This window comes from Pelophylax lessonae (genome assembly GCF_965119305.1).
Source record: "Pelophylax lessonae genome assembly, chromosome: 7".
In the NCBI taxonomy this organism is placed as follows: Eukaryota; Metazoa; Chordata; class Amphibia; order Anura; family Ranidae; genus Pelophylax; species Pelophylax lessonae.
In genome coordinates, this window is record NC_138774.1 from 123137011 (window position 1) to 123425368 (window position 288358).

General features: G+C 44.7%; 2 protein-coding genes across 3 annotated transcripts in view; one reads left to right on the forward strand and one right to left on the reverse strand.

Moving 5' to 3' along the window:
• The first annotated feature begins 44547 nt into the window (after nucleotides 1-44547).
• Nucleotides 44548-205309, forward strand: FHL1 (four and a half LIM domains 1). Of its 2 annotated transcripts, none has more exons than XM_082264546.1 (6): nucleotides 44548-44655; nucleotides 175347-175528; nucleotides 184360-184534; nucleotides 185490-185659; nucleotides 187389-187575; nucleotides 205083-205309. In XM_082264546.1, the coding sequence occupies exons 2-6, from the start codon at nucleotides 175373-175375 to the stop codon at nucleotides 205235-205237; spliced, it is 843 nt and encodes a 280-aa protein (XP_082120672.1). In that variant the 5' UTR covers nucleotides 44548-44655; nucleotides 175347-175372; the 3' UTR covers nucleotides 205238-205309. The 2 variants fall into 2 exon arrangements, with proteins under 2 accessions (XP_082120672.1, XP_082120671.1); XM_082264545.1 differs by lacking the exon at nucleotides 44548-44655 and adding an exon at nucleotides 152380-152529.
• A 6682-nt stretch (nucleotides 205310-211991) lies between these two features.
• Nucleotides 211992-288358, reverse strand: part of MAP7D3 (MAP7 domain containing 3) — a gene marked incomplete at both ends in the record, with an annotated part of 267062 nt that continues 190695 nt past the window's right edge. The window contains 9 exon segments of the mRNA XM_082264163.1: nucleotides 211992-212104; nucleotides 220075-220358; nucleotides 237988-238189; nucleotides 238272-238329; nucleotides 238798-238851; nucleotides 246178-246282; nucleotides 253396-253576; nucleotides 269492-269627; nucleotides 276733-276992. Of these exon segments, the coding sequence (XP_082120289.1) occupies nucleotides 211992-212104; nucleotides 220075-220358; nucleotides 237988-238189; nucleotides 238272-238329; nucleotides 238798-238851; nucleotides 246178-246282; nucleotides 253396-253576; nucleotides 269492-269627; nucleotides 276733-276992 (1393 nt within the window).

The following is a 288358-nucleotide window of genomic DNA, read 5'->3' on the forward strand; positions in this document are numbered from 1 at the left end:
ACGCTTAGGGGGATCTACCACTCCCGGTGCTAACCTATCTTTCAACACAGGTGCTCGCCTGTATATGAAACCAGGTTTCTCCGGAAGGTGGGGTCCTAAAACTTTATCTTGTTTGAGGACACTCCAGTGTTTTTTAATGATGCGTTCAACTTGCTTGTTTTGAGCATTATAATCAAGCACAAGCTTAAAATTATTGTTCACCTCCCTTGGTGGTGTCCTCTTGTTTTCCAAAAGTTCAGTTCTATTTAATAATGCTACTTGTAAATCAGAATTCACTTTCTCCATGTTGTATCCCTTTGCCTGAAATCGTTCCACTAGTACTTTGGACTGTGTAATAAAGTCATTGTCATTTGAGCAATTTCTTTTAATCCTGATAAGTTGTCCCCTCGGAATGTTAAATAGCCAATTTTTATGGTGACAACTATCCATAGGTAAATAGGAGTTGCGGTCGGTGGGTTTAAAAAAATTTTTTGTATGTAAACGACCATCTTTTATAAAAATCTCCAAATCTAGGAAATTCAATTTCTCCTTGCTCTCAGTCCATGTAAGTGCGATATTCTTGTTATTAAAATTCATTCTGGTTTTAAAAAAATTAAAAGATAAAATGTCTCCTTCCCAGATAATAATCAAATCATCAATGAATCTTTTATAGAAGATTAATTCTGGGGGTCTGTTCACTAAAATCTCCTCCTCCTCCCATTGGGCCATAAATAAATTAGCTACGCTGGGGGCAAATCTTGCCCCCATAGCTACGCCTTTGGTTTGTAAAAAATATTCTCCCGCATACCAAAAATAATTGTGATTGAGGCAAAATTCCAAACTTTCTAAAAGAAATTCTACATGTTCCCCATCTAAATCTGATTCATCTAAGGCCCATGCCGCTGCCTCCATTGCAGCCTCATGGCCGATGATAGTGTAAAGAGAACCTACATCCGCCGTAGCAAGGATGCAGTTCTCTGATATGGGTAAATCCTGTAGCAATTGTATCACATTTTTGGTATCTTTGATATATGCTTGTGTTCGGGTAACCAATGGTTGTAAATAAAAATCGATATATTGGCCCAATCTTGAACTGAGGGAGTCAATGCCATTTATAATGGGCCTCCCCGGAGGTTTCTCTACACATTTGTGAACTTTAGGGAGGAAATAAATAATAGGGGTTCTACAGGCAATGGGATTCAAATAAAGTGCTTCTTTCTTATTTAAAATAGCATTAGTCAATCCATTTTTGATAAGTTTCTCCAATTCTTTCTTGTAATCATTCACCGGATTGTGTCGTAATCGGGAATATGTGTTCTGATCTGAGAGTTGTCTCCTCATCTCATTATCATAGTATTCTGTGCTCATGACAACGATACCCCCGCCTTTGTCAGCTGGTCGTATCACCACTTTTTTGTTTTTCTCTAGGCTGGCTATGCCGTTTTGGATCCACTGTGGATCTTGCATTTTTCTGACTTTCAAGTGTTCAACATCATGAGCTACCAGATTTTTGAACACTTCCATATATTTGTTATCTTTGTTTGGCGGGTTAAACACCGATTTATTTTTCAAAGTGGAGTGATGTGTTCTCTCACTCACATTGGGTCGGTTGTCCGGTTTGGCCAGAAAATACTTTTTTTGAGTTAGCGTTCTCATATATTTCTGTAGATTCACATAGGTGTCGAATTTGCTTAGGTTCTTCACCGGGGCAAATTTCAACCCTTTATCCAAGACTTTCATCTCTTCTTTACTAAGGGGTATTCCACTGATGTTAAATACACCCGCACCTATTGGCTCTTGCTTTTTTTGGAAGCGTCGGCCTGCTCTTCGTCCTCTTTTTCTTTTCTTTTTCCCCCAGATGGTTTTCCAGTTGGTCCCTTGTACCCCCACAGGGCACTGGGTTTCCCTAAAAAAACATCTGGGGGATTGGTTGCCGCTGGCTGATACAATGGAGAGAATCTATTGGTGGTGGGGATATCATATGAGGTGGAGGGACGAGGGGACTCATAAAACGATGAATCCTTTCTTTCTCTCCACTGATTTTGGGTACCCCTTGGTTCTTGGTGGTACCAGTTCCCCTGTACTGGTTGATAAGATTGGTTCCCCTGTACTGGTTGGTAGGATCCACCATTATTCTTCCATTGTCCTCTACCCCTTCCTCTAGGGCCACCTCTTCCTGCTCTTCTCCCTCTTCCATTCCCTCTCTGAGGGGGGTGGTAGGGGGGTGCAGGGGTTATATTTGGTTCATTCCTTATTGGGGCCGGTGGTGGTCTACTCCACACCGGGGGTGTCATATTGACTCTTTCAGGTGTACTATCTCTAGATGGTGCAGCAGAGTTGGTCTGCAAATCTTTTTGCCATTTAAAAACCTCGTTACTCCTATAGTCGTTCATATCGCGGATGAACTTTCTCCTCTTTTTTTCTTGAGTCTCTTTATCAGTTTTTTCTAATTTTTTCTTGAGCTCACTCGCTAATTGGTTGAACTCTGGAGACTCCTTTAGGGGTTCTAGTTTCTTTTTAAGCTCAGCTATATTGAGTTCTGTTGTTGCCAATTTTTGCCGTTTCCGTTTAAGCAAAAGGTTCATCAACTCCTGACCTTTAGCATTGAAAAAGATAAACCATTCATTGAGTGCATCCTCATCATCCAGTCCGTCATTAGGGGGAACATCCCACCTAAGGCGTCTGGGGGTGAGTTGGTGGGCTATATATTGTTCAAAAGATACAATATCCCACCAGGCTCTGGTTTTTTTTTTCCATAAGGAAACCTAGCTTTCTAAAGCTCTGTGACAGATCCTCATATTTACCTCTATTTTTGTCCCCTGAGAATATGTCATCAATTTTTATCTCTCTGTTTTCAAAATAATCGAATATCTCCATAGCTGCTGCTGATAGGTAGGTGAAAGGCTAAATGAATATAGTGAAAAAACTATCAGCGCAAGACTAAGTGAAATTCAAATGTGTATAAATGTGCTAGAATAAATCAATATATAAATCCGGCTGCATACACAAATTGTGTCCACACCTCACAACAAAAACATAAAAATCAAAAAACGTGCTGCGCCAGAAGTGCACAAAAATAATAAGTGATTAATGAATCAACAAGTGTTATCAACAAAATATAGTGTCCATCATATGTGCTCTGATGAAACATAAATGTTCATATAAAGTGCTCCAAAGTAATGATTAGTATATCCAGGTGATGACAGGACAGCCTCAATCCCTTGTGAATCAAGCAGGAACCACCAGTGTGTGAACTCCCTCCACCAGTAAGATTGGCCTCTCACCTTGATACCAGACCCAAACGGGCCAGCATGAGCATATCAGGGGATAAACAGACTATCACAGGTAACCTCTCCAGCCTTCACCTCCGGGGGTCGCCAGGACATAAAATAAATATAAAGCAAAGATCTAGTGCTCTCTGAATGTAAATAATGAGCTTTTATTGAGCATAAAGGGGTAACTCACATTTGTTGGGCACTCAGCCGTGCCTGCTGTTATGGCATTCAGTGTTAGAGAGTAGCACCCGAGCGATCGGTGTCAGGCACGCAGGCTCCGCCTCCCTATACGCGTTACGCCTGGAGCGTGGGCTCCGTTTGGCTTCTTCGGTAGGGGTGAAGTTTGCGTGTCCAGCCTCGCCTATTTACCAATGCTGCTAACGGTGGATTGGCCAGCGGTCACATGTCCTCCTCACTCTGAGCTATGCACAGGACACCGGAACCAAAAGATACACTTCCTGTGATCTTCGGTGTCACTAGCTATTATATCGAGGGGGCAATTTGAAACATATATAGATCTACTAAATCACTACCAGAGACCGCGTGACTGCGCCGCCATGTGGGTCGCACATCACGACCCCTGAACGTAAGAATAGGAGAACACATCAAAAATATAAAAAAGGGTGAGGTGTCACACAGCGTCTCCAAGCACTTTAGAGAAGTCCATGATAGAAACCCTCATTCTCTAAAGTTTTGGGGAATTGAACATGTCCAGCCACATTGGAGGGGGGGAAACTACATTCGACAATTAAGCAGAAGAGAGTCCTTCTGGGTGTATGAGACGAAAGTATTGGCACCCAGGGGGTTAAATAAGGATTTTGACCTCAACTGCTTCATTAGTGATAGATAGCCCCCCCTCCCTGAAATATCTGTAGATTCACTCAATATTCATCATTTAATATATAGACATTTGTCATAGTTTTTATACAGATTTTTAATTTTTATATATTTTTATATACATAAAATATTTTTTTTTTTTTTGTGTCATTTTATAGAATTAGCAATATATTAGAGGTATTCCACTTTTACCAATAATATATTTTGTGAGTTTTTAACATTATGGCAATAATTTGATTTAATGCGATTTTATGATGCGATTTTATGTAATAAAGATGTTTTTATGCGATGATTTTAGGAGAAACACCCGGGGGATGGCGGCGCAGTCACGCGGTCTCTGGTAGTGATTTAGTAGATCTATATATGTTTCAAATTGCCCCCTCGATATAATAGCTAGTGACACCGAAGATCACAGGAAGTGTATCTTTTGGTTCCGGTGTCCTGTGCATAGCTCAGAGTGAGGAGGACATGTGACCGCTGGCCAATCCACCGTTAGCAGCATTGGTAAATAGGCGAGGCTGGACACGCAAACTTCACCCCTACCGAAGAAGCCAAACGGAGCCCACGCTCCAGGCGTAACGCGTATAGGGAGGCGGAGCCTGCGTGCCTGACGCCGATCGCTCGGGTGCTACTCTCTAACACTGAATGCCATAACAGCAGGCACGGCTGAGTGCCCAACAAATGTGAGTTACCCCTTTATGCTCAATAAAAGCTCATTATTTACATTCAGAGAGCACTAGATCTTTGCTTTATCTTTATTTTATGTCCTGGCGACCCCCGGAGGTGAAGGCTGGAGAGGTTACCTGTGATAGTCTGTTTATCCCCTGATATGCTCATGCTGGCCCGTTTGGGTCTGGTATCAAGGTGAGAGGCCAATCTTACTGGTGGAGGGAGTTCACACACTGGTGGTTCCTGCTTGATTCACAAGGGATTGAGGCTGTCCTGTCATCACCTGGATATACTAATCATTACTTTGGAGCACTTTATATGAACATTTATGTTTCATCAGAGCACATATGATGGACACTATATTTTGTTGATAACACTTGTTGATTCATTAATCACTTATTATTTTTGTGCACTTCTGGCGCAGCACGTTTTTTGATTTTTAGTGTGTCTACAGCTGCTTTCTGTTGCAGCAGACACTGTTTTCCATTCCATTATACTGAGCTGCTGGAGTCCAAGTTTGGACTGATTTGTCTCTTCTGGCAAGCTAACGGATACATTTTTGGCCAGAGCCGACTGAAAAATATTTTATCCATTTTTACTCAAATGAAGTAACCAGAGACCAGTGGGAATGCAAACAAAAATGATCAGCTTGGTGTGGTGGGTTTAAATATGTATGCTTTGCATTTGGAACCTCACCATTCATGATAACTTGAACGTTAGAAGTTTTACTTAATAAAATGCTCAGATTTCTTTCTTGCCTGTGGGCAATAAACCGATATGAACGTGCCCACATATATGTGAGTTAGAGGTTGGAAAATGGACAGTTAGAATGACTGGAACTTAAATATGCATGCAAAAATTGTATCAAGTGATTGTGTTTACAGTTGTGCTCATAAGTTTACATACCCTGGCAGAATTTGATTTCTTGGCCATTTTTCAGAGAATATGAATGATAACACAAAAACTTTTCTTTTACTCATGTTAGTGTTTGGCTGAAGCCATTTACTATCAACCAACTGTGTTTACTCTTTTTAAATCATAATGACAACAGAAACTACCCAAATGACCCTGATCAAAAGTTTACATACCCCAGTTCTTAATACCGTGTATTACCACCTTTGACATCAATGACAGCTTGAAGGCTTTTCTGATATTTGTGGATGAGGCTCTTTATCTTCTCAGATGGATTCTTCCTGGCAAAAAGCCTCCAGTTCCTGTAAATTCTTGGGCTGTCTTTCATGAACTGCACATTTGAGATCTCCCCAGAGGCTCAATGATATTGAGGTCAGGAGACTGAGATGGCCACTCCAGAACCTTCACTTTATTCTGCTATAGCCAATGACAGGTTGACTTGGCCTTGTGTTTAGGATCATTGTCCTGTTGGAATGTCTAAGTATGTCCTATGCGCAGCTTCCGGGCTGATGAATGCAAATATAACTCCAGTGTTTTTTGATAACATACTGCATTCATCTTGCCATCAATTCTGACCAAAGTTCATGTGCCTTTGTAGCTCACACATCCCCAAAACATCAGCGATCCACCTCCGGTGTACCTTTCATCATAGGCCTTGTTGACTCCTCTCCAAATGTAGCGTTTATGGTTGTGGCCAAAAAGCTCAATTTTGGTCTCATCACTCCAAATGACTTTGTGCCAGAAGGTTTGAGGCTTGGCTCTGTGCTGTTTGACATATTGTAAGCGGGACAATTTGTGGCATTTGTGTAGTAATGGCTTTTTTCTGGCGACACGACAATGCAGCCCATCTTTTAAGTGCCTCCTTATTGTGCACCTTGAAACAGCCACACCACATGTTTTCAGAGAGTCCTGTATTTCACCTGAAGTTATTTGTGGGTTTTTCTTTGCATCCCAAACCATTTTCCTAGCAGTTGTGGCTGAAATTTTAGTTGGTCTACCTGACCGTGGTTTGGTTTCAACAGAACCCCTTGTAATGGTATCGTGCGTTGGCACCCTATTTTGTCAGGCCGCCATCTCGTTCAAACGCTGTCGCAAGCATCCATCTTGTATGTCGAGCTTAGTTGACAGTGTTACAAACCAAATGGGTCATTCTTGCCAGCCTCATCCCCCCAGCCTTTTGGCAGTGTTAATGACCCCCTGGGTCACTGAATGCCAGGTTCCTGCACAGCTGACACTTTTCACACCTTTAATATACACAAGCAGACTGACCGCCCAGCCATTCCGGCTCCTCGTCCTTAGAGTTAATTGGTAATCTGAACACCGCATATGGCTCCTAGGTCTAGGACACAGCTAACCCCTAACTTCATAATTTCATACACAAGCAAGATATGTCTCTAGAAAGTAGATATTTGAATGCCAGATAAAATGCCGATCAAATTAAGATCAAACATGAACACCTTCATGCCTAGCTAGCGATCAGATGCTTTACAGGTCAGAGGTTATTCCAAAATAACCCGTGTTTAGTGTCTGTTGAAAATAGATTAAATATCGTACAATCCAATATCAGTTTCAGGCATGTAACCGTTACATATTTCCAGATATGAGTCATTTTAATAATCTGTCTAAACGGGATGTGTCTTAGCATGTGTGAGCCTCCAGGGAAACCGCCCATAGACTCAGAGCCTATTGGCCAAGTAATTCTGGTGACACCCCCTGGGGGGTCAGAGAAAGAGGACAGGAACGGATAGAGAGGTCAGTTCTCATCCTACCATCCCATCCATAACATCGCTCAAGGGGAACTAATCATACCTGTTCAGCTTCTGAAACTAAGGTAATACCAGGACCGTTTTAATGCAAGTATTTTCATTCTTTATTCTCATATTTCTAAATTGCTGTATTGTGTCTCTATTTCTTTGTAACCCATTTTTCTGTAAATATTTTTATCTGCACCAATCTTAACCTTTCTTATAATTAAACCTTATTTTCAAAAGTGTTAATTTTGTCTCTAAGCTCTTAAACGCAAACTGACCCAAAAGAACCTGTCTCCTGAAAGACCGCTACTGTCTCTAGGATAAATCGTCTGAACATTCTTGTCTGAGGTGACAGTGTGTGTTATAGATGGTTATTCTAAAGTCATAATTGGTATTTTTAAAATTACGAGCGTCCTCTGGGCTCATTATAAACGTAGAGGTGGTGGCAGAGAAAGGGTTAATTGTTTAATTAGCCCGGTGACAATCGCTCTGTCTGCTGGCATCTAGATTGTGGTCCCGCAAGCTGGACAATCTGTGTGCTGGGTGCAGCTGAGTGGCATTGTTACGCAAGTGACGGCAGGGTGTGGGATTGCTTGGTCCTTGGTCACGAGGTGGATGAGAAGGCCAGGGATCTGATACCCACCACCGTCACACCCCTCATTTTCCACTTCTTGATTAGAATTTGAACACTGCTGACTGGCATTCTCAATCTCTTGGATATCTTTTTATAGCCCTTTCCTGTTTTATACAGTTTAAATAGCTTTTCCCGCAGATCCTTTGACAATTCTTATGCTTTCCCCATGACTCCGAATCCAGAAATGTCACTGCAGCACTGGATGAAAGATGCATGTCTGTCAGGAGTCCAGAAACTCATTGACCTTTTATACACACACACTAATTACAAGCAAACAGATGACAGGTGAGGATGGTTACCTTTTAATAGCCATTCAAACCTCTTTGTGTCAACTTGTGAGCATTTTATCAGGCCAAAATCACCAGGGTATATAAACTTTTTGATCAGGGTCATTTGGGTAGTTTCTGTTGTCATTGTGATTTAAAAAGAGTAAACACAGTTGATTGATAATAAATGGCTTCAGCCAAACACGAACTATCATTTATATTCTCGTCCATTTTCAAACCTCTAACCCACATATGTGGGCATTTTCATATCGGTTTATTGCCCACAGGCAAGAAATCTGAGCATTTTAAGTAGAACTTATAATGTTCAGGTTATCGTGAACGATGAGGTTCCAAATGCAAAGCACACGTATTTAAACCCACCGCACCAAGCTGATCGTTTTTGTTTGCATTTCCACTGGTCTCTGTTCTTCAGGCATCCCTGGCACTAGCCTATTATCTGGCCAGTTAGTTTCACTCTTCAAATTGGTAAGCCAGGGCTTGTCTGTAGAATTTGAAGAGTGTTTATACAATGTTATACAATAATGTTAAAAGCATAAATAGACAGCGCTAACAGGTGACAAAATGTAAATGAATTATAAATATATATAAATGTGCTACAATAATTAATTGGTGCCCTAAAACATTGATGCTCTAAAAAATTGGTACAACCAAAAAGTGTATATATAAACAATACATATATAATAAATACTAAAGTGCTAAGATTAAGTGTCCATAATATAACCATTAAAGTGCAAAGTGATTTGTTAAGGTGCAGTCCAAAAAAAAAAAAAAATGCTTCTTCAACACAAAACTAAAGTGCCAAACAGGTGCTCGAATCCATAAAAGTGCCCAAGTGCTCTTCAGGAAAAAGGCCCCCAATGGGGATGCACTCACCAGATTTTGGGTAAAAATGAGCCTTGAACATGTATAATGTTCCTTGATCGGATCACAGGATCAATGCAGCTACCCTAGCATATGAGATATCCCTCAAACGGATGGATGGATGACAAGCACCTCATAGACTGGCTCCTTAATAATTCGTCTCCTCTCTCTCTCCCATGTGTGTTTCAAATATAAAGAGAGAAGCCGTACATAGTGAAGCCCGTAATATTTATTTAAAACAGAATGGTAAGAATAGTACTCACAATGTATCTTTAAAAAATCGGCAATGAACAGCATTAAACAGCCTAGCACAGTCAATCCTCCAATTTCCGTGTCGCTGCCGGCGTGCGTTCCACGGTGGTTAACAGGAAATGACGCTGCAAAAGCTCCGCTGCCCGGAAGTGCGTCGACGCGTTTCGCCCGCCTTAATGGGCGTTATCAAAGACATCACTTCCGGTAAGGCGGCTTGTGTTTTTATACTTAATTGACTCTACTCGCAGCCAATCGAAGGAGAAAAGGGGGGTGGCATATACTCTATCTATCAACTATCGGCAACAGGAAATGAGGTGGTGATTTTAATATTCGATAGATTTGCATATATTCATCAATTTATTTTATTCACCCAAACAAATATTGCGGATCGAGTTGCTATTTGCACCGTGGGGACACGCTTAATAGTAGACTGTCAACAGGAAGTTGATAGATAGAGTATATGCCACCCCCCTTTTCTCCTTCGATTGGCTGCGAGTAGAGTCAATTAAGTATAAAAACACAAGCCGCCTTACCGGAAGTGATGTCTTTGATAACGCCCATTAAGGCGGGCGAAACGCGTCGACGCACTTCCGGGCAGCGGAGCTTTTGCAGCGTCATTTCCTGTTAACCACCGTGGAACGCACGCCGGCAGCGACACGGAAATTGGAGGATTGACTGTGCTAGGCTGTTTAATGCTGTTCATTGCCGATTTTTTAAAGATACATTGTGAGTACTATTCTTACCATTCTGTTTTAAATAAATATTACGGGCTTCACTATGTACGGCTTCTCTCTTTATATTTGAAACACACATGGGAGAGAGAGAGGAGACGAATTATTAAGGAGCCAGTCTATGAGGTGCTTGTCATCCATCCATCCGTTTGAGGGATATCTCATATGCTAGGGTAGCTGCATTGATCCTGTGATCCGATCAAGGAACATTATACATGTTCAAGGCTCATTTTTACCCAAAATCTGGTGAGTGCATCCCCATTGGGGGCCTTTTTCCTGAAGAGCACTTGGGCACTTTTATGGATTCGAGCACCTGTTTGGCACTTTAGTTTTGTGTTGAAGAAGCATTTTTTTTTTTTTTTTTTTTTTTTTTTTTTTTTTTTGGACTGCACCTTAACAAATCACTTTGCACTTTAATGGTTATATTATGGACACTTAATCTTAGCACTTTAGTATTTATTATATATGTATTGTTTATATATACACTTTTTGGTTGTACCAATTTTTTAGAGCATCAATGTTTTAGGGCACCAATTAATTATTGTAGCACATTTATATATATTTATAATTCATTTACATTTTGTCACCTGTTAGCGCTGTCTATTTATGCTTTTAGTTTTTTCTGGTATTTCACCTAGTGAGCAGCAGCTTCAGGTTTTATACATTGTTTATATTTTATTTTTTCACCAAAATATACATCACAGCGCGGAAAATAAGTTATTGTTTTACACATATACAATAATGTTAACTAAAGAGTTTGCCTGACGTGCAGATAGCTTCTAGGGCAGTGTTTCTCAACCTTTTCAACCTCACATCAGAGTCCTCCGCCCCCCCTCCCTTTCATATCAAAGTCATCAGTGCCCCCCTCTTTTCACATCAGAGATCCCCTCCTTTTCATAAGAATCTCCTGCACCCCTCTTAACATCAAGGTACTCCAGTCCCCCTTTTTACATCAGACACCTGATTTCCCCATTTCCCCCTTCCACATTAGATTTCAGCCCCTACCCCATATTAGAGTACTCAGTTCCCCATTTCACATCGGAGACCCTATTTTCCCCCTTTCACATCAGATTCCTCAATACATCAATCTTTTAGCCCTATCCCTTTTATATCAAAGCTCTTAATCCTCCCCTCCCCACCTCCCTTACATTAGAGTCCTCAGTCCTTTTCTTCTACATCTGAGTCCACTCACCCTCCTCCTTACAAATCAAAATCTGTGCCCCCCCCCCCCTTTACATCAGAATAAATTCCCTCATAAGTCTTCAGCCCCCTTCCCATCAGATCCCTCAATTCCCCCCATCAGAGTGCCTCTCTTTCTCCTCAAATTTCTTACTGCCACCTTTCACATCAGAGTCTGCAGTCCCCCACCTTTCGTATCAGTGTCCTCAGACCCCCCCCCCCCCCCTACTGAACGGCTCGTAGTCTGGCGAAAACAGTGTGCTTCCCATGGTGACTGGGGGTTCAGTGTATTTTTATGTTTAAATAGTCTGTAAATATACCTTGCTGTGGAATGTGGGCTCACAGGAGGCCCTGTCACTATGTTCTGAATGGGCAGGTGGCATTATCTCTTTAAAGCTGAATTCTAGGCAGACAATGAACGAGATGAATGTAAGGAAATACACAAGCATCTTGCAATTGTAGAAACGCTATATTAAGGAGTGGTATAAGGCTTTAACATCAGAGACTGGTGGACAGTTATGCAAAACACCTGTCAGAACCCAGACTTGAACCTGGGACCCCCTACTGTGTCTGGCATTTACTTTGCTTGCTGAGCCACGTGGAATGCTGCTTGCTAAGCCACGTGGAATGCTGGACAGTTCCCTGGACAAATCTTTGAATGATCCTGCCTTGAATCTTAGTTGCCTTGAACCTTGAACCCTGAACCAAGTGCTCCTCCCATGAACTTCCCACTTTAAGCCATGTCTCTGCACTTCCTGATTGCCAGAATATTGTGCCTTCTGCAGCCAATATCTCGCTTGTCTCTCCTGCTGCCATCCATATCTTTGCTACTATTCGTTACCGACCTTTGGCTTGTTCCTGGACTACGCTTCGCTGAATCTAAACCTGCAACTATTCCTTACCAACCTTTGGCTTGTTCCTCGACTATGCTTCTACTTGATCCCTACCTGCTATATCTGCTACAGGACCCCGGCTTCCTCACCTCCTGGTGGGGCAATCCTGAGAACCGCGACCTGGTACTAACTGTGACGGTGGCGGGTATCAGACCCCTGGCCTTCTCATCCACCTCGTGACCAAAGACCAGGTAATCCCATAAGCCCCGTACACACGCACCGATTGTTGGCCGAGCGATCGGCCGTCTTTTGTCCGGTGCTGTCCTGTCGGTTGAAAGTGCTAAAGACTGCACACGAATTTTGTCGGCCAGCAACAGCCGACTGCAGAAGTGATATCATGTGATGGTTAACTTTCCGTGTGTTTTTTTTCTTCTCTGAGCATGCCCAGTCTTGCTCATCTGCTGTTTGTCGGCCGAATTCTGTACTGACTGAGGAACAATCAGCCGTTCTGGTGTTGGCCAGCAAAAATTTTAAAGCCTGCACACCAGATTCTGTTCGGCCGAAAAGTCGCAGTCGGTTGTCGGAAGCATCATACTAACAAGCCGACAATCGGCCGATCGGTCGGTGGCCGAATATTTACGACCAACAATCGCTACGTGTGTACGGGCCTATACCCTGCCGTCACTTGCGTAACAATGCCACTCTCAGCTGCACCCAGCACACAGATTGTCCAACTTGCGGGACCACAATCTGAATGCCAGCAGATTGAGAGCGATTTGTCACCGGGTTAATTAAACGATTAACCATTTCTCTGCCACCACCTCTACGTTTATAATGAGCCCAGAGGACGCTTGTAATTTTAGAAATATCAATTATGACCTTAGAATAATCATCCGTAACACGCCCTGTCACATGCAGACAGGAATGTCCGAAGGATTTATCCTAACAGTAGCGCTCTTTCAGGAGACAGGTTCTTTTGGGTCAGTTTGCGTTTAAGAGCTTAGAAACAAAGTTAACAGTTTTCAAAATAAGGTTTAGTTATAAGAAAGGTTAAAATTGGTGCAAATAAAAATATTTACAGAAAAATGGGTTACAAAGAAATAGAGACCCAATACAGCAATTTAGAAATACGTATGAAGGTAAAGAGTGAATATACTTGCATTTGAAAATGTCCTGGTATTATCTTAGTTTCAGAAGCTGAACATTCGATCGGCCTTCTCTTAAAGCGATGTTATTGCTTGGATGGTAGAATGAAGACTGAGCTCTATCAGTTCCTGTCCTTTTCTCTGACTGAAAAAGGGGCAGTGACGGACACCCCTGACCAATTACAACAGAATGGCAACAGGGCAGTCCAGTGGTTTATGACTATTCCAAATGCACTTTTGTGGACAGAGTCATACCACTCCTAATATCTTGAAATATGTAACGGTTACATGCTTGAAACTGATATTTTATTGTCCAGCCGTGAATGTACTATCTCCAGACACTAAACATGGGTTATCTCGGAAAAACCTCTGACCTGTAAGGCATCTGATCGCTAGCTTGTCTTTCCTAGGCATGAAGGTGTTTGAGTTTGATCTTAATTCGATCGGTATTTTATGTGGCAATCCAAATATCTACTTTTTGTCAATGTGTTATGTTCGGCTAAAAAGGTATGACTAGAGCATGGATTGTGAGATGTAAATTGACAATTTGGCTTGGGGAATTTACAAGGCAGCTTCACTGAACATCTGCTCAGACCCCATGCTGTTCTCGGAGACCCAACTCCTGCTAGAAGGGCAGATAAGACTTTACAACCTGCCAGCCAGCATGTGTTTTGAGATAAGGCACTCTTTTGAGGCCTTGCATACTAATGCCAAAGGGAAGGTGGGGGCTACTTTGAATGAGAGAGAGGGGGAAAGGAAATATCTCTGCTGAGTACACATCTGCTGCTACAGCTTAAACTGGAATGCTGCCGGTGTCACTGAACAAGATGGCTGCCCGTGGGGACAAGATGGTTGCTCGCGACAGCTTTTAGGGTACTCCGGGCATGACATCATTACACTAACCTGCAGCAAAGCCCATCTCCACCTTCAGGGAGGTCTGGTGAATACCGGTTAGTACTTAGACTCCGCACCTCAGATGAACCCGTGTCATCAGTCAGGGTGACTTGCGTTAATATCTTTCTCGCTTGTCAGTGGGTGCTGCTCTGCTACTATAACTACTGGCCCCTGAGCCTGACTCCAGACAACACCTACAAGAATTCCTTCCTGATGAGAGCAAACCCAGCTTCTGAGGCCAAGGGTGTACTTACTTTTTCCACAGTACCCCATTACATATATATTTATATATTGAATAGCCATTTAGAAAAAAAAAAAAAAAGTAAACACTGCAATATTTTATTTTGCAATTTAACCTCCTTAGCGGTATTCCCGAGTGTTAACTTTCAGTACAAAAAGCGGTAACCCCGAGCCACACTCGGGATTAGCCTGCAATGTTGCTCACCTTCCCTGCGCCCCCTCCCCCGCCGTCCTCCCCGGCATCCTCAGTCTTTCCATCAGGTCATCAGGTACGGAAAGTGACGACAGCCACAATTCTGATGTCTCTTTCTGGCATATACCTTGTGGAATTTGGGAAGTATTTCAAATGATTCTTCAGAATTTCCAACGGAGCTATGTGCCAGAAAGAGACATCAGAATCGTCGCTGTCGTCACTTTTCCGTACATGATGACGAATTTTCGCACGAATCGCTATAGCTCAGTTCTTCAAGTAACTCAGTTTCGCTGTTGGTGTTTTCCAGTTCGTCTAAAAGTGCTTTTGCGCAAAAAATGCTTTTTGGACGCCATGGTCGTTTTCAATTTTCCAGGCACAAAGAACTGGAAAAGCACAGGCAGGGCACTGGAAAAGTCACCAGGTGCAATCCTGTGGTGAAATGGCATGATACAGTGTAATCCGTTAGGATCACAACTTTGTATCATGTCATTTAGTGTATTTACAATTTTTAAATTGCTGCTGGTTCCACCCCCCCTGCGTCGCAACACTCGCAGGGAAGCTAACCTGAAGACGGGTTCTGGCATCGGCCGAGCACACAGCGGGAGGACGACGGGGGATCGCAGGGAAAGGCGAGTTTTAAGATGTAAATCAACAGATTTCAATGCAAAAGAATGTACCCCTTTTAGCACAGAAATCCTGACATAATCAGATCGCCAGGTAGGTTAAAGTGCAGTGCAACATAGGTTTTTAAATGTTTCCATTGGCAGTGGCTCACACTGTAATATTTTATTTTGCAATTGAAAGTGCACTGCAACATAGGTTTTTAAATGTTTCCATTGACAGTGGCTAAGTGGTTAGCACTTCCTCTTAGCAGCACTAGGGTCGCTGGTTTGAATCCCAAGCACGATTCTACCTGCCTGGAGTTTGCAGGTTCTCATTGTGCCTGTGTGGGTTTCCTCCTACATTCCGAAGTTTGGTAGGTTAATTGGCTCCTGTCTAAATTGGCCTTATGTGTATTGTATGAATGTGACTTCGGAACCTTAGATTGTAAGCTCCTTGAAGGCAGGGACTGATGTGAATGTACTATATACTATATATTTGTAAAGTGCTGCATAAATTGATGGCGCTATATAAGTACCTGTAATAAATACATTTCAGTGATAACGCCTGGAATTTGGGTAGGGCTTAGCCATTAGGTCAGCAAAAGTCAGGCCTTAATCACACACTGAACTGACAATACACTATACGAAAATTTTTCTGGAGGGCTAAAGATACTACCATCATGTAGTGACTACATTTCAAAAGATAAACCTTCAGTTGTCACAATTTAACCAGTTTCTTGCTCGATTTGGTCACATTAGAAGGAAAACGGCAAAATAAAATTTACCTCTTGACGTCCCTTCTGTGTATGCCTGCTTGGTGTATCCTGCGGAGTCTTTGGAGCATGTTTTCCCACCTGATCTGCTCTCTGAGGCTGCAGGGCCCTCCAGGTCCCAACCATCCATCCATGCACTGACGGCGGCCCTGGAGTCCCTTGTGTCCTGGGTAGAGGCGGCTTGTGGGCGACGGGCTAGCAAACCCCCCCCCCCCCCCGCCTTCCTCTGCCTCATCTGTCTCATCAGATCCTGAATCTTATTTGGCTGCTGTGAACAGGGGTCACCCTGCTAGGTCTGCGACCATGCGCCTGGAATCCTCTGTTGTTTGGGATGATTCCTCCACATCTGCGACCACGCACGAAAAGGCATGGTGGGATGCAGTGATTGTATCTGTGCGTAAGACCCTGAAAATGGAGGATGCAGCTGAAGCTGCGACGGAGGCACAGGTACCCATTGGCCATCCAGAGCGGCAAAGGTATTTCCTTTCCCCGCCTATTTTGACAGAATTGTCGCTAAAGAATGCGGACGACCAAAGCATCTCCGTGGGGTTTCTAAGCGCTTTACTAGGCGTTACCCCTATGAGGAGTCCCTCCCTAAATAGTGGACTGTGCCACTGGTGGTGGACCCTCCGGTTTCCAGATTAAACCAGGCAACCATGATTCTGGTTGCAGAGTCCCCGACCTTCAAGGATCCGGCTGACCGGAAGGCGGGGGTGTATACCTTAGCTGGTTCGGCAATAAGGCCAGTATTTACCATTGCCCTCGTGTCGCAAACTCTGACTGAGTGGGCTAAGCTCCTACACCGTTACCTAGAGGGAGAACCGCTCCCTCCTGCCTTTACTGAGCTGGCAGACCAGGGGGTCCAGGGGCTGCAGTTTATCTGTGATGCCTCTTTGGACGCGGCTCCCCTGATGACTCTCCATTGTTTTGGCGGTGGTCCTTTGGCGTGTCTTTAGGCTCAAATGCTGTTCTGCGGACCAGACTTCTAAAAAAAGCCTTGACTGATCTTCCCTTTCAAGGAGATTATCTGTTTGGAGCCACCCTGGATGACATCATAAAAGGTCTCATGGGGGGAAGAGTACCTTTTTTCCGTAGGCTAAGGGCAAGAAACCTCGTCATAGACATGGACCTTCTTTCTCAGGTCACAAGTTTTTTTTTTTTCGTCCCTCAGGGTCGACCAACAAGGGCTCGAAGCCTTTCAGGGCCGCCTCCTGGCAGATCCAAATGAACCTGGTCTGGCAAGTCAAGAGCAGTCTTCTCCTGACCCACAGACAAGGCTCCTTCTGCATGAAGGTGCACCCTCACACGTATCGGGGGTGGGGGGATGTCTTAGCTGGTTTCCAGACCCATGGACTTCCCTGGTGTAAGACAAGTGGGTCCACAAAGCCATTTGGTACAGCTACAAGATCTAGTTTCACTCTAGTCCCCCGGCAAGGTTTTTTCCTTCCAATCTGTGCCTGTTCCCAGGCCGGTTACAGGGTGTGTATAGGGTGGTACAAGATCTGTTCATTCAAAGGGTAATTGTACTGGAATGCTTTCAGGGTTTTTACTCAAACGCTAATTTTGCTTTGTACAGGTACAGAAGTTCAGAATGGAGTCCATTCGAACGGTGGTGGCATCTCTGCATCAGGGGGATTTCCTCCCCTCCTAAAGATATCAAAGATGCCTATCTTCCCATTCCAATATGTGCCTGTAACGGATCAACTGGCACCCTGACTGGGTACCTCCATTGATGGATGCTCCTAGTGCTTCCCGAGGGGTCCAAGCACTCCACCAGTCACCATAACCACCGCAGACCCCATAAACCGCCGCAGTTTGGTTGGGGTCTCACTGTCTCCTACCCACCCTGGACCTACGACAAGGATCCAGGTTCCAGTGGGTGATACTCTCTTTCCCCAGAGAGTGAAGCAGGAACCGAAACAAGCTCTTACAAGAGCTTAGTGATTATCCAAGGGAGTATGAAGAACATAGCAATCTCTTGTAGCAAATTCCCTGAATAAGAGACAGGACTCTAGATTTAATGGTACAGCTGCTCTTTTATACAGTTTTCCCCCACAAGGTTACTGCCCAGGTGGACCTTGTGGGGAACCGGACATAAAATTCACAATCCTTTAAAAACAGTTTTACACTTAGTCACTCCCATAATGTGTACACAATCCCTCCCCTCTGCCTGACTGCATTATCATATGCAGGTGAAATTGTATACAGAAACAGAATATCCCTAAACGAATTATCTAGCTGTCTGGACAGAATACACATCCCACCTCATTACACAAACAATAGGGAAAGCCTGTCTGACATTGAAGTAAAATACACATTAGCTTAAGTGTAAATACAGACCCCATTTGAAGAAGTCCAAACCATTACGTATCTGTTTTTCACTCCCAGTGACGGTGAGTACCGTCGCATATCTTCCCCCCCAAAGGTAGACTAACCAGGTACCAGACCTCCAATCGGTCAGGTAACCAGTCCAAAAGAGTCAATCCATCATGGCAACTTCCTTGACAAAGTTTGTCCCGGCAGGGCGCATGGAGCTGTTAGGGATACAAGTGGTAGCCTGATGGCAGAGGAAGGCCCCACGTGTGCCGGAGGGTGGAGCTTAGACGGGAACCCCCAAGGTAAGTGACACAGGCTAACCTGAGGTGCGGAATCTAAGTATCCATTGGTTTTCACCAGAGCCTCTAGTGGTGAGGATGGACTTTGCTGCGTGTGGATACCAGGTCGCAGTCCCCAGGGTCGCCCCACCAAGGGAGAAACCGGTCAAGATCCGAAGGCAGATAAGCAGACAAGGGAGATCCGAGAGAATGGTCAAACAAGCCGGGGGTCAGGACGGATAGCAGGTCAACAAGGTCAGGAACAAGCCAAAGGTCAAAATGGGTATCAAACAGGTAACAGGAAGCAGGCTTCAAGAACACAGGAGGAGCTGCAGACAAGACAGCAAAGACACAGTGCTGCTGAGCTGTTTAAATAAGGCAGCCTGTTTGCCAATTACTGCAATTAGTCTGCTCTAGGTTAACCTTTTAGATTGCAGGCTCATGACAGCACATCAGTGTGCTCAGGAAGCATTCCTAACAGGAGCTCTCGTAGCCGATCAGTCTTTGGAAGTCTGGTTTAGGCAGGCCAGATTGGGCTACTTGGTCACCCTGTGTCCCTAATAGTCACAGGGTGACTTGGACATAAAAGGAGCCTAGGGGGCTATGAGAGCGATTTTCCAACCTCTAGGTTGTGTTCCACGGGCCCTCCCAATGTCTGCACCCACCCAGTACCGCAAGCAAATTGTCTGGAAAACAGCATTACTCACCCAGCCAACCTCTGCCTCTCTCGTAGTACATACCCGCCGCTGGGGATAAGCATGGACTGGCCCTTCTCCCGGGAGCCGCTGGAGAGAAGATCGGGTGGTGGGGCTCACTTCGTCAGGCTGTTGGCGATCGGGCCGACTTTCCAGCATCCCTGGGGTAGACAAGTGAAGACTGTAGTCCCATCCACTACCACTGGAACTCCATCTTTTGTATGTTGAGGACAGAGGCCAGCCGCACTCTGCTCTGTTGCCAGCTCTTCTTCTGGGTTGGGGTCGGCGAATACTACCCCCAAGACCTGGTTGGGGGTCTGCTGTAGAGAGGAGGGATTGCCTACCTCCTGGTATTCCTGCGGCGTAGGTTGGGGATCTGGTCCTGCTGTCCAGCATCCCTGGGGTATACAAGTGAAGACTGTAGTCCCATCCACTACCACAGGTACTCCATCTTTTGTATGTTTAGGGCAGAGGCCAGTGCGCTCTGCTCTGTTGCCAGCTCTTCTACTGGGTTGGGGTCGGCGAATACTACCCCCAGGACCTGGTTGGGGGTCTGCTGTAGAGAGGACTACAGCCTACCTCACCCTCCTGGTATTCCTGTGGGGTAGGTTGGGGATCTGGACCGGCCGTCCAGCATCTCTGTGGGTCTGGTGCAGAGATCGCGTCCCATTGGACCATTGGTCAGGGCTGTTGTCTCCCTGTGGTTGGGGAGAAGGATTAGTTGTCTCCTCTCCCTGGAAGGTACACTGCCACTGGGGAGGAAGGATGACATCCTCAGCTCCCTGTGACACATACTGCCGCTGGGGAAGAAGGACGACACCTTCGACTCCCTGTGACTCTGTCTGCCACTGGGGAGTAGAACTGACTGTCTCTATTCCCAGTAACTCCTGCTGTAGCTGGGGATCTGGGCTAGCTGCCCAGCCTCCCTGTAGGGCCGGCCATTGGTGGGTCTTCCCAGTACCAGTCTATAATGTCTCTCCAACTGAAGGGTTGTAGGCCTGGATCTGCCACCCAGCACTCCGCTCTGCTTGCAGGGTAGATTGGGGCGGAATGGAGCAGAGCAGGCGTTGGTAGTTCTGCTCCAGTTCCCACTCCATTCTCACCAGATGAATCAGGTCTCACCCCAGGTTGTCCGCTCTGGGGAGATCCAGTAGGGTTTCCCTGGTGTTGTGGATGTCCCAGAGCCGACACTCTGCTGGCGATCCAAAATCATTGCCCACATCAAAGGCCTCCCACAGTAAGCCCGGGCCATTATAGTCCTCACCTTCCAGCATATTGTCGTCAGCCATCCAATGATTGCACCGGGTGGCGTACCACTTTATTGCCCGGTAAGCTTCGTCCAGGCACAACCCCTTCCCAATCAGGTCCCACAGCTCCGTCACCCACTCATCCAGGGGTTGCTCTCCTAGGAAAGGTAACCGCAAGGCAACGTATACCTGGAACCGCTGTTCTTCACTGGGCTGTCTCTCAGCCACCGCTGCACATCCTCTAAGGCCTCATACCACAGCTCTTTTGAGTGGCATTTCTCTAGTCCAGTATGCCTTCCTCTGATACAGGCCCATCCTGTTGGGCCAAGTGTTGCTGCAATCTCCAGAGAAACTCCTCCTCATATGGGGACGCTGCACGGGTGTTAGCTCACACCATAACGTTACCGGCGTCTCAGAGAGCTGCTTCTTTTCACACTAGGATGCCACCCCTCCGCTTGCCACCAATGTAATGGATCAACTGGCACCTCGACTGGGTACCTCTGTTGACGGATGCTCCTAATGCTTCCCGAGGGCTCCAAACACTCCACCAGACACCATAACCACCACAGACCCCACAAACTGCCGCAGCTTGGTTGGGATCTCGCTGTCTCCTACCCACCCTGGACCTACGACAAGGCTCCAGGTTCCAGTGGGTGAACCTTTCTTTCCCTAGAGAGTGAAGCAGGAACAGGAACAAACTTTTACAAGAGCTTAGTGATTATTCAAGGGGGTATGAAGAGCATAGCAACCCCTTGTAGCAGATTCCCCCAATAAGAGACAGGACCATTGCCTTCCCTGTGTCCCAGGCCTAAACATCCAAATGAAATTGCCTTGTATGCTTTGGACCTGGTCTGGGCAATTAGGGTGTACCTGGCAGCTACGGAGTCTTTCAGGAAGTCAGACTCTCTATTTGTGCTCATGGATGGACCTCGCAAAGGGTTGTCCGCTTCCTCTGTGACCATTTCCAGATTGATCAGGCAGACGGTAGTTCAGGCCTATATGATCAAGGGTCAGGTTCCTCCTTTCCCTGTCAAGACGCACTTTACCAGGGCGCTTAGTGCCTCCTGGGCCTTTCATCAAGTGTTAGTGACGCAGGTTTGCAAGGCGACCTGGTCGTCGGTGCATATTTATACAAAGTTTTATTAAGTTGATGTGTTGGCATCTGCGGATGCTTCCTCTGGCCGCAAAGGTTTTGCAGGCTGCTATTAAGAGGACCTGATCCTCTTTGAGGATGTATTGTTTTTTCCAGGTGGGCTCCAGTTGTTTGGTTGAGCCCCTGTTGCCTGGTTGGCTGTTAACCTTGGGAATGTTTTGCGGTTTCCCACCCCTCATGTTTTACACTGCTTTGGGACGTCCCAATGGTCAAGAATGACAGCTGTGTCCATCAATGAATGAAAGATAAAATGGGATTTTTCACTTACTGTAAAATCCATTTCTCTGTGGAGTCATGATTCTCCTGACACTGCTTGTAACAAAACTGAGTGACTATAGCAGGAAGAGGGAGTTTAGCCCCTGGGACTGCCCATGGTTGTAGCCAGAAGTTTTTTCTGCCTAGTGTCCTACTCCTTTAGAGGGCTGTATAACCCAATGGTCATGAATGCCAGGAGCTGTGTCTGTCCATGAACATCAGAGAAATGGATTTTATGGTAAGTCAAAAATTCAATTTTCCTGTTTGTTATTGGAGACTAAACAGCATAGAGAAAGCCCATTTCCTTGCAAACAGGAGATACCAGAGGAGTGAAAAATAAGATGGGTGAAAGATAAGTTAAAAAAAATATATGCCCTCTATTCACTTTGCCAAGCATGTGTATGCTGCCCAGGAGTGCTTTGGGGTTTTTAGAAATGTAAAAAAACAGTCTGGAGTGGGAAGTCTCTATACAAGATCAAAAATATTTTTCCACTTCTACAAAAGCCCTCATTAAGAATTCCTCAGCCAGAATGCTATATTTACAGAAGAAGGCTGGGAACTTTTGGCCTAGGAACAAAAAAAAACAAGTGGCCCCTATCACAGTAAAGACCTTTTTCTGTGGGTAAGAAAACATAAACCATGTGAAGTGTGCTATGATAAAAGGTAGGTGTTCTGAAGGACATAGCTAAATGTAACACACATTTAACATCTTCCAGCATTGACTTCCTTTGCGGGCCCCAGCATTCAGTCATATGACATCACATAGCCTTAAAGAGGAAGTAAACCCTCCTCTGTAACTTGTACCTATAGGTAAGCCTATGATAAGGTGTAAATATCTCCTAAACCTGTACCGTTTAGGAGATATTTACCTTACATGCAGCCAGTGACGTCACTGGCGCATGCGCTCTGAAGGAATGGCCGCTCGTGCCCTTCCTTCAGAGCTCCGTGACCGTCAGCTCCCGCGCGGGAGTGATGTCATCGTGGCTCCGGTCAATCAGATGGCCGGATGCCGCGATCCCGGAAGACGGGCGACTGGACATGTCGCCTGTCATACAGGTAAGTGGACGGCACGGCGGGGGCTCGTTCTAAGGTAAATATTTCATAATGAGCTAGTATGCGATGCATAGTAGCTCATTATGTTTTTCTCTTGCAGGTTGCAAAAAGAAAAAAAAAATTTTGGGGGGGGGTTTACAACCTCTTTAAGGAAAGATGGTGCTGGAAGATTTCCTGCTCAGAAATGTGAGGTGCAGGTCTGAATGGAGAACGAATAGCTACTGTATATAATGACCATCATATGTCACTAATGGTGGGTGCTACTTTGATCAATGTCTGAATACTGAAGTATCTCCACTTGGTTCAAACAATGCAACATATCTTATAAATACAATGTCCCTCTATCCCCTTACATTAGGTTTTAGAAGAGTATCATGATAAAATTACACATTGTGGTTATTCTGAGTCACAAATTGTCACTTGCCTTAAATTATAACTGAAGGCAAAACTTTTTTTTAAGTTTTGGATAGAGTGGAGATAAATTAGAACCCTTGTCAGTTTTTATTGAGGTCTGTGCCCCCCTTTAGGAGATTTACCCTCTCTATTTGTCCTGGCTTCCTTTATCATTAAAAGTGAAAGTAAAGAAAATCCCAAATTTTGGGTTGTCCACAGAAAAGTAAAAAAGCAATAGAGGGGAAATTTTCCAGTGGGGACACTAGTTCTGGTGACCTGGGGTTCCCAAAGGATTCCCATAATTTGCAGGGATTTCCCCTTATTTCCTGCTTGGCCATGGGACAGGAAGGAGGATCTCAGAAATGGGACACAGGTGGCAAAAAAAAAATCTGACATTGTTTACAACCCTCCCTTGCTCTATCCAAAATGTAAAAAAAAATTGCTTTGCCTATAGTTTTTCTTTTAAAATGGAAGTTACATATTATGTTAAAGTATAACTAAAGGCAATTTTTTTTAGTTTTGGATAGAGTAGAGAGGGACTGAAACAGTCGGTGTCCCTGTTTGCTGTCGGTGTCCCTATTAGGGAGATTCACCCTCTCTATTTGTCTTGTTTACCATCATCACCAAGAATAAAAGTAAAAATCCCAAATTTTGAGCTGACAGAACATGAGTAGAGGGGAAATCTAAGGATTTTCCTTTCACTTCCTGTTTTAGCTATGGAACAGGAAGTGATGGGAAAATTTCCAAATAGGAGACAAATGTCAAAAACTTACTCTCTAAAAAAATTTTCAAAAGTTTTGAATTCAGTTCTACTTTAAATATCTTCTCTATGCAGGAAAAAATAAGCACTAGCACATATATACTTGCAACTGTTTTTTAAAAAAATCTTTTACATTTAAAGTAAAGCTTGCTGGTCTTTTCAATGATCACAGTGACAATTTATGTGTTTCTAATCAAAATTTAGCCACAAGTTACGTTTTTTTTTTTTTTTTTTGGCTGCACTGTATTTCTACCTTAAAGTGGAACTCCACCCAAAAGGGGAAGTTCCATTTTAAGGACTCGTCCCCGGTCCTCTTGCACAATTAGCTCTCGGCAATGGAAGTTCTCCTCCCTCCTTCCCCCCTGCAGGCTTCTGGGACACTGGCAGGTCCCAGAAGACTGCCTCCACCTGTCAGAATGCGCAGTGGGCACCAATGTGAAGCCGCAGGCTGGCACGGGTGCCCATAGTGAAGAGGGAGGACAGAGGAGGAAGATGGCTGGGGTGAGCTCACCGCTGGCCCGGTGATGAGCTGTTTTTTAAAAGTCAGCAGCTACACTTTTGTAGCTGATGACTTTTTTTTTTTTTGATGGGTGCCTAGAGCTCCTCTTTAAGTTTACTGGCCTTGGATTCTGCCATATATAGAGAAGTTTTATTATCTGGATCTGTTTGCAGACCTCACATCAAAGCATACACTGCTGCATAGCAACAATATATACTGATTTAAGGGAACACTATATTGTATTATTTTTTTCACACTTTATTTGGAACAACAGCTACATTTATCACGTGTTTTATCACCTCCCTTGCCCTGTCTGTTGCTAGCACTGCTAGTCTGTTTTTATGCGCAGGCCAAGTGTTTAAATTCAAGCTGTTTATGAGCACCAGAATAACACAAAGCAAGTTCTGAGGAAATCCTGGGAGAGAATAGGAAAGAGACATGTTCTTATTTGGGAGAAATATGTAACCAATGCTTTTAGGCTGATGTAATGGGAGAACACAGGATGCTCCTGGCAGAATTTAGTATACATGAGGGTGATGTAAACACATCTGTAGAGAGGCAGGTGAATAAAGGCAAACAATGAAAACTGTAAACCATGATATCACTGTTGGTGTCTAGGTAGCCTTTCTCAACTAGGGTCCCCCCAGAAGTTGCTAGGGATTGCTTGAGCGGGGGTGTATTCCCTTCTGATGCGTGCATAGTTTTTTGGCCAATATCACTAGTTAAACCAATGGAACGTCTCCTTTTGTCTCGCCAATAAGTAAACACTGGCCTCAATTATCTTTTTAGCTGTCTGTAAGGGTGGCCTCAGTGTATGGGGCATTATTCCCAGTGGTCACTAATGTATGGGGTATTTCTCCCACTGACCAACAATGTAACAGGGCATTCTTTCTAGTGACCACCAATGTGTAAGGGCATTTTTCCAACTGATCATCAATGTAACGGTAGTGCAAAGAGAATTAGTGCTGCGCTAAGGTGTTGACTAAATTGTGACCAAAAGTGCTGCTGTGCATAAATCAAAGTGATTTAGTGAATGATAGTACAAATGAAAAACAGCGCAAAAATGGTGTAACCACCCTCGTGGGATGGTCAATGTGTCAAATAATTAAGTAATGAATCAAAAATTATATGAATTAAACATAAGTACTCTAAAATATCCTCTGGTGATGTGATAAAAATCCCAATAAGTGAACAATCAATTCCAATATGTAAATAAATAAATAAACCAATAGTCCAGAATATTGATAAAAATGGTGCAGCAAGTAGCCAGTGAAAGTTCAATGAAGAAACAGCCAAATAAAGTGCTCAAGTGCTGGAAAACAAACACATGCCACAGTGGTGCGATGCTATAGTGGATGATTCCTCTCCCCAAAAGTGATTCCACTTACCGGACAGCGTGGACCCCCAGACCTTATGGTGTAAGGGTCTCACAGGCAGGGTCCGGTATGTAATCCGGGCAAAGATCCTTTAAACCGGGATGGTAGCCAGTGTGGATCCCCTAAGCTCTCTCAGCGGGTATTAAGCCATATATAAGGGAAGAAAGGAATTTCAATAGCGTGATACTGCTATAACAAGTTTATTGGTAGAATAAAAAAGAATAAAACTCACATTCCATATAACAAACCAGGCGATACAGGGTAATGGTTGGTAGATCCTATTAGGATGACGGTGCGCAGCGGGGCTTGGCTCCGGCGTGCGTTCCACCGCTACCGGAAGTGACGTTGCAAAGAGCGTGCAGCCGGAAATTGCGTCGACTCGTTTCGCCAACCAATAGGCGTTCTCACAGACGTATTTCCGGCTATCAGAAGAGCGGTCTCTTTATACCGCTCCGTATAGGTCATGATTACGCATTTCCTTATCCTGTTGGGTGTACCTGGCCTCATGTACACCCACCAGGAAGTCAGCTCCGGTATATTTCCTTAACAAGCTGGTATGCATAACAATAATATATAACAATGTTTGAACGAAAAACCGCTTATGCCCCTTGGGTATTTCGGACATACCCCACCAGAATGTGCTTGCATTCAACTTTTTTAAAGGTATTGCACTGATGCCCTTAAGGTGCACATCGGGGTATGTTGTAATAATGTTGGGTTGAATTTTTTAAAAAAATTTAAAATTCTAAAAACATTAATTAAATATATGCCAGGATTGAGGATGGGGATACTCCAATCTTCCACATAATGAGTTATTCTGGTGGGGATATTCATTTCCATCGTTACCAGTACCCAATGTGTGGGATACCCAAATTCACATTCTTAAAGGGATATTGCTTCATATTAATCTTTACATGATTTTCACCATTTGTAAAGATTAATAACTCATTATGTGGAAGATTGGAGTATCCCCATCCTCAATCCTGGCATATATTTAATTAATGTTTTTAGAATTTTAAAATTTTTTAAAAAATTCAACCCAACATTATTACAACATACCCCGATGTGCACCTTAAGGGCATCAGTGCAATACCTTTAAAAAAGTTGAATGCAAGCACATTCTGGTGGGGTATGTCCGAAATACCCAAGGGGCATAAGCGGTTTTTCGTTCAAACATTGTTATATATTATTGTTATGCATACCAGCTTGTTAAGGAAATATACCGGAGCTGACTTCCTGGTGGGTGTACATGAGGCCAGGTATTGTACGGTATTTTTAGTTTTTTTGAACACCAAAGTAAGGGGTATTCTTTCCCCCACCGATCACCAATATAATAGAGGGCCTTCTTCAACATAAATGTAAAGGGGACACTTCTTTAATTGACCACTAGTCTGAAGGACATGCACACAGACAATGAGTGTCTTCACCACTGACCAACCATATAAGACCACCTATGTCAAAGGACAGAGTATTTGGCGTGGGGCATACATGTGTGTGTCAGAGAATATGCAAGGAAAAATATCAGTTGGAGTTAGGGGCTCTCGAAGACTTCAGAGTGCCAGAGAGCATGAGTGATGAGTGAGCTCTTGGAGAAGCAGCAGAGTGGGGCATTCAGCTTGGTCTTCCTAGGATGCAACTATTGCATGTACCTGCAGCCTATGACAGTGAAGGAGGCAAGACATGGATGGCGATTGTATTTGGGGCTGAAAAAAGAGGTCAGAGTGCAGATTTATGTTGGTGGTAGAAGGCATGGCAGGGGGGGAGACTAAAATATTCCAGTTTTGGAAAGTTGAGTTTGAGAAGGTGGTGTGACACCTTGACATGGAGACACACAATGCACACAGAGACAGAAGGAGTGAGCTGAGTAGAAAGATTAATTTGGGTATCCTTGGTAGAGAGATAGTATTAGAAGTTGTGGTAGGCAATTACCTTACCCAGGGTGGAGGAATAGATAGAACATAGAAGGGTTCCAAGCCTGTTGGCTTAAAAAGTTTTTAAGGATCTCAGCTCAGGGAGTTTTCCCAGTCTTTCTAAATGTGATCACTCATCTTCATGTTTGTTAAAGTGCAAAAAGTTTTTTCTTCCAGTGTTTCATTTGTATACATTTTTTTTTGGGGGGAAGCCATTTTTGCTTATTACATGTGCAGGCTTTGTTTTCTTCTTAGTAGTGCTGCACAGTGATGGCGCTTTAGGGTGGATATACACAGGCTAATCTTTGTGGTGATGCACCTCATTTTCACATTTCTAGTCAGGCGGCGATAAGACTCTGTAGGTACCCTGCCATAAGCTGGCGTGCCCCTAGTCTAAATTTAGTGTTTACAGCTAGGTTATAGCTAGACTGAGCTTTGTTTGTTTTCTGGGTATGTTGGCTATCTCTTAAAGGGATTGTAAAGTCTTTTTTTTTTTATTATACCAATCATGGTATACTAACCTCCTCTGTGCGGTTGGTCTTGCACAGAGCAGCCTGTGCACAGAACTTTCTCGGGTTCCTCTTTGGCTCTTCTGGCCCCTCCCTCCTGTTGAGAGCCCCCACAACAAGCAGCTCGCTATGGGGGGCACCTGAGCCGTGCTGCAAATCCCTGTGTCCATTCAGACAGGGAGCTACCGTACATGGCCCTCCCCTCTCTCTCCTGATTGGCTAACTGACTTTGATAGCCACGGGAGCCAATGGCACTGCAGCTGTGTCTCAGGCAATCAGGAGGGAGAGTCCCGGAGGGACTCATGGACATCGCTGGACGGAGGTGGGGCTCAGGTAAGCATTAGGAGGGTGATGGGGAGGCTGCTACACCCAGAAGGTTTTTTATCTTAATGTATAGAATGCATTACCTTCTGACTTTACATCTCCTTTAAGCTCAGTAACATTGTTTGCTTTTGCCTACTTCCAGGGGGTGTTCTCCAGTAAATACAGCGAGAAAATAAAATGTATGGCTTTACAAATATTTATTCTGCCTTATTACTAAGGGGTTTAATGCCAATGATGTGGACTGGGGGGGGGGGGGGGATACATTTTTTAGATCTTCTAGAAAGGTCCTTTCCTCCCAGGCTTTGCCTGCAGAGGGTGTGTTTGTGTGAAGGGTCCAGTCCTAGGCTCCATGCATGCTAGACGCTCTAAAAACACTGATGATGACACAAGGGGGCGGGGTTGTTTGGTAACATCACTGAGTTGCCCCACCCCTTAATTTAATTAGCGGTGGAAGGTGGCTGGGCTGTTGAATGTCGGTAGGTATTTTGGGTTAGTGGTCATCGTTCATCGTGATTGACGATGGATTTAGACAGGGGGGCATTGTTTTTGTTTTTTTAATAAAGGACATGTCAAAAACTGTGTTTTCATTTACTTTTTTGTACTCAAAACTTATTCACATTGGGGGGGGCGGGATCTGGGGATCTTTGTTAAATTTGTGGGGTGGATGCCCTTGTCCTCATCAACATGGGGACAAGGTGCTTGCCCCAAAGCACCCCCTGTGTTGAGGCCATGTGGCCTGGTATGGTTCAGGAGGGGGGTGCTTGCTTGCCCCCCCCCCCCCCCCCGTTTCTGGCCTGGCAGGTTGCATGCTCAGATAAGGGTCTTGTATGGATTTTTTTTGCCAGCAATTGTGTTTTACATTACACTGTCAGCGGGGTGCCTCGCTGAAAGCTGATAAATCATCCATTGTTAAGAATGCGGTGGCCAGCTTCCCGGCCCGTTTCTTAACAACCAGCTATTCACTGGTTGTTAAGGATGTCAGCAGACTGCTGGCTAGAAAAAAAACTTTGCATTTAACAGCATTTAGGAGCTATAGGCTTTTTTTTTTTAGCTGGAAAATCACAAATCCCAAAAAACGCAAAAAAAAAAAAAATTAATTTTATGTTGCTAGAAGCTGAAGCAGGAAATATGCTTTCAGCATACAATAGTGTGCATGGGCACATAGAATAACACTATTTGATTCTAGCGGCAGAAGTAAAGCGCTCAAACTAGCTGCTAGGAGCCGATGGCAGCTTTAAAAAAAAGCTAGTGTGCATGGAGCCTTTCCTGGAAAAGATGTGCTCTGGGAAAGGTGCGAGTCCACAGGTTTTTGCCTATAACCTATGGTAGGGTATAGTTATAAAAAAAAGGTATAGTTTATACTTCCCAGGACTGCTGCCTGGGACAGAAAGCTGAAACTGAAGATTAGTCCAAAAGAGTCCTGCTTGGTCAGTTACTAGTCCCCGCTTAAAGAGCCACAACAAAATGTACATCTGGGCTTAAAGGTCTACAACTGGCCTGTGAGAGGGACCAAAGGTGCTAAAGCTGTGCATATGGCCTATTTAATCTGCATTACCTTCATAAGTGTTCAGGCACCCCGGGGAGGCATGTTCCCCCCCAATTTTTAGTGAGTGCCCTGGGTGCCAATGATGCGACTGCCTGCATTTTTTTTCCTATAGTTGTGTGCTTTTACAGCTGATGGCTTTTTTCCCTGCCTGTTGGCCTGCCTGCTGCCAGTCAGACCTGTAGCACAGAGCCAAAAGCCACAGACAGTGGGTGGGCTGCTTTCCTAATGGGAGAAAAAAAAAGTACTCCTGCCGTTACATGAAACCCATTATTTGCGGACTGCAGGATGCTTCATGCTGCACAGTTTGGCCTCTTCATAGGACTACTATAAAGATTTATAAATAAAGGAATGTAGTAACCGCGCTAATGGGAAAATGATAAGTAGCAGCAACTTAGAGTGTGACCACACCCAAAACAGAATAAATATATAAAAGTCGTGCTGAAAGTTCAATAATAGAACAAATGAGTGTCCATGTATAAGTTCAAAAAATTATAAACGGAGATGTGTGGAAACAAAAGGTGATCACTCCAGACTCCCAATGGTTGTGTGCTTACCAGAAAAATAAATAAATATAGCAAGGAATCCAAACCGGAATCTTGACACCTTGGCCGGAAAGACCACTAGTTGAACTCCCAAGGATAAGATGTGTGGTATTCATGAAATAAAAAAGGAGAAGGCCATAGCGTAAAACCACACAACACAATGAAATAAATATAGATAGTGTGTTGCACTCACAAAATGAATTGAATTCACCAGTGAAAAACACCACATGTGAACCAAGCTCGTGCAAAAATACTCCATACAAACATAGAAAAAATGTGCTCATCAAAATTAGAAGTGACTGACAGGCAAAACAATATGTGAGATCCTCCACCATCAATATTAGCGCTTCTTCCCAGATCACCAATCTAATAAGCATAGATATTCTGATATAAGGTGTGTAACCAAGTAGATGGACACCGATAGGGAGATCAGGCACATAAAGGTACTCCTTACCAGAAGGTGATTATGGTGCTCATAAAATCGACAGTAATGACAGACAAGTGTATTATCCACCACCGATCATAACGCCTCTTACCCGACTTCCAAAAAGATTGAGCTTATATAGGTCCTGGTGTTAAGGAGATAAATCGCTGGCTCCACAAATTTTGCTCAGGGAATCAATCCCAATGGATATCACCACCATAAAACAAAAGGGAGCGCCATAGTGTAAAATCCAAGAGACTTTTATTACATAAAAAAAAAAAAATTCACTCACATGCAGGAATCACTATCACATATAATGTAAGCCGCTGGCCGGACGGCTGCGCTCATCCGCACTTCCTAGACGCACAAGGGGATGACGTCAGCGTGCCGTGATCTTACGCGTTTCATCACAGATGACGTTCTCAAAGGTACACTTGACTGTCATTACTGTGGATTTTATGAGCACCTTAATCACCTTCTGGTAAGGAGTACGTTTATGTGCCTGATCTCCTTATCGGTGTCCATCTACTTGGTTACACACCTTATAACAGAATATCTATGCTTATTAGATTGGTGATCTGGTAAGAAGCGCTAATATTGGTAGAGGATCTCACATATTGTTTTGCCTACAAGGTGGGGGTGTAGGGAGTACCGCTGCTGCAGAAGAGGTGCGAGGGCCACAAGAAATAGCCTGGTGGGCTGGTTTGGGCCAGTGGGTCTTGTGTTTGACACATGTGAACCACAGGCCTTCCAAAAGCTTAATTTTTACATTTTGCACGTAAAAGGTTTTTATTACATGACAAAAATAGCAGGGGTCATCTGGAGTTACACTCTCAGAATGAGGTTCTGACTCTGTGTTTGTAATGATAGTCTAGGGCTGCTGTTTCAGATTAACATACTTAAAACTAGAAATCACATTTCTTTCCTGTACTTGTTTATACAAAAAGGAAGCAAGCAACATAATGAACTGAACAATATTGAATAAATGGTCCTGCCAGGAAAACAAAAAACCTTCCTGGGGTTCGGACAAGTTAATATGTACAAAGTGGAGTCACTGGTCTATTAGCTCAATATAAAAGATACATTCCTGTCTGAGCTCAAGATTGCTGCATCACCTTTGGGGATCAGTAGGAAATGCTCAAATATTGAGTTAGATATATACTGTATTTTAGAAGATCCACTTCTTTAAAAGGCTCGAGTGGCTGAGTTGAGTAATCATATTCTTTTTTTAAAGTTACAATTTTTTTGTACTTTTTCAATTAAACTTTATCACACAGAACCCCTTTCTTGGATTGTGAGCAATTTCTAACCTTCAGGTAAATACCCACTGACACCAATAGTTTTCTTAGCTATCGGTGTGGGGGGGAGGGGTGTGGGCATTGTTCCAAATAGCTACTAGTGTTTTCAGAGCCTTTCACTGACTCCCAGGGATCAGCATTCTAATGTCTGGTACACACTTCGAGTCTTTTAGTGGGCTGAAGGAAAAAACCTGTGGAGGTCAGGAGGAGGTTGCTGTACTAATAATGCAATTTTAGTACAGCAATAGTACAGATTGCTGTACTAATGATGTGTCGTCCCCCCCCCCCCCCCCCACCAGAACTGCAAGTGCTGATCAGATGGTGATCGGCTAATGTTTTTCTGGCATGCCCTTTCTACAGAAGCCGGACAGGCCACTTAAAAATGGGCCAGTCAGCCAGTTTCCTTTTGAGCTAGCCAATATTGGCTGATATTCGGCCCATGTGTACCAGGCATAACAGAGCGCTTCTCCACTGACCACGTAAGGGAGCATTTCACTGTCTATCAATATAGGGGGGCACTTTTCTATTACCTAGCATGGTAAACGGACATGTACAATTTTCAGTGTCTGGATTTCTTTTCTGGCCATGAGTATTATTTGTGTCATTTTATTATTAGTAAAAAATATATTTTCTTTAAAGCTAGATCCACACTGACACTTTTTTTCATTCAACCAGTAGGTGAAACAAAAAACCTAACCGATCATCATACCAACACAAGCGATGTTGCTGTGGCGATCGCTCCTGCTGTTCTATTGAATTCTGACAGCGGGGATGCTCGACCGCCCTGCTCCCCCCTTTCCTCTGCAGGAAATCACAATGGCTGCAAGCACTGGTCAGATGCTGGTTTTCCAGCATGTACCTTTGACAAAAGCTGGTTGTTAGACCGGCTTCTGTCAGACAGACATCTGTACACACTGACTGAAAGTTGGGCGGTTCAATCTGACTGGGTTGATTTTCGGCCAGTGTGTTTCCAGCTGCGAGATATGCTAAGTACACCACATTCCTTATTCTTTTATTGCAACATACTGTTCATGCAAATGTACCATGAGCTACATAAATAGTAATTATTAGTAGGTGTTCTGTGAGAGCTCAAAATTATTTCAAGGGTTCTTCTGAGTTTAACAGGTTAAAAAAGGCTGTTACAGAGCATGAGAAAGAAATGTCTAAAGACGGGTGTGCTCTGGGGTGTTCTACACAGCTCTCTGAAATACAGCTGCATGCACTGAGCTAGCAATAGTCCAGAGGCCAAGTAAGGAAGTGTTAAGAGGGGGGCGATATGCGAGACTTGACTGGCAGAAGATAAAGAGTCCACCAAGTCCAAGATGGCAACGTTCTCCACCATACAGCAACCTGCCTGGACACAGACTCTGAAACAACAGAGGAAATAAAGTCTTATTGGTGTCCAAAAACACCCATGTACAGCAGCAGTTCTAGATAAACAATCACAGTACACTTTATTAGGTACACCTTGCTAGTACCTGGTTGGACCCACTTTTGCCTTCAGAACTACCTTAATTATTAATGCCATAGATTTACTAAGGTGTTGAAAACATTCCTGAGATATTTTTGTCCATGTTGACATGATAGCATCACACAGTTGCTGCAGATTTGTTGGCTGCACATCCATGATGCGAAGCTCCCGTTTCACCACATCCCAAAGGTGCTCTATTGGAATGAGATCTGGTGATTGTGGAGGCCATTGGAGTACAATGAACTCATTGTCATGTTCAAGAGACCAGCTTGAGATGATTTGAGCTTTGTGACATGGTGCATTACCCTGCTGGATGTAGCCATCAGAAGATGGGTACACTGTAGTCATAAAGGGATGGACATGGTCAGCAATAATACTCAGGTAGGCCATGGCATTTAAACGATGCTCAATTGGTACTACAGGGCCCAAAGTACGCCAAGAAAATATCCTCACCACCAACTTGGAACTATTGATACAAGGCAAGATGGAACTATACTTTACTTTCATGTAGTTCATGCCAAATTCTGATCCTACCATCTAAATGTCACAGCTGAAATCGAGACTCATCAGACCTGGCAATGTTTTTCCTATCTTCTATTGTCCAATTTTGGTGAACCTGTTCTTAGCTGACAGAAGTGGCCAGGCTGCTGATAGAAATTGTACAGACTACCTGATAGGCACCCCCCCCCCCAAGAAAATATTAAAGCTATATTTCAATAACAATATAATAAAATCATTATTAGCAGACACAAATACAACATAACTCACAGAATTCCTGCTAAATCTCAAAGATGAAACAGAGTTGATAAATAAATCTCTGTGTGTGAATGAGGTCTTGGGGCTAATGCACATGGGTGCTGTGGTCTGTACAGGGGATGCAGGTGTACAGCCCAAACACAGGCAGTGTGCTTTTAGGGACCACTCCCCTGCACACCTGTCAAATTAGGGCCTGCGGCTGTGTTCATACAGGTGCTGCACCCCCTCCTTCACACAGCCAGAGTACCTGTGGAATGAGCTCTTAATTATATTCTAAACTAAAAAACAGATCTCTCCAGTGGCGTGCTGTCATTACTAAGAGGGATTCCATCTTTGTCTGGTCTTCTATCTGGGTTCTTGGGCTCCAGTCATTTAGCCAAACTGCAATGATCTTGGGCCGAGGCTCATGTCCCGGCGATCTTGGCAGTTCACATTCCGGGTGTGCAGAATTGGCAGGCCGATTATCTGAGCCACCAGACCCTGGACCAGGGGGAATGGTCCCTACACCCGGAGGTCTTTCACATGCTGTGTGCGAGGTGGGGATCCCCGGACGTGGATCTGTTCGCATCCAGGCTGAATCAAAAGGTGGACAGGTTCGTGGCAAAAACGCGCGATCCGTTGGCGGACGCCTCGGATGCGTTGGTAGCCCCTTGGCATCAGTGTCGTCTGATGTATGCCTTTCCTCCGATTCAGTTGTAATCCCGGTTCCTCCGCAGATTGGTCTCGGAACCGCACCTGGTGATTCTGGTGGCACCGGACTGGCCACGCCGGTCCTGGTACGCCAACGTTGTTCACCTGGCAGTGGCGACTCCGTGGCGGCTGCCAATTCGGGAAGATCTCCTGTCTCAGGGTCAGATCTTCCATCCTGCTTTACAGTCGCTGGCTTTAACGGCCTGGCTGTTGAGACCCAGGTCCTGAAGGACAGGGGTCTCTCTTCTGAGGTCATCCCTACCCTTGTCAAGGCTAGGAAAGACCTCCTCCGGTAAGATCTATTACCGTACCTGGAAGGCTTTTTTCGCCTGGTGTGAGTCCAGGGGGTTCTCCCCTCGCTCATACTCGGTGTCAAGAGTGTTGGCCTTCCTCCAGTCTGGAGTGGACCAGCGCCTTGCGCTGGCCACAATCAAAGGCCAGGTGTCCGCACTGGCTATTCTTTTTCAACACCCTGTGGCGTCTCACTCTCTGGTTCGCACCTTCATTCAAGGTGTTCGACATTTGGTTCCTCCCAGGAAGGAACCTTTACCTGGGACTTGAACTTGGTTCTGTCCGTCTTACAACGTGCTCCCTTTGAAAATTCGGGAAATATCGTTGCCTCTGCTGTCTAAGAAGGTTGCCTTTTTTGGTGGCGATCACTTCGGCTCGCAGGGTGTCTGAACTGGCAGCGTTATCTTGGCGTTCTCCGTACTTGGTGATTCACCGGGATAAGGTGGTTTTGCGTCCGCATCCCTCCTTTCTTCCTAAGGTGGTCTCTGAGTTCCACATTAATGAGGACATTGACCTGCCTTCGCTTTGTACGAAGCCTAAGCATCCTAAGGAGGTTGCTCTGCATTCCTTGGATGTTGTCCGGGCGATCAGGGTTACCTATCGTCTACGGAATCCTTTCGGAAGACGGATTCCCTCTTTGTCCTTCCTGAGGGACCTCGGAAGGGCATGGCTGCATCTGCAGCCACTATTGCCAAATGGATCAGACGGTCCATTGAACAGCCTTACGCCTTGAAGGAACGGGTTCCGCCGTTCCCTGTTAAGGCGCACTCCTCCAGATCTGTGAGTGCGTCCTGGGCCTGTTGGCATCGGGCCTCGGTGGCCCAGGTGTGCAAGGCTGCGACTTGGTCGTCGGTGCACACTTTTTCAAAGTTCTACAATGTAGACGTTATGGCATCAGCTGATGCTTCCTTCGTCCGCAGGTTTCTCAGTGCGGCAGTGCCATGATGGACCCTTGTGTTTTTTTCTGGGTCCCTGGCTGTTGGCATTTGCTTTCCTGGGCTGTTGCTCCTGTTGAGCATTGTTTTTTTCTGTTGCCCAGTTGGTTCTCTTACAGTGCGTGTAAGATTCCTTTCTCTGATGTGGGTACTGCGTTGCCTTTTCTACGGTTGCTTCTCCCACCCCTCATGTTTATACTGCTTTGGGACATCCCAACAGTGATGATTTAGAGGAGGCAGCGACTGTCGGAGGACGTAAGAGAAAACGTAATTTTTGTAAAATCTTACCTGTAAAATTCCTTTCTCTGAGTCCTCCGACAGTCGCCGCCCCGCCCCTCTTTTGGGGTTCTTATTACCTACTGCTATGCTACCAAACTGAGTTAGGAGTGGTGATGCAGGGGGGGTATTGACCAGATGGGACAGCCCCCATGGGTGTGTATATGCTAATGCCTTTTGTCTTTGGACTAAGTCTATATGCCTAGCTATTCCTGCGGATGGGAAGTCAATACCCAATAGTGATGACTTAGAGGAGGCGGCGACTGTCGGAGGACTCAGAGAAAGGAATTTTACAGGTAAGATTTTACAAAAATTACGTTTTTTTTTTCATTTCGGATAGAACAAGGGAGGGTTATAACCCCTGTCAGATTTTTTTCCATAATCTGTGTCACATTGCGGAAAAGCCAAACAGGAAGGGAGGGGAAATCCCTGCAAATTAAGGGGATTCCTTGGGACCCCTAAGTCATCAAAACTAGTGCCCCCACTGGAAAATGTCCCCTTTTTACTTTTCTCGGGACAACCCAAAATTTTCAATTTAATTTCCACAAGTTTTTTTATTGGTGAATTTCAGGTAGTGCATATCAGGCAAATACAAATATCAAACGAGAGAGAATGAATGTCCATCAAGATCAACCAATAATAACATTCAAAACAGGAAGAAGCCTGACAGTAGGCCTTTATGCCTAGCACCTCCCCCCCCCCCCCTTAAGTAGAAGAATTCCCATGATCCAGGTAACCAGCCTAGGGGTGTAGTTAAGGAAGAAGAAAAAAGAAAGGCAAATTAAAGGGTAAATACAGTGTATGGCGTGATGATAATACTCAGTTTGCACCCCAGGTGCGCTTTCAGGTATCAGGTAGTTAGACCAAGGCTTCCAAATCTTTTCGAACTGTGGAATTTTATCATTGAGTTCTCGTTGATCATTATCCAGGATAGCATTGGCCTTAATCAGGTCAAACTGTATCACGGTGGATTTCCACGACTAAAGGCCCGTACACACGTACCGATCGTCGGCATACAAACGTCGGCGGACGAAAGATCTGCCGATTGTACGCGTGTTAGTATGGTGCCTCCGACAGCTGTCTGCGCACAATCCGCGGACAAAAGTCTTTCTTGCAAACATGAAAATTTTTGTCTGCGGACACCAGAACGGACGATTGTTCGCCTGTCAGTACAGAATTCGGCCGACAGACCGCAGATTTGCAAGACTGGGCATGCTCAGAAAATAAAAAACACAGGGAAAGTTAACCATTACATGACATCACTTCTGCAGTCAGCTGAAGTCTGCAGACAAAATTCTTGTGCTGTCCTTGTGCTGTCTTTGCACTTTTCAACAGACACCGACATCCCGGGGAGAAAAGACGAACATTTGTATGACGACGATCTGCGTGTGTGTACGGGGCTTTAGTTGTCACGATGCGGGCTGCTAAAAAGACAAAAGAGGTCAGTTTCCGCATGCATCGTGTAGCTTTTAAAATTTGGTGGCCCAGTAGGGCCTCTTGTGGTGTCCCTTTTAAGCTTTGTGCCAGTTAATGAGTAGAGAAAATTGTATACCCTAATCCAGAATCTACAAACTTTTGAGCACTACCACCAAATATGGAGAAACGAGCCATCTTGGGAGCACCCTCTAAAGCTGTGTGGAGAGGCTCCTGGGATGTAGGAGGCCAGTTTCGTTGGGACCATATACCTTTGAAGTAACACCTTGTAATTTTATGCCCCATACACACGTGCAGATTATCTGCAGACTTTTGTCTGCAGACTTACCAAAACCATATAATATGAGGTCAAACCTAAACACTTTCAATTTGTATGCAATCCGGCAGGCCCTTGCACTACATAGAAAAGGTAAGTCTGCAGACAAAAGTCTGCAGATAATCTGCACGTGTGTACGGGGCATTACTCTAAAAGTGAGGTATTATTATACACACACCGGCCACTTTATTAGGTACATAGTTACAGTAGGTTGAAAAAAAGACAAGTCCATCTAGCTCAGGCAATAAAAACAAAAAAGGTAACACCGTGCTAGTACCGGGTTGAACCCCCTTTTGCCTTCAGAACTGCCTTAATTGTTTGTGGCATAGATTCAACAAGACATTGGAAACATCCCTCAGAGATTTTGGTCCATATTGACACAGTTGCTGCAGATTTGTCAGGTGGACATCCATAATGCAAATCTCCTGTTCAGTGGAGGCCATTGGAGTACAGTGAACTCATTGTCATGTTCAAGAAACTAGTTTTGAGATGATTTGAGCTTTGTGATATGGTACATTATGCTGCTAGAAGGGGCCATCAGAAGATGGATATACTGTAGTCATAAGGGATGGACATGGTCAGCAATAATACTCAGGTGGGCCGTGGCGTTTAAACCATACTCAATTGGTACTAAAGGGCCCAAAGTGTGCCAAGAAAATATCCCCCACACCATTACACCATCACCACCAGCCTGAACCATTAGTACATGGCAAGATGGATCCATGCTTTCATGTTGTTTACTCCAAATTCTGACCCTACCATCTGAATTTCACAGCTGAAATTGAGATTCCTCAGACCAAGCAACATTTTTCCAATCTTCTATTTTTGTGAGCCTGTGCAAACTGTAGCCTCCGTTTTCTGTTTTTAGCTGACAGGAGTGGCACTCAGTGTGGTCTTCTGCTGCTGTAGCCCATCTGCTTCAAGGTTTGAAATGTTGTGTATTCAGAGATGGTATTCTCTATACCTTGGTTGTAACGAGTCTTTATTTGAGTTACTGTTGCCTTTTCATCATCTCGAACCAGTCTGCCCATTCTCCTCTGACCTCAACAAGGCATTTTCATCCACACAACTGCCGCTCACTAGATATTTTCTATTTTTCAGACCATTCTCTGTTAACCATAAAGATGGTTTTGTGTGAAAATCCCAGTAGATCAGCAGTTTTTGAAATACTCAGATCGGCCCGTCTGGCAAACAAGCCACGTTCAAAGTCACTTTCTTCCCCATTCTGATGCTCAGTTTTAACTTCAGCAAGTTGTCTTCACCACGTCTAGATGCCTGAATGCATTGAGTTGCTGCCATGCGATTGGCTGATTGGCAATTTGTGTTACCAAGCAATTCCACAGGTGTACCTAAAAAAAGTGCCCAGTGAGTGTTCTGGATGCTTTACCTTCAATTTCAATGATTATGGTAAACAGGACAAATAGAGAGAGAGAACAGGGACAAACACAGCAATAAAAACTGACAGGGGTTCTAATCCCTCTCTACTCTATCCAAGCTTAAAAAAAAACGTTTTGCCTTTATTTATATTTTAAAGTATATACAAACATAAACAGTCACTTCCAGCACTAAGAGGTCATTCGTATTAGTGCCGGTTCACACTGATGCGGCTGCGGCGATCGCATGTAATGTCGGAGCGCACTGCTCCTTCATTACATGCGATCGGCTGTGCGGTGCGAGTTTAGCCATACACTTTGTATGGCTAAATTTGCACCGCACCCGCAGCAAAGACGCACAGGACCCTTTTTTGCAGCCGCATCAGGATCGGATCGCACAGCGGTTCACACTTGTGCGATCCGATCCTGTGCGAACTGCAAGATCGCACTGCGATATGCGATCAAACTGAGGGTGTAGTTAAGATTACATTGACACCCCCAGCGTATCGCATATGGCAGTGTGAACTGCCAGGGGTGCGTTTGCGATGCGGGAACAGGCTGCGAAATCGCAGCCTTCCCGCATCGCATAAGTGTGAACCGGGGCTTAAAGGACAGCAAGGACAACGGTAACTTGAACCACCTAAGCAGATACTGCCCTCCTCAAAAGGGGTGGTCCGATTGGTACTAAAAAATAAAAATGGAAGGCGCTCCCACCTAGAGCATTACCATAAAACTATTTATTCAGTAGTGTAAATAATAAAAAATGGGTACTGCCAAAAAAAAAGCACAAAAGCCATAAAACTATACAGAACGCTGGACAGTGGGACACGCGTGTCGCATTCACTTCTTTTTTATTGTTCATACTTTAAAGTATAACTAAAGGCAAAACTTGTATTTTAGTTTTGGATAGCATGGAGAGGGATTAGAACCCCTGTCAGTTATTGCTGTCTGTGCCCCTGTTAGGGAGAGTTACCCTCTCTATTTGTCCTGTTTACCATGATCATTGAAAGTAAAAGAAAATCCCAAATTTGTCCCCAGAAGAATAATAGAGGGGAAATCTTCCAATGGGGACACTAGTTCTGGTGACCTGGAGGGCCCCAAAGAATTCCCTTAGTTTGCAGGGATTTCCTCACCTCCTTTTTAGCTTTGGGACAGGAAGTGAAGGTACAGTGCCTTGCGAAAGTATTCGGCCCCATTGAACTTTGCAACATTTTGCCACATTTCAGGCTTCAGCTTCAAACATAAAGATATAAAACTGTAATTTTTTGTGAAGAATCAACAAGTGGGACACAAACATGAAGTTGAACGAAATTTATTGGAGATTTCAAACTTTTTTAACAAATAAAAAACTGAAAAATTGGGCGTGAAAAATTATTCAGCCCCCTTAAGTTAATACTTTGTAGCGCCACCTTTTGCTGCGATTACAGTTGTAAGTCGCTTGGGGTATGTCTCTATCAGTTTTGCACATCGAGAGACTGAAATTTTTGCCCATTCCTCCTTGCAAAACAGCTCCAGCTCAGTGAGGTTGGATGGAGAGCATTTGTGAACAGCAGTTTTCTGTCCTTTTCACAGATTCTCGATTGGATTTAGGTCTGGACTTTGACTTGGCCATTCTAACACCTGGATATGTTTATTTGTGAACCATTCCATTGTAGATTTCGCTTCATGTTTTGGATCATTGTCTTGTTGGAAGACAAATCTCCGTCCCATTCTCAGGTCTTTTGCAGACTCCATCAGGTTTTCTTCCAGAATGGTCCTGTATTTGGCTCCATGCATCTTCCCATCAATTTTAACCATCTTCCCTGTCCCTGCTGAAGAAAAGCATCCCCAAACCATGATGCTGCCACCACCATGTTTGACAGTGGGGATGGTGTGTTCAGGGTGATGAGCTGTGTTGATTTTACACCAAACATAACGTTTTGCATTGTTGCCAAAAAGTTGGATTTTGGTTTCATCTGACCAGAGCACCTTCTTCCACATGTTTAGTGTGTCTCCCAGGTGGCTTGTGGCAAACTTTAAATGACACTTTTTATGGATATCTTTAAGAAATGGCTTTCTTCTTGCAACTCTTCCATAAAGGCCAGATTTGTGCAGTATACGACTGATTGTTGTCCTATGGACAGAGTCTCCCACCTCAGCTGTAGATCTCTGCAGTTCATCCAGAGTGATCATGGGCCTCTTGGCTGCATCTCTGATCAGTCTTCTCCTTGTATGAGCTGAAAGTTTAGAGGGGCGGCCAGGTCTTCGTAGATTTGCAGTGGTCTGATATTCCTTCCATTTCTATATTATCGCTTGCACAGTGCTCCTTGGGATGTTTAAAGCTTGGGAAATCTTTTTGTATCCAAATCCGGCTTTAAACTTCTCCACAACCTGCCGTGTGTGTTCCTTGTTCTTCATGATGCTCTCTGCACTTTAAACGGACCTCTGAGACTATAACAGTGCAGGTGCATACAGGGCCGCTGATAGGGGGGGGGGGGGAACCACCAGCCCTCTTGTAGGGGGCCCGAGCACACAGGGAGGCCCACACAGAGAGGGGGATTAGTGATGGACAACAAATACAGAAATCTTCCTCCAGCACCTGAATCTGATCTGTACCTCTCTCTGCTATCAGCTTTTATCTGTTGAGAAAGAGACAGTTGTCCCTCACTAATCCCCCACCCTGTGTGGGCCCCCCTCCCAGCACTTATCTCTGCTCAGGAGTTTATTTGTAAATTGTAACTTTTGTTTCTCTCTCTCTGTCTCTCTGATCACTGAGCTCCAACTGCCCCCAGCCTGTATATTTTTCTCATCTCATCTTTTTTATTTAACATAGTTTTTTTTTAGATTTAGCCGGAATTATGCGAGTTATGTTATATTTGTGTCTGCTAATAGTGATTTTGTTGTAATTTTAGCTAAATATATCGTTAATATTTTCTTGGGGGGGCCCTGCCAGGTAGTCTGTACGGGACCCCGCGATTTCTAACAGCAGCCCTGGGTGCATATATATACGGAGACTTAATTACACACAGGTGGATTCTATTTATCATCATTAGTCACTTAGGTCAACATTGGATCATTCAGAGATCCTCACAGAACTTCTGGAAAGAGTTTGCTGCACTGAAAGTAAAGGGGCTGAATAATTTTGCACGCCCAATTTTTCAGTTTTTTATTTGTTAACAAAGTTTGAAATATCCAATAAATTTCGTTCCACTTCAGGATTGTGTCCCACTTGTTGATTCTTCACAAAAAATTACAGTTTTATAAGTCATAGTTCCTACTGTAATGCTGGCCATACACTAGCCGAAAAATCTGTTTAGTTTTTCGTACAGTTAATGGGCACAAATAGAAAATCAGTTTTAACTTTTCAGAGCTGAAAAATCGAAGGAACAGTTTGGAAAATTCTGCTGAACGAACGATAAATTGAAAGGTTAATGTGTTTCTCGCCCAAACGGTTTGCACTAGGCATATGTGACAAAATGAACAAAAAACTGACTCCTTTATATCCATTGAACGATTTTATCGTTTCGAAATTCGGTCATTACATTATGGTACGATCGTCTGCACTCCGATTTTCCCCTTTTTCGAAAATGAGTTTGAACGATTTTTCGGCTAGTGTATGGCCAGCTTAAGGGTCATCTATAGGAAGAAGTATAAGGCCCCTTTCACACGGGCGTTCCATATGTCCGTATATCACCCCATCCGTTTGCGGGTGATATACGAACATAATGCATGTCAATGGGATTGCGGATGTCAGCGGATGATCATCCGCTGACATCCGATTTGCGTCCTTTCAGTTCTGTTCCATTTTTTGGAAGGGAACAGAACCCTATTTTTTCTTCCGTTTTTTAAAAAGCAGGAAAGGACGCAAAATCGGATGTCAGCGGTGTCATCCGCTGACATCCCCAATCACATAGACATGCATTATGTCCGTATATCATCCGCAAACGGATGGGGTGATATACGGACCGGATGACACAAATGTCGTCCGTGAAAAAAAAAAAAAAGTGCTGGAGCGGATCGCAATACGGTCTGCTCCGTGTGAAAGGGGCCTAACTGTCTCTTTGTGAAAATACCAATTTTCTGGCATTCATATTTATCCAATGACTTCAGTATTGTCTATTCTGCTTTTCATGCATTCATGTGTGTATAAAAGCAGTGAAGTCAGAGAAACTCAGACATCTAACATTTTTGTACTGAGGTCAGCAATGGCAAGCCTCTGTGTTTCTATCCACACAAGATTCCTGTAAATAAGCTGACAAATGAATGTTTACAAGTAAAACTAAACCTCTTGAGATAAATTTCCCATTTCCCATTCCAACAGGAATTCCCATTTTGGTATCTATATACAGGATGCTCACAAACAAACCAAGCTGGATCACAGGGAAAAAAATGCAGCCCCAGACGTGCAGTTCGCAGGCTGTCCAGCAGGAGGCCCAGAGAAGGTAAATGTCAGTGGACAGCTGTGCACTCACTTCATCCATCTGTGCGGAGCGGACGGGACTGCATACAGTAAGTTGTCTCCTCACACATTACACCCGGTTATCTCTCCTCTACCTCCATGTCTGTGATTACAGTCACTCACTCCAACTCTTCTCTAGCCTCCTAATTGTATGTTAACTTCTCTGTGCATAAGCTGCTGCAATGAATATCCTATTATTTCCTCAGAAATGTGCAGTTTGCTGGAGTTCTAATGTGTTTTGTGGGATTTATTAATTAGGAAAATATGGATTTCAGGCTGAAGCCAGCTACATTCACATTGTTACTGTTCTATTCCTCCAATGCATGCCAGGTTTTCCTGAGCTCCTGCACAATTCCTTGGCTTTGCTCAGGTGTGACTGACTGACTGGCCGGCTGGGTGTACTGCACTTTGTAATCAGCAATCAGCTTGGAGTTAAAGCAATATTAACCACTTTACCCCCCTTCATGACTGGCCATTTTTTGCGACTTGACATTGCGTTACTTTAACTAATTGCTCAGTCCTGCAACGCTGTTCATAAATTAAATTTGTTTTTTTTTTACCCCACAAATAGAGCTTAATTTTGGTGGTATTTTCTCACCACTGGGTTTTACATTTTTTTTGTGCTATAAATAAAATACTGACAAAAAAAAAATGTTTTACTTTCTGCTATAAAACCTATCCCATAAAAAATTAAATTTCTTCATAAATTTAGGCCAGTATGTATTCTGCTACATATTTTTGGTTAAAAAAAATCCCAATAAGCGTATATTGATTGGTTTGTGCAAAAGTTATGGCATCTATAAACTATGGTGTGTGTGTATGTATGTATGTATGTATGTATATATATATATATAATATAGCGCTGATCACTGCACTAGTGTCACTGGTTCTCAAAAAGTGTCAGATTGTTGGCCTTAATATTGCAGTCCCACTATAAGCTGCTAATTGCCAACATTACACACATATATATTAGTGATGGTGGCAATTAGTGGCTTATAGTGGGACTGCAATATAAGGCCCCTTTCACACAGGCCGTTCAGATCCGCCTGTCCGTTTTTTTGGCGGATCTGAACGGTCCCCCCATGCATCTCTATGGGGCATCGGATTTCAGCGGAGACATGTCCGCTGACATCCGATCCGTCAAATCTGGATGGATGGAAACCCTATTTTCCATCCGTCCAGCGGATCGGATGAGAACGGACCGACGGTCTGTTCCCATCCGATTTCCCCCATAGAGATGCATGGGGAACTGAAAGCTGTGTCTCCGCACACAGCACGGAGACACAGCTGTCATCCTTCTGCTCAGCGGGGGATCAGCGGATCCAGGGCCGGACTGACCATAGGGCAGACCGGGCATATGCCCGGTGGGCCGAGGCCTCCGTTCTCAGTCAGTCAGACAGTGTCACTGTCTGTGTCCCGATGCCGGCGCTTGCCGGCCGCTGCTGGCCTCTCCGCGGCTGATTCTGCAGAGACTGAGGGCCGCCCGCCGCTGTCCCCGACTCCCCGCCAGTGGCCGCCACTCACTCCGAGTACTACACTGCCTGAGCTCAGCTGGCAGCCGGCTGATGCTGAGCTGAGCCCAGCGCCGCTCACTGCGGCCGCCGGCCGGTGTCATGTCAGATTGCAGCTGCATCCAGCGTAGGCACTCAGGAGGGGTGGACCGGTGACTGAAGGCGAAGGGGTGGAGCTAGAGGCCGGGGACCGTCACCCCCTGCTTGATTCAGGAAGAAGCGGCGGGAATGAAGTCGCCGGCGCCGCACCGCACCGCAGACAGCTGAGCCAGAGTGAGAGACAGAGAACAGAAGTTGGAACACCAGGACGACGAGCCAAGGCCTGGCTGCTGCAACAAGGTAAGGAAAGGGCAGCCGCAGGCTGCAGGCAGCACAAAAACAGACACAACAGCTGGGATTTGTGCTTCTGGGCTGGCCTCCACTGGCAGAGCAGTGTTCTGGTCAGACTGGTCTGGAGCTGTCACTGCTAGAAAACATGTGATGTGACAGCCAGGTGCACATTTTCAACATGAAAATGTGCACCTGGCTGTCACATCACATGTAACAAGCAAACTGGCATGATGGCACATGTTTTCTAGCAGTGACAGTGTGTAGTGTAGCTGACTGTTATCTGTTTTTTACGCCTGCGGCCTGTCTGCTGCTAAGCCAGAAGTGAACAATGCTCTGCCGGAGGCCAGAACCACAAATCCCAGCAGTGTTGTGTTTGTTTTTGTGCCCTTTCCTTACATGGCACATGTTCTAGCAGTTGAAAACAGCTACACACACACTGTCACTGCTGCTAGAAAACATGTGCCATGTAAGGAAAGGGCACAAAAACAAACACAACACTGCTGGGATTTGTTCACTTCTGGCTTAGCAGCAGGCAGGCAGCAGGCGTAAAAAACAGAAAACCGCTACACACTGTCCCTGCTAGAAAACATGTGCCATGTGCCATGTGCCATGCCAGTTTGCTTGATACATGTGATGTGACAGCCAGGTGCACATTTCCAACTTGAAAATGTGCACCTGGCTGTCACATCACATGTAACAAGCAAACTGGCATGCCGCATGGCACATGTTTTCTAGCAGCAGTGACAGTGTGTGTGTAGCTGTTTTCAAAACAGCTACACACTCACTGCTAGAACATGTGTCATGTAAGGAAAGGGCACAAAAACAAACACAACACTGCTGGGATTTGTGGTTCTGGCCTCCGGCAGAGCATTGTTCACTTTTGGCTTAGCAGCAGGCAGGCGTTGAAAATGTGCATCTGGCTGTCACATCACATGTAACAAGCAAACTGGCATGGCACATGTTTTCTAGCAGTGACAGAGTGTAGCTGTTTTCTGTTTTTTACGCCTGCGGCCTGCCTGCCTGCTGCTAAGCCAGAAGTGAACAATGCTCTGCCGGAGGCCAGAACCACAAATCCCAGCAGTGTTGTTTGTTTTTGTGCCCTTTCCTTACATGGCACATGTTTGCTGGCAGTGACAGCGTGTAGCTGTTTTGAAAACAGCTACACACACACTGTCACTGCTAGAAAACATGTGCCATGCGGCATGCCAGTTTGTTTGTTACATGTGATGTGACAGCCAGGTGCACATTTTCAACTTGAAAATCTGCACCTGGCTGGCACATCACATGTAACAAGCAAACTGTCATGGCACATGTTTTCTAGCAGTGACTGATCGGAGGTGTGACAGTGCAGGAATTGGGGTGATCTGAGGTGTGATAGTGCAGGAATTGGGGTGATCTGAGGTGTGATAGTGCAGGAATTGGGGTGATCTGAGGTGTGATAGTGCAGGAATTGGGGTGATCTGAGGTGTGATAGTGCAGGAATTGGGGTGATCTGAGGTGTGATAGTGCAGGAATTGGGGTGATCTGAGGTGGGAAGGTGCAGGAATTGGGGTGATCTGAGGTGTGATAGTGCAGGAATTGGGGTGATCTGAGGTGGGAAGGTGCAGGAATTGGGGTGATCTGAGGTGGGAAGGTGCAGGAATTGGGGTGGTCTGAGGAGTGAAGGTGCAGGAATTGGGGTGATCTGAGGTGTGATAGTGCAGGAATTGGGGTGGTCTGAGGAGTGAAGGTGCAGGAATTGGGGTGGTCTGAGGAGTGAAGGTGCAGGAATTGGGGTGATCTGAGGTGTGATAGTGCAGGAATTGGGGCTGATCTGATTTGTGTAGGTGCAAAGCTCACTTGATTTCTTACTATTATTCAAGTGGTTTACAGCAGTTACTTTATATGAAGTTGACAGTTGTTTATGTATCTCGCACTCCCAATTTCTTTGAAAACATTTTTCGGCACACTGTGCCCAAAAAGGTGGTCTACCCCTTGATTAGAGTAACCCTCATCTTCTGCTGCTTCATAATATTTTTAGGACTCAGCCATCAAAACAGGATTTAAAGTAAGACAAAAAAAACAGCATCATATGGCAGCTCTGATCTAAATTGGACCCAGTCTGTCAGATTAAACTAAAAAAACGTACCGTAATCGAATCCAAACATCCTGGAACATTAAATCCCGTCATCAACCATCCCGACGAACGTCACGCCCCCCCCCCCCCTCCTGGGCTGCTCAGTCCAAAATGCCCGGGCCTATTTTTTGTCCCAGTCCGGGCCTGGGCGGATCGATCCCCCGCTGATAAAAGCGGAGTCCGTTTGACGGACAGTGTGTGAAAGAGCCCTTAAGGCCAACAATCCTACACTTTTTGGGAACCAGTGACACTAGTGCATTGATCAGTGCTAAAAAATATGCACTGTCACTGTACTAATGACACTGGCTGGAAGGGGTTAACATCTAGGGTGATCCTCGCTGACCGGATGAAGCTCTGCATTGTTTACATATGCAAAGCTCCGTCTAGTGCACAGGTGGCAAACACAAGGCCCGCAGGTCGAAACCGGCCCACCAAGCCTTGTCATGTGGCCCGCGCGGCGGCCACTGGCCGCCACCTCCTGTTCTCACCAGCTGCTATAAGCTGTCATGGAACAGGTCTCCTTTTAATCAGGAGTAAACACGCTCTCCTCCTCAGTCTCCCCAGTGGCACCAGTGTAACGTTAGAAAATCATACCTCGTTAGAATTCCATACCCACGTCACTTCCTGTCAGAAACAGCTGAGCAGCGTAGCAGTGCGCATGCTTAGAGCCCAAGATACGTCATTGAACAGCTGAGAAGCTGACAAGTGCGCATGCTCCGAGGGTATGGAATTATCACGGTAGTGTGTGTAACGTTACACTTGCGGCGGTTACATTAAAACAGCTCGGCTGCAACATGGGTCATCTCCGCTCCTATCGCTGTCACTTCTCTGATGTAGGCTATTAAATGTAAAAGCGGCGGCGGATGTATGAAATGTAAATAACGGAGATCTCGGCTCCGTGATTTCGATTTCATACACCCGCCGCCGCTTTTACATTTAGTTGCCGACATCAGGGAAGTGACAGGGGTAGGAGCGAAGATGACCCATGTTGCAGCCGAGCTGTTTGAATGTAACCGCCGCAAGTGTAACGTTACACACATTACCGTGAAAAATCCATACCCTCCGAGCATGCGCACTAGTAAGCTCCTCAGCTGTTCGATGACGTAGGTGCACCGGAAGTGACGAGGGTATGGTTTTTTTACGGGTATGATTTTTTCACGGAACACCGGCTGTGTGTGTAGCTGAGCGTCTTCACTGTCAGTCTCGCATAGCCTGTTAGTGGCGAAGATACCTGGCGGCTGTGTGTTCTAATCTACGTCTAGCGGCTGCATCTTGGGGGTGGGCTTTTGAGGACTTGTAGCAGTAGTGACCATGAAAAGCATTCTTGTAAATTCCATCTTCATAGGAGGTTTGAGGAGGAGGTAGGAGAGTGTACAGATATAAGGTTTGCTTTGGAAGGTGAAAGGGGGAAGGAGGGCTGTGGAGGTGTGTAGGAAGATGTGTTTAGAGGTGAGGGAAGGGTGCTGGGTGCAGAGGTCAGAACCCAGGAAAAGGAGGGATGGAAACGAGAAGTTGCACATTGGGCACAGCACACCCTTGAATCCCTGCACTCTGTACATAGCGCACCCTTGAATCCCTGCACTCTGTACATAGCGCACCCTTGAATCCCTGCACTCTGTACATAGCGCACCCTTGAATCCCTGCACTCTGTACATAGCGCACCCTTGAATCCCTGCACTCTGTATGCAGCGCACCCCTGAATCTCTGCGCTCTGTACGTAGCACATTCCTGAACCACTGCACTCTGTATGTACCGCACCCCTGAATCCCTGCACTCTGTACGTAGCGCACCCCTAAATCCCTGCACTCTGTGCGTAGCACATCCCTGCTCTCTGTACGTAGCCCGTGCCTGAATCCTGCACTCCATACGTAGTGCATTCCTGAACCCTGCACCTAGCGCACCCCTGATTCCCTGCACTCCGTACGTAGCGCACCCCTGATTCCCTGCACTCCGTACGTAGCGCACCCCTGATTCCCTGCACTCCGTACGTAGCGCACCCCTTATTCCCTGCACTCCCTACGTAGCGCACCCCTTATTCCCTGCACTCCCTACGTAGCGCACCCCTTATTCCCTGCACTCCCTACGTAGCGCACCCCTTATTCCCTGCACTCCCTATGTAGCGCACCCCTTATTCCCTGCACTCCGTACGTAGAGCACCCCTTATTCCCTGCACTCCGCACGTAACGCACCCCTTATTCCCTGCACTCCGTACGTAGCGCACCCCTGATTCCCTGCACTCCGTGTGTATGTAGGGCACCCCTGATTTCCTGCACTCCGTACGTACTTAGCGCACCCCTGATTCCCTGCACTCTGTACATAGTGTGACCTAGCTACAACTGACCATTTGAGGGCAACCGCACTGCTGATGTGGCCCACGATGACATTAAGTTTGACACCCATGACCTAGTGTGTCTCCTCACTTATTAGCAGCTGCCGGCTGTCATCCACTGGCTGGCACCCGCTGAGCAGGTTCTGCTGTGATTAATCACAGCAGAAGTGGCGGGGATGTGCGCTCCCTACCCAGGAGTGCCCAATCGCATATACATATACATACACATGATTCTGCACAGAGCGGCTGCCCTGTACTCTTAAAGCTGCTATAAAGCAGTCAGCAAGTGGCTAGTAATGGTGGTGATCAGCGACTTATAATGGGACTGTGATAGTGTGGCATAAAAACTGATGCTGGGGGGAACTGACTAACTGCCACTGACATCACCAGTGACCCTAATACAGTTATCAGTGATAATACTGTCTCAGTAGTAATGACACTGGCTGGGAAGGGGTTAACATCTAGGGTGATCAAGGGGTTTAATGTGTGCCTAACTGTGTAATGTGTGCTGCTTTTTCCAACCAATCTCTTTGCTTCTTAGCCCTGCTTTGCAGAGATCAGAAACAGAGAGATTGCTCCCTCTATACAGAGCCCTGTGTTTGTCAACGCAGGGTTCTGGGCTGTGATTGCCCACAGCTGATCATTGGCTGGGACTTGTTGACTGGCTCCTGCTGTGTACAATCACAGCGGGGGCGGGAAGGGTGGTGCTGTGTGTACATGTTGCCAAAACACGGAAGCAGTCAGCGACAGGTGGGCGGTCTGCAAGTGGTTAAGCCCAAAAGCAAGCCTTGATTATAGCTGACCACTTCTTAGATGGGATGGCTGTATTTGTTTTCTTTTTTAGGCTTTCTTTCCTTTATTTTTACCTGGTGATGTGGCCAGTAAGTTTGTTGTTTTTCAACACAAATTGTTTTGCAGCTAAAGCGGTTACAGAGATGAGAGAAACCATTTCACACTGACAGGGCTGCTTACAATGATCAGCTTTTATGTATGTCAAACCTTTATCCCAAATGGGAAAACTGTTGCTGTAACTGCTTATGAAGTGTTAGCTAGAGTTTGGCTTCAATTTGTTTGTGTATCTAAATCTGCTAATCCATCTAGCAATCCTATCCCCTGACAATGCTGCTGTCTAAAGGGGTCTCTGTTGCTCCTTCATCCAGATTGGGGGCAATCTAAGGCCCATTTCACACGAAGGGTCAGATCAGGTCCACTTGTCAGTTTTTCAGGCTGACCTGATCAGAACCTCCATTCACCCCATGGACCGGCGGTGTTTACACCCACCAACCTCCAATCAAATAAAGAAAAAAAAGAGGGGATCCATCCTCCTCCATCTAAGCAGATTGGATCGGGGGCAGTCATGTGTAAACGGGCAGCAGAGTCTGTTTACACCTGCCGGTCCATAGAGCAGAGTGGGTTCAGTCTGTGTCCACTCTGCATAAACTCTGAGTAAACACGTACCTGTCATCCACCCTGCTCTGCTCTGATCAGCGGGCAGATCCCCTGCTGATCTAGGAAGAGTCCACCCTGTGTGAGAGGGGCCAAATACTGACCAGATCACCAGGTGAAAACGGGAAGAAAGCCTTAAAGCCTAAGGCTCCTTTCACACACTCCGTCCGTTGGACGGAGTCCATTTTTCTCAGCGGGGGATCGAGCCGCCGATCCCCCGATGAGCAGCAGGAGGACAGCTGTGTCTCCGCGCTGTGTGCGCAGACACAGCTGTCAGTTCCCCATGCATCTCTATGGGGGAAATCGGATGGGAACGGACCGTCGGTCCGTTCTCATCCGATGCCATCCGATCCGCTGGACGGATGGAATATAGGGTTTCCATCTGTCCAGATTTGACGGATCGGATCGGTTCGGATGTCAGCGGACATGTCTCCGCTGACATCCGATGCCCCATAGGAATGCATGGGGGGACCGTTCAGATCCGCCAAAAAAACGGACAGGCGGATCTGAACGGTCCGCCTGTGTGAAAGGGGCCTAAAATAAAAAAGAATTAGAAAACTAATGCAGCCACCACATCCAATGATTGGTAAGCTGCAATATATAAACATTTTGGTTGTGGGCATAGGACTGCTTTAAAACAACACTAACAAATATTCTTTAAAAATAAGCCATACACATTCACTACCTAATGATCCTGTAATCTATTTTTCATTGTTTCTTACTCTGTTTTTTATGCCTCCTTGTAAAGTTCTCTATGAGCTCCTGGAACTCTCCCTTTCCCCTCACTTCTGTGTGTTTGGAATGAGCAGTGCACTGCGCTATGCATGACACTTCTCATCACATAGTCTATAGTTTATCTCAGGAGTGAGCAAGAGAGGGTGGCTACATTCCTACATACATTGGGACCTTTAAGAACGAACATGGTCACCCTTAAACAGAAAGGCAGATCATAGCAGCAAATGGGGGAAAAAATTAATTTCTCTAGCGCTCATTGACAGACGTAGTCCTCGGTGATACACCACCTTCGGGTTATGTTGCCTCCACAGGAGCAGGACTAGACAGGAAATTAAAAAGCTCTGGCCACACCCTAGGGGCAGTCCCAGAGGGTATATCCTCTCTCTCTCTGCCTCAGCAAATCAGTTATTTTCTGTCTAGTTAGGAGTAAGGACCTAGATACCTTGCTGGGATCTTAGGTCCTGGCAAGAATTTTTTCTTAAAGAATTTTTTAGACAGCTTTTTTTCTCCAGTGTTCCTGTGAGATCTTCAAGCAAGAAAGCTGAACTGGGCGACGGGCTGGATGTTGAGATCCGGTGGTCACCCCAGTTCAGCCTACGAGCGCGTGCAGGCCATAGCTCCGCGCTGGGTCGGCCGCGACAAAGTCCCATTAAAGGACTGACCCCGCGAGTTAAACGTCTCGCTGAAACGCCAAAGACCATGAGTCACGGCGTCCATATCGGTCGACAGCCCTCCCGCCTCGGTGGAGAGGGATACTGTCAGGAGTTGGTGCCCGCCTGGTTCCGGTATGGTGAGTAGTATGTTCCCCCTTTTCCCCTGACGGGTCTTGTGGTGAACGCGGGCCCCTCTCTGTATGGTAAGATAGAGTCCCTCTCTATCCTATAAATGACACAGATCCTCCTACTTTGAGTGTGATTTTATGTGCAAAAAGCCAGGAGGCTTGGTTTGGGAGCTAACAATCTAATTGTATACATGTTAAAAAGATGTAATCTGTGGCATTCTGGGAATCTTACGGTGATAAGAATAAGCTACCTACCAGTCAGAAGCCACGGACATGTAGACTGCCTTCCTAATCAGATCTCCAGCTATTAGCAGGCCTCCCGAATGGCCATGCGGTCCGCCAGGGCCGGTACCGCCAACCACGCCAAATCCCCATGCAGAGAGAGTGTTGTGTGCCCTGCAGCACACCGCTATTCAGTACAGGCCGCCGCCATTTTTTTTGCTGGATCGCACGAGCCGCCATTTTGGCGTAGCCTCGTGTCTCCAGCATGGGGGCGGCCATGTTTGAGGTGATCCAAACACCTCGTGGAGCTTGGGGAGGCGCCGGAAGGCGTGCAGAGGGGCGGAGCCGCCTCCTTTCTTCCTGGGCAGCCAGCCAAAAGACTTCCTGTTTGTCAAGACAGCGCTGTAACCTGTTGCAGTTAAACTCTGAGCATCAAGTGGTGAGCCTGGGGGTCTATCTCTCTCTCTCTCTCTCGATCGATAGGGATCCCTAGCAGGTAACACTAAGGGGCTTTTTGTGGCGCTGGGGGTCTGGAAAAAAAAAAAGTTTTTTTTTTCTTTTTGAATTATATTATCCAGGAAGTGACTGGAATTATCATGGACCCTGCCACACATATTCCCCCACCTGTTTCCCTCGAGGGGGCCACGGGACCCGCCGGTGCACAGAGTATAGAGTCATTTACAGCTATTTTGGAGTCTATGGTGGCTCGGGTGGAGGCGGCCTGTCAGGGACGGGGGTCAAGGAAGCGACCCCCGCCTACCCCTATACTATCTGACACCTCTGACTCAGATTCAGAGATGGTCACTGCAGTTGCAGGTTCCTCTGCAAGGGCTGTTATCCCAGGTAAAGCCCCCTCAGACAGTGAGGAGGACGCTTCTTCTCCTGCTATAATTCAGGAAGAAGCATTGGTGGACGCACTAGTTGTGGCAGTGCAGGAAACCTTAAAACTTGAGGCTTTACCGGCAGAGGCAACTGAAACAGAGATTCCTTTTGGTACTAATAAACCCATCAAAACGGTGAAGGTTTTTCCTGTACCCAAATGTTTCGGTAATCAGATTAAAGGAGAATGGGAGCATTCTAAACGTACCTTTACTATTTCCAAGCGTATTGCTAGACGATATCCGTTTGAGGAATCCATCATTAAGAAATGGACGGTACCACCAGTGGTGGATCCACCTATTTCCAGGCTGAATAAAGCCACGGTTATCCCAGTGGAGGACACTTCGTCCTTTAAGGATCCGGTGGATCGAAAGATGGAAGCAGAGTCCCGCACCATCTTCTCTCTGATAGGGTCAGCATTTAGACCAGTAATTGTTATTGGTCTAGTTTCCCAGACACTTACGGAATGGGCGAAAATGGTACGCCAAGACCTTAGGGGAAAAGATATTCCCCAGGAGACATCTGATTTGATGGAACAGATTATACAAGGGCTACAGTTTATCTGTGACGCAGCCTTGGACACTACTCCCTTATTAGGGCATGCATCTATGTCAGCGGTGATCCTCAGACGTGTGCTGTGGTTAAAATGCTGGTCAGCTGAACTAGGTTCCAAGAAGACCTTGACAAATCTCCCTTTTCAGGGGAATCGTCTATTTGGGGCCAACCTAGATGAAATCATTAAGGATGCCACTGGGGGCAAGAGCACTTTTTTGCCACAGGCTGCTAAAGCTAAGGGACCTCGCAACAAGCGAGGACCTTTCTTTACCGCCCATAAAGGGCGCCCGGCTGGTACTAGCGGGAAAGGCAAGACTCCTCCAGGAGGGTTCAAGAAGGGCTGGTCGGACAAGCAGAGGACCAACCCAGCCAAACCCGAAGCAAAGGAGTACACAGCCTGAAGGTGCGCCCCCACCCGGTTTCAGGGTGGGGGGACGTTTTCACCGGTATTCAGGACATTAGATCGAGCATCAACCACTACTACCGGTGCGATTCTTCCCTTCCAACATTTAAGTACTACAGGAAGCGGTAGTTACCGTTCCCTGAATAGATCTTTTCCTTTACCTTTTCCTAAGATTAGTCCCTATACCTCACAGGTATCGGATCTGGTTGACCAGATAGGCCAAGTAGCCTCTAGTCGGGTGACTTCGGTCCCTGAGGTTCAACCAGAAAAGATCACCCTTCCTGATAACAATCAGGTATCTGATAAATGTGTGGGAACAGAAAACGACCAGACTTTCTCGGATGGTCGGGGCCAGATACCTCTAGGGACGCCTGGTTCAGATTCTATCAGCGCCAGTGGTCCTAGAAATTCTAGGCTGGCCTCCTCAAGCCGGCCTGGCCGACTTGAACATGCTAGTCGCAGACGTTCCGTGGGAACTTCGTCTCAGGGAGTGTCTGTGGTCTCAAGGACCAATTTACCATCATGCTTTACAGTCGCTGGGTTTAATGGCCTGGCCATTGAGACCCAAGTACTGAAGGACAGAGGTTTGTCAGCTTCAGTCATTCCTACCCTTATTAAAGCAAGGAAAGCGACTTCCAGCAAGGTCTATTATCACACATGGAAGACTTATATTGCGTGGTGCGAAACTTTAGGATTTCCTCCACGTACCTATTCGGTGACTCGAATATTGGCCTTTTTGCAACAAGGGGTTGAGCAGAAGCTAGCCTTGAGCACCATTAAGGGTCAAGTTTCAGCATTAGCAATCTTCTTTCAGAAACCTTTAGCTACCAAGTCCTTGGTGCGGAATTTCATCCAGGGGGTGCGGCACCTGGCTCCTCCAGTCCGCGCGCCCTTACCGCCCTGGGATCTTAATTTGGTTTTGTCAGTTCTACAGAAACCTCCCTTTGAAAACATCAGGGAAATTCCCTTGCTTACTTTATCCCAGAAGGTGGCCTTCCTGGTGGCTATTACTTCTGCTCGCAGGGTGTCAGAACTGGCTGCATTATCATGCCAGTCCCCATACCTAGTGATTCATAGGGATAAGGTAGTACTTCATCCTAAGCCATCCTTTCTTCCTAAGGTGGTTTCAGATTTTCATCTGAATGAAGATATTGTACTACCTTCCTTGTGTCCTCAGCCCAAGCATCATCGGGAACATGCGTTGCATTCCTTAGATGTGGTTCGGGCAATCAGGGTATACCTGAAAGCTACGGAACCATTCCGTAAGACGGATTCACTTTTTGTGATCACGGATGGCCCCAGAAAGGGTTTGCCTGCATCTGCCGCGACCATTGCCAAATGGATCAGACAAACGGTGGTACAGGCTTATTCTATTAAGGGTCAGAGTCCTCCGTTCCCTGTTAGGGCGCACTCCACTCGAGCGCTCAGTACTTCCTGGGCCTTTCGCCATCAGGCGTCAGTGGTCCAGGTATGTAAGGCGGCCACCTGGTCGTCGGTACATACCTTTACAAAATTCTATAAAATTGATGTGACGGCATCGGCGGATGCCTCATTTGGCCGCAAGGTTTTGCAGGCCGCAATTTGAGGAGACCGGTGGTCTACCTCGAGGGTTTTTTTCTGTTTGAAAAAAAAAAAAAAAAAAAAATTTTCTCTTTTTTGTTGAGTCTCATCATTAAGGATGAGCATTGTAAACTTCTAGTTGGCACCGGTTGGGCCTTCTAGATTGGGATTTGATTTCATTTTCCCACCCCTCAGTTGTGATACTGCTCTGGGACGTCCCGAAGGTGGTGTATCACCGAGGACTACGTCTGTCAATGAGCGCTAGAGAAAAATGGATTTTTGTAAGATCTTACCGTAAAATCCTTTTCTCTTAGCTCATTGACAGACGTAGTCCCCGCCCCTCTGTTTTTTTGAGTTGGGTTGGGTTAAATTTCTAAAGACTGCTTTTTCACATAACTGATTTGCTGAGGCAGAGAGAGAGAGGATATACCCTCTGGGACTGCCCCTAGGGTGTGGCCAGAGCTTTTTAATTTCCTGTCTAGTCCTGCTCCTGTGGAGGCAACATAACCCGAAGGTGGTGTATCACCGAGGACTACGTCTGTCAATGAGCTAAGAGAAAAGGATTTTACGGTAAGATCTTACAAAAATCCATTTTTTTGAGGCGGCTATGAGAAATAGAAGGTACTTTTCTGAGTTAAAGCGGGGTTCCGGCCTCAAACAACTTTGCACCATCCGCTTTCCTTTTTTTTCCTGAAAAAGAATTGGATAGTTTACATTTTTTTTTTTTTTTTTTTTTAAATTTACTTACCTTGTTTTTAAAGAAAAAATACTTACTAAAATACTTACCTTCCTTTCTCTTCCTCCCTCTGTGACCGCGGCCCGCGCCATCTCTTCCTGCTTGCATTGACTCCTGGGAGATGAGCGTCATCGCTCCCAGGAGTCAATGCGCCTGCACCGTCCCTGCTCGTCACTTCCGGGGCAGGCGCGTCATTCCCTGCTAAACAGCTTCGGGGCATGCCCAGAAGCTGTGCAGGGATGATGCACCTGCCCTGGAAGTGACGAGTAGGGCCGGTGCAGGGCAATCTGGGACTCCGACGTCACTGAAGAGGATGCTCCGGCTTCAGCTGCCCACACCTGAGATGGCAGCGCTGGACAAGACATTTTCAAGGTAAGTATATCTTTGAAAATGTAAGTGAAACAGGGGACAGTTCAGAGGCTATCGTTGCTGATATGCACAACCCTGACTGTCCCGGGGGTATTTTTAGCTAGAAAATGTTTTTCAGGGTGGAACTCCACTTTAAGGTACATTCTTGAAGAGTCACTTTGAAGTGGTTGTAAACACTTACATATATACCTAGTGAAGTGACTGGCCTCAGGTGATATACAGATGAAACAAATCCTCCTACATAAGTTTTACCTGTTTATCTGCCGCCATTTCCTCTGTAGTTTGTTCTAAAAATACAAATCAAAGGATTTTTTTCTCAGCTCTAGGAGCAGGGGGAGGGGAATCTGACATCGCACGCCCTGAAGAGCTTAGAGCACAGAGTCCCCTGAAATCTAACAGCTGATTGGAGGAACGGGACACACCCCATCTACACAGACTTGCAGGCTCATAACCATTTTTAGTTGACAGTGCATAATCTTCACAAAATTTCTCGTCCAATTTTTTATTAATTTATTTTTTGGGGACGTTTATTCCTAGACTTCCGGGTCATCAGCAACTTCAGATCATGTGCGGTCTTTCGTATCTGATTTTTCACGGACGTACTGCATACACATTAAACGAAAATTGGTCGTGCTGGGGACGGACGATAAAAATTTTGGTGTTTTTTTTTAGTTGAAAATGTCAGCATCGGCTGCTGAAAGTTGTGTACACACTAGCTGAAAATCGTATGATTTTACCTCGGATGGGAATTTTCGCAGATTTTCTACCAGTGTGTACCCCACTTTAGGCTTTGAGTCACCTGCTGAGTGTTAGACAGTGGGGCTGGTCGTCTCCCTTTAGGCTGCTGACAAAAGTGAATCATGCAGATGACAGAGGGATCAGAGAGGATCCCACTCTCAGTGCTTTGGATTCAGGCTAGTACACACTATAGAAGGATGTGCTTTGTTAAATTTTCATATCTGAGGTTTATAATAGGGATCGATCGATTATCGGCAAAGCCGAGTTATTGAGGGCGGATATGCACTTTTCCCCGATATATCGGAATCGGCCCTGGAGGTTACCGATATTGCCGATTTTTCGGAAAATTCCTGTACCGGACTGATGCCTGCAGCTAGAGGCATCACCCAGGTACCGGCGTCCATAGCCGACGGTCGGTTGTCTTGTAATGACAACAGATGCGGCTGAAAAGCCGCTCGGCTGTTATTACAATAAGCGGGAAGGGACGTTCCCCCCCCCCCCCGTCGCCTTCCGCGGCTTGGGATGGGAGAACCGGGCAACCAGCCTGCACGGCCGCCAAAGTCCCGATCAAAGTTGCATTTGGCTCTGATCGGGTCTCCATGCAAAAACCCAGAAGTGATGTCATGAGTGAGCCAGTAAGTTGAATGCCCAAGTATCTTATAGCGGAAGCAGTCCACGCGAAGGGGAAAGACTCCTTCAGCGCGGATGCCATAAGGTGGGGCACAGTAATAGGGAAGATTTCCAATTTGGAATAGTTAATCTTAAAATTTGAAACTCTACCATATGCCGAGAGTTCCACCATCAGGTTAGGCAACAAAACGACCTGGTGCATCACATGGAACAGGATGTCATCCGCGTACTCGGAGAGCTTGTGCTCCTTGGAGCCCACTCGGACCACCTTGATGTCCGCATACGCCCTAACCTTCCTGAGCAGAGGTTCCAGGACCAGTGCAAATAAGAGGGGCAAAAGGGGACAGCCCTGTCGTGTACCATTCCAGATGGGGAACGTCTCGGAGAGGCAGCCATTAAGCCTGACCTGAGCCAGTGGGGACGTGTAGAGCGCAGAGATCCAACTCAACATATGGGGGCCCAGTCCCAGCTTCCACAGAACAGCCATGAGAATGTTCCGAAAACTTTCTCAGAGTCCGTCGAAAGCAGCAGATACGGGGGCTGGGGATCACGGATGCAAGCCCAATGAATAAGGTGCAGAGCACAGAACGAATTATCCCTGGCCTCCCGACCCTTGACAAAACCTGTCTGGTCAGGGTGCACAACGCCAGGAATCAAGCCGTTGAGCCGATTCGCCAAAATCTTAGCAAACCGCTTGAGGTCAGTGTTCAAGAACGAGATCGGATGGTAATTTTGCGGCAGGGTATGATCTTTTCCCTCCTTCAGGAGGATGGTAATATGGGCAGGGACATGTCTCTGGGGAGGTGACTCCCCGAGGCGAGAGCGTTGAAAAGAGTACACATAGGGGTCTGGAGATGCGGGATGAATTTCAGATAATGCGCCTTAGTGAGACCATCAGGGCCAGGAGATTTCCCGTCTGGGAGAGACTTCACTGTGGTTAACAGTTTCTCCGTCGTGATGTTCATCTCTAATTCTGCACGTCTGTCGGAGGGTATGCTAGAAAGGCCAGAGGAAGAGAGATAGTCATCAATCTCCTTACGTTTCCGCGTCCGCTTCCAGATCCAGACTGTACAGTGCCGCATAGCAGTCGTGAAACATCGACGCAAGTTTGAAATTATGGTATACTTGGTCACCCGTTGGGGAATGGAGCTTAGTGATGTGTACTGACATCCCGTTTTTCCGGAGGGCCCTGGCCAGCATCCGGCCACATTTATTACCGAATTTGTATTACCTATGACCCATATATCGAAAGCCTGCGGGTGATCTTACGGTCTAGGAGTTTAGCAAAAAGCATACGCAACTCAGTCAGCCGGGCTAGCGCAGCTGGGTCAGAGTTAAGTTTATGCGCCACTTCGGCACGTTGCAAAGCAGTAAGAACACGCTGAAAGTCCGCCTGTGTCTCCTTTATTTTAGACCCCCCCCCAAGCGATAAAGGAGCCCCTAACTACCGCTTTATGGCCCTCCCACACCAAACCATCATCCACTTCCGCTGTAGCATTTTCAGTGAAATAATGGGCCAAGGTCTCCTCCACCCCAGAAAACACCTGAGGGTCATCCAGGAGGTTCTCGTTGAGCCTCCACGACCAGGGTTTGGTAGTCACCGACGGCAACGCGATACGCAAAGTAATGGGTGCGTGGTCGGAGATGGTAATCTGTTCGATGGGTTGAGTCCGTCAGCAAGTAAAGGGTGCCCTGGTCAACGTACAATAAGTCAATCCTTGTGTGCACGTCGTGGTCACTGGAGTAGTAACTATAATCCCAGGCAGTAGCAGATAGTGCCCGCCAACTGTCAACTAAGGCGTGGCTCTGGAGGGATTTGTGAAAGTGTCGCAGGAAGGCATAAGAATGGGTCGAGCGGCCCGCTGACATACCAAAGACGGGTCAGGGCATACATTAAAGTCCCCTCCCAGTATCAAACGGCCCTCACGGAAACCTGCTAGTAGCTCCAGTACCTTGTCAAGAAAGGTTATCTGTTGAGAGTTGGGGGCATACAGTGTGGCGAACGTGTATGCCTGACCCAATATAGCGCCCTTGAGAAACACAAATTGGCCTGGGGGTCAGATTGATGCGCTGGAAAGGGCAGCTCTTGTGTATCGCAATGGCAGTCCCCCGAGACTTAGACGATGGGGAGTTGCTCAGGTACCACTGGGGGTACAGGTATACCGGCAGCCTAGGGGAAGAGGCAACTGTAAAAGGAGTCTCCTGCAGGAAGACCACCTGCGCCCTAAGACGCTTCAACTCGAGCCATAATCTACTTCATTTATTGGGAGAACAGAGGCCCTGGACACTGTATGACACTACCTTAACTTCAACTATGAAATGGGAAAGACAACTGCCAGAAGGATAGCCACTGAAGCAAGGAACCAGGCGTGGACACTCCCAATCCTAAATAAAAAAAAAATGTCAGAAAAGACAAGAGAAACATTAAAATACATAACCAAGAAGCATGAAAAACATGAAACACAACAGCCTGGAGACCGGGGGGGGGGGGCAGGAGGCCCCCCCCCCTGCGCCCACACAAATCAACATGTCTGACCCCGGTGGCCCCCCAGCAAGTGAGGAGCCGTCCAGGCCAGACACGATGCCCATATGAGGGCTAGTACCCATAGGTGATAAAAAAAAGGGTTAGGCCTATATGCGAAATGTGATCGGACACGAAGAGCAGAATCCAGCACAGTCCCCACATGCCAGGTCACCAGGTAACACACTTTGGGGTCCATGAGGAGAAGAAAAAGGAGGACCGCTTACACAGTCATTTAGGCAGCAGGCCGCCAGTGCAGGGGCAGCACCGTAAGGAGGCAGCCTCCGCTGGGAGTACAGGGCAAAAGAAAAGTCAAACAGCAGCTGAAATAGAAAAAAAAAGTAAGGAAGCAGTTCCAGGTGGCTCAGCGTCCTCAGGCAGGACTGGTGCGAGAGTCAGTGGGCGCCGCCCCAGAGGGGTGCTTGCGGCCCCGTTTAGCCCGGGAAGGGAGCCATGGGCCCGCAGCCGGCGGGAGCGCAATATTGGTGTCCTGGCGCCAGTCCACAAAGTCCACAGGGTCAAGATCCAGGTGTGACAGGAACTTAGGAAGGTCATTCTTAGTGCGGAGTACCGCAAACTTGCTATCTCTTTTGGGCTGAAGGGGAAACCCCAGCGATAAGTAGCTCCTGCAGCTCTTAGGGACTCCAGAAGGGGCTGGAGTGCCCGGCGCTGCATCAGTGTGCGTCTTGACAAGTCCTGGTAAAAGAACAGGTGGGCGCCATCAAAATCAAAGAAAGGACCTTTGCGCATACGTTGCATAATCTGTTCCTTAAGTTTGTATCGGTGCAATTTGCAGATAAAGTCCCTGGGATTGTTCACATCTTGCGAAGGCTGCCTAAGTGCCCTGTGAACTCGGTCAATCTCCACAGGTTCAGTAGCTGTCAGATCCAGGATCTCCCTAAAGATATTTTGCAGGGTTGGAATGATGTCTTTGGCAGTTGTAGCTGGAACCTTATTCTGATGTTGGAACGCCTACTTTTTCATAATCATCTAGCTGACAAATGAGGACCTCAATACGCTGATCCTGGGCCCTAAATTTATCCCAGACGTGTCCATTGCAGGGAGAGAGTCCTCAACTTTCTGCTCCAGAGACTGCAGCCTGGTGTCAGCTTGTAGCTGTTTAATGTCCTGTTTAAAGGCTTTCTCCACTCTACATATAAAGCGCTCCAAATCATCCCTGGTGGGGAGGGCCCAGATATGCTGTTTCAAGTCCAGGTCCCCATAAGGTCTGAAATATCAGAGCCCCGGTTCTGAGGGGCTGTGGACCCCGGGGAGGCTGGAGGAGCAGTTTCACTCACCAACCTAGGTGATGGGATCGGGGAAGCGCCGCACTGGGAGGATCTGCCAGCTGCGGGTGCAGCGTCTCTGCCTCTGTCCTGACCGGGCGCCATCTTGGAGGCCTCGCCATGCAGCCTCCGGCCTTCCGCGAAGAAAGAGCTGATGGGGGCTCCGGATGACTTGGCGGGGCCCTGGGATTGCGACTGGGCTCTCATGCACTGCGACATGAGGTCGGGAAGCAAGTTGGGAGGCTGTGGGAACCGATGTGAGGCTAAAGGAGCGGTGTGATGTGGGGAGCTGAAGAGCAGTGCGTCCTCACTCGGTCATGTCCAAGCCACGCCCCCAGCACATCCTTTTGGATTGTCATTTGCACTTTACACTTATTCATTGTTGAACTGATTTTATGCTCTATTCTCCACTTTCATTATTTATATCTGTATTTGGATTGCCATTTGCATTTTATATCTCTTCATTATTGGATTGATCACATATATATTCTATTTATGTTCACCTATTGTGATTATTTATTGCATGTGAGAACTTTTATAGTTAGATTAACACAGTGACAATATATTTAAATTTGTGGAATTTGCGCTGCATTATGCGATTTAAATTTACATGGTCTATTACCCTTAGGGTCTTGAAGCAGCAGCAGTTCCCTCTCTTGTTGTTTTTTTGGTCTCTATACAATTTGTGTTTGGGGCAAGTGTTTTTTTCACTTCAGGGACTGAAATGCACCAGAAAGCTCTTTTCATGGTGAGCTAATCAAAATGACCAGAGCTGATCACGGTTGAAAGTCCCCACTGACAGCTGAAATGTAAACAAAAGAATACCAGCAATGAAAAATTCAGAAAAAAAAAAAAACAGCTTGCCCCCCCCCCCCCCCCCCCGGCCTGAAACATGCCAGGCCACATGCCCTCAACATAATGGGGGGCCTTGTGCCCATGTTGATTTTTATTTTAGGTAAACCTTCCCCCTTTAAAATGGCACTTACAAACAATGCATAAAGTATGAGTTTTCCATTAATCAACTTACCAGTCAGGTTTCCACCATAAGCTTAACATTGACTCAAACATAAGTTCCGGTCGCTGTATGGTCCCGCCTGGTGTGTTTCGTTATGACTTCATCCGAGGGTGTCACCTTGGTGAGACGCCATCGCAAGCTTATGGTAGAAATCTGACTGTTAATGGAAAACTCTTAGTTTATGCATTTTTTGTAAGTGTGAGTTTAAAAGGAGGAAGGTTTACCTAAAATAAAAACCTGGACGGGATTACACTATGTGGTAGTGTTTTTTTTTGTTTCCTGCTCAAGTTACTGTGTTTCATGTATATTCTGCTGCAGATTACTTGCCTCTGGATGAAATCCTGTCTCCATCTTGCAGCTCAGCAAAGCCTGTCTTGGGGATTTGACAAGGTTTACTTGGGTGAGAGTGTAGATGAAATTGTACACCCTAATCCAGTAACTCCTTATTTTAGGGCACTGCCATCATATGTGGTGCATCGTCCCTTGTCCACAGCCACGGAAACACGAGGGAGACGCTCCCGTTATATAGGTTGCCAGCCTAGCTTGTACCATGTACCATCTCAGAAGCACTTTATAGTTTGCTTTGATAATTGCAGTATTAATGAGGGACCTTGAAGCTCCTGGGCTATGGAATGCCATTCATCCAGCTCAATTGTTTCCTGGATATCTACCTCCCATTTTTACATGTAGCCCTGTTCAACAGGGGAAATTGTCAAAATAGTATAAATTTCAGAAATATGTCCTCGAATCTTATCAAACTTCTGACACAAATATTCCATGGGGGACATGGTTACTATATCAGAATTCTGTAAGGTATTTAAGAAATGTGTTATTGGAGTATAATGAAAGAATTCTGAAGTTGGCGTTTGATGTTTCTCTATCAAAAAAGTCTTGACAATATTCCCCTTATGATCAAATAAATCTGCTATGTGCAGAAAACCTTTATTGGTCTGCTCATCCATGTCTTTATGGGCCTTGCTTTGTGCACTGGTGCGCAGTCATGTTACACAGGAAGGTGCCATCCCCAAACTGTTCTCACAAAGTTGAGAGCATGGGATTGTCCAACATGTCTTGGTATGCTGACGCCTTAAGAATTCCCTTCACACTTACTAAGGAGCCAAGCCCAACCCCTGAAAAACACACCAAAAATCCCTCCTCCATCAAATGATTTGGACCAGTGCACAAAGCAAGGTTCATAAAAACCTTTTTTTCTAAAATTTCAATAGGGCATTATGAACCAAACTTTGTTCTGCACTGTGTTTAGTATATGAAGGTTGCCATCTTGGTAGAGGCAGAGCTTTGCTTCCTCATTTCAGAGCATACAGCAAGGAGAACAGTGAGCAACAATGAAGTGATTTCACAAAATCTTACTTCAAATCTTCTGAGACAAGCAGAGGCAGCAGTTCCCTAAATATCGCACTACCCAGGCACTCTCATATATCGGGAAGAGCACTGCTGTTTATCAGGAGGCATTCCAGGCATGTTTTTTAAGGTCCTATGTTGATAAAGGTAATATGTCTAGAAAATTTTCAGGTCCACTTTTAAGTTAATTTCCTTCACATTTATATCTTCATCTATTGTGCAACTCTAGTATGTAGCAAGAGGCAAGTCAATTGTCACAGATCTTAACAATGGATATCTGTGGATAATGTGACTCAAAATAACTTGTGTAGCCTAGCTTAGCTTAAGGCCTCATTCACACGGGAACTAAGTCCCTTACAGTGTGAATGAGGCATTTGTTTATGCGCCTGGTTCTGCGTGCAGGCAGCCAATACAAGGGAATGCAAATGCAGTAGCTGTGTGGACACAGCCACGTGTCCTAATTTGTCGGGGGTGAGTGCGGGCCCCAAAATGCACACTGCCTGCATTCAAGGCCATGCAAGTGCCCCTGTACGCCTGCCAAATTAAGATGTGTGGCTGTGTCTGTACAGCTGCTGTGTCTGCTGCATTCACTTGCCTAGCTGTCTGCACACAGCTCCTTGCAAAAGTGGACCACTTTAGTTCTCTGTGGAGAAAAGAAGAGTAATCAGTGATCTTCTCTACAGATATTTCTTATAATCAAATCTCTCTACTTCAGTTTAACAGGCCACATATATTGTATGATTCTTTTTTAGTGAACAGTGGCAGGTTCAGAACACGAAGTGTAGACGCTATTTCCTGTTGTAGAAAACTTGGCCAAATAGACGTACGGTAGGAGGAAAGGTGCTTACTGAGGGAAAAAATTGGGAAGATTTATGGGTATAATGTTGTTTTGAAAGCCTTACAGTTATCTGCAGACTATAGCCCTAATTCATCAATCTACAATGGCATATCAAGCGCTTAAGCCATGCTAAAATGACATACTATTTTAATGACTATGGTCACTTTGGCACACCCTGAAATTGTTGTACACCTCAGACATAAAATATGAACAAAAATATGAACAAAGCATATCCCTCTATAGTGTGCACTTATCTCAATTAGGAGCATTAATTGCCATTTCTGTCTGCTTCTTTGTTTCTTTGCTATCAACCTGAGTCACTTCTGACAAATTTTTCTAGCCCTAAGAGAAAAAAAGGTGACAGGGGAGGGACCTCCAGCATATTGACAGCCTGCGCTGTTTGGGGGGAAATGTGTCACTTCCCTCCAATCAGCTCTCAGACTACTCCTCATTGTGCTCTGCAGTGTGTAGTTTCAGCTCTCTGTACCCTTTTTTCTGAACTCTCAGGTAAGCTTCATAAATTCTGGACTTTGAACAGATGTAGAGCAGAGAAGACAGCAGACACACAGGTACAACTATGAAGGAGGATTTGTTTTCATCTTTGTGTATCACCTGAAGCTAGTCACTTCACTGGCTATATGTGAGGGTTTACAACCACTTTAAGTGCACTTTAGGATGCCGTAGGTGTTATTGAAACTTGGTCAGTCAGGGTCTATGTCTCTCGTTCTGCCGCATTACAACCATCGACCGCTCTTCAGTCCCTAACTAAACAGTCTCTGATTCTCCTCTTCCATGGCAAGACCATTTTTTTTCATAGAGATGCTTTATTATTGGCGACACTTGTAGTATTTTGCTCATTCATGTAATGTAATTTATGACCAGAGTATCTAGGATTAGAGTGAGTAATGTTTTGTGGATACAACTTATCTTTCTGAGTAAAAGTATATATCATAACCATAGTCACCAGTCTGTTTCCACCACAGGCCCTTATCTTTTTCTAAAAGTAAACCTTGTTCAGAAATCAGATATACTGGGATTCTGTCAAGTTGTGTTTGGCAAGTAGATGTTCAGCTGTATTTATCTCTTAGGAGTTCTTTAAATGGGAGTGGAAGAATCAATAGAACCTGCAAACAGAAAAGAGAACAAAAAACATTCACTGGTTTTATCAGATAGGAACTAACCGAAAACTGTTTAGCCATTGCTGTTGCTAGGTTTGAGGTTGAAGTTCACCTACTTATATTTGCATCTTCAGTATAGCATAAGAAATGCTCTCAATTTCCATCCAGTATAAAAGAAAACCGTATCTTATCTAAAAATTGAAAGACAATTGTATATTTATATGCCTTATGCAAATTAGGTTTAATTTGCATACACCTGTTATGTGGTGATTGTCACCATTAGCACAGTGCTCATATTATCCTAGTTGAAGTTCTATCTTTTACTAGGAACCTGAAGAAAAAACAAACCTAATAAAATGTTAATGTAGAACATTGAAAAGGCATCCTCTTCTAGTGAAAGTTAAATAATTTGGTGTGCAAATACGTGACAAAAGCAGTCAACACTAGGCCATACAGCTAATTAAAAACCCCCTGCTCTGGGCTTACCTGATATTTTTGAATTGTCTAATTTTGAGACTGCAGTTATATTCAGTGATTCCTAACTCTGCCCATTAGTCCTACTTTAAAGCGGTGCTCCAGTCCCCATAGTCAGTTATTTTTTTTTTTTTTTTAAAGAGTCCCCCCGTGATTGTTAGCACTAGTACATTTAATATTTTGACACTGTCCTAACTGTCTTCATGCTTGTGTGTGTTTAATTTTGTGCCACACAGTGTCGCTCTCACCCCAGCTAGGTGTTGTAGTTCTGGCAGCAGGTTGTCTCTCTCTCTGTGCCCGCTCACTCTTCCCGTCTGTCGCAAATTTAACGTGTCACCGGAGGCAGGGTGTCAGCATGGTGCACTTTCCAAAATCCGCCAGCAGGGGGAGGCAGAGCACCTTCCGACAAGCTGGAGGCCTCACACTCCATTAATTACTACTATTAATAATGTTTTTTTATAGATATCATTTTTACACCTGTTAATTGATACATGTATATAGTTTTCTAGCTCTAGATAAATGTGTGTACATATCCGTGTATGTGTATGTGTGTGCATATATATATATATTGCTCAAAAAAATGAAAACAGACCTCAATCCTCAACGGGAAAAATCTCATGCTGGATATCTATACTGGTATGGACTGGGAAATGTGTTAGGATCTATACTGGTGTGAACTGGGTAATGTGTTAGGATCTATACTGGTGAGATCTGGGTAATGTGTTAGGATCTATACTGGTATGGACTCTGTAATGTGTTAGGATCTATACTGGTATGGACTCTGTAATGTGTTAGGATCTATACTGGTGTGGACTGTGTAATGTGTTAGGATCTATACTGGTGTGGACTCTGTAATGTGTTAGGATGATATGGACTCTGTAATGTGTTAGGATCTATACTGGTATGGACTCTGTAATGTGTTAGGATGGTATGGACTGGGTAATGTGTTAGGAAGGAAAGGATGCCACATTGTTTTATGTAAATGAAAATTATCACCCTACAGAGGGCTGAATTCAAAGACAGGTGAATAAAGTGTGAAATGTGCTCAGGTGTGACAATACAAAAAATGTAATATGGAAATATAAATAAAGTGCAAGGTGTAAATAAGTACAATAAAACCTAATTATACCAGATGGTATAATCATACTTATTTACACCTTGCACTTTATTTATATTTCCATATTACATTTTTTGTATTGTCACACCTGAGCACATTTCACACTTTAGAATTGCAGGGAATTGTGATGAGAATTTTAAACTTTAGGCAGAAGAAGTGCAGCTGAATGGGAGAATTATTCCAACTCTGCTACTTTGGCCTCAAGTTTTCAATTCCCTTTTCAATTTCCTGTAATTCTCTCTTTATGAAGTAGACCCTATAATCTGATAAGTAGACGGAGATTAATTATGTGGAGTGGGCGGAGCTTCAGGGAAGTGGGTGTGGCAAGTAATTGATAGCTTCGCTGCAAAGTGTCCCTGGAAATGTTTTTCAAATGTTGGCAACTATGTATTTCCTCCCTCTTATTTGTACATGGCTAAAGCAGTTACTGGCTTTGTACTTGCTTGGGTTCAAAGTAGATCAGTTACAGCCAATCGATTCAGTCCACATGGTACTGATGGGGCTGTCTCAAACCACAGAGATTTTGTATAGGAGGGGCAAGGGTAAATCCAACATCTCTGCCTCCTCCCCGTGTAATGAATGGGTCTGCTGGGTTAAACTGCCAAAAACTTCCAGGAACCAGAGCTATTCTGTGTCACTTTAGTGTGGGGCTGGCACCTGATCAGATCTTTAATAGAATTCCTGAAAGCTTCTGGTAAAGCTCAGCACATAAGATTTAACTGTAACCAAATAAGGATTTTAAGATATTCTGCTAATTCTACCCCAAATTCTCTTTGGGTCTTGAAAACAGTTGTGCTCTGTAAACTCTGCTGCATTCCAGAGTGACATCATCTTCTGATCTGTGTATTTAGTCTTCTAATCAGACAGACTGCATAGCAGAATATTTTATCTGCCACTAGAACTGCTTTAACAGTTTCATAGCCAGTCATAAATGTTGTACTTAGTAAAATAATGAAGTAGGCAGTTTATTTTAGTATTTAAGTCTGTAATATGTAGAACAGCTGTGATTGTTGCTGAACCACCAGAAGAAATAAGTATAGTTTTAGCCAGCAAAAAGCATTGATGAATTGGGGATATGCACTTAGCGGCCTTAACATTATGACCACTCACCGTATCCTGTTGAGGCATGGCCTCCACTAGACCTCTGAAGGCATGCTGGGGTATCTGGCAACAGTCCATCAGTAGCAGATTCTTTAAGTCCTTTAGATTGTGAGGTGGGGCCTCCATATCTCAAACTTGTTTTGAGATCCTGAGAATTGGAAGGCAAAGTCAATACCTCAAACCAGTCTTGAATTCATCAGACCAGGCCAGCTTCTTTCGTTGCACTGTTATCTAGTTCTGATGCTCATGTTACCATTGTAGGTGCTTTGGCTGTGGATTTGGGTCAGCATTGGCACCCTGACCAGTCTGAGGCTTCACTGCCCCATACACAACAAATTGCGATGGACTGTGTGTTCTGACACATTTTTCTATCAAGACCAGCCAGAACTTTTTCATCTTGCACTAAAGTAGCTCTTCTGTTGGATCAGACTACAGGGCCCAGCCTTTACTCCATTTTAGGTTTTCCTTCTTTGGACCACTTTTGGTAGGTCCTGACCACGGCAGACCAGGAACTTCCCACAAGAGCTGCAGCTGATGTTTTCCACTACAGTGGCTTGCAATACCTTGTCCTGAACAGTTTTGACGTAGAGGCAGCAATCTTGATAGACAGTGGCATCGCTATGGTGGTGCAGACCATACCTGGTTGACACCCACCAGGGTGACACCATAAGTAGGAAGTGATATCTGACCACAATGGTTTCCGCTCCATCTGTGGCACTGCATGGATCGGTGCTTAAATTACAGGGGCTGATTTGGGATGTACACTGTGACCGTGCGCTGCCGGCCCGCAGCTAGCCTGCCCAGCATCCTGCAAGGCATTGTGGTAGGCTAGACAGGAGAGAGCCTGCTCAGTGTCTACTATTTCCCTTCTGTTCACATTTTGCTAGTAGCTTAATAGTAGTAATGACATTACTATTTCCATTATATGCAGTGTTTTATGGGGACAAAAATATTTGGGGGGGGGGGGGTAGACACCATGTTTTAATGCACCAGGTGACACCAACCCTAGTGATGCCACTGTTGGTAGAAGCAGGGTTTTGTTTCCTCATGTCAGAGCCTTCAAAGGTCTGGAATGCAAGTATTCTGTACAAATTCCGTTACTGGAAACATTTCAAGTATTTGGGCGGCAATTCTTTAAGTTGTGCATCTATATTTAAAAGCCTGAATTGTACAACCTTCAAGTGATGATAGTAAGCAATCAGGTTTAAAAAAAGATAAATGTATATAGAGATATATGTGTGTGTGTGTGTGTGTGTGTGTGTGTGTGTATATATATATATATATATATATATGTGTATGTATGTGTGTGTGTGTGTATACTTATCTGCTCTGTGCAATGTTTTTTCACAGCGCAGCTCCAATCCTCCTCTTCTCACATTCCCGCCTTCGCTCCTGGCTCCCCCCCCCTCCTCTTTCTCGTCCAGTGCCCACATAGCAAGCCACTTTCTGTGGGGGCATTCATGTGTGCTAGCTCCCAGTTCGGCTCTGTGTTTGAGCCAATGAGGAGGAGAGCTGAGCGAGCCTTTGCTCTTGTGCACAGCGCTGGATCAAGATCATGCTCGGGTAAAAAAAAAAGAGGGGGGAGCTGAATACTGAACATAAGCTTTAGCCTTTGAATTAATTTCAGTTACATTCCTCATGAGTTTTATAAACATTTGATGTGAATAATATAGTACATATTTCATGGGCAGGAGGGATACAAATACCTTCAGGCATGACGCATCAGTTAATGGTTCATTGAAATACAGAAACATTCCTTGTAAGCAGAGCAGGAAAAAGCCTCTTGTTTCTTTTTTCGATTTTGACCAAATTAGGTCTTTTATGTTTGTTTGGAGTAATGTTTAGTCAAGGTTAACCAATTGTAAAATATTCTGACTTGGTAAAACAGACACAGGAGAGAAAAAAAACTGCTGAAAGTCGACAATTTTTTGGCAGCGAGTTTTGTGGCAGGAAAAAGGCACCTCATGTTCCATTTAGATTACGCTGGCTTGGGAAGGAATTTTAACCAGATGGCTGCACAGGCCCAGCAGTCCTTCTGTGTTCTCTGCTGTTTAGACAAAATGCATGTTTTCATTTCCTCACGCCCATTCCACAAGATCTGTGTGATATCGGGAGCTGGAGCCTAGCCATTGATGTGATGTAATGTACTGCTAATGGCGATTTAACAATTTGGAATTAAACGAGAAATGAATGTCCCGTTTTTTTTATGGTTCAGGTTCAAACATAGCTTATTGTAACCAGTGGCATCTCTGGTTATCAAAATCCAAGTGACCTTTTAAGCAGTTAATCTTTAAAAGAAAAGAGTAATGTTAAGCAGACATAATGGCTTTTGTTTCCTGCAATGTTTTCCTAGCTCAGCCAAGTCAGCTTTTGGTTCTGACAATAATGCCCCACCCTTGGCATATCTTTGCTTTCCTCTGAAGCGTAGGACTACATGCTCAGAGCCTGCAACATTTTTATTGGCCTCCTGAAATCTGAACTGGTTTTGCATAGTTATATAGGTTGAAAATAGACATCTGACAATTGCATTCCTTATTGTATTAGTATGGTTTATTATCTTTAATTTTATAAATGAACACGTAATTTAGGGTGTTTTCATGATAAAGTTTAGCAGAGCATGCTGGTCTTTCGAATTCGAAAGGGGACATGCACGCCACATCCTAGGAGACCTAGTCATTCATTCATAAAACAAGAAGGGGACATGCCTAGCGGGAGGCCCTCTGGGATCCCGGAAGAAAGAGCAGCCTCCCAATGACATCACAGAAGAACATGGGCAATTTAGGACCCAAGTGGTGGCAGCAGAGAAGAGAATCTCAGCAGGAAAACACTGAATTTGCTGGCTGGGTGAGTATATGAATTGTGCATAACCCACATTCCCATAAGCAGGGGTTACAAAAGGGGTAAAGTGAAGTCTCTCTTTAAGCTGTGGGTATATACTGAAAAGCTGATCACATTACAGTCTTTTGTGACCACAGGAATCTGTGGTCACAAATGTTTTCAGGACATTTTTGTAGTGGATGCGAGACACTAGGGTCAAAATGTGTACAAACCACTCCTTTTCACTGCTGTTTTATGTATTTATTGGTTTGACCCTGTAGTACACACAAGCCTTACGATAGATTTACATACAGCCATCATCTGTTTCATGGTGTTATTAAACACCATTTAAAGTTGTAAACTTCTACCATTTTTTTCTAAAATGAACATTTACACCAAAATGTTTATTTTGATTGCTTCTCACAATTTATCAAAGTGTGTACAAAAATAAATTAAACAATTGATAATGCATTATGACATCTTTGATTCCAGATGTTTGCTTACTTTGATGAACTTAAAAATAAACTTTATCAACAAGAGAAGTGTATTTTTGGCTCGTGGAAAACTAAACATTTTCCAAATGTAACCACTCTGGAGCAGCAAACAGCTTTTATCATATAAATGCCCCATTTTTTTTAAATTTAACTTTTGGTAAATTTTTCAGATTGTTTGTTCTGCTTTCAACTGGACCTTTTAATCTTGCCCTTGAATATGAGCCCCCTTCAGTAGTGGCAGGTCATCGTTAATGAGCTGCTGGCAATAAAAAATGACAACTATAACATGCAAAAAAAAAAAAAAAAAAAATGAAATCTGATCTTTTCAAAGGGAACTAATTGGTGTTTTGGACCTCTAATTTGATTCATCACACGTCAGTATTTTTAGTGTTTTTACCTAAAATGGGAGTGCACCCTGGGATTCTTCATTTGGGATTCTTCATTTCCTAATCTCACCAGTACGCAATGTGTATTAGAAATGTACAGAACAAAAAAAAAGTATTATTCATTTTTGAATTTGAACAAATTCAGAAAATTCAAATCAATATTCCAAGTTGAATTTATTCTATTTGAATTTTGGAAAAGGGTTATATTCTTTCTATTCTATTGTTGTGTTCTTTTTTTTCTATTCTATTAAAATGTATTTTATTTTTAATTCAAAGTTATATTCTATTCTTTCCTATTCTGTTGTTTTTTCTATTCTAATTTATTCTTTTCTATGATATTCTATTCCTTTATTTTCTATGATTTTCTGTTTTACTCTTCTTTTTTATTCTGTTTGTATTCTGTTTTATTCTACTCTATTATTTTCTATTTTATTTTTTATTCTGTTCTGGTTTATTCTATTCTATTCTTGTTTTTTGGGGGTATCGATTTTAGTTTTTGATTTTGTTTTTGAATTTGGATTCGATTATAGTTTTTGATTTTGTTTTTGAGTTTCGGAATAATCTTCATTTTGTTATTTCTAATGCGTTTAAATTTGTTACTATTGTATTTGGATACACCTGAATCTCCAAATAACAAAAAATTTGTCCGAATTTCGATTTGGAACTAAATTAACCGCACATGTCTAATGTGTATAGTTGATTGGAACCTGGCTCCAGATTCTCTTTTCTGATCTTGTTATCACTTGAAGAAATTGTAAAGGCAGAAGGTTTTCATAGAATGCAGAGGTTAAAAAAAAAAGCCTGTGTGCAGTAGCCCCCTTAATACTTACCTGAGCCCATCTTTATCCAGCAATGTTGCAAGAATGTCTAAGCTGCCTGGAACTCCCCTCCTCATTGGCTGAGACTGCAGCGCAATTGGCTCCCGTTGCTGTCAATCAAAATCATTCAGCCAATCAGGAAAAAGAGGGTGCGGGGCTGGGTCACAGCTCTGTGTCTGAATGGACACAGGGAGCTCTGACTTGGCTCGGGTGTTCCCATAGCAAGCTGCTTCCTGTGGGGGCACTCAACAGGAGGGAGGGGTCAGGAGAGCCGAGAGGGACCTGAGAAGAGGAGGATCTGGGCTGCTCTGTGCAAAACCAACTGCATAGAGCAGGTAAGTATAAGGCCGCTTACACACGATACTCCTGTTTGAGCATCTCCTTTTTCAGCCGTAATTTTCAGGTGCATTTGTCTTATTGAAAAGTGTGCATTTTCGTGCATATGCGTCTTTTCACGCAAATATGCGTCTTTTCGCACAAATGTATTTTCGCGTTTTTGTAAAATATGCAAATTAGATTTTTTTTATATCAACAGTATGTTCTTGTGCGTTCATTTGTTCGCAATTGCGTGTATTTGCATGTATTATGTGTAAATTACTGTCCAAAAATGCAGATTTTTCTATTTTGTTCTTACTGAAGAAAGCACGGCACTAATTTATGCGCCTGTGTGCATAGGCACATTACAATGAATGAGCTGTATTTTAGCTCAGAAAAAAAAAAAAAAAAGCTGTGCTGAGCTTTTTTAAGCTGCAGTGTGCAAGAGGCCTAACATGCTTGTTGTTTTTTTTTTTCTTTTAATTTACCATTTGCCAACTGCCCTGCGGCAGGCTGGCTAGGCTACTCGAACCTCCGTACCTGTACGGCGGGTCTCGGGAGCGCTCCTAGGGGCTACTGTGCGGCGTGCGCCCGCCCCCACTAAACAGCTGGGATGCCGACCACGGGGCCGGCGGGCACTGCGATTGCTCCCCACTGAGAAAGAACGGCAGTCTGCTGTTGTAAGCACAGCAGACCGTTCTCTCTGAAATGAACAGAGCGCCTGTGATCCTCCTAGTTAGGATCACAGATCTGGGTTAACCCCTTCCCAGCCAGTGTCATTATTAAAATAACAGTGCATATTTTTAGCAAAGTATAAAGTCCCCCCAAAAGTGTAAAAAATTTCAGTTAGGGGTCCGAGTCGCAGTCCTGCTAAAAACGGCAGATCTCTGCCATTACTAGTAAAAAAAAAAAAAAAAATTACATAAATCTTTCCCCTAGTTTGTAGACAGGTGACCAAATACCCTCAAAAGAAAGCTCTACTTGTGGGGAAAAAAAGGACATCAATTTTATTTAGGTACAGCGTCGCATGCACGACCATGCAATTGTCTGTTAAAATAATGCAGAATCGCAGAAAATTGCCTCGTCATTAGGGGGCAAATCCTTCCAGTCCAGAAGTGGTTAAAAAAACGAGACTTTACAATCCCTTTAGGAACTTTCTAGCTGATGAATTTAAAAACCATAGTTATGCAGGGGCTAAAAATTTTTAAAAAAGCATCTCCCGCTACAATAATTGTACAATACAATAATAGTGTCTTCTAGTGAGATTTCAGCTGCTTTGTATTCCCCAGGATCTTATTCTAGCCGAAAGGAATTTGACATCATCCTCTCCTAGGTGCCACAGAAGATTAATATAGGGTAGGCATAAACGTAAAGTGGAACTAAACTGTATCTTAGCACTACAAACTGAAAACATTACTTCATTATTTTTTATATTCAAAGCAAACTCACCCATCCAATCCTTTCTCCATGCTTTATTTAGTTGAGAAATTACTTTGAGAAACCCCTCCTAGAAGTTTTAGACGTGGAGATCTTCTGTAAGGGCAGATGATTCATGTTTCACCCTAGAATCCATTTGTTTTAAAACATGTAAATCTAATATACCTTCCTATCTATTTAAAATAGGTAATGTTGATTGAGTTCAAATCTGCTTTCATTTCTTATGGTACATTTTGGAACTACTAACAAACACTAGGTCATTCTTAATGGGGAGGGGGCCCTGGCCATTTAAGCATACCTTGCATTTTACTACAAGGTTTGCTTAAAGTAAAAATGACAGGAGCAGGGAGTTTCATGCTTTCTTCAAATATCCTTATTTGCTAGACTCCACTGGGATCCTTATTTTAACTTATTTGCTAGACTCCACTGAGAACCACCTCAAAGATATATATTTTTCATTGCTTTCTAATTTACCTCAAAAACCATGATCAAAATTAAATGCCATTTCCACTAAACCAAGCACAGTGAAAATGAAAATAAAAATTCCCTTTTTAGATGTGATAAACCTATCCCCTCCCCATCCTTTGTGTTATCAGTTTTATCATCCCTTTCATTTTTTTCACAGAAACCTTGCCCTTGTATTCATGTTTCTCTTTATGTCCAGCAGAGGGTGATGGTGAACCATTAAACTACAATGAAACTGCTCACACTGTTTCTGACTCACATGGAATATGACGGTTGCTTATAAACAAATTCCTCTTCTATTAAAAAATAAACACTTGCAATATACAATAAGAAGGAAGATGTAAAGAAAATAATTTGGGTGTGATATATTTGTGTCATATTGATACCTCTATATGCTATTTAACCACTTAAGCCCCGGAAGATTTTACCCCCTTCCTGACCAGGGGGTATTTTGCGGTTCGGCACTGCGTGACTTTAACGGACAATTGCGCGGTCGCGCGACGCTGTACCTAAACGAATTTGACGGCTTTTTTTTCCCCACAAACAGAGCTTTCTTTTGGTGGTATTTGATCACCTGTGCGATTTTTTGATCACGCGCTATAAACAAAAAAAGAGCGTCAATTTTGCAAAAATAACAATATTTTTCACATTTTTTTTATATGAAATTCACAAAAAAAAAAGTAAAAATCCAAATTTTTTAACATTTTCGGCCAATTTGTTTTATGCTACATATGTTTGGTAAAAAAAATCGCAAAAAGCGTATTTTGATTGGTTTTCACAAAAGTTATCGCGTTTACTAACAAAGGGAAAGATTTTTGTCATTTTTGTTGTTTTTTTTTTTAATACGTAATGGCGGCGATCTGCGATTTTTTTTTTTTTTTTTTTTTTTGCGGTACTGCAACATTGCGGCGGACAGATCGGATCCTTGACTGATATTTTTGACACTTTTGGGGTTACCAGTGACATTTCTACAGTAATCAGTGCTATATATATGCACTGTTACTGTAAAAATACACTGGCAGTGAAGGGGTTAACTTTATTTGAGAGGGAGGGGCTGTGTGTGTCCCTAGGGGCGTGATTCTAACTGTGATTGGCTGTGGCTTGAGGTGTAGTTACACTGATCAACGGTTCTACATAGTAGAACCGTATGATCAGTGTCTCTACACAGGGAGAATTGACAGGCAGCTTGTTTACACAAGCTGCCTGCCTTTCTCCCTCTCCCCCGACGATCGCAGAGTGACCGGCGGACATCGGGTCCGCTGGTCACACGCGCGGGGGGGTGCGTGACCGCGCTGCCGCGCCGCGCGCTCGCTCCCCAGACCCTCCCAGGCTAGTGACGTACCGATACGTCACTCTGCCTGTGAGGGGCTGACCGCCGCAGTATATAGTCGTGCGGCGGTCGGCAAGTGGTTAAGAAACCATTGTAGCATTTTTACACCAACAAGTTTTAGATTTATTTCCTAAAATAATGTGATTGTGTTTCAAGTCCATTGCAGTTTGTAAACCTAAATTATATCATGTTTACAACTTGTTCCTTTTGAATGGAATCCAATGCTCCCTCTGTTATTAATCTGCTTCCTTCCTGGATGGAATTATTCACAATAGTATTTTCTTTAGTTCCTACAATGATTATATGTTGTATGTCTACGAAGGAAAGGGGAACAAATAATTATATCAGCTAGAAGTCAGGGAATTTTTACTTTTTAAAGTGGAACTTCACACTCAATCAACATTGACTATTTTAAATCCTAATGCTGCTATCTTTTGTAAATAGATAGGAAAACATTTTATATGCTGGAGGGTGCTTTCCAATTGATTTCTCAGCAATATAAAGCATGAAGACATGCTAGTGTAGCAATTCCGTTCCTTGCCATTTTACAGATGGACACAAAGATCCGACTAGTCTGAGGGTTTTTGCTATGGAAACTATTATGGGTGACTTTGATGGTGGCAGGAAACCTAAAAAGTCCTGTAGGAGAGAAACGTACTAGATCTAGAGCCTGGAGAATTTGGTTCCCATGGGGTTAAATGAAGACCTAGAAGCTCATGCAGTAATGTGAGCCTCAGCCATTCTCTAATATTCCTTTGGACTATAGGCAGGGTAGTTTTTCTGGATAGGTGGTATAAACACATACATACAGTACATATACACATTTATAGAATGATGGTGGGTCCTGTGGATATGGGCCAGCTGGCCCTATACTATCTTGGGTTTAACACGTGCCCCCAGTTATCTTGGCATCCACAGTGGTTGTGGTATGAGATATGGGACTCATAATAGAGGGCGTTTATGGTATATGGAACACAGCACCTACCACAGAGGATTTGTCACCTAATCATAGGTGTGTGCAGCCTATTGCATTAGGGTGTGCACCCCAAAGTTTAAATACACATGCATATGTGTGCCTATATGTATATGGGCCTGGTTCAGTACGCTCCCTGCTGGCATAGTGAAATAGAAGTGCGTGGCACTTCTCTTATGGCAGAGCAAGTGAGAGGGAGATCTTTCCCATCTCCTCACTGGCAAACAGAGCGATAATGTTAATGTGGAGTTGTGTTACCATTGTAGTCTGTACTCCAGCATTAAGAAATGTGTAACTGTGTATTTTGAAATAATAGATGTAATATTTTTTCCTTGCTTTGGTGCACTTTGTTGTTTTAACCTTTTTTATTGGATATTTGTAATAGACTGTATTTTTTTTTTTTTTATGCTTTAACTGGTGTTTTGACCGCCATAAGATTTCAGTACGATTATGTGGTGCTACATTGATACAGCTTTGATGAGGTTTGTGTATATTCTATGGGGCCAAAATTGCACTGGAATCGCACCAAAGTAGTACATAAACCTTTGCCAAATTCTTTCCATGTTGAGTCGCATTGATGTGAACAGACACCATTGAAAAGAATGTGATTTCTTTGTCATGCAATTCTGTGTGAACCAGGCATTAGAAGTAGACTGAAAGGTCGTCTTCATATTTCCATCGAAGAGGTCTATGCTTCTTATAGGTTAGATTTTAGGTTTTTACAATTATATAGGCACACATTTCATGTGTGTTTTTATAAGCACGTTAATGGATTTATAGGAACTTTTTAATGTGTATGTGATTATATGTATACTCCATATTTAGAGAGAGCGAGCTCTGAAATGCATCTGATTTTTAATAAGCTAGTGCTAATTTTATATGTATTTTTTTTATACAATTTTATGTATTTATGTATTTCCGTACACTCACTTGCCATTTTATTAGGTACACCTGTTCAATTGGTAAAGCCCCTTTCACACTTGTGCGACTTGTCCTGCGACTTGGGACTGCAAAGTCGCATGACAAGTCGTACTCCATGATTTCCAGTGAGTACCGTTCAAATCTGTGCAACTTCCAAGTAGTCCCTGCACTACTTTTGGGCCAATTTTAATGCATTTTGAGGTCCATAGACATAGGCATTGCTTCAAGTCCAGTCAAAATCGCACGACTTTTAGGTCACATACATGTTAAAGCGGCCTTACACAAATTGATAATGAGCTAATCACTTGGCAGCAACTCAATGCATTTAGACATCTAGATGTAGTAAAGATGACTTGCTAAAGTTTAAACTGAGCCTCAGAATGGGGAAGAAATGGGATTTAAATGGCTTTAAATGTGGCATGGTTTTTGGTGCCAGAGAGGCTGGTCGGAGTATTTCAAAAACTGCTGTTCCACTGGGATTTTCACACACAACCATCTCTAGGGTTTACACAGAATGGTCCGAAAAGAGAATATATCCAGTGAGCGGCAGTTGTGTGGACAAAAATGCCTTGTTGATGTTTGAGGTCAGAGGAAAATTTGCAGACTGGTTTTTGATGATAGAAAGGCAACAGTAACTCAAAACAACCACTCGTTACAACCAAGGTATGCAGAATATCATCTCTGAATGCACAACACATCCAACCTTGAAGCAGATGGGCTACAGCAACAGAAGACCAAATCGGGTGCCACTCCTGTCGGCTAAGAACAGAAAACGGAGGTTACAATTCGCACAGGCTCACCAAAATTGGACAATAGAAGAATGGAAAAACATTGCCTGGTCTGTTGAGTCTCCATTTTCAGCAGCGACATTCAGATGGTAGGGTCAGAATTTGGCGTCAACATGAAAGCGTGGATCCATCCTGTCTTGTATCAATGGTTTCGTCTGGTGGTGATGGTGTAATGGTGTGGGGGATATTTTCTTGGCACACTTTGGGCCCCTTAGTACCAATTGAGCATGGTTTAAATGCCACAGCGTATTGAGTATTGTTGCGGACCATGTCCATCCCTTTATGACTACAGTGTACCCATCTTCTAATTGGTACTTCCTGCAGGATAATGCACCATGCCACAAAGCTCAAATCATTTCAAACTGGTTTCTTGAACATGTCAATGAGGTCACTGTACTTCAATGGCCTTCACTGTCACCAGATCTCAATCCAATAGAGCACCATTGGGATGTGGTGGATGTGGTGGAACGGGAGATTCGCATCATGGATGTGCAACTGACAAGTCCGCTGCAACTGCATGATGCTATCCTATCATTATGGACCAACATCTCTGAGGGATATTTCCAACAACCTAATAAAGTGGCCGGTGAGTGTGTATAGATTTATGTATTTCTGGAGCAAATTAATCACCTTCTTTTTTTAACAATGCATTTTTTATCATCAATAATATTACTACTAATTGATTTTTTTATTTTTATTTTTTACACTTAATTCATAATAATTTGTATTCTATGATTGACTTTTAATTGTTGTGAATGTAGCATCAGAGGAAATCTGACTATATGCATTCCATAGCCTCCGTGGCGGCACTGGGGACACACAGTTGTTACTAGAAATGCAGATTGTGCAGTGATGGGGAGCTGTAAGATTTATATAGGTACGAGTCACAACACTTTTTGGGGCAGTATTGTCTTTAACACAGATTAGTCTGTAATGCCCCTCTGTGCGAATTGATCTTCGCTCCAGGACAGGAAACCAGATGTGTCAGCTGAAGCATACAGCTAAGTGGCACTTGTTGGGTCCTGTGTGCGTTCCAGTGCAGTGGAGGTAATTATTTTTATTTTTTTTCCAATTTTTATTTAAGGTGTGTTTTTTTTTGTTTTTTTTTTTTGTTTTATAGACCCACCAGAGGCATACATAGGGTCTCCAGCGCCTTTGGCGAGGAGCTGAATTGGCTGATGTTCCTATACAAGTTCTCCACCATGTAAAGGGAAAATAAAGAATCCTATGTAGCATTATATTTTGTTTCCTAATCCTCCCTGTTCCATAATGGCCCTGCCTGAGTATAGTGGGGACTGCACGTGATGTACTGGGGTGTCGAGGTGTAATGGGGACTGCATATTGGGCTGTCTCAGTGTAATGGCTACAGTTTTTTTTTGGGATATATTTGGCTGCATGTGATGTATTATACTGTCTGTGAGTGATAATGTGATGTTTTTGAGCTTTGTACATATGGTGGAAACTGTGTGTTGGCATTGGGCTGGCTGTGTGTGATAAGAATGTGTGTGATTATTTTGTGCTGTTTATGTGTGATGGGGACTGCTTGTGTTTGCGATGGTTTTGGGCTGTCTGTGTATGGTGGGACTAACTGTGTTCGTCTTTGAATGACCGTAATAACCACTGATGAGTAGATACCATCATGTAACTGGTCATCTGTGACCTGTATAAAAGTTAGTAATCCTAGAGCAACACAAACTAAAATTATGTGTTTCATTCTCACACAATATGTAATCCACGGTACATATAGATCATCTACACAAAAGCTTTACTTTGTTACTTACGGTCTTAGTATTGCCACTGTCTAGAATGTCCACTTCACATGCTCCCTCAGTGCCTATGCCAACTACAGTCTCAGCCAGGTAGGTAAGGTGTCAAACTTTAAGTGTAGGCGTATTATCCACTCTGCTCGGTCCCTCCCTAGTCCCTCTGCAATCTCCAGGCAAGGTAAGATGTAACTGCACTCTCTGCTCACTTCTACCCCCCTCCCATCCATGTCTCTTCTACCCCCCATCCGTTCTCTGTTCCTCTTCCATATCCCCCCGCCCTTCCATCCATCCATCCATGTATCTCATTTTCTATCCATACCCCTCTGGTTGTAAAACATGGTGGAGGCAGCATCATGTTGTGGGGATGCTTTTCTTCAGCAGGGACTGGGAAGCTGGTCAGAGTTGATCAGAAGTTGGATAGAGCCAAATACAGGGCAATCTTAGAAGAAAACCTGTTAGAGTCTGCAAAAGACTTAAGACTGGTGCATAGGTTCACCTTCCAGCAGGACAATGACCCTAATCATACAGCTAGAGCTACAATGAAATCGTTTAGTTAGATCAACGCATGTTTATGTGTTAGACTGGCCCAGTCAAAGTCCAGACCTAAATCTAATTTAAAATCTGTGGCAAGACTTGTTCACAGACACTCTCCATCCAATCTGACAGGGCTTGAGCTATTTTGCAAAGAAGAATGGGCAAAAATGTCACTCTATGTGCAAAGCTGGTAAAGATATACCCAAAAAGACTTGCACCTGTAATTTCAGTGAAAGGTGGTTCTAAAAAGTATTGACTCAGGGAGGCCGAATACAAATACCATACTTTTCAGATATTGATTTGTAAAAAATTTTTAAACCATTAATCATTTTCCTTGTACTTCACAATTACAGTATATACTCGAGTAGAAGCCGACCCGAGTATAAGCCGAGGCCCCTACTTTTTACCACAAACAGATGGTAAAAAATGATTGACTCGAGTATAAGCCTAGGGTGAGAATGCAGGGCGGCGGGCATGGTACAGGAGAATGCAGGGTGACTGGCATGGTACAGGAGAATGCAGGGTGACTGGCATGGTACAGGAGAATGCAGGGTGACTGGCATGGTACAGGAGAATGCAGGGTGGCTGGCATGGTACAGGAGAATGCAGGGTACTGGCATGGTACAGGAGAAGGCAGGGTGACTGGCATGGTGCAGGAGAAGGCAGGGTGGCTGGCATGGTGCAGGAGAATGCAGGGTGGCTGGCATGGTGCAGGAGAATGCAGGGTGACTGGCATGGTACAGGAGAATGCAGGGTGGCTGGCATGGTACAGGAGAATGCAGGGTGACTGGCATGGTACAGGAGAATGCAGGGTGACTGGCATGGTACAGGAGAATGCAGGGTGGCTGGCATGGTACAGGAGAATGCAGGGTACTGGCATGGTACAGGAGAATGCAGGGTGACTGGCATGGTACAGGAGAATGCAGGGTGACTGGCATGGTACAGGAGAATGCAGGGTGGCTGGCATGGTACAGGAGAATGCAGGGTACTGGCATGGTACAGGAGAATGCAGGGTACTGGCATGGTACAGGAGAATGCAGGGTGACTGGCATGATACAAGAGGATCCGGGGTTGTGGGCATACTACAGGAGATGCAGTGCTGTGGGCATGGTGCAGGTGGACCATGCCCGCAGCACTTCATCCCTTGTAGTATGCCTGCAGCCCTGTATAATGGCAGGTAGTGCAGCTGTTTCACTTACCTGTTCCAGAGGCGCCTTCATTTTAAAAATGGCGCCACCCGGCGCCGACACGTCATTGCGCACGCGCCGCCGCTCGTATACTTTCGGCTATTCCCGGCCTCTCCCAAGCGGCGGCGGTGCGTGCGCAATGACATGTATGCCCCGGGCGGCGCCATTTTTAAAGCTTAAGCACGTCGGAGCGGCCAGGGACTTTTTTTTTTTTTTCTTGACTCGAGTATAAGCCGAGGGGGACGTTTTCAGCACATAAAATGTGCTGAAAAACTCTGCTTGTACTCGAGTATATACGGTATGTGCCACTTTGTGTTGGTCTATCACATAATATCCCAATAAAATACATTTACGTTTTTGCTTGTAACATGACAAAATGTGGAAAATTTCAGTTTTGAATGCTTTTTAAAGGCACTGTATGTGTGCTAGATGTAGATAGGTTTGTTGTTAGTGTAGGTAAAAATTAGTTTTAGCTCAGGGATAATCCTGAGCTAGAATCTGGGTCAGGGTTCAGTGACTCAGGGCTGGATGACTCCACCTAGCAGCCTCTTTGGTGCCTCCCCTGTTTTCTGGGACATTGAAGAATGTTCTAGACACCGTGGTTTGGGGCTAGGAGGAGCTGCTTGGCATATTTATGAGGTACTAAGCCAATCCCCAGTGAAAAGCAGGCCACCTTAAAAATAGGCATGAGTCATGCCAGCAGGGGGAGTTGGGTGGAGTATGGAGTGCTGAGGAGGCTGTTGGTGGCCTTTGAGGGTGCCCCCTGGTCTTGGGGGAGGGGGGGGGGCTACCTCGGGCCTGGGCTCAGGTGCTGGAAGGATCCTGCCAAAAACACAAGGCGGAAGCCCTTCCCGGAGGCACGGGAGCAAGGAGTGCGGACAGCAGGAGCCACACTATTGGGAGATCTCCTCAGAGTCAGCTGGGTGGGCGGATGAGAGTCAGTCTGGACTGTGCTGGGGAAGTTAGCCTGGGGGGCTAGGAACTGGGCAGCTGCAGCCAGGTGGGTTGGCAGTGCTTAAGGAGGTGGTGCTAGAATCAGTAGCCACAGAAGTAATGCAGGCTGGACACTGAAATTCTGCTACACAACCAAAGGGCCCCGGATTCCTGCCTGTAATGTAATGTAACTCAGATCTTCAGTGTTCCAGCTGGTTTCTGCAAACAAGTGCTGGATGAAGAAGTGGATTTATACATAGACTGTGTATAGGAAGAGTTGTCCCTAAAGTTTGTTGTTGTTGAAGTCAAGTGGGCATCCCATAAACTCCCATCTCTATCCAAGTTGTTATCCCTCAATAAATAACAAAAGCAAAGTCACAGACTGTTCTCTGACTCTGGAGTGCCTGTGAAAATTCGGTGTGCCTGGCCGTGCAGGGTGGGGGATCCCAGTTACTTATGGCTCCTTAGGGGCTATGCTACATATGTATACTTTAACTGCTTGCCGACCAGCTGCTGTAGTTTTACTGCGGCAGGTCGGCTCTGTCCCACGAAACGTTGCACATGCCGACTGCCTATAGGGGAAGCCAATCAGCAGGTCCGGCAGCCGCGATGTCCGACGGGCACCTGCGATCGCTCCCCGTTGAGACAGAACGGCGATCTGTAAACATGGCAGACCGCTGTTCTTCTGTCAGTAATTAACACAGGGTTCCTGTGTTCCTTCTATTTAGGAACACAGGTCTTGTTTATACATGTGTTAATTCAGCAAGCCCATCCCCCACGCAGTTAGAAAGCACCCCCTAGGAACACATTTAACCCTCTGCTCGCCCCTGGTTTTAACCCCTTGCTTGCCAGTGTCATTAGTACAGTAACAGTGCATATTTTTTAGCACTGATTACTGTAGTAATGTCACTGGTCCCCCCAAAAGTGTCAGTGTCAGGTGTCTGATCTGTCCACCGCAATGTCGCAGTCCTGCTAAAAATGGCTGATTGCCGCCATTACTAGTAAAAAAAATAAAAATAAAAATGATATAAATATTTCCCCTAGTTTGAAGACGCAATAACGTTTGCGCAGACCAATCAATATACCCTTTTGGGATTTTTTTTTTTTTTTTACAAAAATATGTAGCAGAATACATATTGGCCTAAAATGATAAAAAAATTAGATTTTTCCTTTTTTCTATCGGGAATGTTTAGTGTTTTTTTTTTTTTTTTTTCAGATTTGTCGCTCCTGTTTATAGCACAAAAAATAAAAATTTGCAGAAGTGATCAAATACCACCAAAATAAAGGCTCCATTTGTGGGGAAAAAAGTACATCAATTTTATTTGGTTACAGCATCGCACGACTGCGCAATTTTCAGTTAAATTAACGCGGTGCCGTATCGCAAAAAATGGCCTGGTCATTAAGGGGTTAAAACCTTCCGATACAGAAGTGGTTAAAGAACATTAGACTAACATAATATTGGCTAGCCCTATCCGCTCTGAGTAGATAAATAGGAAATGCTCAACAGAAGTGACAGATGGAGCTCAGGAGGATAAGAGGTTTTAGGGTACTGTAGCTTTGACATATGTGAAATATAGAAGCTCAGATGTTAAATTTGGACAGTGAACCGAGATATATCATGTTTCCAATGATCAGGCCATTTTTTGCGATTCAACACTGTGTTACTTTAACTGACAAGTGGTCGTGCGACGCTGTACCCAAATAAAATTGATGTCCTTCCCCCCCCCCCCCCCCCCCCCCCACAAATAGAGCTTTCTTTTGGTGGTATGTGATGACCTCTGTGGGGGATTCTTTTTCTTTTTTTTCTGCTATAAACAAAAAAGAGAGACAATTCTGAAAAAAAACAACTATTTTTCACTTTCTGCTATATAACATTCCCAATAAATAAATTCAATAAAAAAAGATTTTTTTTTCATCGTTTTAGGCCAATCTGTATTCTGCTACATATTTTTGGTAAAAAAAATCCCAATAAGAGTATATTGGAGCATATTGTTTGGTTTGCGCAAAGGTTAACACGTCTACAAACTAGGGGAAAGATATTTATGTCATTTTTATTTTTATTTATTTATTTTTTACTAGTAAGGGCAGAGATCACTGATTTTTAGTAGGACTGTGACATTGCGGCGGACAGATCGGACAACTAACTGACATTTTTGACACTTTTGGGAGGACCAGTGACATTACTACAGTAATCAGTGCTTAAAATATGCACTGGCAGGGAATGGGGTTAACACCAGGGGTGATCAAAGAGTCAAATGTGGCCCTAGGGGGTGCTTTCTAACTGTGTGGGGGATGGACTTATGGAATGAACTCAGGGACCTGTGCTCCTAAATAGGAGGAACACGGGAGCCCTGTGTTCATTGCTGACAGAATAGCGGTCTGCCGTGTTTACAACAGCAGACCACCGTTCTGTCTCCACAGGGAGCGATCGTAGGTGCAGATCCGCTTCCCCTCTGGTGAATGGGCGGCATGCACCCCCACGAGCGCTCCCGCGAAGCAACAGACGGGTACGTCATTTTGTGGGAACCTGCCGCAGTATATTACGGCGGCTGGTTCGCAAGTGGTTAACCTGCACACCATAAAGTTGAAGAATTTGGGTTGTGATGATGAACAAGTGGAGAATTCCTTGGCCTGAAAAGGGAAAATAACTAGGACTGTCATGAAATCTAAATATCAAATATTTGGCTACGTAGTGTGAAGGCAAGACGCATCTGATGAGGATACTGATGCTGGAAAAGTTCAAAGGCAAGAAGGGAACAGCAAAGGCAGAGATGGATAAACTGCATGGCCAAAGCAATGAATATGAGCCAACAAGAACTCCTATAATCAGCTGCTGACAGACCGACCCATGTAAAACTGCAGGTCATGAAGAGTTGAAGAAACAGATTGCTCTAGTGTCAAGTTCCATTATTATTATTATTATTATTATTATTATTAATAATAATAATAAATATTATTATTAATATTAACAATAATCATTATTTTTATTTTATTTTTTATTTTTTTTGAGGGTGGGGAGTGCTTTAGTCCTGCAATTTCTGTTTGCTTTTATGTTTCTTAGGTTTGTACTCCACCTAGGTTACTATCCTATCGATTATATTTATTTGTGTATTAACACATTCACAGTTCAGATATTGCATGACTGGGCTGGGACTAGAAAAGTGACTTAATTAGTACTGTCACTTTCTCTTTGAGATGGAGACTGCTCTCTTCTAGTCTTTGGTGGATTGCATAGCATCTAAACATTAGATTGTTAGTTATTTATGCAGCTGCCGAGTCAGATTTGTCTCCTGCAAAAGCAATTATTTTCCCATATTCTAATCTACATATAAGGCGCTATTGCTTACTCTTGGTGAATATATGTTTCTTTATTTCCCAAACTACAGTCCAAAGAGATTTATTGGTGGCCCAAAAGCTTGGTTTGAGTTATTTTCCCAGTTTAGGTTTGGGCACAACAGCACCAACCTTTCGGAGTGCCAGGATGCTAGAGATGTAAAATATATGCTTAGATGGATATATATGTATATATCTTTCTGTATTATATGTAACTTTTATTTTTCTTTTCTTCTGTGATAGTTAACCAAGGATTATCAAACGGTCTTTGAAAAAGCGCCATTCATGCGAAACGCGTTAGCCCTATCCTTTTTTGGTTATTAACAGTGTTATTTGTACTGCTTAAATGCAAAATATTAATCTCAATTTATGGAGTTGGCTCCATTTTTATCTTTCTGTATGTTTGTAAATTACTTTAACCACTTAAGCCCCGGAAGATTTTACCCCCATTCCGACCAGGGGGTATTTTGCGATTCGGCACTGCGTGACTTTAACGGACAATTGCGCGGTCGTACGACGCTGTACCTAAACGAATTTGGCGTCCTTTTTTTTCCCACAAACAGAGCTTTCTTTTGGTGGTATTTGATCACCTGTGCGATTTTTTGATCACGCGCTATAAACAAAAAAAGGGCGTCAATTTTGCAAAAATAGCAATATTTTTCAAATTTTTTTATATGAAATTCCCCAAAAAAAAAATTTAAAAATCAAAATTTTTTTACTTTTTCGGCCAATTTGTTTTATGCTACCTATGTTTGGTAAAAAAAATTGCAAAAAGCGTATTTTGATTGGTTTGCGCAAAAGTTATCGCGTTTACTAACAAAGGGAAAGATTTCTGTCATTTTTGTTGTTTTTTTTTTTAACGTGTAATGGCGGCGATCTGCGATTTTTTTTTTTTGCGGTACTGCGACATTGGGGCGGACAGATCGGACCCTTGACTGACATTTTTGACACTTTTGGGGTTACCAGTGACATTTCTACAGTAATCAGTGCTATATATATGCACTGTTACTGTAAAAATACACTGGTAGTGAAGGGGTTAACTTTATTTGGGAGGGAGGGGCTGTGTGTATCCCTAGGGGCGTGCTTTCTACTGTGATTGGCTGGGGCTTGAGCTGTATGGACACTGATCAACGGATCTACATACTAGATCCGAGTGATCAGTATCCTAACAGCAAGGAGAATGACAGGTGGCTTGTTTACACAAGCTGCCTGACATTCTCCCTCTCCCCCGCCGATCGCCGAGTGGCCGGCGGACATCGGGTCCGCCGGTCACACGTGCGGGGGGGTCCGTGACCACGCGGGAGCGGGAGCGCGCCTCCGGGGGCGCGCGCTCGCTCCCTAGACCCTCACAAGCTAGTGACGTAGCCCTACGTCACTTTGCCTGTGAGGGGCTGACTGCCGACGTAGATCGGCGTTAGGCAGTCGGCAAGTGGTTAATAAAGTCCATATTTTTATATTACCATGTCTGTTAATTTGCTGTAATACAGCGGTTTTGGTGCTCTAAACTAGCTGGTTGTGACAGCCTCCTTACCATCCCTTCCTCCTTCAGAGGTACAGTGGGGGCCCTGCCCCTAGGGGTAGCGTCCCACTGTCCCTGTCGTATATATTTTTGATGCTAGAGATGTGTCTACAAATATCATTTTCTCTACTTTTGTAAATGTAATTTTTGCTGTAGCATATCCTACAGCAAGAATGAAAAAATAATTGCATGGAGCACCCCCTTCCCCCCCCAAATCCATAACAGACTCCTTGAGTCTGATATGGAGTTTCAGGGGGAAACTGCATGCACAAAAATATGCATGTAATGCCCTACAAAATCCATACCAGTCCCTGAATTTTAGCATTCAACCTGGCTGGCCAGGAAAAAGGGGGTGGGAAGCATGTGCCACCCCACAAAGCATGTTGATGAGAAGGGCCTCATCATCACAACCCTGGCTGGTGGTTGTGGGGGAGCTTTTTGGAATATAGAGGGCTCCCACATGCCACCCCTTCTGTGAATGAGTGCAGGATACATAGTACCCCTAGATATTCACAAAAAAATGCTGTAATCGAAGTTCTTTGTTTAACAAGAAAAAAAAGTCCCTGGTAAATTTGTCAGCAATCATGATGCCCACCACCTGTGGTTGACTGGCCTAAAAAAAACAACCCCCCCCCCCCCAAAAAAAAACAAAACGACCCAGCACATTTGACCGATCCTGAGGATACGCTTAGCCGAATGATCACTTCTGTCATCAGCTATATTCAGGAAGGGCCTGGGAGAAGATGTACTTTACAGAACATAGCTTGAAAGGGAGGTTATTTAGAATTTCAGTTCAGTTGATAAAATATTGACTGAACTTCTGACGAGATAAAGGGACATTTTCTGTACTTGCTGAAAATGTTCAGAGCCCAGCTTCAAAGAGCACATCAACCTCCAGGCCATGCCCTCAAATTGTTGTGGCATTCAGCTCGCTTTACGTGGCAAATTTTTTCTGACAGTTTCCCCTAAATTTTTATGGAATAATGAACCCTTTTTAGATAATGTAGCATACGTGGTCGTGGCTGTCCAAACTGAACTGTCTTATGAGCCCTTGTATAGAAACCTTGAATGTCTTGTGTCATGAAATTCAATTTAAATGTTCTGCAGTTATGGGGTTGAGAAAATCTAAATCCATAGCACTGGTCATTACTTATTTAAAGACCTGTTGCCTGTGTGTTCATTTAGTTTATGATTCAGGGGTAGGTTTGTACAGAGGAAAGTCACTGACTGGCATTAATGCAGTAGCAGAAATAAGTCATGATCTCACTCTGCCAACAATGCAGAGTTCTTTGCTTAATCCTACCAGATAATGAGAAGGTCAGTGCGATAACTACAACCCTTGTAATATGCAGGCTGAGAAGGTATACAGTATCTCACAAAAGTGAGTACACCCCTCACATTTTTGTAAATTATTTATTTTATCTTTGCATGTGACAACACCTAAGAAATGACACTTTGCTACAATGTATATTATAACAGGGTAAATTTGCTGTCCCCTCAAAATAACTCCACACACAGCCATTAATGTCTAAACCGCTGGCAACAAAAGTGAGTACACCCCTAAGTGAAAATGTCCAAATTGGGCCCAATTAGCCATTTTTCCTCCCCGATTTTCATGTGACTCTTTAGTGTTACAAGGTCTCAGGTGTGAATGCAGAGCAGGTGTGTTATCGCTCTCACTCATACTGGTCACTGGAAGTTCAACATGGCACCTCATTGCAAAGAACTCTCTGAGAATATGAAGACAATAATTATTGTTGATCTACACAAAGATGGCCTAGGCTATAAGATGATTGCCAAGACCCTGAAACAGAGCTGCAGCATGGTGACCAAGCCCATACAGCGGTTTAACAGGACTGGTTCTACCCAGAACTGGCCTCGACATGGTCGACCAAAGAAGTTGAGTCCATGTGCCAGAGGTTGTCTTTGGGAAATAGACATATGAGTGCTGCCAGCATTGCTGCAGAGGTTGAAGGGGTGGGGGTCAGCCTGTCAGTGCTCAGACCATATGCCGCACGCTGGAGATATGCTTGGCCAGTCCATCACCTTTACCCTTCTTTGGCAAGGCAGTGGTCGGGGTCGTTATCATGTTTGAATACTGCCCTGCAGCCAAGTCTCCGAAGGGAGGGGATCATGCTCTGCTTCATTATGTTAGTACATGTTAGCATTCATGGTTCCCTCAATGAACTGTAGCTCCCCAGTGCTGGCATCACTCATGCAGCCCCAGACCATGACACTCCCACCATGCTTGACTGTAGGCAAGACACACGTGTCTTTGTACTCCTCACCTGGTGGCCGCCAAACACGCTTGGCACCATCTGAAAAAAATAGTGTATCTTGGTCTCCTCAGACCACAGGACATGGTTCCAGTAATCCATGTCCTTAGTCTGCTTGTCTTCAGCAAACTGTTTGCAGGCTTTCTTGTGCATAATATTTAGAAGAGGCTTTCTTCTGGGATGACAGCCATGCATTCCAATTTAATGCAGTGTGCGGTGTATGATCTGAGCACTGACAGACTGACCCCCCCCCACTCCTTCAACCTCTACAGCAATGCTGGCAGCACTCCTACATCTATTTCCCAAAGACAACCTCTGGATATGACGCTGAGCACATGCACTCGACTCCTTTGGTTGACCATGGCGAGGCCTGTTCTGAGTGGAACCTGTCCAGTTAAAGCGCCGTGTGGTCTTGGCCACCGTGCTGCAGCTCAGTTTCAGGGTCTTGGCAATCTTCTTATAGCCTAGGCCATCTTTATGTAGAGCAACAATTCTTTTTTCATATCCTCAGAGAGCTCTTTGCCATGAGGTGCCATATTGAACTTCCAGTGACCAGTATGAGCCGGTGAGAGCGATAACGCCAAATTTAACACACCTGCTCCCCATTCACACCTGAGACCTTGTAACACGGATGAGTCACATGACACACTGTGGAGGAAAAATGGCTAATTGTGTGCCCAAGTTGGACATTTTCACTTAGGGGTGTACTGATATTTGTTACCAGCGGTTTAGACATTAATGGCTGTGTGTTGTTATTTTGAGGGTACAGCAAATTTATACTGTTATACAAGCTATACACTCACTACTTTACATTGTAGCAAAGTATCATTTCTTCAGTGTTGTCACATGAAAAAAAATAATAAAATATTCACAAAACTGTGAGTGGTGTACTCCCTTTTGTGAGATACTGTAGTATGGATTATGAATAATTTATAAGGTTTAGGAAGCAACACGCTATTGCCAATGACAACTTGCTGTACCTGATATGTGTTTGTAAATCAAAGGAAGATTTTAGTTTCATTTTTTTTTTTTGGAAATATTTCAGCTTTTTTTTTTTTTTCCTAGGCTATACTAAGGTTTTTCCAACTTGTAACCTTTTATCAGCTCTTTGGGGTTTATTTTAAAAAATAATTCTTGTTCCCATTTTTAATTCCTAGTCACATAAATATGCCTAAACTAGAACTACATTTTTGCATAGATTAAGGAAGGATTATAACTCCTGGTGATTGGTTGTTTTTTTTTTTTTTTATCTGTCTCCCATTGGGGGGGATTTACTGTACCTTTGCATTCTATCCCATAGCCAAAACAATAATTGAGGGAAATTCCTTCAATGTGATGGAATCCCTGGTTGTCATTAAGGAGCCTCTCATAGTGTAATATATCAGATAGACCATTTATTGTGATAAAATAAATATTTTGCACTCACATGTTTGCAGAGTGGCAGCAGCGTTTACATATCAGCATGGATATGGATGTGGATATTTCTATCCAAAAAGATGGCCGCCGTCGTCCTCCGCTGCGCATGCATCTGTCTCCACAGATGAGGGTCCACTCAATGCGCGTTTCGTCATACGCAATGACGTCGTCAGGGGCCATCTTTTTGGATAGAAACATCCACAACCATATCCATGCTGATATGTAAACGCTGCTGCCACTCTGCAAACATGTGAGTGCAATATATTTATTTTATCACAATAAACGGCCTATCTTGATATATTACCCTATGAGAAGCTCCATTTGTGTTTTTGAGAAATATGCTCACAGAGGATCAGCAGCATTTGGAGTATGCTCACAGAGGATAAGCATTTGGAGGATGACTAATGACTGATATCTGCTGGGATGATGATCTGTGCCTACTGATATCAACTGATATATACTGCCTTTAAGATTTTGTGATCTGGTAAGGGTATTCAATATACCTCTATTGGTGGTGGTTCTGTGTCACCTGGTTCTTCGTGGCAGTGCTGGTGGATGTCATCCTTAATCTTCACGTGGATATCCATTGTTATTTATGCGGATTCTATTAAGGACATTTCTTTTACATAATTTTATGTGGACTTTTTATCATCATTATTAGCGCTACAATTAATACCCTTTATATGCTTGTGTGATTACCTCAGAATCCATATGTGTAGCTGCTTCTTATTTAATATTTTTAACTATTCAATTATTTACATTGCGGTGCATAGCGCAGCTATTTTGTATTTTTCTAATGTTATTGGCCTTTAATATCACTTTAATACTTTTGCTTAACAGAAAATCTACGGATACAACTGCAGGATACAAAATGTATAACATACAAAATATGCCTAAAACATGAACAAGCTAAGCATATACGATGCATGTGATGGGCATAAGTATACTAATCCACTACCTAACTTGGATTTCCTGGTAATGGAGTAGTCTTATTCGCTCCTTCCTTCTCAGTCATCCAACACAGATGTTTCTTCTCTGAAGTCTCCAGAACAACTGTTGCTCCTTTGTTCTGGAGCACATGGATTGTTCAAAGCCCTTTCCCCTCCTTTTACTTTCTGCTAACTCCTTTCTTGTACTGAGTTTACAAAGTAGCCCAACAGGTTCATGAATTTATCAATGGGGCAGGCCTAGCTTCTATAAAACATATGTAATGTAAATGTGATAGGTGTTCTAATCCCTCCCCACTCTGTCCAAAAACGAGAAAAAAAGTTATCCTCACTTATGAGTCCTCAGTTTTGTGTGAGTGTCTGAAGGTGATGGGACCTCCTTCATGGAGAAACTCCCCCTTAGCTTAACTAATTTATTTTTCTTTATTGTTTTATCTTCTGATTTCTTAAGTTAAGCACTGTCTTCTAGCACCTGCTTAGAAACAGGGTATCCAGATTGGTGACACTTCAGTATAATCTTGGGAGCCATATTCGGACCCCATGCTGTAGGGTGCACTCATCCTACTACTTAGTGCATTGTATTGAGTTAGTGGTAGAGTGCTCTAGGGATCTAGGACCATGGTCCATCACTTTGGAACCCAGTCCCTGAAGACTCCCTTAAGAGGATATGCCCACTGTGACGGCAAAGCCTGGACCTATCGTGAACAGGTAATACAGGGTCACCCCGTATCTCTGACCGTTACTGTAATAAAACTGGACTATGTTTGGAATGTATTCATTTCACAGTGCACCGGAGCAAAAACCAGTTATAACGCTGGTCTCGGCATCTTATATTAGTAATATTTTAGGCACGCAACAAGCAGCCTATTTGACTGAGGCATAATTCTTTGCATCCCTGTCACATTTCCTTGGACACATTACAGCTTTTCATTTGACCCCTGAAGACATTCTCTAGCGAGGAAACATGTTGGGCGGAGTTTGAGTGCCTGACACCATCACACTTGCTGCCAGACAGTGTTTGGCTGATACATGGTATATTACGTTTTTTTTTCTCATGTGAATACCCATTGGTACCTCTTAGAATGTATCTGTATGACTGTATTGCGTTTTCAGTTTGTGCTTCTCCTCTCTCCCTGTGCTCTGTTTTATGATGTTTTGAGGAGGTAATGCCTCCCTGAAGGGGTTCATCTGACAATCATTCTGGATAGTCCGCATTGGTTTATAAACTTGATGTTAGAGGTCTGATATCTCTCTGGCAACAGGCTCTGTTTGGTGATGGAGGAGCAAAAGAGTGATCATGCTTGATTTCTAATCAGCACTTCTTCACCTGTGGATGGGCTTTGTTTCTATCAGAGTTTTTTTCATTAGTATACACTGCTCAAAAAAATGAAAGCAACCGTTTGAAAACACATTGGATCTCAATGGGGAAAAAATCTCATGCTGTATATCTATACTGATATGGACTGGGTAATTTGTTAGGAACGTAAGGATGCCACATCGTTTGATGAAAAGACACCCTGAAAATCAAAGTGAAAAAATGATGCAGCAGGCTAGTCCATTTTGCTGAATTTTAATTGCAGCAACACAAAATGATAATCAGCAGTTTGCATGGCCCCCACCTGCTTGAATGCATGCCTGACAACTTTAGGGCGTGCTTCTAATGAGGCGTCAGATGGTGTCCAGCAACCAGGGGTGGATCCAGGAGGGGGGGGGGGGACAACGGGACAATTGCCCCCCCCCCCCCAGAAAATATTACGTCTACAGCTTTTTTTAATAGGTGCCACAGTTCCAACTAACACTACCTTTTCAGTCCCAGCTCCTGCATGACACTGCCAGGCCAGAAGTGGCTGGTTGCTAGGACCACTCAGCGTCTAACAACCAACAACGTGGTTAATATGACTCTGCCCCCCGGCATTCAGCAGAGAACGGAGCTATCTCTTGCAGTCCTGGGCTGGCTGCTGCCACACCTCCCGGCTTACTACAGCCACAGTGGTTGGTTGCTAGCAACCAGCCACATTGTTTGTCTGACTCTGCTCCTAGTGTGTGGAACTTCCTCATTTTTGATCTGGCACTGATTGTGTCAGTGTGTGAAACTTTAAAAATGGAGGATGCGGCTGATGCTGCGTTGGAGGCGCCGGTCACTTTTGGCACCCACAGGCCCTCCAAAGCAGCGAGGGTGTTTCCGTTTCCCGCTTACTGTGACAACATTGTCACAAAACAGTGGGGTTGTCCAAAACACACTCTTGTTGTCGCTAAGCATTTTGTTATGCGGTATCCTTATGAGGATTCCCTGCTTAGGAGTCCCCAGCCTTTAAAGATCCGGCTGATAGGAGGGTGGAGGCTCTGGCCCGCAATATGTTCACTGTGGCTGTTTCCGCACTTAGGCCGGTATTTACTATTGCCCTGGTGTCACAAACTCTGACAGAGTAGGCTAAACTTTTACGTCGGGACCTGAAGGGGAAACCGCTTCCCCCTGCCTTTGTGGAGCTGGTTTATCAGTTGGTCCAGAGGCTACAGCACATCTGTAGATGCCTTTTTGGATGTGGCTCCTTTGATTTCTTGACTGTCTGTGGATCAGACTTCTAAGAAGGCCTTATCTGATCTCCCCTTTGTAGGGGATCGCCTCTTTGGAGCTTCCTTGGATGACATCATTGGGGGTCTCACAGGGGGGAAAGAGTACTCTTCTTCCGCAGGCTCCCAAGGGCAAGGAGCCCTGTCGTAGGCGTGGGCCATTCATCTTGGCTTACAAGAGGCCTTTTTGTCCCTCAGGGTCTCAAGACAAGGGATCAAAGCCCTTCAGGGCCTCCAATGGAGGTTCCAAGAGGTCCTGATCTGGCAAGCCACGAGCGGGCTCTTCCAGACCTGGGGTCAAGGCTTCCTCTGCATAAAGGGGCACCCTCATCCGTATCTGGAGTGGAGGGGACGTCTTCTCTGGTTTCTGGATCCAGGGACTTTCCTGGTACAGGACAAGTGGGTCCACCAAGTCAAGGCACTAAACTGCTTTGTGCGGGTACAGAAGTTCTGAATGGAGTCCATTCAAGCAATTGTGGCGTCCCTACGTCGGGGAATTTCTATCGACATCAAGGATACCTACCTTGACATTCCAATATGTTCCGGTCACCAGCGATTCCTCCGCTTTGACATGGGCGAGGAGCATTATCAGTTTGTGGCGTTACCCTTTGGTCTCACCTCTGCTTCTCATGTCTTACAAAAGTGCTGGCTCCGATGTTAGTGTTGCATCTGTAGGGAATCGTGGTATTGGGGTAATTGGATGATCTTCTGCGAGCGGGGTCAACTGACTGCTCTGATAGACTACTTGGAGATTACTCTGAGGGAGTTTGCTTGGATTCTGAACCTTCAAAGTCTGCTCTGGTTCCGTCCACAAAACTGGATTTTCTGGGTCTGACTTTGGACTTTGCCTCAGCCAGAGTGTTTCTTCCTCTGGAAAAACTCCAGAAATTGCAGCAGGCATTTCAGCTTCTGTTGTCCAGCAGACGGTCATCCCTCCGGGCTTGCATGCGGGTGCTGGGCCTGATGGTGTCTACCTTCGAGGCAGTTCAGTTTGCACAGTTGTACATGAGAGCTCTGCAAAAAGTTTCTGGTGAAATGGGATAACAATTCAGTCTCTAGACAATCTGATCCTGTTTAGCCGGAGTACGAGAGGGTTCCTGATCTGGTGGCTTCGTTCTCCGGAATTTTGACAGGGAAAATACTTCTCCCCCCTGTACTGGATGGTTGTCACTAGGGATTCCAGCCTGTCCTAGTGGGGAGGCGTCCTCGGCACAGATTGTGCCCAGGGGGTCTGGACTCGGAGAGTCCAGATTGCCGATCAATGTAATGGAACTCCGAAGCGATCAAACTTTTGTCTGGATCATTGGACAATTCGTCTTCAGGGGTATCCGGCACAAATTTAATCAGACAATGCCACGGCAATGGCCTGTGTCAATCACAAAAGGGGCACAAGAAGTGTCCTGGTGGCTCGGGAAGTAGCCGGCATTTTAAGGTGGGCAGAATGATTTGTTCCAGCCCTCTCTGCTGTACACATTCCAGGGGTGGAAAATTGGCAAGCGGATTACCTTAGTCGATAGGCGTTTGACCAGGGGGAATGGTCACTGTTTCATCAGTTGTGTCTCCGATGTGGTACTTCCGAGGTGGACCTGTTGGCCTTTCATCTCAACAGGAAGATACAGAGATTTGTGGCACGGTCTCGGGATCCTCTGGCCAACGCCAAACACATTAGTGGCTCCTTGGAGTCGGTATCGTCTGATTTTACGCCCCCCCCCCCCCCTCTCAAACTTCTGCCAAGAGTCCTGTGCAGGTTAGAGGCAGAAGGGATTGCGGTCATTCTAGTGGCTCCAGACTGGCCTCCCTAGTCTTGGTACATCGATCTGGTATGGCTGGTCACCGATGCTCCTTGGCGACTTCCTCTCAGGGAAGATCTGCTGTCACAAGGGCCAATCTTCCATGCTGCTTTACAATCACTGGCTTTAATGGCTTGGCGTCTGGCTCGGATCTTGGCTTTCTTCCAATGGGGGGTTGAGCAGCGCCCGGCCTTGAGTACCATCAAGGGCCAGGTTTCAGGCTTGGCGGCTTTTCTTTCAATGTCCATTGGCCACACATTCCTTGGTGCATACCTTTTTTATCCAGGGAGTTAGACACTTGGGTCCTCTAGTGTGGTCTCCATTGCTGCCGTGGGATCTCAATTTGGTGTAGTCAGTTCTCCAAAAACCTCTCTTCCAAAATATTCGGGAGATTCCTCTGCTTACGTTGTCCCGAAGGTGGCCTTTTTTTGGTGGCTATTACTTTTGCGCGCAGGGTGTCAGAGCTGGCGGTGTTGTCTTGTCATTCACCTTTACCTGCTGGTTCACAGAGATAAGGTGGTTCTTCGTCCCTGTCCGTCGGTCCTTCCAAAGATCACCTCTAATTATCATTTGAATAAAGACATTGTGTTGCCCTCCCTGTGTCCCAGGCCTAAAGATGCTAAGGCAATTACCTTGCATTCCCTGGATGTGGTTCAGGCAATCAGGGTGTACCTGGCAGCTATGGAGTCTTTTAGGAAGTCAGACTCCTTATTTGTACTCACGGATGGACCTTGGAAAAGGTTGGCCGCTTCTGCTGTGACCATTTCCAGATGGATCAGACAGACAGTGACTCAGGCCTATTTAATTAGGGGTCAGGTTTCTCCTTTTCCTGTTAAGGCGCACTCTACTAGGGCGCTTAGCGCCTCCTGGGCCTTCCGTCATCAGTGATGCAGGTTTGCAAGGTGGCTACCTGGTCGTCTGTGCACACTTTCACAAAGTTTTATAAAGTGGATGTTTTGGTATTTGTGGATGCTTCTTTTGGCCGCAAGGTTTTGCAGGCTGCTGTTTAGAGGACCTGGTCCACTTCGAGGGTGTATTGTTTTTTTTTCAGGTGAGCTCTAGGTTACCTGGTTGGCTATGTTTAGCCTTGGGAATTTTTTTTCTGCTGTTTTCCCACCCCTCATATTTAACACTTCTTTGGGACATCCCAAATGGTTAAGAAGAATCAGGCGCTTTGTCCATCAATGAACAAAAGAGAAAATGGGATTTACTTGCCTTAAAATCTATTTCTGATGTTCATTGACAGACACAGCACCCACCCCTCTGTGGAGTTGTCTTTCTTCTTACACTGCTTGTAACAAAACTGAGTGCCTATAACAGAGTGGGAGTATGTATACCTCCTGGAACTAATATAAATTCCAAGAGTTCAATTAGGAACTCATTGTGTGGGCCAGACAAGGGCTGTCTCAATTCCAACCAGTCAACAACTCATGTACATTCACTTGGTGGGAAATGGATGTATGGATGTGTAGAGTGTTTCTTCATCCACTCCTGCCAATATGCAATCCTCAGGTAATTCAAGGTCCCTTAATTTCCCAAGTAGGTCCTCTGTGTCCAAGACAAAAGATGGCAGTTCTTCCACTAAATGTTTAATTCTCTTGTCCACATATTGTCCCAGGTGTTCTGTAGGCGTACCATTCCCAGAGACTATCAATCTCCCTAGGGGCATTTCTGGGTTCTTGTGGACCTTTGGCAGTACATCCAACGTTGGAACATTATATTCTGCTACATGTAGATAATCTTTCTTTTTTCTTGATTAGACCCACTTCAAAGGCTCTATCTATTTTGTAATCTATTTCTGTGACCAATGGGGCAAAAGGGGTTGTGTGTACATTTCTCATACCATGGAACATCATTAGACTGTCGCTACACCTCCTTCGTGTAGTCTTCTTTCCACACAACCACATTTTCCTCCTTGTCACTAGGCTTTACCACTATTCCCTTCATATCTTTTAAATGCCATCTGTTCTCCTTTGGACAGGTTGTCCTGTCCAGGGGCGAAGTAGGTCCAATCCATATCTCTGATGTCCTGTGTTACAACTTCTAAAAAAGTTTATAGGAAGCGATTATTGCCTAATTTTGGGAATCTTTTTGATTTATTTGATAAACCCGATGGAGGGGGGGGGGGTCCAAAATTTCCGAATCTAGCCAAGTATTTCCTTGTAAGTACTCCAGAACATCTACTTCTTTCAGCTAAATCGATTGATCTAGATCTTCTAATTCCATATTCTCATTTTTTGAAAGGTATTTTGTGAGTACATCAACTTAAAATTGACTGCGTAAAAATAGACATAGATCTTTATATATTCCAAAGGGATCTCCTGGGCTGGTTAGAGAAAACTCCAGCCCTTTTTGTAACAGGGATAGATGATTCCTATTTAACTCTATTTCTGTCAAATTTATCACATTTTAGCATGTCTTGAGTTTTGCTGATTTGGGATGTTTCCCAATTGGTTTCCTGGAGGTACTTTGAGTCAATCCCCTCTTGTCTAGTTTGTTCCCTTGTTGACCCCTATTCGCTGCTGGTTGTTCCGATTTTCTGGTTCGCTTTCTACGTCTCCTTCTATCCCCCCCCCCCCGCCCCCCCTCTTTCAATTGAGGTAGTTTTAAAAAAGATACCGTCTTCTTTAGATTTCCTTCTTCTTGGGTTGTGTGTTTCTACCCCTTGACCTACTTCTACCTCTACGACCTTCCAAGTACAAGATTTGTTCTGTTTCAAAGTCTGTTAGATCTCTCTGGAAGTTCTTTGTTTTCCCATTTTTTTGTTTCTTTTGAAATTCCTTTACTTTCTTCAACCTTCCATTACACTTGGGGAAAGTCACTAAGTTCTGGTAGTTTTTTGTTAATGCTATCCTTCAACTGATTCTCAATTTCTTCCAACTGAATATTTTTCTAATTTATAATGAATTGCATTTTGAATTGGTTTTCACATTTGTTTGATTTCACTTAATATTGCATAATTGCACTTTCATATAATTTGAATATTTATGGTCAAACATAAACCAAACTTGTGCCTACACAGGATAGTAGTGGTACACTGCATTCTATATAGAAAAAATCTTGATTGCACTTCAAAAAAATCTTGATTGCACAAGGAAAAGGCACGATTGCACTTTTAACACTGGAAATTGTATTTTTCTGGGTCTGTACTAAAAGAGTTAAAAAATCATCACTCAGCAAGGGTAGTAGCGCCTCATTACACCACATGTTGGAATACTGCCCTGTGGCCCAGTCTCCGAAGGGAGGGGATCATCCTCTGCTACAGTAAATGTTGGCATTCATGGTTTTCTCAATGAACTGTAGCTCTCCAGTGCCGGCAGCACTCATGCAGGCCCAGAACATGACACTCACACCACCATGCTTTACTGTAGGCAAGACGCACTTGTCTTTGTACTCCTCACCTGGTTCCCGCCCCACACCCTTGACACCATCTCAACCAAATAAATGTATCTTGGTCCCATCCATGTCCTTAGTTTGCTTGTCTTCAGCAAACTGTTTGCGGCCTTTCTTGTGCATCATCTTTGGTGGAAGAGGCTTCCTTCTGGGACAACAGCCATGCAGACCAATTTGATGCAGTGTGCGGCGTATGGTCTAAGCACTGACAGGCTGACCCTCCCCCAATGCCGGCAGCACTCATACGTCTATTTCCCAAAGACAATCTCTTGGATATGACGCTGAGCATGTGCACTCTCAACTTCTTTGGTCGACCATGGCGAGGCCTGTTCTGAGTGGACCCTGTCCAGTTAAACTGCTGTATGGTCTTGGCAGCCTGCTGCAGCTCAGTTTCAGCATCTTGGCAATCTCGGCAAAGCTTGGACATCTTCCGGCCTCGAGTGATATCACTTTTATTGTGCCATTACTGACTTCAGAGACTTCTGCAGACACAGCCTTTGTGGCTGGTTCTATCACCTGGAATTCCATATCCACAGCGCTGAGCCAAAAACTATTCTTTTGGCACTGGAACTCCTGTCTGGATTGACTGTACAATTTGCACAAGAATCTTTTCAAGGTTACGAAGTGTTGCTCAGAGGGCCAGTGTTTGTTTTTTTGTTTTTTTATATTATTGATATGTTTTTAAATTACTGCATCAAACTAGAGTAAACAAAATGGAAAAGTGGCCCTGTCAGTAACTGGAGATTTCTACCCCATAAAATGCTGTCTTAAAGTTTTTTACTTGCCCATTTTCAGTCAGCCCCTCTGCCAGTCTGCAGTGGCTGAAGGGGGTAGGTTGTGCTGACAAAGGATGGGACTTAGGAGCCTATGGGTGATGTCACTGCATTCACTGCATTCCCAGCCATTGTCGAGAGCTCTCTCCTCTCCCCTGCAGCCTCTTCCCTGCAGTCAGCTTCTGGCTGACATGGTATCACATGACTGGACCAGGCTGAAAGTAAGTATATACATTTTTCTTACATGGGTTAGTAAGCATAGATGTTCAGTCAGCATAGATGTTCAGAAGGGGGAGGGAGCATTTTTAAGACTAGTTGGGTTTAGCCTGGAATTCCACTTTATATCCGAAGTGTCAGATGAGCACTTTTTACATGACCTTTTGAGAGTCAAAGCCATTTGTCATTAATGTTGGGGCTTTCTGTGTTCGAGATTAAAGTTAAATGGGAAATGTACTGAATTATTACAATGTCCATTTTAACGCCACTGTATAAGATAAAGTAATCATGCTTCCATCTACTACAAGGGTCCAATTATAACCAAATCTGTCACTGACCTAGGCAGTGGCGACTCTTGCAACAATATATAGGGGGGCCACATAAGATACCACAGTCAAAACTGGGGGGGGGGGGGCACTCCCTATTTTCACCACTAAATCGTACCACTGAAAAAAAATAGATAAGTATATATAAATAAGGTTACAAAATATGAGAGTAATGCAGTATGCAATTATACTTTTTTATTGTACTAACTTAACACTTAAGACAGGGTTTCAGGAGTTTTCCTTTCTTCCTCAGGTATTGCTTTAGCCTGAGAAAGAGAGAGGAAAACTCTCAAAAGCTTTTCTTTAGAGTTTAAAGCAATTTCAGCAAACCGTTTACGCAGTAAAAGCCCCTGGTATTGGTGCCAGTTTATGCAGTAATAGCCCCTAGTATTCTTGCCAGTTTAAGCAATAATAGCCCCTAGTATTGATGCCAGTTTATGCAGTAATAGCCCCTAGTATTGGTACACAGTAATAACCCATAGTATTGGTGCCAGTTTATGCAGTAATTGCCCCTAGTATTAGTGGCAGTTTACACAGCAATAACCCTTAGTATTGGTGCCAGTGTATACAGTAATAGCCCCTAGTATTGGTGCTAGTTTATGCAATAATAATCCCTAGTATTGGTTCCAGTAAATGCAGAAATAGCCCCTAGAATTGGTGCCAGTTTACACAGTAATAAAGCCTAGTATTGGTGCCAGTTTACACAGTAATAAAGCCTAGTATTGGTGACGGTTTACGCAGTAATAAAGTCTAATATTGGCGCCAGTTTGCGCAGTAATAAAGCCTAGTATTGGCGCCAGTTTGCGCAGTAATAAAGCCTAGTATTTGCGCAGTAATAAAGCCTAGTATTTGCGCCAGTTTGCGCAGTTATAAAGCCTAGTATTGGTGACGGTTTACGCAGTAATAAAGTCTAGTATTGGTGCCAGTTTACGCAGTAATAAAGCCTAGTATTGATGCCAGTTTACTCAGTAATAAAGTCTAGTTTTGATGCCATGCTCTCAGCACGGAGAAGGTAGGGAAGAATAGTGAGACCTGCCAATCACAGTGAAGACAGTGGCGGCAGTCTTAACACTTTTATCAACTTCATGGGAGATCTCCCTGTGGGTCTCCTGATGCGCTACATCCGGGACTCCTTCCCTCCGCCACACACCGTGGCGAAACTAAGGGGAAAGGCTGCTACAGCGCACCTCTCCATCTTAGACTCTTGCCCCTACAGCAGGGGTGTCCAACCTTTTGAGGAGCAAAGGCCACTTTAGCGACTTGGTAACCAGTCGTGGGTCACAATGATTGGAGCAGGCAGATGACAGGCCTCTGTCCACTCAGCTTATGCAGAGCAAACACGGACACAGCCTGCTCTACTCTGTGGGCCCTCCGATCCGATCCACACAGACAAAAGGGGAAGGTTCCCCTTCTGTTTTTTTTTTTTTTATTTTTTTAAGTGGATCGGATTGGAGATAAAGGGTCCTATTGGGTCCACCTGAAAAAACAGACAGGTGGACCCGATTGGACTAATCATGTGAAAGGGGCCTAAGGCTGCTTTCACATGGATGCACTGCGGTTTACCTGCACCTCAACTGACCTCAATCTTCACTTCTTCAGGATTCCTGCAGGTATCTACAGGAATCTACTGGCTGTCCTCCAGGGCTGATACTGCTGGCTGGTTTCCAACCCACCATTCCCGAGCATCAGTGTGACAGGAAGCATGCAGTGGCAGTCGAGAGCAGAGGCGATGCTTCCTGTATCGCTTCTCTCACAGGCGGTGGCGGAGTGCATTTGATATCACTCCGTCTGTGAGAGGAGCAAGCGCTATACAGGAAGCATCGGCTCTGCTTCCTCTAGTGCTAGCTCAGTTCTAAACACTGATGCTTGGGGATGGCGGGTCAAGAACTCGCAATCTGGGCTTACTGTCTTCCCAGAGCAGGAGGTGTCGCCGGGATCCTGTTGGGGGGCACAGTTTAATGTTGGGGGAGTCATGGCCAACTCTGGCCCCCCTAGTGACACCACTGGATCTAAGTAATTCAAATTGATTTATATGATGTCAAAATACATAAACCTTCTACAAGGATGAGTAAATCCCAAATTTCTTGAATGGTCAGTGAGGTCACATATGACATTAAAAAGTACAGATTTTGGAGGCTGGAGGAGCAGGGCTAAGCCTAATCTTCACATGAGATTTGCATATAATTTAAGCTGCCCTGTATTGTTTTTCTGGACCTACTGGTCATTTTGACATATGGTTTTCAGTTAAGGATTCCTTTGCATCTACATTATATGCTATATTTCAATTTCCCAGGTTTGTGATAGGTTTACCTTTTAAAAAAAAATAAATAAATGGACTTCTACTTTGTATTGGGATAGATGCAACATTTTCTGATATATTTTTCTGTAGGACTAAGCAGTGTGAACTCTTTTTTTTTTTTTTTTTTTTTTTTTTTGATTGACCTGTCAAAAATGCGAATACATGTAGAATATCAATTCATCCCATCATGTACAGATTACCATGCAGGCAACAACAATAAGGACACACAGAAACATGTTTGCTTTAAACCCAGATATTGGATGCAGAGAAAAATTATACTATATGTTCAATAAATCGAATAACTCCTCTTAACATTCTCTTACCGTACTGTCTAAACTTTAACCCGTTTGTTATTTACAGTAAACATTGCCATGGAAAATAGGTGCAAAGGGTATTTTTTTTTAGCTAGTTCCCTGGTATTTTTTACATGAATATTTTTCACTTTGGAGGTTGAGAATTTACTTAACATCTGTAAAACTGTCAGTTATTTCAGAAAATATGACCAACAAATCACATCCCTCTATAAAATATGAAAGCAAAAGTCCCTCAGCATTACAAGGATCTTTTCATTAGAAGCTTGGCAACCAAAATCAAATCCAAACTAAATGAGGTTGATTCATCATTTGAGAGCAGAATTGGAAGACCAGTATAAAAGCCCATATTTGGTCATGAAGACGGAGTTTTATATGCCCTAAGTGAAAAAAAAATGTGCCTGAATGGATTTTTCCATCCTTTTACTGAGGCCTGCAGCATATTTATTGAGGCTGTAGAAGGTGCAGCTGTCTGTGGGCAATTTTCTAGTTGTGTAAAAAATTAATTCTGATCCGACTTTCAATGTGATTATGTAGTGCTTCTTACATGTGACTTTAAAAGGCTTTGAATATTGGGCCAAAATATCACTGAGATTGCATTAAAGTGGTACAGGCACTTTTTCTAAAATCACTCTGTGCTGAGAATCATTGATGTCAAAAGACCCCATTGAAAACAAAGTAATTTCTCTTGCTATGTGCAACACAAGTCACATCTGAAATCACACTAGTGTGAGCCAATTCTTATTCTTTTTCGCATCTTTTCCAATGAGACACTACTAAGCTTATTACAGTTAACACTGTAAGTAGGTTATAAAGAACATAGAATAAAACATTCCGTTTTATTGAAAGTAATTAGCTAAAGGGTTTCAAACCTGTTTATAGCAGCCCTCATTTAGATCCTGAATCGGGGCTTTATGCTTCATGATAAGCGTTTGAAAAGCATTGTACAAACCAATTTAATGCCACACTTGGTTTTCCAGTTCATAACAAAAAAAAAAAAAAAACACAAAACCGATATCAAGGGAAGACATTTTAACTATGATAGGTCAGAACAGGGAAATGATAGGAAATGCTTTATGAAGAGTATGACAAGGGACACAGTTCATGTTGAAAATGATTTTATTACAGGTAATTATATGGTGTTGACAATTTACATAGCGCTTTTACTGTAATTATACATTCACATCAATCCCTGCCTTCAAGGAGCTTACAATCTAAGGTTCCTAACACACATTGATACATATATATCTTAGGGCCAATTTAGATAGGAGCCAATTACCCCCCAACATGTCTTTGGAGTGTGGGAGGAACACCATTGCATTGGCCATTGCATAACATTCCACTTATTTCCCTTAAACTCTTTGGTTGCTTTTGCAGTATGCTTCGGGTCATTGTCCATCTGCACTGTGAAGCGCCGTCCAATTAGTTCTGAAGCATTTGGCTGAATATGAGCAGATAATATTGCCTGAAACACTTCAGAATTCATCCTGCTGCTTTGTCAGCAGTCACATCATCAATAAATACAAGAGAACCAGTTCCATTGACAGCCATACATGACCACGCCATGACACTACCGCCACCATGCTTCACTGATTGAGGTGGTATGCTTTGGATCATAAGCAGTTCCTTTCCTTCTCCATACTCTTCTCTTCCCATCACTCTGGTACAAGTTGATATTGGTCTCATCTGTCCATAGGATGTTGTTCCAGAACTGTGAAGGCTTTTTTAGATGTTGTTTGGCAAACTCAAATCTGGCCTTCCTGTTTTTTGAGGCTCACCAATGATTTACATCTTGGGGTGAACCCTCTGTATTCACTCTGGTGAAGCCTTCTTTTGATTGTTGACTTTGACACACATACACCTACCTCCTGGAGAGTGTTCTTGATCTGGCCAACTGTTGTGAAGGGTGTTTTCTTCACCAGGGAAAGAATTCTTCGGTCATCCACCACAGTTGTTTTCCGTGGTCTTCCGGGTCTTTTGGTGTTGTTGAGCTCACCGGTGCGTTCTTTCTTTTTCATGATGTTCCAAACAGTTGATTTGGCCACACATAATGTAATGTTTTTGCTATCTCTCTGATTGGTTTGTTTTTTTGTTTTTTTTTTCATCTTAAAGATGGCTTGCTTCACTGATAGTGACAGCTCTTTGGATCTCATATTGAGAGTTGACAGCAACAGATTCCAAATGCAAATAGCACGCTTGAAATGAACTCCGGACCTTTTATCGTCTCCTTGTAAATGGGATAATGAGGGAATAACACACACCTGGCAATGGAACAGCTGAGCAGCCAATTGTCCCATTACTTTTGGTCCCTTTTAAAAAGTGGGAGGCACATATACAAACTGTTGTAATTGCTACACCTTTCACCTGATTTGGATGTAAATACCCTCAAATTAAAGCTAAAGAAAGCACATCTTGTTTGTTTCATTTCAAATCCATTGTGGTGGTGTATCGAGCCAAAAAGATTAGAATTGTTTCGATGTCCCAATAGTTATGGACCGGACTGTAGAAAAGCCAAAAATAGAGCTGCATATGCTGGAGAAACCCTCCGTTAAGGAGAGGGCAATATCAATATGTATAAATTGACATACAAATAACGAATACCCTAACTGTTAACAAACCCAAATACCCTTTTTGTTAAAAAAAATCTTTAATAAAAACTAAATTAAAAATCTATATTAAATGTTATGTGTATTAAAAAGGTGGACATGAAAAGAGATGTACAGTATCTCACAAAAGTGAGGACACCCCTCGCATTTTAAACAACATCACAGGGCTGGTGGATGTTAAATACCTTGCACTCCTCCACCTTCTGTTTGAGGATCCCCCACAGATGCTTAATAGGGTTTAGGTCTGGAGACATGCTTGGCCAGTCCATCAGCTTTACCCTCAGCTTCTTTAGCAAGGCAGTGGTCGTCTTGAAGGTGTGTTCGGGGTCATTTATCATGTTGGAATACTGCCCTGCGGCCCAGTCTCCGTAGAGAGGATCATGCTTCAGTAGGTCACAGTACATGTTGGCATTCATGGTTCCTTCAATGAACTGTAGCTCTCCAGTGAGGGCAGCAATCATGCAGCCCCAGACCATGATGCTCCCACCACCATGCCTGACTGTAGGCAAGACAAACTTGTCTTTGTACTCCTCACCTGGTTGCCACCACACACGCATGACACCATTTAAACCAAATAAGTTTATCTTGGTCTCATCAGACCACACACAAATGGTTCCAGTAATCCATGTCCTTAGTCTGCTTGTCTTCAGCAAACTGTTTGCGGGCTTTCTTGTGCATCATCTTTAGAAGAGGCTTCCTTCTGGGACGACAGCTATGCAGACCAATTTGATGCAGTGTGCGGCGTATGGTGTGAGCACTGACAGGCTGACCCCCCCATCCCTTCTACCTCTGCAGCAATGCTGGCAGCCCTCATACGTCTATTTCCCAAAGACAACCTCTGGATATGACGCTGAGCATGTGCACTCAACTTTTTTGGACGACCATGGCGAGGCCTGTTCTGAGTGGAACCTGTCCTGTTAAACCATTCAGAAGCAGTCACAAAAGATCTCTATAGGTCAAAAGTGTGTAATATAGATAAAGATAAAAAAGCAATATGTGGATGAATCACATGTAGACTGCCTCAAATATAAATATATACAAAAAGAATGTAGGCAATAAATAAATACAATACAAAAATAAAGTGCTTGAGGGTAGTCCACAATAGATGGATATAAAAGTGACTTAGTGTTATAATAGCCAAGGTGCCTGGTGCCAGGGGATGAAATTAATACATAATAAAATAAAATGTATATATTGATGAAATTCTGTATATAAATCTTAACCACTTGCCGACCGCCGCAAGTACATATACTGCGGCGGTCAGCCCCTCACAGGCAGAGTGACGTATCGGTACGTCACTAGCCTGTGAGGCTCTGGGTAGCGAGCGCGCACCGCCGGCGGCGCGCTCCCGCGTGGTCACGGACCCCCCCCCCGCGCGTGTGACCGGCGGACCCGATGTCCGCCGGTCACTCAGCGATCGTCGGGGGAGAGGGAGAAAGGCAGGCGGCTAGTGTAAACAAGCCGCCTGTCATTCTTCCCTGTGTAGGAACAATGATCATACGGTTCTACTATGTAGGACCGTTGATCATTGTTCCTACAGCTCAAGCCACAGCCAATCACAGTTAAAATCACGCCCCTAGGGACACACACAGCCCCTCCCTCTCAAATAAAGTTAACCCCTTCACTGCCAGTGTAATTTTACAGTAACAGTGCATATGTATAGCAGTAATTACTGTAGAAATACTGTAGAAAAACCGCTTTGTGTGGGTAAAGAGGTTTCAGATGGAGTCCATCCACACGATAGTGGTGTCTCTGCATCAGGGAAATTTCTTAGCCTCCATAGATATCAAGGACGCATATCTACACACAGCGGTTTCTTCACTTTGTGGTAGAAGAGGAGCATTATCAATTTGTGGTGTTACCCTTTGGTCTCACTTCCGCTCCCAGAGTGTTTACCAAGGTACTAGCACGGGTATTAGCACTGCTGTGACAAAGGGGGTTGCGGTACCGGGGTACCTGGACGATCTCCTGTTGAGAGCTCTCAGCCTTATTGGGGGATCCGACGATCACAGTTAGAACTCTGCAGGAGTTCGGTTGAACATCAATTTCAAGAAATCCGCACTAACTCCAGTTCTGAGACTGGATTATCTGGGCTTGACTCTGGATTCAGCCTTGGCCAAGGTGTTTCTTCCCCCGGAGAAGCTGAAAAAGTTGCAGGGGGCGATTCAGTTGTTGTTGGACAACAATCTGTCCTTCCTGAGTTTGCATGTGAGCCTTGGGTCTGTTGGTATCGACCTTCGAGGTGGTTCCATTTGCTCATTTCCAAAAAAGGCCTTTGCAAAGCCCTGTTGGGCTGGGGCAGGGTGCTTGGGAAGCTCTGTGCCCAGGGTACCTGGACGATGGAAGAGTCAAAACTTCAGATAAATGTTATGGAGCTCAGAGCGATAAAGTCATTGGACAACTCATCTGCAAGGTTGTCCAATTCGGATTCAATGAAACAACGCTACGGCTGTGGCTTACATCAATCACCAGTGGGGCACCAAGAGTGTCTTGGTGGCCAAGGAGGTGACCGAGATTCTGGTCTGGGTGGAAAGCTTTGTTACAGCCCTCTCTGCTGTACACATTCCAGGTGTGGAAAACTGGCAGGCGGACTACCTGAGTCATCAGGTGTTGGATCAAAGGAAGTGGTCCCTACACCCGGCTCCTGTGTGTCTGGTGGGGGACTCCTGAGGTCGATCTGTTTGCCTCTCGCCTTAAAGCGGTTGTAAACCCAAAAAAATAAAACCTGCAAGACAAAGGCATAATGAGCTAGTATGCATCGCATACTAGCCCATTATGTGTAACTTACCTTAGAACGAAGCCCGGACACGGACCCCCGGACATCGCTGCGGGCGCTGCCATGATCCCTCGCCATCTCTTCCGGGTTCAGCGGCTCTGGCGCGGTGATTGCCCGGAAGAGACGGCTCCGGCGCGATGATTGGCCGGAGCCGCGATGACGTCACTCCCGCGCATGCGCGCAGGAGTGATTTTCCGGCAAGCTCCCGGCAAATAAATTTAAGGTCCCCCCGGACCTTTAGAGCGCATGCGCCGTTCGCGCGAGCGGCTGCATGCACTGTAAATATCTCCTAAACCATGCCGGTTTAGGAGATATTATTTGTACCTACAGATACAGATAGAGATATTATCTGTACCTTATTATAGGCTTACCTGTAGGTAAAAGTGTCAAAAAGCGGGATACTACCACTTTAACAAGAAGGTGCAGAGATTCATAGCCAGGTCCCCAGATCCTCTGGCCGACGCCACAGACACACTGGTGGCTCCTTGGGGCCGGTATCAGCTGATTTATGCATTTCCTCCATTGAAACTCCTGCCGAGGCTTCTGCGCAGAATAGAGATGAAAGCATTCCAGTCATTCTGGTGGCTCCAAACTGGCCTCGCCGGTCTTGGTACGCAGACCCAAGGCTGGTCGCCGATACCCCTTGGAGACTCTCTCAGGGAAGATCTGCTGTCTCAAGGTCTGATCTTCCATCCTGCTTTATAGTCGCTGGTTTTAACGGCATGGCTTTTGAAAGTCCAGGTGTTAAGAGATAGGGGGTCTTTCTGACTCTGTGATTCATACACTTTTGAAGGCTAGGAAGTCCTCTTCCAGGAAGATCTACCATTGTACGTGGATATCATATATTGCATGGTGTGAATCGCTGTAGGTGCACCCTCACTTGTTTTTCGATTGCTAGGGTTTTGGCCTTTTGCAGAAAGGGGTTGAACAGCGGTTGGCTTTGGGTACTATCAAAGACCAAGTTTCGGCTTTGGCTATATATTTTCAATGCCCATTAGCCACGCACGTCCTAATCTGGACTTTTATCCAGGGGATGCGCCATATGGCTCCTTTGAGGCGATCCCCGTTACCGGATCTAAATCTGATTTGTTCTTCAAAAGCCTCCTTTTAAAAAAAATTGGTAGATTTCACTGCTTTCTTTGTCTCAGAAGGTTGCCTTCTGGTGGTGATCACTTCTGCCCGCAGGGTATCTGAATTGGCGGCGTTGTCTTGTCGCTTACCTTATCTGTGGTACACAGGGATAAGGTGGTACTTCGACCTAATCGGTCGTTCCTTCCTAAGGTGGTTTCTGATTTTCATCTGAATGAAGACATTGTGTTGCCTTCATGTTGTCCTAAACCTCAGCATCCTAAGGCGTATGCCTTGCATTCTTTGGATGTGGTTCGGGAGATCAGGGTTTATTTAGAGATCACGGAGTCCTTTAGAAAATCTGATGCTTTTTTTGTCCTTAGTGATGGACCTAGTAAGGGATTAGCTGCGTCTGCTGCCTCCATTTCCAGATGGATTAGGCAGACGGTGGTACAGGCCTATTCACTGAGGGGTCAGGTTCCTCCTTTCTCAGTGAAGGATCATTCTACGAGAGTGCTGAGTGCCTCTTGGGCTTTTCACCATCAGGCATCTGTGCTGCAAGTTTGCAAGGCGGCAACAACCACGGATGCTTCTTTTGGCTGCAAGGTTTTTCAGGCTGGAGTTTAAAAGAGAACTTTGTTTAGTTTCTCTTTTGAGGGTTCAATTTTTTCCGTGTGAGCTTCAGTTGTTACTTGTTGAGCTCCACATTGCCGGGTTGGCTTAGTTTAGCCATTGGGGTTTCTGCATTGTTTCCCACCCCTCATGATTATACTGCTTTGGGACATCCCTATAAATCACGAAGATAAGGAGCTGTATCTGTCGATGAACGATGGAGAAATCTGTTTTTTTGTAAGAACTTACCGTAAAATCCTTTTCTCTGAAGTTCGACAGACGCAGCACCCGCCCCTCTACTTCTGAGGTATGAGTTTGTTTGTCTTCTAAATACTGCTTGCAACTAAACTGTTTGATGATAACAGAGTCTGAGGGGTTATACCTGCAGGGACAGCCTCCATAGGCATGTTTTTTTAGAGAGAAAGAGGAGCATAACCCTATGAGTAATGAAGATAAGGAGCTGCATCTGTCAAACTTCAGAGAAAAGGATTTTATGGTGAGTTCTTGCAAAAATCCAGTTTTTCTTTCCCACAAATAAAGCTTTCTTTTGATTGTATTTGATCACCTCTGCGATTTTTATTTTATTTTTTTTTGCGCTATAAACAAAGCGACAATTCTGGGGGAAAAAAAATATTTTTTTACTTTCTGCTATAAAACATTCCCAATAAAAAAAAAATTAAATCAAATTATTTTCATCATTTTAGCCCAATATGTATTCTGCTACATATTTTTGGTAAAAAGAATCCCAATAAGTGTATATGGATTGGTTTGTGCAAACGTTATCGCGTCTACAAACTAGGGGAGGAAATCTTTGTCATTTTTATTTTAGATTTTTTTTTAACTAGTAATGGCGATTAGTAAAAATCGATTTTTATTTTTTTTAAGCAGGACTGCAAGATTGCAGCGGACACCTAACTGGAATTTTTAAAACTTTTGGGGGACCAGTGACATTACTACAGTAATCAGTGCTAAAAATTTGCACTGTTACTGTTCTAATGACACTGTCGGGGAAGGGGTTAAGACCAGGGGTGATCAAAGGGTTAAATGTGTGCCTAGGGGATGCTTTCTGTGTGGGGGATGGGCTCACTGGATGAACACAGAGACCTGTGTTCCTAAATAGGAGGAACACAGGATCCCTGAGTTCATCACTGACAGAACAGCAGTCTGCCACGTTTACATCGACAGACCGCCGTTCTGTCTCAATCGGGAGCGATCCCAGGTGCCCGGTGGACATTGCAGCCACCGGACCCGCTGATTGGCTCCCCCCTAGCCAGTCTGTGCGTGCGTGCACGCCCACACTAACTGCTACATGAAGCATTAAAATAAGTATTGGTAACCATTTTATTTCCTTTTTTTTTTTTTTAAATCTCCAAATCTAAAAACTGTGCAATATTGGAGCTCCACTTACCCATGAACCTAATATCATAGACATTCTTATTCAACTAAGGAAAGAGGTGAGCTCATCCTCAGTTCCTTCCCAAATGAACACAATGTCGTCAATGAAACTTTGGTAGAATTATAATTGCGGCCAAGGTCTTGCAATGATTTCTTCTTTTTCCCATTTATTGAGAAACACATTAGCTACACTGGAGGCATATCTAGCCCCCATTACAATGCCCCTGATCTGACTAAAAAATTCTCCATTATGCAAAAAGTAGTTATTGGACATTGCCAGGCCCAAGCCCTCCAGGATAAGTGGAATCTGGGGTCTTTTTAGATTGGCCCACCCTGCTAATGTGCATAGTACGAAATCTTATCGTCTGATCCTGTTTACGGTTTGTATAAAATGATTTCACATCAACCGTTAACCAGTAGTTTAGAGTTGATAATTCTTGCAATAGGCAGATGATGTCTTTATTGTCTCTTTTAAAAAGACCCTACCATTCTTTGCCAATGGTTGGAGGAATATTTCAAGAAATTCTCCAAGGTGAGAATACAGTTAATCCCACTAATAAAACAAAAAAACTATCAGCGCAAACCATACAGTGATTATAATAAATCAAAACAGAGCATTATAGTGTCAAAAAATATAGTGCAAACTTTGCAGTGCAAAAAAGATATATGTGCATAAATAGTGATGTAGACCGGCAGCATACACTAAATCATGTCCACACCTCACAATCAAATAATCAATACAAACAAAGTGATGCGCCAGATAATCAGAAAAAATAAGTGTCCATCAAACAGTCCATATAATAATCGTGCTCTGTGTCCACAGTGTTAAGGGAAACCAATAATCCCGTGAGGAATACCATACACCTCAAGTGTGCAAATCCCTTCACCAAGTGAATTGGCCTCTCACCTCAGCACAGGACCCAAACGGGTCAGCATCAGCTTATATGCAAATACAGGACCCAAGGGGATCTCTCTCCAGCCTCTCACCTCTGGAAACGAGGACATGCAATATGGGGATAAAGAACAAAATCTAGTGCTCTCTGTATGAAGCGTAATGAGCTTTATTCAAAAATCATACAAGGTACTCACATATTATAGACACTCAGCCGTGCCTGCTTGTATGGCAGTGGAAGCTGTAGCGATACCCGGAAGAAGGTCAGCGTCCGGCGCGCAGGCTCCGCCCCCTATACGCGTTACGTCAGAGCGTTCAGTCTCTCATTGACTTCTTCGGTAGGGGTGGAGTCTGCGTGTCAATCCCACTAATAAGTCTTCCTATTGGGTGCTCTTTATTTGTTATGCGTTTTCGGCAGTTGGTACATAACTGGAATCCTAGAGGCGCTGAAATTCAAATATTTTGCCTCACTTTTATCAAGAATTTCCTTTTTACTTCTTTTTCCATTCTGTTAATCTTCAATTCACATGTAGGGTTCCCTGGCAGTTTATGTATTCCTATCATTCAAAATTCTTTGCATCTCTGCTTCATACTCGCTTTTCTTTAAAATGAAAAAACCTCCCCCCTTATCTGCTGGTCTGATCTTTAGTCTCATTACATATCCTCTTTGCATTTTATCGCTTCTTTACATTGATGTTTTTCACTCCTCCCTGCACCGTATTGTTGAACACGCAAATGTATTTGTAGGTGGTCGACTTCGGATTAAAAATTGATTTCACACATAGTGGTCTAAAAAAATAAATCTGATGGTGCTTCAGTTTTTTTTTTTTTAATCAGATTTATTGTCCATAAAAAACTTTTTGTTTAAGTTTTTTCTAGCAAATTTTCCGAAGTCCACAAATAAAACTTCTTCTCTAAAAAAATTTGCTGGAGCAAATTTAAGACCTCTATGTAGAACTTCCCAATTCTATATCAGAAAAATGTACTCCTGCCAAACTTTTATAAATGCCATATTCTAGGCTTCCCCCCCCCCCCCAACATCCCTCTTTCTTCTTTTTCCTGTCTTCTCTGGGTAAACTTAGGGACTCTGTATGGTTCTTCACGCCCCCCCCCTCCTTCCCCCCTATTAGTGGTAGTATACGTTGCTTATAAGGTCTAGATGTGCCTCTTCCTCTGTTACCACCCCTAAATCTACCCCTCTGCAGTTTAGATGGAAATCATTGCCTCGAGGTGGTCTTTCCATGTACAGGGAGTACCTCGCTTGGGTGGGTGGGGGTTTCCTCTATAGGAATACACTTCTTGCCTCCTGGGGACCTCTCTTTTTTTAATGGGTAGTATCTGGTATGGGTGGGTACCTTTTTAGAATATGGGGGATAGATCTCCTCTGTTTCTATAAACACTTCCCTCTTTCTCTATTCTCTGTGGGCCTCTCCGTTCCCTTATTTACTGGTCGATTTCCTTTCTCTGTTAGTGCCAGATTCCATTTCATTAGGGTTGTTGATACTATAATTCCTAGAGATCCTGTCTTTTATCTCCAAGGTAAGATTATCTTGATCCAATGATTTCCTTGAAGTTAATGCGTCTTGATCTCCCTGCCATCTATAAACTCTTCCCTCCTTGTAATCTTTACAATCTCTCTGGTATTTTTTAATTATAGTTCCTGGAATTTGTTTTGTGGTTACCACTTGCCACTTTGGCTCCACTGGCTGGATGCTCTTGGGAAATGATGGATCATTATTAGATTCAGGGATGATCTGCCATTCCTTTAGTAAGGAAAGGCCTTTTGCCAACGAGTCCACAATAAATGTAGATCGATCTTTGGTCATTGATTTTGGTAGGGTATCCCCACCTGTAGCAAATATTGTGGTTCCTTAGAGCCTTCGTAATGGTGTTGAGGTTTTTCCTCTTCTGCAGTATGTACGTAGAGAGACCTGCATAGAACTGGAGGTCTTGGTATTGCAGTGGGATATGATCTTTTTTACTCATGGATGTCATGAGTTGTTCTTTAGGAATGGTATAAGTGGAGACAAAGTATCCTGTTTCTAGGGATGTGCTTGGGCATGGGATGTGAGGGTTTAGGCAGGCGATGTATCCTGTCAATTGTAAGGTCCAGGTCTAAACAGGTAGGAATCACTTTAAACATAGTGGTGACATATAAGCGAAGATCTGCTTGTAAGACCATTTCAGGGATCCCCCTAGTTTTCAAATTTTTTCACCTGGATCTCTCCTCCATGTCGGCCAACTTGGCTCTGACCCATTCCATCTTCCCTTCTTTTTCATCATGAGCATCAACAAGATCATTGATAGTGGTAGCAAAATCCCCCATCTTTTGTTTCTATGTGGTCTACTCTGGATTCCACAGCATGAATTTGGGTGTTAAACTTATGCATGCAGGACATCACATCAGCCTGGAAGGTACTTCTTAAAGATAAAAGCATGTCCTTTAATACCGTGTCCATAACTGGCTGGTTTTTAGTAGGGAACTCAATAGAATCTGGAAGCACCCTTGTGTCTTCCACTGAGTTTGATACACTAGCCCTGCACTATAGTGAATGCTGGAGGGGCAGAGCAGAGAGCCAGTGACTTACAGTCTCTGCTCACTGAAGACTGAGTGATCAGCAGTCTTGGCTTGCTCAGCTCTCTTAGGTGGCGGGGAGCAGACACCTAGGTGAGTATATGGGTTCATTCTGTTTATTCCAGAACTTCTTTTAAAGTCTATTCAACAGTTTGTGTATATTTGCGACATTTGTTCTGGCAATTATGGGGAACAAATTTAATCAGTTTGCACAGGTCTGCTAAAAATTTATCACTGATAATAAGGAGAACAATATACAGTCAAAATTCAAGTGGTCGGAGGTTAGTTTTATTTTGTCAGTTTTTTTTTTTTTTTTTAAGGTAGGTGTGTAAGAATGATATGAATTAAGTTGCCTAAATTTAATAAATCTATCTCATTTTCTTTTGTTTTGCTATGGCCTTTTTATTTTGGGGTTTACGCTGTGCATTATTTGCTGACAAAGCTGCCCTTTGTTTTGCATCATGTTTCTTCATACATGTGTGGTAAAGTAGTGTGCACCAAGGCCACGCCTTTACTCTATTGCCATAGCTGCCATTAAATTTAGGCAGTCCTTCTTTTTTTTTTTTTTTTCTTTTTAAACGTTAGGTAGGCTTAAATGAAAGACGGAAGTTCTGCATGCAGGTAATAGTGGAGAGCAAGAAGGTTCTGCTGGAAAAAAGCATCTAGAGGCAAGGCTATCTCAGATTGGCTGTGCTTTGCAGCAAAGCTTGCACAGTATATGCTGAAGCTTCAAGCTTGCACTGCAGCCGCTGTGCTGTCTAAGAGGGCCTTTAGAGCAGCAGGTGGTTTTAGTATGGAGCAGCAAACGTGCCTGGCCTCTGACAGTATGAACAGACTCCCTTTCACTAAAATAGAATACTAGTGACTACAAAACCCATACTGCTGATTTTGCTAGTTAATCTTTTGTCATCCACCCAACCCCCCAAAAAAACCTGCCTCCTACCAGCTCCTATCATCTCTCCTGGTCTATTCTGGTGATCCAGCTCTGTAAAGGTGCCACACATCATCCGCTGCCAACTTTCTACTGTTTGCAGCAGGGATAATCCTGCATTGTGCCTCGATGCTTGTTTGCAGCCTATATTCTGGGGTTGCGGTGCTCAAAATGATTTTTGGTGGTTGTCTTTCAGATAATATACATTAATAAAACCTGCCTCCTTTCTTCTTATTTTGTAGCCTAACCAAGCTGCTTCCATACTGTCCATTCATTTAACAATGTTTGTGGTTGTCTTTTACATAACACACTTTAATTTTTATTGAGAGATAAAACCTGCCTTGTCTGTCTTTATACTGCATGTTCAAGTGCTTGCATACTGTCCTAAAGCTAGCCAATGTCTACCAAACACATACCCGAAAGTGATGCTAGGTATAACCTTTTTATCTTCATGCAGCAGAGGAACTCGCAGCAGGGGTGCAGCCTGTGAGGTGGCTACCTCACTGGACACATCTGCGGTTCTTTGCTGCAGTGTCCTGCGTTTTTGGCTGACGGCATTCCCTGTCATCTGAGGACAGAGGCTTTCCGTTCATAGAGACACCCCACGCCATCCGGTACAGGTAAGTACTTTCTGTGTGGGGACCTCTGTCTGGGGTGGCAGTCCTGTGTTGCTGTGTGTCCCCTCATGTCTGTGTGTTTGTGGGGCTCCCTGATGCGATCCCTGCGGGGGTCTTCTTTAATACACTGCTGGCACTGTGTGGTGTGGGGGCCCCTCTCCTGTGTCACTTTTAGTGTTTGGGAGGTGCAGACTGTATGTGAGGCGACCGCTGCGGCTGAAAACCGCGCGGTCCGTCATTTTGGATGTGGGCAGCATGTCTGGCTTCACTGTGGGCTTTTGCTATAGCTTGCTATGTAGTGATTTTGGCACCATCTTGTGTGTGGCAGAACGATCGTTCCGAGCACATGTCGGCAGCCATCTTGCTGAAGCCTTCCATTCATTCCTATGGGCAGCCATTTTCCCTGGGCCTTGCAGCATATAGTTCAGCTTCTGGTGACCTCACTTCCTTTTCCTCTGAAGCAGCGATCGGTGTGGTAACACTCTGTGGGGCTCTGCAGACTGTCTCTTCCATATCTCTCTGTTCTATCCTTCTTGGCTCAGTTTTGTCCCTTTTGGGGGGTTTTGTGTACACTGTGTTTATAGCGGTGGGCTGCGCTATCCGCAGCGCTTTTAAAGGGCCAGTACTTTCACTACTATTTTTTGCAATGGATTCTCAGGACAGCAAATTTCCCCCAGCCTTGGTGGGGGACCCCAGTTCTGCTGAACCCCCCGTTGTACCTAATTTGGCCACTGTGGTGGCGTCTTTGGTGTCAAAAATGGAGGTGCTGATGGCTGAACGTGCTGCTAGGAAAAGGCCCAGGTTATCTTTCTCCTCTGATTCAGATGGTACTGTGGCTGGCGTGCCCTTTTCAGGGTCTCGCTCGTCCCTGGACCCTCTGGGGTCTGAGGGGGAGGCGGAGGTGGAGGGGGTTGATGAATCTTCCCCGGAGTCGCCTGAAGAACGCGCACACATGGATGATTTGATTTCTTCTGTGAAAGAAACACTACATTTGGAGGATGAGCCCACTCCTCCGGCCGTTGTGTCCTCATTTGGTACACATAAGGCCCGCAAGTTGGCACAGGTTTTTCCCTGCCCTGCTGAGTTCCATCACACAGTGAATGAACAATGGCGCGGTTTAAAACGCCCCTTCACGGTGCCTAGTCGGTTTAAACTGCTCTACCCCTTTGCGCCTTCTACGGATGCGCGCTGGTGCGTGGCCCCCAGGGTGGATCACGCTGTGGCCATGTTGAACAAGGCTACTCTGGTTCCCACTGAGGATACCCCGGTGTTCCGGGATCCTACGGACATGAGGTTGGAGTCTCTTGCCCGCCATGCCTATACGGTGGCGGGTTCCATGCTCAAACCTATTTTCGCTTCCGTCATGGTGGCTTAGGCGGTGGCAGACTGGACTAAGGTGCTTAGACGCACACTAGTGTCTGACTCTGCCCCACCTGCTACGCTGGAAATGGTGGACCAAATTCATCAAGGGGTCATGTTTTTGTGCGATGCGGCCTTAAATGAGGCCCCTTTGGCTGCATGCCTGTCGCTGTGCTTATCAGTCGACTGATCTGGCTGAAGAGCTGGTCGGCTGACCAGACGTCACGGTGGCTGACTTTCCTTATGCTTGGTCTCGCCTTTTTGGCGAGGCCTTGGATACTTTGGTGAAAGGAGTCACTGGGGGCAAGATCACTCTTTCTGCCCCAGAATCCAAAGAACAAGTCCTTTCGCGGCAAGCGGGGTCCTGCCTTTAGACCCACTCAGGGGTCCCTTCGTGCCTTTAAGTCACAATTCAAGGGCAAACCTTTCAAGGGCCAAGGTGGCCAGAAGAAGCCCTGGGCGGGGTGAGCAAGAGTCCGGCCATGCCGGCACGGCGGCTTAGCCCGCCTCTGCCTGAAGGGACGCCCTCACCAGTTTCAGGGGTGGGGGGATGTTTGCGTGGTTTCCTCCAACCTTGGCTGCTCCGTATTCAGGACAGGTGGGTTCAGGAGTTGATTCGATCAGGATTCGAATTCCTTTCACGGCCGGCGGACAGATTCGTTCCCTCAAATCTTAATTTGACCCCAGGGCGTTTACAGGACCTGCATCAAGCAGTGCAGGACCTCTTGGTCCAGGGGGTAATTGTCCCGGTGCCTCAAAGGGACAGGTTTCGGGGGTTTTACTCCAATCTGTTCACTGTGCCCAGAAAGGAGGGCAAGGTGCGTCCTATCCTGGACTTAAAAGCTCTGAACCGCTTTGTGCGCCTTCGGAAGTTCCGAATGGAATCCCTCCGCTCGGTGGTGGCCTCCCTGAGTCCAGGGGAATTGCTGGCCTCTATCGACCTGAAGGATGCGTACCTGCACATCCCCATTTTCGAGGGTCATCAGAGGTTCCTTCGGTTTGCCATTGCGGAGGACCATTATCAGTTTGTAGTGTTACCTTTCGGTCTCTCTTCGGCTCCAAGAGTCTTTACCAGAGTGCTGGCGCCTGTTCTGGGCCTGTTGAGGGCACAGGGCATTGCGGTCTTGGGATATCTAGACAATCTTCTGTTAAGATCGGGTGCCAGTCAGAGCCTGATGTGCGATCTGTCGACTACGGTACAGACGCTACAGGAGTTCGGTTGGACCATCAACGTTCATAGTTGCATAGTTAGTGAGGTTGAAAAAAGACAACAGTCCATCCAGTTCAACCTATGATGTGTGTGTGTGTGTTTGCTTTTAACCGTACATTGTATACCCCTGTATGTTGTGGTCTCTAAGGTGTCCATCTAACAGTTTTTTGAAACTATCAATGCTCCCTGCTGATACGACTGCTTGTGAAAGAGAATTCCACATCCTTACCGCTCTTACAGTGAAGAACTCCTTACGCATTTTAAGGTTAAACCGCCTTTCCTCTAGTTTTAGTGAGTGGCCACGTGTCTTATTGCATTCCCTTACTCTGAATAGTTTGTTCCTTATGCTAGGGTCGCCAGTACAGTATTTGTACATTGATACCATATCCCCCCTCAATCTTCTCTTCTCCAGAGAGAACAGGTTCAGTGCTTGTAGCCTTTCCTCATAGCTGATGTCCTCCATTCCCCTAATTATTTTTGTTGCCCTTCTCTAGACTCTTTCCAGTTCCAGCACATCCTTCCTGAGGACCGGTGCCCAGAACTGGACAGCATACTCCAGATGTGGCCGGACCAGAGTCTTGTAGAGTGGAAGAATAATCTCTTTATTTCGGGAGTGAATCCCAGTATTCTGTTGGCTTTACTTGCAGCGGCTTGGCATTGCATGCCACTGCCAAGCCTGTTGTCTACCAGTACCCCCAAGTCCTTTTCCATCCTAGACTCACCCAGAGGTTCCCCCCCTAGTGAATAGCTTGCTTTCTGGTTTTTGGCCCCCAAGTGCATTACTTTACATTTATCAACATTAAACCTCATCTGCCATGTAGTTGCCCACCCCGTTATTTTGTTCAGGTCCGTTTGTAAGGTTTCTACATCCTGCATAGAAGATATTGGCATGCCTAGTTTAGTGTCATCTGCAAATACTGAGATTGTACTAGATATCCCCTCCTCTAGATCATTTATGAATAAATTAAACAGGATTGGTCCCAGGACCGAACCCTAGGGGACCCCACTTTCCACACCCGCCCAATCCGAGTACTCCCCATTAATCATCACCCTCTGGACTCTCCCCTGGAGCCAGTTCTCTATCCAGGTACTCACCTTATGTCTCCTTCGGTTCGTCTTCCCTATCTGGGAATGGTTCTGGACTCTGCTCAAGCGATTCACACTCGGTCTCTCCAAAAAGAGATCTTGGCCAGGTGGGACAGGCTTCCTCAGTCCTTGGATCTGAGGGTTTTGTTGAGTCGCCAGACCAGAATGGATCTTCTGTGGTGGCTTCAGTCCCGGCTGTGCCAGAAGGACAATCCTTCCGTCCGTTGCTGTGGACGGTGATTACCACGGATGCCAGCCTGTTGGGCTGGGGTGGAGTCCTGGGCAACCTGTCTGCCCAGGGCACTTGGTCGGAGGAGGAATCCTCCCTTCCGATCAACATATTAGAATTGAGAGCGATCAAACTCTGTCTCTTCCAGTGGTCGGATCGACTTCGGGGCCGTCCTGTTCGGGTACAGACGGACAATGCTACCGCGGTGGCTTACATCAACCACCAAGGGGCACCAGGAGTGCCCGGGAGGTGACCGACATTCTGTCTTGGGCCGAGACTCATGTCCCGGCAATATCAGCAGTTCATATTCTGGGTGTGGAGAATTGAATGCTGTGTGCGAAGTGGGGATTCCCGGACGTGGATCTGTTCGCGTCTCGGCTGAACCACAAGGTGAAAAGGTTTGTGGCAAGATGAGGGCGGATGCCTCGGATGCGTTGGTGTGGAGAATTGAATGCTGTGTGCGAAGTGGGGATTCCCGGACGTGGATCTGTTCGCGTCTCGGCTGAACCACAAGGTGAAAAGGTTTGTGGCAAGATGCGGGCGGATGCCTCGGATGCGTTGGTGGCCCCTTGGCATCAGTATCGTCTGTTGTATGCCTTTCCTCCTATTCAGTTGTTGTCCAGGTTACTTCGCAGGCTAGCCTCGGAACCGCACTTGGTGATCCTAGTGGCGCCGGACTGGCCAAGCCGGTCCTGGTTCGCCGACGTTGCTCACCTGGCGGTCGAGCCTCCTTGGCGGCTGCCACTACGGGAAGATCTACTGTCTCAGGGACCGATCTTCCGTCCTGCTTTACAGTCGCTGGCTTTAACGGCCTGGCTGTTCAATGCCAGGTCCTGAGAGACGGGGGTCTCTCCCCAGAGGTCATTCCTACTTTAATCACGGCTAGGAAAGCCTCGTTTGGTAAAATTTATTACCGCACCTGGAAAGCCTATTTTGCCTGGTGTGAGTCCAGGGGGTTTTCTCCTCGCTCATACTCGGTGACGAGAGTGTTGGCTTTCCTTCAGACTGGTGTGGACCAGCGCCTGGCGCTGGCCACAATCAATCAAGGGCCAGGTTTCTGCACTGGCTGTTCTTTCAACGCCCTGTGGCGTCTCATTCCTTAATTCGCACCTTTTTATTCAAGGTGTGTGACATTTGGCTCCTCCCCGGAGGGAGCCTTTACCTCCATGGGACTTGAACTTGGTTCTGTCTGTATTACAGCGTTCTCCCTTTGAAAACATCCGGGAGATATCGTTACCTCTGCTGTCTAAAAAGGTTGCCTTTCTAGTGGCGATCACTTCGGCTCGCAGGGTGTCAGAGTTGGGGGCGTTGTCTTGCCGCTCTCCTTATTTGGTGGTTCACAAGGATAAGGTGGTCTTGCGACCTCATTCATCTTTTCTCCCTAAGGTGGTCTCTGACTTTCCTCTTAATGAGGACATTGTTTTGCCTTCGCTCTGTGCGAAGCCTAAGCATCCTAAGGAGGTTGCATTGCATTCCTTGGATGTTGTCAGGGCGATCAGGGTATACCTGTCGTCCACTGATTCCTTTCGGAAATCGGATTCCCTCTTTGTCCTTCCTGAGGGACCTCGGAAGGGCTTGGCTGCGTCTGCGGCGACCATTGCCAAATGGATCAGACAGACCATTGAACAGGCCTATGCTTTGAGGGAACGGGTTCCACCCTTTCCTGTTAAGGCGCACTCTACCAGATCGTTGAGTACGTCCTGGGCCTACCGGCATCAGGCCTCGGTGGCCCAGGTGTGCAAGGCTGCGACTTGGTCGTCGGTGCACACCTTTTCCAAATTCTATAAGGTGGATGTTCTGGCATCAGCTGATGCCTCCTTTGGCCGCAAAGTTCTCAGTGAGGCAGTGCCATAGGGGACCCTTGTTTTTTTGTGGGTCCCTGGCTGTTGGGGTTATTCATCCCCTGGGTTATTTGCTTTCTTGGGCTGTTGCTCCTGTTGAGCCTTTTCTGTTGCCCAGAAGGTTATCTTACTGTGCGTGTAAGGTTCCTTTCTCTGATGTGGGTACTGCGTTGCCTTTTCTACGGTTGCGTCTCCCACCCCTCATGTCTACACTGCTTTGGGACATCCCAATAGTGATGACTTGTGAGGGGCGGCGACTGTCGGAGGACGTAAGAGAAAACTGAATTTTAGTAAAATCTTACCGTAAAATTCCTTTCTCTGAGTCCTCCCACAGTCGCCGCCCCCGCCCCTCTTTTGGGGGTTTTTCTTGTACTCCTACTGCTATTCTACCAATCTGAGTTGGGAGGGATTACTGCAGGGGGGTATTGACCAGTGGGACAGCCCCCATGGGTGTGTCTATGCTAAATGCTTTTGTTCTTTTGACTAAGTCTTATGGTTAGCTACTCCTGCGGAGCGGAAGTCAATACCCAATAGTGATGACTTATGAGGGGCGGCGACTGTCGGAGGACTCAGAGAAAGGAATTTTACAGTAAGATTTTACAAAAATTCAGTTTTTATTTTTGAATTAATATCACGTTCATCCACATATATTTAGAAGATTTGTATGCACCAGTCACGTGGATCAATGGACTTTTATATTTTTGAATTTATATATCCCGTTCATCCACATTTATTTAGAAGATATATTGAATCATATGGACTTTGGGATTTATCACGTTGTACATTCACTTTGTACACACGTTATCACTTTGTTTGTATCATAATTATCATGATTTGTGCTTGTACATCAGGATAACTCACTTAATTTTAGTGCACCAGATCATTTTTCACATACATTTATCGTCCAATCAGTTTATTGGATCTTTGGTAGCAGCTTTATTTCAATTAATCAGCGCACCTTTTCTCTATTTTCATAACATGTTTATTATTTTAGAAACTATCAAGCCTTTATAACCACTTTAAGTCTATATTTTTGAATATTTTGGAAATACTTGGGCGTACAGGGATGAGAGGATTTTGGGAATAGGAGTTTGTGTTTTTCGAAATGTTTATGTGCACTCTGTTTTTCTATTACTTTTTAAGACCGTGCGGTGTGGTACTGGGGGAAAAAAACTATACTACTCAACTGTTTTGCCCCTGGCAAATTTCTATGAAGCTAAAGGCTTTTTTTTTTTTTTTCTTGCTATAGCTTTAGATCTTTTGTGACCAATACTTCCATGGGTCAGTTCAGGCCTATGACATATTAAAAAAAAAAAAAAAATATGGGTTTGATAGCCAAAACGTCCAAAGAACAAAAAAAATGCCTTGTTGCTTATTGAAATGAATTAGATTGGGTGTAGCTACATTTAAAGCGGAGTTCCGGGCACAAAATCGGTATTTCTTTTTTGTGCCCCTCCGCTAGCTACACATAACCTGAAAAGGAATTGGATAGTTATTTTTTTTTTTTTTTGTACACTCACCTTGTAATCGAAGATCGTAAATACTCACCTCAGGGTACTTCCTCCTCCAGCGCCGAGGCTCACCCCCGTCACTTCCTGCCTTGCGATGATTCCTGGGAGCTGAACGTCATCGCTCCCAGGAATCAATGCGACGGCACCGGCCCCGCACGTCACTTCCGGGCGACGCCGCATTCCCCTGCTAAACAGCTTCTGGGCATGCCCAGAAGCTGTTTAGGAATGCGGCGCCACGCCGGAAGTGACGAGAGGGGCCGGTGCGGCGCATTCTGGGAGAAGAAGACGCGGAAGAAGACACTGAAGAGGACCGCGCCGGCTTCAGCTGCCCACAAGAGAGATGGAAACGCTGTGGAAGAAATTTTCAAAGTAAGTATTTCTTCTAAAAGGTAAGTGCGAACCGGGACAGATCAGAGGCTAGCCATTGTGGAATGTGCTAGCCCTGACTGTCCTGGGGGTATGTTCATTAAAAAATGAGATCTGTGCCCGGAACTCCGCTGTAAGCCAAACGTAACGGCATCTATCAAGTGTGTAATTTAAAGGGTTAGTAATTTTTTTTTCTTTTGAAGTTGCAATAAAAGGATCCTCTACCCTCTGTATGGTATTTTCTACCATTTTTCTATTGCTCTGTTTGATGTCCCCCATGGTAGTGCCTAGCTCCCTAAGCATCTTTTTTGATAATAGCTTGGCTATTGGCCTATAAAATGTCCAGAATTTAGTGTCCAGCTTCCCCCACACCACAGTCTTTAACGAAATTTGATATTAAGATTGGGTTTTGTGAATTTCAAACAGAATTTGACAACAAGTTGAGTTTCCCATTCCTTTGTGTCAATTAAAATAAAAAAATTAAATAAATAAAATTGAGCCCAGACCAATAGTTTTTCTTTAACACATGGATAACTTAACATACCTTAAGGGATGTTCTAAGCATTTTCCTTAACCATCCATGTGTACTTATACCCCCTTCCTATCCAGGCCAATTTTCAGCTTTCAGTGCTCTCACGCTTTGAATGACAATTGCGCGGTCATGTTACACTGTACCCATATGAAATTTTTATCATTTTTTTTTCACACAAATAGAGCTTTCTTTTGGTGGTATTTAATCACCTCTGGCTTTTTTATTTCTTACAAGAAAAAAGACAGAAAATTTTGAAAAAAAAAAAGTTTTTCTTATTTTCTGTGAGTAAATTTTGAAAATAAATAAATTTTTCTCCTTCACTGATGTGCGCTGATGAGGCGGCACTGATAGGCTGCAATGATGGGCACTGATAAGGTGGCACTTATGGGCACTGATGAGGAGGTACTAATATGCTGCACTGATGAGCACTGATAGGTGGCACTGCTGGGCACTGATAGGTGGCACTGCTGGGCACTGAGGTGGCACTGCTGGGCACTGAGAGGCAGCACTGATGGGTGGCACTGATGGATACTGACGGGTGGCACTGATGGGTAGCACCATCAGTGCCCACACTCAGTGCCCATAGTGCTGCTAGTCAGTGCCCATCAGTGCCTAGATGAGCAGGCACTGATGGGCACTGACTGGCAGCACTATGGGCACTGACTGGCAGCACTGATGGGGGACACTGATGGCGGCACTGTGGGCAGTTGTGGCATTATTTCCCCTCTTCAGTAATCAGGGCACTGGTGATCAGTGCCCTGATTACATTGCTGTGTGTTCCCTTACCGGTGATCGGGCTCTGCTCCTTCCTTACACGCAGTCTCTGTGTGAGGAAGAGAGCTGGCGATGAGAGATGATCTCATATGTTTACATATGAGATCATCTCTCATTGCACGGCCCGATCACGTGGTAAATGGCCGCTGTGATTGGCCATTTACCACGATCTGTGATTGGCTGTGTCCAAGGGACACGGCCACCACAGATTTTCCCCGATGTGCGCTCGTGGGAGCGCGCGGGGAGTATAAAGATGGCCTCCCGAAAATTGGAGTCCGCGCTGCAGCCGTACTTCGGCTATAGCGCGGACCGGAAGTGGTTGAAGAATATGCAAACCCAACATTTCAAATTCCAGATATGTGCATGTTGTACCATGTATTCGTATGTATCCTGTTCTCTTTGCATTGCTTCCTTTGTGTGAAATCCCTGGTATTATTGCCTCCCCATCCACACAGAGCAATTCACTGGGACGTTCAGTGTGCTGCTTCTCCTCCCCAGCTTTCTAAGATTATGTATGTGAGAACAGAGGGTATGTGGTCAGTTATACAAAAAGGGGGAGGGGGCGATTTTTATAGAAGTTTTTTTTTTTTTTTTTTGTACTGTATACACAAATGTTTTGCCTTTCTTTTCTATTTAAAATGAACAGTTTGGTTTGTTTTACAATGTGAGGGTTCACATATATCTTAGGAGTGTTTTAGATTGATTTATTGTAGTGTTGTTACTGATGAAAATACATATTGAAATAGAGCACACAGCTGTTCACTGCGTTCCCATGCCACTTTTTCATCCATAGTGCATAGCCCTGGCCAATGTTTTCATCCAGGCATGCAGTTTAATGTCAGAATGCTGACTCACAGCTCTTCAATAGAACTGGCATTTTACTTCCTAACTCTCTTCTGTCCAAGCTGAAAGCAATCATCCGGAATGTCTGTACTGACCCTTGGCTAAAAATTGCACTGCTGCTATTTATGTAAGGACTTATTTTGTACCACATAGTGCAAATTATTGTACCCATAATGCTTGTGCGGTGTTAATGCGTGCTGCTGTGCGCTGCAAAAGTACAATGCAGCGCTTTTTTTTTTTTTCAGAACTTCTGTGTTTTTGTGGGAGTTGCATTGTGTTGCAATGCATTACAGTGCATTGGTACACACTGTGTGTTGGGGTGAATTAAAGCCATGTTCTTGTATTGGGAGGGTGTTGGGCAATGCTACTGTTGTGGACAAGCCCTAAATGGTTTAAAATGTTGTTTATACTATATGCGTATATGTATAAAAAGTCAACACAGCATGACAAATTATGAGCCCCTGACATTTACAGACAGTTTTAAAAATCACAGATTTTTACAAATTGTCCATAAATTTACTAACGGTTTGCAACCCTGCTTGCACAGTCATTTTTTTTTTTGCATCAAGAGAATGTTCTTGACCTCTGCAAGTTTTGAACCCATTCATGACCAGGGCATTTTTTACTATTCAGCACTGCACTATTTTAACTGGTAATTGCCTGGTCATGCAACATGTACGCAAATGAAATGTATATAATTTTTTGTTTACACAAATAGAGCTTTCTCACTGTTTTTTTTTTTTCTTTCAATCTAAACAATAAAAAGACAGCAGATTCATTTAGGCTCCGTTCACATCTAGGCGTTTTGGGGCGTTTTTGGGGCGTTTTTCTGCTCTAGGATCAGCTCTCAAAACGCCCAACAAGACAAATCCTATTCATTTCAATGGCCCCTGTTCACATCTGAGCGTTTTGACGCTGTTTACAAAACGCCCAACGCTCAAAAAAGTACATGAGCTTCTTTTTGGGCAGATTACAGGCGTTTTCCATTGATCTCTATTCAATCTAAAAACGCCTGCACAAAAATCGCGGTAAAAATCGCGGTAAAATCGCGGTAAAAAACGCCCGCAAAATCGCGGTAAAATCGCGGTAAAAAACGCGCGAAAAACGCTACGCTCAGGTGTGAATGTAGCCTTAACCTCAGGTTTCCCCCCCATAGTATAAGTTCATGGTATGGCCTAATTCTCCCATCCTCTACAGTTAAAACACTATGTGAGATCGCTGCCACACCCTATTCGATCTCTGGAGGATTTGTATTTGGTGGAGAAATTATGTAATCCACCAATAAGAATAAAGCATGGAATATCTCAGATATATAAGGTAACAGAGTTGGTGGATCTGTGGAGACCTCTAGTCAAAGAATCCTGGGGAAAAAGAGATCAGATCACCTTTTAAATGAGCATGAAGTAAGTGTTTTTCTGAGAGCCGTATACTGGTATGCGACAGACGTGAATACTAGTGAAATTAATTATAAAAGTATATCAAGGTGGTAAATAACACTGGTAAAAGCCCATAAACATTACCCAGAGAAATCGGAATTATGTTGGAGAGGCTGTAAAACACGAAGTATGATGTATCGTATATTTGGTGGGAATGCCCTAAGATTTGCGTTTATTGGCAGAAGGTTCAACAACAGATTAAGGAAATCCAAGGAGAGATTATCCTAGATGATCCATGGATGTGTTTATTCCATAAAATAGAAAAACTATATAAACAGTATAAAAATACGTTGGTTCCAAAGTTGATAAACGCGGCAAAAGGGGCAATTCCAAAAAAATGGTTAGAACTGAAATGCCCCTCCATTAGAGATTGTTTTAATATAATTGAATATATAGATAATATGGAGTATTTGAGCAGCAGAGAGGAAGAGCAGGTTGAGAACTTTACAAATAAATGGAGGAGATGGGTAGATTTTAAAAAAGACTAACAAATATTTAGAAGAATGGATGGAATAAGGTGCAGAATGCGCTAATGAAGAGGAAGGTGAAGTAAAGCACAACAATAGGAATGGGTGGGTTATGGGATGGGCACGGGAGGAGGGAGGGTTGGAAATATTGTACACTTGAAAGTAATTGGAATATTTTTGATTGTTTGTATATTTTGGATTGAAAATTAATAAAATTTATATACAAAAAAAGGAAAAGATTGAAAGTTTTGAATTTTTTTCTACTTTCTCTTATAAAACATATCCAATAAAAAAACATAAATGCAAATAAAAAAAATGTCTTCATAAATTTAGGCCAAAATGTCTTCTGTTGCATGTCTTTGGTAATAAAAAAAAAAATCCCAAAAATGTGTATATTATTTGGTTTGTGCAAATGTTATAGCATCTACAAACTATAGTGAATATATACTGGAATTGACGCAGCATTGGATGCTTTAATATAATGGCGGTGATAAGGAAGTCAAAGAGCTAGGGGAGAAGAAACAGCAGCACAACTAATCTTCCCTGTGAATTGCTGGCTGTTCTGGGAGGGAGCATGTCAGATCAAGTCTGATCATTGGAGGAGATCAGACTAGAGAACTGACTACTCTGCGCTGTCATGCCTAGTGTGGTCAGTTTTTGATAGGAAAGCAGAGGGACTGGCAGGAACAAAAGGGATTTCACACAAAGTAAGCAATACAAAGAGAACAGGATACTTTCTCATACAAGTACATGGTACAGCAGGCACATATTAGGAATATGAAATATTAGGTGTACATATTCTTTAAGGACTTATGCACATGGGTGCATTCACCCGTATAGCACAAAGAGCTGCTGTGAAAACAAATGACAAGCAGAGAGAGCGAGAATAGTGCAAGAGTGCAGAGACCTCAGCAATGACAGGAGCTCTTTGCTCTCAGATTATGACACTGAAAAGAAAATCTACATTCTTACAATCACAGTAGTTAATAACAAAGGGGGAGGGGGGGGATAAGAATTTAATTAATGACAAAAGGAAAATATTATTACAGGTATTTTACTCAGCACTTTATATACTGTACACTCACATCAGTCCGGGCCCTCAAGGAACCTAGTTTAAGGCGTAACTCGCATGCATACACATACTAGGGCCAGTTTTAGACAGCAGCCAATTAAACTGGAGTACCCAGAGGAATAGAGGATAAATCCCTCTAATGGGCACACAAATGACCAAATGACAGAAGATCTAACTTTTTTCCATTCTGTGGATAACTTTAAAATGAAAGTGGTGTCTGTAATTCTACTTCAAGCCCTTGCAGTCGAAAGAGGAGAGAAATCCAGTGTAGGAAGCTGGAGACAATTATCACTGAATAAATAGATTACTTGCCATAGATCTGTATCCTCTTAACTGAGCAATACAGTATGGTATGCTAGAATAAATAACCATAACCCATAAGGACAGCAAAATAAACACTGTGCTACAGTATAATACTACCCAAAAGTGTTAGGTTGGGTTCACATATATGCAAATTGGATGCGTTTTTAACCGCATCCAATTTGCATTATGTGAGTGTCACGGACTTTCAATGGAGCCAGTTTAAACATGTGCGGTGCGGTTGCAGTGTGGTTTTGAAAAGGGTCCTGTGTATTTTTTGGGTTTGATTCAGATGTGAATTCAGGGTAAAATTTGCATCTGAATCACACCTGAGCCAGTTAACCGAATTACACAGGACACTGGACTGCAAATGGCAGCCGCAAATATGTGAACCCAGCCTTAGATACTCTGAGGAGTAAATTAGTGCCGGTATGTTTTATATGTTAAATGTTACACAGTTAAAGGGATTGTAAAGTCTTTTTTTTTTTTTTGTTAAAAATAAACATGTTCTACTTGCCCTGTGCAGTGGTTTTGCACAGAGCAGCCCAGATCCTCCTCTTCTTGGGGCCCTTTGCCGGTGCTCTTGGCATCTCCTGTGAGTGCCCCCACAGCAAGCAGCTTGCTATGGGGGCACCTGAGCCAAGCCACAGTTCTTTGTGTCCATTCAGACACTGAGTCGTGACCTGGACCCACCCCCTCTCTCTCCTGATTGGCTAACTGACTTTGACAGCAGTGGGAGCCAATGGTGCCTCTGCTGTGTCTCTGCCAATTAAGAGGGAGTGTCCCAGACGGCCGAGGCCGTCGTGCACATTGCTGGATAGAGATGGGGCTCAGTTAAGTATTAGCAGGGCTGAGGGGAGTTGTTGCACAAAAAAGGTTTTTTATCTTAATGCATAGAACACATTAAAGCGGCGTTCCGGCCTCAAAATCAACAAAATCGATTTTGGGCTATCCGCTTGCTCTAGGTCACCTGAAAAACAAATGGATAATAAAGATTTTTTTTTTTGTTTACTTACCTTGTTATTGAAGAAAATGTACTCCCCTTTCTTCCACTTCCTCCCTCTGCGGCCCGCGCCATCACTTCCTGCTTGCATTGATTCCTGGAAGCTGAACGTCATCGCTCCCAGGAATCAATGCGCCCGCACTGGCCCCGCTCGTCAGTTCCGGTGCGGGCGCGTCATTCCCTGCTAAACAGCTTCTGGGCATGCCCAGAAGCTGTGCAGGGATGACGCGCCCGCACCGGAACTGACGAGCGGGGGCCGGTGCAGGCGCATTCTGGGAGAAGAGGACGTAGAAGAGGACGCGCTGGCTTCAGCTGCCCACATCCGAGATGGCAGCGTTGGAGAAGAAATTTTCAAGGTAAGTATTTCTTCTAAAAGGTAAGTGCGACCCGGGACAGTTCAGAGGCTATCCAGTATGGAATGTACTAGCTCTGACTGCCCCGGGGGTATTTTTATCTAAATTTCGACCCCGAGGCCGGAACTCCGCTTTAAGATAAAAAAAACCTACTGCCTTTACAACCACTTTAAGGAACTTGTAAAGGCTGCACAATTTATACCTTTAATGCATTCCCTTCATTAGGTAAAAAATGTCCCTGTATCTGTATCACCCCCTCAGCCCTCTGTATACTTATCTGAGTCCTTTCTCGATCAAGCGGTGTGCCCCCCTGTAGCAGCTCTCTCCTCTCTCTGCTGAGAGCCAGCAGCAGAAGCTATTGGGTCCTGCTGCTGTAAATGACTTTTTGTGACCAGAGAATGAGGGAGGAACCAAGCTGCTCTTTCTGTGTCTATGGACGCAGGCAGCACGGCCCTGAAGCAAGCCCACAGGTGGGACCTACTAGGAAGCGGAGAGCAATCGGTAGGGGACCTGAGAAGAGGAGGCTGAGGGCTGTTTGGTGCAAAACCATTGCACAGAGCAGGGAAGTAGAACAAATGTGAATCTTAAGGCCTCATGCATACTGGATGTTTTTACAGCTGCTGTTTTTGGTGTTTTATTTCTGCAGCCAGTAAACTCCGCAGCATGTTATCCTATGTGTCCATGCACACACAGGGTGTTAGCAGCAGTTTTTGGCAGGGGCGTTTTCTGGCTGAAAAAAAAAAACAGAACTAGTGGGTTTTGAGAGGTGTTTTTCAGCTGTAAAAATGCTCTAACTCTGATAAAGCCACCTCCAAGCCACCCCCTTTATGTCAATAGTCACAGACAGGGCGGCTCTGGAGCGAGCACGCATGGGAGCCCCCATGCAAAGAAGCTTTCCGTGGAGGCACCTGATGCCCCATATCCCGTGTCACAGCATTTGATTGACATCAGCGGGAGCCAATGGCTGCCGTTGCTATCAATCTGCCCAATGAGAGAGACAGCGGCAAGAGCCGCTGCTCTCATGCACATGGCTGGATCTGATTAAACTCGGGTAAGAAAAAAGGGGGAGGGGGAGCTGCAGCACAGAAAGTTTTTCACCCTAATGCATAGAATACATTAAAGTGAAAACCTTAAGGCTTTAGAACCCCTTTTTCAAAGGGGGTAAAAATAACATTTCTAAAGATATTATTGTTAAATAATTGCCTGTTATTGTCCCTTGACCAAAGCTTTTACATTTATAGCTCTGGGCTTACTGCCACATGAATAAGATTATGTATTCTAGGTGGATGATCTTTGGGAAAAATAACATATTTGAGAAAAACAAAGAGAAGCAAAAGTGAAATCCCTTAATAAGTAGCCAAGGTTTAAAAAAGGAAATAACTCGCATACATTTTATCTTCTGTTCAGTTATCTGTCTGAGCTTTTAGCAGGCTTATATAGATTGGCTAAACAAAAAGAGAAATGTGGTTCAGAGGGCAGGAGGGGGTGGGATGTGGGCACACATCCACTGCTGATTGCCCAGGGCCTGATAAGGGTACTCAGACCAAGGAGGAATGTTTTACAGTTGAGGTAGCATGCAATGTCATGTGTTGTGTGCTACAGGGAAATGTTTTGTTCTGTTGCTATGCATTGACAGGCCATCTGCCTTAACACAACACGTTGACTCACAAAATACCACACCATCAACACATCACAACAGAATGTACGAGGAGGACATACGGTGATGTAGCCATCGAGCGTGATCAGGAAAGCTACAGGATTACTACAGACTCATAATTGTGCATTTGTAATTCAGTCAAAAATGAGGGTCTCCTGCTGGTATTATTTTGAAACAATGTTGGGTTTTGGCTTTGTCATGGGGAGAAGGCAAGTTGTACTTTTGCCTTCCCCCTGGCACAACCATATCTTCTAATACTTGACTTTCACATTTACAAGCTGTGATCATTTTTTTTTTCTCTTCTAGCCACCTCTGGACATTTGTAACCAAATACAGTAAGAAAACTGTAGGGGCAATGTGGTGCAAAGTATTGAGAGACGAGTCAGAAGGCTCTCCATAATTCAGGAAATGTGAAACTATCTTTTTTTTGTTTGTTGGTTTGTAAAGTTTAAAGTAGTTCTGGAAGAGCTTTCTTCCTCCAGCAGCACACTCTAGCATTAGTTTGTACATAAGGACTTCATTATTCAAGATTGCCTAGGGCAGCCTGATAACTAATTACTGCTCTGCCACCAGGAGGGTAGAAGCTGCTGTAACTCATTCCTTCAAGAGGACGTTATAAACACCCATCTTTTACTGGTAGTGTCCAAAGTAATTGCATACTACAGAAGGCCATCACAAACGTAGGTTCAATTGATCATTGTGAATCTGTCTACATGTAGTCAGTTAAAGAGAATGTCGCCTAATTTCTTTAACTTTATGCCACAATAATAAAATGTGAACACTTCTTAGGAAATCACCAAAGCCATCTTTTTTGGGACCACTGTACTAACAGTGAAATCTCACGTTCCATGCTCCAGAACTGACAAGGCCACTTGACGTGATGGTGAGCTTGTTGCTTGTGCTATTTCTCTTACAAATCTATAAAAAGCAGTAAATAAATAGTTGGATGGTTTCATTCAGCAGTAGAAAAGTCTGTGCAATATTTAGCTTGGTACACTTGTTTTGGGGGACACAGGTTAATTACAACAAAATGGTTAACATTTTCTCCAGTACAAAAACTATCAAATAATTGTATACATGTTTTGCATAATAGACTTTACATTTCTTCAATGGAATGTAAACTGAGCTAAATTGACATATGAGATCAGAACAGATGTGCGTTAAATCCGTATTTAACTATGGAAGAAATCTTGTAATGGAAACTGTTATAATGGAAACTGTTATCTGGTAGCAATGTGGCTTTTGTAACAGAATCATCTAAGTGATAAGAATCATAAGTGATCACACCAAGAATAGCTAACTATGCGCATGTTTCATCATCTATAGATTGCTGCAGCAAAAACAAAGGGCATGGCAACAAGGTGTTTTGCTCCTAAACAGGGCAGCCATCAGAAATTGTGGGGCCCCTTACACAGCTTTAGGCCTGGGCCCCCCCCCCCGGGCCTGACCACCAACATTCAGCAGGACCTGCCCATGGGCCATCCCACCAAATCCACCCACTAGCCATAACAGTGAGCCCTTCAGTGCACACTTTTATTTTAACACTTACAGTGTAATATATGAAAATGAAAATTCTATTCCAAGTCATCAGTGCTATCAAGATTTAACAGTAAGGAATTATATTTTGTCCAAAAATATCCAAATTCAGCAGCTGTACACACTCAGCCCCCCCTCACATGTGTATGCACTCAGCCCCCCTCACACGTTTACGCACTCAGCCCCCCTCACATGTGTATGCACTCAGCCCCCCTCACATGTGTACGCACTCAGCCCCCCTCACATGTTTACGCTCTCAGCCCCCCTCACACGTTTACGCTCTCAGCCCCCCTCACGTGTATATATTTCACACACACATGTACAGACACGTACATACACAGTCACGTGTACACACACATGTACACTCACAGATATATACACACACAGACATGTACGCACACGCACACACAGTCACGTGTACACACACATGTACACTCAAAGATATATATACACACAGACAACATGTACACACACACATACACACACATGTACACTCAAAGATATATATACACTCACAGACAACATGTACACACACACATACACACACATGTACACTCACAGACATGTACACACACACAGACATGTACGCACAGTCACGTGTACACACACACACACACGTACACTCACAGATATATACACACGCACACACAGTCACATGCACACACACACATGTACACACACAGATATGTACACTCACAGATATGTACACTCACAGACATATACACTCACAGATATATACACACACACAGACATGTACACTCAGATATATACACTCACAGATATATACACTCACAGATATATACACACACAGATATATACACACACAGATATATACACACACAGATATATACACACACAGACATATACACTAACAGACACCCACCCCCATGTACACACACACACACAGACACACACAGTCACAGATATGTGTACACACACATGTACATACAGAGACACACATGTACACAACCACCCCCTTTTCAGTTGTACATAGCCCTTACTTGTAAGGTGGTCTTCCCATCCCCCGCTCTTGTTTCCCCCATGTGTCTGTGACACAGAGAGGAGCTGCAGTCCAGGATACTGACGAGGAGTGCAAATGCAGGAAGTAGCCAGAGGTGGCAGCAAAGAGCCCGATGTGAGCTCTCAGCTCAATGACACAGACGCAGCAGCTTCCGACTCACACTCAAAGCCAGGGCAGTCACGGAGCACCGCTGCATCCACCCCCGTCTTTTCCCATCCTCGCCGGGCCCCTTACAAACAGTATTATCTCATATACCCCCCCCCCCCCGTGGCGGGGGAGGGGGGGCGGGTGCGGGGGGCGGTCCTGTAAAGTTCGGAAAATTTTTTTTTAAAAGTGTAAGGGAAGCAGTGCCCGCCGGGCCCCTCTAGAGGCTCGGGCCCCTTACATCAGTACTGCCTGTACCCCCCTGATGGCGGCCCTGCTCCTAAATACCACGCCTTCTTAATGAAAAACAGGGTAAAGGAATTCCTTTAGGGCACATCCACTAAAGGATATTTCATTATTTGAGCTAAACTAGTGAGATGAAAACTTCTAGACTCTCTGAGGATTCTAGTAGGTCCTTTATAGAGTAAGCTACACAAGAAACATGTGGTAACATATTGTAACAATGAATTGCACATGATTGCGGTATTGTGCAAAATTGATCGTTACTACATGCTACTTGTAAAGCTTACCGTGTAGCTCTAGTCTAATGAGGTGAATGCCAGCAAGTAGTTTATGGATAGGCTCACCTTTATTTATTATTATTTCAGGTACTTATATAGCGCTGTCAATTTACACAGTGCTTTACATATACATTGCACATTCACATCAGTCCCTGCCCTCAAGGAGCTTACAATCTAAGGTCCCTAACTCACATACATACACATACAGGATCCAATTAACCTACCAGCATGTCTTTGGAGTGTGGGAGGAAACCGGAGTACCCAGAGGAAACCCACGCAGGCACAGGGAGAACATGCAAACTCCAGGCAGGTAGTGTCACGGTTGGGATTCGAACCTGTGACCTTCTTGCTGCTAGGCGAAAGTGCTAACCACTACACCACTGTGCCGCTTTAGCAAAATGTTACATGTTACTCAAATTGTCGCACTGTGCCAGCCAACCCCTTGAAGGTTCCATTGGATGGAACGCGTCAGAGGGAGCCTGTGCTGCCATCATCAGTAGATGTACATTTTTTAAAATTCATTAAAAGCATACTGTTTTACACTATGGGCTGCCGTTTGTTCTTTTGCTGTATTTGAATGATTGAAGAAAGGGTATTAAGCGGTCCTGTGGTGTCTCCTGATGTTTCCAGTTCAAAAAGGCACTCTGCCTCCATAGTCCCCGCTGATGTGTTGTGAGATCTTAGTACATGATGACAACTGCATTTCAAATGATGAACCACCTATAGCTTGAACTCCTAGCAGCCAGTAGGAGGCTATGTGTATATGTGAATTCACTGAGAAAAGCTGAATATTACTTACATTTTTTTTTCTTGTTTATAAAGTTGGAGTACTGTGATTTGTGTAACACATGCAGATTGTATATTAATGCAAACCTTGAGGTTGATTATAGTTTGACTATTTAAAGTGGTTGTAAAGGCTCAATGTTCTTTACCTTCATACATTCTATGCATGATAGTAACAAACCTTATGTGTGCAGCAGTCCCTCCAGCCCCCCCAGCCCCCCCCCCTTCCCATACTTCCCTTCCTCATTGGCTGAGACAGCAGCTGGAGCCATTGATTCCCACCACCATCAATCACAGCCGTTGAGCCAATGGCAAGTGGGCACAGTCAGGGGCCCACTTCATGGGATTGTGGCTGCCACGGTTAGGTATTTAAAAAAAAAATGTATCTGCTATGCCTTTAAGCCACTCTTCGGGGGGCACATGTCTTTTAGGCGGGAGACACGTGCTTTCCTTTTAGGCGGGAAACACGTGTCTTTCCAGAAGAAGGGCTCCTGTTATAGTTGACCTAGAAAGGTGTCTGTTGCGCATATAATGAATCCCAGTGTAAGTTGGCGACATCATGCCGTTATAGGCATAGGTGTTCTTTTTGTTTTTCTTTTAATTGATGGTTTTTCTGCAGGTTTTAAGCTTCCTGTTTTTTCAGGTTCTGGGTGCAAAATGGTAAAAAGTTTAAAATCAGTTGAATTGCATAGTGAAGTGGTGAGGGAAAAGTTATTAAAATAAAGATGAGCTGGAAGAGTAGCTGGCCCATTTCAATCTCCTCCTTTTCAGAATTTTCAGGTTTCTCCTTTGGGTTTGGTACCCAAGAAGGAGCCTAACTCGTATCGCCTTATACATCATCTTTCCTTTCCCAAAGGTAGCTCTTTAAATTATGAGAGTGATGATTAGTTGTTTTCAGTGACTTATTCCACTTTTGATGATGCTGTCCAACTCATCAAGAAATTTGCCCGGGGCTCCCTTTTAGCAAAATCAGACATCCAATCTACTTTTAGATTGCTGCCCATTGAGCCGGAAGCGTTTTAACTTTTAACTTTAATTAGGTTTTTGTTTTGAAGGATCCTTTTTCTATGACGTGTCTTCCTATGGAGTGTTCATTGTCATGTCAATATTTTGAGAAATTTGCAACATTCTTACAATGGGTGGTAATGTACGAGTCTGGTTTTGGAGGGATAAACCATTATTTGCATGATTTCCTTTTTTGTCGGTCCTCCAGATTCTCCTATTTGTTTTGTTAATGTTGCAGTTTTTTTTACTTATTATGCAGAATTTCAGGGTTCCCTTTGCTTTTGAAAATACATTTTTTCCTTCCAGCAATGTTGAATTTTTAGGTATTGGCATCAATACTGAGTTGTTTCAGTATCCGCTTCCTCCATTAAAAATTGCTAGGTTGTTATCGGCGATAGCCTTTTTTCTTCGGCGGAGGAAAGTATTATTGAAAGAACTTCAATCTTTTCTAGGTTTGCTTGCTTTTGCATCTAGGGTCATGCCTGTTGGCAGAGTTTTTTTCAGAAGGATGGCGCTAGCTATGTCCGGTTTTAAATCCCCGTTTTCACATATCCGCTTGACTTCTGAGCATAAAGCGGATTTGTTATTTTGGTCACAATTTTTATTGGATTATAATGGTCCAAGAAGAATTAGTTTTTTCAGCAGACAAGGAGTTGTTCGCTGATGTGGCTGGATCGCGCGGTTTTGCAGCAATCTGGTGTACCCATTGGTGCTGCGGATCGTGGCCTCCATCTTGGTCTGCGAGCCATGCGACCAAGAATATTGTTTTACTTCAACTTTTTCCCATTGTAGTGGCTTTTGAGTTATGGGGAAAATTTTTCGCCAATAAACGGATATTAATCCATTCAGACAATAAGGGATTTCGAATCGTTATTTCATGCAGCATTTGTGTTAATTTTCTTTGCTGCGCTTTGGATTTCAGAAATGGTCCCAAATAATAGAAAGGGTGTATCTGGTTTGAAATATAATAAGGTCATTATCTCTGAGAGTAGGGTTCAGATTTTTATACGAAGGTCAAAAACTGATTTGTGACTCCACTATTTGCCCATATATTGTGATCAAAAATAATTTCTCTTAAGTCATCACTGTTGGGTATTGACTTCCCATCCGCAGGAGTAGCTAGGCATATAGACTTAGTCAAAAGACAAAAGGCATTAGCATATACACACCCATGGGGGCTGTCCCATCTGGTCAATACCCGCCCTGCATCACCACTCCCAACTCAGTTTTAATCTGCCTAGCGTCAGGAGTAGTCAGGCTTGCTTTGTGACGGGGCTTCAGTCTCAGCCTTCCTAATCTTTTATTTGATTTTCTTTGAAAATTTCAGTTTTTTCTCTTACTTTACTAGCTGTTTATTTTGTCAGCTTCTAGTGTTAGTCTTCTCTTCGGATGAAGATGGATCATGCGGTGCTGGGATTCGGACTGACCGCCCTGGTTCTCCAGAGCAAAAGGGTCAGATGGACCCCCAGCCCGCCATCGAGCGTTCAGCTATGGCTCGCCCTGGCATTACGAACGACCCATCCCTGTTCGCTGCAGGGATGCAGCCGTGAGGTGGCTACCTCACAGGACAAATCTACGGTGCTGCAGTGTCATGTCCCTGGCTCACGGCACTCCCTGTCAGGTGAGGACAGCGGTTTTCCGTGCATAGAGGCTTCCCACGCCGTCTGGTACAGGTAAGTACTTCTGTGTGGGGCCTCTGTCTGGGGTGGCAGTCTGTGTTGCTGTGTGTCCCCCATGTCTGTGCCTGTGTGACTCCCTGATGCGGTCCCTGCGGGGATCGCTTGTGCAGTTTTCTGTATGTGTGGGGGTCCCCTTCCCTGTGTCACTTCGGTGCATTGTTGGGGGTGCAGACTTTGTGTGGCGACCGCAGCGGAGTGAACTCGCGCGGTCCGCCACCTTTGATTTGGGCAGGCATGGTCAGCCTCTCTGTGGGCGATACTGCATGCTGTTTTGGCGCCATCCGCCGCCATTTTGGTGGGTGTAGAACGATCGGTCCGACCGCATGTTCGGCGGGCCATTTTCTTGAAGCCTCCAATGCAATCCTATGGGGCAGCCATTTTCCCTAAGACTGAAAGTCTTTTAAGTTCAGCCTACTTCAGCACCACTTCCTTTCCATATGCAGCAGGACATCGGTGGCAACACTCTGCGGGCTCTGCAGGTTATCGCTCTCAATATTCCTCTGTATTATCGCTTCTGGCTCAGTTTTCTCTCTCCTTTTGGGGTCTTTGTCACTGTAGCTGTAGCGGTGGGCTGCGCATTCCGCAGCGATTTAAAGGGGACAGTACACATTTATTGCAATGTTTTTTTCTGTGAACTTTGAGCAATGGATTCTCAGGAAAGCAAGTTCCCCCCAGCTTTAGTGGGGGTCCCCAGTTCTCCTGTGGCCCCGCTGCGACCCGATTTAGCTGCTGTAGTGGCAACCTTGGTGTCTAATATGGAAATGCTGATGTCTGAACGTGCTGCAAAAAAGAGGCCCAGATTGTCTCTCTCTTCTGATTCAGATGGGGATATGGCTGCTGCTGTGAGCGTGCCCTTTTCAGGGTCCCGCTCATCCCTGGACCCCCCGGGGTCTGAGGGGGAGGCTGAAATGGAGGGGGTTGATACCTCCTCCCCAGGGTCACCTGAAGAACGGGCGACCATTGATGAGTTAATTGTTTCTGTTAAGGAAACCTTGCATTTAGAGGATGAGCCCTGTCCTCCGGGCGTTGTGTCCTCATTTGGGACGCACAGGACCCGCAAGTCTGCGCAGGTTTTCCCCTGCCCAGCTGAATTTCATTACACTGTTAATGAAATGTGGCGCACGTTAAAACGTCCATTCCTGGTACCTAGTCGGTTCAAATTGCTTTATCCTTTTGTGCCGGCTACGGAATCGCGATGGTGTGTGCCTCCACAGGTAGATCACACTGTGGCCGTGTTAAACAAGGCTACCTTGGTTCCTACGGAGGATACCCCGGTTTTCCGGGACCCCACGGACCGGCGGTTGGAGTCTCTAGCTCGCCATTCCTATATGGTGGCGGGTTCGTTGCTCAAACCCGTTTTCGCGTCCGTTCTGGTGGCTCAGGCGGTGGCTGATTGGACTAAGATGCTTAGGTGCAATCTCATGTCTGATGGTGTTCCGCCTGCCCGGCTGGAAATGGTGGATCAGATCCAGCAAGGAGTCATGTATTTGTGTGATGCAGCCTTGAATGAGGCCCCCTTAGTGGCTTGCCTCTCTAGTGTCGCGGTACTTAACCGGCGACTGATATGGCTGATGAGTTGGTCGGCTGACCAGTCCTCACGGAAAACAGTTGCTGATTTTCCCTATGCTGGTTCTCGCCTTTTTGGCGAGGCGTTGGATACCCTGGTGAAAGGCGTCACGGGGGGCAAGAGCTATGCTGCCCCAGGAACCGAAGAACAAGTCCTTTTGGGGCAAGCGGGGTTCTGCGCCTAGATCCAATCAGGGGTCCTTTCGTGCCTTTCGGAATCAATCCAAGGGCAAGCCCTTCAAGGCCCAGGGCAGTCAGAAGAAGCCCTGGGCGGGTAAGCAGAAGTCCGGCAATGCTGGCGCGGCGGGTCAATCCGCCTCTGCCTGAAGGGGCGCCCTCACCCGTTTCAGGGGTGGGGGGACGTTTGCGCGGTTTCCTCCAACCTTGGTTGCTCCGGATATCGGACAGGTGGGTTATAGAAATCGTTCGATCTGGATACAAGATCGAATTCCTTTCCCGGCCGGTGGACAGATTCTTTCCCTCCAATCTTCATCTGCTTCCTGCGCGTCTGCAGGACTTGCATCAAGTGGTGCAGGACCTGCTTGCTCAGGGAGTGATTGTCCCGGTGCCTCATCGGGACAGGTTTCGGGGGTTTTATTCCAATCTGTTCACTGTGCCCAGAAAGGAAGGCAAAGTGCGTCCTATTCTGGACCTAAAAGTGCTGAACTGCTTCGTGCGTGTTCGGAAGTTCCGTATGGAGTCTCTCCATTCGGTGGTGGCCTCCCTGAGTCCAGGGGAATTCCTGGCCTCGATAGATCTGAAGGATGCGTACCTGCACATCCCCATTTTCGAGGGTCATCAGCGGTACCTTCGGTTTGCTATCGCAGAGGACCACTACCAGTTTGTTTTCAGTCTCGCTTCGGCACCAAGGGTGTTTACCAAAGTGTTGGCGCCGGTTCTGGGCCTACTGAGGGCTCAGGGCATTGCGGTCTTGGGTTACCTGGACGATCTACTTCTGAGATCACGTGCCAGTCAGGACCTTGTGCGCGATCTGTCCACCACGGTTCAGACCCTCCAGGAGTTCGGATGGACCATCAACGTTCAGAAATCGACGTTGTCTCCATCGCTTCGTCTTCCCTACCTGGGAAGGATTCTGGACTCTGCTCAGGCAAAGGTGTTCTTGCCGGAGGACAAGCTCCAGACTTTGCGGGACGAGGTCAGGTCCCTCAGGGACAGCCCGTCCTCGTCACTCAGGACCTGTATGCGGGGCCTGGGGTTGATGGTATCGGCCTTCGAGGCGATACCCTTTGCTCAGTTCCACACGCGGGCTCTCCAAGCGGAGATCCTGGCCAGGTGGGACAGACTGCCTCAGTCCCTGGATCTGTGTGTCTCCTTGAGGAGTCAGACCAGATTGGCTCTTCTATGGTGGCTCCAGTCCCCGTCAGTGGCGGAAGGCAAGTCCTTCTGTCCATTGGTGTGGACGGTGATTACCACGGATGCCAGCCTGTCGGGCTGGGGTGGAGTTCTGGGCAATCTGTCTGCCCAGGGCACTTGGTCGGAGGAAGAGTCCTCCCTCCCGATAAATGTGCTGGAATTGCGAGTGATAAAACTCTGTCTCTTCCAGTGGTCGGGCCGTCTTCGGGTACAGACGGACAATGCTACCGCGGTGGCCTACATCAACCACCAAAGGGGCACCAGGAGTACTCGGGCGGCCCGGGAGGTGACCGACATTCTGTCTTGGGCCGAGGCTCATGTCCCGGCGATCTCGGCAGTTCACATTCCGGGTGTGGAGAATTGGCAGGCCGACTATCTGAGCCACCAGACCCTCGACCAATGGTCCCTACACCCGGAGGTTTTTCAAATGCTGTGTGCGAGGTGGGGATCTCCGGACGTGGATCTGTTCGCATCCCGGCTAAATCAAAAGGTGGAAAGGTTCGTGGCAAGAACGCGCGATCCGTTGGCGGACGCCTCGGATGCATTGGTAGCCCCTTGGCATCAGTATCGTCTGATGTATGCCTTTCCTCCGATTCAGTTCCTAGACCGGCTGCTCCGCAGATTGGTCTCAGAACTGCACCTGGTGATTCTGGTGGCTCCAGACTGGCCACGCCGGTCCTGGTACGCCGACGTTGTTCACCTGGCAGTGGCGCCTCCGTGGCGTCTGCCTCTGCGGGAAGATCTCCTGTTTCAGGGTCCGATCTTCCATCCTGCTTTACAGTCGCTGGCTTTAATGGCCTGGCTGTTGAAACCCAGGTCCTGAAGGACAGGTGTCTCTTCTGAGGTCATCCCTACCCTTGTCAAGGCTAGATAGACCTCCTCCGGTAAAATCTATTACCGTACCTGGAAGGCTTATTTCGCCTGGTGTGAGTCCAGGGGGTTCTCCCCTCGCTCGTACTCGGTGTCCAGAGTGTTGGCCTTCCTCCAGTCTGGGGTGGACCAGCGCCTGGCGCTGGCCACGATCAAAGGCCAGGTGTCCGCACTGGCTATTCTTTTTCAACGCCCTGTAGCATCTCACTCTCTGGTTCGCACCTTCATTCAAGGTGTGCGACATTTGGCTCCTCCCAGGAAGGAGCCTTTACCTCCATGGGACTTGAACTTGGTTCTGTCCGTCTTACAGCGTGATCCCTTTGAAAACATTCGGGAAATATCGTTGCCTCTGCGGTCTAAGAAGGTTGCCTTTTTGGTGGCGATCACTTCGGCTCGCAGGGTGTCTGAACTGGCAGCGTTATCTTGCCGTTCTCCGTACTTGGTGATTCACCGGGATAAGGTGGTTTTGCGTCCGCATCCCTCCTTTCTTCCTAAGGTGGTCTCTGAGTTCCACATTAATGAGGACATTGTCCTGCCTTCGCTTTGTACGAAGCCTAAGCATCCTAAGGAGGTTGCTCTGCATTCCCTGGATGTTGTCAGGGCGATCAGGGTTTACCTGTCGTCTACGGAGTCCTTTTGGAAGACGGATTCCCTCTTTGTCCTTCCTGAGGGACCTCGGAAAGGGCATGGCTGCTTCTGCAGCCACTATTGCCAAATGGATCAGACAGACCATTGAACAGGCCTACGCCTTGAAGGAACGGGTTCCACCCTTCCCTGTTACGGCGCACTCTACCAGATCTGTGAGTGCGTCCTGGGCCTATTGGCATCGGGTCTCGGTGGCCCAGGTGTGCAAGGCTGCGACTTGGTCGTCGGTGCACATTTTTTCCAAATTCTACAAAGTAGACGTTCGGGCATCGGCTGATGCTTCCTTTGGCCGCAAAGTTCTCAGTGCGGCAGTGCCATGATGGACCCTTGTGTTTTTTTTCTGGGTCCCTGGCTGTTGGCATTTGCTTTCCTGGGCTGTTGCTCCTGTTGAGCATTGTTTTTTCTGTTGCCCAGTTGGTTCTCTTACAGTGCATGTAAGATTCCTTTCTCTGATGTGGGTACCGCGTTGCCTTTTCTACGGTTGCGTCTCCCACCCCTCATGTCTATACTGCTTTGGGACATCCCAACAGTGATGACTTAGAGGTGACGGCGACTGTCGGAGGACGTAAGAGAAAACTGAATTTTTGTAAAATCTTACCTGTAAAATTCCTTTCTCTGAGTCCTCCGACAGTCGCCGCCCCCGCCCCTCTTTTGGGGTTCTTATTACCTACTGCTATGCTACCAAACTGAGTTGGGAGTGGTGATGCAGGGGGGGGGGTATTGACCAGATGGGAAAGCCCCCATGGGTGTGTATATGCTAATGCCTTTTGTCTTTTGACTAAGTCGATATGCCTAGCTACTCCTGCGGATGGGAAGTCAATACCCAACAGTGATGACTTAGAGGTGGCGGCGACTGTCGGAGGACTCAGAGAAAGGAATTTTACAGGTAAGATTTTACAAAAATTCAGTTTTTTCAGTTAGGCCCCACTGTTTTGTAATTTCATGAGGATAGTTCCCCCTTCACAAAATTTTAATTTTCGGCTATATTTAGTCGTCTCTCGTCTCTGTTAGGGTTAGCTCACCTAAAGTTTTCTTCTCATTCTTTTCGTATTGGAGCTGCCCCACGGAAGCTGCTAGATTGGGTTTAGATGATTCTATCTTGTATTTGGATCATTGGACATTCCTTTGTTCATTGGGCTCATAAAAGGGCATGTCAGTGCTGCTATACAGCTAATCTATCCTTCTCTTCAAATTTTTTTAAGTTCTTTGGAAGGGCATTCGAGGTCTGCAGTGGATGAGTCTCTTCTTTCATCTTTCTAGGTTATCTCCTTTATTGCCTTCTCCTTCGATCTTGATAGTCCATTTAGGTGGTAATGACGTAGGTAGATGCAAAACATTGGATTTGATTTTGATTATCAAACGTGATTTGCATCTAATTAGTCTTTTTTTTTTTTTTCCAAATACTAGTTTTGTTTTTTCTGAAAAGGTACCACATCTCATGTGGTTATCTTCCTCAGAAAAAATGCCTCTCGAGAAAATTTGGAGGCAAGTTAAACATTCTATTGCAAAATTCATGCCGTTGGTTGGCAGTTTTTCATTTCTACGTGGATTTGGAAGGGAGTTTTCCAGGTCTATACAGGCAAGACGGAGTCCACTTGTCTGATGTGGGCCTGGATATTTTCAATCTGGGTCTTCAGGATATTATTGAAATGGCCGCGGTGGCTTAAGCCGTTTTTGTTGACAACAAAACCGGCTTGTGGGGACTTCTGATTAATTAATTTATTCGCTTGAGTTTCTATGACTGAGTGAGATATATAGATATATATCTATTTATTAATTTGAATTTTAAAGTGTTAATATTTGTTTATTTAGTGAATTTTAACAAAGATATTACTGAGGATTTATTTATATGCCAATAAAGGTGCCGCTGCCATTTTAACTACCAAATCGTGTATTTGTTTTTTTCTGTGTTGGTTACAAAAGGGGTATTTGTGCAGTCTACACTCCCATGAGGAGAGGGCAGGGAACGGGGCAAGCCGCACTCTGTGTGTAAATGTTCACACACAGCAGCAGGTCAGGAGCAAGCCTGCTCATGTGCCCCCAAAGCAAGCTACTTGCACTCAGCAGGAGTGAGGGGCCAGGAGCGCCTGCAGGGGACCTGAGAAGAGGAGGATCATGGCTGCTCTGTGCAAATGCACAGCACAGTGCAGGTAAGTAGAACATGATTTTTTTTTAAAAAATCTGCCTTTATTATCACTTTGAATGTATAGCACATTTACTTAGTGCATGTCATTTTTGCACATTTGTGGATAGATGACAGTTTTTAATGTTGTGAAAAGAGACTGCACATTTACATGGTACACTTGTTGTTGTAAATGTCATGTTTAACCACTTGCCGAAATTTTTTTAACCACTTGCTAACCGCCTGCGCAGTTTACTGCGGCAGGCAGTCGGCAAGTGGTTAAACATTTTTTCGGGAAGTGGTTAAACATTACTGCGGCAGGCTAGCTCGGCTGTGCGAACCGTGATGGAGGGCAAGCTCCCGCCCCACTAGGCAGCAGGGATGTCAATGTGGGTGGCTGGCGGCTCCGATTGCCGCCGACCACCTGCGATCACTCCCCGCTGAGAGGACGGTCAGCTGTTGTAAACACAGCCAACCGTTCTTCTCTCTGAAATGATCACAGAATGCCTGTGATGCTTCTATATAGGATCACAGGTCCCTATGGTAATTTCACAAGCCCCTCCCCCCACAGTTAACAAACAGACCCCTAGGCTCACATTTAACCCTTTGATCACCCACTAGGTTAACCCCTTCCCTGCCAGTGTCATTATTACAGTAACAGTGCATATTTGTAGCCCTGATTACTGTAGTAATGTCACTGGTCTCTCCCAAAGTGTCAAAAAAGTCAGTTGAGGGTCCGATCTGTCCACCGCAATGTCGCAGCCCCGCTAAAAATCGCAGATCGCCACCATTACTAGTAAAAAAAAATAAATAAAAATGACTTAAATATTTCCCCTAGTTTGTAGAGACGATAACTTTTGTGCAAACCAATCAAAATACGCTTAATGCGATTTTATTTTTTTTTAACCAAAAATATGTAGCAGAATACAAATTGGCCTGAAAGGATAAAAAAATTAGATTTGTACATTTTTTTTTGGGGGGGGGGGGAATGTTTTGTATAGCAGAATGTGAAAAATATATATATATATATTTTTTTTTTTTCAAAATTGTCGCTATTTTTTTTTTTCAGAATTGTCACTTTTCTATAGCTTGTCACTTTTATAGCACAGGTGATCAAATACCAACAAAAGAAAGCTCTATTTGTGGGGAAAAAAAGGACATCAATTTTATTTCAGTGCAGCGTTGCTTGACTGCACAGTTTTCCGTTAAACTAACGCAGTGCCGAATCGCAAAAAATGGCCTGGTCATTAAGGGGGCAAATCCTTCCCGCCCAGAATTTGTTAAAAGAGTAGAATCACATCTTTAGACATAGTGCAACAATCTTTAGTAATTTGAGTTTTTGCCACACATTTGTATTTTGGTGTTTTTTTTTTTTCTTTTTTAGTGCAGATGTGGGTATTATTAATTGGAGCACCATGTGCAATTTTGTATTTTTTTTTTTTTTTTGTATTTTACATGGTACACCCATAGTTGGGGTGTAACATGCAACATGTTGCCAGGGACCAAACACCCTCAACCCTATTACCCAATATTTTTTTTGCATTGGAGCCTGAAAAGTTTTGCATCCATTATCAGTGGATCACAGGTGCAATGCCAAACTCCTGCAGACTGTTCTTCTAGCTCCCTGTCTGTACCAAGGTAAGGGCTTTCAGTTAGAGAGCTAGAGGTAGTGTCAATAGACTATGAATGCGGTGGTTACCACACTTGTGTTCCATTGAGAACTACAAGTCTATCTGCTGTAGTGGCAGACAAGACTTTCAGTCCATTCCTTCACATATCTCTGTGGGGGGCAGGTTGGGAATGGGGTTGGGGTCCTATTTTCCTCATGGTATACCCTAAATCCTACTTGTTCGGAAGCTACTGTCAATCACCGCTGTATTGGAGGAGAGGCTTACCTTTGGCTTTGTCTCTCTCTCCTGCTGCCTGTGTGTGGCGCTGTGAGGGGCTGCACATAGCATCATAGTTCTAAGAGAAACAGTAAAAAGAAAACAAACAAATCAGCAAGTGCATGTAAGTTCTGTTATTAGCGCTCCATTTGCTAATGACTTTAATATCACTTTTAGTTACTTTTACTAACTACTTTTAGTTGGCTGTGCTGCAGTGGCTGCTGGTGTGAACAAGCCCTAATAAGAGTTTTATTCTCAATGAGATACCGACAGAAAAAAAAACATGACTGGCTTTTACACCTCCCGATCACATCCACAATATTGTAATCTAAATGAAGAGATGCATGCTATGTTACTGACTTACACTTCCCACTGATCTCCTACACAGTGTATCTTTTGTGTGTTTGAGGGTATTGGATTTCATTAGGGACAGGCTTCTGGGCAACAACATTTGCTTAGGAGCTAATTTAGAAATTGGAGTAGTTGTGTGGGCATTTTACGTGTACAGATTTTTTTTTTTTTTTCTTGGACCCCATTCTTCTCCTAAAAGATAACCAAAAATGGTCTTGCATTTCAAGCAGGATTAAACATGAAATCCCCAGAGAGGGGTGTGAACATGTGCCTGTGACTCCTTATTAATAGCTGCCAGTAATTATGTATGTTATCAAACAAGTGGCTTGTATCAGCTAAGCACAGGTTCCTCACTGGTCTAGGTGGACTACTTGTTGTCACAATGGCTTATGAAAGACACTCAGGTAAATAATCCTTAGTATGTATGGGCAGTGATAGCTATCCTGTTATTTCCTGTACAGTTAATCTTCCTCTTAAATGTGTACCTTTTGTTCAATGTGTATTGTATATTGTATTATTTCTGAATGCCATGATGGTATCTTATATCACACCCAAAAAAAGTTATAAATGTGTTTAAGTACATTACAGCTTACTTTGAGACTAACCTTTTGTTGTTTTGTCTTTTGGGTCTTTTTTTTTTAGATGTTTAGATAAGTAGTAAATTGTTATGTTTTGCCTAAAAGCATAACTGCCAAAATTTATATTTTACTAGATATATTATTATATATAATGTCACTTTATGCCTTTAATGAATTAAATTGGAAAAGGAGATCTTTTTGTGGGAAGTCAGCATGTAACTATTATTTGTGTTTTTCAAGTAGTTTTTCAAGTAGTTCAACGGTAATCTTAAAATACTTTTAAAGGAAATCGTGAAAATCTGAGTGCTTTGTATCAGCAAATTATATTGCTCAGGTTGTATTCTGATATTTCATTTTGTTGAGGTTATTTGGTAGATTAATGTGAGCAGTGGGTGTAATCTTATAGAAATAGCAATCAATTTGGCTATTTATGGGAAGATTTTTATTGTGTGTTCTGTATCCAATTGAGGAGTACATGATATAGGAATGTCTTTCTGTACCAGCTGTATGACACTCAGGATCCCCTCTACTCCCTACCGCTAATGCAGCATTCGTTACTTATTCAGCAGCGAACACAATCTGACTTACAATTCTTTTATAATCCCTTTATTTTATTAAAATAAACTGGTAGTAAAAAAAAAAAAATGTTCTCTAGCTAAATAGAGACACATTTCTTTGTGGATGTAAAACAAATCTGCAGGGCTATCCTGTGAGGCTGCTGGAAGGGAAGAGGAAAGCTGTTGCCTAGAACGGATTACAGATCCCTTTCTTTTCACAGTGTTTAAAAATGACTGTTCAAATGTGGTTGCAATGGGAAAGATTGCTTGAAATGGTGTTTTTTTTTTTACAGGACTGGTGCTTGATCCTTGTTGAACCCATTTTCTTCCCCATTTATAAACTGGTTTTAAATGATTCCTCTTAAAAATGCAGTTTAAAAGTTTAAGCTTGTTGGTAAATGCTTGTTTTGGCAAAGTAGCTTGTTCATTTGGTTTTACACAGTAACTAAATCGGCAAAAAACACTTTGACAGTGGTATGTGTTAAAAGATATGCAGGTAGATATTTTGTCAATAGCCTTGCATTCCTAGGTTTACCTCCCCTACCTGTTATAGCAATTGTGCAATGTCCTTAAGTAGTCCAGTGGGCACCAGAGTTTGACCATGCTGTTCAGCGCAGTATGTAATCTAGCATACCTGGTCAGATATACAACCTATCTGTGTGAGAACACTGGTAATGAGGGGTGTGGCAATTACTATTTGCATAAAACACTGGAGGGAGAGGGCAGGAATCACATTTGAAATAAGTGAAAATTGTATTCTAATGCATATAAGGTGAAAATGTATTATTTTTTGGATAGAGTGGAGAGGGATTAGAACCAATGTGGGTTTTATTGCTGTCTATGCCCCCATTAAGGAAATGCACCCTTTCTATTTGTCAGATTTACCATTGTCATTGAAAGTAAAGAAAATTCCAAATTTTGGGATGTCCTCAGAAAATAAAGGGGAAATCTTCCAATGGGGACACTAGTTCTGGTGACCTAGAGGTCCCCAAGTATTTACCTTATTTTCAGGGATTTCCTCACTTCGTTTTGCCATGGGGCAAAGAAGTGAACAGAAATCCATGAAATGGGACACAGATGGCATTAAAAAAAATCTGACGGGTTATACAATCCTCCCTTGGTCTATCCAAATTGAAAGAAATGTTGCCTATAGTTTTACTTTAATTCCTGGTGAATAGTTGATAGCTGAACTCAAAGAAAGATACATAAATATACATACATTAGGTCATGTGGTGACAAATATTTTGCAGCATAAATTCAGCTATAAAATAGACTCATGCATGGAGTTTATCATCCAGTGTGGAGGGTGACAGCTTTGTCCCTTCTACAACATTGTCTGTTATACATCTGTCACTTTTTTCCAGACATATATCAGCTGACACCAGGAGAAACTTCCAGGCAGTTGGCCAGGTCTTTATTAGGAAGAGTCTACTGTTAGAATACATAGAGAATGCAGAAAGATCAGAGTGTACTGGATGCAGATAGGAACGGCCCCTGTCCCAACAAACCTTACTGGGATATTCCAAACGGACTACGTGTGTGCTGACCTGTAAATTGTTTTACTGGAGCACTGTTCTTGTGCATGTTTTCAAACCCAAAAAGCCTTGAGTATGATACCTAAAAACAAAAAAATGAGTTGCCTTCAGCAACTAATCAGATTTTAGTGTTCATCACTTAGATTAGCAAATTAAAGCATTTGATTTGTTGCTGTGGATCATACCAGGACATGTCCTCTTGTCATGGAAGAGGTACTCTTAGGTAGCTCTTCTTCTGTTATAATTCATCATCTAGGTTGGCTGGCTGGTTGGTTCATTTTCATAGAGGGTTTAGAGTAGAGGAAGCATGGATATAAACTAGTGTGTAACCAGTAGAAATTTTTTTTTTTTTTAGAAAGGTATGCAATTGTAAGTAACATACCACAGTCGGCATAGGTGTTAAAATATCAGTTATTGAGGCCCTTTAGAGGGATATTATAATTGTATTAATTAATTTTGGTAGATCCACATAAAAAAAGGACAGCTTTATAAAATAATTGTATTTGTTTGTGTATTAATGCTTTAAAAAGAGTCTAATGGAATAGATCATAATTATGTTTGTGCATTAGGGTAGTCATATTTGTTCATTACAGTACTTATTTACTCATTATTAGTGTTTTAGTGTTTATTTCCCACCTTGCAGTTCTACACAGTTCTACTGTCCTGTTCCTTCTTAAGCTGGCCATACAGCTTCTTCACCCTGCCTGGACATCAGCGGCGGCGGCTTCTTCCCCCTGTCTTCTGCGTCTCCTCCCTCCCCCATGCCCAATGGCATGGCTTCTCCTTTCGGCCAATCGGGAAACGGGTCTCAGAGCCCGCTTCCTGATTTGCTGGGAGGAGGATCCGTGTGACAATAGTTCCTTTTCATTTGCTATTGTCACACAACTATTATTTAGCCTGTGAGAGCCTCTGGCTCTGATCACATGGTTAAAAAAAAAAGCCCAATTGAAGGGGGCCGGACACATGGATAGGAGGGGCGGCTCCCCTGCGCCCCATATGCAACAGCCGCCACTGCAGTCCACTTCTGTTGAGTGGGGAAGCCCACATCTGTCTTTTCTAAAAAGCTATTATGCAGTTAGGCAGGGTCATTCTAGTAGTCCTTCTTCCTTGCCTCTGGTGGCTAACATACAAATCTCTTATTTAGAGCTCTATTCCATTTTTAAAAGTAAATTAAATGCAGTGACCAGCATTGCTAAAATGGATAAAAATGCAGCGTACAAAGCAGTACTTCCTTTCAATCCAGCGCTATTCACCACAGAAAGTCCACTTCATATCAGGCACCTTCCAGCTGAATAATGTCAAGCCTAATCTAAACCTGGAATAAGGTTTTAATACAATAAATCTTTTTCAGACTTAACTATGTGAGTTCCGGAAGGTTTTTACCCCCTTTATGACCAGGGCATGTTTTGCTATGCTATTCAGCACTGTGCTTGTTTAACTGGGTTACAGCTAATCACCTGGTACAGGGTGCTGTGTGGATCAATCACACCATAGGCATCACAGCTACTATGACTGAATTTATTCATAACCACTTTGTTGACATTGAGATCACTGGGCTTCAATTGCCAGGATCCGCAATCCACTGTTGCATGGAGGGGGGCATGTGATGTACATGTACGTGATTGGGTCTGCACGTGCCGGTTGTTTACAAGTTAAACAGGTTGTTTAGAAGTTGGCCATTTTTCCGAGAATATGAATGATAAAACAAAAACTTTTCTTTCACTCATGGTTAGTGTTTAGCTGAAGCCATTTATTATCAATCAACTGTGTTTACTCTTTTAAAATCATAATGACAACAGAAACTACCCAAGTGACCCTTATCAAAAGTTTACATACCCTGGTGATTTTAGCCTGATAACATGCACACAAGTTGACACAAAGGGGTTTGAGAGGCTATTAAAGGTAACCATCCTCACCTGTGATCTGCTTTTAATTAGTGTGTGTGTGTGTATAAAAGGTCAATGAGTTTCTGGACTCCTGACAGACCCTTGCATCTTTCATCCAGTGCTGCACTGACTTTTCTGAATTCTGAGTCATGGGGAAAGCAAAAGAATTGTCAAAAGATCTGCGGGAAAAGGTAATTGAACTGTATAAAATAGGAAAGAGACATAAAAAGATATCCAAGGAATTGAGAATGCAAATCAGCAGTGTTCAAATTTTAATCAAGAAGTGGAAAATGAGTGGTTCTGTTGAAACCAAACCACGGTCAGGTAGACCAATTAAAATTTCAGCCACAACTGCCAGGAAAATTGTTCGCAATGCAAAGAAAAACCCACAAATAACTTCAGGTGAAATACAGGACTCTCTAAAAACATGTGGTGTGGCTGTTTCAAGATGCACAATAAGGAGGCACTTGAAGAATGATGGGCTGCATGGTCGAGTTGCCAGAAGAAAGCCATTACTACAAAAAAGCCACAGTATCCCGCTTACAATACACCAAACAGCACAGAGGCAAGCCCCAAACCTTCTGGCACAAAGTCATTTGGAGTGATGAGACCAAAGTTGAGCTTTTTGGCCACAACCATAAATGCTACATTTGCAAAGGAGTCAACAAGGCCTATGATAAAAGTACAGCATTCCTACTGTGACTTACAGAGGTGGATTTTTTTTATAAAGAAATACTGGAGGAAAATTTGCATTCATCAGCCCGGAAGCTGCACATGGGACGTACTTGGACACTCCAAAATGACAATGATCCTAAACACAAGGCCAAGTCAACCTGTCATTGGCTACAGCAGTATAAACTGAAGTTTCTGGAGTGGCCATCTCAGTCTCCTAAATATAAAATGATGCTTACAAAAACTGCGATACACCAAGCAAGCAACCCCAAGCGCTCAACGAGGATAATATAAATATAGAATAAGTGCTGCTACTTAAATGAAAAACATATATAAAAACTGAAAAAATATCAACAGCATAGGTGCATAATGATTCCAGTAGCGCAAGGATGGTGGCAACCTCTCACCATCAATTAGTGTGTAATAATGATTGCTCATAAAACAGACAAAAGTTGTCAATCGGTACAATATAAATGCAGTCCATAAAATCCATAAAATTCCACCAAGGCAGCAGAAGTTGTTACAAAAGTCCACAGTTGCTACACACTCTTGGGATGATTGCTAGCATGTGCAGATGGAGTATTGGATCACCATAAACACCACCACCGTGCTCAAAAGGGGGGGAGAGAGAATGCACACTCACCAACTCCACTGGCCCAGCCACTCTCGTGACTAGGCAAACAAGCCAAATGTTAGACACATCCACTTAAAGATCCGAGATATCCACAGTGATGGGTAATCAGCAGTGCTCCAAACCATATAGGAGAAAAAGCAAACTCCACTAGTGCAATAACGCCTAGAATGCTGTTAGGTCAAACCAAATGGTTCGTCCACTGTGATCTCTACCATCTTCAGGCTTCAATGCTAAGAGATGAGAGACCACACCTCAGCTTCCACCACACAGTCTGTGCTCTCTCAGCAGGAATCCACAGGTTTGACTCAACATGTGCTCTCTCCTTCCCCTTCCATCTCAGTCTCCTGACCTCAATATCATTGAGCTATTCTGGGGAGATCTCAAACTTGCAGTTCATGCAAGACAGCCCAAGAATTTCTGTTGTCATTATGATTTAAAAAGAGTAAACACAGTTGATTGATAATAAATGGCTTCAGCCAAACACTAACCATGACTGAAAAAAGTTTTTGTGTTCTCGTTCAGATTCTCTGAAAAATGGCCAAGAAATCATAAATTCTGCCAGGGTATATAAACTTATGAGCACAAGTGTGTGTGTGTCTATGTATGTATATACACACACACATACCCCTAAGTAAAAATGTCTAAGTTGGGCCCAAAGTGTCAATGTTTTTGTGGCCACCATTATTTTCTAGCACTGCCTTAACCCTCTTGGGCATGGAGTTCACCAGAGCTTTACAGGTTGCCCCTGGAGTCCCCTTCGACTCCTTCATGACGACATCACAGAGCTGATGAGACCTTGTGTTTCTCCACCTTCCATTTGATGCCCCACAGATGCTCAATAGAGTTTAGGTCTGGAGACATGCTTGGCCAGTCCATCACCTTTACCCTCAGCTTCTTTAGCAAGGCAGTGGTCATCTTGGAGGTGTGTTTGGGGTCGTTATGTTGGAATACTGCCTTGCAGCGCAGTCTCTGAAGGGAGGGGATCATACTCTGCTTCACAATGTCACAGTACATGTTGACATTCATGGTTCCCTTAATTAACTGTAGCTCCTTAGTGGTGGCAGCACTCATGCAACCCCAGACCATGACACTCCCGCCCTCCATGCTTGACTGTAGGCAAGACACACTTGTCTTTGTACTCCTCACCTGGTTGCCGCCACACACACTTGACACCATCTGAACCAAATAGGTCTATCTTGGTCTCATCAGACTACAGGACATGGTTCCAGTAATCCATGTCCTTAATCTGCTTGTCTTCAGCAAACTGTTTGCGGGCTTTCTTGTGCATCATCTTTAGAAGAGGCTTTTTTCTCAGAAGACAGCCATGCAGACCAATTTGATGCAGTGCGTGGCGTATGGTCTGAGCACTGACAGGCTGACCCCCCCACCCCTTCAACCTCTGCAGCAATGCTGGCAGCACTCTTATGTCTATTTCCCAAAGACAACCTCTGGATATGACGCAGGGCATGTGCACTCAACTTCTTTGGTCAACCATGGCAAGGCATGTTCTGAGTGGAACCTCTCCTATTAAATGAGAGAGTGAGAGCGATAACACCAAATTGAACACCCCTGCTGCCCATTCACACCTGAGACCTTGTAACACTGATGAATCTCATGACACTGGGGGGGGGGGGTGGCTAATTGGGCCCAATTTGGACATTTTCACTTAGGGGTGTACTCACTCCCGTTTAGCGGGTTTAGACATTATTGGCTGTGTGTTGATTTATTTTGAGGGGACAGCGAATTTACACGGTTATACAAACTGTATACACTCACTACCTTACAATGTAGCGACGTGTCATTTCTTCACTGTTGTCACAAAGATATAATAAAATTTCTCTGTCGCTCATTGACAGAAGTAGTCCTCCTTGATTAATATCAACTCGGGTTATACTGCCCTCTACAGGAGTAGGACTAGGCAGAAAAGAAAAACGTTCTGGCCACACCTTAGGGGCAGTCCCAGAGGGTATATCCTCTCTCTCTCTGCTACAGGAAGTCCGTTTTTTTCTGTCTAGTTAGGAGTAAGGACCTAAGTTCCTTGCTGGGATCTTTGGTCCTGGCAAGATTTTTTAGAAATACTTTTTTAGGCAGCTTTTCTTCTCCAGTGTTCCTGTGAGATCTTCAAGCAAGTACGCTGAAACTGGGCGACGGGCTGGATGTTGAGATCCAGTGGTCACCCCAGTTCAGCCTGCGAGCACGTGCAGGCCATAGCTCCACGCTGGGTCGGCCGCGACATAGTCCCACTGGACAGGGACTGACCCTGCGAGTTAAACGTCTCGCCTGGACGCCAATGACCAGCAGAGTCACGGCGTCCAGATTGGTCGACAGCCCCCCCACTCCGGTGGAGAGGGGTTCTGTCAGGAGTTGGCACCCGCCTGGTTCCGGTATGGTGAGTAAAAATGTTCCCCCTCTCCCCCTGCCGGGTTTGTTGGTGGACGCGGGCCCCTCTCTGGGATGGATGGACGTGATCCTAACAGGTGTCATTAATCCCCCTCTTAAAAGCTTGGTTTGGGAGCTGACTATCTATAGTCACTATATGACGCTGTAAGGGAGATGACTGTAGTCAGTGGCAGACTGCTAAAAGGCATTACTGTTGAGGTATAGAGGTGATAGTATCCTACCTGACACTATACAGGCCGATGCCTATACCTGGATACAGCATCCGCAGGTCGCCATCCTTCCATAAGCCGGCGCAGGCCGCACAGCCTCCCGCAGGCCGCACAGGCCGAGGACTACCTCCCGAAGGCCGCACAGGCTGAGCGCACACCTCCCGCAGGCCGCTGCTACCTTGCACAAGCCGCCGCTATCCTCCACAGGCCGCCGCCATTTTCCCACAGATCGCACGGGGCCGCCATATTGGCGTAGCCTCGTGTCTCCAGCATGGGGGCGGCCATGTTTGAGGTGACCAAACACCTCGTGGAGTAATTGGGAGGCGCCGGAAGGCGTGTAAAGGGGCGGAGCCGCCTCCTTTACCCGGGAAAGCAAGCCAAAGACTTCCTGTCTGTAACAGACAGTGCTGGAAGCAGGTTGAATAGAAACTTCTGAGCATCAGGTGGTGAGCCTTGGGGTCTCTCTCTCTCTCTCTGTGGGGTCCAAAAGCAGGTAACACTGAGGGGTGCTGCTGCGCTGGGGGACTAAAAGAAAAAAAAAAGTTTTCTTTTTTTATAAATTGCAATTTTTATTTTTCTTGGCAAGTGTCTTGTATAATCATGGACCCTGCCACACATGTATCTCCACCTGATCCCCTCGAGGTGGCCGCAGGACCCTCTAGTTCCTCACAGAGTATTGATGCATTATCAGCAGTTTTGGAGTCTTTGGTATCCCGGGTGGAGATGGCCTGTCAGGGACGGGGGTCAAGAAAGCGACCCCCGCCTACCCCTATTTCATCTGATACTTCAGATTCAGATTCTGAGATGGTCATTGCAGCTACAGGTCCCCCTGCTGGGGCTGTTGTCTCAGGAAATGTCTCCTCAGATAGTGAGGAGGATGTTTCTACCTCCGCCATAGCACAAGAAGAAGCGTTGGTGGATGCACTAGTTGTGTCTGTCCGGGAAACCTTAAGACTTGAGGTTACACCGGCAGAAGTAACCGAGATGGAAATTCCTTTTAGTACTAGTAAGCCTACCAAGACGGCGAAGGTTTTTCCCTTACCCAAATGTTTTGGTAATAAAATTAAAGAGGAATGGGATCATCCGAAATTAATCCTTACTATTTCCAAACTCATTGCTAGACGCTATCCATTTGAGAAATCCCTCATTAAAAAATGGACGGTACTACCAGTGGTGGATCCACCGATTTCCAGACTAAATAAAGCCACTGTTATCCCGTTGGAGGACGCTCCGTCCTTTAAGGATCCGGTGGATCGAAAAGTGGAAGCGGAATCCCGCACTGTTTTTTCCCTGATAGGGTCAACCTTTAGACCAGTGGTTGCCATTGGTTTAGTTTCACAAACATTGACAGAATGGGCAAAATTGCTACGCCATGACTTAAAGGGGAGAAGTATCCCCCTGGCAGCGTCTGATTTGATGGAGCAAATTATACAAGGACTACAGTTCGTCTGTGACGCAGCCCTGGATGCCACTCCCTTGTTAGGGCATGCATCGATGTCAGCTGTAGTCCTCAGACGTGTGCTGTGGTTAAAGTGTTGGTCGGCGGATCAAGGTTCCAAGAAAGCTTTGGTTAATCTCCCTTTTCAGGGGGATCGCCTATTTGGGGCCACCCTAGATGAGATCATAAAGGATGTCACTGGGGGCAAGAGCACTTTTTTGCCGCAGACTGCTAAAGCTAAAGGACCTCGTAACAGGCGAGGACCTTCCTTTTTCGCTCATAAAAGGTTTGTTCGCTCCGCTGGGGCGAGCGTGAAGGGCAAAGCCCCTTTAGGAGGTTTCAAAGGGCGCTGGTCGGGTAAACAAAAGACCGACTCAGCCAAACCTGAAGATAAAACTAATACAGCCTGAAGGTGCGCCCCCACCCAGCTCAGGGGTGGGGGGACGTCTTCACCGGTGTTCAGATCCAGGGCTTTCCTGAATCCCGGACTAAGGGGTTCAGGAGATCATACGATCGGGATACAAGATCGAGTGTCCATAACTTCTACCGGTGCAATTCTTCCCTTCCAACATTCATATGCTACAGGGAGCGGTAGTTTCCGTTCCTTGAGCAGAACGTTTTCTTTACTTTTTCCAAAGATCATTCCCAGTTCCCTCCAGGAATCTGATCCGGTTGAGCGAGCGGACCAGGGAGTCTCTGGTCCGGTGACTCCGGTCTCTAAAGCTCAGCCAGGAAAAGTTATCACTTCCGATAGGAATCAAGTTTCTGATAAATGTGTGGGAACTGTGTGGGAACTGATCAGACTTGGTCTGATTGCCTGGGCCAAGCAGCTCTAGGGCAGCCTGGTTCGGATCCAGTCAGACAATGCCATGGTGACGACTTAGGTCGATCACCAAGGATTTCACCAGCTGTGTCTTCAATAGGGCATCCCGGAGGTGGATCTGTTGCCATGTCGGCTCAACAGGAAGGCGTGGAGGTTGGTAGCTCGCGCCCGCAATCCTCTAGTGGACACTGCAGACGCGCTGAGCGCCCCGTAGGGGCAGTATCAGCTACTGTATGTCCTCCCCCCTCTCAAGTTGCTGCTGAGATTTCTCCGCAGGATAGAGGTGGAGGGAACTCCAGTTATCCTGGTAATTCCAGGCTGGCCTCGTCAAGCCAGGTACGCCGTCTTGGGCAGACTAGTCGCGGACGCTCCTTGGAGACTTCCTCTCAGGGAGGATCTGCGGTCTCAAGGACCGATCTTCCATCGTGCTTTACAGTCGCTGGCTTTAACAGCTTGGCCATTGAGACCCAGGTACTGAAGGACAGGGGATTGTCAGCTTCAGTTATCCCTACTCTAATTAAAGCAAGGAAAGCGACTTCCAGCAAAGTCTATTATCGCACATGGAAGGCTTATATCGCGTGGTGTGAATCTTTGGGATTTCCCCCACGTACCTATTCGGTGACCCGAATCTTGGCTTTTCTGCAAAAGTGGGTTGAGCAGAAACTATCCTTGAGCACTATCAAGGGTCAGGTTTCAGCGTTAGCAATCTTCTTTCAGAAGCCTCTGGCTACTCATTCCTTGGTGCGGAATTTCATCCAGGGGGTGCGGCACTTGGCTTCGCCAGTGCGCGTGCCCTTACCGCCCTGGGATCTTAATTTGGTGTTGTCGGTTCTGCAGAAACCTCCCTTTGAAAATATTAGGGAGATTCCCTTGCTTACTTTATCCCAGAAGGTGGCCTTCTTGGTGGCTATCACTTCTGCACGCAGGGTGTCAGAACTGGCTGCATTATCGTGTCATTCCCCATATCTGGTGATTCATAGGGATAAGGTAGCTCTTCATCCGAAGCCATCCTTTCTTCCTAAGGTGGTTTCAGACTTTCATCTGAATGAAGATATTGTGCTACCTTCCTTGTGTCCTAAGCCCAGTCATCCTCGGGAATGTGCGTTTCATTCCTTGGATGTAGTTCGGGCAATCAGGGTATACCTGAAGACTACGGAATCGTTCCGTAAGACGGATTCACTTTTTGTGATCGCGGATGGCCCCAGAAAGGGGTTGCCTGCGTCTGCCGCGATTATCTCCAAATGGATTAGGCAGACGGTGGTACAGGCTTATTCTATTAAGGGTCGGAATCCTCCGTTCCCTGTTAAGGCGCACTCCACTCGAGCGCTCAGTACTTCCTGGGCCTACCGCCATCAGGCGTCAGTGGTCCAGGTGTGCAAGGCGGCTACCTGGTCGTCGGTGCATACCTTTACAAAATTTGTAAAGTTGATGTGATGGCATCGGCGGATGCCTCATTTGGCTGCAAGGTTTTGCAGGCCGCAATTTGAGGAGACCGGTGGTCTACCTCGAGGGTTTTTTTCCGTTGGAATTTCAGTTGAGTCTCATCTTTTGATTGATGAGCCTTTAAAACTTCTAGTTGGCACCGGTTGGGCCTTCTAGATTGGATTTTGATTTCCATTTTCCCACCCCTCATTTGTGGCACTGCTTTGGGCCGTCCCAAGTTGATATTAATCAAGGAGGACTACGTCTGTCAATGAGCGACAGAGAAAAATGGATTTTTGTAAGATCTTACCGTAAAATCCTTTTCTCTTAAGCTCATTGACAGACGTAGTACCCGCCCCTCTGTTTTTGAGTTGGGTTAAATTCTCTAAACACTGCTTTGTGACATAACTGACTTCCTGTAGCAGAGAGAGAGAGGATATACCCTCTGGGACTGCCCCTAAGGTGTGGCCAGAACGTTTTTCTTTTCTGCCTAGTCCTACTCCTGTAGAGGGCAGTATAACCCGAGTTGATATTAATCAAGGAGGACTACGTCTGTCAATGAGCTTAAGAGAAAAGGATTTTACGGTAAGATCTTACAAAAATCCATTTATTTACAAAAATGTGAGGGGTGTACTCACTTATGTGAGATAACTGTAAATATCTCCTAAACGTGCACCTTATCATAGGCTTACCCTATATGTACAAGTTACAGAGGAAGCTTTTATTCCTCTTTAAGGGGTTAAAACAGATGGTATTCATAATCTTAATGTACACATTGTTTCTTTGTGTATGTGATATAACATGCAACATTCTGCTTAAGAGGTCAACATGTAAACTGCAGTTAGTGTGTGAGAGCTGATTGGAGGAAAGGAACACCCCCCCTCCACACAGCAGAACTGTGTTCTGAATAGACCAGCTCTGTTCTAAACTCCCTCCCTCCCCCCACCCTCCCGACACAAATGAATCTCATGTGTTGGGAAAACGTCTCCAAAGTGCTAACAGAGAAACAAAGCAGAAGAGAGTAGAGATGAGCTAGGGCGTGTTTAAGTTCCCACGTGCCCAATGCCACCTGAGAGTCGACACTGCACACCACTAATCACAGGCAGAGACATTTTCTGATCCTTAGCTGCACAGATCAGGAAATGTCACTGCCTGTAATTAGCGGTGTGCAGTGTCTGCTTCCTGGTGGGATCAGGCACGTGGGAACTCGAACACGCCCGAGCCCATCTCTATCAGAGAGAAACTTAGAGCTTAGTATGGATAAGTGATATGTGTTTTTCTCAGATTCCATGACTGAGGTTTACAACCACTAAGCAAATTTTATTTGAAAATGGTCATAGTTGATAAGGAGGAAAATGGCAATACGCACAGCTAATAATTTTAGTATTTCAAGTGTACTTTTTGTACACATTTGCCTAAAATCAGTTTGAATAGTTTTTGACATTACTGCGTTCCACCCAAAAGTGGAACTTCCTCTTTAAGTAGTCCTAACTCCCTGACATGCCACAGTTTTGACAGGTACCCGCTCCCACTTTTGCTCAGAGTGCTGTGGCGCCCCAAGTAGAAGTTCTCCTCTTCCTCTTCCCTCCCTGCAATCTTCTGGGACACATCAGAGGTCCCAGAAAATCGCCGGTCAATCAAGACACACAGCGTGACTTGCGCAGTGAGCACCCAGCTATGAAGCGCAAGCTCACAGCTGGGATGCCCACACTAGTGATGCCGGCGCCGCCAAGACCAAATGGAGAGGATCGAGGTTTCAGGTGGCCGCATCGCTGAATCGTGGGACAGGTAAGTGTGTGTTTATTAAAAGCTAGCAAATGCACTTTTTGTAGCTGCTGACTTTTAATAAACACAGAAAGCCTGGAACACCACTTTAATTATTCTTATTGTTTGAAATGCAGTTTTATAATTCATAGAAACCAATCCGCTTAAATTACTGGACACAAGGAAGTTACATTTTTGTTTGCTTTATTGCCCTCTTTGTTTTTTGTACCTTAATATTGAATAGAGTCCGGTGCTTTTTTTTATAATTATATCTGTTAAAAATAAATATCTTAAGAAAACTATAACAAAGAAAATAAAGCAAATGTAGTTCACCGATCCAAATCCAAGCTTGTGGAGGTACATTAAAAAAGATCCAGAAAAATGTGCTGTAAAAAGGAGCAGGAGCTCAGAGTATAGCATAGGATTTAACGTAAAGCTAACAAAGGTGAACGATACTGAAATATAATATTAAAGAGGAGCAGCTACAAATACTGTACCTGCTGACTTTTAACAAACGCACACACTTGCCTTTCCTAGAATCCAGTGATGTCCTTGCCTGACCTGGCTATTTGCTGGTCTTTAGGTCCAGGGCTGGCATCCTAACTCTTAAATATGGATATCAAACTTTGACTTCTTGTGACTTTACAGCTGGCTACCCACAGTGCATGCATAAGCCGCGCCTCATGAATGGTCCCACAGTCTCCTGTAACATGTTCCAAGAGACTGCGGGGGGAAAGGAGGCGGCATCAAAATAAGGTACCCCCCCCCCCAAAGAAAAAAATGAAAAAACATTATTGGAGAGGAGGGGAAAAGGAGGAAAAGCGGAACTTCCTCTTTTGGGTGAAGTTCCGCTTTAGGAAAAGAAGGGAGGGATCAGTTCTAAAGGTTTCAGAAAGATGAAAATAACGATTACAGTACACATATCAATGAAGATTGCAAGGTACTAGCCCATGTCAGGAAGGTCAAACTAATTAGTTTGAGTGGGTGAAGGGAATAGAGGTACAATAAGTAGACTAGTCCCACAGAACCGAGTTTAAGTATGGGTGTAAACTTAGTAGTGCATATATAGACTCTAGCAATACCTCTCTAGAAGTGTGCCAAGCAGCTAGTACATAACATTCTGATGAAATCCCTCCAAGTCCCCCAGAGTTTAGGGAGGTGATGAGAGGCGCATCGTGTCCTAGCAAACTGCCTCTGTACATGACAACAAATGTTTTATAAATGGAGGGTGACCATAGCTGTGTTTGGCAAACTTCTGGATGCTTTCAGTTTATATCCAAAATGGGAAGGTTGCCAAGGTCATGCCATTCGTCCTGTTTGTTGTTGACATCAGTAAAGGTCACCGATGCAATCTCTTTCCAACCTTTTATCTTTAACCCCTTTTTCACAGCAGCTGTCACCATATGTTTTCACCCACTTTATTTAGTAGCCGGTGATAAGAAGTTATTTTTCAAGCTATAAAAAAAACAAGGTCAAGGTTAACATAAAGATTGTGTTGTGTGATTTATTATTGGTTTTTAAATGACAAATAAAAATACATGTCATATCTAAATGACCTAAAATAATGAATATAAAAATAATAAAAAGTGCATACATATAGTGAAATATTGTCAAACATAGATGTGCAATCACCATATAACAACGAAAGAGTCCATGCAAATGATTGCTTGCAAAGAAATTTAAAGCACAATAAATCAAGAAAAAAAACAGTGCTTGATCCGCTGTGCAATTCCTTCTCAGTGCAAAAACCAATAGTGTGCAACCTCGATGTGCTCCCCCCCCCCACCAGGAATATTCTCTCCTTGGGTAATGTGATCACTGCAATTAAGGGTGATCCAAACCAGCTTTTTACCCCACTATTGGCTATATCCAACTTCTCCAACCTCCTAGGCTCCTCTCAATACAGATTGTAGTATCCCGATGGAATGAAAGAAAGAAAGAAGAAAAAGCCAATAGTGCTTATACACTTTTTTAAAATGTGCATTTATTAAAAAAAAATACACAGGGTACTCACTCTTTACAGGTGCTTGCAGCACACCAAACTAACACATGCGTTCACAATCCGAAGATACATCATTTTTGGGACAATCAGTGTAAACAGCAGCCTCACAGACAAAGCTAGCCTCCAGCGCCACGTCGGTTCCTAGGTGTTGTCACCGTCCTGGCCCCTCCCCTACGTGTACCGACACAGGGTCACGTGTCTTCCTCAGGGAGAATTCTAATTGGACGGTAGAGCTGTCAGTCAATATATACTCGGGTCGGCTCCATACTCTCAATCACGGGCGCTGCCATTTTTTTGTGCTTCTCAACTATTATACATATACAGTTTTATTTTAGCTAATAAATTTAACCCTTCTGGTATAATACCTACAGGCGGTGACTAATATATTGGCTGCTGCTTACCCACATGGATCCCCAAGGGTTATATATCTTAATTAAAATTAAAACACCAAATGCATATGCAAATATATTTAGCACCTACAGATATATTCCCATCCTATACATAACCAACAACTATTCACTTATTAACAAAACTAACCGAGGATAATCGCAATCAAATTCATGAATTCATTAAAATTTACATGCCTAAAATTAAAAATCTACCCACACTAACAATAATATATAGATGTGCATCACTGAAACCCTTTAATCGTCCACAATGAGTGCAATGTATGTATGTGTATACATACATAATGAACCAAAATTACCATACACTTATTACCCCCACCCCTCAAACATATTGATGCAAATTGCATACATAATGGTATGCAAATGTTCATCATCATGATACAAATATTGCAGTGTGCATATATTATACGAATATCATTTGAGAACTTAGTAAGTTAATCATGGTGGATATATTATTGTTAGTGTGAGTGTGTTTTTAATTTTAAGCATGTTAATTTTAATTATTGAATTTGATTGTGATTATCCTCGGTTAGTTTTGTTAATAAGTGAATCGTTTGAGTATGTATAGGAGCTGGAGGCTAGGTTTGTCTGTGAAGTTGCTGTTTACACTGATTGTCCTAAAAATGATGTATCTTCTGAATGTGAATGCTTGTGTTGGTTTGGTGCGCTGTACCTGTAAAGAGTGAGTACCCTGTTAAAATTTGCATTTATTTAAAAAAATCAAAGGCTCTAAACCCTATTTGCTTTTTTATCTTTCATTCATTACATCGGGATACTACAATTCGTAATGAGAGGAGCCTAGAAGGAGGTTGGAGAAGTTGGATATAGTAGCCAATAGTGGGCTAAAAAGCTGGTTTGGATTACGCTTAATTGCAGTGATTACATTACCCCAGGTGGAAATATTACTGGTGGGGGGGGGGGAGCACATTGAGGTGGCACACTTTTGTTTTTTTGCCCTAAGAAGTGAAAAACACTGTTTTTCTTGATTTTTTTTTTTTATATATTTTTTTTTTGCTTTAGATTTCTTTGAAAGCAATCATTTGCATGGACTCTTACGTTGTTATAAAAAGAGGGGGTTCCCCTGATTGGGACTTTAAAGGCACGTATAGATTGGAAAGCTGATGTGTAATCAACAATGACTTTATTAGGTACAAAAATAGAAAACAATGGAATTAAAAACAGTGTACAAGCAATGGACAGATATGAAAAAAACTCAAACGCTAGAACCTAGCAACCCGACATGTTTCGAAGATATATGCTTTCTCCTTCTTCAGGGGTAGTTCATAGCGGTACTCTAATAATATAAGAATATGAGCATAAGTGCCATGAATAGTAAAATCTGCATATACACAATACTTTTATAGTTCACAATATACATTATATATGAAGTGTGAGTACTTACAGAGTTGATCAAATCTGAACTTTACATGCTTGTACAAGAAGATAAAAACATCTGGTTGGTCTGGATCTAGCTGGCGATGTATGTAGTGATTTTAGTTGTAATCTGATTGGAATTGTGGAACCACAGGGGGTAAGGTCAGATAGGTGTTTATATATGACCATCTGAAGTCCTATGAATAGGAAGCCAGGGGCAGCACCTTGCCACTTTTCATCCAATATAGGTAGAGCCAGTCTAGAAAGATAGGCAAAATAACTTTTGAGATTTCACCCTGATTCCCTGAAGATAGCAGGAAAGGTGAATCATGCTAGTTCAATTAAGATAGACAGGAATGGCTCAAAGGCACAAGGTTGAGCAGTCCTGGTTGTAAGGAGATCGTTTGTATTACCTTAAGATGGTATCAGATCTATTTGCACGTCCTCTCCAGCCAGCCACCAGCAGGCAAATGTGTTGTCTGTGTGCTGGGGGAGGTGTGCTTTTGAATAGTGTTTAATGAAGGGCTTCCTGGATCGCCGATGCCGGGCCCGCCCCCAGACCACGTGTGCGTCACGCTGCAGCGTGACGTGTGGGCGGGGCCGGCGCCTGCGTTCCACCAGCACGGTGATCGAAACCGGAAGTGCGGGAACACCTCGGCTTCCGATTGGTCAGCGTCGGTCAGGGGTGGACCTAGCGCTGGATGGAAAGGGACCAAAGGTATACATCGCTGGATGAGCGATGTGTCTCACCGTGCCTGATGGCCATGGATCGGGACACCAAGTAACCTATAGAATAATTAGGAGACCTGAACCAAAAAATATTGTGAAGTGAATCACATATAAATCTGGTATTTACCTAATTTGGCTGGACGCTCTTAGTGAGAGATCCTTAGAGAGCGACATAAATCTTTGCATATATGTAAATACACACATCGCCAGAGAGCACTCAACCAAATGTTAACAGCACAACACTGAAAACCAATAACAACAAAGCAAAAATGGGGAGAGATTGAATTGAGATTGCGGAACAAAATAAAGAGCACGAAAATAATAATAAGGATGCATGTAGTATGTTTGTCATCATAGCATTATAATAAGGCAAAGAGAGCATACAAACACAAACACAGGCATGATATGGGGAAGCAGTATATGCTTAAATTGAAAAATTCTGATGCATATAATCCAGTTGTTATTAAAAACCTTTAAGACTGGAAAAAGATGTAAAGGTAGATGGCAGGCATGATAAAGGGAAGCAAAAAATATTCCAACTAGATGATGGAAATAATTATGTCTCCATACCCCCAGAATTGAACCCTTCGAGAAAGGGCTTGAAAGATAAAGTGCCATTCAAGCCTGGGGGTTCGGTGGCCTTGAGGTGGTATATCCACCTAAGCTCGAGTTGGAGGAGACCTTTGTTCCAGTCTCCTCCTCTAGAGCCCGGGTGGATACGATCTAAGATTAGAAATTTAATCTTAGGCATTTTGCCAGAGTGTACTGTGGCTACGTGCCGACCAAGTGGGAGGTCTGGGTCGGACTTCCTCATACTAAGAATATGACGGTAAGCCCGTTGCCAGAACTCCTGTTTGGTTTTGCCAATATAAAAACATTGGCAGTCGCACAGTAGAAGATAGATGACACCGACAGTGCGGCAGTTGGCAAAATGTTTGGCTTTGTGGATGGTCCCATTAGGTAATGTGGGGCTCCTTTGTGTCAGCATGTAGCCGCAGTATTTGCAGCTGCCACACATAAAGGTCCCTTTATATTTTCAGCAGGTGAGCGAGGAGATGTCGACAAATTCACTGCGAACCAACTTGTCTTTGAGTGCAGGGTCTCTTTTAAAGGTAAAGTTGGGTGAGTCTGAAAGATATTGACTTAAGACTGGATCAGAGGACAGAAGGTGCCAATGTTTAGACACGATCTGCTTGATCTTGCAGTGTTGGTGTATATAAGGAGTAATTATCCTCAGCTTGCCACTGTTATCTGAATTTTTAGCTGTTGTTAGGGGCCAGTAGTTTATTTCTATCACTGGATAGGGCCCGTTTGTAAGCTTGTTTTAGGGACTTTTTGGAGTAGCCTCTCCGTAAAAGACGGTTTAGGAGTTCATCAACTGCTGTCTGAAAAGTTTTAAGGTCTGAGCAGTTGCGCCTAAGCCGTAGGTATTGGCTAATGGGGATGGACCGGAGGAGGGGTGTTGGATGGAAACTTGATCCATGGAGGATCGTATTTCCTGCAGTGGGCTTCCGGTAGAGTCCACTGTGTAGGGTGCCATTTTCTCCTCGCATGATTTCAACTTCAAGGAATGTAATATGATTCGGATCAACATTCATGGTGAATGATAGATTGAAATCATTCCTATTCATTCGGGCGAGGCACGCTTGGAGTGACTCCATGGGGCCATCCCAGATTAGAAATACATCATCTATGTATCTGGCCCAAAAGTTTATGTGATCAGTGTATGCCGACAATGTTTCATCTTTTAAAAATGATTGCTCCCACTCCCCCAGGTACAGGTTGGCGTAGGATGGGGCACAGCATGTGCCCATCGCTACTCCCTGTACCTGGAGGTAGTGGGAGCCATTGTTTTTAATTCCATTGTTTTCTATTTTCTATTTTTGTACCTAATAAAGTCATTGTTGATTACACATCAGCTTTCCAATCTATACGTGCCTTTAAAGTCCCAATCAGGGGGAACCCCCTCTTTTTGCAATTTGTTTACAGGGATGTGGCACTACTTAAACTTAGGTCAATAGCACCCCTTACACTTACGTTGTTATATGTTGTTTTTGGCTTCCTGCAGCTTCTGACACACCTTTTCAACCTCTGAATAATTCCTTATAATATTAAGTGGAATGAAAAAAAAATTTGTGCAAAGATCCACTCTAACATTGCAAAATGCAGCTAAGCTGACATGCTATGAGTGCAGAAAAAATACCACTGAGAACAAGTTCAAAAACATACTACAGGAAGGCACCCACTATATTCAGTGTCTACAGTACAGTGGAGGGACTTTGCTAAGAATGGAGCAACTGGGCAAGGCTACCAGTCAGTTTCTAACTTTCATTTTCAAAGCTTAACAGAATGGACAGAAGCTAGAAGCTGATTGGTTTTCGTGTACAGCTGCTCCAGATTCTGTCTACTGCAGTTTTTAGTAAATTCCCACCATATCACCATAAGGCACATCTGAGCCTTTATAAGGTCATCATTAAGTTCTTTCTGCAACTTTTGTCCGTAGCCCAATACGTTAACACATTTTTTTTTAGTATGTCAAATTAGCAGTAGATTTGACTGGTGAATCACTGTTGATAAACACTTCAAAACAAAGCAGGAAACCCAAACAGTGATCCTTCCCACTGACCCATTTTACATTCCATGATTTTGGCTGTTTAGTCATTGTGGTGACAGATTAAGCCCTTTGCCATGACTTATTACTGGCCAACAGTGCTGTATTTGAAATATTTACAGTATATTGTCTTTCTTGGTAATGAGCTAAGCATCAAAGGACCTAAATGACTGCCTTAGCTATCAATAAAGAATAGAATATCATTCTTACTAGCTCCCGTTTATTTAATATTCTCATTTAAATGTTGATGTAAACCTGACATGAAAAATGAAAAAAAACATATAATTTGTTCTTGCCTGAATCCAAAGGACTAAGGGTGATTTCTGTTTGCTGCCTAGTTCCTCTGCTATCTGCATGTACCAACTCTAAGGGGGATGGGAGCTCCAGCACACAGTCTGTGATTGACAGCTTAGCTGTGCATGTTTCCCTAGGAGATTGTATAGAGGAGGGTGTGTCCATTCCCTCCACTCAAGTCTCAGATTACACTCGGCTCTCTGTGCAGTGTGCTAAGTCCGTTCCCCACCACCTGAAGCCCAGAAATGCTATGTAAATTCTGGACTTTGAACTTATGTAGAGGGGAGAGGAATGCAGAAAAAAAATCAGGTACAACTTATGTAAGAGGATTTGTTTAATCTTTGTGCATCACATGAGACCAGTCACTTCACTGGCTATATGTAAGGGTTAACAACCACTTTAAGCCTAAGGTACATATACCTCCTAACTTTCTGAGATGGGAATGAGGGACACCTATTAGCAAACGTATGTAGCCATAGCACACACCCCCTGCCATGCCCCCCCCCCTCCTTAAAGGAGTATTGTACGAAAAAAAGAATGGTTAAACCCACAAGTGCTTTTTTTACCACTACTAGTCCTTTATATATTGGCTTTTGGAGTTTTCAAATGCAACAGTTTTAGAAATTAGATGAAGGGTTTAGCACTGGGAAACACTTTTCGATCAATAGAGAAGTAGTGCATTTTATATATAACTATCAGATCAAAATGAGGGACAGATGAGGAGGAAAGGGGGCCAGGGGAACTTTGTTCCGAATAAGGGATAATCCCTCAAAATCAGGGACAGTTGAGAGCTATGGGTACATATGTTTAGGCATAAGTGTTTAAAAGGAGAGCACCATGTAAAGACAATTCTGTCAATTGTACAGTGAAAAACTATTTGCCCTTCTGTAAATTTTTGTATGTTCCATGTGAATGGATAAAAAAATGCTCAAAAATGTCTGCAGTCTTGCAGAGGACATGAAAGCTGTTGGGACTGGCATGTTGCTACTGCGCATTTTTAAACCCATGACACAATGTCATTTTACCCAGGAGCAAGCCCTTCTCCACAAACATTGGAAAGACCTAACCATGGGGAGGCAGTTTTAACTGCAATCTTTGTTGTGTAGGTAATACTAAAACCCTAAAAAAAAAAAAAAAAAAAAAAAAAGGAAAATGTGTAAAAAATGTTTGTTTACCTCGCCCATGCCTACAAGCTATGTGAAGTTATGAAAGGGGAAATGTAAATGAGGTTAAAGTAAATTATTATAGTGTTGCTTGGTGTACTATAAAATCTGAACTTTTTATTCAGTCACAAAAGAGTCCTGAGACACTAACCCTGCAGAGTGTGTTCAAACATGTTATACATATGATAATTGGGAGGTTGCTTTACGATTCAGGCTCATCAACACCACAAGGTAGTCAAGAAGAAAGTGTCATCCATATATCATCCATTTGGTCTGGAAACCCCTTTATTTGAGACTTCTTAAACAGAAGTATAATCTTTTTGGGTCCAATCACTGGACAAGTAAGAGATTGACACTGGCTCCTTAACATAATTTAAAAGTTTGTCACATAATTTGTATGTTCTGTATCTTGGGACCGTTGAAAGTAAAGGGAGCCTCTGAAATGGTGTAAAGAATTTTTTTTATACCCGGTTAGGATGACGTGTGTTGCCAAACCAAGGCTGATGAAGTTGGATAGCACATAACTAACTAAAGTTGCTAACTTTTAGTTTGTAATTTTGTAACCCTTCCCCAACATATAAATTCATATATTAGCGGTCAGGGTTCCAACATAATTGCAGAAAGTAGAAAGTACATTGTGTATGGGATAGGTGTGTATTAGCTTCTTAACCAGAAATAGGAGACAAAATATCATCCTTCATCTTTCAATTTTTCTATTATTAGGTCCCCGCCACTACTCTGTGGGCACTATGTCTGAACGCTTCGACTGCCATTACTGTAGAGCACCTCTGCAAGGCAAGAAGTATGTTGAGAAGGATGGACACAACTGCTGTGTGAAGTGTTTTGAGAAGATTGTTGCTAACACTTGTGCTGAGTGCAGAAAACCTATTGGGGTTGATTCTAAGGTGAGACGCAAAAACATAATATAGGTATTTAAAGCTATTCAAACATAATAAAAAAAAAAATAGAAAACACTCAATCCTAGGCATAAGAAGTAGATTGAGATTCTTTTCAATGAAGAAACCACAACTACAATGCAAACTATATCACAGAATCCACAATAAAGCCTTGAAGCATTAAAGGGGTTAGTTCACCTTTGCTTATTTTTGCCTTTGCATTACAGGGTCCTCAGGAAATTAGCACACTGTGCTCCATTTGGTAAAAAAGGGCTTACTTTTTCAGATGTCTATTACATTGTCCTCGCCTCTAAGTCCTGCAGATGATAGAACGCAACAAGCGTTAGATGTGTAGCCCCAGAACCTCAAGAACGAGCGCTCAGCTTCGTTCCCTACCCACAAGTGCATGTTTCCGCTGATTTTCATGCTTGTAAAAGACTAAGCTGATATGTAAACTTTACAAAATGTAAAAGTACACCTGTGAGTGTGTGAACTAGTAAACACTGGTGTCTGCGATTTTATATTTGTATAGGCGCACACAGGTTTTCTGTAATGCGTTCCTATGGGCAAAATATGCTGCAGTTGTGGCTCCCAGGTGCCACAGCTACAGCTGTATTTTACTTTGTATGGCCATACATTGTAAGCTTTTAGGGAACTGTTTAGTAAATCCATAATGTTTGGTGGAACCAGTGTCATATTTTTATTTGTAAAAAAATAACATTTCGGTAACACTATTATACATCCGTTTAGAAAATAAAAACATGATTCCAAACCATGATAGTCCCCCTTTAAATTATATGATTATTTAAAGCTAAAGCTTAGCTTGGACCAATATAAGCATGCATATGCCATATGACCAAACCCTGTGGACAATTACTGATACTACAGTGATCCCTGTAAGCTTCCAGGTCCTGTGCCGAGCACCTGCATAGCATACACAGGTGTTTACCTGCTCAGCATAGATTCCATTCAGAGAACTCTTTTGTATTTTCTCAATTAATCCAAGGCGTTTTCTGATTGGACAAGATGGAGAGGCAGGGCGGTGACATCACGATATCCACCTCATCCAATTAATACCTTGCATTTATTGAGAAAAATGCAAGGCTTTCTCTAAATGGAACATGTGCTGAGTGACTAACCCCCTGAGTTTACTAATCAGCAGGGCAGTCGCTTGGCATAGGAGCAGGAAGCTAGCAGTAACCATGTAGAGGTGCCTACTATAGTGATTTCCATTTTACACAGGGTTAGGCCAGGTATGGCACATGCATACTTACATTCCTGCATTTTATCTGCTTCAAGTAGGTTTTACTTTCCCATAGACTAGCATGAGAATGCAAAACCTGTGTGAAGTGAACAAAGCCTGTCAGCACAGGCCCTTATTGTACCTACTGGCATTAACTGGTCTGCCGCCGCACCATACATGATCTATCAGTTGAATTGTTCTGTGTTCTTCTGCCCTAGGTCCTAATGTGACAGGCGTGTGGTGCAGCCCCAAACACAATGTGCATTTGGTGCCACTTACCCACATCTGTAATAATTAGGACCCATGGCTGTGCTCCTGCTGTCAAGGGCTCCCAATCCGGCTCGGCACACATTGGACAGGAGAACCCCCCCAACCACGCTTAACAGTATGGCAACAGGGAAAAACTGGTCATCCAGGTGAAAAACTGATAAACATTATGACAGACCAGCTCAGTAGTAGAACAAGGGTGCAAGACAGGCATCAGCGGGTATCTAGCCAATCTGACGCAGCCTCCAGAGTGTCGAAAAATCGCACCAGATCTCCATCCACCATGTGCAATTTGCACCTCAGAAGAGCAGCTTTATGTCTTCATAGCGCAGGTCAACCTTGTGACGAGCAGCAGCTAGAATGCGATCCCTGGCAGTGGGGGGCGATGTAGGAAACCTATGTGACCGTTCGACCACGAAAGTGGGAGGTAAGTCACCAAGGTTAATGATGGAGAATGAGCTGTTTCGTAAACTCGGCCAGCTTTTTACCCTCTGCGTGCTCAGGGAGACCAGGGATCCTTATGTGTATTCCTTCAGGGTCTTTTCTCTGTGTCAATTGCTCTCTTGCAACGCCTCCACCTGCAGCTGGAGAGCTCGCAGTTCTCTGGAATCAGAATGGGTAGCATCCTCCATGGCTGACACCCATCCTCCCCACCTCAGAGACCCTGGAACAAAATGTGTCCAGATCATGCCGAATGAGGCTGATGTCATTTGCCAGGTAGTTCTATTTTGGCTGTTAAAGTTTCTTTGTATGTAGTAATAGCAGCCAAAATGTCAGCACTGGATGGGGAGCCGAGGCAGGAGCAGCTGTTTATGTGCCGACAGTGATGACCTTAGCAGGGGACCTCTTGGGCAACATGGCTGATGTGGAGGAAGGGCGGGAGGTGGTAGCTGAGGACCAGGCGGGGGCTTATCCGGGGATATTAAAGACCAGAGGCAGCACCAGAGTGAGCGGAGCTGGTGCACTGGTTCTGTGTCACGGGAAGCGGCAGAAAGTCCTGTAAGCAGCTTGCTGTAATTTTTTTTAAGGTTAACTTTAGCTTGCTGTAATCTAGCAGGATTGGAGCTCCAGCTCTGCACGTCCACTCTGAGTTACATCCCAGCCCCTATCCTCAAAAATTGAGGACAAAATGTATTCTGCTACATCTCTTTGGTAAAAAGAATGTAGTGACTTGCCTATATACTGACTGCCTGTGTCATTTCTTAAGACCATAAAATACCAGAACAGTACAAATACCCCCCAGATTACTCCTTTTGGAAAGCAGACAGGGAATGTGAGTTTTCTGAAAGTGTAATTTTTTTTTTCAAAAATGTTTTTGAAAATGAAGAAATTAAATAAAATGTTTTGTGTGAGACTTTTTCACAACCTAGATGCAGAGGACACAAAAAAGCACCTTCAGGCTTTCTTAGGGGCATAAATTATGCATCTTATTTTCTAACTACCCATCTAATTTTTTGGAAGCCCTTGAGCACCAGGATACTATAATATACCCATAAAATGACCACATTTTGGAAAGAAAACACCACATGGTATTTTCTAATAGGCATAGGAGAGGCTTTTAAGACTGCACAAGTTTTTGGAAAATGCAGAATGAAAAAAAAATTTTTTTATTTTTTTTTTTTTTACACAAAGTTGTCAATGCAATAAGATATTTTTCACACGTATACTAAAGCCCCGTACACACGTACCGATCGTCGGCATACAAATGTTCCTCTTTTCTCCCCGGGATGTCGGTGTCTGTTGAAAAGTGCAAAGACAGCACAAGGACAGCACAAGAATTTTGTCTGCAGACTTCAGCTGACTGCAGAAGTGATGTCATGTAATGGTTAACTTTCCCTGTGTTTTTAATTTTCTGAGCATGCCCAGTCTTGCAAATCTGCGGTCTGTCGGCCGAATTCTGTACTGACAGGCGAACAATCGTCCGTTCTGGTGTCCGCAGACAAAAATGTTCATGTTTGCACGAAAGACTTTTGTCCGCGGATTGTGCGCACATCTGTCGGAGGCACCATACTAACACGCGTACAATCGGCAGATCTTTCGTCCGCCGACGTTTGTATGCCGACGATCGGTACGTGTGTACGGGCCTTTAGAATTACATCCCAAAAGACATTCCACTACTCCTTTTGAGTATGGCAATATCATCACCTGTTAGGCTTTTTCAATATTTGGACTAATTATATAACCAACATTGTATCTTGTGTACAGTGCATCTGGAAAGTCTTCACAGCGCTTCACTTTTTCCACATTTTTGCTATGTTACAGCTTTATTCCAAAATTGATTAAATTCATTATATTCTTCAAAATTCATATATACCGAAGTATTTACAGCCTTTGAAGCACTTTTGGCACTAATTACAGCCTCAAGTCTCTGAGTATGATGCTATTAAGCTTGGCACACCTATTTTTGGGCAGTTTCTCCCATTCTTCTTTGCAGGAACTCTCAAGCTACATCAGGTTGCATGGGGAGCGTCAGTGCACAGCCATTTTCAGATCTCTCCAGAGATGTTCAATTGGGTTCAAGTCTGGGCTCTGGCTGGACCACTCAGACATTTACAGAGTTGTCCCGTAGCCACTCCTTTGTTCTCTTGGCTGTGTGCTTAGGGTCGTTGTCCTGTTGGAAGATGAACCTTCACCCTAGTCTGAGGTCCAGAGCACTCTGGAGCAGGTTTTCATCAAGGATGTCTCTGTACCAGCAGATGACATGGCTCCTCAAATCGGCACTGACTGTGGAAATAGGAAAGATCCCGCCCAGTTTTCGGTCTGGAAGCGAGAGTAGTGATTACTTTATTATTCAAATAAACACAAAAAATGCAAATTATAACTGATAGTGGTCAAGTCCACCGACAGGGATATTTTTTGCTGCCCAGAGTAGGGATTTAAGAGACCTAAGGCTCCATATCTGCAAATTGTATACGTGACATGTGAACAGGCAGCCTTTTCTAAGGAACCGGTTCACATGTGTGGTGCAGTAGGAATTCACTGCGAATTGAAAAGGAGTCCTGTATGCTTTCTGAGCAGCAGTGCGGTCCAGATGCAAATTCCAGGCTATTGACTTCTATGGGAACAAAAATGTCATCAGTTTTGAACACGAATTGGATCAAAAAAAAAAAAAAAAAACAGCATGAGTGCCCCTCCCAATCCATACCAGCACTTTTGGGTCTGGTACGAACGAATTTGGTACATCTGGCATGGATTTTGAGGGGAACCTCCCCCCCCACACCAAAATTTGCAAAAGAAAAAAAAACAGTGTGGGGTGCCCCCCAAAATCAATACCAGACCCTTATCTGAGAATGCACCCTGGCAGGCCAGGAAAGTGGCGGGATAAGCAAGCACCTGATCCATACTAGGTCACGTGCCATCAACATGGGAGAGTGCTTTGGGTCACGGAGGCTCTACCCCCCACCTCAAAGTACCTTGTCCCCATGTTGATGGGGGGGAAAGGCCTCTTGCCCACAACCTTGGGCGGTGGTTGTGGGTGTCTGCGAACATGACACTTATCAGAATCTGGAAGCCCCCTGATCCCGGCTCCTCCCTCTATGTGAATAAGTATGGGGTACATTGTACCCCTACTCATTCACCAAAAAAAAGTGTCAAAAAGAAATAAACAGTTTTTGACAATTCCTTTTAATAAAAATAAAAAAAAAACAATGTCCCCCGGTGTATATCCATCGTCCATCACGATGCCCGTGGGTACCGCCAGAACCTGAAGAAGAAAAAAACTCTGCCCCACACTGAAGGCTTCTGCCCTCTGCCTGATTTGCTGTGTGACCATTCTTAAATAGCTTAGGGGCAGGGCCTCCCAGCGACGTCACCTGGTGGCACTGCCCCCTGTGATGTCACCAACTGGTGCATGTTGGGTTGGTGCCACCAGGTGATGTTGCAGAGTGGCCCCACCCCCAAGCTATTTAGAAACGGTCAAACAGCGGAGCAGGCAGACAGCTGGATCCTTTAGGGCAAGCAGAGCTTTTTTTTCGGGTCTGGCCAGCGTCATAATTGACTATGGATCTACACCGGGGGGGACTTTTTTTTAAAATAAACAAAGTAATTGTAAAAAAACTATTTCTGACACTTTTTGGTGAATGAGCAGGGGTAAAATGTACACCCTACTCATTCACATGGGGGGGGGGGGCAGGATCTGGGGTCCCCCTTGGGAGAGGGGGCCTTCCAGAATCCAATAGGCCCCTCTGCCCGCAGACCCCCCACAACCACTGCCCAGGGTTGTGGGTAAAAGTCCCCCCTCCTTTCCTGGGCTGCCGGGCTGAATGCGCGAATAAGATTCTGGTATGGATTTGGGGGGAGGGGGGCCCATGCCACTTTCTTTTCCGATTATTTATTGCTGGCAATTTTTTTTTTTTCTTTTAACTGTCAGCAATTCACTCTTATCTGACAATAAACAGCCAGGCCAAGCTAACATTCTCCAATGTCTGGAGCAGCCTTTCTCAAACTTTTAAACACCAAAGAACCTAGTAATAGCAGTCAGATCTCAGGGAACCCCAACTAATAGTTGCTGTAGCTACAGCTCACACTACATTAGCATTAACCACATACTTTGCGTATACAACATAATTTGTTATCATTACTAAAATCACAGTATTAATGGGCAGAAAATTAACAACGAAAATAACAGTACAGTAAAACCCCCCTCCATCACGGGAGTTACGTTCCAGACCCACTCGCAATGAGTGAAAATCCACGAAATAGAAATACCCGATTTAAATACACTGTAGGCATGTTTTTATAACTTTCACTGTACTTTTAAAGGCATTTTAAGGTCTTTAAACACACTTTTAAAACCATAGAAACATTTAAACACACAAAAGATACTGAGAGACAGAGCTAGAGCAATGGAAAACACAAAAATACTTAAATAACAAATAATTATATTAGTAAAATAATATTAATGGGTCTTACAGAAAAAATAAAAACGCAAAATACCGGGACCGCGAAAACTGAACCGCGATATAACCGGGTTTACTGTATAAATTGTATTGTTCTGTGTATAGTCTGTGAAATGATGGCTAAAAAGAAAAAAAAAAAAAAAAAAAAAAAAAAAGAGCGTGAGTATCAATGGTTACGTATCTGAGGTCCAGAAATTGCTTACTACTCAAGGAACCCCTGGCAACTTCTGAAGGGACTCTGGTTGAGAACAGCTGGTCTAGAGATACTTTAACACCATATCAATGTGTCTGACAGAATATGCTTGTCTTTAGAAATGCACTTATACCCTCTAGTGGTAAAATAGTCATTAGCTCACAGGGTGTAGGATATTGCATAACACAGAGCCAATAAGCTAGAAAAAAAGAAAACCAGGCTGAATGTCTATTGACACACATACTGTGACTTGGCCCCGCCACTGGATTTGAATGACAGTAGCAGGAGCTATCGATACTAGTCTTGTGCACAGTGCTGGGCCAAGATGGGGCTCAGGTATTTTGGGGGGCAGCTGCACCTAAAAGGCTTTTTTTTTTTAAATTAGTTTACTGCAGAGAATGCATGAAGGTAAAAAAAAAAACCTTTAGCCTTTGGAACCACTTCCAAAGGCTAGTTCATGAGTATTTTTTTTTATGTATTATGTTATACTGAAAATTGGCTTTCAGGCAGCTCTGTTGCTAGATTATAAATCTAAGCTGGAGTGATATTGTAACAGTAAGCAACAGACAACTCTAATATTGTTCTAGTATATTTTCCATATAAAATTTGCTTTCATGCAATGTCAGGCTTACAGTGTAAACAGTACTAATGGTGATAATGATCTGCAGGAGCCTTTACCCCATATAATACCATTAGTCCTCCTCTTGTTGGTGTTGGCCCACACATTTCTGGTTGCTATGTATTACTTTGTAAATCATACTCTGCATAATTGCTTCTCTTCATCTTCTGCTCAGTGGGAAATGGAAGTCTGCAGAGAATTTTAGCATTGTGCACTATTCCCAGTTAGCTATTTAAGGGGGGAGCACAAATTTGCTCCTATGCATTACCAAATAGTGGTTAAGTGGGTTTACATTGTTCAAAAAGAAAGTTGGTAAAATTGGAGGGGATTCAACCTTAGCTTGTTTTTGAACAATGTAAACCCACTCAACCACTAAGGTTGAATCCCCTCCAATTTTACCAACTTTCTTTTTGAACAATTGTAAAACTACTCAACCTTTACTTGGTAATGCACTTGATGCAGGAAGTGGTTACAGCAAGTTTTAATCTAATAAGGGCCTTCATATTAGGCCTGGTAACCAGTGGCCAGATTTGTTGGGCAATCAAAACACTTAACCATTTACAGGTGCATCTCATAAAATTAGAACATCAAAAAGTTAATTTATTTCAGTAATTCAATTAAAAAAGTGAAGCTATTTCAAGTATGACTTTCTTTAAATTTTGATGATTACAGCTAGTGAAACCCCATGATTCAGTATCTCAGAAAATTAGATTACATAAGAACAATAAAGAAAAAAAAGTGTTTTTAATACGGAAATATTGGCTTACTGAAAAGTATGTCCATGTACAGTATAGTATGCACTCAATACTTGGTCGGGGCTGCATCAATGTGATGTGGCATGGAGGCGATCAGCCTCTGGCACTGCTGAGGTGGTATGGAAGCGTGAGTTGCTTTTGATGGTGGCATTTAGTTTGACTGAATTGTCAAACGTACCAATACCTGGTTTAATGATCATGGTATCTCGGCACTTGATTGGCCAACAAACTCGCCTGACCCTAAACCCCATGGAGAATCTGTGGGGTATTGTCAAGATGGAAGATGAGACACCAGACCCAACAATGCAGAAGAGCTGAAGGCCGCTATCAAAGAAACCTTGGTTTCCATAACACCTTAACAGAGCTACAGGCTGATCACCTCCATGCCACGTGGCATTGATGCAGAAACTCAAGCAAAAGGACCCCCGACCAAGTATTGAGTGCATACTATAATGTACAACACAGAGATACTTTTCAGTAAGCCAACATTTCTGTATTAAACATCCTTTAATTGATCTTATGTAATATTCAAATTTTCTGAGATACTGAATTTTGGGTTTTCACTAGCTGTAAGACATAATCATCAAAATTAGAAGAAAGAAATGCTTGAAATATCAGTGTGTGTGTGTAAAAAGCATCTATATAAAAATATGAGTAACACTTTTTGAATTGAATTAGTGAAATTCACTTTTTGATGATATTCTCACTTACTGTGCTGCACCTGTAACTGTTGCACTGCTGTCAGGTGGCAAAGATTTGATCACCAAATGTATACTATTGGCTGCCATATCTACTGTTTGTTGTGTGTAAACTCAGGAAGCTCCCTTTTTAATATGCATTTTGATGAGTACTTGTTGATATTTAGGAGCTCCATTACAAGAGTCGGTATTGGCATGACACCTGCTTTCGCTGCCACAAGTGTTACCATCCTCTGGCCAACGAGCAGTTTGTTTTCAAAGATAATAAAATTCAGTGCCCTAAATGCACCAACAGAGAGGATGCCCTGCGCTGCAGTGGATGCCACAAGCAAATCCAACCAGGTACACAGTGCTTTCTCTGATTTCTTAGAACTTTTTAAAAGAAAACACACATTAAAATGGCATGATTTATGCTTAAGTAATTTTGTTTTTTAAATACACCAGAGAATCACATGTCTTTAGGCCACCAGCTGTTTTTAAAAACCGCTCCACTCAAAATGTACCCATTTTTGGTAAAAGGCAGAGTTTATACTCCTGTGGGGGAGCTCAATGCACCCTATTCATCTGAGCATTCACTGAATAAGTGCCTAAGCATGGGGAATCCACTAGACAGCGGTAAAGACCTGACTGGTGATCAGACCCTTTTTATGATTAATTAATAAAGCTTTGATTCTTCAGCTGCTGACCTGCACTTACACATTATAACTTCTCTTTTGCTGTAGACTGGTGTACATTTTTCTCAGCTCCAATGAAGATGAATCAGTGTCTGTTTACCAGCCAGAGCCCAGCTGAAAAGTTCATAGTCCAGGCTACAGAAACCTAACACTTCCTTAGAACGGGGATGGCTGCCTGTTCAAACTGCCCTACCTTCTATAAAACTAATCAGAGGATTCCCTGCCCCAAAGCCTGATCAAAGTCCAGTAGATTTCTGTCCTAGGGGCTCACACACGGCTTATCAAACCCATCAGAAAAGGAAGGATTTTTATCTGCATACTAGTAGGACCTCTTGATGGCGGGTGGGCAAACCTGCAAATAAAAAAACAATTGGCACCAGAGCCCAATAAATATAAAAAGCCATTATTTGGTGGTTTAGCCTGCTAGTATCTACAATAAAATAAAATTTAGATGGAGAGGGGTTGCCTATATCATGTCTTTGGGGTCAAGTATGTGAGCAAAATGCCATCAGCCTTCACAGATTATTTGTGACATAAAAAAAAAGTTCTGTCACAAAAAATAAAAAAGTATAGTTTACCTCCAACAACCGTCCATTAAACTGAGTTTTCTGTTACTTTCCTAGGTGGCCGCAATGTTGAGTACAAGGGTAGTGCCTGGCACGAGGAATGCTTTACATGCAGCAACTGCAAGCAGTCCATAGGGGCTGGCAGCTTCTTCCCAAAGGGAGCAGATATCTTCTGTGTTACCTGTCATGAACAAAAATTTGCAAAAAATTGTGTAAAGTGCAAGAATGTAAGTATTCAAAGCAACCATCTAAAGTCCTTGTATCAGATGTATCACTAATACTGCTCTACACGTTATGGGGGGGGGGGGGGGGGGATAAATGCCTTAAACTAGATCCCTGCTTTGCTCATGCCATACAGAACAACATGTTTATTTTAATACCCTCCTTCCCAACAACACATACTTTTCCTTGGCTCTCCTACCATTCTGGTCAGCTGCCAGAAGTGGACAAAATATTTCTGGGTATGGAGGAGCATGGGACATCATTGGTTGGTCCAGTGATGCTGCATCAGTGTGGGATGACAGTTTCTGAACTAAAAGTAGTGTATACACATAAATCTGTTGGAATCAAGTACATCTTGCAAAATAAAAAAAATTATAGAGGTTGGCATTGCTGACCTGTCATACTATGTCCCTGGCTGTCATGCAGTACCAGTATTATTGATATATTCCAAGTTACTAACCTGGAAATGTGTACAGCAGTGTTAATTTTGGCAGCAAATTTCAATTTAGTTTTAGTCTTAGTCTTAGGACTAAAATGGCATTTTAGTTTTAGTCCCATTTTAGTCTTCTGCAAGTGTTTTAGTTTTAGTCGTATTTAGTTGACTAAAACTCCAGTATATTTTAGTCGACTAAAACGCCCTACATTTTAGTCGACTAAAACTCATTTTAGTCATCTATAATCAAATGGGTGTAGTTCAATTGTAATTTGTAATGCATTATTTAAGCATTTCTCTACAATTTCCAAACTCATTATATACTACTGCTGGTCCTGGAGTGAAAAATCTAATATGTTATTATTTATGCTTTGAGCATGCACCAGTGTTAATTTTTGGCAGCAAATTTTGATTTAGTTTTAGTTATAGTCTTTTGACTAAAATGCCATTTTAGTTTTAGTCGTATTTTAGTCTTAAGACTAAAATGCCATTTTAGTTTTAGTCGTATTTTAGTCACCTGAATTGTGTTAGTCGACGAAAACGTTTTAGTCGGTTTTAGTCGACGAAATTAACACTGGTGTACAGATAAAGCAATCTTGCTTTCAGTCACTGTCCTGGAACAAGTAATCAAACTACACAATACTGAAATCCCATAGATCATTTTGGAAAACATTTTTTTTTTCATTTCTGCAATATTCTTCATAAATTTAGGCCAATATGTATTCTGATAACATCCCAATAAGCATATATTGATTGGTTTACACAAAAGTGATAGCATTTACAAAAAATATTGTGTGCATATCCATACTGGATTTTTATTTTCTATACTAGTAATGGCAGCGATCAGCAAATTATAGAGGGACTGCAATATTGTGGCAGGCAATCGTACACCGATTGACACTTAGTGGGGAACTAGTGACACAAACACAGTGATCAGTGCTAAAAATATGCACAGTCACTGCATTTATGACACTGACACCCCCCCCCCCCCCGTTCCGACGATCAGTGGTTGGCACTCACTGATTGGCTTCTGCTGTGACAAATCACTGCAGAAGCAGCATGTCTCCCACCAGGAAGTGCAGAATCATGTGTGTGTGTGTGTGTGTGTGTGTGTGTGTGTGTATATATATATATATATATATATATGTCTATAGAATTCTGACTAGAACAGCCACCCTGTAGTAGTAAATCTGCTATGGACTGTTAAAGGGGAACCAACCTTAAATTAGTACAACACCTAATGTAAAGAAATATGTATAGGAAACTTTGATTTTGTGACAATGTGTTAACATGTTCTGCAGCCAATCACTACTGGAGGGATAACATATCAGGACCAGCCTTGGCACGGCGACTGCTTTGTGTGTGAAACCTGCCATAAGAAGTTAGCTGGCCAGCGCTTCACTGCTGTTGAGGATCAATACTATTGTGTGGACTGCTACAAGACCTTTGTAGCGAAGAAGTGTTCTGGATGTAACAACCCAATCACAGGTATACATATTAATGTTTTTATTTTTGAAAGTTTTGTTATTTATAGGAATGAGACAGTAAAACTTGTAGGGTTAGGGTATGAGCTTAGTAGACATTTTATGGAATTGGTGGATATTGAATATAAATTTAAAAAGTACTTTGCATCTCTGGTATAAAATTATATTCACTTTTTAAAAAAGGATACTGCCTGGTCCTACTAATTTCTTGTATAAGTAAATGAGAAAATCATCAAAAAGTGAATTTATTTCGGTAATTCATTTTAAAAAGTGAAACTCCTAAAAAATGTTTTATAGATGCGTTACACACAGTGATATTTAAAGCATTTCTTTTAATTTTGATGATTATGGCTTACAGCTAGTGAAAACACATAATCCAATATCTCATAAAATCAGAATGTTACATAAGGTCAATAAAAAAAGGATTTTTAAAACAGAAAAGTTGGCTTACCAAAAAGTATGTCCATGGCTTCCCAAATCATCACAGACTGTGGAAAATTTTGCATTTCATTTGGAAATCAAGGTCCCAGAGTCTGGAGGAAGAGTGGAGAGGCACAGAATCCAAGTTGCGTGAGGTCCAGTGTGAAGTTTCCACATTCAGTGATGATTTGGGGAGCCATGCCTTCTGCTGGTGGTCCACTGTGTTTTATCAAGTCCAAAGTCAAGCCGTCCTCTACCAGGGAAATCTAGAGCACTTTATGCTTCCCTCTGGTGACCATCTTTATGAAGATGCTGATTTGATTTTCCAGCAGGAGGTGGCACCTGCCCACACTGCCAAAGTACCAATACCTGGTTTAATGGTCATGGTATCACTGTGCTTGATTGGCCAGCAAACTCAGCTGACCTAAACCCCATAGAGAATCTGTGGGGTATTGTCAAGAGGAGGATGAGAGACACCAGATTTAACAATGCAGATGAGCTGAAAGCCACTATCAAAGAAAGCTGGGCTTCTATAACACATCAGCAGCACAACAGGCTGAGTGTCTCCATGCCACGCGGCATTGATGCAGTAATTCATGCAAAAGGAGCCCCAACCAAGTATTTAGTGCATAATATACTGTACATGGACATATTTTTCAGGATTCGGTAATAATATATATATATATATATTTTTTAGTAATCTAATTTTCTGAGATACTGAATATTGGGTTTTCACTAGCTGTAAGCCATAGTCCTCAAAATTAAAAGAAAAATGCTTTAAATATGAGTTTCACTTTTTAAATTGAATTACTGAAATTCTATTTTTTTTTTAGATGCACCTGTAGTTTCTGGAGCTGTGATATCTGATTAGCTTGAGACTACATAGAAAAAAAAATAGACATTTTGACTTGCCTGCAAATTCCATGGGTACACAGTACAGGGCACAGGCTAGATAGTCAGACTAGAGATGGGCTCAGGTGTTTGGTATCCTAGTCCCAACCCATCTGCCCAATCCTGCTAGGAAGCCGACACTGCTAATCACAGGCAGTGAGGTATTTCCTGGTCCGCAGCTGCACAGACCGGGAAATGTCTTAATACCTGGGATTAGCAGTATGCAGCGTCAGCTTCCTGGTGGATTGGGACTAGGATTCAGAATACACCTGAACCCATCTCTATCTTAGACCAGTGGTCTCTAAACTGCTGTTCAGGGGTCAGATGTGGCCCTTTGCTTGCTTTTATCTGGCCCCTGGGGCACCATTTCATTCTTGAACACCAATGATGGGGCATGATTCCTCCCAATGACACAAACAATGGGGCACAGTTCCTCTCACTGACACCAATGATGGGGGATTGTTTAATCCCACTGATGCTGGGACATTTTGTACTTATGTTAGCCTCAGTCCGGCCCCTGTAAAGTCTGAAGGACAGAAAACTGTCCCTTTGTTTAGAGACCTCTGTCATAGACCCTGGGTTCTATGCTGCTACCTTCAGGTGATTGGACATTGGAAAAAGTTTTGGTGGGTATGCCCCCCTAGTTTTTAACCCCCACCCCACTTCCTGAGTCCTGTGTTCTTTAGCTGGCGTACAGTAACAGAATTGGAGGCCTGGGTGGCCTCTCCTGTACTCCCAAGATATGGAATTTACAGGGAAGTCAAAATTCCTATCATCTTAATCATACAGTACAGGACACAGGCTAGATATTCACCCGGGGCATCCAAAGCAATGAACTAGATGGGGTGGACAACAAGTCAAAGAACAGTGCCAACAGGCCCAACAAACAAACACATGTGAAAGACCCAACTCGGACTGCAGTTGAAACAACCTCGTGGCTTAAGGCTGCATCCACAGAAGCCTAGAAGTAAACTGGTAAAAACTTGAGAAAGTATGAACCACAAACCAGATAATGACCTTGCAAAGCTGGGCAATAGATGTGTAATGTAAGAAAGCCTAACAAACCCCCAACAGTTCTGATGGCGTGAGCAAATAAAGGTACTGAAGGCTAGATGATCTTTGAGAGCATTGGTTATCTTATCCACCTATCAATTGTGAATGTATTAACAGTTTGTCTCTTAGGAGATCCTGTTGGCAATGCAAAAAGAGAGAATCTCTTTTTCAGATAGAGGCTGTAGCTGGCAGACACTGACAGCTCTAACCATGTCCAGCAATTTCTTTGCGGTGCTTTAGAGCAGGGCACAGGGCCGAGATTGCCTTGGATAAGAAAGGATGGTCATGCTCCACTTTATCTTTATAAAGAAGAAAGGTCCTTCTAGGAGAGAGCCATAGGATGCTGTAATAGGGTTTATCTATGAGACACCTTGAATAAAGGCTCTACCAAGGGAAGCCAAAGATTTATGAAATAGAATGAATAAGTCTGAAACCTGCCATTTAACAGTACTTAAGGACAAATACTGCTTAAGTCCTGATCACGTTCCTGACCAGACAAAAAATGATTTCCAGCTATGGTAGTAAATGTTATACTAAGTGACTTTTCTTGCACTTAGGTAGCTGAGACAGAGTCAGAGATAACCCTCATCCTTCAAGACCTGGGTTTCAAGAGCCATGCCATTAAAGCCAGTTCCTGAGGAGCGGAGGCCTTGAAACATCAGGTCTAGCCTCTTTAGGGAGGCCAGGGTTTTTATTCCAGAGCTTTCAGTAGGCCAATTGTCCACTCCCAGAATGTGAACAGCAGAGATTGGACAATGGTTTTCTGCCCCCAGGAGAGAATCAGACTTAAAGCCTAGTACATACCGGCCGAATGTCGGGCTGCATTGGCTGGTTCAATAGAAACTGGCTGGCATTCGGTCTGTGTGTATGGCAGCTGGCTCGGTTGGCTTCTAAGGGTCATAACCGAAAATGTTCTGCTGACTTGGCTCCCAGGAGGTGCTCTGTCCCCCTGTCAAAACACAATGGCACAGCAGGGCGGATCGCTGTACTAACATCGGATTATTAGTATAGCGGCTCCGACCTGAGCTGTCAGTTATTTTTTTCCGTTCAACCTGCTGTAGTGTGTACAAGGCTTTGTTTAAAGCTGCCCAAGTCTTGGTACACCCTTGATGGATAATATAAGCCACTGTTGTAGTTTAGTTACATCCTGACCGAATTTCCCTGAAGCAGGAGCGTCCAGCACCACAGCTCGTTTTATTGCTGTGAGTTCCAGAATGTTGGGGACCAGGTTCCTTGAACTGTGAGAAAAGAACACTCCTTTGCCTGCGAGGCTATCATTTGTTGTCACCACATAAAAAAAGTTGTTCACCAAGTAAATAGATTTCAAACATGTCACGCTTTAAAATTGTGCACGGCTGTGGAATGGCAACTAAATACGGTACAGTAAATTATCCATGGGTAACATTTTAAAATCCTTTACAGGTTACACAGGAGGCCTGGTACTAGAATTATTGCTCTCACTGATATTTGCAGTGATACCTTTATGTGTGCAATTGCATTTGCGCTAGAGTGCTTAAACTTTTTTTTTTTTTTGCACTGTACCTTTTTATTTTTTTTGGTCAACTTTATTGCTGTCAAAAGGATGGGTAGACCTTGTTATAGCATGGGCCATGACCAGTCCTCTTTTTGGAGAGCTCTGGGGTCTATTAGACTCTATATCTCTTCTCTGGCCTCCAAAGTATTTGATCAGACACTTTCACAAGCCAATAACAGTTTGTTTACAACAAACCAAAATTGATTAAATCCTTCTTGTTTCCAGTTTTTGACATGATGCCGTGGGAGGAACATCATTTCCTCCCCCTGTAGCTGGGGAAGCTGATGCCACCGACTTAGTCACATACCTGTTGGGCTCCCGGATCGGATGGGAGCCCCCTTCTGCTACTTTTAAGTGCCGGTTCACATTGGTGCAATGCGGGCACCCTGCAAATCCACTGTGATTTGATTCTGGTGCAGACCAAAAAAAAAGGGTCCTGCGCAACTTTGGTCCGAATGCTATGCAAATTCATCCATGCAATCTATATGGCTGAATTTGCATCGTGTGTGATTTGCATAGCAGTGCGGTGTGAATCACATTGAATGTCTCACATCGCATTTGTGTGAACCAGCACTAAAAGTGATTCAGTGGCTTGGATTATTTTTACATTGTACAGATGCGCTTGCTCTAAAAAGAGACAGTTGCATAGTAGTTTGTAAAAGACAATAGTGCATCCAGTTCAACCTAGGGTGCTTCTGTTAGGGAGATCAACCCTCAGTGGTGAAAGAGAAGGGGGGGGGGGGGTTGTTGATGGGCTTCCATGGTCATGCAGAGGGTGCCACGCTGACACTGGGGAAGCTCCTCTGGAAAGTAGAAGCGACTCCAACTGATAGAGGCGCCTTCTCCCTTTCTTGCCTTAAGTGCAGCATGCACAACCTTTATTGGCACACCGAGAATAAAAAAACCTACAGGATAAACAAATAACCAGGCATGAAACCACATCGCTCGGGGTACATTCCTGACCTTGTGGCTCTGTCTTCTTCAGCTGTCCGGGAGGTGGGGGAGCCCTGGGAGCCCAGCCAGGGACAATACTTCTGTCCGAGGCTGGGCTCCCCAATCCATCACCTCCCCTTGCTGCTGGACGGCCGAGGAAGACGGAGCCACAGGGTCAGGAATGGACCTGAGTGGTGATGTTACATGCCTGATTATTCGTTTATCCTGAAAGTTTTTTTTATTCTCCGTGTGCCAATAAAGCTAGTACATGCTGCACTTAGAGGCGCCTTCTCCCTTTCTTGCCAGTTCAACCTGTGTAGGTGTGTGTCACGATTATCATTTCCCATATCTTTGTAGATTGTGTTTTTTTTTTTACCACTAATGGACCAGGCCTATTTCTGACACTTGTTGTTTACAAGTTAAAAATCAGTATTTTTTGCTAGAAAATTACTTGGTGAACGAAGGAGAAAAAAATATAGATAATGTTTGGGGGGTTCTGACGGACACAGCTCCATGTCTTCTAGACCATTGCTTTATACTGCTCTCTCTAGCCAGTAGGACTAGGCAGAAACCTTATTGGTTACACCCCTGAGGCAGTCCCAGAGGGTATAACATCACTTCCTGCTATAGGACTTCAGTTTTTTCTGCCTAGTCAGGAGTAAGGACCTGGCTCTGTGCTGGGATCTTCGGTCCTGGCATTTTTCTTTTTTTAAATGGAATTTTTTACTTTTTCTTGATTGCATTTCACACAGGAACAAAGATAATAAACAGCCAGACTGGGCAACGCACTGGATATCCTAGATCCTTATGATCTTCCCAGTCTGGCCTGCAAGCGTGGCCCAACTAATAGCTCTGCACTAGGTTGGCCGCATCATAGCCCTACTGGACGGGGGCTGGCCGGCGAGAAAAACACCTCGCGAGGTTGCATAGCCCTGGTCGTGACAGCAGTCACAATCAGAGTCGCAGCGTACCTCAGGCCACAGCACTCTCATTCCAAGATGATGCTGTGGACTGCTGGAGTAGCGCCCGCCTGGTGCTGAGAGTAGTGTGTGAGTCTGAGGGTATACGATCCTTCCTCTGCTATATACAGCGCCGTGGGTGTGTGGATTCATGTGGTGCTCCAGTGGGGCCCCCCGTTTTTTGCAAAAAAAAAAAAATTCTCGTTTGTGCGGATCTGCTTTACCCCTTGTTGGCAATAGAGCCTCTGGAGCATGTATCACCACCTGCCCCACTCCTGGAAGCTGCGGGACCCCTCTGGGTCTCAGTTTGCCCTGGTGGCCATGACAGCAGCCCTGCAGTCACTTGTATCCAAAGTAGATATGACCCCTGCAAAAGGAGGCCTAGTACAAAGCGCCCCCCGTCTTCACCTGTATCCTCTGCCTTCTCAGAATCCGAGGTCGATTTGGCCACTGCGGATAGGAGTCAGCCCATTGGGTCTGTGTCCACGCACGCTGAGTGCTCTAATAGTGAGGATGAGTTTACTTCCGCAGCTGCCCATAAAAAAGCGCTGGTGGAGGCCCTAATTGTCAGTCCGAGAAACTTTAAAGCTGGAAGACTGAGCGGATGCAGAGTCGGCGACGCTGGTGCAAGTTGGCACCCTCAAATCTTCCAAGGTGACTAAGGTGTTCCCCTTTCCTGCCTATTTTGATGAGATTGTCACTAGTCAGTGGGATTCCCCGAAAAGCATGGTTGGAATACTCCAGGAGATGAATATCCCTTTGAGGAGTCTCTTCTGAAGAAACGGACACGTCCACCGTTGGGGGACTCTCAGGTTTCCAGACTAAATAAGGCCACACTGTTGCCGGTGGAGGATTCTCTATTCTTTAAGGATCCCATGGACAAGAGAGCTGAGGCTCTGGTCCGTTACATTTTCACTGTGGCTGATTCAATTTTGAGACCAGTGTTTGCTATCACCAGACCTTAACAGAATGGGCAAAGATTTTACGCCATGATCTGGAGGAGAGTCAACACCCTCCTGAGCTGGTGGATCATCAGTTGATCCAGGGGTTACAGCCCATTTGTGATGCATCTTTGGATGCGGCCCCCTTGGCCGGCAGGATATCTCTGACGGTGGTGATTCTTTGCCACATGATATGGATAAAGTACTGGTTGGCTGACCAGGCTTCTAAAAAAGGTGCTACCCCCTAGGCGTTCGTTGTTCGGGGCCTCTATGGAGATTATTAAGGGTCTTACGGGAGGCAAGATTACATAACTTTGTGCAGGTAGCTAGGGGCAAGGAACCTCATTGTAAACGTGGCCCTTTCGTCCATCTGGCTCACAGGAAAAGGGTTTGAGATCCACCCGTAACTTTGAGGGAGGCTCCAAGAGACCCTGGAATGGTAAGTCCAAAGTGGGCACTTCTGGTTCTGCAGACAAGCCTTCACCAGTCTGCAGGGGTGCCCTCACTCACATCTGGGGTGGGGGGGACGTCTTTGCCTTTTTCCGGATTCGTTGACCTTGCTCATTCAGGACAGATGGATCCACGAGTTGATTTGGTTCGGTTACAAGATCGAGTTTCGGTCCTAGCCTCCGGCAAGGTCCTTTCCATCCAACTTTATGCCTGTCTCACGAATGGCTACAGGGCAGTGCAGGGGACCTGTTGGCACAAACGGTTATTGTGCCAGTTCGAGTTGGAAAGTTTTCAAGGATTTTATTCAAATCTGTTTACAGCTCCCAGGAAAGAAGGCAAGGTTCGTCTGATCTTGGATCTCAAGGCTCTGAACCACTTTGTGCAGGTTCAGAACTTCCGGATGAAGTACATCTGCACGGTAATAGCTTTCTTTCATCAAGGGGATCTTTTGGCTTCGATCGATCTCAAGGACGCTTACCTTCATATTCCAACACTTGTTGGGCATCAGAGTTTTCTTTGTTTGGCTGTGGGCAAGGAGCACTCTCAATTCATGGCGTTACCTTTTGGTCTCGCCTCAGCTTCTCGAATGTTCACAAAGGTTTTGGCCCCAGTTCTGGCCTTGCGACAGCAGAAGGGGATCGCGGTACTGGGTTACCTGGACAATCTGTTTGCGTGTGTAGTCTTCCTTGGCTCTAGAAGCCGACCTGACAATACTGTGCGAACGCTACAGGAGTATGGATGGACACTAAATTTTCTGAAATCGGCACTGACTTCATCCACCAAGCTGGATGACTTTGGTCTGACGCTGGACTCAGCGAAACATCTGAATCTACAGCATGTGGTTCGGCTCCTGTTGTCCAACCATCGGATGCTGCTAAGGACTTGCATGCAAGTGCTGGGTCTGATGGTTTTTACCTTCAAGGCCGTTCCGCTTGCAGAGTTTCATACCAGACCTCTGCAAAGGGAGATTCTGAACAAATGGAAAAAGGATTAGTTGTCTTTGGACAATTTGATCCTGTTGAGTCGGGGTTCGAGGGGAGTCTCTCTGCTTAGGGTGGCACCGCTCCACGGCCCTTCAGCTAGGAAAAGCCTTTCTTTCCCTGTATTAGACTGTGTTCACCATGGATGCCAGTCTGTCCAGACTCGAAAGGAGTCCAGGCTGCCGCTCAACATCCTGAAAATTCAGGCGATCAGACCTTGTCTGTTTCAATAGACGGATCATCTGCAGGATGCCTTGTGAGGATACAAATTGGGCAACTAAGGGGGCACGAAGAGTGCCCTGGCAGCCCGGGAAGTGGCTGGTATCTTGAGGTGGGCAGAACTATATGTTCCGCCCCTCTGCTGTGCACATTCTGGGGGTAGAGAATTGGCAAGCGGACTATCTCAGTCGGCAGACATTTGATTCAGGAGAATGGTCACTTCAGCCGGAACAGTTTTATCAACTGTGCTTTGGGGGACCCCCTATGTAGACCTGCTGGACTCGTCTCAATAGGAAGGGGCAGAGGTTTGTGTCAAGGTCTTGGGGATCCTCTGGCAGATGCCCTGGTAACCCCCCCCCCCCCCGGGATCAGTATCAGCTGATTTATACCTTTCCTCCAATACAACTTCTGTCAAGACTGCTACACAGAATCGAGGTAGAAGGGATTCCAGTCGTTCTGGTGGACCCAGACTGGCAGTCTTGAGGCGCAGGTCTTATAGCTAGTAGCAGACATCTCAGGGACCAATCTTCCATTGAAAGACAGAGGGGCTGTTGGAGTCGGTGATTCCTTCACTGTTGAAGGCTAGGCAATCTACCTCCAGGAAGGTTTGAGTTTGGAAGGCGTACATTACTTAGTGCGAGTCTCGGGGGGGGGGGTTTCTCCCCATTCCTTTTCTGTGTCTCTCGCCTGTCGGAGTTTCTACAACTAGGTGTAGATCAACGTTTGGCTCTGGGCACTATCAAAGGCCAGATTTCCGCTTTGGCCATATTTTTTTTAATAGCCATTGGCGGCAAAGTCCTTGGTTCACACTTTTGTGCACCGGAGTTCACCATCTTGAGATGCCTGGTGCCTTCGTGGAACCTCAATTTAGCACCGTCAGTGCTTCAAAAGCCTCCCTTTTTGAAAATATTTGAGAGCTGCCTCTGCTCACTCTGTAGCAGAAGGTTGTCTTCTTAGTCAATATTACTTCGGCATGTAAGGTGTCGGAGTTGGCTGTGTTATCCTGTCGGTCACATTGTCCCTATGAAGCACCGAGTAAAGTGGTGTTGCGACCCTGTTCCTAAGGTTGTCTTGGTAATTAGTTGGAATCAAGATATTGTGTTCCAATCCTCGTCCATCAGAACCTTAGAGAAAAGGATTTTACGGTAAGACAAAAATCCAGTTCTCTTTCATTCACTGACAGATACACAGCTCCATGTCTTCTAGACCAAGAAGTATCAATATGAGGGGTGGGAAAACCACAGCAATACGTAGAATTCCCAACAAGGCTTAAACATAGCCAACCAGATAAAAACAGGAGCTCAACTAGTAAGAACTGAAGCTCACCACCAGGAAAAAAAAAATGACACCCTCAAAAAGCAGAAGCCTCTGCAACTGCAGCATCTGAAGATGCCAGTACATCCACCTTCTAAAACTTTGTGACTGTGTATAGATTACCACGTAGCCACCTTGCACACCTGAACCCTTGATGACGGAGGCACCAAACGCTCTCGTAGAATGTGCTTTAACAGGGAAAGGAGGAATCTGCTCCACTTGGACCTCGTAAAGGGCAGGCCGCATCTGCTGCGACCATTTCCATCTGTAAGAACAAAGAATCAGATTTCCAAATAGGTTCAGTCACCGCCAGGTACACCTGAATTGCCCTGACTACATCCAAGGAAGTAAAGCAATTTCTTTAGGATGTTTAGGCTTAGGACATAAAAAAAATCCAATTTTTTTTTTTTTAAGCAGAGACCCTAGAGAATAAAATGGAGATTGTTGCAATACTTTGCAAGACCGCTGCGCAAATATGGTGTAAACACAATTTTTGTGGAAAAAAAAATACACTTTTTTGAATAAATAAGAAAACCGTAAGTTTTTTTTTTTTCTCTAACGTGAAAGAGAAAATTATGCCGAGTAAATTGATACCAAACATATCATGCTTCAAAATTGTGCACACTCGTGGAATGGCGACAAACATTGGTACTTTAAAATCTCCATAGGTGATGCTTTAAAAACTTCTACAGGTTACCAGTTTAGAGTTACAATTCTAAAGCTAGAATTATTGCTTTTGCTCGAACGATCGTGGCAACACGTGTGGTTTGAGAACAGTTTACATATGTGGGCGCGACTTGAGTATGCATTCGCTTCTGCATGTGAGCTCAGAGGCACTTTACATTTTTTTTTTCACTTTTTATTTTTACACTGTCCCTTTAAAAACTGGATTTTTGTCTTACTGTAAAATCCTTTTCTCTGGGGTTCATCAATGGACACAACATATCTTCATTTGACAGATGGGTTATGCTGCGCTTTCTAGGAGTAGGACACTAGGCAGAAAAGGGTTAACAAGGCTTAACTATATGCCTATAAGGCAATCCCAGGTGGTATATAATACACTCCCACTTCCTGCTCTAGGATCTCAGTTTTGTAACAAGCAGTGTCAGAAGAATACCTGACCCAAACTCCACATAGGGGGTGGGTGCTGTGTAAGACAAAAATCCAGTTTTCTCTTTCGTTCATTGATGGACCGGTTACCGCTTCATATCTTTATTTGACAGATGGGATGTCCCAAAGCAGTATCAGCATGAGGGATGGGGAAAAAAAAACAAAAACACAGCAATAAACAAAATATCCCCCAAAAACTTAGCCAACCAGGAACTGGATGGAGCTCACCTACCAGAAAAAAAAAAACCTGCAAGAGGCAGGAGTCTCTGCCACAGCAGCCTGCAAAACTTTGCAGCCAAAGGCAGCATCTGCAGATGCAAAAATATCCACCTTGTAGACCTCGGTGAATGTGTGTGTACAGACGTCAAGGTGGTCGCTTTGCAAACCTGGACCACTGACGCAAGGCCCAGGAGCACCAAGCACCCTCATGGAATGCTCCTTAAAACGGAGTTCCACCCAAAAGTGGAACTTCCGCTTTAGGTATTCTAACCCCCTGACATGCCACATTTGGCATGTCATTTTTTTGGGGGGGGAGCGGGTACCTAGTTTTGACAGGTACCCGCTCCCACCTCCACTCGGAGCGCCGCAGCGCCCTGAGCAGAAGTTCTCCTCTCCCCCCTCCCTCCCTGCAATCTTCTGGGACATGTCAGAGGTCTTGCCGGCCAATCAAGACGCACAGCGCGACTTGCGCATGCGCACTGGGTACCCGGCTGTGAAGCCGCAAACTGTCACAGCCGGGTGCCCACAGCAGTGATGCCGAGGGAGAGGATCGAGGCTTCGGGCGGCCGCATCGCTGGACCGTTGGACAGGTGAGTGAAATGGCTGGAACTCCGCTTTAACAGGGAAAGGAGGAACCTGGCCCTTAATTGATTAGGCCTGCACCACCGTTTGCCTGATCCATGTGGTAATGGTCGCAGCAGATGCAGCTTGCCCCCTTACGAGGACTATCCGTAAGAATAAACAAGGAATCCGTTCTGAATAGTCGCCATTAAGTACACCCTGATGACCCGGACCACATCCAAAGAATGCAAAGCAACCTCTTTTGGGTGCTTTTTTTTTTTTAGGACATAACAAAGGCAACACAACCTCATAGAAGTGGGAACCCCAAAACGACCTACAGGGATGAAGCACCACTTTGTCCCTGTGAACCACCAGGTAGGGCGACCGACAAGACAACGCAGCCAGCTCAGAGACCCTGCATGCAGAAGTGATAGCCACTTTCTGTGTTAAGGTAAGCAGAGTAATTTCACAAATGTTTTCAAAAGGCGGTCTTTGAAGAACTGACAGTATCAGATTAAAATCTCACAGAGGCACCAGGGAACGTACCAGCGGGGCCAGATGGCGAACTTCCTGCACAAAGGTGTGAACCAAGGAATTTGTGGCCAACGGTTTTTGGGAAAAAATCACCAAGGCTGAAATCTGGAACTGCTCCCAGAAGGCCTTGAAGCTGATCCGAGGATAGACGCAGATTGGAAGGGAAGAACCTTGCCGGGGGCAAGGAATGAAACTTGATCTTCTAACTGGACCGAATCAACTCGAGTACCCCATTTGTCTTGGATGAACGAGGTCCATGGATCCAGAAAGAAATTAGGACATCCCCCAACCCCTTGCACGGGTGAGGGCGTTCTATCAGGCAGAGAAGAGCTTATCCATGAGACCAGAGAAGCCCAACTTTGACTTACCACCCCAGGGTCTCTTGGAACCCCCTGTGAAGGGGCAGGAGGATTTAGAACCCTTGTTCCACAACCCTGCAGGACAAAAGGGCCGCTTGTGAGCTGAAAAGACAGGGCCACGTTTGCGGCGAGGCTATTTTTGTTTACCTGCGGAAATGGGGTGTTCTTGCCCCCCATTAAACCATTTATGATCTCCCTAATAGAGGCTCCGTACAAGCGAACCCCCAAAAAAGACTTTTTGGAGGCCTGGTCCGCATTTTCATTTCAACCAGATCATGCGGCGCAAGGTCACCGCTGACACCAACACCCTGCAGGCTAACGGGGGTGCATCGAGGGAGGTATCACAAATATAATGCAACCCCTGTATTAGCTGATCCACCAGCTCCGCCATTTCATGAGGGTGTTGACTCTCTCAAATCCTGTCAAGGTTATGGAAAACACTGGCCTCAGAATTCAGCCTTCCTAGCTGCAGGGTCCTTAATTGACAGAGCCTCCCTTTACCAGTAATAAGAAGAATAAGCCTAGAAACCACTGCAGGTGGCACTGTCAATTTCTATAGGATACCTCCTGGCGAAACGCTTAGGTATCCCAGCCATGTGTTTTGAGGACCCCCACTGGCAGGCAACAATCTTGATTAACAGGCAGGAAAGGAGAACACCTTAGTCACTCTGAATGGCCTGCAGGTGCCAAATTGCACCGGTACGGCCGACGAAGCATCCATCATTTTTTTTTTAAAGTTTCCCACACTGATACAATCAATGCCTCTACAAGCGCTTTTTCTTGCACAGAAGTGGTGGAAGAGGAATCATCCTCACTATCAGAGTACTCTGGCCACACAGTGTGATCCTATCCCCCTTTCAGTTACAGCTCACCTCACCAAGGTGACCGCTTCCCCATGAAGGAGGAATAAATCACTTTAGGCATCCCAAGGAAGCACAGAGGGGAGCCGAGGCAGGTGGAACCCCGCTAGTGAAGGGGGGGGGGGGAACCATGGGCTGGAAGGGCACCTTAGAGACCCATCGACCCTGGGAGGGCCCCACATCCACCCCAAATTGGCAGAGGGGGGGGAAGCACTACTCACCATACCTGTGGAACTGGGCAAGAGTCACTCTGGGCAGGTCACCTCCCAATTTCAGAACAGGGGGTGCTGCGTCCTCACGAGGTGTTCCACTCCCAAGTCAGTCCCTCCAGTGGGACGTGACGGCTGACCTAGTGCGGAGCTAAGGCCTGCACGCACTCGCTGGCCAGACTGGGACAACCATAAGGATCTAGGGCAGGGATTCTCAAACTACGGCCCTCCAGTTGTTCAGGAACTACAATTCCCATTATGCCTAGACATGTATGTGAATGTCAGAGTTTAAAAAAGGCCTCATGGGATGTGTAGTTCTGCAACAGCTGTAGGGCCATAGTTTGAGAATCCCTGATCTAGGGTATCCAGTGCATCACCCAGTCTGGCAGTTGATTGTAGTTCTCACAGGAACAAAACTTTACTGTAGAAGAGAAAACAAAAAGGAAAAAAAGTTCAGTTTAAATATATATACATACCAGCACCAGAGATCCCAGCAAGGAGCTAGGTCCTTACTCCTGACTAGACAGAAAAAAAAAACGGGGATCTTAGAGCAGGAAGTGGGAGTATAGCACCTGGGACTGCCCTATAGGTGTAGTTAAGCTTTGTTAACCCTTTTCCATCTAGTGTCCTACTCCTAGGAAAAGCAGCAAAACCCATCTTTCAAATGAAGATACGAAGTGGTGTGTGTAGCTAAACAAAAAAGAAAAATATTTTTTTGATCACTCAAAAAAACTTGATTATTCATATTAGAAAGAATGTAAACATCCCTTGTAATAGAAATAAGGAGGACAGGGTCCGCTTTAATGTGAGATCTGGCGTCAAAAACACCTCAGATCTCACATCTACACTTTGGCCTCATCCACACTGGACATTTTTATAGCAGCTGTTTTTGGTGTCAATTTTTTTTTTCTACAGCCAGAAAACTCCCCAGCATGTTATCCTTGGTGTCCATGCATACATAGGCTGTTATCAGCAGCTTTTGGCAGGGGGAGTCTCTGGCTGTAAAAAAAAAAAAACAAAACGAAAACTAGTGGGTTTTGAGCGTCGTTTTTCAGCTGTAAAAACGCTCCAACGCCGATAAATGCTGCTCAACGCCAAAAAAACACTGCAACTGGCATTCTTTGACGTTTTTTGCCCATTGCTTTTTTTTTAAGCCTGGGTTCTGTTTCGAGGTTTCGTTCATGAAACATAGCCTGGGTTCACACTGGTGCATGCTGAACAGCTCATGTGATTTGCATGTCAAATTGGAGCCTATTGCCGGCAACGGTTTACACTGAGGGCGGGTTTGAAATCATTCAGCTGAATGCGCACAATTTCAAACTTGCAAGTCAGTGCAGCTTCGGGGGCGATTTGACAGACATCTGTACAGGTTCATGCACAGATGTCTATTGAAATCGCCCCAAAGTCACCAAAAGTAGTGAAGAAACTACTTTTGGGAATCGGTGCGGATTGACAAAGTCAGGGTTGCACCAATTCGGACAGTGACGTTGCCGACAATAGGCTCCGATTTGGCATGTCAAATCTGCCCGATGTGAACGGGGGCTTATTGTTCCATGAACATCCCCCCAAACAGATTGCAAAATGCAGTGAGCTTGACAGAATCACATTGCATAGGGGTGTACACCCATGCAATGAGATTTTAATGCGGGGAATAAAGAGTCCACATTTGCACCGAAATGTTGTAGGAGCCTTTTTTTCCCCCCGCATCTAAATCTTTTTCGCATAGGTGTGAACACCCATGCGATGCAATTCTGGCAGGCATTACATTATGGGAAAGTGGGAGTTACTAAACTAGAGTGGTGATTTTTAGCTAAAAACGCCAATGCCAAAAAATGCTGCAAAACGCCAATGCCAAAAAATGCTGCAAAACGCCAATGCCAAAAAATGCTGCAAAACGCCAATGCCAAAAAATGCTGCAAAACGCCAATGCCAAAAAATGCTGCAAAACGCCAATGCCAAAAAATGCTGCAAAACGCCAATGCCAAAAAATGCTGCAAAACGCCAATGCCAAAAAATGCTGCAAAACGCCAATGCTAAAAAATGCTGCAAAACGCCAATGCCAAAAAATGCTGCAAAACGCCAATGCCAAAAAATGCTGCAAAACGCCAATGCCAAAAAATGCTGCAAAACGCCAATGCCAAAAAATGCTGCAAAACGCCAATGCCAAAAAATGCTGCAAAACGCCAATGCCAAAAAATGCTGCAAAACACTCACTACAAATTACTGGCTTTTTTTTAATGGCCAGTGTGCATGAGGCCTTAAAAGCAAAGAAGAGTCACTTTTTTTCAGCAAGAAAAAAAAATGGGCCCTCCCTTTAAGGTCATTGGGGGAAAGTGACGTATGATATCGCTTTGGTCCTCCAAGGCAATTGAGTTGAGTGGGGGCCATCTTGCCTCCACTTCATGCCTGGGACACAAAAGGACCGGATCATTTTCCCAGCTACCGACGGCTCAGGTAAGCAGGGGAAAGGACCAGGAAGCAGCGGGAGGGGGGTGGGCCCCTCTTCTGCTGCATGTAAAAGTGATCCTGCAGCGAATCCACCATTGGGACCACTTTAATTTGAAAGAGGACCGCCGTGTAGAAAAATACTGGGGGGTTATGGCAGCTAGCTGCTGCCATAACCCTGGTATTTAACGTCAAAGTAGCTACATAAATACGCGGCGAGCGGTTCTAAATTGGTTAAGATGCACGTCCGAAGAGTCTTTTAAAAATATCAATCGCCCACTGACACCACCAATTGTGGAAGAGAGTGTCACAGTCTTACCCGCCCTGACAGTGAAAAAACCCTGCACAGCTTAAACAGGTTCTCCTTCTGTGGCCACGTGTCCTCTTACACTTCCTACGTCCAATAGAAAATCACGTCTAAAAAGGGATGCAGGGCCCAGCAGCTTTCCTCATTAGAACCCTGCAGGTGCACAGCTGATTTATAATTATGAAACCACTCCTATTAGACTCACTTTCATACATGGATACAAACACACAGGGATTTCTTCAGAATAACAAAAGGAAGGAATCTGCAACAAAGTTTGTTAAAATCCTTGCAATGCACATAGATCACCTGGGGTGAGGGAGAGGGGATGTTTTTTTCCCCCACAAAAGTGTGGAGTTACACTTTAAATTAATTGCCTTCAGTTTCAATAAGACTTCTGAATCACAACAGGCAGAGGGAGGAACAGTCACATCAAATGAGCAGCAGAGCAGGGAATCTGCAGCCAAACTATTTTACTTTTACAGCAGAAAAGATGACACTACATTCGTTTTTAAAACTAAATGTAGATTCTGTTATGTTATTACAAGGTTTGTTGCAGCAACTACATCAAATCAATGTAGGAAAGATGCTCTAAATACAATTTTTGTTTGCTTTGGGGGCTGCATACATGTGTACATACTGTATCATGTTATTTCCAGCAAAAGTAAATTTTACTAGATCAAGAAAAAAAAAACTCAGGTCTCCCACATTCCTTTGTGACTACATATCTGCACACACACACACACACACACACACACACAAAAAAAAAAGGACCTACCCTTTATCATTGTCAATTTTATATCATACTTCACAACCCAATCTTCTACTGATGAGGAAATGAAACCAAACCCCTCAACGTAATGCTTGCATTGTATAGTTAAAGACTATCTCCATATATATTTATTGAAAACAAACAAAATAAAGGATAGCGCAATTAGCATGAAGTACTATTCATTTTGAATGGCACCCCAAACCCCAGATGTGAACCGGTGTAGTGATAAAATAGTGCTAATCTGGTTTTAGGTGTATTGGGGGCCCATTCTGGTGCTGCAATGTAAATACACCACAAAGGTGTGAAGGGGACCTCAAAGAATATGAATACTATCTTTTATTTCACCATTTTTCCAAAATTAGAGTTAGCACGAAGACTCTTTCTCCTAAAAGTGTTCCTGGGTAACTAAAGTTTAATTTTGTTAATAAACTCTTTTCCCTACAGGGTTTGGAAAAGGATCCAACGTTGTGAATTATGAAGGCCATTGTTGGCATGAATACTGTTTCACCTGCAAGAAGTGCTCTCTGAACCTGGCAAACAAACGTTTTGTACGCCAGAACGAGCAGATTTACTGCACCGACTGTGCCAAGAAACTTTAAAGCAGAACATCTACACCGTAACATTTACCGTGGAATGATTACTGTTCAACAGCTATGCTTAATGCATGCCAGACTGCAAACTGCATTTAATTACGATCTAAAAATCAAAATATATAATAAATCCTTCTGCATGTTAGTTAGTATCTATTCAACTTGATTAAACCAAAATAGATGTGTAAACATGATTTTACTTTCAGAATGATATATATATATATGCATGACTTAACTGCATGGAAAAAAATAAGAGTTTAATAGAATATATTCATTGTGTGCACTTCATTTTTGCTGCCCTACATGGCAGCTAGTTGTAAATGACTAATAAGATTTGAACTGAAAATTATGCAACTTTTCATGTTAGGTAAGGCACAAACAAGCAGCTTTTTTTCCCCTGGTTTTCCTCCAGACCTCCTTAAATTTATGTGAGCACATAATTGGTTAAACATGTTCATGACATAATGCCCCCCCCCCCCGGTAGGCATTTATACATAAGGATTTTTGTTAAGCTAAATTCCTTAACAGTCCTAAAAAAAAGAGCCTCTAAGGGACAGTGCATAACTAGGAGTGGGTCCTAAAGCCTAGACCTCATTTGAGGTAGTGGTGCATTTTGTAATGTACCGCTTCTGTAAACTACAAAATGTAAGCATACTAAAAATAAAGAGTATTATTAGAAGTCCATGCATTTCTGATCAACTTGTTTTGTAAGAACAGACTTTTTAGGTGGCTTTAGCACAGTAATTTCAGTTTGAAAATGAGTTGCTGCATTGTATTTAATAAGCGGCTGTGAGTAGACTGCATCTATAACACCACTTTAGCAAACAAAGGATGAATATTTCTTATACAAGAAAAAAAAAATATTTAGCAAGCATGCACCAGCTTTTTTTTTGTTAAACAAATCTCATAACATTACTTACCTGCCGTGTGCTACACAGCTTAAGAAAAAGTGCAGTTACGCTTTTACTCTTACTGAGATATACAATCCTCTATCTCAATATATCCACAAAGAACACTTCCAGATAATTGCAAAAGCTCAGACGTTTATGTGTACACTACATTGATACATACTATAAACACAATTGTATTCAAATGCCTGTTTGAAGCCCCCCCAAAAAAATGTAAGCAAATGAATGGTAGGTCTTAAAGTATCCCGGTCACAGAAATATAGGAGCTGCCATTTAAAAACATAAAATCTTGCTGGGTCAGTAGATTTTGGACTGAAACAAGAATGCAGAGCAAGCAAGTCAGAAAAATGAGAATTTTTCATCTGCATCTTTTCTTGGTAAGTGATTCAAAAATTGTAAGCTTAAGGGGTTATTGTGACTGCTAGGGTACTAGCACTTTCAAAAGAGTTCAGCAATGGCAGCCTCCATGCTTCTTGGCAGGTTTACTTTAAGCATTGCAACATTGCCTAGTGTTACCAATAGATGGTGATGTGCTCAAGTTTTATATAAAGCTGAAATCCAGGAAAAAAGTCCTCCTTGCAGTGGCGTTTCACCTGCGCTGCTAGTGTTAACTGCACATGTCTAGAGGATAAAGTACAACAGTTTCTTTACTCGATATGCTGCTCTGCACTGCTAGACTGGTCCATCTTCTCCGGCAGTCTACAATTCTCTGACATTAGGACTGCTCAGGGCCCGCACTGGACATGTGGAAACTGAGGGACAGTCCAGTGCTGAAGTGCAGAGGATCAGGTAATAAAAAAAAAAAAAAAAAAGTGCTTTTCGCATCCCCTAGACCGAAACGAGCAGTTAACCCCTTGCAGTGTGGGCACTGAAGTTCCAGAGTAGGAATTTAAAAGAACAGATCTCAAGGCTTTGTTTTGATACAAACTAAGGTCAACTTGCGCTAAGGCAACATAACTAAGTTTTTGAACTAGCATGGAGGAAGATGAAAACTAAACAATTGCTGTGCTATTCCTGCAAAATGCCTAATTCACACAGGAAATGTATCTAACTATATTTGATTTTCAATTACCAATATGGCGACCAGGCATAGTTACATGTAAAAAAAAACAAAAAGGTCACTGAATGTAGCATTGAGCAAAATATTCAACATAATAAAATCTGGATTAAAAAAAAATAAAAGTTGTCGTGTTGTTTTATAGGAAACAGAGAAGTTTTTTCAATAATGAAGCTTAATAAATTGAAGATAAGTGTGGAAAGGAATGGGTCAATGGAATGCATAGCAAATCTTGTCTATCACTAAAAGTAAAAAGATGGGCGTAAAAAGTGCTAACCTGTGGGAATCGACTCATTCTAAGCAGCGTAAGATTAGCTATAGTACGCCATTGGAAAGATCATACAGCTACTTCTATCCACAAAGTGATGAGACAACCCACACGCATGCTAATAAGGAGATGCTGTTTGCCTCCTCTCAGGGCAGATATATCAAACTGCTAAATCTCAGTGGAAAGTATGGATTGATTAGTATAAAATGCTTTCTATTGATTAAATGTGCCATTTACAAAGATGGAAATTCAACATAAACCTATTGATTTGTGCTGTAGTTATGTTTTGGAACACAACTCTGTTGCACATAGTTCTCTTACACCCTAACCCCCAACTGTAAATCCTAAGTTTGTTCAAGGACATATAAAGATGTACCTTATAGACCTAGAAATGGTATCATCTGACATAAAAATACCAAATGTTTGACTTTTGTATGTACACCATCTATGCATAATCCATATCTCAAATGTCCCTTTTCTCTATTCCTTTTGTAATGTTTGTGCCCTATATATAAAGAAATATTGAAATTAAAAAGATGGGCGTAAAATTCAGACGCGATTGTAGCTGGAGTTCACCAAATGAGCCAGAGAAAAACAACAACTGGCCTACCTCCAATAAATAATGCAAAATTACTACATGTGGTCCTGGATGTCTAGCAAATCCCTAATAGGTCTTCACTAGTCTAAATAGCATTTCAGACTGCATGAACACATATGTAATAAGACCACTGTTACCACACATGGCTATTTTTTCCTAACATAAGGTAAACGTACAGCATACATGCTACAAATGTAATTGCAAAGAAACCCATAGCATGTGCACAACCTTATAAGAAAGACATAGGCTCATGAAAACTAATGTAGACAATCAACCATACATATACATAAATATTTGCTATGATGCAACCTATTTAAGTACATCTCAGAGATCAGAACTGCCGCATACCCTTCCTGGAAAACAAAGTAAAGATGCCAAATCTTGATATGTACATTATGTTCAAAACCAAGTTCCGAACAGTATTCTAAAATAAATATGGAAGCTGCCATTGTTGATCATATCCTGAAAAGTTTAGTTATTTGACTGTCATCTGACTCACTAGGTACATGTATATACATCAAGAAAGGTGAGAAGATCACAATGACAGCCAAGCCACTATCATTTTCAAACGAAGGGACATTAATGGCGAAAATTATATAATAAAACATTACTTTAATATTCAAAATGTAAAAAAACTCAACTTTAAAAAACAAACATCTGTTTGGTTTGAATGTAAAGGAAGCGGTCTTACAATACTTAAACAATATGTTTATTATGACATGAATTTAGTTTTCATTTGTAAAGTCTATTTAACAGGTAACATATATATATATATACATAGTAGCTGTAGCTAGGAAATGAACAGGTAACAGTTGCACACAAAATAGAAGCATTTTATGGGTTAGATTGTCATTGCTAGAGTTACAGTGTTCATACAAAAATACATGTTAATCTGGATTACCTAAGGCACTGCTCTGTCTGAACAATTCTACAAAGCCAAGTCGGATGAGGGGTTTAATCTATAAAGAGGAACTTCAAGTTTATACTATTCTTTCTTTGCCAAACATTTCATCTACTAGAAACCATTTATATTACAATTGATATGTCAGAGCAAGGAATTGCACAAAACATTGCTGTAAATATATATATAAAAAAAGATTCAATATGTACTCCTTTTTAAATGTTTTATACATGCTTTTGACCTGTAGTGGCTCTTCACACATAGCTGGAACATATGGACTCTAATAATGTGCAAAAAGCAAAAGTGTGCAGAAACCAATCGCAGATCAACGTCTTTAATCTGTAACTGGCCATACCGTAAACAATCTAATTGCACAATCTCCTTTATTTTCACCAAAACTATGACATGAAGGCAAACCTAAACAATACATTCAGTTGTATTTTGTTAGGCAGGTCCCTTGCACTACATAATTGTAGGTAGATTTAAAGAGGATTGTAGAATGTATGACCAGTGTAACACTTCAAAATATCAATGGAGGATTTCTTTGTTGCAGCAGTGGAAACAGAGCATTTTTTTACAGTATTTAGTAAAGAAACAAAAAACACAACTCTGAATTTTGGGACAAAAGTATTTGGTGACAAGGTACCGTTATAGACTAGAACCCGGGGGACAGGATTACCTCCCAAATGTGTAAGAGCTGGGCATGGTTTTCACAACTGCATCAATATGCCAGACACTTTTCTAAGATCATTGGCAGGTGCCCTCCTTTTGGCTTGCACTTCTATAGACATGTAAGGAAATGCAAAATTCCTGACACAAAGGCCTATGTGCACAGGCCCCTAAAGCAGGGGTAATGCCACCTTCTTACTCCCTTTCGCTGCTGGAACATTGAGATATGGAAAGCTTGCAACAACCGATAAATAGTATTTGCAGTAAATCCCTATTTTAGTGACTAGGGGGAACAATAAAGAACAATTACTGTGCCCATGACCAGTCACTCCTTCCACATACTTATTCAAGCACAATCTGAGAGAGGATCTCAAGTCTGCAACCCATAAATCCAAATTCCTCATTTGTGTGTGTTTGAAGTTTTATATGCAAATGCCTTATATTTCAATAAATAAATGCTCATTAAAATAGAAGTCTATGCTGATTAAGGGTTATGTACATACACCAGAGAGCTGATATAATAAACATTGGGTGTCTGCAAACAATTGCACTGTAGGGAGTCCCTGAGGACTGAAATAAAATGTATCCTGCCACAATATGCATGTAATATCATAGCATCCAGGTTACTATGAACTTCTAAACATAGAAAAAGTTGGGTTCCTGAATGTCTGACTAGAACATTAGACTGCATCTTTCTAAAGGCACAAGAAATGCAAAACTGTTGCCTATATATAGAGGATTTCCCTATACACCAACTAATGGCTTATCAGCATTCTCATCTGAACTATGAACTGGATTTAAATGCATTCAGCCATACGGATGAGACGAAGAAATAAATTAGCTTGACACATCCAGACTGATAAAAGCCTGACTAAAACGACCACTACCCATTGCAGCAATACCCAAACAAATAGTCCCTTTTGTGTTTCTGCAGCAGAAAAGAGAAGGCGCTTGTAAACTAAGCTAATGCATACAGTACTTTTAGAAGCTTGTTTTTGATGCCAAGAGGCACAAAACAGGAGAAAGAATTTTGCCTAACTGAAATCAGCATAAGTTACAATATGGAACTTGGTTTAGTTCAGCAATTTGTCTGAATGGTGCTGGCTTACTGCACACAGAGCCCTGGCTATTGGACAGGGTGTACAGAGCAAAACTAAATTACTGTAAAAACGAATCTGAGATCCAACAAAAACCTCAGAAAAAGTCAAGTAGTTGTCTAATACTGCTGTTTATGTACACAATAAAATAATACTTACATGTTCAACTTAAATACATACATATGAAAAAAAAAAAAAAGTTTGAAATGTTTTTAAAAAATCCGACAAGAGCAAGCAGTCATGAGATACTTTAACTATTATGTACACACAGGGTGTGGGTAATGAGCTCAGTTTAAGCAACATTATTAGTAAACGTATAGTCTTCATTATATGCGAGACCATTACATTTAAAAGTTAAAGGGTGATGATGCTTTTCCTATTGCAAGAGTTCTGAAAAAATTCATGTTACCTTTCTGGTCAAGTGTGTAAGTGCTTGAAGAGCCCAACTATGGACAGTAACCGGCCTGTTAGAATTTCTCAAAGGAGTAAACAATTGAAGGGATAACTAGAATGCTCTATCGTTAGATGTAACAGAATGAATAGTAAACTTCTGAGACCCTGTGTAATTGTTTAACAAAACAGAAAGATGAATGACAAAGCTAAAATATTCTCCCTGAAGAAATTTCATAATGATGTAACTTCAGTTCCTTCCACTGCCACAACATTCTGCAGTCAAGCAACATTTTGATGTAGCAGCTTTTAATGACAAGGCTTCAGCGCTTTATTAAATACTGGAGAGTGAAGTGCAATCAGAAGTTCATGGCTGACATTCACATTTCTGGGAAAAGAAAAGAAGGTAATAATGGTCAGTCTTGCTGCAAAATCACAGAAACACTCACATTGTGGGATTGGCATGCTTGTCACATAGTCAACAGCAAGAAAGCCTTTTGTGAACTTGGTACACGGGAATTTCTTTTTTCCCGTTCTACCCAGCAGGCTGGACAAAAAAACCCCAAAAATCTGAGGAGGTTGTTGTACTATCTGATGTTAGTACAGCGATCTCCCCACTGTGCTATTGTGTTCTGACAGGGGAACCCTCTCCCTGCCAGAACAAATGGTCAGCGCCCGCAGCCACTGGCCGCAAACACTGATCAGATGCCAATCGGCTGCTGGTTTTCCAGCATGCTCGTTCAACAGAAACCGGTGGTGCGATTGGCTTCTGTTGTACAAGCATGTGTACACACAGGCTGAATGTCGGTCAGTTTCTACTGTACTGGATGATATTGTTTCCCATGTGTACAGGGCTTTATTCTAAAGAATGAGGCTTACAAATTCAATAGACACGAGAGAACCTCACTTGCTTCAAAGAAACCTGCTGATCTACTAAAATTGCTGAGCAACTGGCTCTCATGCCAACTGTCTTTAATACCTTGAGTCACTGGCACAGAACAGTATGCAGATCAAGACTGATGGATAAAAGAGCAAACCTGCGCTTTCTACATTTTGGTTTCCAGATTTGTAACCAAAAGAATATAACCCCAAAGATCAGTTGTGAACATCCGAGGAACTAGCATTTTCAAAAGTAAGTGAAAACTTGGGTTATAACATACACACATAAAAACAGCGAGAGCACTTACATAAAAACAGCTGCTGCCCACCAGGGATTATGCAGTGCCATGATGTCAGCATCTGGAAGTCTGGCTGGCATGTTTCGTCCAATATGATTTTATCAAGGGACCAAAAGGCATCAGTTTCTGGTGCGGACGTTACACTGCTGCACGATCCCAGGTCAGCAGTGGCTGTTCATTTCAAGTTCTCTTGCTGTTTTTGTGTGTTTATATACTATATACCAAGCTTTCATTAAATACCACACTATTTGAGATTATCCTTTGGCTCCTAGGTGAGCTTTACTTATCCCAGCTACACCCCATGGAGAGATGCCATTTGATGTAGACATTGGATTTTTGACATAGGTCACAGGCGCACATGCTGTTATAATGGCAGCCACCCATTCCAGTGAGTGTTGACTTCACAGGAAGATGGTAACTGGCCTCTGTACACACACCGAGAAGAATTATTCACACATGTGAAGGTGTCAGATCTTCTCTTCGTGATTTTTGCACTGAATTTCCTTCTTTTATTGGAACTTTTTTCTTTCACTTTTGCTTGTATACACATTTGTTTTGCTTTAATTGTTGATGAACTTTTAAACACTGGGTTGCTTTGTTTTAACCACTTGCCGTCTGCCGCACGACTATTTACTTCGGCAGTCAGCCGCTCCTGGGCAAAGCGACGTAGACCTATGTTGCTCGCCCAGGGGCCTGTAGGGGGCGAGCACGCGCCGCCGGAGGCGCGCTCCAGCCCCCACTTGTTCACTGAGATCCCCGCGCATGTGACCAGCGGCTCCGATGTCCGCCGGCCACTCGCAATCTCCCGCAGGACAGGGAGAAGGATGGACGGCTGATGTAAACACAGCCGTCTGTCATTCTCCCTGATGTAAGCACAGAGGCTATGCGATCCTGCTATGTAGGATCGTATGTCTCTGTGGTTACATCACAAGCCACGCCCCCCCACAGTTAGAATCCCTCCCCTAGGTATACATCGAACCCACTGATCACCAATAAAGTTAACCCCTTCCCTGCCAGTGTCATTTTTACAGTAACAGTGCATATTTATAGCACTGATTACTGTAGTAATGTCACTGGTACACCCAAAAGTGCCAAAAATGTCAGTCAGGGGTCCGATCTGTCCGTGACAATGTCCCAGCCCCCAAAAAAAAGCAGATCACCGCCATTACTAGTTAAAAAAAAAAAAATGACAAATCTTTCCCGTAGTTAGTAAACGCAATAACTTTTGCGCAAACAAATCAAAATACGCTTATTGCAATTTTTTTTTACCAAACATATGTAGCAGAAAACAAATTGGCCTAAAATGTTAAAAAAAACTGAATTTTTGTAAAATCTTACCGTAAAATTCCTTTCTCTGAGTCCTCCGACAGTCGCCGCCCCTTCCCAAGTCTTCACCAATGGGTATTGACCTTTTCTCCGCAGGAATAGCTAGGCAACAAGATTTGTTAATAACAAAAGCTTTTAGCATAGACACACCCCTAGAGGCTTTCCCCTTAGTCAATACCTCCCTGCACCAGCATTCCCAACTCAGTTTGGTAGCATAGCAGTAAGAGTACACAAAAACCCCAAAAGCGGGGCGGGGCGCGGCGACTGTCGGAGGACTCAGAGAAAGGAATTTTACGGTAAGATTTTACAAAAATTCTGTTTTCTCTTACGTCCTCCGACAGTCGCCGCCCCTTCCCAAGTCTTCACCAATGGGACGTCCCAAAGCAGTGTAGACCTGAGGGGTGGGAGACGCAGCCGCAGAAAAAGCAACGCAGTACCCACATCAGAGAAAGGAACCTTACACACAGTAAAAGAACCAACTGGGCAACAGGAAAACGTGCTCAACAGGAGCAACAACCCAGGAAAAAACAAGTAACCCAGGGGTAAAACATCCCAACAGCCAAGGACCCAAAAGACAAGGGTCCCTAAGGCACCGCCGCACTGAGAACTTTACGGCCAAAGGAGGCATCGGCCGATGCCTGAACGTCCACCTTATAGAACTTGGAGAAGGTGTGAACGGACGACCAAGTCGCCACCTTACACACCTGGGCCACAGAAGCCTGATGCCGGAAAGCCCAAGACGTACTCAAAGACCTGGTAGAGTGCGCTTTTACAGGAAAGGGAGGAACCCTCCCCTTCAAGGCATAGGCCTGCACAATGGTTTGTCTAATCCATTTGGCGATAGTCGCAGCCGACACCGCCATGCCCTTCCGAGGTCCCTCAGGAAGGACAAAGAGGGAATCCGACTTGCGAAAAGGCTCAGTGGACGACAGGTAAACCCTGATCGCCCGGACAACATCCAAGGAATGTAAGGCCACCTCCTTAGGATGCTTCGGCTTCGCGCAAAGCGAAGGCAAGACAATTTCCTCATTAAGGTGAAAATCCAAGATCACTTTCGGCAGAAAGGATGGGTTAGGTCGCAGGACCACCTTATCCTTGTGGATCACCAAGTAGGGAGAGCTGCAGGACAAAGCCGCCAGCTCCGACACCCTGCGAGCCGACGTGATCGCCACCAAAAAGGCCACCTTTTTGGACAACAGAGGCAACGAGATCTCCCTGATCTTTTCAAAGGGAGCATGTTGCAATACGGACAGAACCAGGTTCAAGTCCCACGGAGGCAAAGGCTCCTTCCGCGGAGGGGCCAAATGGCGCACCCCTTGAACAAAGGTGCGGATCAACAAGTTTGATGCCACAGGGCGCTGAAACAGGACGGCCAGCGCAGAAATCTGGCCTTTAATCGTGGCCAACGCCAAACGCTGGTCCACTCCAGTTTGGAGGAAAGCCAACACTCTGGACACCGAGTATGAGCGAGGGGAAAACCCCTTGGACTCACACCAGGCAAAGTATGCTTTCCAAGTGCGGTAGTAAATCTTTCCCGAAGAGGCTTTTCTAGCCTTGATCAAAGTGGGAATGACCTCAGGGGAGAGACCTCTGTCCTTCAGGACCTGGCTTTCAACAGCCAGGCCGTTAAAGCCAGCGACTGTAAAGCAGGATGGAATATCGGCCCTTGAGACAGAAGGTCTTCCGAAGCGGCAGGCGCCACGGAGCGCCGACTGCCAGATTTACGAGGTCTGCGTACCAAGACCGGCGAGGCCAGTCCGGTGCCACCAGAATCACCGCGTGCGGTTCCGAGGCTAACCTGCGAAGGAGCCTGGACAGCAGCTGAATCGGTGGAAAGGCATACATCAGACGATACTGATGCCAGGGCGCCACTAACGCGTCTGAGGCGCCTGCCTGAGGATCGCGCGCCCTTGCCACGAACCTTTCCACCTTGTTGTTTAGACGAGACGCGAACAGGTCCACATCTGGGGAACCCCACTTCGCGCACAACATCTGGAAGACATCCGGGTGAAGGGACCATTCTCCCTGGTCCAGGGTCTGGCGACTCAGATAATCCGCCTGCCAGTTCTCCACCCCCGGAATGTGAACTGCCGTTATCGCCGGGACGTGCGTCTTGGCCCAAGACAGAATGTCGGCCACTTCTCGAGCCGCTCGGGCACTCCTGGTGCCCCCTTGATGGTTGATGTAGGCCACCGCGGTGGCATTGTCCGTCTGAACCCGAACCGGACGGCCCTGAAGCCGTTCCGACCATTGCAGAAGGCAAAGCTTTATTGCTCGCAATTCCAGAATGTTGATCGGAAGGGAGGACTCCTCCTCCGACCATGTCCCCTGGGCGGACAGATTGCCCAGGACACCACCCCAGCCCGTCAGGCTGGCATCCGTGGTGACCACCGTTCCACAGCAATGGACAAAAAGACTTGCCACCCGACACTCCTGGGGACTGGAGCCACCACAGAAGACTGTCTGGTGCGGTGACTCAACGAGATCCACAGATCCAAGGACTGCGGACGCCCGTCCCACTTGGCCAGAATCTCCGCCTGGAGACCCCGCGTGTGAAACTGGGCAAAGGGGATCGCCTCGAAGGCTGAGACCATCAACCCCAGACATCTCATGCATGTCCGGAGGGATGAGCTTTGGTTGGCCCTGAGGGCCCCGACCTCGTCCTGAAGCGCCCGGAGTTTGTCCTCCGGAAGGAAAACCTTCGTCTGAACAGAGTCCAGAACCATCCCCAAATAGGGAAGGCGACCCGAAGGACACAGAGTCGACTTCGGAAAGTTTATGGTCCAACCGAACTCCTGCAGCGTCTGCACCGTGGTGGACAGGTCGGCCATCAGGCTCTAGCTGGCAGTTGACCGTATGAGGAGATCGTCCAGATACCCCAAGACCGCAATACCCTGTGCCCGCAACAGGGCCAGGACCGGCACCAGCACCTTGGTAAAAACCCGCGGAGCCGAAGCGAGACCGAAAGGTAACGCCATGAATTGGTAGCGTTCCTCCGCAATGGCGAATCGAAGGTACCGTTGATGACCCTCGAAGATGGGGATGTGTAGGTACGCATCCTTCAGATCGATGGAGGCCATGAACTCCCCCGGACTCAGGGCAGCCACCACCGAGCGCAGGGATTCCATGCGGAACTTGCGCACCCGCACAAAGCGGTTCAGAGCTTTCAAATGCAGAATCGGACGCACCTTGCCCTCCTTTCTGGGCACAGTGAACAGATTGGAGTAAAACCTCCGAAATCTGTCCCGATGAAGCACCGGAACCACCACTCCTTGGGTCCGCAGGTCCCGCACCGCCAGGTGCAGATCCTGCAAACGCTCCGGAGACAGCTGAAGATTTGAGGGAAAAAATCTGCCCGCCGGCCGAGAGAGAAATTCGAACTTGTAACCAGATCGAACGATTTCCTGAACCCATCTGTCCTGAATGCGGATCAGCCAAGGTTGGAGGAAACCGCGCAGACGTCCCCCCACCCCAGAAACGGGTGAGGGCATCCCTTCAGGCGGAACTAGCGTGGGTTGTGGAACCGGACTGGCCGGATTTTTGCTTACCCGCCCACGGCTTCTTCTGGGAGCCCTGGCCCTTGAAGGGCTTGCCCTTGGATTGTGACCGAAAGGCACGAAAGGACCCCTGGGAGGGCCTAAACTAGGGATTCAGTTTTCCACGGAAAGACTTGTGCTTGGGATTCTGGGGTAAGAGAGTACTCTTGCCCCCAGTAACACCCTTAATCCGAGTATCCAAAGCCTCGCCAAAGAGGCGAGATCCCACGTAGGGAAAATCCGCCAACGTCTTGCGAGAAGATTGGTCCACCGACCAATTCTTCAGCCATATCAGGCGACGGTTGAGCACCGCCACGCCAGACAGGCGTGCAGCCAAAGGAGCCAAATTCAAGTCCGCATCACACAAGTACATGACGCCTTGATGGATTTGATCCACCATGGCCAATGTGGTAGGCGGAGCCGAAGCAGCCACCAGGGTGCGCCTGAGCACCTTCGTCCAATCGGCAACCGCCTAGGCCGCCATAACCGAAGCAAAAATAGGTTTTAGCATAGAACCAGCAACCATGTAGGCATGACGGGCAAGAGACTCCAACCTCCTGCCCGTAGGGTCCCGGAAAACCGGGGTATCCTCAGAAGGAATCGCAGTAGCTTTGTTTAAAATGGCTACCGCGTGATCCACCTGAGGCGCCACACACCAACGCTCGTCGGTGGATGGTGCAAATGGATAAAGCAGTTTAAACTTATTCGGCACTGTAAAGGGCTTCTTTAAATTGCGCCACTGCTCATTAACCGTATGGTGAAATTCAGCAGGGCAGGGAAAAACCTGCGCAGATTTGCGGGACCTTTGCGTCCCAAAGGAGGACACCCTAGCAGGAGGAGCGGGCTCATCCTCCAAGTGCAAAGTATCCTTAATGGAGGCGATCAGCTCATCCATGAGTGCAAGCTCTTCAGGCGAGCCAGGGGGAGAAGTATCAACCCCTTCCACCTCCGCCTCCCCCTCAGACCCCACGAGGTCCAGAGATGAGCGAGACCCTGAGAAGGGCACGCCAGCCCCAGCAGCCACATCGCCCCCTGAATCAGAGGAAATGGATAACCTGGCCCTTTTTGCGGATCGTTCAGCCATCATCATCTGCACCTGAGACACTAAGGATGCCACTACAGTGGCCAGGTCAGCCCCCTCGGGGGGGTGCAGCAGCCCCCTGGTCCCCCAACAGGGCGGGGGGAAACTTGCTATCCTGAGATTCCATGCCCACAGCAATGAAAGCAAAAAAGGGTACTGTCCCTTTAACACCACGGCGAGCGCAGCCCACCGCACACTACTGCATGCACCGATCCCGCAGGGATAGAGGACACTGAGCAAGGAATGACAGGACAATGAAGGAAAAACCTGGAGAGAGCACAAACAGGCTGCTGCCACCGATCGCTGTCCCAGAGAAAGAGGAAGTGATGCAATAACCGGCTGACTTATATAGCCTATGATGGCTCCGCAAAAATGGCCGCTCAGGCTGAGGGATCGAGGCTACAAGAAAATGGCGCCAACATGTGGCAATCGGCGCCAAAACACAGCGCTGTACAGGACAGGGCCATCCATAGCAAGAACTGCAAAAATAAATGGCGGGCCGCAATAGCGGCCGCCGCTCAGGCATGTCTGGCTAATCTGCCCCACAGAACTCACAGCAGAGCGGGAGGCCCCCCCCCCCTCGCAGCCCACAAAGGCATGCATCCATTCAGGGATCTGACAGGGAGCCCGCATAGCACACAGACATGAGGGTACACACAGCCACAGACTGACACCCACACAGATGGTCCCCACACAGAAGGTGCTTACCGTACCGGATGGCGTGGGGAGCCTTCTCAAGGGACAAACCGCTATCAGGATGACAGGGAGTGCCGCAGCCAGGACGCAGTGGACCGCAGCACAAGACCGCAGAATGGCGTCCAGTGAGGTAGCCACCTCACAGGCAGCATCCCTGCAGCGAACAGGGATGGGTCGTTCATGGCGCCAGGGCGAACCATAGCTGAACGCTCGATGGCAGGCTGGGGATCCATCTGGCTCTCAGATCTGGTATCCAGGGCGGCCAGTCCGAGACCCAGCTCCGCATGATCATCTTCATCCGAAGATCCCTAAACTAAAGCTGACAAAAACAACAGCTAGTAAAGAAAAGAAGAAATACTTGAAATAAAATCAAAAAAGGGTAGAAGGCTGAGACTGAAGCCCCAGCACAGGAAAGCCTGCTACTCCTAAGCTAGGCAAGATCAAACTGAGTTGGGAATGCTGGTGCAGGGAGGTATTGACTAAGGGGACAGCCCCTAGGGGTGTGTCTATGCTAAAAGCTTTTGTTATTAACAAATCTTGTTGCCTAGCTACTCCTGCGGAGCAAAGGTCAATACCCATTGGTGAAGACTTCAGAAGGGGCGGCGACTGTCGGAGGACGTAAGAGAAATTTCGATTTTTACATTTTTTGTTGAGAATTTCATATAAAAAAAGGTGAAAAATATTGTTATTTTTTCAAAATTGTCGTTCAAAAAATAAAAAAATAAAAAAATTTTGCACAGGTGATCAAATACCACCAATAGAAAGCTCTGTTTGTGGGAAAAAATGGACGCCAATTTAATTTCGGTACAGCGTCGCACAACCACGCAATTGTCCGTTAAAGTCACGCAGTGCCGAATCACAAAATAGGGCCTGGTCTTTGAGCAGCCAAATCCTCCGGGGCTAAACTGCAATTATTTATAGGTGCGCTACCCATTTTATAAATTTTTTTTGTCCAGTAAAAATGATGAAGGATTTGAAACTATCTACAGTATACTACTTCCAGGAAGGCTTCATTGAATGCCTAATATGGACATGAAGTAAATCTTTCTTTGTGGAGTGCATACCATCACTATCTTAGCTTTACAATAATGGGAAGGAAGTACTTGATGACTGAAAATAAAACCTTTCATAGCATGCATACCTGCTGCAGTCTCAATAGCCATGGACAAAGAATTCACGTGTCCCTCTTCAAAAGCCAATTTTGGAGGAATAGTAGCAGATTCTATGAGGTCCTGATTGCAGCCATCTGTAGTGTTGGGCTCAGACAAGCTACTAGTCTTGGAATTAATTTCCAGGTCAATTATTTCTTCAAATGTCCATGTGCAGGGCTTCCCATTTATATTGGTTACGGGTTCATCTCTTTGGTCATCCTCACTGGGAAATGGCTGATCAAGGCTCAGATTACCAGTGTCATTTGCCACCTGACTAAATACAAAAGATGGAATGTGCATGTTAGAAATGTGAAAAACTGGTCAAGGTTTTATTAAAAAGACGCAGCTTTGGTAACTGAGGCTTAAAATGAAAAAAAGTTTTCCTGTGTGTGTGTATATTATATATATATATATATATATATATATATATATATATATATATATATATATATATATATATATATATATATATATATATATATATATATATATATACATACACACACACACACACACAGTATCTCACAAAAGTTTGAGTATTTTTTGTAAATATTTTAATATACCTTTTCATGTGACAACACTGAAGAAATGACACTTTTGCTACAATGTAAAGTAGTGAGTGTACAGCTTGTATAACAGTGTACATTTTCTGTCCCCTCAAAACAACTCAACACACAGCAATTCATGTCTAAACCACTGGCAACAAAAGTTGAATACACCCCTAAGTGAAAATGTTCAAACTGGGCCCAATTAGCCATTTTCCCTCCTCGGTGTCATGTGACTCAGTGTTACAAGGTCTCAAGTATGAATGGGGAGCAGGTGTGAAATTTTGTGTTATCGCTCTCACTCTCTCATACTGGTCACTGGACGTTCAACATGGCACCTCATGATAAAGAACTCTCTGAGGATCTGAAAAAAAGAATTGTTGCTCTACATAAAGATGGCCAAGGCTATAGGAAGATTGCCAAGACCCTGAAACTGAGCTGCAGCACGGTGGCCAAGACTATACAGCAGTTTAACAGGACAGGTTCCACTCAGAACAGGCCTAGCCATGGTCGACCAAAGATGTTGAGTGCATGTGCTCAGCATCCTATCCAAAATTTGTGTTTGGGAAATAGACGTATGAGTGCTGGTAGCATTGCTACAGCAGTTAAAGTAGTGGGGGGGGGGGGGGGTCAGCCTGTCAGTGCTCATACGCCGCACACTGCATCAAATAGGTCTGCATGGCTATCGTCCCGGAAGGAAGTCTCTTTTAAAGATGATGCACAAGAAAGCCCACAAACAGTTTGCTGCAGACAAGCAGACTAAGGACATGGATTACTAGAACCTTGTCCTGTGGTCTGATGAGACCAAGATAAATGTATTTGGTGTCAACTGCGTGTGGCGGCAACCAGGTGAGGAGTACAAAGACAAGTGTGTCTTGACTACAGTCAAGCATGGTGGTGGGAGTGTCATTGTCAGGGGCTGCATGAGTGCTGCCAGCACTGGGGAGCTACAGTTCATTGAGGGAACCATGAATGCCAACATGTACTGTGACATACTGAAGCAAAGAATGATCCCCTCCCTTCAGGGAATGGCTGCAGGGCAGTATTCCAACAAGATAACGACCCCAAACACACCTCCATAATGACCACCGCTTTGCTAAAGAAGCTGAGGGTAAAGGCGATGGACTGGCCAAGCATGTCTCCAGACTTAAACCCTATTAAGCATCTGTGGGGCATCCTCAAAACGGAAGGTGGAGGAACTCAAGGTTTCTTAACATCCACCAACTCCTTTATGTTGTCATGCAGGAGTGGAAGAGGGCTCCAGTGGCAACCTGTGAAGCTCTGGGTGAACTCCATGCCCAAGAGGGTTAAGGCAGTGCTGTAAAATAAGACTGGCCACTTAAAATATTGACACTTTGGGCCCAATTTGGACATTTTAATTTAGGGGTCTACTCACGTTTGTTCCCAGCGGTTAAGGCTCCATGTACACGGGACGTTGTTAAAAGTCCCTTTGAATGCTGGAATTTTTAGGACGTTTGAAACGTCCGTTCAGTCGCGTTTGTACCCGCGTTTAGCGGGCGTTTAGCAGCGTTTGTGGGCGTTTGCGTTTAGAAGCGTTCCTAGAGGTCATAAAAATTATTCCCCTTTAAAATGGAAAAACGCGAACGCTAAACGCGGGTCATCGCGTTCAGATGCGTTCAGACGCGTTTTTGCGTTTGAAACGCCGGGAAACACATGTTCGAACGCAAATAGTTGCGTTCTAAAAACAGTCCCTGAACGCAACTGCCTGCAAATGACTGTAAACGACCTGGTGTACATGGACAGATAAGATAAAATGTAGATGGGTTCAGGGGCTTCTGAAAAAAACGCCCAACTGCTCCTAAACGGCCATTTCCAGCGTCCCGTGTACATGGAGCCTTAGACAATAATGGCTGTGTGTTGAGTTATTTTGAGGGGACAGCAAATTGACACTGTTTTACAAGCTGTACACTCACTACATTGTAGCAAAGTGTAATTTCTTCAGTGTTGTCACATGAAAAGATGTAATAAAATATTTACAAAGATATATATATATATATATATATATATATATATATATATATATATATATATATATATATACACACACACACACACACACACACACTGTAGCCCCCACTCTGCATGATACACAAAAAACGTAATTGAGCCTTTTAGTCACACAATGGGAGGAAGTTAATAAAAACTTAATTTTTGTAAAATCTTACCTGTAAAATTCCTTTCTCTGAGTCCTCCGACAGTCGCCGCCTCCTCCAAGTCATCACTGTTGGGTATTGTCATCTGCTCTGCAGGAGTAGCTAGGCGTATAGACTTAGTTAAAAACAAAAGGCATTTGCATGTATACACCCCTGGGGGCTGTCCCATCTGGTCAATACCCCCTGCAGTGTCCACTCCCAACTCAGGTAGCATAGCAGTAAGTAACAAGAACCCCAATAGAGGGGTGGGGGCGGCGACTGTCGGAGGACTCAGAGAAAGGAATTTTACAGGTAAGATTTTACAAAAATTCAGTTTTCTCTTACGTCCTCCGACAGTCGCCGCCTCCTCTAAGTCATCACTGTTGGGATGTCCCAAAGCAGTATAGACATGAGGGGTGGGAGACGCAACCGTAGAAGAGGCAACGCAGTACCCACATCAGAGAAAGGAACCTTACATACACTGTAAGAGAACCCACTGGGCAACAGAAAAAACAATGCTCAACAGGAGCAACCGCCCAGGAAACCAAATACCAACAGCCAGGGACCCATAAAAAGACAAGGGTCCTTCATGGCACTGCCGCACTGAGAACTTTGCGGCCAAAGGAAGCATCAGCTGATGCCAGAACATCTACTTTGTAGAATTTTGAGAAAGTGTGCACCGACGACCAAGTCGCAGCCTTGCACACCTGGGCCACCGAGGCCCTATGCCAACAAGCCCAGGACGTACTCACAGATCTAGTAGAGTGCGCCTAAACAGGGGAGTGTGGAAACCCGTTCCTTCAAAGCATAAGCCTGCTCAATGGTCTGTCTGATCCATTTGGCAACAGTTGCTGCGGACGCAGCCATGCCCTTCCGAGGTCCCACAGGAAGAACAAACAGGGAATCCATTGTACGAGAGGGTTCAGTAGACGACAGGTAAACCCTGATCGCCCGGACAACATCCAAAGAATGCAAAGCAAACTCCTTCGGATGCTTAGGCTTCGTGCAAGCGAAGGCAGAACAATCTCCTCATTAAGGTGAAATTCAGTGACCACCTTGGGAAGAAAAGACGGAAGTGTTCTCAACACCACCCTATCCTTATGGATTACCAAGTAAGGGGAGCGGCAAGACAACGCCGCCAGCTCCGACACTCTGCGAGCCGAAGTGCTCGCCACCAAAAAAGGCGACCTTCCTTGACAACAGAGGCAAAGAGATCTCCCTGATATTTTCAGAGGGAGCACGCTGGAACACGGACAGAACCAAGTTCAAGTCCCATGGAGGTAAAGGCTCCTTCCTGGGAGGAGCCAAGTGTCGCACACCTGGAATGAAGGTGCAGACCAAAGATTTAGACGCCACAGGGCGTTGTAAAAGAACAGCCAGTGCAGACACCTGGCCCTTTATCGTGGCCAGCGCCAGGCGCTGATCAACTCCAGACTGGAGGAAAGCCAAGATTCTCTACACCGAGTGAGAACGAGGGGAGAACCCCCTGGACTCACACCAGGTGAAATAGGCTTTCCAGGTACAGTAATAGATCGTACCAGAGGAGGATTTCCTAGCCTTGATTAGAGTAGGGATAACCTCAGGGGAGAGACCCTTGTCCCTCAGGACCTAGGTCTCAGCAGCCAGACCGCTAAAGCCAGCGACTGTAAAAACCGGATGGAAGATCGGTCCTTGATAGAAGATCTCCCCGCACGGGCAGTCGCCACGGAGGCACCACTGCCAAGTGAACAACGTCGGCGTGCCAGGACCGGCGAGGCCAGTCCGGCGCCACCAGAAAACACCATGCGCGCTTCCAACCATTCTGCGAAGGAACCGGGATAGTAACTGAATCGGAGGAAAGGCATACATCAGACGATACTGATGTCAAGGGGCCACCAACGCACCCGAGGCATCCGCCAACGGATCGCGCGTGCTTGCCCAAATCTTTCCATCCTTCGGTGTTGCCGGGATGCAAGCAGATCCACGTCTGGGGATCCCCATCTCACACTCAGCATCTGAAAGCCCTCCAGGTGGAGGGACCATTCCCCCTGGCCCAGGGACTGGCGGCTCAGACAGTCGGCCCGCCAAAATTGCACACCTGGAGTGTGAATTGCAGAGATCGCCGGGACATGATCCTCGGCCCCAGACAGAATGTCGGTCACCTCCCGGGCCGCTCGAGCACTCCTGGTGCCCCCCTGGTGGCCGATGTAAGCCACCGCGGTAGCATTGTCCGCCCGTACGCGGACAGAAAGGCCCCGGAGACTGTCCGACCACTGGAAGCGACAGAGGTTTATCGCTCGTAGCTGCAGCACAGTCAACGGGAGGGAGGACTCCTCCTCCGACCAAGTGCCCTGGGCAGACAGGTTGCCCAGGACTCCACCCCAGCCCGACAGGCTGGCGTCCGTGGTAACCACTGTCCACACCGACGGACGGAAGGACTTGTCTTCCGCCACCGACGGGGACTGGATCCACCATAGAAGAGCCAATCTTATCCGGCGACTCAGGGAGACACCCAGAACCAAGGACTGAGGAAGTCTGTCCCACCTGGCCAGGATCTCCGACTGGAGAGCCCGCGTGTGGAACCGGGTAAAGGGGACCGCCTGGAAGGCCGACACCATAAACCCCAGGCCCCGCAAGCAGGTCCTGAGTGACGAGGACGGATCGTCCCTGAGGGACCTGAGATCGTCCCGCAAAGTCCGGAGCTTGTCCTCCGGCAAGAACACCGTCACCCGAGCAGAGTTGAGAACCATTCAACAATGTTGAATCTTGAACATTGATGGCCCATCCGAACTCCTGGAGCGTCTGCACCGTGAAGAACAGACCACGCACAAGGTCCTGACCGGCAGGCGATCCCAGAAGCAGATCGTCCAGGTACCCCCAGGACGGCAATGTCCTGGGCCCGCAGCAGGCCCAGGACCGGAGCCAACACCCCGGTAATACCCTGGGTGCCAAAGCGAGACCGAAAGGTAACGCCACAAATAAGTAGTAAACCCCTGTGACAGCAAGCCAAAGGCACCGCTGATGACCCTCGAAAATATGGATGTGCAGGTACATCCATCGAAACCAGGAATTCTCCTGGGCTCAAAGATGCCACACCCGAACGGAGAGACTCCATTGGAAACTTCCGAACACGCACGAAGTGGTTTAGCACTGTTAGGTCCAGAATAGGACGCACTTTGCCCTCCTTCTTGGGCACAGTGAACAGATTCGAATAAAACCCCCGAAACCTGTCCCGAGGAGGCACCGAGACAAACACCCCCTGAGCAAGCAGGTCCCATACCGCTTGATGCAAGTCCTGCAAACGCCCCAGAAGCAGATGAAGATAGGAGGGAAGGAATCTGTCTGCCGGCCGGGAAAGTAATTCGATCTGGAAACCCGATCGAACGATTTCCTGGACCCACCTGTCCAAAAGCCGGATCAGCCAAGGTCGGAGGAAACCGCGCAAACGTTTCCCCCACCCCTGAAACGGGTGAGGGCGCTCCTTCAGGTAGAGGTGGACTGACCCGCCGAGCCGGCATTGCCGGACTCCTGCTCGCCTGCCCAGGACTTCTTCTGGGTGCCCTGGGCCTGGAAGGTCTTGCCCTTGGGACGGGGCCGAAAAGCACAAAAGGACCCCCGAGAAGAACCAGACGCAGAACCCCGCCTGCTTCGAAGAGACTTGGTCTTCGGGTTCTGGGGCGGCACAGAGCTCATACCCCTCGTGACGCCTGAAACCAGGGTGTCCAAAGCCCCGCCAAAAAGGCGAGAGCCAGCATAGGGAAAATCAGCAACCGTTTCCCTTGAGGCCTGGTCAGCCGACCAGCCCTTCAGCCATAACATTCGCCGTTGAAGCACCGCGACACTAGAGAGCTGAGCCACTAAGGGAGCCTCGGCCAAGGCCGCATCACACAAGTACATTACTCCTCGGTGGATTTTATCCACCAATTCCAGCTGGGCAGGTGCAACACCAGCAGACACAAGATTGCGCTTAAGCATCTTAGTCCAATCAGCAGCCGCCTGAGCCACCAGAACGGACGCGAAAACGGGTTTGAGCAACGAATCCGCCACCGTATAGGAATGGCGAGATAGGGACTTCAACTGCCGGTCCGTGGGACCCCGGAAAACCGGGGCACCCTCAGTGGGAACTAAGGTAGCCTTGTTCAGCACGGCCACAGCGTGATCCACCTGTGGAGGCACACACCACCGTGATTCCGTAGCCGGATCAAAAGGATAAAGCAACCCAAACCGACTAGGTACCAGAAAAGGACGTTTTAACGTGCGCCACTGTGCATTAACAGTGTCATGGAAGGGTCATGAGTGGGACCCTGAAAAGGGCACGCTCGCAGCAGCATAATCACCATCTGAATCAGAGGAGAGGGACAATCTGGGTCCCTGACGAGCAGCACGTTCAGCCATCAGCAGTTCCCTATCGGGCACCAAAGTCGCCACCACAGCGGCCAAATCAGGTCTCAGAGGGGCCCCAGGAGAACTGGGGACCCCCACTAGGGCTGGTGGAAAATTGCTATCCTGAGAATCCATGCTCAAGTGAGAAAAGAAGGACAGTGCAAGAATTAGGTGCTGTCCCTTTAAGAGCGCTGCGAGTGCGCAGCCCACCGCTCCAGCTATACAGACAAAAAGACCCCCAAACAGGAAAGGAGACAAAACTGAGCCAGAAGCGACAGTACAGAGATATATTGAAAGCAATAACCTGCAGAGCCCCGCAGAGTGTTGCCACCGCTGTCCTGCTTCAGAGGAAAGAGGAAGTGCTGCAAAAGTAGGCTGAACTAATCTGCTGCATGACCCAGGGAAAATGGCTGCCCCATAGGAACGTATGGGAGACTCCACCAAAATGGCCGCCGACATGCGGCCGAACCGAGCGATCGGTCACCGCAAAAATGGCGGCGACTGGCGCCAATTCAGCATGTAGTTTTGCCCATAGAGAAGCGCACATGCCTGCCCAGCGTATGAAAAAATGGCAGACCGCGCGGTGTCACCCCGCCGCGGTCCATACACAGTCTGCACCCCCAAACACCTAAGTGACCCAGGGAAGGGGACCCCTAAACACACACAGCGCCGCAGCGCATGTACAAACGATCCCCGCAGGGATTGCAGCAGGGGGTCACACAAGGCACAGACATGGGGAACACACAGCAACCAGGACTGCCACCCCACACAGAGGCCCCACACAGAAGTACTTACCTGTACCCGATGGCGTGGGGAGCCTCACAGAACAGAAAGCCGCTGTCCTCATCTGACAGGGAATGCCGTTTGCCAGGGACATAGCACTGCTAAGTCACAGATGCGTCCAGTGAGGTAGCCACCTCACAGCTGCATCCCTGCTGCGAACAGGGATGGGTCGTTCATAATGCCAGGGCGAACCATAGCTGAACGCTCGATGGCGGGGCTGGGGGTCCATCTGACCCTCTGTGCCCTGGGGAACCAGGGCGGCCAGTCCGAATCCCAGCACCGCATGTCCATCTTCGTACGAAGAGTCGACTAAAAACTAAAGCTGACCAATAAACAGCTAGTAAAGAAAGAAAAACTGACATTTTTCAAGAAAATCAAAATAAAAAAGAAGATAGGCTGAGACCGAAGCCCCAGCACAGGGAAAGCCTAACTACTGATGCTAGGCAAATTAAAACGGAGTTGGGAGTGGACACTGCAGGGGGGTATTGACCAGATGGGACAGCCCCCAGGGGTGTATACATGCAAATGCCTTTTGTTTTTAACTAAGTCTATATGCCTAGCTACTCCTGCGGAGCAGATGACAATACCCAACAGTGATGACTTAGAGGAGGCGGCGACTGTCGGAGGACGTAAGAGAAAACTGGATTTTTGTCTTCCGTAAAATCCTTTTCTCTAAAGTTCATTGACGGACATAGCTCCATATCTTCTTTGACCCTTGGGTTATGCTGCTCTCCACAGGACTAGGCGGAAACAAAACTAGGGGGTATACTTCCCACTTCTGCTATAGGACTTCAGTTTGTAATAAGCAGTGTTAGGATAATACTTAACTCAACACAACAGCGGGGTAGGTGCTGTGTCTGTCTACGAACATCAGAGAAAAGTATTTTACGGTAAGACAAAAATCCAGTTTTCTCTTTTGATTGACGGACACAGCTTCATATCTTCTTTGACCCTTGGGACATCCCAAAGCAGTGTCAACATGAGGGGTGGGGAAAAAAAAAAAAACACAGCAATGCACTTAATGCAAAAGGGCTAAACACAGGCAACCAGGCAAACTAGGAGCTCAACCAGAACTGCAAACAAAAAACAAAGAAAGGGCGCACCGGCCTAGCGCATTATCCTCAGTAAGGCTTTTTTTTCCTATAGATTAAAAATGTCTACTCACAAACAAGTGATGTAAACCAGCATGTCAGATTCAAATGACGGAGACCATAGTTATAGAGTACACAGTCTTTGATGAAATGACGGATAACGCGTTTCGAGGCTTCGTCTCTTCCTCAGAGCCAAAGGACCACACCTGGACCACCAGTTTATTTAACAGAAGTGATTCATGATAAGCCTATGGAGCTTTGAAAAGGATCCTCCCTCATGGGTGTGGTCAAAAAGGAGTTGTTAACCCTAGCCACACTTACACTTTGTCAACCTGAAAGTACTGATGAATATATATTATATATACAATTTCTTATACTGCTGATCAAATCAACAAAACCTATATATGAATAGTACAACCATACTTCCGCACTGACTACACAAAATTGGGTTAAAACACTTGATTTTTTTAAAAAACCTTTTGATTAGAAACCATTTCAATTAAAAGCAAAAAGTGTAAAGGAAAGGGGAAATCAATAAAATATTAGCATGACCTACCCGTATTTCTCCAGGGAGATACTGTCATGTACAGGGAGTGCAGAATTATTAGGCAAATTAGTATTTTTGAGGATTAATTTTATTATTGAACAACAACCATGAACCCAAAAAACTCATTAAATATCAAAGCTGACTATTTTTGGAAGTAGTTTTTAGTTTGTTTTTAGTTTTAGCTATTTTAGGGGGATATCTGTGTGTGCAGGTGATTATTACTGTGCATAATTATTAGGCAACTTAACAAAAATCAAATATACAGTATACCCATTTTAATTATTTTTTTTTACCAGTGAAACCAATAGAACATCTCAACATTCACAAATATACATTTCTGACATTCAATAACAAAACAAAAACAAATCAGTGACCAATATAGCCACCTTTCTTTGCAAGGACACTCAAAAGCCTGCCATCCATGGATTCTGTCAGTGTTTTGATCTGTTCACCATCAACATTGCGTGCAGCAGCAACCACAGCCTCCCAGACACTGTTCAGAGAGGTGTACTGTTTTCCCTCCTTGTAAATCTCACATTTGATGATAGACCACAGGTTCTCAATGGGGTTCAGATCAGGTGAACAAGGAGGCCATGTCATTAGCTTTTCTTCTTTTATACCCTTTCTTGCCAGCCACGCTGTGGAGTACTTGGACGCGTGTGATGGAGCATTGTCCTGCATGAAAATCATGTTTTTCTTGAAGGATGCAGACTTCTTCCTGTACCACTGCTTAAAGAAGGTGTCTTCCAGAAACTGGCAGTAGGACTGGGAGTTGAGCTCGACTCCATCCTCAACCTGAAAAGGCCCCACAAGCTCATCTTTGATGATACCAGCCCAAACCAGTACTCCACCTCCACCTTGCTGGCGTCTGAGTCGGACTGGAGCTCTCTGCCCTTTACCAATCCAGCCACGGGCCCATCCATCTGGCCCATCAAGACTCACTCTCATTTCATCAGTCCATAAAACCTTTGAAAAATCAGTCTTGAGATATTTCTTGGCCCAGTCTTGACGTTTCAGCTTGTGTGTCTTGTTCAGTGGTGGTCGTCTTTCAGCCTTTCTTACCTTGGCCATGTCTCTGAGTATTGCACACCTTGTGCTTTTGGGCACTCCAGTGATGTTGCAGCTCTGAAATATGGCCAAACTGGTGCCAAGTGGCATCTTGGCAGCTGCACGCTTGACTTTTCTCAGTTCATGGGCTGTTATTTTGCGCCTTGGTTTTTCCACACGCTTCTTGCGACCCTGTTGACTATTTTGAATGAAATGCTTGATTGTTCGATGATCACGCTTCAGAAGCTTTGCAATTTTAAGAGTGCTGCATCCCTCTGCAAGATATCTCACTATTTTTGACTTTTCTGAGCCTGTCAAGTCCTTCTTTTGACCCATTTTGCCCAAAGAAAGGAAGTTGCCTAATAATTATGCACACCCGATATAGGGTGTTGATGTCATTAGACCACACCCCTTCTCATTACAGAGATGCACATCACCTAATATGCTTAATTGGTAGTAGGCTTTCGAGCCTATACAGCTTGGAGTAAGACAACATGCATAAAGAGGATGATGTGGTCAAAATACTCATTTGCCTAATAATTCTGCACTCCCTGTAGTGATGAAAACTATAGCATATAAGACCATTAAAGGAAAAATATTTGCATGGTGGGCTATGGGATCTTTTCGATCCATCTCTTGGGGGTGCACTTGGTGTAAATATGGAGAGGTGTATATAGGGGCACAGTAGCTGATGCATCATGAGGGGGCTTTGGAACGACTCTGCAAACTCCTTGTCGCTGCACTGTATGTAAAGCATATATCAGTAACGGTGTGGAACGCACGCCGCCGGATCCCAGAAGGGCCGTGGCATTGTGCGTTCCAAGCCAGTGACGTCAAGTCCACCTGCGTTACTTCCGCCCTTCACTGCTACCGCCCCCATACAGATACGATCTGTGTGTATAGTAGGACAGAAAATCAGACTGAATCAAAGGCTATATAAACGGATCCTCTACTCCATGTCCACTACTCCTCCATTCTGCATTGTATCTCTCCTTACCATAAATAATGTTTGCTATGGAGCTCAACCAGGAATAACTGGGGCTCACCACCATAAAAAAAAAAAAAAAAAACCACACACTCAAGAGGCAGGAGCCTATGCAATGGCAGCCTGCAAAACGTTGCTGCCGAACGCAGCCTCCGCAGATGCGAATACATCCACCTTGTAAAACTTTATGAATGTATGCACATGACAACGACCATGTGGCTGCCTTGCACACCTGGAGCACTGACGCCTGATGACGGAAGGCCCAGGAGGCACTAAGCAGCCTTGTAGAATGCGCCTCAACAGGGAAAGGATTCTGACCCTAATGGATTAGGCCTGCACCACCGTCTGCCCGATTCATCTGGAAATGGTGGCAGCAGATGCGGCCTGCCCCTTACGAGATCCATCCGTAAGGACAAACAGTGAAAGTGATTTCAGAATTGACTCAGTCGCCGCCAGGTATACCCTGATTGCCCCGAATATCATCCAGGGAATGTAAAGCAATTTCCTTAGGATGTTTGGGCTTAGGACACATAGAAGGCAACACAATTTACTTTATCCAAGTGGACACCCAAGACGACCATAGGAAGGAACGACTGACAAGGACGCAGCACCACTTTGTCCCTGCAAACCACCAGGTAAGGTGACCGAAAAGACAATGCAGCAAGCACCGACACCCTGCATGCAGAAGTAATTGCCACCAGGAAGGCCACCTTCTGTGACAGTCAAAGCAGAGGAAGTTCACGAATATTTTCAAAAGGCGGTTATTGAAGAACCGACAGTACCAGATTGAGGTCCCACGGAAGTACCAGGGACCTTACAAGGGAAGCCAAGTGATGAACCCCCCTGGATGAAAGTGTGAACTAAAGAATTTGCAGCCAGCGGCCGTTGGAAAAAAATTGTCAAGGCGGAAATCTGGCCCTTAATGGTGTCCAGAGCCAAACTCTGATCTACACCCTGTTGAAGAAACTCCAGCAGATGGGACACCCAAAAGGAACAGTGAGAAACCTCCCGAGACTCACACAAAGAAATGTCGCCCTCCAAACATGATGAGAAATCTTCCTCGAAGTAGATTTTGCAGCTTTTAACAGTGTTGGAATCACCAAATCTGACAACTCTCTATCCTTCAGTACCTGGCTTTCCATATCCAGGCCGTTAAAGACAGCGACCGAAAAGCTGGATGGAAGATCGGCCCTTGAGACAAAAGATCTTCTCTGAGAGGGAGTCTCCAAGGAACATTGGCTACCAGCCTTACGAGGCCTGCGTACCAAGACCAGCGAGGCCAGTCTGGAGCCACCAGAATGACTGGAATCCCTTCTGCCTCGGCAGAAGCTGTACTGGAAGAAAAGCATTAATCAGACGAGATTGACCCCAAGGGGCCACCAGAGCGATGGCGTAATCAGACTGACATATGCCACAGTTGTGGCATTGTCTGATTGAATCCTTGCCGGGCACCCCTGCAAACGATCCGTCCACAGGGACAGGTAAAAGCCTAATCGCTCGAATCTCCAGGATATTGATCGGCAGACTGGACTCCTCCCAAGTCCAAACCCCTTGAGCCAAATCTGTGCCCAAGACACCTCCCCACCCGGACAGGCCAGCGTCCGTGGAAACCACTGTCCAGTACGGGGGAACGCCGAAGCGCTGGGGAATGGAGCCACCAAATCAGGAATCCCCTCATACCGCGGTTCAAAAGGATCAGATTATCTATAGATTGAGGATTCTTGTTCTCATTTGGCAAAAATCTCCTTTTGCAGAAGTCTGGTATGGAACTGAGCAAACAGAACCGCCTCAAATAGATAACGGGTGAGGGCGCCCTTTCAGGCAGAGGGCGGCTTGTCTGCAGAACCAGTGGAACCCGCTTTTGACTTACCAGCCCAGGGCCTCTTGGAACCTCCCGAAAAGTTACGGGTGGATTTTTGTCCTTTGTCCTGTGAGCCCATGGGACAAAAGGGCCGTTTGAGTCAAGAAGGACCACGTTTACAATGAGGCTCTTTGCTCTTGGCAACCTGTGGAAGCAGAGTACTCTTATCTCCCGTAAGACCTTTAATGATTTCTTCCATAGCAGCTCTGAACAGGCGATCTCCTATATAAGGGAGATCAGTCAATACCTTTTTGGAAGCCTGGTCCGCAGATCAGTATTTCAGCCAAATCATGCGGCTAAGAGTCACAGCTGTCACAAACACTCTGCAGGCTAAAAAGGGGCTGTATCCAGAGAGGCATCACATATATACTGCAACCCCTGTATCAACTGTTTATAGAAGGAGTAAGAACAAATGGACTTTATTGGCACTGACAACCAGACAGTTACGTCGTAAAACTAGAAATAAATCATTAAAAAACATATATGCGTATGTATACCGAATTCAATACCCAAATACCAAGCCTCCCTATTTCTACCGTCGATGGATTTGCTCACAAGCTTCATGCCACTGTATCAGGAATAGCCTTAGGGCTGCTCCACAACTTCCAGTTTGTATAGCTCCATCACGGGAAAATTGGGTCCATTTAGATGGTTTTAGAGGCTATGGTTATTGAGGTTATATATGCCTTTTAAATTTGTGTCTGATTTGAACGTGACTGTTTTTTGATTTGTTTTTCATGTTCTGCACCTGTGGTGGTATACATACGCATATATGTTTTTTAATGATTTCTGAATAAAATCTTTCTATTTTTACGACGTAACTGTCTGGTTGTCAGTGCCAATAAAGTCCATTTGTTCTTACTCCTTCTATAAACATTTTGACTAGGACGTGGCACGTATTAATTTAAGTGTCATCCTGTGTTGACACTATCTCCCTTCCCTGTATCAACTGATCCGCCAGCTCAGGAGGATGTTAACCCCCTTTCAAATCCTGGCACCGAAACTTAGCCCATCCTGTTAAGGTGTGGAAGACCAAGGTGATGGCAAACACCGGCCTCAAAATTGAACCTGCCACGGTGTAAAAGGTATCAGACCAGAGCCTCAGCTCTCTTGTCCACAGGGTCTTTAAAAGATGGGGAATCCTCTATAGGAAGACGCATGGCTTTATGCAATCTGGAAACCTGAGAATCATCCACCGGTGGCACTGTCAATTTTTTCAAAAGGCACTCATCAAAAGGATACCTCCTAGCAAAACGCTTAGGTATCCCAAGCATGCTTTCGGGGATCCCCACTGACTTGCGACAATCTCATCGAAATAGGCAGGAAAGAGAAACACCTTAGTCACCTTGGATGGTCTGTGGGTACTGAATTGCACTAACGCAGCATTAGCTGTGTCCTCCAATATTAAAGTTTCCCGCACTGATACAACCAGTGCCTCCACAAGTGCGACTGTAGTAGCAGAGGATTCATCCTCACTGTCAGAGCACTCATGGTGCGTGGACACAGACCCGGTGGGTTGACTGGCATCCGCGGCGGCCAAATCCAGGAGGGGGCAGAGGAGACAGGTGAAGGCTGGGGGGCGCTTCTTGCTAGGCTGCTTTTGAAAGGCCATATCAACTGTAGACACTGGTGACTGCAAGACGGCCGTCATGGCAGACTTAGACCCAGAGGGTCCCGCAGCTTCTGAGAGTGGGTCAGGTGGTGACATGCTAAAGGGCCACCATGGTTAACCCGGAGGTTGCCCCCGCAATATGTGGGGGAAAAAAAAAACCTCCCCTCACCGATGCAGCGGTAGTACCTACAAGTCCCAGCGCACCAGCGGCGCTGCTATAGCAGAAAGAGGGAGCTGTACCCCCGTAGGGACTCACAACCAGAGACTTAGGGAAGGATGCAGATCGCCAAGCTGTTTGCCATGGGACGATCAGGGAGAAAGGAGGACGACGAGGCAACATCACTACCACTAGAGGCCCACTGCCACAGCACCACTCCATAGGCTATAAGAAAATGGTCGCTGCATTAATTTTAATAGGAAACTCCGAAAAACATGGCTGCCAGACTACACAAACAAGGCCGCCGAAGCTGTAGAACAGCCATTCACAGAAAAATAGTGGTGCCAAGCGACACCCAGAACCCCCAACGGCCCGCGAGGTACCTGCAGTCTGCTAGGGGAGCCCCAACAGGGACCCCCACCCTGACATTGCCACAAACTTTTGTTAACTGCCAGTGGCACGCACCCTCCCCCCCCCCCCCAGCCCAACACAGCATGACCTCGTGCCTGAGGTAGCCAGGCCACCCCGGGAAGGGGGGACTAAGGGGGGTAGGTGAGGTTGCATGGCAGGGGAATCCCGCTAGTGAGGGGGGGGGGGACCAGGCAGGAAGGAAGGACACAGAGGGGGCCTACCAACCAGAGGAAAGGGCCCACGTCCACCCCAAAATTTTCCCAGAGGAGAGGGGAGACACTACTCCCCACACTTTGGAACACAGCGGGCACCACTCCGGGCAGTCTACCGCACCAGGGGTGCTGCGGCCAGAGATACGCTGCAACTCAGGTTGCGATCAGAGCTATGCGGTCTCGTGAGGCGTTTCACTCGCTGGCAAGCCCCTGTCCAGTGGGGCTGTGGCAGGTCAATCTAGCGTAGAGCAAAACTTGGGTCGCGCACCCTGGCCAGACTGGGAAGACTGTAAGGATCTAGATATCCAGTGCGTCGACCAGTCTGGCAGTTGATTGTAGTTCTCACAGGAACAGAAAATAAGAAAAAAGTTTTCAGAGTGGGGCATTTTGTATTGTAAAGAGTAATGAATATGACATCTTCCCACAAAGGGCTCCCTAGTTGCAAGAGAGGGTGGCAGTTGATCGTCCAGTCACCGACGGGGCAACCCCCCGGCCCCCATCGCCAGTTACCGCCCTGCCCCCATCCCAGGCCAGGCCAGTGACCAGAGCATCAAAACAGCCCCTGTATATGTGGAGGGGGGGGGCGGCTGAAGCAGTTGGCAAAAATAGAGGGGAGGGTTCCTGCAGGAAGGAGGGGAACCGGGGGTCTGACCATCTCAAGGAAGGGCAAATGTTCACCCCAAAACCCTCCAGGAACAGAGGGGGGGGAGCTACTCACCATACGAGGAACCAGGTGGGCACCGCTCCAGACAGAACCTCCTCTCCCAATGAAATGGAGGGGGCTGTCGGCCAGGAGGAACACTGCGACTCAGGCCGAGGCCAGGTCGTATGCACCAGCCCCCGTCCAGTGGGGCTAAGTCGTGGCTAACCTAGCGTGGGGATGGAGTGACCGCTGGATCTAGATTATCCAGCCCATCGCCCAGTCCGGTAGTTGATAGTAGATCTCATAAGAAAGATCAAGGAGGAAAACCTTTTCCATCTAAAAAAAGATCCCAGCAAGGAACTATGTCCTTACTCCTGACAAGGCAGTGACTATAGCAGGGAGAGGGAGTATACCCCCTGGGACTGCCCATGGACATAGCCAGAAGTTTTTTTCTGCCTAGTGTCCTACTCCTGAAGGGGGCAGTATAACCTAATGGTCAAGAATGACAGGAGCCATGTCCGTCAATGAACAAAAACAGAAATATGTTTTTGACATGCAGGAGAGGAATGACAGAATGGACCTGGAGGTGGATAAACTAAAAGTTTAAACCTAGCTATTGCTGTGATACTAGGCCATAATTCAGATTTATCCATCACAGCACATTTTTCAGCCACCAACTGCCCTTGGTCTGATGGCTTGCACCATTCAACCCACTTCCTATGAGCTCAGGTTATCCTGGACCAGCCCCCATCCTGTTCCTGGAAAGCAATATTGGAAGTACTAAAGTAAGGTGCCTGTTCTCTACCACTCTGATTTCTCTTTCTATCAGCAGGCTTATTGTCAACACTTATTTGGTTCCTCATTGTTTTTCCTCTAATATTCTCAGAAGTTTGGCAGTTGACAAGGCAGAGAGAGTCGGTGACTGACAGTCACTGCTCTTTGCTCACTGAAGACCGAGAACTGAGAGATCATCAATCTTATGATCGCTTAGTTCTCAGTCCTAGAGCCAGCAGAGGACAGCTGCAGCATGGGATTACAGTTGCAACATCAGATTGAAGCTGCAGCCATATAGACGAGAATGAATGTTTGTTTTTTAAATAAGCCTGCCTGCTCAGATATAATTTAAAGCTGAGGTTGCACAAGCAGAATACATTCATAAAATCTTTAGGAAGTACATCAAAACCCAAATAATACATATGCTGAAAAGACCATTAAATCAGACATAAAATGAACCTGGCCTAAAAAGTTTCTAACAATACTGCAGGTACCCAAGTACTGAGGCTTTTGACATGTAGAGTTTAGTGGGGAGTTTAACAAAAGTTGACGCTCTGTGTACAGAGTGGGCAAGAAATTAAAAGAGGTTCTATAGAACACAGAAAACTGTTCAAAGGACTATCAAGTTCTTACAAGCACAATGAGATTTTAACAGTAATGTTTTGTTGGAAATGCTTCAGGCTATGACAGGTTTACTATGGGCATTAAAAATACACTTACCTGAATACTGTGAGCGTTGTATCTGAAAAATGCCCATTAAGCTTCTGATCAATGTCTGACTTATCCCCGTTCACAAATAATTCATTCCTTCCCTCTGCTACTGCATCCTGAGAAAAAAAATCTGGGGAGGATGAAGTTGGTGTAACTTGCATATCCTGGGGACCATCTGCATCATCGCACGAATCAGAGTCATTAACACTATCTGAAATACAGAAAAAGGACAGCGTTCACACTGTCACATACTGTATATAACAGTGTCATTATATGGGCTAAACAATATTTACCGAGTGTGTTTTTATCCAGATTGAAATTTTCTTCATCATCCTCTGATCTTTCTTCATTCTTCAGAACACAATGATAAACAATGTTAAGAACACAAACAAGATAATTTCTTTTGTCCCCAACAACTTATCTGACCTAATAACTTATCAGATAGCTAGAATCATGACACTGAACACATTTTTATTGCTGGATGCAAATTCTTGCCCACATGACAGCCATTTGTCACACTAGGACAGAACGTGACCGGAATATCTATAGACAACAGGCATAGTCTGACATTTTAACTTTCCCCCACTCCATCCCAATCTAAAACTAAACTTTTTCCTGGAATTGGACATGGAGGCCTAATTAAAAGAGGACACAGAAGTAGGAGGGTAGTATGGTGGTAGATAGTCACACGTTAAATTATGGGAGCATTGGAATCCTGAAATGTTATTTTTAACATGTATTCTATATTCTGCCTCATACAGTGACATTGCCAACACAATTCCTTAAGACATGGTACAAATAATACAAAAAAATGACTACCTTGGCATCAGCTAGGTCTGTCTTTCTGGTTCTCTTCATTATCTCTTCAATTCTCTACAAAAAAATATACACCAGTTTTAGTAACACCAGTTTTAGTAAAATTAGTAGTATTCGTTTTCCTCTATTCCTATGTAAAAGTTGGAAACACTGAGCCCCAATAATGTTATTACAGATATAGATAGGATTTTATTAGAAATGATCAGATTTGAATTTATGGATGATGATCTACCAAATTAGCTTAAGACCCCATTCACACTATTGGTCGCCTGACAAGTCGCGGTGGGTCGCCTGCCATTGATTAGCACAGGACCCGTTCTAATAGGAGAGACACAAGTCGCTCCGACTTCGAAAAAGGGTCCTGTACTACTTTGGGGCGACCTGGAGGCGACTTGCATTGACTTCAATTATATGAAATCCGTGCATGTCGCGCCGCACCTTCACAGGTCGCCCCAGCAAGTCGTGTCGCCCCTGTGTGAATGGGCTCTTATCCTAATTTAATCTAACAGCTGCTCTGTAAATACGACTTACTATTTATGGCTCGCTGTATTCATTTTTGTTTATATATATATATATATATACACACACACACACACACACACACACATTTTAGAAGTTAGGTATTTATAATATGGTGTTTTTTTTATATGGCGTTTTTAGGATGATGTTGTTACTTACTACCCTATAGGGTTAAAGTTTTAATGTATTGCTGACTGGTTAGGAAAGATCTGGGTTGCTAGGGAGAGATGATGTTTAGATTGCTTCTGAGTCTAAACATGTTGGGTGGGGCTAAACATTGATCGCTGACATGCATTGAGAACGGTTGCATGCACTGATGTATAAGTAGTGCGGTGTTCTAGAACAGTGGCCCTCAACTCTGGTCCTTGTGGCCCACTAACAGGCCAGATTTTAAGTATTACCTTTGGGGAGATGCAGACTAGAATACTATAATCACTTAGCAGCAAATGAGATCACCTGTGATGCAATTTAATTATCTTGCAAACCTGGCCTGTTAGTGGGCCCCGAGGACCGGAGTTGAGGACCACTGTTCTAGAAGATACTAAGTATCTTGCATCTGAGTGATGGATTCAGCACTATTTCTGTGAGTGATACCAATTTAATTTTGAATAAAAATGGATTTTTGTAAAATCTTACCGTAAAATCCTTTTCTCTTAAGCTCAGTGACAGACGTAGTCCTCCTTGATTAATATCAACTCGGGTTATACTGCCCTCTACAGGAGTAGGACTAGACAGGAAAGAAAACGTTCTGGCCACACCCTAGGGGCAGTCCCAGAGGGTATATCATCTCACTTCCTGCTACAGCAAATCAGTTATGTCACAAAGCAGTGTTTAGAGAATTTAACCCAACCCAACTCAAAAACAGAGGGGCGGGTACTACGTCTGTCAATGAGCTTAAGAGAAAAGGATTTTACGGTAAGATTTTACAAAAATCAATTTTTCTCTGTCGCTCATTGACAGACGTAGTCCTCCTTGATTAATATCAACTCGGGACGTCCCAAAGCAGTGCCACAAATGAGGGGTGGGAAAATGGAAATCAAAATACAATCTAGAAGGCCCAACCGGTGCCAACTAGAAGTTTTAAAGGCTCATCAATCACACGATGAGACTCAACTGAAATTCCAACGGAAAAAAACCCTCGAGGTAGACCACCGGTCTCCTCAAATTGTACCCTGCAAAACCTTGCGGCCAAATGAGGCATCCGCCGATGCCATCACATCAACTTTATAAAATTTTGTAAAGGTATGAACAGACGACCAGGTAGCCGCCTTGCACACCTGGACCACTGACGCCTGATGGCGGTAGGCCCAGGAAGTACTGAGCGCTCGAGTGGAGTGCGCCTTAACAGGGAACGGAGGATTCCGACCCTTAATAGAATAAGCCTGTACCACCGTCTGTCTAATCCATTTGGAGATAGTCGCGGCAGATGCAGGCAACCCCTTTCTGGGGCCATCCGTGATCACAAAAAGTGAATCCGTCTTAAGGAACGATTCCGTAGTCTTCAGGTATACCCTGATTGCCCGAACCACATCCAAGGAATGCAACGCATATTCCTGAGGATGATTGGGCTTAGGACACAAGGAAGGTAGCACAATATCTTCATTCAGATGAAAATCTGAAACCACCTTAGGAAGAAAGGATGGCTTCGGATGAAGAACTACCTTATCCCTATGAACCACTAGATATGGGGAATGGCATGATAATGCAGCCAGTTCTGACACCCTGCGTGCAGAAGTGATAACCACCAAGAAGGCCACCTTCTGGGATAATGTAAGCTGGAATCTCCCTGATATTTTCAAAGGGAGGTTTCTGAAGAACCGACAAACACCAAATTAAGATCCCAGGGCGGTAAGGGCGTGCGCACTGGCGGAACCAAGTTCCGCACCCCCTGGACACCAAGGAATGAGCAGCCCAAGGCTTCTGAAAGGAGATTGCTAATGCTGAAACCTGACCCTTGATAGTGCTCAAGGATAGTTTCTGCTCAACCCCCTTTTGCAGAAAAGCCAAGATTCGGGTCACCGAATAGGTACGTGGGGGAAATCCCAAAGATTCACACCACGCAATATAAGTCTTCCATGTGCGATAATAGACTTTGCTGGAAGTCGCTTTCCTTGCTTTAATTAGAGTAGGAATAACTGAAGCTGACAACCCTCTGTCCTTCAGTACCTGGGTCTCAATAGCCAAGCCATTAAAACCAGCGACTGTAAAGCACGTTGGAGGATTGGTCCTTGAGACCGCAGATCCTCCCTGAGAGGAAGTCTCCAAGGAGCGTCCGCGACTAGCCTGTCCAAGTCGGCGTACCCGGCTTGACGAGGCCAGCTCGGAATTTCCAGGATAACTGGAGTTCCCTCCACCTCTATCCTGCGGAGAAATCTCAGCAGCAATTTGAGAGGGGGAAGACATATAGTAGCTGATACTGCCTTTACAGGCCATTCAGCGCGTCTGCTGCGTCCGCTAGAGGATCGCGGGTGCAAGCCCTGTTGAGCCAACCTACCAACAGATCCATATCCGGGGTGCCCCAATGAAGGGACAGCTGGTGAAATACCTCTGGATGAAGAGACTATTCCTCTTGATCCAGAATCTGACGGCTGAAATAATCTGCCTGTCCACCCCCATGATAAATATCGCGGAGAGAACTGGAACAACTGTTCCCCCAATAAGAATGTTGGCCACTTCTATGGCCGCCAGGGCACTCTTGGTGCCCCTTGGTGATCGACATAAGTCATGACCGTGGCATAGTCCGATTGGATCCGAACCGGGCTGCCCTGGAGCTGCTCGGTCCAGTAAATCAGACAAAGTCTGATCGCTCTCAGTTCCAACACATTTATCGGTAACCTGGAATTTATCAGAAGAAATGACTTCCCCTGGCTGAGCATCGGAGACCGAAGCCACCAGACCAGAGCCTCCCTGGTCCGCTCACTCAATCGGATCCGATTGTCCAGGGAATCGGGATTCCGCATCCATATGAGAAGAATCTCCTCTTTGGAGAATTCAGGTATGAGACTGGGCAAACGGTACTGCCTCTAAGGAGGCGACCATCAATCCCAGCCAGTTGACGGACAGCAACATCCGAATCATTGACTGAATCTTCTGGAGTTTCTCCGCATGGAGAAACACTCTTGCCAAGGATGTATCCAAAATTAGGCCCAGATAGTTCAGTCTCCTGGTGGGAACCAGGGATGATCTTTGGGAAAAGCAACGAAAACGCTGATGTCCTGCGAAGATGGGGATATGAGGATAGGCAACCTAAATGTCTATGGACGCCAGGAAATCCCCCTGATGCAGGGAGGCCACCACTGTATGGATGGACTCCATCTCTTCCAAGACCAGAATTGGACGCACCTAGCCCTTTTTCCTGGGCATTGTGAACAAGTTCGACTAGAACTCCACCAAGGAATGGGAACTACCACTGCTTGTTGTATCAAGCTGTCCCCCGCAAAGCTTTTTAAGGGACCCGGGGATGTCGAATATTGGAAGGGAAGAATCGCACCGGTGGAAGTGATCGAAACTCGATCTTGTATCCCGACCATATGACCTTGCGAACCCCTTTATCCGGGATTCTGGAAAGCCCTGGATCCGGAAACCGGTGAAGACGTCCCCCCACCCTAGAGATGGGTGGGGCCCATTCTGTCAATCCAACGGGATAACAGTGGCTTTATTTAGTCTGGAAATCGGTGAGTCCACTATTGGTGGTACCGTCCATCTTTGTAATGAGGGATTCCTCAAAATGATAGCGCCTAGCAATGCGTTTGGAAATAGCAGGGCTCATTTACGGACGACCCTATTTGGGCAAGGGAAACCCTTCACCATTTTGTATGGCATGCTAGTACCAAAAAAGGAATATAAGTCTCAGCTACCTCTGCCGGTGTAACCTCAAATTTAAGGTTTCCCGGACAGACACAACTAGTGCTTCCACCAACGCTTCTTGTGCTATGGCGGAGGCAGAAGCGTCGTCCTTACTGTCTGAGGAGACCGTACCTGAGACAACAACCCCAGAAAAGGGACTGCAATGACCAGCTCAGAATCCGTATCTGAGGTATCAGATGACATAGGGGTAGGCGGGGGTCGCTCTTCTTGACCCCCGTCCCTGACAGGCTACCTCCACCCGGGATACCAAAGACTCCAAAACTGCTGATAATGCATCATCACAAGTGGGGTACTGGAGGGTCCTGCGGCCACCCTGAGGGGATCAGGTGGGGATACATGTGTGGCAGGGTTCATGTAACAACACACTTGCCAGCAAACACAAAAAAATTAATTGCAAGAAAAAAACATTTTTTTTTTTTTTTTAACTTAGTCCCCCAGCGCAGTAGCGCCCCTCAGTCTACCTGCTTGGACCCCTCAAAGAGAGAGAGAGAGAGAGAGAGAGAGAGAGAGAGACCCCAAGGCTCACCTGATGCACAGAAGTTTCTTATCAACCTGTTTCCAGCACTGTCTGTTACAGACAGGAAGTCTTTGGCTTGCTTTCCCTGAGCCAAGGAGGCGGCTCCGCCCCTTTACATGCCTTCCGGCGCCTCCCAATTACTCCACGAGGTGTTTGGTCACCTCAAACATGGCCGCCTCCATGCTGGAGACACAAGGCTACGCCAATATGGCGGCCTCGTGCGATCTGCAGAAAAATGGCGGCGGCCTGTGTAGGATAGCGGCGGCTTGCAAGCTAGCAGCGGCCTGCGGGATGTGTGCATTCGGACTGTGCGGCCTGCGGAAGTGCCTCGGCCTGCGGGAGGTGTCCTCGGCCTGCGGGAGGCTGTGCGGCCTGTGGAAGTGACCGGCTTTCTGGAGGGATGGCGATCTGTGGCTGCAGTAACTGAGGCATAGGCATCGGCCTGTGTACACACTAGACAGGTATGATACCTCTATACCTCAATAGTAACGCCCTTTAGTTTGCCACTGACTTTAGTCACCCTTACAGTCATATATGGACTTTAGATAGTCAGCTCCCAAACCAAGCCTCCTGGTTTCTATTCACAAAAATCACACTCAAATTGGGGGATCTGTGACCTGTTATAGGATAGAGGGGAGACCCAGAAACTGAGTGTCCGACCATCCCAGAGAGGTGCCTGCGTCCACCAACAAACCCGACCAGGAACCAGGCGGGCGCCAACTCCTGACAGAACCCCTCTCCACCGGGGTGTGGGGGCTGTGGACCAATACGGACGCCGTGACTCTGTTGGTCATTGGCGTCCAGGCGAGACGTTTTAACTCGCAGGGTCAGTCCCCGTCCAGTGGGACTATGTCGCGGCCGACCCAGCACGGAGCTATGGCCTGCACGTGCTCGTAGGCTGAACTGGGGTGACCACTGGATCTCAACATCCAGCCCGTCGCCCAGTTTCAGCGTACTTGCTTGAAGATCTCACAGGGACACTGGAGAAAAAAAAAGCTGTCTAAAAAAGTATTTCTAAAAAAATCCTGCCAGGACCGAAGATCCTAGCAAGGAATCTAGGTCCTTACTCCTAACTAGACAGAAAAAAACTGATTTGCTGTAGCAGGAAGTGAGAGGATATACCCTCTGGGACTGCCCCTAGGGTGTGGCCAGAACGTTTTCTTTCCTGTCTAGTCCTACTCCTGTAGAGGGCAGTATAACCCGAGTTGATATTAATCAAGGAGGACTACGTCTGTCAATGAGCGACAGAGAAAAAAACCTTATGGAACTTTCTCCTTTTGCCTATTGACGATTGAAGATGACATCTTGGTGGGAGTTATTTATGGAAGAGAACATCCCTACCATCTCAGGATTCTAATTATTCCCATTATTGTTCCCATAATTATTCCCATAGTACAGGTAGCAGGCAGAGGTGTGGTCAGTTCATGCAGCAGGTAGAGACATGATGGCAGTAAATCAGTTTCCTTCCAGCAATTTATGAGTTGGTCATGGTAGAGTAACCATTGGGACAGGCACATACACATACTTAGCACCTACAAGGCTATCACGGTTCTAAAGAAAGGGTGGGCACACACATCAAATAATAGGTATCTGGTTAGAAAATTATTTCATCTCCAAACCACCAGCCAATCCAGCCACAGAAGGTGTGGCAGATGTTTATTAGGTTCTATAACAAAAATCTATAATTAAAAAAAAAAAAAAAAGATATGTAGTATTTGTATTAGACACACAATCCACCTAGTTATGCATTTTCACATTAAGGCCTCGCGCACACTGGACATATTTAAGGCTGCTTTCTGGGGAATCTGGCGTTTTTTTCTGCCTCTAAACTCCTGTGCATGTTCGCTTATGTGTTCGTACAGACATAGGCGTTTTGAGGCACCAAAAAACCCCCATAGCCAGCACATCCAAGAGCAGCAGTGTTTTGGCAGAAAAAGGCTTGACGCATGTCAACACTGGGCATGCTCGAATGTTAATTTCAATAGCCAAAATAAATTATTATTCAGGCCAATTAAATTCACGTTCATGTGCTTAACATGGCTACAAACACCAAGTGTTTTTTCTGCAGAAACACTGTTGCAGGGAGGAAAGGAGTCTAAAAGAAATGGCCAAATGTCCAGTGTGCATAGGCCCAAGTATAACTCCTAGATAAACAGAGAACTCTTCATCTGCAAGGCCCATACCCTTGATAACAAGTCAGTATAATAAAGGTATATAAAAATATAATAAGAGAAAATAAATGGCACATATAAAACAAAAGCCTAATTAATGGCAGTCTGACTGACTCCTTTCTAAACAGGTACATTTACCCCAGACTATATACATGGCGCATCAGATAGCCCGATAGTGTCAGTATGAATAAGAGTAGCAATTGAAATATGTGAAACAAAGGAGGTTTACTAGATGCATTTCCTCCAGTGATCTCCAATAACATCCACAGCAGTTCAAAAGCAGTACACAGTTCACTGCGACTCATTTACCTTTTTCCTTTCAAGTCTTTCTTGCATATTTTGCTGCATGATTTTTTCTCTCTCTTGCCTTTGCTTTTCAGCTTCCTCGAGAGCTCTGGCTTCAGCTTCTTCCTTCTTTAACCAAAAGAAAAAATTTAGTCACACTGTACATAATACAACCTAGTAATCAGTTCAACAAATATCTCTCTAAAAGATACAAGGTAACATCAATTATGGGTGAATTAGATACTGTAGATCTTTAGGTAAATTATAATTCTCCCATCAAAGATGTTAGAAGAAAAATTCCACTATATATGTGTATATAAATTCAATTTTTTTTAGATTAGGATAAATTAATAGTTTTTTATTGTTCTGTTGGGACCATGCTAAGGAGAATTCACACCATATGGTCTGGTGCCTTGTCACTGGGACAAAAATAAATGATTAAAAATTTTGATTTGTACCCAGACCCCCCTTCATGTATTGCAAAATGGGAAAGAGAATTAGATACCTCTCCTGAAGATCTAAACTGGAGCAAGACGCACAATCTTTCATTTACCTTGTCAGTTTCCTCCCATGCCCAAGAAAGAAACTACTATATTACAGCCAGATGGTATAGATGCCCCTCAATCCTACATGAGATAGACTGTAATATCCCGAATGAATGTTGGAGATGCTCGCATACACCTGGCAACATGACGCACATTTGGGGGACATGTCTCCATATCATGCCCTTTTGGGACAAAATATTGGCTCTATATGAAAAACTGGTTGGTGACAGGTTCCCCAATGAGGCCACCATAACAGTCTTGTCTATGTTGCCAGGATCTTATAAGCAGATTAAAAAAAGCCTCATCCACCACTTTCTCACCGCTGCGCGATCGGTGATTGCCAGACATTGGCATCAACCACTGGCGCCCCCTATGGCTCAATGGGCATGTGAGGTGGACAGTTGTGAACATATTGAAAGAATGGTGTCTTGGGAGAATGGTAAATCAGATTCTCACACTATCATGTGGTCAGTATGGCTCAATTTTCGTTTTTCCAGCGAATTTGACACTTTTGTTTCCGACTCTCCGTGCGATCCCCCATAGGCTCCCCCCCTCTTTTTCCTCCTTTTTCTTTCTATGCTTTAACTCTTTCGGCTTTCCCTTACTAAATTCAATTTGCATATTTCCGTATATGGTCTTTATTAACACTTACGATTCCCCATCACGGTCAAACCGAGAACTTGGAATCATGCAATACACTATATTGTTTAAGCCACTATCTAGGTTATGTTGTTTATAGTTGCTGTTCCTATAGATGTTCATTACCTATCTGGCATTGGTTTACTGTGTGATTCGTTGATATTGTAAGCAATGTACATTATGTAACTTTCTCTGTACAAATGCTTGTTATAATAAAAACAGATTCAACATAAAAATTTTGATTTGTCATTAGGACAGAAAGAAAAACTTATTGAAAACTTACTGAAACGTATTCCAGTGACCACTAAGAGAATTTTCTTTACTGTAAAGACTCACGTTCTGTTGTGCCCTCAAGAGGAAATAGGAAAATCTCTCCAATGTGATACAAAAAAAAAAAAAAAAAAACACTTCACAAAAAGGTGACAAATTCTTACTACTCTTCAAAACTGCAAAGACATAAGCATGGAAGGACTAGATCTCTTCGTTGAGGTGAAAGACTATAACCACCTTAAGAAGGAATGATAGCCATGGACGTAGAACCGCTTTGTTATTGTGAAGAATGAGGAATAGGTCCTTACAGGAGAACCTCTAACTCAGACACGTCTGCAAGTGGTTCCTGATGCAAGATACACCTTAAATAAAGGTTCTGACAAGGGAGAGCAACGCCAGAGATTTTTCAAAAAGAATGGATAAGGCTGAAACGTATGCTTTCAGAGTGCTTATGGTTAAGTTCTGGTCAAGACCTAATTGTAGGAAGGCCAGAATGTGGGGCACAGAGTTATCTCTGGGAATAAAGGGCCTGTGTGCACACCAGACGAAGGAGGATATCCAGGTACGATAATAGATCTTTCTAGAAGTGTATTTTCCTGCTTTTATCAAGGTAGGAATAAAATTCTGAGACCCCTCTGTCACTTAAGTCATGGGCTTCAACAGCTATGCTGTTACAGCCAGGTATTGCAAAACAAGATGGAACAGAGGATTCTGAGACAGTCTGGCCTGTTGAGAAGAGGCCAAGGGCTGTCTCCTAGTAGGTCTGTGTACCAGGTTCTTCTGGGCTAGTTTGGTGCAAAAATTATCACCAACTTCTTCTCTTGCGCTATAATCATGGAGCAAGGTAGAATTCACACTGGCGGGAAGGAATCAGTTAGCCTGATCTAAGACCAGGGTATTATTAAGGCATCCAATGGCAGTGCTAGACGGTCTTTGATTCTAGCCAAAAATAGAGATAGTTTGTTATCGAATTTGGAGGACTGGATATCCACATCCAAGGTCCTCGATCTCTGACATATCAGGCTAAAGATGTCAGGGTGAAGGGCCCACTCCCCTTGATTCAGGAGGTGGTAGCTCAGGTAATATGCCTTCCAGTTGCCACTCCTGGGATGAGGACTGCAGAGATCGCTGGACAGCAAGTCTCCATCCATGGGACGATATGGCTCACTTCCTTAAAGGCTGCAGGATTACTGGTACCACTTTGGTGGTTGATGTAGGCCACAACCATGCCATAGTCTGATAGTACCCCAATTCGGTGACCTTGCAGAAGATGGTTCCAGTGCTGCAGTGTCATCCTTATGGAACATACCACCCCAGCTTAAAAAGACTAGTATCTGTTATCACTTTCCAGTGATAAGGAAGGAAAGACTTCCCTTATATTAAAGCTTATTTCCATTTTAGAATTCAAATTTGAGAAATCCCCACTATGTTTGTTATGTGTTCCCATTCAGACAGAATGCCTACATTTTTTTAATAGTGTTTCTTACCTTTCTGATGATTTTCAGAAGGTGTCATGGCTGATTGCAAGGTTTTTTTTTTTTTTAAAGGTATGCTATGTGCATGGGGACATGGGTAAACAAATATAAAAGGTGTTATCCCAATTTGGCCACAAAACTGTGACAGTTCTTTAAAGGATGGATTTTTTTTTTGATAATCTGAACCTAGAGAGCTGCTACTATCAAAAACTATTTCCTGCTCTCTTAACTGTACACTCTCTTTAAAAAAAAACAAAGAAAATATCTGTGGGAGGGAGTAGTACGTCAGCCTTCCTTCTTCTGCTGTGACTAATGTTGGCTCCACACACAGTCTGCATGCTCCCAAGAGTTCAGCACTACTTCAGCTGCTCTCACCCCCTTCCCCACATTCACCTTTCAACTGCTTGATCTCTCACTGTTTTTCCCTGTGAGAGATCAAGCAGTGAGACAGACAAGCAGCACCAACTGCAGCACTTCAGGCATGCCAACCTATCTTAGAAGTAATTTGCTTCTACAAAGCGACTGAAGGATAATTTACTGCTTGTGTACAACAGTACAGTAAAGTTTCCTTGCACTGTAACTACCACAGCTTACCATACTGTCGCATGCCTCAATTTTCTGTTGACAGAGTGATGTCACATTGCCAAAGAAATGGAAGCACATGATAAACATGCATGTTCTAGCATGTGGTTTGGATCTGCACCTGATTAGGTTACAACTTATATGTACTATCCCACCATCACTTCTCCTTCAAGACTGGACTTGAGTTCCACCAAGCTAGGGAATAGTTTGCTCGGCTGGAAAGGAGCATAGGTAGGTTGAAATAAGGAGCATGCTTGTTCCAGGTCAAAGATGTGCTGGAGATGTCTTGAATGAAATTGGATAAATGGCACAGCTTCAAAAGGAGGCTAACATGAGGCCTAGAACTGTCATGGAGAATCTCACAGTGGAATGTCCTTTTGACCTCAATTCCCAAGCATGAGCTCTGAGATAGAGCATTTTCTTCTCTGCAAGGAAAACCTTTGATTAGGAGGTATCCATGACCAGACAAGTATTGTATAGGTGAAGAGAAGGCGTTTTATTGGAAATTGATCAGCCAACAGAAAAACCTGGAGCATCTGAATTGGACGTTTTTAGACAGCTGGAAAAGAGGAGTCCTTCAAGAGAAGGTTGTCCAGATAACCAGTGACCTGGATTCCTTGAATTCTTAGAAAGGCAAGAAGAGTGAATACTCTGGTTGCAGAGGAAAGGCCAAAGACAGTGCAAACAGAAGAAAAAAAAAAACCCAACAACCATTCACAGTGTAAGTTCTTAGTCTTTTTGTATGAATAAAGATTGTAAAGTTTTTTTGTAACATTGTTCACACATTTTTTCCCCTTTTGGTTGCCCTTACAGCCCCATAATTTAGGATTTAGTGATTGTGTATGTACCTCTTCTAGGTCCGGCATCTAACTCCGATGGAGGAGCTGGAGTGCAGGTCTTTGGCAGAACAAATGTTTGTCTGAGCTTTTGCAGTTTTTCCCTTTTGCCTGGTTTTCATCATTGACACATGTGAAGGTAATCCCCAATGGGGTACTTAAGGAGTAGGGTGTGCAATATAGGGTAAACATGTCTGGAAGTACATTGCAACCCAAGTGTAGAACGTCCTGTAGCGAAGTGTGGAAGAAGGGGAGGATCAGAGAAGACAGGATCAAACAGCCTTTTTACACAATGCAGAGGATTAACCCCTTAGGTTCCACCGTGAGAAGAACAAGCATGCTTTACTGCATATACAGACTGATTTTACGGTTGTGGGTTTAGCAGCACTTTAAGGGGGGTCTTTAGGGTCTGGGCTCTATTTGGATGGACCACGGCCCTGGGTCTGTATAGCTTCCATTAGCTGACTCTACACATTGCACAAAATGCCAAGGCGAGCACCCGTGCAGGATCCAGTGCCCAAAGCAACACTACAGGCAGTTCATACTGCTCCCTTCGTTTTCCCAAGGTTGCACCGATCCAGATGCACTGCTTCTCTTGTGGTATTAGAAGACCGTGAAGAATTGATTGAAGAATCATAAGATAAAACAATAAACCAGATAAGTTTAGAGTGATCTCGACATAAGGGAGAAGAGGTCCAATCACCTTAGGACAGTGGTCCTCAACCCAGGTCCTCAGGGCCCACTAACAGGCCAGGTTTGTAAGATAACTGAAATACATCACAGGTGATATCATTTGCTGCTCTGTGATTGCAGTATTCTAGTCTGCATTTCCCCAAGGTAATACTTAAAATCTGGCCTGTTAGTGGTCCCTGAGGACCGGAGTTGAGGACCACTGCCTTGGGACACTAACAAAAAACTGACAATTCACAGAGAGGGTAGGGTTATAGGGAAGGTACCCGGGGTGTGTCCTCAAAGCTTTGACAGTGTCTAGGTCACCTGAAGCTTTGAGCCTTTAACCCTGGGTCTGACTATTCACCCTTTGTCCTGTACTTTACGACTAAGCTATATTGGCTGCCAATGCCGAGTTCTCCTGCAAATGCTGGTTGACTAGCCTTTACACCCATCTATTGATTTTAGTGTTTTCGGAGTTGCATATCCAGAACAGCTATACAGACCAGGAGTTACTGGCTGCATGCTTAATTCAGATTTGTGATGTATTCTGTTCATTGAGATATTGATTACAATTTTACTTTTCAAAAGGGGTGTACTCATTTATGCTAAGCACTGTAAGTAGGTTGTGTTTTTTGTAGTTCAATGAAGATAGCTGGGAAAAGTGATAATATTGTTTGAGATTTCAGATCGGTGCACAGATAGTTAACAAGTACACTGGAATTCTGGAAAGGATCAACAGGTATTTTTCTGTACTTGCAGATGGGGTCATTTATCAAAACTGGAGCTGCTGTGCATGACCACCAATCAGTTTCTATCTTCAGCTTGTTCAAGTTTTGAAAATGAAAAAACTGAAGCTTACTGGTTGCCATGCGCAACTGCTCCAGATTTTGGCTGCTCCAGTTTTGATAAATGTCTCTTCGCCTGAAAAAAGAAAGCTAATCCAGCCACCACATCTAAGAACTAGTAGGCTGCAAATACATTCTTGGGTTTTTGCATTATAAAAAGACAGACGTACTCAAATCCTACGAGGACCCCCCCCCCCCCCGCAGTCTGTCAGCACCCCTCTGCTTGTCCAGATGCTATATCTACCCCTCCCACCCCACCCTGTTTGAATGATGGCAACTTCAGGAGGATGGGTGCACAGAGCGCATTTTTCCTCTAAAGCAATGAGCTCAGCCACGCCATTAACAGGAGCTGTGCATCCACATCTATGACATGTGGGACACATCAAAAGTGGCCTCAGAAGGAATATAAGACAAACATGAATTTTAATCATGGAAACAGTGAGCTTTAAGAGGCTCATTAGAACGAAAAACACAGCAGTCTAGCGGATGCGGCAAAAGTATATATTTTAGAGTTTTATCTCATGGGGGGCTTATTTAAATATTTGCATAATGTGCATATAAAGTTGTAATCCTATACACATTATTCACCAAAAAATGGGCAGCACCATGGCTCAGTGGTTAGTTAGCACTTTGATTTCCAAACAAAATACTGCCTGCATGTTCTCCTTGTGCTTTCATGGATTTTTCTCTGGGTACTCTTGTTTTCTCTCACACTCCAAAGACATGCTGTTTGGTTAATTGGCATGGTTATATACAGTGCCTTGCGAAAGTATTCGGCCCCCTTGAACTTTGCAACCTTTTGCCACATTTCAGGCTTCAAACATAAAGATATAAAATTAATTTTTTTGTGAAGAATCAATAACAAGTGGGACACAATCATGAAGTGGAACAAAATTTATTGGATATTTCAAACATTGTTATTTGTTAAAAAAGTTTGAAATATCCAACAAATTTCGTTCCACTTCATGATTGTGTCCCACTTGTTGATTCTTCAAAAAAAAAAAAAATTACAGTTTTATATCTTTATGTTTGAAGCCTGAAATGTGGCAAAAGGTCAAAAAGTTCAAGGGGGCCGAATACTTTCGCAATGCACTATATATATAAAATAAATACATTAATAAAATTATTTAAAAAATGGCACAAATGATGCATACGATACAGACCTAACAAATGTAGCTATTTGCAGAACAGTAAGCTATGACCATACAGCATGCTGCACATCAACCAGGACCATAACCCTTACAAACCCCTAACTAGCCTTCTAGGAGTAACATGTTTTGCTTATTAACTGTCAAGCAAAGAGCAGATGTGATAACTTCCAAGTATCAATTATACCAACATTTCAAGTGTAATACATTTTCCAGAGAATCCCAATTACCTGTAGTTGAAGCTCTGCTAATTTCTCCTGTTCTTCTAGTTCTCTGCAGAGTTTTTCTTCCTGAGCCTTTCTTTCGTCTTCCTCTCTCTCTAGTTTTCTTTTTTCTTCTAGTAATTTTTCTTCTTCTTTCAGTCTCTCTCTCTCCTCTTCAGCTTTGCGGGCCATTTCTTCCTGTCTTACTCTAAAAAAATAAAAATAAATTCCTAATTGTCCAAGTAACCATGCACAGGAAAAGGCAAAGTGGTTAGAGATGTGGATAGAGACTCTACTGTCGACTGCCCTCATCTGGTTAAAAACTAGAACTTCAAAAAAAAAAAAAAGTTATCCACAAGCAGGACAAAAACCTGAAACCCCTTACAACAAATGAGAAAGGATGAAGTAGAAATTGAAAGGAGTTCGAAAGCCACATCATACACTACATCATACACTTTTATTTTTTTATTTTTAAAGGATCAGCATTGTAATACCAATACAAACAATAGTTATTTGACAACCCAATGTAACTTGCTTGAAAAATTTCCTTTTAGGAGTTTGCTAGCCATCTCTGTTCACAACGAATGGATTCCCAGCATTCTTTGCAGCTTCTCCTCTGCTCATTTCTTTGGTTTATTTTCAAATTTTAAGGATTATATATCCCATGGTACCTTACTGCCTTGCAAGCTGTGATTCCTACAATGATCCTGCTTCTTGAAACTCCTCTGCACCACTATAGCCCAGAAGGCAGGCTCTGCATTCTATGAGACAGCAGTGTTTACTAGGTTATAGGCTGGTGATTAGGCACTGGCAAAGCTTTGGAGATTCTCTGAGTCCTCAAATTTGTAGCCAGCAGTGCCGATTATCTTAAGAATAAAAGGAGTGTGGCCTGCATCCTGTGCTATACTCCTAGACATGAAATTTACAGGTAAAGTCAAGATTTCTCTTATCTTAACTGTACAGTACAGGACACAGTGCAAGACACAGATTGATAACACTTTAGGAAACAAAGATGGTCTTGGGCGCAAAACTATCTCATCTTTGTGAAGAATGAGGTAGAAGAGAGCCACTAACAGACAGGTCTGACAGACTTAAGCTGGATACACACTATACAACTTTTGTTGGTAGATTTCCTTTAGATCAGTGTTAATTTCGTCGACTAAAACGTTTTCGTCTACTAAATTAACACAATTTTAGTCGACTAAAATTAAAACAATTCAGATGACTAAAATGCGACTAAAACTAAAATGGCATTTTAGTCAAAAGACTAACTAAAACTAAATCGAAATTTGCTGCCAAAATTAACACTGGTGCATGCTCAAAGCTTAATACCATAAATAATAACATATTTGATTTTTGACTCCAGGACCAGCAGTAGTATTTAATGAGTTTGGAAATTGTACAGAAATGCTTAAATAATGCATTACAAATTACAATTGAACTACACCCATTCGATTATAGGTGACTAAAATGTAGGACGTTTTAGTCGACTAAAATGTAGGACGTTTTAGTCGACTAAAATGTAGGACGTTTTAGTCGACTAAAATGTAGGACGTTTTAGTCGACTAAAATGTAGGACGTTTTAGTCGACTAAAATGTAGGACGTTTTAGTCGACTAAAATGTAGGACGTTTTAGTCGACTAAAATGTAGGACGTTTTAGTCGCCTAAAATGTAGGACGTTTTAGTCGCCTAAAATGTAGGACGTTTTAGTCGCCTAAAATGTAGGACGTTTTAGTCGCCTAAAATGTAGGACGTTTTAGTCGCCTAAAATGTAGGACGTTTTAGTCGCCTAAAATGTAGGACGTTTTAGTCGCCTAAAATGTAGGACGTTTTAGTCGCCTAAAATGTAGGACGTTTTAGTCGCCTAAAATGTAGGACGTTTTAGTCGCCTAAAATGTAGGACGTTTTAGTCGCCTAAAATGTAGGACGTTTTAGTCGCCTAAAATGTAGGACGTTTTAGTCGCCTAAAATGTAGGACGTTTTAGTCGCCTAAAATGTAGGACGTTTTAGTCGCCTAAAATGTAGGACGTTTTAGTCGCCTAAAATGTAGGACGTTTTAGTCGCCTAAAATGTAGGACGTTTTAGTCGCCTAAAATGTAGGACGTTTTAGTCGCCTAAAATGTAGGACGTTTTAGTCGACTAAAATGTAGGACGTTTTAGTCGACTAAAATGTAGGACGTTTTAGTCGACTAAAATGTAGGACGTTTTAGTCGACTAAAATGTAGGACGTTTTAGTCGACTAAAATGTAGGACGTTTTAGTCGACTAAAATGTAGGACGTTTTAGTCGACTAAAATGTAGGACGTTTTAGTCGACTAAAATGTAGGACGTTTTAGTCGACTAAAATGTAGGACGTTTTAGTCGACTAAAATGTAGGACGTTTTAGTCGACTAAAATGTAGGACGTTTTAGTCGACTAAAATGTAGGACGTTTTAGTCGACTAAAAAATGGATTTTTGTAAAATCTTACCGTAAAATCCTTTTCTCTTAGCTCATCGACAGACGTAGTCCTCGGTGATACACCACCTTCGGGCTATGTTACCTCCGCAGGAGCAGGACTAGACAGGAAATTAAAAAGCTCTGGCCACACCCTAGGGGCAGTCCCAGAGGGTATATCCTCTCTCTCTCTGCCTCAGCAAATCAGTTATGTGAAAAAGCAGTGCTTAGAGAATTTAACCCAACCCAACTCCAAAACAGAGGGGCGGGGACTACGTCTGTCGATGAGCTAAGAGAAAAGGATTTTACGGTAAGATTTTACAAAAATCCATTTTTCTCTAGCGCTCATCGACAGACGTAGTCCTCGGTGATACACCACCTTCGGGACGTCCCAGAGCAGTATCACAACTGAGGGGTGGGAAAATGGAAATCAAATCCCAATCTAGAAGGCCCAACCGGTGCCAACTAGAAGTTTACAATGCTCATCCTTAATGATGAGACTCAACCAAAAAAAGAGAAAACAATTTTTTTTTTTTTTTCAAACAGAAAAAAACCCTCGAGGTAGACCACCGGTCTCCTCAAATTGCGGCCTGCAAAACCTTGCGGCCAAATGAGGCATCCGCCGATGCCGTCACATCAATTTTATAAAATTTTGTAAAGGTATGTACCGACGACCAGGTGGCCCCGCCTTACATACCTGGACCACTGACGCCTGATGGCGAAAGGCCCAGGAAGTACTGAGCGCTCGAGTGGAGTGCGCCCTAACAGGGAACGGAGGACTCTGACCCTTAATAGAATAAGCCTGTACCACCGTTTGTCTAATCCATTTGGCAATGGTCGCGGCAGATGCAGGCAAACCCTTTCTGGGGCCATCCGTGATCACAAAAAGTGAATCCGTCTTACGGAATGATTCCGTAGCTTTCAGGTATACCCTGATTGCCCGAACCACATCTAAGGAATGCAACGCATGTTCCCGATGATGCTTGGGCTGAGGACACAAGGAAGGTAGTACAATATCTTCATTCAGATGAAAATCTGAAACCACCTTGGGAAGAAAAGATGGCTTAGGATGAAGTACTACCTTATCCCTATGAATCACTAGGTATGGTGACTGGCATGATAATGCAGCCAGTTCTGACACCCTGCGAGCAGAAGTAATAGCCACCAAGAAGGCCACCTTCTGGGATAGAGTAAGCAAGGGAATCTCCCTGATGTTTTCAAAGGGAGGTTTCTGTAGAACCGACAAAACCAAATTAAGATCCCAGGGCGGTAAGGGCGCGCGGACTGGCCCCTTGTTGCAAAAAGGCCAATATTCGAGTCACCGAATAGGTACGTGGAGGAAATCCTAAAGATTCGCACCATGCAATATAAGTCTTCCATGTGTGATAATAGACTTTGCTGGAAGTCGCTTTCCTTGCTTTAATAAGGGTAGGAATGACTGAAGTAGACAAACCTCTGTCCTTCAGTACTTGGGTCTCAATGGCCAGGCCATTAAAACCAGCGACTGTAAAGCACGAAGGTAAATTGGTCCTTGAGACCACAGACACTCCCTGAGACGAAGTTCCCACGGAACGTCTGCGACTAACATGTCCAAGTCGGCCAGGCCGGCTTGAGGAGGCCAGCCTAGAATTTCTAGGACCACTGGCGCTGATTGGATCTGAACCAGGCGTCCCTAGAGCTATCTGGCCCCGACCATCCGAGAAAGTCTGGTCGTTTTCTGTTCCCACACATTTATCAGATACCTGATAGTTATCAGGAAAGGTGATCTTTTCTGGTTGAACCTCAGGGACCGAAGTCACCCGACTAGAGGCTACTTGGCCTATCTGGTCAACCAGATCCGATTCCTGTGAGGTATCGGGACTAATCTTAGGAAAAGGTAAAGGAAAAGATCTTTTCAGGGAACGGTAACTACCGCTTCCTGTGGTACTTAAATGTTGGAAGGGAAGAATCGCACCGGTAGTAGTGGTTGATGCTCGATCTAATGTCCTGAATACCGGTGAAAACGTCCCCCCACCCTGAAACCGGGTGGGGGCGCACCTTCAGGCTGTGTACTCCTTTGCTTCGGGTTTGGCTGGGTTGGTCCCCTTCTTGAACCCTCCTGGAGGAGTCTTGCCTTTCCCGCTAGTACCAGCCGGGCGCCCTTTATGGGCGGTAAAGAAAGGTCCTCGCTTGTTGCGAGGTCTCTTAGCTTTTGCAGCCTGTGGCAAAAAAGTGCTCTTGCCCCCAGTGGCATCCTTAATGATTTCATCTAGGTTGGCTCCAAATAGACGATTCCCCTGAAAGGGGAGATTGGTCAAGGTCTTTTTGGAACCTAGGTCAGCTGACCAGCATTTTAACCACAGCACACGTCTGAGGATCACTGCTAACTTAGATGCATGCCCTAATAGGGGAGTAGTGTCCAAGGCTGCGTCACAGATAAACCGTAGCCCTTGTATGATCTGTTCCATCAAATCAGATGTCTCCTGGGGAATATCTTTTCCCCTAAGATCTTGGCGTACCATTTTCGCCCATTCCGTAAGTGTCTGGGAAACTAGACCAATAACGATTACTGGTCTAAATGCTGACCCTATCAGAGAAAAGATAGTGCGGGACTCTGCTTCTATCTTTCGATCCACCGGATCCTTAAAGGACGAAGTGTCCTCCACTGGAATAACCGTGGCTTTATTCAGCCTGGAAATAGGCGGATCCACGACTGGTGGTACCGTCCATTTCTTAATGATGGATTCCTCAAACGGATAGCGTCTAGCAATACGCTTGGAAATAGTAAAGGTACGTTTAGAATGCTCCCATTCTCCTTTAATCTGATTACCAAAACATTTAGGTACAGGAAAAGCCTTCGCCGTCTTGATGGGCTTATTAGTCCCAAAAGGCCTCTCTGTTTCAGTTGCCTCTGCCGGTAAAGCCTCAAGTTTTAAGGTTTCTTGCACTGCCACAACTAGTGCGTCCACCAATGCTTCTTCCTGAATTATAGCAAGAGAAGAAGCGTCCTCCTCACTGTCTGAGGGGGCTTTACCTGGGATAACAGCCCTTGCAGAGGAACCTGCAACTGCCGTGACCATCTCTGAATCTGAGTCAGAGGTGTCAGATGGTATAGGGGTAGGCGGGGGTCGCTTCCTTGACCCCCGTCCCTGACAGGCCGCCTCCACCCGAGCCACCATAGACTCCAAAATTGCTGTAAATGACTCTATACTCTGTGCACCGGCGGGTCCCGAGGCCCCCTCGAGGGAAACAGGTGGGGGAATATGTGTGGCAGGGTCCATAATAACTCCAGTTACTTCCTGGATAATATAATTCAAAAGTAAAGAAAAAAACTTTTTTTTTTTTTTTTTTTCTGACCCCCAGCGCCACAAAAAAGCCCCTTAGTGTTACCTGCTTAGGGATCCCTATCGATCGAGAGAGAGAGAGATAGACCCCCAGGCTCACCACTTGATGCTCAGAGTTAAACTGCAACAGCTTACAGCGCTGTCTTGACAAACAGGAAGTCTTTTGGCTGGCTGCCCAGGAAGAAAGGAGGCGGCTCCGCCCCTCTGCACGCCTTCCGGCGCCTCCCCCAAGCTCCACGAGGTGTAGGATCACCTCAAACATGGCCGCCCCCATGCTGGAGACACGAGGCTACGCCAAAATGGCGGCTCGTGCGATCCAGCAAAAAAAATGGCGGCGGCCTAAACTGAATAGCAGTGTGCTGCAGGGCACACAACACTTGCATGGGGATATGGCGTGGTTGGCGGTACCGGCCCTGGCGGACCGCATGGCTGTTCGGGAGGCCTGCTAATAGCTGGAGATCTGATTTGGAAGGCAGTCTACATGTCCGTGGCTTCTGACTGGTAGGTAGCTTATACTTAACCCATAAGATTCCCAGAATGCCACAGATTACATCTTTAAAACATGTATACAATAGATTGTTAGCTCCCAAGCCAAGCCTCCTGGCTTTTGCCCACATAAATCACACTCAAAGTAGGAGGATTTGTGACATGTTATAGGATAGAAAGGACTCTTTCTTACCATACAGAGAGGGGCCCGCGTTCACCACAAAACCCGTCAGGGAAAAAGGGGGAACATACTACTCACCATACCGGAACCAGGCGGGCACCAACTCCTGACAGTACCCCTCTCCACCGGGGCGGGAGGGCTGTCGACCGATACGGACGCCGTGACTCATGGTCTTTGGCGTTTCGGCGAGACGTTTAACTCGCGTGGACAGTCCTTTAATGGGACTTTGTCGCGGCCGACCCAGCGCGGAGCTATGGCCTGCACGCGCTCGTAGGCTGAACTGGGGTGACCACCGGATCTCAACATCCAGCCCGTCGCCCAGTTCAGCTTTCTTGCTTGAAGATCTCACAGGAACACTGGAGAAAGAAGCTGTCTAAAAAAATCCTTTAAGAAAAAATTCTTGCCAGGACCTAAGATCCCAGCAAGGTGTCTAGGTCCTTACTCCTAACTAGACAGAAAATAACTGATTTGCTGAGGCAGAGAGAGAGAGAGGATATACCCTCTGGGACTGCCCCTAGGGTGTGGCCAGAGCTTTTTAATTTCCTGTCTAGTCCTGCTCCTGCGGAGGTAACATAACCCGAAGGTGGTGTATCACCGAGGACTACGTCTGTCGATGAGCGCTAGAGAAATGTAGGACGTTTTAGTCGACTAAAATGTAGGACGTTTTAGTCGACTAAAATGTAGGACGTTTTAGTCGACTAAAATGTAGGACGTTTTAGTCGACTAAAATGTAGGACGTTTTAGTCGACTAAAATGTAGGACGTTTTAGTCGACTAAATACGACTAAAACTAAAACACTTGCAGAAGACTAAAATGGGACTAAAACTAAAATGCCATTTTAGTCCTAAGACTAAGACTAAAACTAAATTGAAATTTGCTGCCAAAATTAACACTGCTTTAGATTTACCTTTTCTATGTAGTGGAAGGGCCTGACTGATTGCATACAAATTGAAAGTGTTTTAAGTGTGACCTCATATTATATGGTTTTGGTAAGTCTGAAGAAAAAAAATCTAAAGAAAATTGTATAGTGTGTATGGCCCATTAGCGGCAACCAAGTAGGCCACTTCGCAGGGGATCTCTTGGAATTTCCCAAATGGGTTCAAAGAGTGGTGTCTACAGGGCAGAGAGAACCAAGTTTAGGTCCCAAGCAAGCACAGCATGCTGTAAGGTGGACCGGATCTAGAATACACCCAGAAAAAAAAAAAAAAAGGTTTTACAAGAAAGGAAGACCAGAGGTTTTTGAAAAAGAACAAGACCAAAACCTGACCTTTCAATACCGGATTGTAGGAAGGCCAAAAAAGTGAAGCACAGGGTAACCTCTGGGATTAAGGTGACTGTGTTCATACCTGGCAAAGAATGATCTACAGGTACGAAATTAAATCTCTTTGGAACTGGCTTTTCTTGATTTTAGAAAAGCAGAAAGGACAGATGCAGAGACCCCACTGTCATTCAAGACATGGACTTCAACAGCCATGCCATTGAAGCCAGTGGCTGAGAAGCAGGGGTCGTCTCCTAATGGTCCAAGTATGTCTGTGTACAAAATGCTTATGGGCTAGTCTGGTGCAACAAGGATTATCCGTTTCTTTTCGCAGTATTTTCTGGAGAAGGTAAGAATTTGCACAGGAGAGAAGGCATAGAATAGTTTGAACTTAGACAAGGAATTATTAGGGCATGCATTGTCAGTGCTAAAGGATCATTTGTCCTGGCCACAGAGGTAACTTGTTGGTCAATCTGGAGGGTACAAGATTCTCTGACATATCAGGTTGAAGATGTCAGGGTGAAGGGCCCTTTCCCCTGAATCCAGGTGGTGACGGCTGAAGTAATCAGCCTTCCAGTTGTCTGCTCCCAGGATTTGGACAGCGTCTCTCTGTTCAAAAGATTAACTGGTTTGTTTCCTCCAAGGCTACATGACTCCTGGTGCCCCTTAGTGGTTGATATAGGCCACAGCTGTAGAGTTGTCGGATTTCAACCTGACTGGATGTCCTTGCAGAAGGGGGCCCAGTGTTGCAGAGCCATCCTAAATGCTTTGAGTTCAAGGAAGTTGATGGGGAGTTTGGCTTCCATCGATTACCATGCTTCCTGAACTGTGAGGGACTTGAAAAATAAACCCCAGCCTGAAAGACTGGCATTTCTCGTTATCGCTTTCCAGTGATATACAAGAAAAGACTTCCCCATTGTGCAGGCTGAGCTGGAGATTGACCAATGTAGAGAACTGCTTGCTTGGTTGCAGCATGGGTAGGTGATGTACTGGCAAGATGTAATATTAGGTTAATAGAACTTGAAGGAGGCTACCATGAGACCCTGTATTCTCATGGAGTATCTCTCAAAAATCTCTGACCTCAAGTCCTGAGAGTGAACTCTGAGAAAAAGCAGTTTCTTCTGTGGAAGGAAGACTTGCTTGGGATGCGTCTAGGATCAGACCCAAGTATTTCAGGCGAAGAGAAGGTTGGAGAGCAAATTTTTATAAGTTGATCATCTAACCGAAAGCCTGAAGCACCTGAACTGTCTAGACATTTGTAGATAGCTGAAAAAGAGGCAATTCAGAAGGTCATCTGAATAACCTGTGACCAGGATGCTCTGAGTTTTTAGAAGGGCAAGAAAAGCGCGAGGACCTATGTGAATACTCTTGGGCCACATAAGTCAAATTAAAGCACTGATAGGGTGGATAAGTAGGGCTATTCATATAGGCATCTGTGATGCCTAAAAAACCCAAGTATTTCCATTGTCTCAATGGAACTGGACTTGTGGATTCCACTGCACTTTTTGTGATTTGAAGGATTTTAGGTCCAGTACAGGACGAATACCACTGTTGGGATTTGGTACTGTGGACAGGTTTGAATAGAATCCTTTGAACCTGTCCTATAGGGTTACTGGCACAACTACTCCCTGCAACAAGAGAAGTTCAAGGAATTCTGCAAATTTGACTGTCCTCTTGCAGATTTTAGTTGATGTGAGAGAAGAAAGAGGTGAGAGGATGGAGTTTTTTTTGAACTCCATTGTGTACCCCTTTGAAACCACAAATTAAAACTCACAGGTCTGGGATGTTTGTAACACAAAGAGAAGCAAACTAACAGACATTACCCCACTCTTAGGAATAAGGGCACACCTTTATTGGGAAGAGAACTTTGGAGAACACTTGGTGGGTTGTGTAGGTCACGTTTTACGCTGAAAGAAGGGTTGAACTTGGGATTTGAAGTTGAAATCTGAGTACTGAAGAGGTAGAGGCTTCTGAGGAATGAGATTTTTGAACTTTTCATTGTGGAAGAACAAGCTTTCCTCCTGTGACATCTTTGAAGGAGGATGTCTCTTTGGTAAGGCAATTTCATCAAAGGGTATATGTATGGGGCGCCTTTTACAAGCATCAGCTAACCAGGCTTTGAGTCACAAGATTCTGCCCATGTGAAAGAAAATGAGTGTAATTCTGGAAGTGTGTGTCATTCCTAGGACAACCACATAAAATATAACGGCAGAAGGTTAACTGCTGTAATTGTTCACCTAATATATGATCTTGAACTACAAGATTGTGTTGGTTATTCATTGCCCTGTTCCAGTTAGCTGCAGTTTTTCATAGAGATGAATGCTGAAACCACCTTTGAAGGAAGGATGGCTTTAGGTATAACATACCCTAGTGCAGGGCTCGACAAACCCCGGGCGCCAGGTCGCATTTGCGACTAGAATTAGCGACCTGGCGCCTGGGGTGCCCTGCAGGAGGTGTCCTGTCCCTTTTGCGCCCCCCACCTCCTCCGCAAGTGCACGGACTTTCGCGCCATCCAAAAATTGAGGCCCCGGCTTTTCGGCCTTCTTCTGTGAGATGAGAGGCTAGGGGAACTGGCGCCCTCTTGTGGTTGCCGGGAGTAATGCCTGTTCTCAATGCCTTCCCATCTCCTTCCAAAGAGGAGATGAGAGGGAAGTTTTTGCAGGCTTCATCTCTCTGTCCAGTTACCTTTGCTTAAAGGTAAGTGGACAGGGAGTGTGGTTGTTATTATTAATTTCTTTTTTTAATTTAAAAAAATAAATAATTTCTTTTTTTTTTCTTTAATTATTAAAAAAAAAATCCTTTTTTTTTTTTCAATTCTTATTAAAAAAAATTATATATTATATAATATATAAATAAATCTTTTTTTTTTTTTCCTCATCGCCGTGCCACAGCCAAAGGCCCCTTTCACACGGGCTGTCTGATCAGGTCCGCCTGTCCGTTTTTCAGGCAGACCTGATCGGACCCTTCATTCTCCTCTATGGAGCAGTAATCTGTCGCCATCTGATCCTGTCCGCCAAAAACAGACGGATGGTGGTTCTATTTTCTATCCATCCCGTGGATCGGATCAGATGGCATCGGATGGAAAGAGACAGACAGTCTGTTTCCATCCAATTGCGCTATAGAGGAGAGTGGGGTTCTAGTCGTATTTATGTGTAAATTTAGTATGCATTTTATTAAATAAAGCTTGGTTGTTAGTTTAAAAAAAATAAATAAATAACTGGCTCCTAACTTTTTTAGCTGGCTCCTAGATTTCAGGCAAATTTGTCAAGCCCTGCCCTAGTGGTTGTGACGTATGAGGAAGGGCTCTCTTGCAGGAAAGAGCCTCTAGTACGGAGATACATGTACGAGATGTTTTGGTCACCAGAAAAAGGAAATATCCTTGATCGGTAAGGGTTTTTTTTTTTCTGCAAGGCAGAAAGAACTAGGTTAAGTGCCTAGGTGTAGAGACAGGGTGCTACAAGGGAGCCCCCCAATATAGGAAAAAATGTGAATACATTTTCTGTAAAAGGTGACGCTCAAAGCCTTTTGAACTGATAAAGGCTGAAACACATCCTTTTAGGGTGATGAGAGCTAAATTCTGGTCAAACTTGGTTTTTGGGGGGGGCAGACGTGGAGCACAGCATACATTTTGTGACCAGAAAGACTGCCATCACCGCAGGCAAAAATGGGATTTTGACTTCCCGTAAAATCCATTTCTCTGATGTTCATTGACGGACACAGCTCCTTATTTTCTTCACCGTTGGGTTATGCTGCCCCCTACAGGAATCGGACACTAGGCAGGAAAAAAACTTGACTACACCTATGGGGCAGTCCCTGGGGGTATACTCCTACTCTTGGCTATTGCCACTCAGTTTTGTTACAAGCAGTGTCAGATGACAGCCAACTCCATAGAGGTGGGTGGGTGCTGTGCCATTCGAGAAATGTACGGTAAGTCAAAAATCCCATTCTCTTTCGTTCATTGACGGGCACAGCTCCATATCTTCTTTGACCCTTGGGATGTTCCAAAGCAGTGTCAAACATGAGGTGTGGGAACAGCGAGAAAAAAATTCCCAAGGCTAAACTGTAGTCAACCAGGTAATATGGAGCTCAATCAAACAACTGGAGCTCACCTGAAAACAACAATACACCCTTAAAAGAGCACCAGGTCCAGCAGCCTCTAAAACCTTGCGGCCAAAAGAATCATCCACAGATGCCAACACATCCACCTTTTAAAACCTTGTGAAAGTGTGCACAGACGACCAGGTGGCTGCCTTGAAAACCTGCATCACTGTTGCCTGAGGCGGAAGGCCCAGGAGGCACTAAGCGCCCCAGTAGAGTGCGCCTTAACAGGGAAAGAAGGAACCTGACCCATAATTGAACAAGTCTTAACCACTGTCTGTGCCATCTGGAAATGGTCGCAGCAGAAGCAGCCAACCTTTTTCGAGGTCCTTCTGAGAGTACAAATAGTGAGTCTGACTTCCTAAAAGACTTTGTAGCTGCCAGGTACACCCAGGGAATACAAGGCAATTTCCTTAAGAGGTTTCAGCCTGGAACATAGGGAAGGCAACACAATGTTGATAGAAGCGAGAAAATCCCCCTGATGTAGGGACGACACTACCGTGCGAATGGACTCTATTTGGAACTTCTGTACCCGCACAAAGCTGTTTAGCGCCTTGATAAGTATTGGACGTACCTTGCCTTCCTTCCTGGGAACAGTAAACAGATTTGAGTAGAACCCCTGGGACAATCACCCCTTGTAGTAACAAGTCTCGCACTGCCCCAAAGAGACCCCGTAAGCGATCTGGGGACAAAGGCAGGTTGGAAGGGAAGAACCTTTTCGGAGGATAAGACCGAAACTCAATCTATTAACCGGACTGAATTACTTTGTGGACCCACTTGTCCTGTACCAGGGAGGTCCACAGATCTGGAAACCAGCAAAGACGTCCCCCCACTCCAGATGCAGGTGAGGGCGCTCCTTCATGCAGAGGAAGATCGACCATCCCGGGAAGGGGCCCACGTCCACCCCAAAACCCTCCAGGGGTAGAGGGGGGTAAGCTTACCATATCAGGGAACAGGGTGGGCACCGATCCTGACAGACCACCGCTCCATCGGAATGTGGGTTGCTGTCGGCCAGGAGAACACTGCTACTCCAGACAAGGCTAGGTCGTATGCGCCCTCTCGAGATGTTTAAGTCACAGGCCAGCCCTCGTCCAGTGGGGCTATGTTGCGGCTGACCTAGCACGGAGCTGAGGCCTGCGCGCGCTCGCTTGCCAGACTTGGGGGACCCTCTGGATTTAGATTATCCAGTCCACCGCCCAGTCCAGTAGTTGATTGTAGCTTCTCACAGGAAACAAAACAACAAAGATAGAAAAAAAATCCATGTAAAAAGGAAAAAAATTGCCAGGACCCCTCCCCCCTATAGCCCATCACCGCATGACACCCACATCTGAGAAATACCTGGCCACCCTGGGGAGGGGGGAATAAGGGGGGTAGGTGAGGGCGACTTGTGCATATGGGCCCTGCTAGTGAGGGGGGCACCATGTGGGAAGGAAGGGCACATAGGGGGCCTACCAACCCAAGGAAAGGGCCCGCGTCTACCCCAAAATTTTCCCAGGAGGAGAAAGGGGGGGGGGGGGGAGACACTACTTACCACACTTGGACACCGAGCGGGCACCAGTCCGGGTAGTCCACCGCACCATGTTGGATAGGGGTGCCGCGGCCAGAGGTACGCTGTGATTCAGGTCGTGACCAGGGCTATGTGTCCTTGCGAGGGGTTTCACTCGTCGGCCAGCCCCCGTCCAGTGGGGCTACATAGTGGCCAACCTATCGCAAAGCTAAAGTTTGGTCGTGCTTGCCTGGCCAGACTGGGAAGATCGTAAGGATATAGGACATCCAGTGCTTCGCCCAGTTCGGCAGTTGATTGTAGTTCTCACAGGAACAGAAAACAAGGAAGAAAAAAAATGTAATTTAAAAAAGGAAAAAATGCTAGGACCAGATATATCCCAGCAAGGAACTAGATCCTTACTCCTGACTAGACAGAAAAAACAAAGTTCTATAGCAGGAAGTGGGGAGTATACCCCCTAAGACTGCCCTAGGGGCGTAGTGAAGTTTTGTTTCCGCCTAGTCCTACTCCTATGGAGAGCAGCATAACCCAAGGGTCAAAGAAAATTTGGAGCTGTGTCCGTCACTGAACGAAAGAGAAAAAAAGGGTTATGTTGGTTGTTCATGGTCCTCGTCCAATTAGCTGCTGTTTGACATACTGAAATAGCAGCAAGAGATGGTTGCAGGGCTGGGACTGCCAGGGTGAAGAGCCTGTCAACATTAGCAAGCATATTGCAAAAAGTTATTTTCAATATAATGACCGGGGGAGAAAAAGCTTTGGCAGCTTCCTCCAGGACTGCTTCAATGTGGTCTTCACTGTCCTAATACTGCATCATCATGGATTGGCATATCAAGGTTCAACTTGGGTTGAGAAAGGGGAGTAGGAGAAGAGGCGGGGGGGGGGGGGGGTTTCGTCTCTTAATAAAGATCGCTAAATTAAAGCTGTAATCTGTCCAAAAAAATTGTGGCAAAGATGCAGAAAATTCAGCTTTAGTCAAATAGGCTGACTGGCCGAAACAAAGCTATAATTGGATGTTGTAGCCAGTGCCTGAGGGGATACCCCTATGGGATACTCGCAAATAGAGTGTGGGAGATAGGATAAGTATGTCCGGTAGGAGCATGTGTCAAGGTCTTACCTTGCCTTCCTGTTGGCAGCCATCTTGGACATGTGCAGACTGATGTGTGTGTGTGTGCGTTTGTGCTCCACGGTACATGACTGCTAGTAGCCTTATCTTTCTCAGTGTTCCTCCGTGCATGACCTGGCTTGGCTGAGGACTTTCCTGGCTCTCGATTCCACATCGGCAGACGACCCGGCGTCGGCAGACAACCCACCTCTGGACTCGACCCCGCTTAGATGACTACCTGCTTCTAGACTTGATCCCGCTTGGATGGACTACCTGCTCTGAACTTGATCCCGGCTGTTCCTGATTTCGCTCCTTACTCTTGCTGTGTGTTTATTGTTGTTGCGCTAATAAACTGCATTATTTTACTTGCATCTTCATGTGGTCTGGTTTCTTGGCACCCTAACAGCATGCGGTAACCCAGACATTTGTTCTGCAAGGAATCTATATGGCGAAAGGGAAGGAGGAAGTGCCCGAGTACCTTAGAAGGACTCTAGACAGAAGCTGCGTTAAAGCGTGTGACAAGGGGTGTGATGTAACAACTGGTCTTTGACCTGAGGGTGAGTTCTAACTGGATGAATATTAGTTTGGAATATATTCACTCTATAGTGTAAACATTTCAAACATAGCCCTGTTTTACAAAGTAACAGTCAGAGATACAGGGTGACCCTGTTTTACCTGTTCACAACGCTGGATTGTGTATAAAGCCCAGGCTTTATCCATCACAGTGGGCATATCCCTGAGGGGATCTTCAAGGACTGGGTTCTATTGTGTTGGGCCACAACCCTGGACCTGTATAATGCCTAGTGGCTAAAGCCAATGCTTTGCACCAAGTGCCAAGGTAACGGCCCCATGCAGGAACCAGTGTCTGAAGCAACATTACAGGTCATCCCCAATGCGTGGGGTCCTGGTACGGCTCCCAAGATTTGTCAGAGGTTGCAATGATCCAGATACACTGCTTCTGAACAATTTAGGAAACCGAATATCATAGTAGTGAAGCTTGTAAAGAGACACTCTGGAGGGGAGTAGAGGTCAATCCCCTACAGACACAAGCAAGAAATTGAGGATTCAAGGAGTGGGATAAAGGGGAGGCGTGTTCTCAAAAGCTTGACAGTGTTCAGTCACCTGAAGGTACGAATATGAATAAGTATATAAATAACATGAATAATATACCTGTGTTCTGTACTAAATGATTATGATAGTAAGTTTACAAACCGCAATGTCATTCAAATGATTGGGTGAAGGCAAGAAATAATTAAAATGCAATATGAAAATTATTATATGGTTTTACACTTTCGACTACAGATATGCTTCAAATTGTTAAGGATTTTTTTTTAAATGACAAACATCTCTATAATTACCTGCTCTGTGCAATGCACAGAGTGCCCCTGAACCTCTGAAATTTCACTACTCGGGTCCCCCGCCAGTGCTCCAGGCTCCAGTGCCCAGTGCCCCCACGGGAACCCACCTCCCATGGAGGCACTCATGCGTGCTCACTCCCGAGCCCTGCTGCTGCGTCAACTGACAAAGACACCGGGACTCGGCCCTGCCTTCCTACTCCCTCATCAACAGGAGTTGATTGATAGCAGCATAAATGCATAAAAGTAAAAAACCTTGAGGCTTTAGATCCACTTTAAAGAAAATAAAACAAGGAAAAAGCAACAAAACATAAGATCTATGTAAATAGGTTTAGAACACACACACACGGGGAAAAAAAAAAAAAGTTAGAGTACACTAACTTTTCTTCCTGTTGTCTCTGAATCCGTTCTTTCTCCTCACGTTCTCGCTGCTCTCGAGCAAGACGCCGTTTTTCAGCCAAAATTTTGGCAGCTTCCTCAGCTGTAGTACTCCCTGATAAAGTCTTATTACTGGATTCTAACAGAGATTAACACAGGTAATAGGTATAAAGAAAATATAAACACATGTATATGATATAAACACAAATAGTATTCTTAATACCTAATAGTTAATATAAAAGTTACACATGAACAAAAAATGTAATTACCCTAAAGTCCAACTCTGGCAATAACTGGCTATAAAACCCAATGGGATGACCCCCCCACCCACCTTTTGGAAAGCCCTGCATAAATTGTTGGCGCATTATCCTGCTGAAAGAGGTCACTGTTAACAGAGAATACTGTTTCTATAAAGGGGTGTAGTTGGTCAGCAACAAAGTTTAGGTAGGAGTACGTTTTAAAATAACATCCACATGAATGACAGGACCAAGGTTTCTCAGCAGAACATTGCCCATCAGACTGCCTCCGCCCACTTGCCTTCTTGCCATACTGCATATCCTAGTGCCACCTCTTCCCCAGGAAAGTGATGCACATGCACCTGGTCATCCACATGATGTCCCCAGGTAAGCAATGCTCAGACCAGGCCACCTTCTTCCATTGCTCCATGGTCTGGTACTGATGCTCACATGCCTATCGTTGGTGCTTTTGGCTGTGGACACAGATCAGCACAGGCACCCTGACCGGTCTGTGGCTACGCAGCTCCATACACAAACTGCTATGCCTAATTTTTCTGCTTTCATCAACTTCATGGACAACATGTTTACTTGCTGCCTAACATTTACCACAGACTTTCAGATACCTATGCAACGAGATAAGCAATGTTATTTACCTAGCCTATCAGTGATCTTAATGTTATCGCTGATCGGTGTAATAACAAAAACAAAAAAATAAAATAATATTTTTGTAAGATCTTACCGTAAAATCTTTTTCTCTGATGTCCGTCGACAGACGCAGTCTCATCTCCATGAGCTGAGTGGGTTTATGCTCCTCCCATCAGGAGTAGTCTAGGCAGGGAAATTTGAATACACACGCCCAGAGGGCTGTCCCTTCAGGTATAAACCCCCACTGCACAACCCATCAGTTTAGTTTAAAAGCAGTGAAAACAACAGAACTCACCCCAAACAGAGGGGCGGGTGCTGCGTTTGTCGACGGACATCAGAGAAAAAGATTTTACGGTAAGATCTTACAAAAATCGTATTTTCTATATCTTCCGTTGACAGACGCAGCCACATCCCCATGAGCCGAGTGGGACGTTCCAAAGCAGTATAGGCATGAGGGGCGGGAAAACGCAACCAGATAGAAATGTCAACTCCAAAAGCCTAAACGCAGCCAACCAGGCAACATGGAGCTCAACCAAACAGGAGCTCACCCAGATAAAAGACCCCGAAGAGAAGTACAAACAAACATTCTCTTCTGAAACAGCAGCCTGCAAAACCTTGCGGCCGAAAGAGGCATCCGAAGAAGCCAACAAATCCACCTTGTAAAATTTGGTAAACGTGTGCACAGACGACCAAGTAACTGCCTTACAAACTTGTACAAGCCCAAAAAAAGCCCAAGAGGCACTTCGCGCTCTAGTAGAATGCGCCTTCACAGAGAAAGGAAGAACCTGACCCTTGAACAATAATCCTGAACAACTGTCTGCCTGATCCGTCTCGAAATGGTCGCAGCAGACTCAGCCAAACCTTTGCGAGGACCGCCCGGAAGGACAAAGAGTCTGACTTCCTCAGTAACCGTCAGATAAACCCTTATCGCCCGAACCACATCCAGAGAGTGCAAAGCAACTTCCTTGTGATGTTTAGGCTTAGGACATAAGGAAGGCAACACAATGTCTTCATTCAGGTGAAAATCCGACACCACCTTAGGAGGAAAGGACTGATTAGGTTGGAGGACCACTTTATCCCTGTGGACCACCAAATAAGGCGAACGACAGGACAACGCCGCCAACTCAGAGACTCTGTGGGCAGAAGTGATAGCCACTAGGAAGGCAACCTTCTGCGACAAAGAAAGCAGATTAATCTCCCTAATATTCTCAAAAGGAGGCTTTTGAAGAACAGACAAAATCAGATTAAGATCCCACAGCGACGGCGATCTCCTCGGGGGGGGGGGGCAGATGACGCACCCCCTGAACAAAGGTGAGAATCAAACCATGAGTAGCCAACGGACATTGGAAGTAAATAGCCAAGGCCGAAACCTGGCCCTTGATAGTACCCAACGCCAAGCGCTGCTCAACTCCTTTTTGAAAAAAGGCCAAGACCCTAGCTACAGAAAACAAGCGAGGGTGCATCTGCAGGGATTCACACCAAGAAATGTACGATGATAGATCTTCCTAGATGTCGACTTCCTGGCCTTCAAAATGGTAGGAATAACCAAATCAGAAAGACCTATCCCTCAACACCTTGCTTTCAACAGCTAATCTATTAAAGCCAGCAACCATAAAGCAGGATGGAGATCGGTCCTTGAGATAGATCTTCCCGTAAAAGGAAGACGCCATGGAAGATCCATGACCATTTTTACCAGCTCTGCGTACCAAGACTGCCGAGGTCAGTCTGGGGCCATCAGAATGACCAGAATGCCTTCCATCGCCACAAGCAATACTGACTGCAAGGAGCCGCCAGAGCGTCTGTGGCTTCGGCTAGAGGATCACGTGACCTGGCCACAAACCTCTGAACTTTCCTGTTGAAGCGGGACGCAAAGAGATCCACTTCCGGGGTCCCCCACCAGACACACAGGAGATGAAACACCTCAGGATGCAGTGACCACTCCCCCTGATCCAACACCTGACGACTCAGGTAATCCGCTTGCCAATTCTCCACAACCGGGATGTGGACTGCGGAAAGAGCCAGAACATTGTGTTCCGCCAATACCAGAATCTCAGCCACCTCCTTGGCCGCCAGGGCACTCCTGGTGCCCCCTTGATGATTGATGTAAGCCACGGCCGTGGCATTGTCCGACTGAACCCGAACCAAAGAGACGTGTAGCCAACTCGTCCAGTGAAGCAGGCAGAGCTTGATCCAGAATATTGATGACAAGGAAGACTCTTCCGACGCCCAAGTACCCTGAGCACAGAGCTTCCCCAGAACTCCACCCCAGCCCGATAGGCTGGCATCCGTGGTGACCACCGTCCAAAACACCGGCAGGAAGGACTTGCCATGGCACAGGACAGGTGACTGGATCCACCAAGAGAGCCGACTTCGTGAGATGGCTCAACCAAATCTTCTGGTCCAAAGACCGAGGATCTCTGTTCCATTGTGCCAGAATCTCTTTCTGCAGCTGTCTCGTGTGAGACTGAGCAAAAGGGACTGCTTCGAAGGTCGAGACCATTAGACCCAGGGCCCACATGCAATCCCGCAAGGAGGACCGATTGGCCTCCATCAGCCGGAGTCAGGGCAGATTTGGTGACATTGATCATCCACCAAAGTCCTGAAGGGTCCAAATTGTGATGGAGATGTTTTCCAGCAGATCCGAATGGGAAACTGCTTGCAACAGGAGATCGTCCAGATACCCCACAATGGAGATATCTCGTCGACGCAACAAGGCCAGCACAGGGGCTAGGACCTTCGTAAAAACTCTGGGAGCCGAGGAGAGACCAAAGGGTAACGCCACAAATTGAAAGTTCTCCTCTGCCACCGCAAAGCGCAAGAATCGCGGATGTCCCTCGAATATGGGGACATGGAGATATGCATCTTTGAGATCGATGGAAGCCACAAAATCCCCCTGATTCAAAGATGCCAACACTGACCGAATGGACTCCATTCGGAATTTCTGCACCCGCACAAAACGGTTCAGAGCCTTCAGGTCCAGGATTGGACGCACCTTGCCCTCCTTTCTGGGCACGGTGAACAGGTTTGAATAGAAAAACTTGAGAGCGTTCCTGTTGGGGAACTGGCACAATCACACCTTGAGCCAGCAGATCTCGCACAGCCTCCCGCAGATCCTTCAAACGCTCTGGAGACAGGTGAAGATTTGACTGAAAAAAACCTGTCCCCTGTCCGGCACCAGAATTTGATCTTGTACCCGGAACAAACCAGTTTGCGAACCCATTCTTGCTGAATGAAGTCCAGGGTTCCTGAAAAAAGCGCAGACGTCCCCCCACCCCTAAGATGGGGGAGTGTCAGGGTTTCTTGGCACCTCCAGAAGTTCTGAACGGCTTATCTTTTTCTTGTGCCCCAGAGGCACAAAAAAAACGTTTATGAGCAGAAAAGGAGGAACCGCGCTTAGTAAGGGGTGTCTTTCCCTTGGAGGATTGAGGAAGAAGAGTACTCTTCCCGCCAGTCAGGCTCTTGATCAACTCATCCAATGTGTCGCCAAACAACCCGTCTCCAAGAAAGGGGAGATCAGCTAAGGCTTTTTTAAAAGCTTGGTCAGCCAACCAGCGCTTCAACCAGCCCATGCGGCTTAAAACAATGCCCACGGTCGAGACCCTGGCCACCAGGGGAGCCGCATCCATAGACGCATCACACAGGAACACCAGAGCCTGGAACACCTGGTTCAACAGTTCCAGCTGTTCTGGAGGAACAGTCTCGGAGTCCAAAGACTCCTGCAAACCCCTAATCCATTCCTTCACCGTCTGGGAGACTAGCACAGACACAAAAACTGGTTTTAAAATGGAACCCACCAGCATGAAAAGATGGCGGGAAAGGGATTCCACCCACCTGTCCACTGGATATGTAAAAACCTGGAAATCTTCCACAGGCACAAGAGTAGATTTGTTTAATCTGGAAACAGGATGGTCCACTTTAGGTGGCACCGTCCAACGGTTGGAAACCTTTTCAGCAAAAGGATACCGGCGTTTAAAGTGTTTTGGCACCACTAACACGTGCTTAACACGCCGCCATTGGTCATTCACAATATTGTGAAAAGTGTCGGGACAAGGGAAAACCTTCTCAGTGTTTAGAGACTTCTGGGAGCCAAAAGCCACCCGCGTCCCTGCCGGCATAGGCTCATCAGCCAATTTTAAAGTATCCCGCACTAAAATAATCAGGGCTTCCACCAAAGCGCGTTCCCGCACTTCAGCTGAAGACGACAGGTCCTCTTCACCATCTGACTGCGAGGACGGCGACCCCTCAGGAAGGGGAGCATCCGGGGGAACCACATCAGCCTCTGAATCAGAGGACATCTCTACAGATAGAGAAGGCAGCGGTAGTTTACGGTCGTTTATCAACCTTTTTCATGACTAAATCAACCTTAGTCGTCAGGCTTTCCAGGGCAGATATAAATTTGCAGCCAGCAACTGCAATCTGGACTGTTCGGGAGTCTCACAGAGTGGGTCTGAGGGAGAAATTCCAGTTTGGGACTCCATAGTGCAATTTGCAAAAAATGGAGTACTGTAGCTTTAAGAATGCCGATCGCGGTATTCACCACCGATCGCAGAGGTCTGCAGGGAGCCCCTTTAAACCAAACTGATAGCAGAAAGTGCAAGGAGATGTCTGCAAGGACCCACTGCCAAGTATAGCACCAGGGCTACACAAAGATGGATGAGCATACAAAACAATAGGAAGCTGCAGGGAAAATGGCTGCCCCATACAAGTCTATGGGGAAAAAAATTCCATTGCCCACACCCAAGATGGAGGCGCCCACGGCACACCATGCGGCTAGGGACCAACACATGAAGGCCTCAGGAACCACAACAGGGACCAGCAAGCCCAAGAAACCATGTCACCCCCCCCCCCCCCCCGAGCACTCCAGACAGGGACAAGGAGATGGAAGCACACACAGACCAGGCACTGGGCAGACCAGGGGGATCTCTTGGGAGGCACAATCCCATTAGGCCCAGGGTAGGGCCCACATCCCCCAAAGCCAGCAGTGGCAAGGGGAGCACGGGGTGGGTTCAGCCCCGGGCAGACTGCCTCCCACCTGAAGTGGGGGTGCTGCCAGCCAAGGGGTACACTGCGACTCAGGGCGTTCCAGGTCGTTGCGTCCCAGCGAGGCATCCGCTCATAGGCTCGTCCCCCTCCGGACAAGGGGGCACCGTCGTGGCTAGGCCTAGGTTGGAACTATAACCAGCTCACGCTCGTAGGCCAGACTGGGGGGACCATAAGGATCTAGATTATCCAGTACAGAGCCCCAGCCGGCATCGTTGCTTGTAGATCATCAGGAAATTCTTCTCGCTATTGAGTAAAGAGAAATAAAAGAAAACATTCTGAAAAGAATAAAAAAACTGAGACCGGAATCCCAGCAGGAAACCTAGGTCTACTTCTTCTCTAGGCAGAAAACAAACTGATGTGCTGGGTTGTGCAGTGGGTGTTTATGCCTCGAGGGACAGCCCCCTGGGCGTGAGTATTCAAATTTTTCTGCCTAGACTACTCCTGATGGGAGGAGCATAAACCCACTCAGCTCATGGAGATGAGGCTGCGTCTGTCGACAGACGATAGATATAGATATAGATATATATATATATATATATATATATAAATAAATATATAAATAAATATAATTTTTATATAGACAGTAATACCTTGGTTTGCGAGCATAATTAGTTCCGGGAAGCATGCTTGTAATCCAAAGCACTTGTATATCAAAGCGAATTTCCCCATAGGAAATAATGGAAACTCAAATGATTTGTTCCACAAACCAAAATTACAGTACACTCACAATGTTAAGGAGTCTGGTGCAGTTCCAAAGCCACTGGTGTATATGTACAGTATAGAGTTTTGTATATGGCCAGAGGTTCAGCGGTGCTGGTGACTCCCAGTGCATCCTGCAGAACTCGGAGCCACTCAGGAACTGTTGACGTCCCTTCTGGGTGCTGCAAACGCGCGTTACATCCTTCCACCCAGCTGGGGGTGTCTCTAAGTTCTGCAGGAAGCGCTTGAAGCCACCAGTGCTCCCGGACATCTGGCCATATACAGAACTGTATACTGTACAGCAACGACTTTGGAATAGCACCATACTCCTTAACATTGTGAGTGTAATTCTTTTTTTTTACATTAAAACTAATGCTTATATGTTGCTCGTATATCAAGACAGTGCTCGCAAATCAAGGCACCATTTAAAAAAAAAAAAAACAAAAAAAAAAAAAACTTTGCAAGCCTTTCAAAAAACGCTTGTTAACCACGTTACCTGTAAACCAAGGTTTTACTGTATAGAATATCTAGGAGTACAAGGCTCCAAGATTTTCAAACTGCTGAAATCCACATAACATATCACCAAACACACACAACACACACAAGACATTCAGAAATTACCATCTTTGGTCTTTGTAGCAGGTGTCTCTTTTTCCGAGAACTGTATATTTTTTGGCTCTGAGCTGATTCCGTCTAAAGATTTCTCCTTTGGTTTGGCTTCTGAATCAGCATTCTTTTTGGTAGCAGTTAAGACAGTTGGTGTGAGAGAGGGACGCTGGATAGGAACTGGCTTGTGGATCACTGTAGGAGAAGGTGGTCTCTGCTTCAACAAACTTGGAGATGGAGGACGGTTCTTTTGTGTCTGTGAACTACTGGTCTTTCTGAAATTTGAACACAAAAATTAAAGCCTAAGTGATTGAAGGTTGGCAATACATTTTTCATATTGAAATGAATGCTGGAATGAGGACTAACAGTGCACTTTACTACCCAACAACCGGGATTATATCATTCATACTAGGGCTGCACGATATTGGAAAAAAAGTACATTGCGGTTTTTTTTCAACGATATATATTGCGATATTGAGAGGAAATCATGGAAGTATTGTAGCAGCGCAGCCTTCTTCTGATTGTAATTGCAGATTGCACCATACAGCCAGGGTTAATGTTATTGTAGGGATTGACAGTGACAGTCAGTGTGGATTAGGCACAGTCGGGACTCACAGTGGTGGCAGGAGGTAGAAGAACACAGCCTGACATGACATCCGTCCAGTCCCACACATTCGACGGTGTACTGAACTACTCAGTGAACTGACTCAACTCTTCACTCTGAACAAGCTTGTTTCCAGTTCTTCAGTGTCAGTGTGCTGGGAGCCGCTGATTGGTTACAGGGAGGAGCTGAGCTCCTCACTCTCAAAAGAAATGTAACACTGAAAAGTGTTGGTCTCCTCTAAGAAGGGGGGGATTTTTAAGGCAATAAACAAAATATGAATACTAAATAGAAAACAATAGCATAACAACAGTGTATAAAAAGATTATGAAAATTTATTAAGTACAATTAGGAAAATCTAAAATGACAATGTCACACAGGAGATAATTGTTGACATCCTGATCATCAATTCCATGGCCAAGAATGGAAAAAACCACAATCGGTCATGGATCACAAAAAAAGCCACAATAAATATCAGGGCTCATACACATTTTCACCAATGAAATTCCATGACTTTTCCATGACTTCACGTAAATATTCATGACCTAATGTTTCATGAAATGTCTATGTATACGTGTTAAATAAGAATCTTTTTAGGCCCAAGCCACAGTCATGAGGTGCAGGCAGACTGGTATGGATGGGACAGACAGTCAGATGCACAAAATGCAGCACAGTAATCTTTTAGGCCCAAGCCACAGTCATGAGGTGCAGGCGGACTGGTATGGATGGCACAGATCTGATGGTGCACAAATGCGGCACTTACTCTTGGAGAAAGAACAGTAATGGGTGCTCCTGCTTGCCAAAATAAATGGGAAAATAAAAGGCTGGATCTTGTGAAAAAAAAAAATGGGACGCCAAGGTTCACTTTTGGCGCCATTACCCCACGCTCCTCCATGTGTAAGGAGGCGGCAAGGGGATCTCATACATGCGGCATTGCACTGTATCCTGTGCATAGCTTTTCAGTCACTAAGGACTCCATGATACACATACCATCCTTGGGAAGCCTGCAATGTTTTGGACCTGACGCTGCAATATTGGGGACCCCTCTTTTTTGGTATAAGTATATTTACTCTTTGGTCCCTAGCCGGGGTTTTTCAACCCCATGACAGGCATTATGGTTGGGAGGTTGGCCTATACATTCACCCCCGCCCCTTTTGCTCTTTAAAATTTGTAGCCTATGTGGCCACATCTTTTATTCCATCACTATACATGTATGTCTATTTCTTTGTTTTTAGGCACCATATTTTAGGGGGTACTTTTATCTATACCCCGTGAACCTACTGGGCGGGCAGACGTTCCTACCAAATGGGATATCCGGTTTAGCCTTCCGGCTTTGCCGTGTCCTCTTCTGGCCATCAGTCATTTTAAAGACGTTTGGATTCTTGCAGTTATATATTCAATAAATTGCGAACAAGAAGATTGGGTGGGTATTTGCTTATGTGCCGGCAACTTTAGTGCTCATATCTATAGCTGCTGTCATAAGGCAAGTTTGGCAACGCATTTATGCATATATATATTTTCTTATACATATTTTTCTCTCTTTCTATGTGTTTGTTTGCTATTTTTGTTTTTTTTTAGGAAGGAAAATAAAGGGATCACCAATCCTTATATCCCTGATGAAGATCGGAACTTAGAAGTTCAATAAATAGTTCGAAACGCGTTGGATTTAACACGCTCCCTCCCCTGGGGTTGTTATCCCGGGGAGGGAGTGGTGTATCCCTTGTTTCCTCATATTTCTCTTCCACTGCTTCATTGTGTTTATTTATTGTGGCTTTTTTGTGATCCATGACCGATTGTGGTTTTTTCCATTCTTGGCCATGGAATTTATGATCAGAATGTCAACAATTATCTCCTGTGTGACATCATTGTCATTTTATATTTTCCTAATTGTACCTAATAAATTTTCATAATCTTTTTATACACTGTTGTTATGCTATTGTTTTTTTCTATTTAGTATTCATATTTTGTTTATTGCCTTAAAAATCCCCCCCTTCTTAGAGGAGACCAACACTTTTCAGTGTTACATTTCTTTTGTACTGACTTTATAGGATGATGGCAATTAAGGTCACATATCACCTGGGACCAATTTATTTTGAGCTCCTCACTCTAGGATCATAGAGTGCAGGCAGGCTGAACGTATGGGACGGATGTCAGGCTGTGTTCTGCTACAACCACTGAGTCCTCCCGACTTCTCCCTGCCTAATGCCTATGCCTTCCTATCGTATCTTCAGCGATGTGACTATCACGCCCGCAGCACGATCGTCGATATCACATCGACTATCGTTCAGCCCCAATTCATACAGCTGTTTGTATTGGTTAATATAGATCTGAAAAAGTGGGTGGTAAGCCTTGTAACTGTTTAACCACTTCAGTCCCAGAAGATTTTACCCCCTTGCTGACCAGGTCCTATTTTGCGATTTGGCATTGCGTTACTTTAACAGACAATTGTACGGTCGTGCGACGCTGTACCCAAATAAAATTGATGTCCTTTTTTTCCCACAAATAGAGCTTTCTTTTGGTGGCATTTGATCACCTGTGCGATTTTAATTTTTTTGCGCTATAAACATAAAATTGTGACAATTTTGGAGAGAAAAAAAAAAATATTTTTCACATTCTGCTATATGACATTCTCAAAAAAAAAATTTAAAAATCAAAATTTTTTAACATTTTAGGCCAATTTGTTTTCTGCTACCTATTTTTGGTAAAGCGTATTTTGATTGGTTTGCGCAAAAGTTATCGTGTCTACTAACTACAGGAAAGATTTATTGTATTTTTTAACTAGTAATGCGGCAATCTGCGATTTTTTGAGGGACTGCGACATTGCGGCAGACAGATCAGACCCCTGACATTGACACTTTTGGGGGGACCAGTGACATTACTACAGTAATCAGTGCTAAAAATATGCACTGTTAATGTAATAATGCCATTGGCAGGGAAGGGGTTAACCCTGTGGATGATCAAGGGTTTAAATGTGAGCCTAGGGGAGTGATTCTAACTGTGTGTGTGGGGGGGGGGCGTGGCTTCTGAAATTACCATAGAGACATGTGATCCTATATAGAAGGATCACATGGGCTCTATGATCATTCCAGGGAGAAGAACGGTCAGCTGTGTTTACAACAGCTGACCGTTGTTCTCTCTCATCGGCGAACGATCGCAGGTGTCAGGCGGCAATCCGAGCCGCTTCCCCGCTGACTAGCCCTAGCCTCCTGCTCGCGACCGACGTATAGCTACGTCAGTTTGCCCAGGAGCAGCTGCCTGCCGCAGTATAACTGCGGCGGGCGGTAGTAAAGCGGTTAAGGAAAACTATTACACTGCTCAAAAAAATTGAACACTTTGAAAACACATCAGATCTCAATGGGATAAAAAAATGGCACACTAGATATCTATATTAATATTAACTGGGTAATGTGTTTGATGGAAATTAATATTATCAACCTACAGAGGGCTGAATTCAAAAGACACCCCTAAAACCAAAGTGAAAAAATTATCACTTTTTGCTGGAATTCCATTGCAGCAACTCAAAATGATACTCAGTTTGTATGGCCCCCCACGTGCTTGTATGCATGCATGACAATGTCAGAGCATGCTCCTAATGAGGCGACGGATGGTGCCATAGGGTATTTCCTCCCAGATCTGGACCAGGGCATCACTGAGCTCCTGAACAGACTGAGGTGCAACCTGGCAGCATCTGATAGACCAGTGATGGTGAACCTTGGCACCCCAGATGTTTTGAAACTACACTTCCCATGATGCTCATGCACTTTGCAGTGTAGGTGAGCATCATGGGAAATGTAGTTCCAAAACATCTGGGGTGCCAAGGTTGGCGTGGGGGCCCATTCGATGATATCAATTCCTTCATCCTGCAGGAACTGGCTGCATACTTTCACCAAGAGGTCCAGCATTGTCATGCACCTGGAGGAACCTAGGACCCACTGCACCAGGGAAGGGTCCGACTATGGGTCAAAGGATTTGATCCCGATACCCAAAGGCAGTCAGGGTGTCATTGTCTAGCATTCCCCCGGCCCAGATGGATACAGCAATAGTATTATAAAGCTTTTGCTGCCATCCTTGAGCCACACATCATTGAAGTGGCCATTCAAGCTACAAAAGTAGGCTTATTCCCTAAAAAATTCCTAGAAGCCCTAATCGTAGCAATTCCTAAAAAAGGGAAACCTCCCTCAAATCCTGCAAATTTTAGACCTTTCTCACTTCTAAGCAGTGACATTAAAATCTACGCCAACATGGTAGCTAACAGGCTACAACCCCTCATTTCTACCCTGATACAAACAGACCAAGTAGGGTTCAATAACCACTTGCCAACCGCCCGCTGCAGATATACTGCACCGGTACGCCTAGCCCCACGCGTGTCACTTGTGACTTCAGTTAGTGTGAGAGACAGTTAGTGGTAGTTAGAGGCAGTTCCAGATAGGGGATATATGGTGGGTACCCTAAACCTATCTGGGACTGCCTCTAACTACCACTGTCTCTCACACTAACTGAAGTTACAAGTGACACTAATACAGTGATCAGTAAATGGTCTGTATACTGTATATAGTGTACACTGTTACAGGGAGTGAAAGGGTTAACGGGGGGGGTGATTAGGGGGTTACATCTTTATTGGGGATATACGACAGGTACCCTAAAAAAACCTAATAAAGATTTAAAGATTTAACCTTCTGATTACCCAATTGCCCTGCCACAGTGTCACTATTATAGTGTGCAGATCTTTTTTCTGATCAATGTATTAGTGTCACAGGTGACATCAGTTAGTTAGCCTCAATTCAGGATAGCGTCAGATTGCCTGGCGCATATTTAGTAATACATTTTAACCCTATGATTACCAGCGACACACACACACTAAACCCCTCCAATACTAGCATAGTTTCTGAACGGATCAATATCTTTGATCTGATCAGAACTATACTAGCATCCCCAATAGTTTAGTGTTCCCAAAAGGTAGCGTTAGCAGGATCAGCCCGACACCTGCCAGCACCTGCGTTTAGCCCCTCTGGCCCCCCAATAAGTGCAAAATAAACAGATTACTGTCACTTCCAATACACAGCACACTAAATCGTAGCATTAGCAGAGTCAGGCCAGATCTCTGCTAGCACTAGCAGTTACATGTTCAAACAGTCCTTGACAACCATGTGCCTTATTACCGGTAAGTCACATTAGGTACCTATAAATTTATTGTCCAAAATGTCCAAACAGAGGTACACTAGTGAAGAGGCCTACACAATGCTTAGCATGACAGATAAGAGCGATGGGGAAGCCTCACTGTCAGAATCAGGCTCAATATTCAAACCTGTAGAGAGCAGCGGCACCCTGACAGATCGCTCTGATGAGGGAGTAGTGGTCCCTGCTAAGGTCAGGCGTACCCGACTCCGTTCTTCTGTTGCTTAGGTGCAACAATCGCAGGGTTCTCGTATGCAGCAGAGTGTCGGTACTAGTGCCGCTCAACCTCCTGGTGAACTGGCAAGCAACAGTGGCCTAGTACATCCTGGTCATAATCAAACCAGCACTGCAGTAACACTTGGTAAGGTGGCTAGTCCCATAAGTGCAGTTCAAGTAGTGTCCCGCAGCAATCAATAATTCAAACACAGGCCCGTAGAGCCCATAGTGTCCTCCCTGATGCGCTTGCAAATCCTGATTGGGGCCCCCCAGTTCTACAGCGCCCGTGCTTCCCACATTCACTAGCCAACCCGGAATTCAGATGGAAAGACAATTTTACTTTCCTTGATTTTTATGAGCGTTTTTTCACGGAAGATCTTTACAGATCTATTGTGGACCAAAGCAATTTATAGGCCGATCAATTAATCACCGCAAAGTCAAATTTGGCCCTTGCCAGAGAATTTGTATGGAAACATATCAGGGTTTCCAAATTTAAAACTTTTCTGGGCCTATCTCTCCTCATGGGCATTACTAAAACGAGTGAGTTGCGGTTATACTTATCCACTGACCCAATTCACCATAGGCCCGTGTTCTCTGCTGCCATGGCTATAGACGAGCAAATCTTGCGGTTCATGCACTTCAGTTCAAATTAACTCTGTTATCCACGGGGTGACCCTGGATATAACCAGCTCCACAAAATTCGGCCCCTCATAAACCACTTCACCCGGAAGTTTGCAGCCTTGTATACGCACCAACAAGCTGTCTGCGTTGAGTCCCCGATTCCTTTTTTTGGCCGCCTTGCTTTCCCCAGCAAGCGTGCCAGATATGGGGGTCAAGATGTATAAGCTCTGTGACAGGGCAACAGGCTATACATGTAGTTTCCGGGTTTACGAGGGAAAAGATAGCAATGTTGAGCCCCCCAACTGCCCAGACTACAAGGGGAGCAGAGGCAAGGTTGTTTGGGACTTGGTGTCAACCTTATTCAGAAAGGAGTACCATTTAAATGTGGACAATTATTACACAAGCGTGCGACTTTTTAGTCACCTTTTTGATTTTGTAATTGGCGCATGTGGCATTGTGCGACCTAACCGCCAGGGCTTCCCCCAAGGGCTTGTAGATTCCCGACATAGATGGGGGGGGAGAGAGCCTGCTTGAAGTCTGATAAATTTCTTAGAGTGAAGTGGAGGGAATGTTTTGGTTTTGTCCTCCATTCACGCAGATACACAAGTTGAGAAGCCTCTCTGTGTCCACGTACACAACCTTCACATGGTAGGGGTGGACTTCAATGACCAGATGATGGCACTGTATTTAGTTGCCCGCAAGGCCAGAGGCTGGTACAAAAAAGTGTCTGCATACTTATTTCCATTGGCTCTGCTGAACGCTTATGTGCTATACAAAGCATCAGGAAGAAGTGGATACTTCCTAAAATTCCAGGAAGAGATCATTACAGCCCTTCTGTATACAGAAGGTGCTGTGGCCCAAATTCACTATCCAGATGCAGTGAGCTGGCTGCATGAGAGGTATTTTCCGGATGTCCTGCCTAGTACCCCTACCCAAAGAGCACCCCAAAGAATATGTGTCTGTAGAAAACGCGGATATTTTTCACACAGGGTCTCGAAAGATGTTAGCTATCGCATTTTGAGAGACCCTAGCCTGGAACAGTTTTTTTTACAGTTACAAAAAAAGTGTAAAAAAATAATTTTTTTGTTAAAATAAAGCCAAAAACAGTTTTATTGAGTTAATTTTCTGTTCTTACTCTACTTTTACTGTACTTTATAATATACGGTTATATTGTAATGTTTTATTGTTACTGTATTTTATTGTTAAACCATTGTTTGCTTTGCAGCTATGCCCATCAGCTGCAGCACTGATTTGTTTATTCTGACAGCAACAGTGTTTGCTCTCACCATATCAATCAATGATTGTAGCGCTACAGGAGGCGATTTCACCACAACAGTTAAAAAAAAGAGCATATATGGCGAAGCATAGGTGATGGAGTGGACACAGAGGAAGGCTCTTCCTTATGCTTCACCATATATTTAACACTTTTCTTGACAGAGATTCCTTCATCCACATCGATCAATGCAAATGGAGCAATCTGCTATGCTTTTTTTTCCTTCAGCCAATGGGCTGAAGAGAAAAAAAAAAAAAAGAACATTGCATATATGCCCATCATTAGAAGTGGGTGGATACTAGGTGGTCTAATGATAGGCATACCACAAACTTTCTGGTATTGTTTTTTTTACAGCCATCGGTCAGCTTTCATGTAAAAGCATTCCCAGCAGATAATTAGCCGCTAGACTGCTTTTACAAGCAGTGGGAGGGGATTCCTCCCTCCTTCCGCCGCCATTCACGGTTTTCTCTGGGTCTCTTGTCCCACCGGGTAATCCGAGACTTCAGCCGGTTGTTCCGTCAGCTGACCATAGAGCTGTTTGGAGACCAGAATGGCTCCAATCATCTCTATGGCCTAAGATACCGGAAGCTACGAGCATTTCATGACTTTGGTTTCGCCTGATATAATCTAGAGTCCAATAGACCCCAATTTATTTTTTTTTTTTTAAAAAGAGTACCTGTCACTAATTGTTATTATAGGGGATATTTAAATTCCCTGTGATAATAAAAATGATAAAAAAAAAAAAAAAAAAGGGAAGGTGTCAAATAAAAAAAAAAATAGCAAAATAAATAAAAAATACAGGCATCCCTGTCCCCCCGCGTTTGCGTGCAAAGGCGAATGCAAGCACCAGTCTGGTGTCATATGTAAACAGCATATGCACCATGCAAGTGAGGTATCGCCGCAATCGTCAGATCGAGGGCAGTAATTCTAGCAGCAGACTCCCTCTGTAAATCTTAAGTGGTAACCTGTAATGGCTTTTAAAAATGTATGTAGTTTGTTGCCGCTGCACAGGCGTGTGCAATTTTAAAGCATGTCATGTTTGAGATCTATGTACTTGGCATAACATCTTGTATATTTTCCCAAACATTTGGGCAATATATAGTGTATTTGTGCATTAAATTAAAAAAAAAGTGGCTTATTTCCCCAAAAAATTGCGTTTGGAAATTCTCTGCAAAAATACCGTGTGACAAAAAAAAATGCAACACCCACCATTTTGTTCTGTAGGGCCAATGGTTTAAAAAAAAATATAGGTTTGGGGTTTCAAAGTAATTTTCATTTAAACAAAAAGTGTCAGAAAAGGCTTGGTCTTCAAGTGGTTAGAAAAGTGGGTGTTGTGTGGCATAAGCTTCTAATATTGGGCATAAATGCCAGGACAGTTCAAACACCCCCAAATGACCCCTTTTTAGAAAGTAGACACCCAAAGCTATTTGCTCAGAGGCATGTTGAGTCCATGGAATATTTTATAATTTGCCACACGTTTCAGGATAATTACAATTCTTTTTTTTTTCTTTTACACAAAGTTGTCACTAAATGATATATTGCTCACACGTGCCATGGGTAGATGTGGAATGACACCCCAAAATACATTATGCTGCTTCTCCTGAGTACAGGGATACCACATATGTGAGACCTTTTGGGAGCCTAACTGTGTACGGGACCCCAAAACCCAATCACTGACTTCAGGCTTTCTAAGGGCATAAATTGTTGATTTCACTCCTCACTATCTATCACAGTTTGAGGCCCTGAAAGGTCAAGATAGCACAAGCCCCCCCCCCCCCCCCCCAAAATAACTCAATTTTGGAAAGTAGACACTCCAAGCTATTTGCTTAGAGGTATGGTGAGTTTTTTGCAGCTCTCGTTTGTTTTGGAAAATGAAGAAAGAAAAGTAAAATTTATTTTTATTTTTTTCAATTTTCAAAACTTTGTTACAAAAAGCAAGATCTGCAAAATACTCAAAATGCCTCTCGGCAAATAGCTTAGGGTGTCTACTTTACGAAAAGGGGTCATTTTTGGGGGGGGGGGGGGGGGGGGAGTTGTGCTGTCTTGGCATTTCATGACTTCCGAAAATGTGATAGGTAGGGAGGAGTAACTTCAACAATTTACGCCCTTAGAGTCTGAAGGCAATGATTGGATTTCGGGGTCCTGTACGCGGCCAGACTGCAAAAAAGTCTCACACATGTGGCATCTTCGTACTCAGGAGAAATAACAGAATGTATTTTGGGGTGTCATGTCACATATACCCATGGCATGTTTGAGCAATATATAATTTATTATATAATAAAAAAAAAAAAAAAGAAGAAAAAAAATTGGCAATTTCCTGCTACAAATACAATATTCCATGAACTTAACATGCCTCTCAGCAAATAGTTTAGGGTATCAACTTTCCACAAAGGAGTGATTTTGGAGGGTTTTGTGCTATCTTGGCATTTCATGGCCTCCAAAACTGATAGGTAGTGAGGAGTGACATCAACAATTTACGCCCTTAGATAGCCTGAAGGCAATGATTGGTTTTCGGGGTCCTGAATGATTGGATTTTCGGGGTCCTGTACGCAGCTAGACTGCCAAAAAGTCCCACACATGGGGTATCCCCATACTCAGGAGAAGCAGCAGAATGTATGTTGGGGTGTAATTCCACATATACCCATGACATGTGTGAGCAATATATGAGCAATACATCATTTCCATGACAACTTTGTGTAAAAATCATTTTTTTTTTTTCAAACACCTGATAATACAAGATACAAAAAAATATAAATATTCAATGGGCTCAACATGCATCTCAGAGAATTCCTTGGGGTGTTTAATTTCCAAAAAGGGGTAATTTAAGGGGATTCTGTACTTCCCTGCCATTTTAGCACTTGAAGAAATGAGATAGGCAGTCAAAAGTAAAAGCTGCATAAATTCCAGTATATATATACCATAGTTTGAAGATGCTATAAGTTTTGCGTAAACCAATAAATATACGCTTATTGAGATTTTTTTCATCAAAGACATGTAGCTAAATACATTTTGGCCTGAATGTATTACAAAAACTAAGCTTATTGGATATTTTCTATAAGAAAAAGATAAAAATGGCCGCACAATTGTCAGTTAAAGTCATGCAATGCCAAATTGCAAAAAATGGCCTGGTCAGTGGGTAAATCTGTCAGGTCCGGAATTGGTTAATGGATGTCAGATCCCAGATAGTACCAGGAAATTTTTGACTTGATCCATTGGGCAGAACACCATCAAAAGCCTTCTCTGCTTCTATCCTTCGACGCAGAGCAGGCATTTGACCAGTACACTGGGGATAACTCAAAAATTCTTATAAAGTTTGGCATCAACGGACCCTTCGGTTTACCTGTTTAGCACTATACTCCAACCCAAGCGCCAAGGTCTGGATATCTGACATGCTATCAGATCTATTGAACATCACCAATTGAACCAGGCAGGGGTGCCCACTGTCCCCTCTCGTCTTCACCCTAGTCATCGAACCGCTGGCAGAATCCATTTGTGCTTGCACAACAATTAAATGCCTAACAATAGGCCAAGAGGAACCCTAAAATTGGCCTATATGCCGATGATATTCTTCTTGCCTTAGCCGACCCCTTCTCCTCAATCCCTGCCCTTCAAACATTCTAAAAGTGTTTGGAGCAATATCATTACACAAAATAAATGACTCCAAGTCATTCATGCTACCACTACACCTCTCTATGTTAACACAAAAATAAGTCTACGCAGTTCACTCCTTCGCTTGGGCGCAGCCCTCACAGATG

Coding starts and splice junctions, on each gene's coding strand:
- FHL1 (XM_082264545.1), top strand. CDS start 152,433: ATGTTATCAAACAAGTGGCTTGTATCAGCTAAGCACAGGTTCCTCACT. Junction 152,530..175,346: donor GGCTTATGAAAGACACTCAG/GTAAATAATCCT, acceptor TTCTATTATTAG/GTCCCCGCCACTACTCTGTG. Junction 187,576..205,082: donor ATGTAACAACCCAATCACAG/GTATACATATTA, acceptor TTTTCCCTACAG/GGTTTGGAAAAGGATCCAAC.